General features: G+C 40.6%; 2 protein-coding genes and 1 pseudogene across 6 annotated transcripts; 1 reads left to right on the top strand and 2 right to left on the bottom strand.

Moving 5' to 3' along the window:
• Positions 1–46,537: 46,537 nt before the first annotated feature.
• Positions 46,538–180,406, bottom strand: kiaa0232 (KIAA0232 ortholog). 5 transcript variants are annotated; one of them, XM_059965242.1, is made up of 9 exons: positions 180,333–180,406; positions 131,959–132,465; positions 117,929–118,066; positions 94,359–94,428; positions 91,182–91,266; positions 87,570–90,855; positions 53,653–53,761; positions 50,642–50,736; positions 46,538–48,985 (listed from the first exon to the last, which is right to left on the bottom strand). In XM_059965242.1, exons 2-9 carry the CDS (start codon positions 132,100–132,102, stop codon positions 48,803–48,805), a joined length of 4,110 nt encoding a protein of 1,369 aa, XP_059821225.1. In that variant the 5' UTR covers positions 132,103–132,465; positions 180,333–180,406; the 3' UTR covers positions 46,538–48,802. The 5 variants fall into 5 exon arrangements, with proteins under 5 accessions (XP_059821225.1, XP_059821226.1, XP_059821227.1 ...); XM_059965243.1 differs by having other exon boundaries at positions 180,282–180,390; XM_059965244.1 differs by lacking the exon at positions 180,333–180,406 and adding an exon at positions 170,434–170,532 and having other exon boundaries at positions 46,538–48,982.
• LOC132390937 (actin-1-like) lies at positions 139,766–143,667 on the top strand (annotated as a pseudogene).
• Positions 180,407–246,873: 66,467 nt separating the features above from the next.
• LOC132391701 (cytotoxic T-lymphocyte protein 4-like) lies at positions 246,874–266,238 on the bottom strand. The gene is made up of 5 exons (XM_059965248.1): positions 265,886–266,238; positions 265,341–265,676; positions 252,799–252,912; positions 250,125–250,213; positions 246,874–248,585 (listed from the first exon to the last, which is right to left on the bottom strand). The coding sequence occupies exons 1-5, from the start codon at positions 265,992–265,994 to the stop codon at positions 248,496–248,498; spliced, it is 738 nt and encodes a 245-aa protein (XP_059821231.1). The 5' UTR covers positions 265,995–266,238; the 3' UTR covers positions 246,874–248,495.
• Between the last annotated feature and the right edge of the window lie 22,120 nt (positions 266,239–288,358).

Consider the following 288,358-nt stretch of genomic DNA (forward strand, 5'->3'; position numbering starts at 1 on the left):
ATAGGTGAAGTCAGTTGAGTAGGAATGGTAAAGGGCTGGAGTGGAAGGAATCTGAGAGGAGAGGAGAGTGGAAAATAGGAGAAAGGGAAGAAGAAGGGGACCAGTGGAAGGTGATAGGCAGGCGAGAAGAGGTAAGGGGCCAGTGTGGGACTAGAAGAAGAGGGGAGGAGGAGGAGGAGGAATTTTTTTTACCAGGTTATGGAGAAAAGGCAGGTAAATGGAGATGGGTCCATGGTCAGGTCAACCGTGATCTTATTGAATGGCAGAGCAGGCTCAACAGGCCGGATGGACTACTCCTCCTCTTGTTTAAGTTGTGCCAACTTTACTCTTAGGAAATGTGCAGAAGACAATGAACCACAGTTCAGCCATGCGATGGTGGGTAAGGTTTTGCATTGCTTCTATATCAATGACTGCCTCGTGTCAATGTTCTCTGAGGAAGAAATGGTGTCTTTCTATCATGACCTTGTATCGGTGTGTGTTAAAGGTGGCTTTTGGCTCACTGAGTGGATAACACATGCAGAGGAGGATTATTTAGAGAGGGACTTTGAATACAAGTCACCGGGGGAATTGGAGATTGCTTTGCAGGAAATAAAGCGACCAAAGGAAGAAGTGGTGTAGAAGGAACTGAGAGTTAAGATGCTGAAAGATAATATAAACACCACTGTTAAGAGAATGTTACCTTCCGATCAGGAGGGACCTTCATGCTGTTTTAGAAAACTACAAGAAGCTCTGAGATTGGATTGAAAGAAAATACTTAACTTCAAAGTAGGTGTGGTCTTGGTGGTATGAATTGCTTCATTTCTAGGACTTGGAAAACAATCGGTTAAATAATTGTAATGCCCTGGTTAGGATTTTACTGCTATCGTTGTAGGGTATTTCATTTAATGGTTTTCTGTAGAAGCAGTGTGTTCTGTTGGTAGTGTTTAGATTACCATTAAAGATAAGGGGTTGTGATGTTCAGCGTAGGAGTGTCGTGTCATCCAATCAGGATGGTAGAATTGGGAGAAGGTTCTAGAGAACGCTGGGCGGAGAGGTTTTTGTGACAGACGCTGGGGTGGGTTGAGGTCTTTTCAGTGAGAAATGGAGAGAGAAGGAGCTCAAGAGAGCCAGCTGTAAGATTTGATCCAACAGGAATGCGCGATTCAATGGAGTCTCAGAGTCTACCAGTGATCTGTGAATAAGAGTTGATGCCATGAGTACATCAGACACATCAGATTTTGGAAGATTTGAGCTCCAACCTGTGCACATTTGACTGTTTTAAATTATGCTGGGCCCTTATGTTTTTTTACTTTTTTATCTTTCTTTAATAATGGTTTGGCTAAGTTAACATTCATAAATATACTTCCTTTATAATTGTATGCTGTGTACAGTCTGTTATTTCTTGCTGATGGGCGATTACATAGGGGCAATAATTACACAGTGTTCACACAGTTCAGCGTTCAAGTGGGTGAGTCATCCCAACTTCCTGGATTTAGTGGGACCCGAGTCATAGCGACCCTGTGGAGCCTGGGAAAGGTGGTTTTCTCACTGCTGAGTCCAGTGGCTGTTAGCAAAGGGCTAACAAGCCGCATCCCGAGAGACACCTGGTAAAAAGGGGTTTCAAAATCTGGAGGAGAAGTTGAAAACTGTGAAAAGAATGTTTCAGACTGTTATGCCCAAACAACAAAGACACATTTTTCTTTTGTTTAAACAACTTTACTTCTGACGTCTCAGTTCAATCCCTGAGGGCAGCCACCTTTTCACCCCATAATTCCCCCTTTTTCCTCTGGCGTGTAAGAGGGAAAGTTTGCATGTCTTCTAAATACTTACATAGTCCAAATGAACAGAACTCAACAAATCCCATTTTATTATATAAATATATATAAATAAATAAAAGTTATTTAAAGACAGTTCAAATGTCCATTAGGATCTGAGAATTAGTTCTGACTCCTGATGTTAAAACAATTTTTAAGGTATCAAGTGCCTTTAACAGCACAAAAGCTGGAGCTCCCTTCTTTGTGAGTCAGTCAGCTGGTTGCTCTTTTGTAGTTGACTGTAGCACGTGATGAATTTTCAGTTGTTGGACAAGTTCTTTGATGCTGCGTATCTCTAGATGAAGTCTGTCCTCTATAACTGACTTCGTGGATTTGATGGCATCAACCAAAGAGTAGCTGTTAGTGACACAAGCTATTTGTAGACTGTTTTTCTTCGAGTCACCATGGAAAGTATAGAGTGTGACCAGAGAAACAGCATTGTCAATACCTTCAGACACTGCAAGGGTTTCTCCTGCCAGTGAACTGCATACAACTCTTTGGATCCTTTGTCATTGCCAGTAGAGAGGTGAAAATCTTCCCTCTTCTCCTATCAGTACAATAAAATGTCCTTCTTGAGCACCTCCATCAGGAAGATTTCCAAGTGAGGCATCACTGAAGACAAAGAGCCTCAGTGAGCCATCGTTTCCAAGCTGTTGAAACTTCAAGACAACTTTTTCAGATTGAATTCTGTGGACTACCTTGTTTGCCTCACATGAAGTTTGTATTGTGAATTTTTTTGTGCTGGATGCCAAGTTCAGGCTTCAAACTTGATGTCAGTTCTGCTCTGCCTTGCACCCACAGAATCTGACCTGTCTTTGACCTGTTGTTCAGCTTTAGCTTCACTGAGGGGTGCATCTGTTGTGTGGCATGTGAGGATTCCATGTGGATTGTCTAAAGATTCCTGATGGAGCTTTCTTGGTGCAGTTGTACTGTTCCATCAATGGCAAGGATATCTATCCCTACATAGCAGAATCTGTCATGTTCGTCGCACCCAACCTGAAAGGCTGACTTTAGCTGGGGGAGGACTGTTGTGGCAAAGATTTGTGAGCCTCCCCATATGAAGTCAGCTACATGACAGCCAAGTACAGTACACCAATCACATGATATCCTGAATCTTGCCAGTAAAAAACAGCTGGATCCATTTGTGACATCTTTCCACCTGTTGTCAACATTATCTCCTTGACTTTTATATACCAGTAGACTGATGCACCTGTTAGACCATACACACACTTTCTGAGTTTCTACAGTGTTCCTTGGCTTCTTGCTTCAGGCGGGGGGTTTAATGTAAATGTCACGTGACAGCTCCATTCCCTGTGTTATGAACCCCGTGACTGGGTCACTTACCAGCAAAGATAGAGAGGTCCGTTGAAGTCTGATGGTACTATTTTTAACAGTATTTATTAGTAAAAATACACAAAAATAATATCAATGCAAACATACAGATAATATACGTCATCAATACTAAATCTAAAAGTGCGGGTATAATAATAATCAATAAGAAATAAGCTCTATCATTGTCTAGGGGATAATGTATTGTCCGATGGAAATATAAAAGTAACTCAGTTCATTCAGGCTGCAGCCTTTGGTTGGAGAGAGACAGATTTTAGAAACTTGCCAGCTTTTCCTTTTTATGGTGTCGATCCTTCGAGAGTTCCGTTGGGGTAGCTGGTCCTTTAGCTAAGCCATTCTTCCGTGGTAAGGCCCCAATCCCAGGCAAAGGGAAAAGACGCATGCAAGCCCTCCACCGGCTGTCGCTATTAAACGCTGTCACGGGATTTCTAGCGTTTCTCCTGGTGCGTCTGAAGGGGTTGTTCCCCAGACCCTCTTTTATCCTTACTCACAGGGTCTCAGATGTCAATCAGGTTGGGATGATGCAATCCCTCAACCAGTCCACTCTGGTCATTCCCTGAGGGCTTCAATGAATAGTACAGTACTCAATACACAATTCCGTCTCCAAGAGACAATAGCCGTTATCAAGGGTTCTGCCTTGCTGAGGCCAGGACACATTCCAAGCCTGTGTATTCTGGATGTCTCTTTCTCATTTCCTGGGTCCCAGACCCGAATTAATAGCGATCTTGCGATTCTCGAAAAGGAGGGGGCTACTTTGTACCCTTCGGCCCCTCAGAGTTGTGGCACATTCGTAACACCGCCTTCCTTCAAAGCGTTTTTACCATCGGTAAAAATGAAGTAATGCAGAGTCTTACAGGATTTTAGATTCTAACACAATACAAAAGTTTTTTTTTCACTACAGAGTAATACTGTTATACATTCAATTCAGCATCTAAACAGTTAACGATTACATTGTCACTTCCTTTAATATCTGAACATCTTGTACCTTAATAAAGTCTTGTAGCATCAGACTTCAATTTAATAACCACCTAGTTTTTTAAATTTCTTTCCTTCAGCAAACAAAAACTAAGGAGTTGTGATCTTAGCTTACGTGTATACTACAGAAGTTCATGCAAATACTAATCTTTATTGTTACTTCCAAACTTAACAGTCAATCTTCCATGGGGGTTGTCTTTATTATTCACATGCTTTGTCGAAATCCCTTCAAACCGGATCCTGCTGTTTAAAATGGTAGCCGTTCAACCCTCGCCCCTTTTCCAGTTAACTCCCACATGGTGAGCTTGTGCATCATGGCGAAATAGGCTTTCGCTCGCTCCTTTCATAGGAGTTATTTTATTAACAATGTGTTCCAAACTTAGACCATTTTCCGAATCTCCACACAATTCTTTAAGTTTAAGCAAGTGGCTAGTTTTCTCTTCAGGACCCTTCATGTCTTAGTTCTCAATTTAAGATCTGAAAGCGATCCCTCTTTGTTCAAACAGCATTTCGAATTCTGCTTTTTCACACCACACTCTTGAATAACAATAGCATGTGGGGCACCTTTACATTCCAACTCAACCTGTAATTGATTTGCGTAACCAAGCCATTGTCTCTGTAGCCTGGTTGCTGCTTCTGACATCAATCCAGACTTTAAATTTTCTTCATTCAATTTTGGAGCTACACTTTTCCCTTGTCCTTCAATAATAAGATTCACCTCACCACCTTTTATCTTCTCACTAACTTTTAACACACCTTCGAACACAAACAACTGGGAATTCTCACTTCCCACTATTACCAAGGTTAACCCTTTCTTTACTGAACCTAGTCCATCTGACCCATAAGGACTGCATTCCTTTTCAACTGAATCAAATACCTGAGACTTTTTCTGAGCTCCATTACTAGGTTCAGTACCATGTGCATCCACATCTTGAACACACTCAAACGGGACATTTGCCTCTTCCAGGCTTTCAATACCCGTACCCCTTTCAAATTCTAAATTCCCCGGATCCTCCCAGCTACTCTCTGGGCAACTCCCTTCCGGAGTAAACTCAACCGCGCGGGCTGAAACAACCTCATCTGCCAACCCAGCAGACTTCTTCAAGGTAATGGCATCCTTTTCATCTAGGATTGCCCTCATTTCGTTATCGGGAACACCTTTAGAATTTTCAACTTCTTCAAACAGTTCTGCCAAACCAGACAGATCATCCATGTCCAACTCTGGACCTTTTAACAGCCTTATCTGTTTCTCCTCTTTACTTCGTGCCTCTATAAATTTTCTCCTGGCTAAGGGCAGGTCTACCTCCTCTCCCTTACTCTTTTTCACTTTCCTATTCTCTGTTTTTCCACCCTCTAAACCCTCATGGTACAGGGTCGGTAAAAACGTCTCAGCCAAATCGATACTGGCCTGATTTAAACTGGTCTCATTCTCAGCTGCCTTTCTCGACATGCTGCTAGTGATCACGCATGCGGGATAGATCTTGGAATCTAGGGGCGGGACCTCAACACTCACAGGCTGGCTCATCAGCTTCATTGCTGACCAAACCTTACCACCGGCTAAATCGTTACCAAGAAGGACATCCACGTCAGTTCTCGGGAATTCTGATCGCACCCCTATTTCAACTGGTCCAGATACCAGAACACAATTCAGAATGATCCTATGTAAGGGCATCGCTTCTGCCCCTTTTCCTATTCCTCTCAAAGCTACCATTCCCGTCTTGCGCCCAAAATCCAGTACCTTACTGCTAAACAATGACAGTTCAGCTCCCGTGTCTCTCCAGATCCGCACTGGAACTGGTGTGTCTCCCTTTCTCACAGACACGGTTCCTTTTGAAATATATTTCTCAGACCCTTCTCGTACTCTGTCTACCCAGGGCTCTCTTGTCGATTTACTGATCACCACGGCACATCCTATAGGGACTGCTGCTTTCCATTTTCCTGTCTCCTTCCTCGGAGCAAGGCATCTAGATGCAATATGTCCCCCCTTTCCACAATTAAAACAGGTCAAGCCAGGAACTCTCCCGCCGTCTTGCCTTTCCTCCTCAATCTTACCACTAGCTCCCAGCAGGACCTCTGCCTCAGCCGGCGGGTTTTCTCTACCATTCCCACGGTCTCTCTGGGAACTTTTATTCGAGGAAACCTTTGTCTTGTGGGTTAGGGCATATTCGTTTGCGAACCTAGCAAATTCGGAGATGGACTTATTTGGCTTCTCATTCAAATACATCCGGATATCATCTGAAACACAACCTTTAAATTCCTCAATCAGAATTAACTCCCTGAGATGCCAAAAATCTTCTTCCAGTATTTCTGCTGCACACCAACAATCCAAGAGCACACCCTTCTCATAGGCAAACTCGGTATATGTCTGATTCCACCCTTTCTTTAAATTTCTGAACTTCTGTCTATAGGCTTCAGGTACCAATTCATAGGTCCGAAGATGGCCTCCTTTACTTTCTCATAATTCTCCGACTCTTCCTCCTCCAAGGACAACGCCGCATATGCCCGTTGTGCCTTCCCTTTTAACACACTTTGTAACAACACCACCCACTGATCTTTGGGCCACTTCTGATTCACTGCCACCTTTTCAAAATGCAAGAAATAACTATCAACATCCGTTTCCTCAACTCCAGACTAACATTAAACCACTCCTCTTGGTCTGAACCTTGAACTCTTTGCTCTTGCCTTAACTTCTCCATCTCCAAGTCATGTTGCCTCTGTTTCTCTTTTTCAGCTGCTTCCAGCTGTTTTAACTGAATTTCATGCTCCCTTTGTTTCTCAGCTCTTTCCTGCTCTTTCTTGGCCCTTTCCTTTTCTTTTTCAACTGCTTCCAGCTGCTTTAATTTAATTTCATGTTCCAACCTTAATTTCTCCAACTCTAACTGAGCCATCCCACTGGCTGGTGCCTTTTCAGAGATATTTTCCAATACCTCAGCAGAAAACACATTCTTCACAATATAATACTGAGTTATGGCCCTCCGCACCTCCAGCTTTTTCATCAACAAACTCAACTCTGCGAGGTTTAGTCCTTTCGCAATATTTATCAATTCATACCTTGTGGCCGCCTCTAGCACCTCCAGAGTGGGGTTTTCTATAAATTCATCCTTGTCCATCTTTGCTGGTTTCCCGTCTGGCTACCCGTGCAACCAGACCCATGTTTGGACTTAAAAGCCCGATTCACTGGCCCTCCAATTTGGTATCAAATCCCAAGACGAGATCCCACGTTGTTACAAACCCCGTAACTGGGTCACTTACCAGATAAGATAGAGGGGTCTATTGAAGTCTGATGGTACTATTTTTAACAGTATTTATTAGTAAAAATACACAAAAATATCAATGCAAACATACAGATAATATACGTCGTCAATACTAAATCTAAAAGTGCAGGTATAATAATAATCAATAAGAAATAATCTCTATCGTTGTCTAGGGGATAATGTATTGTCCGATGGAAACATAAAAGTCACTCAGTTCATTCAAGCTGCAGCCTTTGGTTGGAGAGAGACAGATTTTAGAAACTTGCCAGCTTTTCCTTTTTATGGTGTCGATCCTTCGAGAGTTCCGTTGGGGTAGCCGGTCCTTTAGCTAAACCGTTCTTCCGTGGTATGGCCCCAATCCCAGGCAAAGGGAAAGGACGCACGCGAGCCCTCCACCGGCTGTTGCTATTAAACGCTGTCACGGGATTTCTAGCATTTTTCCTGGTGCGTCTGAAGGGGTTGTTCCCCAGACCCTCTTTTATCCTTACTCACGGGGTCTCAGATGTCAATCAGGTTGGGATGATGTAATCCCTCAACCAGCCGACTCTGGTCATTCTCTGAGGGCTTCAATGAATAGTACAGTACTCAATACACAATTCCGTCTCCAAGAGACAATAGCCGTTATCAAGGGTTCTGCCTTACTGAGGCCAGGACACATTCCAAGCCTGTGTATTCTGGATGTCTCTTTCTCATTTCCTGGGTCCCAGACCCGAATTAATAGCGATCTTGCGATTCTCGAAAAGGAGGGGGCTACTTTGTACCCTTCGGCCCCTCAGAGTTGTGGCACATTCATAAAGTGCTTTTCATTTTTTGTGTCATTGTCCACGGAGTTCTGATGGTCTTCAGTTTGTGTTTTACATAGTCTGGAATAATGCACTCTCACATATGTATCCCACGAATACCACAATTCCATCCTGACTAACGACAACTCCAGGACCTATCCATTCTGTACAGTCTGCTCTTTTGTAACACACTTTGCCCTCTGTGTCATATTTGTCATTTATAGGACGGGCCTGTGCATTTGAATTCTCTCTGGACACTCTGCTTCAGTGAAAGCCTTCCTTGATGCATGCTGCGCTGAAATATGTTTCCCAACCCACTCACTTCTTGTAGTGCCCTCTAGAGCAGGAGGTCTGTCAACCAGTACAGAGGGATGGTTTGGATTCCGGCCGAACACCAATTGATATGGACTATAGCCATGATCATTGTGCATGGTATTGTTCACCATAAGGGTCCAGCCCAGGGCTGTGTTCCTATCACAGACATTGTTTTTCTTTACATTCAGCATTATTTCAGTAAGTGTTTGATTGTGTCACTCCAGAAGTCCATTACTCCAAGGACTGTAGGTGCTGCTGTCTTTGTTTCAATGTTAAAGTTCTCTGCCATATCTTTGAATTCATCATTATTAAATTCATCACCATTATCACTGAATACTATATGAGGTGGGCATGCGCGCTTAACCAGGAATGGATGAAGTTTTGTACGGCCTCTGAGGGTCTCTTTGTATTTATGGTGCCACCAGCACTGAAATGTGTGAACTCATCAATGATGTGGAGATGCCACACTCCTTGCTCCAGTTCACATCGGTCCAAGACTTCATTGTACTCAGATGCTAATGGAAGACCAACCACAGGCTTGGGCTTGGGCTTTCCAGACTTTAGGCATGTCTCACCTCTGTCAATTATCTGCTCTAGAATGGAAAAATAATCTGCATCTTTGTTTCCTGAACTTCTGAGCAGTTTCCGAAGTGTATCAATTAAAGCATGTCCAAAATGCTTGTGAAGTTTGAGCAACACTTTGCATTTCTCATCTGTGGTCATGTGTTGCGTGACAGTTAGTACTTCATTCTCACATTGATTATTAGTAATGTCTGTATCTCGAATCTTCACACAGTGATGTCCAGAGCTGATGAACTCAGAGACGCTGCTGTTGAAACATCGTTGCTTGGCCATTCTCCATATCCAGTACTGCTCTGCTTTCTTTAGGGAAGTTTACTGAAGAATAGTGGAATGTTCACTGGTACCACCTCCGTTTCAATGTAGCGTTTTGTCTGCCCTATTTTTGTGGGAATTTTCACTCTTTTGTTAGAAGGTACAATCTTTCCATCTCCAAATTTGAATGCTTTATTACCAGGCGTATCTGTGTTCACCAGTTTCTGCATTTCACTCTGGCTTAGTTCACCTACACAGCTTTCAGGCCTTTTCTCTCCACACACTGTATCAATAATAGCAAATCCTAGAGATTCTGTCATCAAAGTGTCTCTGCATCAGTGATTCCTTTGCAAACAATGTGATATGGCACTCTTCTACATCTTTAGATTTGTTATTTTCTTCAGTTAGTCTAACTTGTTTGGTTCTGTGCTGAGAGTTCCTTGCCTAGTTGTAAATACTTTGACATACTGCACATTTTGTTCTTCTACCATGCTTGTTTATTGGATTTGTGCCAATCTGGGATCTACACTTGTTATACTTGTGTTTCTGCTCAGTGAAGTATGCCATTTCCTGACTCAAACTAATTCCAACTGTTATTTTAGTGGCCTTTTCTCCAAAAATCCTCTTCAGTGCTGATTTCATAAATGCAAATGTAAATTCTGTGCATGCAGTTAACGTTAGCTGTCTGTGTTTTATGTCTAGACATGCAATATCCAAAAATTTAAAAACAAATACAGTGTCAGGAAGTTCCATTTTGTATTTACAGGAATGGATGACGTTTTGTACTGTCTCTGAGGGTCTCTTTGTATTTATGGTGCCACCAGCACTGAAACGTGTGAATTCATCAATGATGTGGAGATGCCACACTCCTTGCTCCAGTTCACATCGGTCCAAGACTTCATTGTACTCAGATGCTAATGGAAGACCAACCATAGGCTTGGGCTTGGGCTTTCCAGACTTTAGGCATGTCTCACCTCTGTCAATTATCTGCTGTAGAATGGAAAGATAATTGTTTCCTGAACTCCTGAGCAGTTTCCGAAGTGTATCAATTGAAGCATGTCCAAAATGCTCATGACTGTACTTTTGTTCAATATCAATAATACAATCAGCCATATTTTTAGAATTTTCTCTGTAAATTTTGTCAAAATATGACTCATAAAATTGATCCTTTTCTTCCTTCAAAAAACGAGAGTCAAGTGTATTTATTAGCGTATTCATACCATCGTCTTTGTTTAAGTCTTCCACCAAAATTCCCATCGTGGTCTCTCTCACTTTTCCCAAAAGTGACAATGCAACAGCCAAGGCTTACTTCATTTTGTCCACTGCTGTAACACAAATCCATATTCCAATTTCAATTTTCCAGCTGTCATAAGGCTTGCTCTCATCAAATGCTGGCGGGATCCTATAATTGGAAACCATCCTCTGTTGCCACTGTTAACACGCAAGCAACAAAGACGCATGCCAACTAAATACTTAATAGAACAGAACTCAACTCAACTCAGACAACACCAAAGCTGTTAAAAATACCCTTGAGTCTTTGCTGAACCATCCTGCAGATCACCAAACACAGAACCGGGGACTAGGCCAGACATTGATGGATGGTGGAATTTTGTTTGAGCTCAAAGCTCATATGTGAAAAGCTATAGGTATTGCTCAATATGAAGAGCTTAATCACTAGGTTGTGAGAAAGCAGATTTTCTTGAACAGTGTTTACAAATGTTGCAAGAAAATGAACAGCAAAAGTATTGCCTGCAGGAATCCTTTGGACAACTGGTTAAGGAATTAACTTTATATCTGACAGATCACACAGATGCCTTGCAGATAACCACAAAAAGCTCAGAAAATTCCAACTGATGTTGTCGCCCATGAAACCAGCTTGGAAGAATTGAAGATAATGTGGGAAGACTTACATTAGTAGATAACAGACCCCATTCTTGAGATGGCATTCATTTGAATTTGCTTCAGAGGAAATTTTGAGAAGTATCAACAAAATTCCAGCTGTTCCAGAAACCCACATGTTTTGCACAGCAAATGCTTGACTGTAAGTGTGACTTAGATGGTGTTAACACTGAATTGCACATACTGGATATGAGAAAAGCCTGATGAAATAGTCACAATTGGATAACTATATGACATATGTGGATGAATTTCCAAATATTCTGTCCAATTTGACATCAATGAATGAAATTTAGGAGTCACTGAAGAAGCAGCCAGACCCAGTCATTTCTAATTCTGTGGCAACTCACATAATAAACCGTCAGGCATGATGGTACTAAATGAAGAACCAGATTGTCTCAAAAACTGAGATTATCTGAGGGCCAGGCAAAGCATTGAATTTTAAAAAAGATCTTGTGGCGATTTCACAGATAGATTTTTAAACTCCAGCTGGTTCACATCATGAGGACATGAGAGAGATTGATCAGGTGGATGTGAAAGGTCCTCAATTCCACCATGAAGATATCAAATCATGACAAAGAGGGCTTTCACATAGAACACTAGACTACAGCACAGTACAGTCCCTTCAGCCCTCCATGTTGTGCCGACCCATATAATCCTTAAAAAAAAGTACTAAACCCAGTTTCCCTCAGGATCAATAATGTCTGTCTGTCACTACCCCATAACCCTCCATTTTTCTTTCATCCATGTGCCTGTCCAGGAGGCTGTTAAATACCCCTAATATTTTAGCCTCCACCACCATCCCTGGTAAGTCATTCCAGGCACTCCCAACCTTCTGTGTAAAAAAAAAAGCTTACCCCTGATGTCTCACCTAAACTTCCCTCCCTTAATTTTGTACATATGCCCTTTGCTGTTTGCTATTGGTGCCCTAGGAAAAAGGTACTGACTATCCACCCTATCTATGCCTCTCATAATCTTGTAGACCTCTATCAAGTCCCCTCTCATTCTTCTATACTCCAAAGAGAAAAGTCCCAGCTCTGCTAACCTTGCTTCATATGACTGTTCTCCAATCCAGGCAACATCCTGGTAAATCTCCTCTGCACCCTCTCCATAAATTTCACTTTCTTCCTATAATGAGGTGACCAGAATTGATCACAATACTAAGTGCAGTCTCACTATGAAGTAGGGGCTATTATCATGGACTTGCAATTACTAAAGTATCCTCCACTCCCAATGATTTAGAAGCGTAAACACCCAGCCATTTGTTACTTCTGAAAACTTCAACATTCTTACCACCAGGGAAGTTCCAAAGGTAGACTCATCGTAGATGGAAGCATGTCAAATACATGTCAAACTTGTTTTAGAAACATTGGGTCAGGGAGTACTTACCACACTTACCACAGAACTGGTCAGGTATAAAACGCCATTTCCACACAGGAGATGTGCTTATAGTTGACGACACGGCGCCTCAAAACTCATGGATCATTGGAAGAGTTATTTCCCGATAGAAGAGGGTTTGTGTGGCAAGTATGCATCAAGACCAAGACCAGCAGTCTGTACAGGCCTATAACTAAGGAGAGAGAGGTCTGAGGAGCTCGAGAAGCTTCATGACTTTGACTTGATTTACTGACTTGACAGAGAGTGGCGACAAAGATCACTCTGTACTGGGTTAAGTGCTAGAAACCTCTGGCCTAGATGACTGTTACATGACTTGACTGGAAGAAGAAAGAGAATATTTGCATTAAAGTTGAGATGTTTGTCCTTGAAGATTTCATGTCTCCTATTTTTAGCAGTATATAGTTGTAATTATTATAGTGTAGTAATTAAGGGTCAGGGATGCAGGAGCCATGTATCTATTTTCTGTCATGTGGATTGGGGCATGGTAGAAGCAAATGTGTATAGTTATGCATTTGTGTTTCATTAGTTGTTTAATTCAGTCTAGTGGAAAGGGACTGTGTCACGGAGAATTATATATATATATTTTGTTGACCGCTAATAGTACATTTGGTACCATTGAGAACACTAGTTAGTTTGTTTAGGTATGCTAACTGGAATGTTTTTCGACCAGTTAAATACATATATCACGTTAATTCTGGTATCACTTAATTATGCTATTTTATCACTAATTACATTAAGTAGAACACTAATTTAGTCTGACCGCTCAGTTACACTAATTGGGACGTTGGTGGAATGCTAACTAGATCACTGAACTTACTTAAATACATTAGTTCGACCGCTATAGTTGTTACTTCACTAAGTTGAACGCTATATCACGAATAGAGTTTTGTTAGTTTTTTATCACTACAAGATAATTCATCTTTGCTGGTGTTATAGACAATAGACAATAGGTGCAGAAGTAGACCATTCGGCCCTTTGAGCCTGCACCGCCATTCTGAGATCATGGCTGATCATCTACTATCAATACCCGGTTCCTGCCTTGTCCCCATATCCCTTGATTCCCCTATCCATAAGATACCTACCTAGCTCCTTCTTGAAAGCATCCAGAGAATTGGCCTCCACTAACTTCTGAGGCAGTACATTCCACACCCCCACAACTCTCTGGGAGAAGAAGTTTTTCCTTAACTCTGTCCTAAGTGACTTACCTCTTATTCTTAAACCATGCCGTCTGGTACTGGACTCTCCCAGCATCTGGAACATATTTCCTGCCTCTATCTTGTCCAGTCCCTTAATAATCTTATATGTTGCAATCAGATCCCCTCTCAATCTCCTTAATTCCAGCATGTACAAGCCCAGTCTCTCTAACCCCTCTGCGTAAGACAGTCCGGACATCCCAGGAATTAACCTTGTGAATCTACGCTGCACTTCCTCTACAGCCAGGATGTCCTTCCTTAACCCTGGAGACCTAAACTGTACACAATACTCCAGGTGTGGTCTCACCAGGGCCCTGTACAAATGCAAAAGGATTTCCTTGCTCTTGTACTCAATTCCCTTTGTAATAAAGGCCAACATTCCATTAGCCTTCTTCACTGCCTGCTGCACTTGCTCATTCACCTTCAGTGACTGATGAACAAGGACTCCTAGATCTCTTTGTATTTCTCCTTTACCTAACTCTACACCATTCAGAGAATAATCTGCCTTCCTGTTCTTACTCCCAAAGTGGATAACCTCACACTTTTTCAAATTAAACGTCATCTGCCAAGTATCTGCTCACTCACCCAGCCTATCCAAGTCACCCTGAATTCTCCCAACATCCTCATCACATGTCACACTGCCACCCAGCTTAGTATCATCAGCAAAGTTGCTGATGTTATTCTCAATGCCTTCATCTACATCGTTGACATAAATTGTAAACAGCTGCAGTCCCAATACCGAGCCCTGTGGCACCCCACTAGTCACCACCTGCCATTCTGAGAAACACCCATTCACTACTACCCTTTGCTTTCTATCTGCCAGCCAGTTTTCTATCCATGTCAATATCTTCCCCCCGATGCCCTGAGCTTTGATTTTACCCACCAATCTCCTATGTGGGACCTTATCAAATGCCTTCTGAAAATCGAGGTACACTACATCCACTGGATCTCCCCCGTCTAACTTCCTGGTTACATCCTCGAAAAACTCCCACAAATTAGTCAAGCATGATTTACCCTTGGTAAATCCATGCTGGCTCGGTCCAATCCTTTGTAATAATGGATTGAATAAACCTTTTTTGACTTTGGAACTACATTATTTAAATGTGCATCATACAATGTCGACCTCATGGCCTCATCTTTCAGCAGTTTTGGTTTGTTTTAAAGTGATCGCTACAAGGTTGAAGGCTGAAAATCAGGGCCTCAAGAATAGTAATCTTTAGAATGATGCCTGTGCATGTCAGTAAGGGTAAGAATGGGATGAATTGGCAGATGAATGCATAGCTGAGGAATTGGTGTGGCATGCAGGGTTTGAAATTTCTGGATCATTGGGTTCTGTTCTGGGGAGGGTATGAACTGTGCAAAAAGGATGGGTTACATCTGAATTCAAGAGGCACCAATCTACTTGTGGCAGGGGGATAGGAACCTGAGTGATAAGGATGAGGCTGGAGCATTTGGTATAAAAGTAGATGCAGTGTGTAGTGAGACTGTGAAGAAGGATCGCTAGATTCTTGTCACATTGGACACTCACCAATATCCTTACTAACAGAAGCATTCTATGACAAATGCTGTTGCATCTGTCATGCACTGGGCCCTGACTCACCTACAAAGAAAGGACACTTATGTCTGAGTGTTGTTTCTGGATTTCATTTTGGCATTCAGCATTATTTTCCCACAGACCTAGGTGAATCTTAATCCTAAATACACCACAATGCAACTGGGTGTTGGACTTCCTAACCAACAGACCTCAGGTGGTTAGGATGCACATCTGCTCCTCTTTCCCCATCATCCTCAAAATAGGTACTTCCACGGCTGTTTGCTGAGCCCATTGATGTACAATCTGCTCACACGTGACTGCACAGCCAGTCACCCAGATAATCATATTGTCGAGTTCACCAAAGACATAACTGTGGTGGGGCTGATCAATGCTGAGACGAACTACAAAGGGGAGGTAGAAGAGCTCAAGGCCTGGTGCCAGGTAAATAATCTCTTCCTCAATGTCAATAAGACAAAGGAAATGGTTATTGGCTTGAGGAGAATGCACACCACTCATACCCCTCTTTACATTGGCAGCACAGCAGTGGAAACTGCGAGTAATTTAAAACTCCTGGGAGTGCACATCTCACACAACCTCTCATGGCCTCAGAACACAATGTACAAAGTGAGGAAAGCTCACCAACACCTCTCCTTTCTGAGGAGGCTGAAGAGAACTAGACTTTGCTCATCTGTACACACATCATTCTATAGATGCACAGTAAAGAGCAACCTCACAAGTTGCTTCACTGCATGGCAGGGAATCTGGACTGCAGTGGATAGGAAAGCTCTACAGTAGGTAGTCAAAACTGCCCAAAACGTCACCAGCACCAGTCTGCCCACCATACATATAGAAAGGTGCTGGAAAAGTGGGTCAAAGTCCAGCTGGCTTCAGCCTCGTCAGAAAGTAGAGGCGTTGGTGAGCTTTCTTGACTGTAGTAGAAGTGAATGAGTGTAGTTATATATTCACGCTTTTTCTTAGTTAGTTGGTTTTAATCTTGTTGAGATTTAGAGGCAACCAGGGAATTATTGCTTATTTTGCTTATTATGCTATTTTATGCCTACACTAATTATGCTAATTATTCTTATTTCGCTGTATCACTAATTTAATTTTATTAGTTTTTTATCACTATAAGGTTGTTCATCTTTGCTGGTTTTGTAATGAAGGATTGAACATACTTTTTCTTGACTTGGAACTGAGTTATTTGGAAGTGTTGTACAGTGTGAACTCCCGTCTCTCAGAGGTTTTGGTTTGTTTTTAAGTAACCACTATACTGAGACCCGTTCATTAGGAAATAACTAGCAGTTAGTCACTGCCTCCCACTGCAGGCATTCTCTCTTCTCTCCTCTGCCTTAGGCCTGTAGATACAGTACAAAAACTTTGCACAGTGCACCACCTGACTCAAGGATAGCTTCTTTCCAGCGGTTGTAAGACCTCTTGATGATAAAGATGAATTCCTGACCTTTCCATCTACCTTGTTATGGTGCTTGTACCTTATTTATCTCCCTGCACTGCACTTTATCTTTAACTGTAAATGTCAAAGTTAAGTTTATTGTCATTCTCACAAGTACATGTATGTAGATACAATGAAAAAATTACTTGCAACACAATCATAGGCACATAGTATCAGAGACACAACATTCACAAGAGAAACATAAATTTTACAAAAATTACACTAAAATAAGAAAGAAAGAATATCATGTAGAACACCTCTAGTTACTGGCAGCCTACCAGAAAAGGCCCCTTTATTCCCATTCTTTGACTTTTGCCAGTCAGCCAATCTTCTTTCCACGCTAGATCTTTCCTATAATACCATGGACTCTTAACTTGTTAAACAGCCTTATATGCAGCACCTTGTCAAAAACCTGAAAAACAAGTAAACAACATCACTGACTCGCCTTTGTCTATCCTGCCAATTTTTTTCTTAAAGAATTCCAACAGATTTGTCAGGTAAGATTTCTCCTAAAAAGACAAGTTGATTTTGGCCTACTTAATCATGTTCCTCCAAGTAACACTGAAACTTCATCCTTAATAATGGACTCCCAACATCTTCCCAACCACTGAAGTCAGGCTAACTGGCTTATAATTTCCTTTTTTACTGCCTTTCCTAAAGAGTGGAGTGACATTTGTGAATTTCTAGTCCTTTGGAACCATTCCAGAATCTTATGATTCTTGAAAGATCATCATGAATGCCTCCCACAATCTCTTTAACTACCTCTTTCAGAACCCTGGGGTGTAGTCCATCTGTTCCAGCTGACCTTCCAAGCACCTTCTCCATAGTAATAGCATCTACACTCATGTCCAGTCATCAAGTCATAGAAAAGTTCAGCAGGCCCTCTGACCCATGCAGTCCATACCAAAACCATTTAAATTGCCTATTCCCATCGACCAGCAACAGGACCATAACCCTACTATCCATGTACCTATCCAAGCATCACTTAAATGTTGAAATCAAGCTCGTATGCACCACTTGTGCTGGCAGCTTGTTCCACACTCTCACCATCCTCTGAGTGCAGGATGCTGTCCCCCTCAAACTTTACACCTTTCACCCTAACCCATAACCTCTCGTGTAGTCCCACTCAACCTCAGTGTAAAAAGCCTGCTTTCATTTACCCTATCCATACTTCCCATAATCTTGTATATCTCTATCATATCTCCTCTCAATCTTCCACATTTTAAGGAATGAAGTCCTAAACTATTCAATCTTAACTTATAACTCAGGTCCTCCAGACCCATCAACATCCTTATTAAATTTCTCTCTACTCTTTCAACCTTATTTATATCTTTACTGTAGATAGGAGGCTAAAACTGCACACAGTACTTCAAATTACGGCTCAACAACGTCTTATACAGCTTCAACATAGCATCTCAGTACTTTAATTTATGAAGGCCAATGTGCATTAGAGTTAATAATGTAAGTTTTGTTGAGTTTTTTGCAGATTTATTGCATTGTGAATGAACTAAAAATGAATATTAGAATTCATTTTTAGCTCAGGCACGTTGCAACAGAAACTAACACAGAAATTATGGTGCCCCTGAACTTCTTGCACTTTGAAGGATAGAATGCTAAATCACTTTGTGCATACTGTTTGTACAAAGCAAGCACAATTATAAACTAAAGAAAGACTTCTGATATTTTATATTTGTATCGCTGAGCTCAGAGCTTTGAGATACCATTTTCGCAGGAATTATATCTGAGTCAAAACATTCCAGTTGTTTATTCGGTGAAAGATATTTTTGACGCTTTTGAAAAGAATAATTAAAAATATAAAAGCTTTACTGTTTGTCAAACTTGGTTTTAAAACCTAAATGTCCACATTTAATGCCAACTATTTTCCGATTACATTGTCCAAATTCCTTCTCTCCTCAACTCCTTTTCCTGCTCACCCCTGCAGGATCAGACAGAGGCTGATTGTCAAAATTGAATGGTTGCCTAGTTGAACTCTGATAGTGCTGACTTAACTCTGTACTATTCCTATGTTTCACATTAATGGCCAATGCCAAAGTGCCTGCTGTGAATATAAATTAAAGATGCACAGTAAAATGTTGAAAATGGATTTATTCAGGAGGCTTAGAAACTGTGAAACAATTCTCTGTCAATTCTCCATCACAGTGATGACTTGGTCTCCTTGTTCCTATGTTCATATCGGTGTTCAAATTGTTACTTAAGGAATCCCAGAAAGATTCTTGAGTCAACAGAATGGTTTTCTACATGAACATCTCCTGCAGTTATTGACTAATGTGGTTGCCACTTTTTACTGACATGTTTCCCTCCTGCAATCCAGCTTCCTCTGTGGACTCTCTGAAATTTGCAACACAAAGTACAATGGAGAAAGCAGAACTGTGAACTCTGATAGCTTTGAGACATTACTCTATTGCTGGTCTTGGGAGCCAATGGCTTCCATTGTTCTACTCTCTGATCATTTTGACAGTGTTAACTTTTAGCTGAGGCAACTTTTTACACTCAATTGTCTGCTAAGCATTGTTGGTACTTATTCCTACTCTTGAGGTAGCTTCTTTAGATCAATGATTCCTAATTGCTTTCTTCTGACAGAAAACAAACCAAGTGTGATAGCAGACTTCTGGCATACAGTTGAAATCAGTTTAGAAAAATAACTCCAAATGGTAGCAACCCAATCTCCATTCTGAATATGTGATGAAGACTTTGGAAGAGGAAATGTTAATATCTATGAGTACAATTCAGTATTTTCTTCTGTAATGTTATAGCCAAATAAGGAGAGAACTATTTGCTTAATACTTTTTCTTAATACTCTTTTTATTGGCTAAATTAAACAGCCAATTTCAATTCTTGCACATATCGTTTGGAATGGATAAATTTGAATCTTGCTGAGAAAAAATAATAATTCAGGTTCAGAGAGGTTATGTGCATATTCCCATGGCAAGTACCTGTAAATTATAATGACTTTTCTGCAGCTAGCGTTCTTTAAATCCTTACATCAAGACCTTTGATCACTATGGGTTCACAGATATCAAGCATAACTAAATTAATGGAATATTAGAGGAATGTGTTAGATTTCCAGATATAATATTCCAAAAATTGTAGGATTTGACTATTAATCTGCACACATGTAGACAGACTCCAGAGATGCTTCTTCGGTAGTAGATTTATATGGAACCAAGGCTTCTGCCTTCAGCCATTTCTACGTTTCAGTTGAATTATGGCTGCTCTGTATCTTAACTACATCTACTGTATTTATCTTTGTTCTATAATTCTAGATACTCTTATAAAATATATATCAATCTCAGTCTTGTTATTTGTCATTAGATATAATCTCAACAACTTTTTGGGGGAATAGAGTTATAGATTTCCAATGTGAAGGCTTACTGTTTAACTCCAATTCTGTGGTTACACCCTTTTGTTCCGAATCTCCCATCAGAAGGGTTGTTCCCTCCATGCAGTCAAATCCTATAATCATTATAAAACCTCAAAAGATTGCTTCTTAATTTTCTTCCAACTTTAACCCTGTTATCCCATTACAGTTCCATTGTGACATTAGTGACAATAGTCTCAAAGTATTATTGGAAGTCCATTGTCTTGATTAGCAAAATCATTCAGGAGAAAACAAAATTCTCTTGGTGGACCAACATCTCACTTGTGTCTTCATAAACATGTTTATGATCTTGCTACATTGTGTGCACAAGGACTTCTTATCTCCAGAGATTATTATATTAAATAGGAATAATGTGTTTGGATTTTAATTTTGTGTAACAGCATTCAAAGATCTGAAGAAATTGGTTTGTGTGGCACCTATTTTGAGTTTACCCAGAGGTTGTGCTGGTAATCCTTTCAAAATAAAATGTTACTGGACACAAAATTAGATAGAACACCACAAAGCATTATTCATGTCAGGGCTGCACGTGATGACCTTATTATTCATGAAATGAACTGTTCCACCTTGAAAGTAATGCCATTATTCCTGAAATTGGAGCAATAATCTAACACTACAACCAGTTTGGAACAATATCAATAGAACTAAAATCACATTGTGCTAAGATACTGCTTTATTTTGCTAAGTAGTGGACATTTATTTTCCAACATTTATTCATTGTTATCTTAACAGAGATGTTGCCAGCAGCTTTCCATTATGGACAATGTGCAAGATATGGCCATTCAGTTTGTATCAGGGACTTTGAGGCAGGAAGCAAGAGCATTCCAGTTAATGAAGGACTAATCCCACAGAGACACCATCTCCTACTTAATTCTTTCTGATCAACTAACAGTTCGCAGGCTCTGGTAATCTACTGATACGTGTGACCTTCAGCCAGGTTTTTGTGCCCAGAATCGAGTAAACAAGTCCGGAGAATTTATTTTTCTCATATGTTAAGATGTTGGGTTTTGACCACAGAAAAGAAAATCGGCTGGAGTCACTTAACACTTATTAGTTGAGATAAAAATCAAACTTACAAACATTAATGCAAATAGCAAAAACTGCCAATATTTACAAAAAGATATCTACTGGAAAACACAATAAATAACTCCATACTATTTTCTCCAGTGAACTCCTGGCATCTTTCTCTGCTCCTGAGAGCCATGTGCCCCATTTTCTTTAGGCACCTGAACAAACCATCTTTAATTACCCACAGAGTTAACTTAAAACTACACATGAATTAGAATATGATGCACCCAACAATGTAGTTACAATCATATTACAAAATAAACTGAAATATCTATCTTAAATACAGTATACGAACAATATATACATGTTTGCACCTTCCTATTGCTAAAGAAATGAAATATTCCACTGTGTGTGGTGGAAAGGCACCACAAAGCCAAACTCTTTACCAGAATATACCAAGAGGAAGATATTGCAGTGTACACACTCAACACAACAACAGCAGAATGATAAAGCAACGTTTGTCTGGGTGTGTAAGTGTGCATGTATGCAGAGTTTGTTTATCACGAGCTGTCCACCACAGCATCTAATCGTGGTCAGCATTAGATAATTTTACTAGAGCAATATCTGACCTGCACTTGGGAACAATTGATTTGAAGCCAATATGATGTCCTAAAGAAATTGTCACACATTTCCCCTTATACTGCGATTTGTTGGAACAATGTAATCCACAATATAGTGACATTGCATTTTAGCCAAGGGTGCGGTGTACAGATGACTGGGCAATTCATCTGAAGACATGAGTCAAATCCTGCCATGACAGTTGAGGAACTATCACAAAGGTTGACTCTTACTTACCCCCAGAAATAACCCAGCTAGCAATTCAATTGAAGGACAAGTTGGAAAGTATTGTTGTATCACACCATACCACCTATCCCCTGTAGAAAACCATATGCAGAAAATTGATTGGTCAGTGGTCTTCATGGAATATCCCCAAAGACCAGCAGGATCAGTAGATAACAGACTTACATGGACAGTTTCCTGAGGAGGAGACTGACATTAGGCAGAATGCATTATCACCAAAACTTTCAGCATTTTGCTTGGTTGAAGGTGAAAGGGCACTCTCTGTTAGTTCCCCTACATGACTAGTGTCTCAGCAGCACTAAATGCTGCCCTCATAGTGACTGTGGAGGTAAAAGACCATCATCCATCACTTTCAGGGTTGTGCATCTTCCAAAAAGGGCAGGTATGAGATACAGAGCACATAATTGAGCTACATCCCAAATATTTGCATAATACAGGCCACTGACCTCTAACAGAAGTTCCCTGTGATATTATTAGGAAATGTAGAGGAGGCTTGACCCAAAAGCAGAACAGCAGAAACAATTCTGCAGGAAACAATAGCAGTAAACTACAAAATATTAAGCAACAAAGGGCCACATAACAAGAGAGAACCGACAGGAAGCACAACAGGCAACAATGTAGCTGAAGGCTAGAATCAACTGGTTCAGGCTGGCTGGTTCAATCAGTGAACAAGAACTGTTGATGAGGGCTGGGTTTAAATAGGCTGCAGGTGATTAGTTAGAAATGAGTGGCAGTCAACTCCTGTTAGTTGGGCGAGTACTGAGAAGTGTCAGTTGACATTGGTTGACAAGAAGACTATGGCTACAAACTTTGTGTCTTGTTCCTTAATGGTGGGAATAGAAGGTAGTACAATATATGGCACAAAATAATGGTAAGACAAATCCATCCAGTGAAGCTACCTTCCACTCCCCCCGCCCACCCCTTTAGTTCTAACAGCATAGCCCTCGAACCGTTATATGTTTGACCAGCCTCACATTAAGTGTCTGTATTCTAATAGCTTGTACAATTTCCCAGTGTGGTGAGTTCCACATTTTCACACTCTCTAGATGTAATTATATTTCTTGTTGGAAGTTCAAAATGTGGTTGATTTAGTGAGCCAATCCCTTTAGATAAAGGAAAAGTAATTCTGTTTAATGATCCTTAGCATGCCACAACCTTTTAATGGGAAGAATTCTGTGTTTATCTGCAGATTTGTGGACTGATGAATGAACTTCAATTTTTTACAATACAATGAGCATTAACACTCCCAAAAGCTTTGTGGAAAAATCGATGGGGTTAGGATTACTTTTTTCAGGATGCTTAAATCTTGTAGAGAGCCAGACACAGGGATTTGTTGGGTGCAACAGATGTTACAAATCAGTGACTTCATGTTTTTTTGCTTCTGCATGCAGACCTCCTCCAACATCTGCTTTGGTGCACAGCCTGTTTTAAATGTTCATTAAAAGTCTTCTGATTTTTTTTTGTATCATTTTGAGTGGGACTAAAACCAGAGATCATGGGTTAAGGGTGAAAGGTGAGAGGTTATGGGGACCATAAGGGGAAGCTCTTCACCCAGACGGTCATGAGACTGTGGAATAAGCTGCCAGCACAGGTGGTGCCCGTGTCACGAGATCTGTGGATTATTAAATATGGACTGTTCCTTTAAAAAGAGAGAGAGAGTGGAGAGCATGTGCTATTTCAAAGATGAGAGAGAGAACAACAAAAGCCTGTGAGTTGCCTTGGAAATGGCAAGGTGGAGCTATATGAGGGACAGCTGGTGTTCAGCAGTTGGAATATATACAAGGTCAACTGGCTTTTTAATCAGACACACCAGAGACAAGGAAGACATTGAGCTTTGTGTGCCCACAACAAAGGTTGGGTTTTTGCTCACAGTGTGGACAAAGGGGTGACCAGTGGAAAACTATCGGTGTGTTTAACCCTTGCCTGGGTCGATAGCTGTACCACATGAAAACGGCATCCTCTTTTGTGTGGTCACAGTTGGTGACTTTAATAAGTTTCGGGAGCAGGTAGACGACGTGGAGGATTCAACCGCATCGGCACTGGGAAGACAAAACATCTCCCTCTCTCTCTCCAATCTACTCAATTCAATATCCAGATATGGTGAACTACATATACCTGTCTGGACACGCCCCCTGCTGACTGCTCCTCTGGCTCCTCCCACAGACCACGGTATAAAGGCGATTGAGGTCTGAGCCTGGCCTCTCTGTCTCCAGGATGTAGTATGGTGGTCAACCACTGCTTGTTCCTTCTTCCAGTCAATAAAAGCCGATATCTCGCCTTTACGTCTCAGAGTGAGTTATTGATGGTGCATCACCAGAACTGAACTGATTTCATACCTATACCATCGTAAGACTGTATCATTTATCACCTGAGCTGGGAGAAGCTTAGGAACTTTATTTACTCACTTATATATGCATATACTCGGCAAACCTGTTTGCCTTATCTTGTTTTATATTACTTTATCATGTAGTTACTAATGAAATAGTGTTTATAATGGAAGACTCAGACTTTAGGTGTGTCCATTTCTGCTGGTCCTTTTTAACCCATTACGGGGTATGTAACACCTGTGAGCTCAATTTCAACATTTAAGGGAAGTTTGGTTAGGTACATAGATGGTAGGGATACAGAGGGCTATGGTTCCGATGCAGTTTGAAGGGAGTAGGCTGTTAAAATAGTCTCAGCCTGGACTAGATGGGCCAAAAGGCCTGTTTTTGTACTATACTTCTCTGACTGTGACCCATGGCATTTTGGGATGTGAAGCTTAGTCATTTTTGTTGCTAAAACTGCTTGTGCAGTCCTATCCCATTAGTATCAGTTCTGGGCAATAGTGTGTTTGCAAGTGTGTAGTGATGGGTGAAATTATGTATGTGCTATGATATATGGTTTGTACTTGCCAGAACATCCATTTCATTTCTTTTTGGTTTACATATTGAAAAGCATAAGAGGCCAGCACTATTGAGCACAGAAACAAATAACAGTATCTTAATTGTCACTAATTTCATATCTTACATTCCTGTTTGAGCGGTAATATAGACTAAGTCAGAATGGGGTTGTCCAGTGCACTAGTAGCATTAACACAAGAGGCTGAATTCTCGGCAATCCTCTATTTCAATCAGAATAAATCTAACATTGTGCAAGATTATTAGCATTTTATTGCAAGCTCCATGATAAATAAAAATGAGCAGAAAATAATTTATCCTGAAGGATAATTCTATATAAACAAAATTTTTCCTGAAGGACAGTTCTATAAAAATACAATTTGTACTTTTAAAAATGTTCAGTTAGCTGTGTTATATATGACCTTTGACTGAGTTAAATGTATTGTTTTTGGAATCTGTTCTAAAGAATTGTACCTGAATTCTCAATAACATCGCCTGGCTCACCTGCTTTTTTTGTAAAATACCTTGGTTGTAAGTATTCTGTGAAACGTGTTGATGGCATCATGACCTACCATAGTTCAATGAGTCTTGCAGTAAAGTTCACAGAGGAGTGGCACCCAGCAAATCTAGATATGTATAATGGGCCTTAGGTCTGCAATCCAACATAATCAACGTGAATGGTTGTGGTTCAGGTTATTGTGACTTAAACAACAAAGTAGAATATTCCTATTCAAGTGAATCATCCCCCCACACCTATCACGGGAGGAGGCAGAGGAGCAACCTGATAGAGGGCTAGAAAAATTATGAGGTGGATACATGGGGTAGTTAGTAATATTCTAATCTCTGAGGTGTGAATGTGTATGACAAGCATATACAGGTTTATGAGTGTTTGGAGGTGTAGAGGCAATATTAAAGGGAATTTGATCACATAGATAGGGGTTGGAATCTGAAATGTGAAGCCTGATATTCTCACAATATCTAAGAAGCATCTAGACCAGTGGTTCCCAAAGTGGGTGATATCATGCCCCTGGGGGCAGTGGGAGTTTCTAAGGGGGTGATAAAAATAAAGAGAACAGTGGGTGGGAGCACCAGAAGTGGGAGACAAATTGTGCCTTCTGGTCCAATATACTATCCTGAGGGAAGCTGTGGAGTTGAACTACATCTTAGAGAACCAGGTTCACTATCTCAGCAGCTGATGGAAGCTTTGGGAGAGCAATCAACTTGGAGAATCTCTGTCATGATCATGGTGGCCCCTTTGGAAGGTGACAAATCAATGATGAAATCCATGGTAATGTGGGACCATGGGGACCATGATAGGGGCCACAGGAGATCAGAGGACTGCTGGTTGGAGAAATTGGACTGTGCCCATTGAAGCCAGGCAGTAATGAACTGCACAACCACAATCATGGTGAGCCACCAGAATCAGCATTGTGGAAAATCCAGGGTCTGCTAGAGAGGGGTGAGGAGTTGGCCCACTAGAGTGCCTCAGATCACATGGCTGCCAGATTTTCATGAAGGTTTGATTTTGGATGATCTCTGTATTGTAGCAGTATCTGGTGATGGTAGATAGTCGCTCTGTTATCCATTGCCCTGAACTCTAATTGTGCCTTAAAATTTAATTAAAAAACTAAATTAAAGTAGCTCCAGATCCGAAAGGGCACTGCTGCTGTGTGCCATGCTGACTATCTGCAGGCTGCAGGGTGCCGGCTTCCTTTTTATTGAAGGTGATGGTTAAGAAATGATATTCCCAGGGGAGTTTGGTGAGAGTGAAGATTTCTTCTGTCTCCACAGATTTACAGGGTGAAGTCAAGTGAGGTTGCATGCAGGTTGGCCCCCAACTCAGCAGTGCACCGTATGAGCAAGAGAAGTGAGAGTCATGAGTGGAGAGCCAGGAGTAACCCAGAATGTCAGGAGTGTTGGGTGAGTCACTCAGAAGAGATAAGAGGTAGTTTCGGTAGGTAGTCCAAGCTGCACACACACAGTTCGATCCAGAAAGGTGTTGTCACAACCAGGGGTCATTTTTAAATAGTTTTTTGTTGTCAGTTAGTATGCAGGCTGTATTTTCTCTTTTTCTTGGCGTCAACTCATAGGCATGCTTTGTCCTTGGATTGTTTGCCTTTTATGTCTAATTGCTTTGCAGTAGCTCTGGTTTTTCACTTTGTTTTGCAGATGTCTCATTTGGGATCATTGGGGGATTGTTAAACTTTGTTTTTATCACTTTGAGATAATTTAATTAGCACAGCGAAGTCAATGTCTGGAATTCCTATGTGCTCCAGGGTGTATTTCAGAGGGACATGCCAACCTCTCTTTGTTGGGTCACTGTGGTTCCTTGTTGGGTGAAATTCATAAGACCATAAGACAAAAGAGCAGAAGTCGGCCATTTGGCCCATTGATTCTGCTCCACCATTTTATCATGAGCTCATCCATTCTCCCATTTAGTTCCACTCCCCCACCTTCTCACCATAACCTTTGATGCCCTGGCTACTCAGATATCTATCAATCTCTGCCTTAAAAACACCCAATGACTTGACCTCCACTGCTGCCCGTGGCAACAAATTCCACAGATTCACCACCCTCTGGCTAAAAAAATTTCTTCGCATCTCTGTTCTGAATGGGGGCCCTTCAATCCTTAAGTCATGCCCTCTTGTACTAGACTCCCCCACCATGGGAAACAACTTTGCCTCATCCACTCTGTCCATGCCTTTCAACATTCGAAATGTTTCTATGAGGTCCCCCCTCATTCTTCTAAACTCTAAGGAGTACAGTCCAAGAGTGGTCAAACGTTCCTCATATGTTAACCCTCTCATTCCCAGAATTATTCTAGTGAATCTTCTCCAATGTCAGTACATCCTTTCTTAAATAAGGAGCCCGAAACTGCACACAGTATTCCAAGTGAGGTCTTACCGGTACCTTATAGAGCCTCAACATCACACCCCTGCTCCTATACTCTATTCCTCTAGAAATGAATGCCAACATTGCATTCGCCTTCTTCACCACCGACTCAACCTGGAGATTAACCTTAAGGGTATCCTGCACGAGGACTCCCAAGTCCTGTTGCATCTCAGAATTTTGAATTCTCTCCCCACTTAAATAATAGTCTGCCCGTTTATTTCTTCTACCAAAGTGCATGACCATACATTTTCCAACATTGTATTTCATTTGCCTCTTCTTTGCCCATTCTCCAAATCTATCCAAGTCTCTCTGCAAACTCTCTGTTTCCTCAGCACTACTGGCCCCTCCGCCTATTTTATCATATGCCTCCAGGTACTCTGTAACCTCATCCTTGACAATCTACTCCCAACAACTTCCCAACCACCGATGTCAAGCTAACAGGTCTATAATTTGTATCATCAGCAAACTAGCCACAAAGCCATCTATTCCATAATCCAAATCATTGATATACAACGTAAAAAGAAGTGGCCCCAACACAGATCCCTGTGGAACAGTACTGGTAATCGGCAGCCAACCAGAATGGGATCCCTTTATTCCCACTCTCTGTTTCCTGCCAATCAGCCAACACTCTATCCACATATGTAACTTTCCCGTAATTGCATGGGCTCTTATCTTGTTTAGCAGCCTCATGTGCGGCACTTTGTCAAAGGCCTTCTGAAAATCCAAATACACAGCATCCACTGCATCTCCCTTGTTTAGCATACTTGTAATTTCCTCAGAACATTGCAATAGGTCTGTCAGGCAGGATTTTCCTTTAAGGAAACCATGCTGAGTTCTGCCTATTTTGTCATATGCCTCCAGGTACTCTGTAACCTCATCCTTGACAATCGACTCCCAATAACCTCCCAACCACTGATGTCAAGCTAACAGGTCTATAATTTCCTTTTTGCTTCCTTGCCCCCTTCTTAAATAGCAGAGTTACATTTGCAATCTTCCAGTCCTCCGGAACCAAACCAGAATCTATTGATTTTTGAAAGCTCATTGCTAATGCCTCTGCAGTCTCCACTGCTACTTCCTTCAGAACACGAGGGTGCATTCCATCTGGTCCAGGAGATTTATCTAGCCTTAGACTATTCAGCTTCCTGAGTACTTTCTCTGTCATAATTGTGACTGCGCACATTTCTCTTCCCTGACACCCTTGAGTGTCCAGTATACTGCTGACGTCTTCCTCAGTGAAGACTGATGCAAGGTACTCGTTCAGTTCCTCCACCATCTTCTTATCTCCCAATACAATTTCTCCAGCATCATTTTCTATTGGTCCTATATCTACTCTCACCTGTCTTTTACTCTTTATATTCTTGAAAAAGCTTTTAGAATCCTCTTTGATATTATTTGCTAGCTTTCTTTCATAGTTCATCTTTTCCCTCTTAATGACCGTCTTAGTTTCCTTTTGTAAGCTTTTAAAAACTTCCCAATCCTCTGTCTTCCCACTAATTTTTGCTTCCTTGTATACCCTCTGCTTTGCTTTTACTTTGGCTTTGACTTATCTTGTCAGCCACAGTTGCATCCTTTTTCCATTTGAAAATTTCTTCTTTTTTGGAATATATCTGTCTTTCACCTTCCTCACTTCTCGTATAAACTCCAGCCGCTGCTGCTCTGCCGTCCTTCCGGCTAGTGTCCCTTTCCAGTCAACCTTGGCCAGTTCCTCTCTCACGCCACTGTAATTTCCTTTACTCCACTGAAATACTGACACATCGGATTTCGGCTTCTCTTTCTTAAATTTCACAGTGAACTCAATCATGTTGTGATCACTGCCTCCTAAGGGTTCCTTCACTTCCATCTCTCTAATCACCTCTGGTTCATTACACAATACCCAATCCAGTACACCCTAGTGGGCTCAACACCAAGCTGTTCTAAAAAGCTATCTCGTAGACATTCTACAAATTGTCTCTCTCAAGATCCAGTGCCGACCTGATTTTTCCCAATCCACTCGCATGTTAAAATCCCCCACAATTATCATAACACTGCCCTTCTGGCAAGCCTTTTCTATTTCCTGTTGTAATTTGTAGTCCACATCACTGCAGCTGTTTGGAGGCCTGTAGATAACTGCCATCAGGGTCCTTTAAACCCTGTGATTTCTTAGCTAAACCCATAAAGATTCTGCACCTTCCAATCCTATGTCATCTCTTCCTAATGACTTAATATCTTTTCTTACCAATAAAACCACGCCATCCCCTCTGCCTACCTGCCTATCCTTCCGATACACTGTGTATCCTTGGACGTTCAGCTCCATGGACATGCATCCTTTAGCCACGTCTCAGTGATGGCCACAATATCATACCTGCCGATCTGTAGCTGTACGATAAAAACATCCACCTTATTCCTTATGCTGGCGTACATTTAAGTATAACACCTTAAGTCCAGTATTTGGTACCTTTTGCTTTGATTGCACTGCAACTCATCCCAATGGCTGCAAATTTGACCCATCACCTGCCTGTCCTTCCTGACATCTTTACTGCTCACTATCTTAGATTTATTTCTGTTTTCCCCCTACACCGCTCTATCATTCCGGTTCCCATCCCCCTGCCAAATTAGTTTAAACCCTCCCTAACAGCTCTATTAACTTCCCGCCAGAATATTGGTCCCCTTCAGGTTCAGGTGTAACCCATCCTTTTTCAACAGGTCATACTTCCCCCAGAAGAGATCCCAATGATCCAAGAATCTGAAGCCCTGCCCCCTGCACCAGTCTCTCAGCCATGCATTCATCTGCCTGATCCTACTACTCTTGTCCTCACTAGCACGTGGCACAGGTAGCAATCCAGAGATTACTACCCTGGAGGTCCTGCTTCTCAGCTTCCTTCCTAACTCCCGGAAATCTCTCTTCAGGACCTCCTCCTTATTCCTGTCTATGTTATTGGTGCCAAAAAGTACCAAGACAGCTGGCTGCTCGCCCTCTCCCTTCATAATATTCTGGACCCAATCCGAGACATCCCCGTACCCTGGCACCTGGGAGGCAACACACCATGCGGGTATCTCTATCAGGCTCACAGAATCTCCTGTCTGTTCACCTGACTATGGAATCCCCTATGACTACCGCATTCCTCTTCTCCCTCCATCCTTCCTGCACAACAGTGCCAGGCTCAGTGACAGACCCGGTCACTGTGGCCGTCTCCTGTCAGGTCATCCCCCTCAACAGCATCCAAAACTATATACTTGTTGCTGAGGGGGGCAGCCACAGGAGTGCTCTCCACTACCCGGGCATTTCCCTTCCCTCTCCTGACACCCAGTTTTCTGACCCCTGTAGCCTAGGGATGACTACCTCCCTGTAGCTCCTGTCTATCACCTCTTCACTTCCTCTAATAAGCAGTAGGTCATCAAGCTGCAGCTCCAGATCCCTAACACGGTCTCTGAGGAGCTGCATCTCGGTGCACCTGGTACAGATGTGGCCATCAGGGACGCTGGAGGTCTCCCAGGATTCCCACATCTGACACCCTGCAGACATGCTACCTAATTCTACAGGAATGAAGTAAGGAAAAATAAGTCTACTCACCCACTTACCTCAGCAAACACACAAACTTTTTAAACCGTTGGTTCATACTGTAGGCTGTGTGAGCCCTGCTGTTCCTCCGTCTGTCCGGGTTGATTCGCCAAGGGGAAAAAGAGAGTTGGTACCTTGCCTAAGCCTGTTGAGCCAAAGCCCTACACTCCGCTGCCCGCTCCGACTGCTGCCCGCTGTATAGGGTGGTCTTCTTTTTAAACTCTCCGCGCTGTCCTGTCAACATCACGCGCCTGTGCGGGGGCAAGGATCCAGAATGTGAGAGAGGATAGCGAGATGAAGAATAAAGGACAGGTGGGGACTACGCGGTTCCAGAATATTAAGTGTGTAGTAGAGAAAGGTAAGGTGGAACAAGTGATAAGGAGGACACATGTACAGAGGGATGGTCTGATGGAACATGGAGTTAAATATGCAGAAAGAGTAATTAAATTTAGGAAGGACAACAAAATTCAAGGGGATTATAGCCTGATGGGAGTTTGGGGAGCTGGGTTAAGCACAATAGGCAGCGATTTAAACAGAGAGAGGAGAAATGGGCTAAAAATTCTATATCTGAATGCACGAAGTTTCAGAAATAAGGTGGATGAGCTTGAAGCTCAGGTGCGAATGGGTAACTATGATGTTGTTGGGATAATGGAGACATGGCTGCAGGGATATCAGACCTGGGAAATGAATGTACAAGGGTATACGTGCTATCGTAGGGACAGAAATGTGGGCAGAGGGGGTGGGGTGGCTCTGTTGGTGAGGAATGAGATAGTTCTTTGCATGAGGGGACATAGGATCAGGAGAAGTAGAGTCTGTGTGGATAGAACTAAGGGCAAAAAGACCCTAATGGGTGTTGTCTACAGGCCCCCAAACAGTAGCATGGATATTGGGTGCAAGTTGAATAGGGAGTTAAAATTGGCATGTGGCAAAGGTAATGTTGCAGTAGTTATGGGGGATTTCAACATGCAGGTGAACTGGGAGAATCAGGTTGGTGCTGGACCCGAGGATAGAGAATTTGTAGAGTGTCTATGGGATGCATTCTTGGAACAGCTTGTACGAGAGCCGACCAGGGACAAAACTATTCTGGATTTAGTGTTATGTAATGAACAGGATTTGATAAGTGATATCTTGAAGTAAAGGAGCCATTAGGAGGGAGTGACCATAACATGATAAGTTTTTATCTGCAATTTGAGAAGGATAATGACAGATCGGAGGTGTCAGTGTTGCAGTTGAACAAAGGAGACTATGGAGCCATGAGGGAGCAGCTGGCCAAAGTTAAATGGACAGATATCCTAGCAGAAAAGACAGTGGAACAGCAATGGCAGGTATTCTCGGGAATAATGCACAAGGTGCAAAATCAGTTCATCCCCCGGAGAAGGAAGGATTCAAAGGGGGGAAAGGGGCCACAGTGGTTGACAAAGGAAGTTAGAGATTGCATAGCATTAAAAAAAAGTATGACGGAGTTAAGGTGAGTCGGAAGACAGATGATTGGGAAATTTTTAAGGAACAACAGAACTTAACTAAAAAGGCAATACGGGGAGAAAAAATGAGGTACAAACGTAAGCTAGCCAGGAATATAAAGGATGATAGCAAAAGCTTTTTTAGGTATGTAAAGAGAAAGAAGATAGTTAAGAACAGTGTTGGGCCCTTGAAGAATGAATTTGGGTGAAATTATTATGGGAAACAGAGAAATGGCAGAAGAATTTAATAAATACTTTAGATCTGTCTTCACTAGGGAAGACACAAGCAATCTCCCAGATGTATGGATGGGCCAAGGACATAGGGTGACAGAAGAAATGAAACAGATTGACATTAGGAAGGAAACGGTGATGAGTAGACTGATGGGACTGAAGGCTAACAAATCTCCAGGTCCAGATGGTTGGCATCCTAGGGAACTAAAGGAGGTGGCTCTGGAGATTGCGGATGCATTGGTAATCATTTTCCAATATTCCTTAGATTCAGGATCAGTTCCTGAGGATTGGAGAATGGCTAATGTTATCCAACTTTTTAAGAAAGGAGGGAGGGAGAAAACAGAGAACTATCATCCTGTCAGTCTAATATCAGTAATGGGGAAGATGCTAGAATTCATTATTAAAGATGAAATAGTGGCATATCTAGATAGCAATGATAGGATTGGGCCGAGCCAGCATGGATTTACCAAGGGCAAATCATGCTTGATTAATCTATTGTTTTTTGAGAATGTAACCAGGAAGTTAGACGGGGGAGATCCAGTGGATGTAGTGTACCTCGATTTTCAGAAGGCATTTGATAAGGTCCCACATAGGAGATTGATGGGTAAAATCAGAGCTCATGGCATTGGGGAGAAGATATTGACATGGATAGAAAACTGGCTGGCAGATAGAAAGCAAAGGGTAGCGGTGAATGGGTGTTTCTCAGAATGGCGGGTGGTGACTAGTGGGGTGCCACAGGGCTCGGTATTGGGACCACAGCTGTTTACGATTTACATCAACGATTTAGATGAAGGCATTGAGAATAACATCAGCAAGTTTGCTGATTATACTAAGCTGGGTGGCAGTGTGACATGTGATGAAGATGTTAGGAGAATTCAGGGTGACTTGGATAGGCTGGGTGAGTGGGCAGATACTTGGCAGATGACGTTTAATGTAAATAAGTGTGAGGTTATCCACTTTGTGAGTAAGAACAGGAAGGCAGATTATTATCTGAATGGTGTAGATTTAGGTAAGGGAGAAATACAAAGAGATCTAGGAGTCCTTGTTCATCAGTTACTGAAGGTGAATGAGCAAGTGCAGCAGGCAGTGAAGAAGGCTAATGGAATGTTGGCCTTTATTACAAAGGGAATTGAGTACAAGAGCAAGGAAATCCTTTTGCACACCTGGAGTATTGTGTACAGTTTTGGTCTCCAGAGTTAAGGAAGGACATCCTGGCTGTTGAGGAAGTGCAGCGTAGATTCATGAGGCTAATTCCTGGGATGTCTGGACTGTCATACGCAGAGAGGTTTGAGAGACTGGGTCTGTACACGCTGGAATTAAGAAGATTGAGAGGGGATCTGATTGCAACATATAAGATTATTAAGGGATTGGACAAGATAGAGGCAGGAAATATGTTCCAGATGCTGGGAGAGTCCAGTACCAGAGAGCATGGTTTGAGAATAAGGGATAAGTCATTTAGGACAGAGTTAAGGAAAAACTTCTTCTCCCAGAGAGTTGTGGGGCTGTGGAATGCACTGCCTCAGAAGGCAGTGGAGGCCAATTCTCTGGATGCTTTCAAGAAGGAGCTAGGTAGGTATCTTATGGATAGGGGAATCAAGGGATATGGGGACAAGGCAGGAACCGGGTATTGATAGTAGATGATCAGCCATGATCTCAGAATGGCGGTGCAGGCTCGAAGAGCTGAATGGTCTACCCCTGCACCTATTGTCTTTTGTGTGTAGAATGTACAGAGTGTGGAGAGGATAAGAAGAGTTTGCCATATAGGAGGACCCTTATCTCTAGATGACAGCACTGTTTTCTCAGATGCAGTGGCCATTTGATGCGTTGGTGATTGGCTGCTCTGCAGTATGCACACAAGTTGTTCATCCACCAATGCCCATGCTCTTGAGAGCTTGAGGAACCTCCCCCTAACTGCCTGGGTTCTGCAGGCTCTAGTCTTGATCTGGAGAGTTATTCCATAAGACGCTTGTCAATATGCAGAGCCAGCATGATGAGGCTTTCAAGGTCGGTGGCCATCTCCGAGGTAAACAGCTATTTTTTTAAGCACTCCAAGAAGCAGTTATAGCAAAGGCCCTTGGTGCAGGCAAAGTATCAGATCCTCTTCCTCCCTTTCACTTCCCAGCTGATCAAAAATCCAATGCATCTCAGTGGGGAAATCCTCGTATTTGTTGTACATGGCCTTTTTTTAAAATCCGTTTCTTGGTGGCCCAGGTCAGAGCTCACCCAGACAAGAGAGAGATGAGGAAGATGAGCAAATAACTGAGTTGACTGGAGCGAAGTGTAAGAAGCACTGAGACAGGAAGTTGCGGTTTTGGTTTGGAGATCCATCGACGTGTTAGGTCTCAGGAATCCAGTGCTCAAATGGAGGAGCTGAACTGGCATGGAGTTGCTGTGATGGGACAGAGAGTTGGAAGAGGGTAGCAAGCAGATAGTCACTGGTTTCCTGCTACTTCTGGATTATGTACTCATGTCGCCGGATGACTTCCTTTATGTGAACATACTCTGCTGGGTTAATTGGAGGTTCACTCATCCTGCCAGGAAACGTAGAGGAGGCTTGAGCCAAAACAGGGCAGCAGAGATAATTCAGTGGTGAGAGATATCTTTCATAATAGACCACAAAAGTAACAAGTCATGAGAGGCCACAAAACAAGGGAGAAAAGGAATTCGACACAAATGTCAACCAGACAAGCTGTAAGCAGAGAGAGTGAAAGCTAGGACCAACTGGTTCGATAAGTGAACAAGTATTGTGACTGAGAACAGGGTTAAATAGGCTGCAGGTGGTGAATGGAATGAGCAGCGGGTAAACCTATTAGCTGGGTGGAGACTGGGAGCTGTCTGCATGTGCAGGCCTGACAAAACCATTAAGGACAGTATAGTGTGGAGTTCTGAACAATGGATTTACAGTATTTAAACTGGGTGGCAGTGTGACATGCGAAGAGGACGTTAGGAGAATACAGGGAGACTTGGATAGGCTGGGTGAGTGGGCAGATACTTGGCAGATGTCATTCAATGTGAATAAATGTGAAGTTATCCACTTTGGAAGCAGGAACAAGAGGGCAGAGTATTGTCTGAACGGTGTAGAGTTAGGTAAGGGAGAAATGCAAAGAGACCTAGGAGTCCTAGTTCACCAGTCAATGAAGGTGAATGAGCAAGTGCAACAGGCAGTGAAGAGGGCAAATGGAATGTTGGCCTTTGTTACAAGGGGAATTGAGTACAAGAGCAAGGATGTCCTTTTGCATTTGTACAGGGCCCTGGTGAGACCACACCTGGAGTATTGTGTACAGTTTTGGTCTCCAGGTTTAAGGAAGGACATTCTGGCAGTTGAGGAAGTGCAGCGTAGATTCACTAGGTTGATTCCTGGGATGGCAGGGCTGTTTTACGCAGAGAGATTGGAGAGATTGGGCTTGTACACGCTGGAATTGAGGAGATTGAGAGGGGATCTGATTGAAACGTTTAAGATAATTAAAGGATTTGATAGGATTGAGGCAGGAAATATGTTCCAGATGTTGGGAGAGTCCAGTACCAGAGGGCATGGATTGAGAATAAGAGGTCAGTTATTTAAAACAAAGTTGAGGAAGAGCTTCTTCTCCCAGAGAGTTGTGGAGGTGTGGAATGCACTGCCTCGGAAGTCGGTGGAGGCCAATTCTCTGGATGCTTTCAAGAAGGAGCTAGATAGATATCTGATGGATAGGGGAATCAAGGGAAATGGGGACAAGGCAGGGACTGGGTATTGATAGTGAATGATCAGCCATGATCTCAGAATGGTGGTGCAGACTCGAGGGGCCGAATGGTCTACTTCTGTACCTATTGTCTATTGTCTATTGTCTATAAACCAGCACCAAACAACCAACAGCAGCCAATGTCTGTTGTATGAAAATGTTTTTTTGTTTCAAACAAGGCAATAAAACCATCCAGGTGTCTTGACCATTTGAAAAGAATACTCTCTGATAAACCAAACAAGAACTTGGTTTATTTTCTTTTTTTTGTAATTTATTTTTTTATTGAAGTTCATCATCAAACAAACATTTCCATAAGATGTATTTCAGATGTTGTACATATATTATCATATAATCATATATATCACAAATCTCCACAAAGTATTTATCTGGGGTACACACTTATAGAAAAGTGGAAAGAAAAAACAAGCAAAAGGAAAGAACTATGTACAAATAGGGAGTGATCTTTTTTTTACAACAGATTCATTGACTTGTGAGAATAAAATCAGGTCTATGAGGCATTATGTAGTTAAACCATTTTCCCAGTATGAATCAAATTGTTCCAAATCGGATAAAATTATCTTACGTTTGATTGGATTTAAATAGCCCATTGACATTAAAATAAATGAATTTTACCTTGTCCTTAGCCATCTGTATTTATCTGTCAATGTATCATTGAAATTAGAATAAAACTTAATCGATCTACTCCCTGAACAAATAAGAACCAAGAAACCCAAATAATAACAAAAATGGCAACGAACGTGTGATTCCAAGGCTGAGGTCTCTAGTAGATGACCCTGTGTTGAGCTAGAGGAGATGTCTAGCTGTGGGGGATACCCCCTCCTACTTGTGAGTTGAGGGCCTCCATTGCTGTATTCATAAATGTCAGTGAACAAATCCATTACACAGAAAAAAATTTCCCTGTGTACTCCTCCTATATATACATACACAAAGAAATATACATATACACACACACATATATTACATACATATATACTCATTTTGGTGGGGGAAAAGGAGTAAGTGAGTGAATAAAGGATAACAACTAAGTGATATAAAATCCACATTATAATAAGTATTTCTCAAGATAGGTATATCACCGTATACTTTTGCTTCTGTTTAGTTTCTCAACATTTTTAAAGTTAGCCAAACCTTATGGGCTCTTCTGTAGGGGTTGAGGACTATCTTTGGGAAACTCCCAGTCTCTTCCTGATATATTTCTCTTGGCCTCCTCCCGTCTCCTGCCTTCTCGATTCTCGCACTATTTCCCAAACGGAGCGAGATAATTCCTTAGTCAGGCTTTCCCTCGTTTTGGTCACGCTGACGGGCAACCCTCTAGCCTTCATGTCTGTAGTCGCCTCTTCCACTGTCTGGTACAACCACGTCCCGTTGTCAAAAAACACTTGAAGTTTAGCAGGGTACGGAGTTTGAAATCTAATCTTTTTTTGCTTTAGTACTCGCTTTTACTTCAGAGTATTCTTTGCGTTTCTGCAGGACCACTGGGGGGGGGGGGGGTAATCTTGGTCAAAATATATTAATTTATCGTTGAAAAACACTCCCTTCTTATCCCAGGCCCTTCGTAGAATCTCCGCCTTGGTGCTGTTCCGAAGGAATTTAATTATTATTGACCGTGGCGTTCTATCCTGGGTAGTTTTCGGGACTAATGCGCAGTGGACTCTTTTGACTTCCAGCTTCATAGCCGGGGTAAGATCCAGTGTGTCCCGCAGTAACTTCTGACAAACTCCATCATAGACGGGCCCTCCGCTCCTTCGGGAACGTTGTAGATTCTGATATTTTTCCGCCGTGATCTTCCCTCCAGGTCAAGCAGTTTACCTTCTTAGTGATGTAATATTTTTATTGTCTTACTCAGTATCCGTTCCACGTTTCGAACATGATCTTCCACCTTCCCAATTCAAGTCTCTGCCACCGCTATTTTTTGATTGACACTGGCGAGCTCTGACTTAATATCACGGAGCTACTGCTTTATTTTTTTCTGGACCTCAGGATTTCGAAGATATTCGCCGTTTCGCCTGAACGAGGCCCAGCATCCGCCTCGCTAGCATGCATTCGGGTCGGAGAGCCGCTCGCTGCACTCCTCTCGGACCCAGGCTCCTCAGTGTCGTTTTTTAAATTTCCATTCCTTTTCCCCATTCTTGTCCCTCTTTTCAGTTCAAATATTTTTCAAAAAATATTTTATTTGATGGGATAACTGGGCTTAATACGTGTATTTCCGGAGGAGCTGGTGACTTGAGCCGCCATTCTCGACGATGACATCACTGGAATCCAACTTGGTTTATTTTCAATCACTTTGTGAAAACTTTCAGAAACAGAAAACCTTTCAAAACATGTTTGCCAGCAATTCATAATAAAACAGTGATGGTTTGCATTCTTCATACAACATTTCATTGCTTGTTGCTAAACCTGGAAAGCCCCATTCAATTGGAGAAAACTGGATTCTGCCAATAGAATGGAAGGTTCTGACTACTGCTTGGCATAAGTCACCAGACCAATTAATGAAAGCGATTCCACTCAGCAACAGCTCTGTAACAAAGACAAATTGATGAAATGTCTCAGAATGTGGAAGACACGTTATGCAACATACTTAGAACAACAGAATTTGCTCTACAGTTGAATGAGTTAATTTTGCCAAGCAACGAGTCTTTGCTTCTTGGTAATGTTCACTTCATAACATATGAACGCATAGTTCAGGAGTTGTTATTTGCAATGCAACTAGAAATAGATATAGAAGAAGAGTTTCATGTTGAGCAATGTTTCAAAGAGAAGGACATTCTGCTCACCAACATTCTTGCTTCAGCAACGTATGGGGCACTATCAATGACAGGACATCACCAGGGGATTATTACTTTCTTGAAAAAAACTGTACCTAACATATTTCACATTCACTGTGTAATTTGCAGACAACGTCTTCCTACAAAACACCTACTCAGTCAACTGCACAAATCATTAAATACTGTTGTCACAGTGGTAACCAAAATAAAGTCCCATGATCTCAATTCTCGACTATTTTCAGAGCTTTATATTGTGAAAGATGAAGAGTTTGAACACTTACTGTTGCACACAGAAGTAAGATGGTTCTGAAAAGGAAACTGGCTAAGACACTTTAATGTTCTTTTTGAAGCTTAGAGAAAATTCTTTGAAGACTCAAATGCTTCATTCAGTAATCAACTCAAAAATGTCAGGCATGACATAACTTATTTACCAGAATTAATTGCAAAGTTTAATGAAATCAATCTTCAATTGCAAAGAAGTGATGTGAATCTATCAAAGTCAAATGAGTTGTGTTCACATTTCTGTCCATGTTAACTACAACATGGCAATTGTGATCTTTTCCTATTTCTGAGGTGGAAAGGAAAAATACCAGATGATAACCTTCAAGTATACTGTGCCCACCTGAATGAGCTGCAAAAAGTCATATCAGGATTTCATATCAGTGATTTCAGGATCTCTCAATCCAAATTCAGACCAGGTAATAAATCAGTTCCTGAACACTAGTAATGAGAAATTAACAAGAAGGCTGGAGAAGAACTGATCTCACTACAAAATTTATCACGGTTGCAGAAAAGGAAGAAGTCATGGAGGGATTGTCCACTGAATCATTGTGGGTAGAAGTTAGAAACAGGAGGGGGGCAATGACTCGACTGGGTGATTTTTTATAGAAACCCCAATAGTTGCAGAGACATTGAGGAGCAGGTAGGGAGGCAGATTCTGGAATGGTGCAATAATAATAGGGTTATTGTGTCAGGTGATTTTAACTATCCTAATATTGACTGGCATCTCCTTAGAGCAAGGGGTTTAGATGGGGTTGAAACGTTGAAAGCTGCAAAAACAGTGAGCTGGCTGCTGGCTATGTGCCCAGAGACCCAAGTTCATTGTGCACAGAACTCGGAAGAAGTGATGCCACAGACTTTCTCTGACATTAAATGTATCTATTGAATATTAATGGTAAGACTCTTGGCAGTGTGAAGGATCAGTGAGATCTTGGGGTTTGTATCCATAAGACACTCATAGCTGCTATGCAGGTTGACAATGTTGAAAAAAAGGTGTCTTGTGTTTTGGCCTTCATCAACCATGAGACTGAGTTCAAGGACCATGAGATAATGTTACAGCTATATAAGACCTTATTTAGAAACCACTTGGAGTACTGTGCTCAGTTCTGGTCACTTCACTACAGGAAGGATGTGGATACTCTCAAGAGAGTGCAGAAGAGATTTACAAGGATGTTGCCTGGATTGGAGAGCATGCCTTATGAGAATAGGTTGTGTGAACTTGGCCTTTTCTCCTTGGAGCAACAGAGGATGAGAGGTGACCTGTTAGAGCTGTATAAGATGATGAAAGCATTGATTGTGTGGATAGCCAGAGGCTTTTGTCCAGGGATGAAATGGCTAACATGAGAGGGCATGGTTTATGGTGCTTGGAAATAGGTACCAAGGGAATGTCAGGGGTAAGTTTTCCACACAGAGAGTGGTGGGTGCGTGGAACGCAATGCCAGTGACAATGGTAGAGGCAGATACAACAGGGTCTTTTAAGAGACTCTTAGATAGGTACATGGAGCTTAGAAAAATAGAGGGCTGTGCAGTAGGGAAATTCTAGGCAGTTTCTGGAGTAGGTTAAATGGTCGGCATAACATTGTGGGCTGAATGGCCTGTGATGTGCTGTAGATTTGTATGTTCTATGTTCTAAAATAACTTTGAATTGACACTGAAGTTTAAAAAATCATATCAAGACTTTTGGTTGCAGAAAGGTATCTCTGAATGCTAACCTGCACTGTGGAAAATGTCAAGATGTTCCTTATTGTCTTTCCAGCATCACATGCAATGGAGCACAGTTTCAGGGCAGTTGCTCAACATCTTTCAAAGCAACGAAATAGACTGCAAATTTCTGAACGTGGGGTTTTGGGACTCATTCTGAGCGGCATTCATCCTGATGCTGAGAAGCTTATATCACTACACCAAGCCCACCCATCTCATTGAAAGGTGAAAAAGCAATGAGTAGTTGGACTTCTAATGAATGCGCTAAAATTGTTAATGAAAATTGTTTTTACTGTATTAAATAAATAATTTTATTAGTAGCTTTAAGTAGATTTGTGTAATTTTTGCAATTGTTTGTCATTGCTTTAAATTAGCATTTCCTATTTTCTTTCATTGTGCATTGTAAACCAAAATTCTTTAGTTTTTCTGTAATGGGGGGAAGAATATGGGGGGCTCAGGGGATGTGGTCTGGGATATAGATAACCATCTGAATGACAAAGGCATAGAAAGCTACAGATATAATGCCCAAAAATAAATTATTATAGTTAAGGGTTATGATTGGCATGAACACAGTGGGCCAAGTGACCTGTTTTTCTGCTATACGACCTATGACAATGATCATTTTTCAATGCCTAAACTAACACAGCTGGTTTTCAGTGTGAAGTTCAAGAAATACAGAGGGTAAATAATTTGTAAAATATTTCATATTGAAAAGGACCTTACTTAAAATTTTATTTTTTGTATTAAGTTATCTGAAACATTGTACAAATTTAGCATGCAAAACAATAAAATAACATTTTTCCACTGGATGTTGCTCGCAAGCAAAATAAAGTTAACTCTTATTGCAGGTGGCTGAATATATTATAATTACTGCATTTTAATAATGTAAATTTCATGGAAATTTGACATTCACAAAGCAGGTGGCAATGTATTTGGCAGACAGGATAGACAGGAGATGCCTGCCCAGGCAATCAATTATTCCTATCATTTGTTTTAAGTATCTCAAGTTGTACCCAGCCAATTCTACCTTGCACCTACTCAACCTTATCTCCTCCACAACCTCCATCAGCACAGATACACCACGAGGCAGTCTGCTTACTTTACACCTATCATTGTGTGGCTAGGCACAATTTCAGTGCCAAATTCAAGTCTGCAGATGACACCACAATCATAGGCTGGATGAAAGGTGGTGACAAATCAGTATATAATAGGGAGATTGAAAATCTGGCTGGGAGTTGCCAAAATATCAACCTCTCATTTAATGTCAGCAAGACCAAAGAGCTGTTTATCAGCTTCAGGAGGATACCAGAAGTCCACGAGCCAGTTCTCATCGGAGGATCAAGGTGGAGAGGGTCAGCAACTTTAAATTCCTCGGTGTCATAATGTTGGAAGACTGTCCTGGCCCAATATCTAAGTGCAATTGTGAAGAAAGCACGGCAGCACCTCTACTTCCTTGGAGTTTGTGAAGATTTGGCATGACATCTAAATCTCTTACAAACTTCTATAGATGTGTGAGGGAAAGCATCACTGGCTGCAACACAAACTGGTATGGAAACACCAATACCCTTGAATGGAATATCCCATAAAAGGTAGTGGATTTGGCCCAGTCTATCACAGATATAGCCGTCCACACCATTGAGCATGTCCACATAGTGCACTGTCGCGGGAAAACAACATCCATCATCAAGGACCCCCACCACCCGGTGGAGCTCTCTTCTCACTGCTGTCATCAAGAAGAAATGTACAGGAGCCTCAGGACCTACTCCACCAGTTTTGGGAAGTTATTACCCCTCAACCATCAGACTCTTGAACCAAAGAAGATAATTTGCAGTTCACTTGCCCAACACTTGAATGTTCCCACAACCTATGGATTCACTTTCAAGGATTCTTTATCTCGTTCTTGATATTTATTGCTTATTTATTTATTTTTTGTATTTGCAGTTTGTTGTCTTTTGCATACTGGTTGAATGCTTAAGTTTGTTGATACAATTATGGTTATTATTCTATTATGTATTTAATGAGTATGCCCACAAGAAAATAAATCTCAGGGCTTTGTATGGTGACATATATATACTTTACTAATAAATTATTTTTGAACTTTGAACTATGTTGTGATTCATCAGTTAAAATGCCTACCCAACCCTCTCAACAGCAGCCTCCTTGTGGTTCTAAAGCCACAGATAATGCCATTTTGACATAAATATCTACCTATTTCCTATTATTATTTCTTCTCAGCAGTCACTACAAATATGCTTTGGAACAAAGGCACATGACAGATGGTTATATTTGTTTGTAATATGTAAATTCATTTTATCCATCACTGCATTTGAGGTTGGTGATTAGTTTTTCAAAAAATCTCTGCAGTGGATATGATCAGAATACAGGAAAAGCTTTCCTTGTGGATAACACTATATTTAGTGTGGTTTGCAATTGTGTTATGGTGCATTTACAGTTGAATTTACAGGATAGAAAGCCATTCATCTCAACAATAGCAATTTAATCATTCACAGCTTCTCCCCTAACCTACCCACTTCATCTACCTCAAACCTCTATCCAACTCCCTTTTTAAAGTGAAAACTGAACCTGTTTCCATCAGTAAATTCTAAATCATGACTATTCACTGCATTGTAAATTTATCCTCATGCCACCCCAGCTGTTCACATCCTTGTTCCTTGCTTTTCAACATTTCAGACCAAGGATACACTTTGTTTTCCCACTCCAACTGGACTGTTTTGTACTTTTGAATAACTTCAATATTCTAACATATACTATAAAATACTAGTCTTCTGCATGGGGTCTGAAAATTATGATCACAGAAAGTGATCATGAATAGCTTGAGACAATGTTGGTCATATTATAGAAGGGACTTATTCCTGATTTTGTGCAGATCTGGGTTTTGGAACCAGAGGCAAGAAAAATATCAGTGCTGGTAAATAAAGTCCAAAAATGTAGCTCATTAGAGAGCACAGCCATGTTCTGCCCACACAATGTGTACTCTGCTGCTGAAGCCGCATCACTGAGTAATGAATGATTGGAGATAACAATGTTTAAAATAAAAGTGATCATGGGAGTTTAGTGAACTCAATGTTCCAGTTACACCCCTATTTGTATTTGGTTAAACAATTTCAGCATTTTCTTTATTTTTGCAATCTGTTTAGAAGTTTGTTATAGAGTCCTTGATTTTTCACAGCATAAGGAGGTAAGAAATTTTCTGTCTGTAGCAACACCATCTGCTGGAGGAAGTCAGTGGATTAAGCAGTATCTGTGGGAAGAAAGGAATTGCCCATGTTTTGGGTTGAAACTCAGGCATGCAGATTCAGTCATTAGTTTTAGTTCATTTTACCATTTCATACCACATGCTGGTGATAATAAACCTGATTCTGAGCTAAAAGAACATTTGCTGAAGATAGACTGTATGTTGCGTGTGGAATACATTTCTGTTAAGTATAACATTAAAAACAGCAGGAAGAATGTTTTTAAGTTCATTCATGAATAGATTCTTTTTATTAAAATTTTCAGGTGATGGTGATCCACCTTCTAAATTCATTCAGTCCTTTGGTGAAGGTACTCAGTGTTCCAGAATTGAGACCAAATATCCATAACTGATCGGTGATGGATTTTCAGGTTAGCATGGTGTACGATAGGGAGGGAAACCTGCATGCGTTGGTATTCTGCAGCATATTCTGAGTGGAATGAGCTTCCTGTAGAAGTAGTAGAGGCCAGTTCAGTTGTGTCATTTAAGGTAAAATTGGATAGGTATATGGACAGGAAAGGAGTGGAGGGTTATGGGCTGAGTGCGGGTAGGTGGGACTAGGTGAGATTAAGGGTTCGGCACGGACTAGGAGGGCCAAGATGGCCTGTTTCCGTGCTGTGATTGTTATATGGTTATATATGGTTATATGCAGCCCTTGTCCTTCTTGGTGGTAAAAGATAGGGGTTTAGAAGGTGCCATTGGAGTATCACAGATGAGTACTTTAGTGTATCTTGTAGGTGGTGCACCCTGCAGCTACTCTGCATTGCTGGTGGAGGGCATGATGGTCTAGACTATTTGATCAAAACAACCAAATCAAGCAGTTCATTTTCTCATGCATGGTGCCAAGCTGCTTGCAAGTTGTTGCTGCATTCATTACAAACAGAGTAAATATTTGTATGCAGTGGAAAAAATTAGATATTAGATACTGCAGGGAGAGCAGAATCATTTTAAATGATGCAGTCACTCTGTTGCTCATTATTAAAAGAATCAACACTAAAGTGAACCATCAGACATAGGTCATTTCCCTTAAAGCTACCCACCATAGATCATCACACTTGTGTGAAAGACAGAAATTGGAGGAAAATTTTAATAGTACTCAGAATTCCTTAGAAAATGTTTGTAACTAAGTCTTTGAACAGACAGATAAGTATTCAGAGCATTACAAATGGTGCCACAGTAGTGTGGTTAGCACAATGCTATTACATTTCAGAGTTCAATTCTGGCACTGTTCTGTAAGGAGTCTGTACAACCTCCCCATGAAACGTAGGTTAACTGGTCATTGTAAATTGTCTCGTGATTAGGTTAGGGTTAATCATGTTTGTCATGGCTTGTTGGGCTAGCAAGGCTCAAAGGACTGACCACACTGTTTTGCTAAATAATTATAAAAAAAAAAAATTGTGCTTTTGCTTTGCAATTATTAAGCAGGTTGTTTTGTTCTATATCATTTGGAGTCTGCTACTGCTCAGGATTATTTCTCAATATGTAAAGTTACCAGTGCATGGACTTGAGTTCATAGTGCTTTGAAATATGTTCCAGATTTTGTAGTTTCTATCGAGAGGTATTCTGACATCAATTAGGGCATTATTGTTTGCTTCCAAAACAATCTCAGGCTCCATAATTCCCTTTCCAGATATGAACTTTATAACATTGCAAGTGTGCCATCATCAAACCTCAGCGGCATGGTCAAGAAATGAGCCTCTCTCAATAAGTCAGGGTTATTAATTAAAAACAGTACAAATAAATTAAAACTCTGTTAAACTAAATTTTACTTTTGAGTCTTTATTAGGTGTAAAGTAATTCCACAATGAAACAAAATCAATTACTCTGGTGTACATGAAATTAGAGAACAATGCAACCACTTTAAGCAAAATAAACTTAGTAAAAGGCTAACAACTGAGAAATGGGAAACTCAGGTTTCAGTACTATGGTGCATACTATTCCACAATGAGTTCTATGTTGTCTTTTCAAACTGCTTGTCGTAGATGACAAATAAAACACTCTTCCCTACTTTTCCTCAATAAATCACTCAGTTGAAAACCTGACCATAAGAAACTTGAAATCACATTTCTCAAACTATCCAAATTGAATGCTGCTTTTAATTTTTATTAATTATATAAGTATGGAAACTACTTCAGGTGACCTGTGTAAACATTTTATTATTCCCTAATCCACTCCTTCAGCCTTTTGTCTTTCCAAAGATGACTTAGCATCTTAATACTCTTTACAAGTTTATGCATCACCTGACATTGTCCTTATATGTCTATATAAGCAGCTCAAAAAAAAATCAATAACTTAAGCATATATGATTTACAGAAGGCTTTCAATTCTGTCCTTGTTAACATCCATGGCCATTCAAAAATTCTATAACCCTTTTTAAATATAATGGTTATGAATTTCTGAAAGCTGCAGCATTTGTTTTTGCTCATTTACATACTGTGTTGCTATTGAAATAACTCACAACCAAAAAAAAATTCACAGAAAGGCCCTGTTAAATGGCATTGTAAAGTTTGAAATGTTAATAGTTAAAACTATTTCACTGAGCAACAGCAGCCATCTCTGACAAACTTATGTGCAAACTATTATTTTGCTTTTAATTTTACAACTGGCTCATGTACAAAAAAAAATGTTGCAGCTCAAAAATTATGGATGCTGAATTTATCTCTAAGATAAATTCAATTTAATCCTTCCACTTTCTTATTATAATTTTCATTATCACCATGATAAGTTCTGTGGTTACTCTGTTCCTAATAGAGCTTCAAGTTTAGGAGAACTTAACTTGAATTTTAGATCTCCATTGTAACCAGCGATTATTGTCATGGGATTCAGGTAGCCAATCACTAAGTTGAAAAACTCTTGGCTGGCTGTGTACCTGGTAACCAGAATATTGTTCCCTTGGCTTTTTGTTTTTAAATCTTGCAAACTCGTAGCACAAGGGTGTGGCAGATATTCAACAAATGTCAAACTGATGTTTATGACACCAGTGTTTTAAAAAAAAAGGAAAAAAAATCTCAAAGTCACATGAAGAAACAATCATTACTGCAGTCACACATGTTAATGAGATTCTCATGTTTTAAGTCTACACTTGGTTCTTGCAGTCAGCACGAGTAAAATGTCAGAATGGTTCCTCACACCATTCCAAAACACAAAATAAATTCTACTAAGATCTATAAAAATCACAGCCACAACATGGAGTAACTGTAATTTGCTCAGGATTTCTCACACTACTAGAGCATACAGATTTACCAATCTTCTGTTTAATAGTGATGCCTAAAGTCAGTGCAAGAATCTCTTGCATTAACCCAATCCCTCACACTGAAACCTTTCCCACAACTTCAAAATCCTGGACATTCACAGTTAGCATTTCACAAGCCATACTCACTAAATTTATCTCAATTTTATGAAAACATATTTAGAATCATTCAGAAAAAATGTTATTTATACTTATTCTGATTCTAAAGCACAACCTTGTCGTTCCTACTTTGAACTGAGATAACAGGTTTCAATTAGATGATTTAAGTCTATTCATCCATGCTGTTGTCCTGCATTCAGAAAGGCACTGATCTAGTTATGTGAAGTTTAGTTGAAGTACTTATCTCCCAATTCTTTTATAACAAAGCATTATAACTGTGCCATATGCCAAGAGCCTCTGAATAGCAGAAATTGTAGTTGACAGAGTAGTCCTAATGAGAACAGTAGTTCTACAATAGTAATGGAAGCGGTTGTAATTAATCAGCAAAATAAGCATTGATGCTAGTAAGATAGACACATGCACAATCATTCTTTGACAAACACAACCTATACTAGTTGAAAAAGCCAAGGTTTCGATAAACTATTATTGTTAATTAGTTTTCCTGTCATGGGATTGCAGTCAATGCCTAACAGTGAAACCTACAAGAGAAAGATAAAACCTATCTAAAGGAGTTAAATGAAAAGAAAACTGAAGTTTTTTCCCTCAAAGAGCAATAAGTTCTCAGCAAGAGAGTTGTGAACTTATTAAAAGTGGAGTTGCCTCTGCTGAGCAGAATTAAAGATGTGTGCGAGAAAAAAGCTCTTCATCTGGAGGGTCATCCCAGTCACTTCCGCCTTCTGAAGCAGTTTCATCTGAGCTCGAACAGTCGCTGGAAAAAAGCTTTCTGCGGATGACAGCTGGCCTCCCTCTAGTGTCATGTTCTACTCTGCAATTCACATCACAGGCTGCTGTATTCTGCTGAGAGAGAAATGTGTTACAAGCTTTAAATATCACTACATTTACACATGTAATAATTTTGTTCTTTTAATAAATAAGTTGGAAGTCAAAATAGGCTTTTGTCTCCAAAATTAGATTTTAAAATAAAGGATGATCATTTTATGCCAGGAATTTGATTGGTATGGTTACATTCACGATAACACATTTCAATATTTGCTATTTACATAAAGTCAGATTTTACTGAATTAAACTGACTGACAAAGTATAAAATATGAATCTAGTGACTCATTAAAACAAGGCTGATCTGGGCCAAATGTCTTGGGCAATTCTTTGACTACTGTTTATAATACTATTAAAGTTATTTAAGAAGGAATGTAAATGAATAACTTCCAAGGCAGAAGTTTTCTACACTAATGCCTAGAATGGATGAGCTTTCTTATAAGAAGTAGCTGGACAGGCTAGACTTGTCTCCATTGGAAATTTGAAAAGTAAAAATTGATTGGGCGTTTGACAGGATGGACATGAAAAAGATGTTTCCTCACGTGGCAGAATCTACAACTTGAGAGCTACTTTTTAAAATAGTGGCTTGTCTAGTTACAATAGAAATTAGGTTTTTCTTCTCCCCAAGGACTTTAAGTCTTTGAAACCTTTTCTCAAAGGACTTTGAAAGGAATCTTTGAATATTTTTGGCAGTGGTAGATAAATTATTGATGAGTACGTGGATAAAAGATTATTAAGCAGACAGGAATGTGTTAGAGGTAACAATCAGATCAACTGTGATCTTAAAAATGAAAGAGCAAGTTTGAGGGACTGGGTAGCCTGCTGCTGTTCTTAATTTATGTATGTATAAATTCTTATACTTTGGAATAATTCAGGAGTGATAAGTTCCATTTGGGATTGATGGGATGTAATTTATTTCAGACCAAAAACAATGCACTAACCTGCCATACAGGCCATTCAGCTCATCTTTTAATAAATGCGATAAATAATATTTCAATTTTTTTTAAGTGACGAGATTAGATTGAACTGAATTGAACAGCTGGCTGTGGCCCACAAATTAGCTTTTATTAACATTCTAAAGTGGGATTAGTTTGCATTGTGAAGTAAATGCTAAAGTAAACAATGCACTACCTTAACATTGTTTCATTTAGCAATAATTCTGGGGAAACACATAATTTAGAACATTATCTGAAAACAGTGATTACGTAGATACAAGAGCTTCCTGTGGATTTTCTGTACAGATTTTTAAATTTTACAGACTTAAAATAGTGAAAGTAAGCATCTTGTGTTCACAAGCGAGTTAAAAATCATAGTTAAACAGCACATTTTGTAAACAACAAATCAATAAATACAAGTATTGATATGGGCCTCATAAAATGTTGTGCATTTTTAGCAGATGAGAGACAGGATCAGGTACATTAAGAAACAGAATTTCAGCATTACACAACCATTCACATGAATTATAATCAGATTTTATCTGCTTAAAATTTTAGTTACACATTAGGTTTTGCAATTCTCCCCCAAGTTAACTCAGTCTGATACTGTACATTCAGTTCTCATATAAAAACAACTTAAAGAATACATTGTAACAATTGCTAAATGATAAAGGATTTCTGTTTCAGTGTAATACTGAAATTCCATCTTGGAAATGGATTTTTAAATACCTGATTAACTTACCAGATCTAATGGGAGGAGACAATCTCCATTTTGTGAATGTCCTCTTAAAACTGGACAATGATTTCCATCTTTTCCCCTTGCATCAGTGTAGCATTCTTAAGAAAGAGTTGAGTGAAAATAATTTATAGATTTTTATTATAATACAAAATATAACTTTAAAAAAACTACATCATATATTTTCACTTCCAACTATTCAATAAATTAATAAATGGAGAGGTTTTTAAGCAAAAATCTTTTAATTGGTGTAACCATTGTTTTGTCTGAACAAACACTGATGCAACTGTAACTCTACACATCAATTATCAGAGAGTACAATCTGTCTTGCTAAATATATAATATTTCAGTTTCTGCAGTGGGTACAGAAATTGCTCTTGCTCACCTACTACAGTACAGAAATCATTGCATGGCCCTTTATCAACTATGTAAGGAGACCAAGATCATGAAATAAGTGCAGCTCAGTGAAGCCATTCTGCACAGCTGGTTCTTACTTCAATACAAATCTAATATTTTCCCATCATATCATCCAAATGATTCTTTAAAGATTCTATAGTCCTATTGCATGCATTGGGCCCAAATCTCTCTAGACCAGTGGTCCCCAAAGTGGGCAATTTTATCACCCTCCACGGGCAGTGGGTGTTTCTAAGGGGGGGGGGTAAAGATAAAGCAAACAGCGGGGGGCACTTGGTGGCATGGGATTACAGGCTTAATTTTAAAAATGAACTTATTTTATATGCATTTGATTCTCAGTGCCACACAATCACCTCAGCTTTTGCTAACCCACCATTCTCTTAGACTTTGCTCAAAGTGTGTTGTAGTTCTTGAAAAGCAATGTGATGTTTCTTTATTTGCAGTATCATGAGAAAACTGGAGTGAAGAAAGAGTGTTATTAATGGGCCTGGTTTATGCATTATTGCCATCCATTACAGTTGTACAGTATTAACTGGTACGATTCCCAAACTCTAATCATTTAGTGACGCAATTCCTGTGAATTAGGGTATGGCATTCAAGCCTTCCAATCCTGAATAAAATAACATCCCTCCAAGAGCATCTAACCAAAATCGTATGCAATATTCCATGCGTGGCCTCACCAATATCTTGTACGTGGTTTCCCAACTCTTGTATCCAATGTCCCATCTAATGATGCCCAACTCCATTTACCTTCTTCACTGCTTTGTCTACCCGTGTTGCCACTTTCAGGAATCATATATCCTATCTGTTCTAAAATACTCAAAAATTCAAAGAACATTTATTATCAATGTTTACAGAATACAACTCTGAGATTTGTTTTCCCACAGATAGCCACAAAACCAAGAAACACATGAAACCTATTCAAAGAAAACATCAAACTCCCACTGCATAAAAAGACTGCAAATCACGCAAATGGCAGAAAACAAGCAAGAACACATAAAAATATAAAAAAATCAATCTACAGTCCTTAAAACAGTCTAGGAATGTTCAGTTTAATTTAGCTTTGAGGTGTTTGTTGACTGCAGGCCGTAGAGCCAGTCTGCCCTGATCAAAATTGCACAAAATAGCAATTTTAAAAAACAGACTAAGCAGAAACCAGTAACACAGAACATGAACTGCGAGGTCATTCTACCAAGAGTCTGGCAGCAGTAAGCAAGAGGGAGAGAGATGGTCAAAAGCAGGCACTCGCCTTCCACTCTCTTCCTCAATGATTTCAGTTTTGCTTGACATTTTAAATCAATGAGATCAGTAAGAAATGGAGTAAGTCATGGGCTAGCGCCCCACCTCTAGTTTCCTGACCCCCAGGCCACACATTCCGCTCCAAACCTCTTGGAATTCCCTCAGAGACAACATGTAACCAGAATGTTCAATCGACCCAAAAGCACACCATCAAACTCTAACTTACAGGTTCCAATCACATGCAGCTTAACAGTAGAATCATATTTAAAAGAAGTAGCTTTGTAAACTGCCCAAAAGGCATCACCAATAGCCGCAATGTTCACAGGTATCACCTTCACCGGGCCCCTTGACACTTGTCTGAGTTAAATCATATCTGCCATTCCTTTGCACACTTTCCCAGTTAATCCAAATCCTGTTGTACTACAATACCAATATTGGTATTATCTGTAAACATAATAATATGCCACCTACACTCTCATCAAATTTACTAATATAAAATTATAAGCAACTAGGGATTTAACACCAGTCTCTGTGGTACAGGCCTCCAATCTGAAAATCAAACCTCCATGACTTGCCTCTAACTCATTCCTCCGAACTAATTTTATGTGTGTGTTGCTCAAGATTTCCAGCATCTGCAGAACCTCTTATGTTTATAGTTTTGGATCTAATTGGTCAGCACACCATGGATCCCATGTGATCTCACCCTCTGGGCAGGTCTATCATGTAAGATCTTGTCAAAGACCTTGCTAATGGTCATGCAGACATCTACTTACTCTGACCTTGTCAGTCCCCATGGTCAACTTTTTGAAAAGCTCAGTTGAATCCTTGAGACACTATCTCCCATGTAAAACGCTACATGCACTATCCATGTTAAGTCTTTGTCTTTCCAAATGCAGATACAGTAGATCCTGTTTCTCAGAAACCCCTCTAGAAACTTTCCCATGAGTGATGTACAGTCACCAGCCTGTAATTCCCTGGATGGTCCTTGCAGTCCTTTTTCCTTTACCAAGTCTTAGTATATATTTAGTTAGGTCCAGAGATCACCTCAAGACTGTCAACACAATATCATATGTAACATTGATATGTAACAGGCCTTCCCTAATTTCCTTCGTTTCCATGATCTTCTTCACAGTAGAAGCAAAAGTATTAATTTAAGAGCTATTTATTAAGACCATTAAAGGGACACATTTACTCTCTCCAGTTATCATTTTGCTGTTAATATGATTAAAGAATCTCATATTCTCCTTTAACTTACCTGCCAACAGAATCTTATATCCTCGTTTACCCCTTCTGATTTCCTTCTAAATGGACTCTTAGCTATTTTTGAAGTATTACTTAGAAATTGAGTTTAATTATTGACTTGCCTGCACACTCGAGCCCAGTAAACGGCTGTGGGTACAGTGTATCTCGCCACCATTCTGGTTCTTCCTTGTAGTCACTCTTCCCTTCTTGGGTCAACTCTGTGAAGGGAACCTGACATAACAACATTAATAAATTTGCAAACCAATTTGAAAGGCCATAATTTTATGCCTACATTGGCGACTTGGAACAGATTTTACTGACATTTTGATTACTGTTTACAAATCATTGCTTGAACACAATGCTAAATATCTTGAGAGGTCACTATTTGCCATGGAAATGTGGAGAAAAAAATTAAAATTTACAAATTCACTCTGAAGATTAATTTTGCTGAACAGTTATAATCAAAGTATTGCATAACAACATAAACTTGCATCTACAGAGACTTTCTAAAAACTTTTTTATTGAGTTTTCAAATAATTACAGAAATAAAAGAAAATATATGAGAAAAAATATAAATATATACCCTTCCCCCCCCCCCCCCTAACATCCCTATATAAAAAAGAAAGAAAGGGAAAAAAAGAAAGAAAGAATGAGTGCCTGGATATTGGAAGATCCCCACATGCTCCATGGAGTTCGTAATAACTTTAGTATATATATTTATTTATTTCCCCAAATAACCAATTATTTTATCTTCGGAGCACCTATATACTTAATCCTGTCTTTTGTAAATAAGGGCGCCAAATTTTCAAAAATTTTCATATTTATCTCTTAAATTGTAAGTAATTTTTTCAAGTGGAATACAGCCATAAATTTCCTTCTTCCAACGATCTATACTTAAGTATGTATCCAATTTCCAAGTAACTGCAATACCCTTTTTGGCTGCTGCCAATGCAATTTTTATAAATTCTTTCTAATATTTATTCAATTTGGGTTTCGGTTTTATCCCTTCAATATTGCCTAGTAAATAATATTGGGTTATGTGGAAGTTGTGTTCCAATAAAATTCTTAAATTTGTCCAAAAACATTGAATTTTAGAACACGACCAAGTAGAATGTAAAAAAGTATCGATGTCTTGTTTACATCGGAAACACTGATCGGATAAATTTGGGTTTAATTTATTTATTTTTTGTGGTGTAATATATAATTGATGTAAAAAATTATATTGCACTAATCTTAACCGGACATTTATTGTATTTGTCATACTATCAAGACATAGTCTTGACCAATTTGTTTCTTCAATTTTAATATTCAAGTCACTTTCCCATTTTTGTCTTGACTTATGGACTCCTTGTTTAATTGCCTGTTTTTGAATCAAGTTATATATATAAGAAATAAATTTTTTAATCTTTCCTTTTTGAATTGAAGTTTCTATTTCATTAGATTTCGGCAATAACATTTTGTGACCTAATTTTTCTCTTAAATAAGCTCTTAGTTGGAAGTAACAAAAAAGAGCATTGTTTGATACTTTATATTTATTCTTTAATTGATCAAATGACATTAATATACCTCCTTCAAAACAATCTCCTATATATCTAATCCCTTTTTGAAATCAATTATAAGTTGATTATCCATTGTAAAAGGAATAAGTCTATTTTGAATTAAAGATCTCTTTGCTAATAAAGATTTTTGTCTCATCATCAACATTTATCTTATTCCATGTCAATCAAATGTTTTAATATAGGAGATTCTTTCTTTTCCCGTATCCATTTGGATTCCCATTTATATATAAAATCTTCTGGTGTATTTTCTCCTATTTTATCTAGTTCTATTCTAATCCATGCCGGTTTATCTTTCTCAAAAAAAGATGCAATAAATCTAAGTTGGTTTGCTTTATAATAATTCTTAAAATTTGGAAGTTGTAACCCTCCTAGATCAAATTTCCATGTCAATTTTTCCAACGATATTCTTGACATCTTACCTTCCCAAAGAAACTTCCTCACATATTTGTTTAACTCTTGAAAAAACTTCTGAGGTAGTTGTATTGGTAATGATTGAAATAGATATTGTAGTCTAGGGAATATATTCATTTTTATGGTATTTACTCTACCTACTAATGTTATTGGTAATACCATCCATTTATCAAGATCTTCTTGAATTTTTTTCAGTAATGGTAAGTAATTTAATTTATACAAGTTCTTTATATCATTATCAACTCTTATACCTAAATATTTTATACCATTTGTCGGCCATCTAAATTGAGTTATTTTTCGACATTGACTATAATCTTCTTTAATAAGAGGTAAAATTTCAATTTTATCCCAATTTATTTTATGACCTGATATTTTCCCCATATTCTTCTAATCTATAGGCTGATTTACGCAATGAGTGCAATGGGTTTGTTAAATAAAGCAGAACATCATCAGCAAATTAGAGTTAATCATATATTCTTCCTGATTAACTCTAAAATCCTTAATATCTGGGTCCATTCTAATTAATTCAGCTAATGGCTCTATCGCAGACACGAATAAAGCAGGTGATAATGGACAACCTTGCCTAGTTGACCTTGTTAGCTGAAATGGTGTTGAAATTTGACCATTTGTCACTACTTTAGCTTTGGGATTAATATTTAAGGTTTTAATCCATTTTATAAAAGATACTCCTAATCCATATTTTTCCAATACTTTAAATAAAAAATCCCATTCCAATCTATCAAATGCTTTTTCTGCATCCAAAGCAACTGCCACACTCATTTCCTCCCTCTTTTGTGCCAAATGAATTATACTAAATAACCGAGTTACATTATCTGCCGATTGTCTGTTTTTAATAAATCCTGTTTGATCCATATGTACTAATTTTGGTAAGTATTTGGATAATCTGTTAGATAAGACTTTTGCTATTATTTTATAATTAGTGTTTAATAAAGAAATAGGTCTATATGATGTTGGCTTTAAAAGATCTCTATCTTTTTTTGGCAATACTATTAAAATAGCTGTCGAAAAAGATTCTGGAAGTTTATGCGTTCTTTCCGCTTGATGTGTTAACTCCATAAAAGGAGGAATTAATAAATCTTTAAACTTTTTATAAAATTCAGGCGGAAAACCATCTTCTCCTGGGGATTTATTACTTTGGTGATCCTAGGGCTTCTTCGACCTCTTTCAATGTAAAAGGCATACCTAATCCCTTCTGTTCTTCCGTGTTTAATTTTGGAAGAGTTATTTGTGATAAAAATCTTTCTATCTTGACATTATCATTTTGTGATTCTGATTTATACAAGTCAGAATAAAAATTCTTAAAAGTTTCATTAATTTCTAAAGGTTTATAAGCAATTTTATTTACTCTTGTTCGAATTGCATTTATTGTTTTAGAAATCTGGTCGGTTTTTAACTGCCATGCAAGGACCTTATGTAATCTTTCACCTAGTTCATAATATCTCTGTTTCGTTCTCATAATTGCTTTTTCTGTTCGATATGTCTGGAGTGTATTATATTGTAACTTATTAATAAGTTGTCTTCGTTTTTCTTCTGTCATATTTCTTTGAGATTCTTTTTCTAATTTTGTAATCTCTTTTTCCAATTGATCTATTTCTATCATATATTCCTTCTTAATTTTAGAAGTATAACTTATTATCTGCCCTCTCAAGTATGCTTTCATTGCTTCCCACAATATGAATTTATCATCGACTGAATGTGAATTTGTATCTAAAAAGAACTGAATCTGCTTTTTCATAAAATCACAAAAATCTTGACGTTTTAGTAACATTGAATTAAATCTCCATCTATAAATTGATCCCTCTTTATCTGTCATTATCATTGTCATTATCAAAGGAGAATGATCTGACAATATTGTCGCTTTATATTCTACATTTTTCACTCTACCTTGAATATTCGTTGATAATAGGAAAAAATCTATCCTTGAATATGTTTTATGTCTATTTGAATAAAATGAGTAATCTCTTTCTTTTGGATTAATTCTTCTCCATATATCAATCAAATTTAAGTCTTTCATCAATGATAGAGTTAATTTCACTACTTTTGATTTTGTGACCACCTTTGTTGATCTATCTAAAACTGGATCTAGACAAAAGTTAAAATCTCCACCTATTAATATTTTGTCATGTGCATTAGCCAAATTCAAAAAGACCTCGTATAAATTTTACATAATTTTCATTTGGTGCATAAATATTCATAGGAGTCCATAGTTCTGAAAAAATTTGACAATGTATAATTACATATCTCCCCGCCGAATCAATTAATACGTTTTGTATTTTAATTGGTAAATTTTTATTAACCAAAATTGCAACTCCTCTCGCCTTTGAATTAAATGAAGCTGCAAAAACATTTCCAACCCAGTCTCTTTTTAATTTCTGATGTTCTTTGTCTGTTAAATGTGTTTCTTGTAAAAAAAAAAGCTATATCTATTTTCATTTTTTTTAATGTATGTTAGAATTCTTTTTCTTTTTACCGGTCGTTAAGCCCATTAACATTAAAACTTAAATTCAGTAAATTAGTCATTATTTTTAATTATGTTACTCCAAGTTATAATACCTAATCTTCCAACTTTCGTGGTATCTTGGGAAATCTTTTTAAAATTCTCCATGTTGCTATTTGTGTCCCCACCAATCATCCAGGCAGGAAGATAGAAGAAAAATAGAGTATAAAGAAAAAAACAAAATACCCCCCTCTGTTGTACAGGTCATGGCAATTGCCATGATTACATACGTGTATCCCGCAGTAACTGATCCAAAGCTCCCCAGCCCCCCCGCAACATAAAAAAGTATATATATATATATATAAGAAAAAAATACTATTCTCAATTATTATTTCTGAAATTTTGCTTTTCTCCCGTGTCATCCTTAAATGTCCATCACTTCCATTCACTGTCTCTATCTTCATCTTTAATCCATCATGCTTGGAAGTCTCTATGTATAATTAGCCAATGGGTGGAAGTTTTTGTGCGAACTCCTCCGCTTCTCGATAATCGTTAAAAAATCTTCTTTTTCCCTCCCTCCAAAAAATTATCAGCATTGCTGGGTGACGCATTATGAATTTATAACCCTTTTCCCACAAGACATTTTTCACTGGGTTAAATTCCTTCTTTCTCTTCAAAAAGGTTATAACTTATATCAGGATAAAAAAGAACTGCCTTCCCTGCTATCATCAATGGCCTGTTTCTCTTTTTGGCACGTTGGGCAACTGCCTTCAGGATCTTTTCTTTATCTTGGTATCTTAAGCATCTTATTAAAATTGATCGTGGATTTTGATCAGCTTGAGATCTTGGCCTTAAGGCTCTATGAGCCCTTTCAATCTCAATTAGAGTATCTTCTTCCATTTCCAATTTTTCAGGGATCCATTTTTGAAAAAAAAATTATTGGATCTTCTCCTTCTACATCTTCTTTAAGTCCAACAATTTTAATATTGTTTCGTCTACTAAAATTTTCAAGCTTATCAATTTTTTCCATAAATTGTTTTCTTTCTAATGTCCAGGCAGTAGTATCATCTTCCATTTTATTGTTTCTTTCAACTATGTCTTCCATTGTAGTTTCCAAATCTATAATTCTCTTTTCCATTTTATCCTGTCTTTTTGTCATTTTATCAAACATCATCTGCATATTTGTCATTTTTCTTTTGATTACTTTTAATGCGTTTAATTTTTCTAATTTACGCATTATTTGTCTCAACGTCTTTTCCATATTTCCAGAAAGACTTTTGCCTCTATCTTCGTCTGATTTTTCCAGAGAATCTGACTCTCTCTCAGATTCACTTTCACTTTCGGTTTCAGTCGTATCTGGGATTAGTACTTCTGGTTGCTCCCATTTGCGCATGCTCCTTCCTTCACGCTTGTGCAGTACTCGTTGATCTTTTCCTTTAGAAATGGTCGATGTTGCCGCAGTTTCCTGTTCTGTATCGCCGGCGGTATCATGTACCTAAGCCCGCTGTTCCTTGGCAGAAGTGGGCCTTGATTCTGTTCCAACTTGCGTTGCTTTCACGGTAGTAGTTTTCTTCATCTTCTGTTTGTGAGGCACAACTTGAAACAATCCGGAGTAGTTTATAAGTAACTTTTAGAAAGTATTGACTAACTTTTCTTCATTTAGACATTAATAATTTTTTTTTTTTTAAAACGGGAGAGCTGGGTTCCAGCGTCTCGATCCTACATCATCACGTGACGTCCCCCCATCTACAGAGTCTTGAAAAAGTATTCAGCCCCCAAGCTTTTGTTCACATAAATATTACAACCAGGGATTTTGATCAACTTAAGAGAATTTTTATTTGTTAATCAAATGCTCTTTTGTTTTTCCCCACAGAACCCAAAATCAGGGAAGATTTGAAAACTAAAAATTCAAAAACTGAGTTATCAACAGATCAAAAGTATTCATCCCCTTTTGCTCAGTACTTCAATAAACAACTTTTCATAGCTATTACAGCCAGTAGTCTTTTTTCTGTTAAGTCTCTATTAGTTTTGCACAATGTGATGGAACAAGAATTGCCCATTCCTCCTGGCAAAATTGCTCAAGCTGTGCCAGGTCATTTGGTAGCAGAGGATAGCAACCTTGCGGTCAGGACTCTGATAGGACCACTCGGGGATATAAATTGTCTTCATTTGAAGCCATTCTATGTTTGCTTTGGCAGTGTGCTTTGGGTCGTTGTCCTGTTGAAGATGAATTTCACCCCATTTTCAGCTTTCTGGCAGAGGCTAGCAGGTTTTTATTCAGGATCTCTGTATTTAGCATCATTCTCTTTCTATCATTTCTGACCAAATTTCCAGTTCCTACTACTGAAAAGCATCTTTGTAACATGATGCTACCTCCACCATACTTTACAGTAGGGATGGCTGATGCACAGTGTTAGATTTACACCACATATACCACTAAGTGTTGAGACCAAAATGTTCCACTTTAGTCTCATTCGACCACAAGACTTTCTTCCACACAGGAACATAGAAAACCCACAGCACAATACAGGCCCTTCAGCCCATCAAGTTGTACTGAACATATATATTAGACACACACATAAATACACAAACCCAACAGCTCATCAGCAACTTAAACCTTTGTCCTCTTATGGCAACCATTTCAGCGCTGGGAAAAAGCCTCTATCCATCAGGTCACCACTCATCCTCCATCACTTCAAGGAGAAAAGGCCGAGTTCACTCAACCTATTCTCATAAGGCATGCTTCCCAATCCAGGCAACATCTTTGTAAATCTCATCTGCACTCTTTCCATGGCTTCCACATCCTTCCTGTAGTGAGGCAACCAGAACTGAGCACGGTACTCCAAGTGGGGTCTGACCAGGGTCCTATATAGCTGCAACATTACCTCTCGGCTCCTAAATTCAGTTCCATGATTGATGAAGGTCAATACACCATACACCTTCTTAACCACACATTCAACCTGCACAGCTGCTTTGAGCATCCTATGGACTCAGACCCCAAGATCCTTCTGATCCTCCACAATGCCAAGAGTCTTACCATTAACACTATATTCTGCCATCATACTTGACCTATCAAAATGAACCATTTCACACTTATCTGGGTTGAACTCCATCTGCCACTTCTCAACCCAGTTTTGCATCCTATCAATGTCCCGCTGTAACCTCTGACAGCCCTCCACACTATCCACAACACCTCCAACCTTAGTGTCATCAGCAAACTTACTAACCCATCCCTCCACTTCCTTATCCAGGTCATTTATAAAAATCACGAAGAGTAAGGGTCCCAGAACAGATTCTTGAGGCACTCCACTGGTGACCAACCTCCATGTAGAATATGACCCGTCTACAACCACTCTTTGCCTTCTGTGGGCAAGCCAGTTCTGGATCCACAAAGCAATGTCCCCTTGGATCTTTACAGGATCTTCTAAGTGATGCTTTGTAAAGTCTTTATGGGCAAGGTTATGCTTTTTTTAAGCCAGGGCTTCTTCTTTGCCAGTCTTTCATAAAAAATCCTTTTTGTGCAAGGCCTTAGAGATTTGTGGAGCCATGAACTTCATCTCTAGTTGAGCCACTGACTTCTTCAGCTCACCAGAAGAGACTGTTAGTGTCACAGTAGCCTCTCTTACAAGTGCCATTATTCTCTAGTGAGTAATTTTAGAGAGCAGCCTGACTTAGGCAGTGTGGCGTGGTTTCACAATGGACTACACTGAGCTCTGAGGCATGTTCAGTGCCTTTGAGATAGTCTCATACCCTTCCAGAGATTTGTGCTTCTCTATTAACATTTCCCTCACTTGTCTTGAATACTCTTTTGTTTTCATTTTGGTTCAGCCTGTTGAAAATATACCATACTGCTCGAAATTACAGAGTGAATGAGTGAAGCCTCCATTGGTCATGGTCAATCATGGATGTTGCATTCTAGATGTCTAGACATGCCATCCTGGGCAGTACAAAGTGGAGAGCAATCTCTCCCTCTCCATGCATCTAATGAACCCAAAGGAATGGCAGTGACCAATACAGTCTGGCACCAGCAGTGTCGCAGGAGATGCAAGTCAGCGTTGAACTCAACATTGGACTGCCTTAAGGACTCCGGCTCTGGATTTTTCCCTCGGGGTTTACTCCTGAAGCCTTCCCCTTGAGTGGATCGAGCCGTAAAGCAGCAAAGGATTGAGATTAGTGTATTCCTTCTCCTAGATGAGCTGCTAACCATGGCTGATGCAGCCTCATTTGGTTTTAAGGCACCAGTAACCCACCTTTTCTTCTTCTCCTGTCAGTAGATATGGTTCTGCCGGGCTTAGTTGCTAAGCCACACATGAAGGCCAACATGGACTTGGTTGTCAGAGACTATCTGAGGCACATGCCATTAGGAGCATTTAACAGGGGAGCATTTACAGTAGTCTTACAAATTCATTGAAAACAGGTGATCCTCCAATTTTCTACATCAACAAACTGGGTGAGTTGGTTAGATAATACTGTATAATGAACCTGAGGAAAGTTAGTGTAGTAATTACAAAGGGGATGAATAGTTTTTCAGCCTCACAATTTTGGTTCTTAATTTTTAGTAAATTGTTGACAGATTTTGGAATTTTTCTTTTGCTTTGTTATGATGCACACTGTTTTGGAGATTAGCTCAAAGAATTCTACTTCAAATAATTTTAAATTTAGAATATGAGACAGTAAAATATGAAACTAGTTGTAGGGCCTGAATACTTTTTCAAGGGCATATACTTATGCCACTTATCACTTGTACTTAAATAAAAATTATAGTTCATTCTACAGCACTTAGATCCTTGTTATAAGATGCAAGTTAAGGAAACTAACTTGTTGATAGCAATTTGTAACAAGGTGGTTTAAATAAGGCTACATCACATTTTAAGATGAACATTAGCCTTCAATTACTTGATTTCACAGGTGATGTACTATACACGTTTCTTACAGACAAGGCACCAGCAGCAGCAACTAAATGGCATTTTAGTCTGAAGTTTCTGATGAAAGATCATCAACATGAAGCATTAAAGCCACTTCATTTTGATTAATTGTGCCAGCCCTGCTTAATATTTTCAGCAATGATTACTAAGTAACCCAGAAAAAGCAGTAGACATTGCTACAATATTTACCTTGTGGATCCTTGTGGATGTATTGTAGAAACTAATACATGTTCTACAATTCATTCTATAGATTTCTACATCTTATAGCAAAACTATCTTCCATTTGCATGGGACTTTCTCCAGTTCCAAGGCATTATTACAGAGGAAATAACAAAAAAAATTATCAATTCTAAGCCATAAAGGCATGATGACTAAAATCCTGATCAAAATAGCATTTAAGAGGAGGATACAAATATAAAGAGGTTGAAGGTCCAGAGGACAGGCATAGTCATTAATAGTGGAGGAACTGAATTTGAGGATGATCAAGTTGTCAGAAATAAGGAAACCCCTAATTTTAGAGGGACAAAGGGCACAATTACAGACAAGGGAAATGCCTTGAGTAATCTGAAAAACAAGGTTGACAACTGTGGAATTCAGGTGTTTCTGAACATTAAGTTCACAAAGGTCAGCAAGCACTGGACCAATAGGAAGGATGTGGAGACTATGGAAAGGGTGCACAAGAGGTTTAGCCTGATGCTCCCTGGATGAGGGGGAATAAGTTAAAAGGTTGGACAAACGTGAGTTGTTCTCCTGAGAGCATCAGAGGCTAAGGGGAGACATGATAGAGGATTTCTAAAATTATGAGAGGCACAGATAGGGTAGACAGTCAGAATATTTTCCCCAGGTTAGAAATATCGAACACTGGAAGACATGCTTTTAAATTGGGGGGGGGGGGGGAAATACAGGTACAGGTACGTGAGATACAAGACTTTTCCTTACCTAGAGTGGTAGGTGCCTGGAATGGTTATCAGGGTAGTAGTGGAGGCTTTGAGAAAGACATGAATATGAAGGGAATGGAGAGATATGAATGATAGCCAGAGGATTTCTGGTATAAATAGGCATCAAAACCAGCAAAATATTGTGGGGAAAAATGGCCTGTTCAGTGCTATACTGTTCTATGTTCTATAAACAGACCTCAGTACAAGTTAGGACAAGAACACAATTTGAATGACCTCCAGTACTTTAATTCGGTTTTCATCATTTTCAAAAATAGCTGTAAACAGGAATTCTAAAGGAGAAAGGAAAAGTCATATTAAGGAAATTTTGGAGCCCTTGGAGTCCTCATGGATTACATTGCTAGGACTTACAGTGCCTTGTAAAAAAGTATTCAGCTCCCAACCCTTTTGTTTACATAACCGAGTGTTACAACCAAATATTTTGATCAATTACAACTATCAGATACGAGCACATAATTAGGCCATTTGACCCATCGTCTGCTTCACCATTTCACCATGGCTGATTCATTTCCCTCTCAGCCCTTCTCTCTGTAACATTTCATGTCCTGACTAATCAAGAATCCATCAAACTCTGCCTTAAATATACCCAATGTCCACAGCTACCTGTAGCAATGAATTCCAGATTCACCAATTGTGAATCACATGCTCCCTTTTTTTTACAGTAGAGCCCAAAAACCAGAAAATTGTAAAGCATGAAAAACTAAAAATTCAAAAACTGAAATCTCAGCAATTCAAAAGTATTCATCCATCCCTTTGCTCAGTAATTGGTTGAACCACCTCTCACATTAATTACAGCCAGTAGTCTTTTTGGATGTCTCTATTTGCTTTGCATAACATGATGAAGCAAGAATTGCCCATTGTACTTGCAAGTTGTGACAGGTTAGTTGGGAAGAGGCGTGGACAGCAATCTTGAGGTCTTGCCAGTGATGTTTGATTGAGTTAAGGTCAGGAAACTGGGCGATTCAAGGATATCAATTTTCCTTATTTGGAGTCACTCCATGGTTGCTTTGGGTCATTGTCCTGCTGAAAGATGAACTTCCTCCCAAGCTTTGTGGCTGAGGCTAGCAGGTTTTTATCCAGCATCTCTCTGTATTTAGCAGTATCCATCCTCCCATCAATCCTGATCAGATTTTCAGACCCTGCTGTTGAGAAGCATCCCCATAGCATGATGCTATCTCCACTGTATGTTATAGTAGGGATAGCTGATTGGCTGATACACAGTACTAGGTTTATGTCACATGTACCGTTTAGAATTAAAGCCAAAAAGCTCCACTTTAAGTTTCATCTGACCACAAGGCCTTCATCCACATGTTTGCAGTCTTTATGGGCAAGAATATGCTATTTTTTTAAAGCCAGGGCTTCTTCCTTATAACCCTTCCATAAATACCCTTTTTGTGCCAGGCCTTAGAAATTATGGAGCCATGAATTTCATCTCCAGTTGCAGCCACTGACATTTGCAGCTCACTCAAAGTGAATGTTGGTGTCACAGTCACCTCTCTTACAAGTGCCATTCTTCTCTGTCAACAAAGTTTAGAGGGACCCAGGCTGTGGTTTCATATTTTTTCCCACTTGCTCCCGATGGTCTTGTACCCTTCCACAGATCTATGCTTCTCTATTATCACTTCCCTGATGTCTCGAAAGCTCTTTTGTCTTCATTTTGATTTGGTTTGTTTAAAATTTACCATACTATTGGACATTATAGAGAGGGGGGTATTTACAGTATTCCTATGAATTCAATGAAAGCAAGTGATCCTTCATTTTTATATCAACAAATTGGGTAAGTTGGTAATGTAACACAGTTTAAAGTTGAAAATACCTATTATCAAAGTATGTATAAATTATACGTCCTTCAATTTCTTTTGCTTAACAGACAACCACAAAAGAAACATGAAAGAATCCAATTGGGAAAAAAAGACCAATGAGCAGAAAGAGAGAAAAAAAAAATCAAATCAAATAATGTTAACAATAAGCAAGCATCAGCTCTCAAAATGAAATTGAGTCCATAAACCTGAAGCCAGGAGTAGCTGGAGTGGGCCCATAATCTCTCTCAGCCTATCAGGGGAAAATCGCCGTGAAGTTTGCAGACACTATGCCTACAACAGCCGGGGCACGACACAGCCTCAGCATTAAGGAAAGCGGTGTAAAATGTTGTTGACCAGAGAATCAAAGGGGCACAAATAAGTGAGAATACTGTTAAGCACAATTGTGAAAAAAGTGCATGGCCTGCCAGTCTTCATTGTCATACCACAGTGTGTAAGAGTTAATTCATCATGTTACAGTTGTACAGAACACTGGTTCTGCTGCAATGGAAAACTATATGCAATTCTCGCTACCACACTACAGGAAAACTGTGATTAAGCTGGAAAGGCTGCAGAAAATGTTTACAAGGATGGTGCCTGGAATGGAGAATTGCAGTTCGGAGAGATTGGGTAGGCTAGTTCTATTCTCCCTGAACCATAGGAGGCTGATAAGTGACAAAAGGAATGAATAGGGTGAATAGCCACATGGTCTAGTCTTAAACTAGACAGCATAACAGTGCCTCTTTCACCTCAGACAGATGAAGAAGGTTGGTGTGGGCCCCCAAATGCTAAGAACTTTCTATAGGAGCACAATTGAGAGTATTCTGACTGGCTGCATCACTGCCTGGTATGGGAAACGTACTTTCCTCAATCGCAGGACTCTGCAGAGAGTGGTGCGGACAGCCCAATATTCAGGACATTTACAAAGACAGGTGTGTAAAAATGACCCAAAGAATCACTGGGGACCCGAGTCACTCCAAACACAAACTGTTCCAGCTGCTACCATCCGGGAAAAGGTACCGCAGCATAAAAGCCAGGACTAACAGGCTCCGGGACAGCTCCTTCCACCAGGCCATCAGACTGCTTAACTCATACTGATACAACTATATTTCTATGTTATATTGACTATTCTATCATACATACTATTTATTGTAAATTACTATAAATTGCACATTGTACATTGAGATAGAGACATAATGTCAAGATTTTTACTCATGTATATAAAGGATGTAAGTAATAAAGTCAATTCAGTTCAATAAATTGAAAGGGAGAAAGTTTAAAGACTAGTTGGTACCTGGAATGAGTTGCCAGAGGTAGTAGTAGAGGCAGCAACAATAACATTTCAGATGAGCATGGCACAGAGGGACATGAAATGAATTCTGATGTAGACTACTGATAGGCACAATGGTTGACATAGACACAGTGTGCCAATGGGCCTACTTCTAAACGCAACAACTCTGTCTCTATAAATTTGGGATCTTAGTGTCCAAGTGCATGATTTACAAATGGCTAGATGCAGATATAGCATGCAATTAGGAAAACAAATCAAATGTTATTATTTATTACAAGAACATTGAACAGAAAAGTAGGCAGAGACTGCAGATGCTGGACTGCAGATCCTAGACACACAAAAAGCTACAGAAACTCAGCTCGTTAGGCAGCATCTATGGAGGGAAACAGACACTAGATGTTTTGGGTTAAGACCCTTCATCAGCACTGGAAATTAACAGGAGAGATAGCCAGTCTTAAAAAGGTGCAGGCCATGAGGGGTGGAGTAAATGCTAGTGGGTGATAGGTGGATTATTGCAAGGGGGTGATTCGTAGGCAAGGAAGGGAGGAGAGTGGGAATGATGTAAGAAACTAGGGGCTGAGGATGTAATATGATAGGAGAGGGCAGTGGACCATGGAATCAAGGAAAACAGGTAAGCAGGAGATCATGCAGGTGATGGCAAATGGAGAGGTTTGAAGAGGCGAAATGAATAGTGTGACTGGGGTCAGTGGGATCAGGAAACAAAAGAGACAGAGGGGAGTGGTTACCAGAAATTGTTGCTCTTGCTGTCAAGTTAGAGCCTCCTAAGGCGCTGGAACTGGATGAACTCTGGACCATTTGGGAGGATTAAGGGGTGATAGATCAGATATATAGAGAGGTAGTTACACTCAAAGTGCAAGACACAGGAAACTGGACATCAGTCAAGAAGGGGAAAGGGATTAAGGAGCCAGTGCAGAGGACCCCTGTGGCAATCCCATCAACAGCAGGTATTGGATACTGTGGGGGGGGGGGGGGGGGCACCCAAACGACGCAAGTCATAGTGTATCGGGTATCTGGCACTGAGTCTGTTTCTGTGACTTGGGGGGGGGGGGGGGAGAGAAGAGGCATGCTTCAGTGATAGGGGATTCTTCAGTTAGGAAATTGGACAAGAGGTTCTGTGGGCAAGAACGAGATTCCTGGGTGGTATGTTTCCTCCCGAATGCCAAGGTCCTGAACATCTCTGATCGAGTCCTCAGCATTCTTAAGAGGAACAGCCAGAGATTATGGTGTATGCCGTTACCAATAACATGGGTAGGATGAGTAACGAGGTTCTGCACAGGGAATTCAGGGAGTTAGGTGCTAAGTTAAAGGGCAGGATCTCCAGGTTTATGATCTCAGGATTGCTATCCATGCCACTTGCCAGTGAGGCTAGAGCTAGGAAGATTATACTGTTTAATATGTGGCTAAGAAGTTGGTGTGGGAGGAAGGGCATAAGATTTTTGGATCATTGGGCCCTCTTCCAGGGAAGGTGGCATCCGTACAGAAGGGAGGGTTGACACCTGAACTAGAGGGGGACTAATATCCGAGCAGGAAGTTTTGTTGATGTTGCATGCTGGAACTTAAACTAGAATTGCAGGGGAATGGGAACCAGAGTGCCAGAACATTTAGTGGAAAGGTTGTGGAGGCAGATGTTGGTAAGGCCTCAGACAAAGTTAGGAATCAAAAGGTTGAGCATGGTGCAACTAGTGTTCTGAGCTGTGTATATTTCAATCCAAGTACTATCGTAGGAAAGGCGGATGAGCTCAGGGCATAAATCAACACCTGGAATTACAGAATGACGTTGTAGCCATTAGTGAGACTTGGCTGCAGGAGCAGCAGGCCTAACAGGCCTGTATTCCAGGGTTCTGTTGTTCTAGGTGTGACAGAGCAGGAGGGATTAAAGGAGAAAAGGTGGCATTACTAGTCAGGAAATATGTCATGGTAGTGCTCCGTCAGAACAGACTGGAGAACTCGACTAGTGAGGCATTATGGGTGGAACAGAGAAATAAGAAAGGTATGACCACGTTAATGGGACTAGATAACAGACCAGACTGGAACAAACTTGTAGAGATCACAGACTGTTGCAAGAAACATGAAGGTATTGTAGTAGGTGATTTTAGCTTTTCACATATTGACTGGGAATCACATACTATAAAAGGACTAGATTGGACAGTGTTTATCAAGTGTGTTCAGTACATAGAAGCCCCACAGAGCATGCAATACCAGATCTGCTATTAGGGAATGAGACGGGACAGGTGACGGAAGTTTATGCAGGGGAGCACTTTTTTTTTGCAAACAGTGACCACAAATGCCATTAGTTTCAAAGTAAATATGCAAAAAGATAGGTCCAGTCCACAGGTTGAGGTTCTAAATTGGAGAAAGGCCAAGTTTGATGATATCAGAAATAATCTGGGAAGTTTGGATTGGGACAGGCCATTTCCTGGCAAAGGTGTACTCAGAAAGTGGGAGGCCTTCAAAAATAAAATTAAGAGTACAAAGTTTGTACTCTCAAAATTTGTGCCAGTCAGAATAAAAAGTAAAGATAACAAATGTAGAGAACCTCAGTTTTCAAGAGATATTGAGGCCCTGGCAAAGAGAAAAATAGAGGTGCAGAGTAGGCAAAGGCAAGTAAGAACAAATGACATGCTTATGGAGTACTATACATGCAAGAGAAAACTTAAGAAATCAGGAAGTTACCAGGAAAGTGGATGTCATCTACATGGACTTTAGTAAGGCATTTGATAAGGTCTTGCGTAGGAGGAGGGTCAAGTAGGTTTAGTCGCTTGACATTCAGGATGAGGTAGTAAATTGGATTAGACATTGGCTTTGTGGGAGAAGCCAAAGAGTAGTAGTAGTAGAGGGTTGCCTCTCTGACCAGAGGCCTGTGAATAGCGGTGTGCCAAAGGGATTGGTGCTGTGTCCTTTCCTGCTTGTCATCTATATCAATGATCTAGATAATAATGTGGTTAACTGAATATGCAAATTTGCAGATGACACCAAGATTGGGGGTATAGTGGACAGTAAGGAAGTCTATCATGGCCTACAGAGGGATCTGCATAAGCTGGAAAAATGGCTGATGGAATTTAATGCAGAGGAGTGCAAGGTTTTGCACTTTGGTAGGACCAACCAAGGTAGGACTTACACAGTAAAGTGGGGCACTGAGGAGTGCGACTGAACAAAGGGATCTGGGAATACAGGTAGATAGGGTCGTAGAGAAAGCTTTTGGCACATTGGCCTTCTTAAATCAATGTGTTGAGTACAAAAAAATGGGATGTTGTATTGAAGTTGTACAAGATGTTAGTGATGCCAACATTTGGAGTAACATATGCAGTTTTGGTCACCTACCTACAGGAAAGATGTAGTACACAAGGCTGAAAAGAGTACAGAGAAAATTTACAAAGATGTTGCCTGATCTGGAGGACCTGAATTATAAGAAAAGATTGAATAGATTAGGACTGGATTCTTTAGAACGTAGGAGATTTGATAGAGGAATACAAGATTAAGAGGGATATAGGTTGGATAAATGCAAGCAGGCTTTTTCCACTAAGGTTGGGACTACAACCAGAAGTCATGGGTTTAGGGTGAAAAGTGAAAGGCGAGAAGTTTAAGAGGAATATGAGGGGATACTTCTTCATTCAGCAGGACATGAGTGTGGAATGAGCTGCCACCACAAGTGGTGCATGTGAGCTCAATCTCAACATTTAAGAGAAGTTTGCGTAGGTACATGGATAGTAGGGATATGAAGGGCTATAGTTCCAGTGCAAATCAATGGAAGTAGGAAATTTAAATGATTTTGACATGGACTAGATGGGCCAAAGGGCCTGTTTCTGTGCTGTACTTTATGACTCAAAGGCAAGATATGATATACTGTTTCTATACTCTGCATCTATTCTCAAATTAACAGTGGAGGAGGGTGTAGACAGGCATACAAATGTGAAAATGAGAAGTGGAATAAAGTTAACAGTTGGAATGAACTGTAAGAATTTCAATAAAAGTTTACAAGACAGATACCTGGAATACGCCAGATTGGCTTATGATGATAGATAGGCAGGCTAGGCTTATACCCACTGGAAGGAACAGTGTGAGGAAATGATTAAAACTTGCAAGCTATAGGAGGGCTTTGACATAATGTTACATTTTGTGGGAAATGTAACAGGTCACTGTTCAAAAATAAGTGGCTATTCATTTAAGATAAGGATGAGGTGAAACCTTTTCCTTACTGGAACACAAGTATTTGGAATTCTCTTCCTAAAAGCATAGTGGGGGTACAGTCTAGGTATTTTGCAGCAGGGTTATATTAGATGTTTAAAAAAGTTCATGGGTAAAGATAAGAATGTAGAGTTAAGGTTAGGATCAGATCATTAATAATCTAACTGAATGGCAGAGTATGCTCAAAGGGCTGAGTAAGCTTACAGACTAGCTTGATGCACATCTGAAGGGCTAAATCCAGGATAACAAGGGGGTGGTTTGAGTTTCAAAAGCCAATGAACATCCTTGTGCAAATTTCATCCAGGGAAAGAAAAAGTTATTTGAAATGCAAAGCAATTACAGAACAGGCAGAGTACCAGTTTACATGAGCTCCAACTAAACAGATCAACCAATAGGGCTATAACACTAATTCAAGAGATCTTAAACTTTGAAAATAAAAATTGGAAGAGTGAGTTAATCAAGGTTTAATGAGGTATATATAAAAAGTAAATTGATGTTTAAGAGATGGAGAAAAAAGAAAAAATTTTAAAAGATGATACACATGAAGAGTGTGGAAGGGCATGTGGAGCATTACATCAAGCATACAGGCAGTCTCCAGGTTACGAACGAGTTCTGTTCCTGAGTCTGTCTTTAAGTCGAATTTGTACGTAAGTTGGTACAAGTACATCCGGTATTATTTAGCATCAAACCTTTGGCTTAGTATATAGAATATATTTTACCTTTCTATGAATATAAAACACTTAAGGAATGTATGTTTTCCAATAATTAAACCACTGCATTGCTTAGTAATAATTGTAGCTTTTATCGGTGCAGGGCCTTCACATGCTCCATTATTCTAACTTTATCCTTTACAATTGTTCCGATCATTGACCGACTGTAGCCTAACGCTTTTCCAATGACCGATGACGTTTCACTTCTTTCCAAATGCTTTATTATTTCCACTTTATTTTCAATTGTGATCGCTTCTTGTCAACAGAACAGAAACACTACGGGTGGCGGGTTCCAAGCTCCGCTGGGTCCTAAGGACCACCACACTGAATTCCCCAGGTTCTAAAGTCCACCGCACTAAGACAGGTTAAGTGGGACAGTGGAGGCTGTGCTGGGTTTGGGTATTTGATCCTCCACAATATTCTGCGTGGGAATTTAAACTGGAGGTGGTAGTGTTTATTTTACGAGATTGAGTTGCAAGCTCGACATCAACCCAGCACAGATGGAGAGCACGCTCGGGAGCGGTCTGTCGCTGGATCAAACTCAGGAACTTCCGTTCTCGAGCCTGCCGCTGATCTCACTGTGCCACCAGCCAACTGGAAGGGGTGGGGGGGGGGGTCAGGGTTAATCTTGCTAAGAAAAATTTAAGCTAAATACAAAGCTACACACTCAACATAGTGTCAATGGCAACGACTTAAAATGGCAGATAGCATTGCGATCCGACTTAAAATGACGGTCGGCATCACGATCTGATTTAAAATGACAGTCGGCATTCTCCTTCCTCAGTTTGTAAGTACGAGTTGTTTGTAAGTCGGACATTCCTGACTCGGGGACTACCCGATAAATAAGTTGACTGACTGGAGAAAGTGCAACAGACTTGTTTAAACATGTATTCAACAGCAAAAGCAATATGCAACAGACAAAACTGAACCCAAGGATCTGATCGAAGTTCTATCCTACCACATTTAGTTGTGGATGGTGGACGATTAAATGGCTTATGAAAAACTAAATCCAAGAACACCCTTAAACAGGATGTGAATGCTAAAGAGACTAAGCATTTTTTTGTCTGCCCAAAATACCAAGTAGGATAAAATACCCAGCAAAGTGAAGCAGAGCCCACGTTTACATTGTTCAGTCAGTTGAATAAATCCAATTTGATTAACTACCACTCATTGAGTTTGCTCTTAATTATCAGCAACGTACTGGAAATAGTTGTTAATAATACAAGTGGCACTTACTCTTCAAAAATTTTCCCACTGTGGGTTCTACAAACATCACTCAGCTTCAAACCTCAATACAAATTGGGACCACAGAGCTAAATACAACTGGTGAGGTGAGTGAGTGATTTTGCTGCAATACACCATTTTACTGAGTGTGTCATGAAGGAGGTCTATTCTACAATGTTCCACGCAACAAGATCTAATACAGTAAACATTCAGGCATTGCCAATAATAGCCATGTCTCATTGAATCCACAACAGTGTAAGGCAGTGATCATTCTGATCAGTCCAATCATCCACCTCTGATATTAAATAACAACACCTAAAAGCCCAGTAGTATCAACATTGATCAGAAACTTAATGGGACCATTCATATAAATATTATGTCAAGAGCAGGTATCATGTGGCGAGTGAGCCACTTACAGCTACCCTAAAGCCTTTTACCTTCTGCAATGCACAAGACTGGAAAATTCTCCACATCCTTGGCTAAATGCAACACCGACGTTCAAGAGTCTTGAAATAATTTAGAACAGGTCAACCCATTTAATTGGAAATGTATAATCACTGAACTGCCATTCCTTTAGTCAATGACACACCAATAGCTACAAATTATGTACCATCACTAAAATGCATGCCATTTACTTACTTAGGGTATTCCGACAACACCTCCCAAACAGTGGCCTTTATCATTCAGATCGATAACAGCAGTGGGCAATTTGGAGTACTTTTATCTGCAGAAACCCCTGCAAATCATCCACTATCCTAAACTAGAATTTTATTGCTATTATTTCATTCTTGCTGAATCTAAATCCTGGAACATCTTGATCATCAAAAATCTATGTGGTGGCTCTCCAGCACTTTCTCAAGAGCAATTAAGGTTCAACAAGTCCAACCCAACAAACCACTAATAATATAATAATAATAATCTGTGATAATCCATCAACAGTCACAGTTACCTAACTTCTTGATTATTGAAAAGGAACGTTTACTTCTGATCCAAGTTGCACTAAGTACAGAATATGTGATTTTGGGTATATTCATCAACAGTCGTGATAAAACAATTGGAATCAAAAATCTCAGATCTCTAGGATTTCAAGTTCATGAGCCATTTAGTATTTCCTGGAAGCAATGTGCTTCAGATGGTTAAAAAAAATACAAAACACTAAATGCCAGAAGCACTCAATAATTCAGGCAGTGCCTATGGGAAGAAAAAATGAATCAATGTTTCTGGTCAATGATTCTTCATCAGAGCTGGTCATTAGACTCATATTCAGTAGAGCAGGGGTGGTGAACCTTTTTGGGAGTGTGCCGACATTGGCAATAACCTTCTAAACTTTTTGAGTAGAGATTTTCATTGATTAATAAATTAGTAACAATAATTATGCACTTTAAGGAAAAATAATGAGCTATGTTGCTTATTTGTGTGCATTCATTGTTTTACTATTAATAAAAGCGTAACAGAGACAGAGTGAAATAAATGAAGCATTTTAAAAAACCTGTTCAAAATTATTAATATTAATCTTAAGAAAATAATTGTAAAATATTATTTCTGAATAGTATTCTTATTGTACCTCATATACAGCATAAGAACTTACTTAGCTTACATAACTTACTCAATGTCAACAAGACCATTTCAAGTTCCTTAATGTCAGCATTTGCATATAGCCTCCTCATGTACCATACAGTGAATGCCCAACTAATTCTTCAAACAGAATGACAAAAACCGTCTCTTTACCATTCAAGCTGAGTACACTATCAGTTGACACAGACACTATTTTTGAAAGGTTAACTTGTTGACCAGACAATTCTTTTATGACTGCCTTACATATTTCACCCTGTAGTGCATTCAGATAATGTTGCCGTTAACCATTTCTTCGCATACTTCATCAATGAAAAAAATAAATCGAGCAACAATGTCTAGCCTAGTGGATGTCAGTGTTCTCATCAATTCAAATGGAAAGCAATTTAACAAATTCAGATCTTTTGTTAATCGTTCTATGTTCCCTTCAGTAATATTCTTTACTGGGTTTCTGCTCACTGGCAAATCCTTAATGTGCTGAATAATTTTTCTGGAGAACAGTCAGGAGCACACTCTAGCCACAATTCTTTAACATGCTCCCCATCACTGAGTAGTTTTCCACGTTGCGCAAAAATTGTTGAAACCTCAAAACTAGCAGCAACGAAGTTGGAACTATTTGATATATCTTCAAAATATTTGACTGCATTTTTGTTGTCAGTCCTTTTTGTTCTTGCTCACTTTCTAAATGCAAAGCGAATTATGAAAAATTTCATAATGCTATTTTACAGGAGAGGTCCTACACAACACTGTTTCAGAACATAAGATGCATAATGCTTTATCATCCTTTTTAATGGTGATGAATCTCTGGAATTCATTGTCACAGATGTCTGTAGAGGTCATCATTGAGTATATTTAAAACCGAGATTGAAAGGTTCTTGGTTAGTCAGTGCATCAAAGGTCACAGGGAGAAGGAAGAGAATGGAGTTGAGAGGGATAATAAATCAGACACGATGGAATGACAGAGCAAACTCAATCATGCCAAATCTTTCACTCCATCACTCTTAGAAATCTTTGCAGTTTCTCGCATCATTTGAACATTTTTCTTTTTTTTTTACTGGTGTAAAACTGAAAAGGTAAATACAATTTTAAAATATCTCACCAATAAAGTTAACAGTTCTACTCACGTAATAAAATGTTTACTGTGAAAAAAAATCATGGAACATTAAATTACTTACAGTATTTACCAGTATTACTGAATATCCAGTGTTCACTCACAAACTGATCTGTGCACCAAGTCTGAAGATTTCAAAATGTATTATCCAATTTCATGTGTTCTCGCAACTGTCTAGCTTGTACCAAGCTAGCATGATAAGTTTCCTGTGAAAACAGCTCACTGCTCTCATTTTGTAAAAAAAATCATTGCTGTTGCATTTGGCAGCAAAAATAATCATTATATACCTTTTTATTATAGGTGGGGTTTAAAGAATCAAGGGGGACAGCAATGCATGTTGCATGCGAACAAAATTTTTGTGTGTGTCATCTTCGATTCCCATTAAGAATGGACAGGATGTTCCCAATGGTAGACAAGTCCAAGACCAGGGATAAAATTGAAGGATAACTGGCAAGTCATTTAAGACTCAGTCAAGAATTCTCCTGGAAAATCGTAAACATGCAGAATTCTCTATCTCAAAGCAGTTGAAGTAAATATGTTCAAGAACTTGGAGTATAGTTTTTTTTAAATAATGGTTGGAGCCAGGCACTCACAACCCTCTGTGTAAAAAAGTTACCCCGATGTCTCCCCTAAACTTCCCTCCCTTAATTTTGTACCTCTGCCCTCTGGAGTTTGCTATTGGTGCCCTGGAGGGAGAAAGGGAGAATGGTGCCCTGAAAGGGGGAATGAAACTATACATGCAAATTCCTGCAACATCTGACGACCCTGTCACAGGCTGATGTCAACAGCTTTCACAAAGGTGAACCTTCACAAGGAGCCAAGCCCTGATGGTGTGCCTGTACCAACCAACTGGCTGGAGTGCTCAAAGACATCTTCAATCTCTCACTGCTGCAGTCAGAGATTCCCACCTGCTTCAAAAGGGTGACAATCATACCAATGCCCAAGAAAAGCAGGGTGAGCTGACTCAATGAAATTCGCCTATTGCACTCACATCTAGTGTTGAAATGCTTTGAGAGGTTGGTCATGGTCAGAATCAATTTCTGCTTAAGCAACAACATGGATATTGCTATTGTTACAATATGTCTACAGTGAATGCAATCTCACTGGCTTTCTACTAGGCCTTGCATCACTTAAACAATACCAATACCTACGTCAGGCTGCTGTTTATTGATTACAACTCAACATTCAACACGATCATACCCTCAGTACTAACAACAGCTTCAAAATCTGGGCCTCTATATCTCCCCTACAACTGGATCCTCTGCCTCCTCATCAGGAGACCGGAATCCGTGCACATCAGATATAACATCTCCCCACCCCCACTTAGTCGACACAAAAAACATTAATTAGCGCAACTCAAGGATCTGTGCTTGCCCCGCTGCTTTTCTCTCTCTATGCTCATTACTGTGTGTAACTCCCTGGGTCGCCTCAGGCTCGCTCAGCTCGTTCTTGTCTAGGGGGAGCAGCCTTCGGCCCCGCCAAACTGGGTAATCAGCTGGTGTGGATGCTGTGTGATGTCCCCGCCTCGCCCAAAACCATATGCGATTAAATGAGTACAATTTATAAAGGTTACTATAACTAAGTGATTAATAACGATACAGTATATATGAAGAGAAAATTAAAGAAAAGGCGCCAAACTTATCAAAGTCCAAACCACTTCGTGCACAACCGTTGGAGCTCAATTACTGAAGTCTTCTGGCCACCATTCGATCCCCTCCGAACTCCTCGACTCGCAGCTCAGGACCCTCCGAGTGGTCAACCAAGCACATCTAGTTTCATCCCCCCCCCCCCTCAGACCCCCCTTTGGGGTCCGATCCTCGCCCAGCTTAGAGCATTGCGTCCTCTCTCTCGACCCCCTCGCGCCGATCTGCCTAAAAGCCCGTCAACAAAAGCTTACAGACTCAGAAGAAAGAACATTAATCCCCATTTGGTTTACAAAGGAATACCATTCTCGTTATCAGTAAATTAGCATTCCTGCTAGTTAACAAAAGGAAACCCTTTCCCAAAAGTAAAAACCCCTTTACATGTGTAACTAGGCACAGCTCAAGCACCATCTGAAATTTGCCAGTGACAACTTTTGTTGGAGAATTTGAGATGATGACAAGGAGGTGTATAGGAGTGAGATAGATAAAGGACTTCAAGAAGGGGAAGGTACAGAAGCTTGAAGGCACACACTCAGCAATTCAGAAACAGCTTCCTACCCTCTGCCATCCAATTCCTAAATGGACATTGAATCTGTGAACACTACTTCACTTTTTAAAAAATATTATTTCTGTTTTTGCATGATTTTAATCTATTCAATATACACATACTGTAATGGATTTATTTATTATTATATTCTTCTTATTATTATATTATTGTTATGTATTATATTATTATATGTTACATATTCCATTGAACTGCTACTGCTAAGTTAACAGATGTCACGACACATGCTGGAGATAAACCTGATTCTGGTAACATGCTCGAGTCCTCAATAAGGGATCAGCAGTGGAAAAGGTGAGCAGTTTCAAGTTCCTGGGTATCAACATCATTGAAGATCTAGCCTGTGCCCAACATATCAATGCAGTTACAAAGAAAGCACATCAGTGGCTATATTTCATTAAGAGTTTTTGGGAGTCTTGGTATGTCACCAAAGACTCTCGCAAATTTCTACAGATGACCATGGAGACATTCTAAGTGGTAGCATCACCATCTGGTACGGATGGGCCACTACACAGCATTGGAAAAGGCTGCAAAAAGTTGCAAACTCAGCCAGCTCCATTAAGGGCATTAGTCTCCCCAGCATCAAAGACATCTTCAAAGATGATGCCTCAAAAGGCAGTATCTTTTGTTAAGGGCTCCCATTACCCAACCCATGTCCTCTTTTTGCACTAATATATATATTTCTTATCGTAATTTAATATTTTTTAATTCCGTATTGTAATGTACTGCAGTAGCAAAACAGCACATTTCATGACATGCATATGCCAATGATATTAAATCTGACTGTGATTCTGATTTCTCCTCATCTGTTGTAAAATCTGAAGCTGTGCCCTCTGGTCCTCTCCCACTATTAGAAACATCCTTGATTGTGAGGTGCTAGCTGTCTACAGGCCTATAATATTTTCCCTTCTTGGGCGAGATTCTTAAGTAAGTCATTTACAACCAACTAAACAAATTTCTAGGAAAGTTTTAGACAGGTTTTAGAGCAAACCCTTAACCACAAAGATAGCCCTTAACAAAATTATAGAAACATAGAAAACATACAGCAGAATACAGGCCCTTCGGCCCACAAAGCTGTGCCGAACATGTCCCTACCTCAGAACTAACTAGGCTTTACCTATAGCCCTCTATTTTTCTAAGCTCCATGTAGCCATCCAGGAGTCTCTTAAGACCCTATTGTTTCTGACCCCACCGCCGCCACCGGCAGCCCATTCCACGCACCCACCACTCTGCGTAAAAAACTTACTCCTGTCATCTCCTCTGTACCTACTTCCAAGCACCTTAAAACTATGCCCTCTCATGCTAGCCCTTTCAGCCCTGGGGAAAAGCCTCTGACTATGCACATGATCAATGCCTCTCATCATCTTGTACACCTCTATCAGGTCACCTCTCATCCTCCGTCGCTCCAAGGAGAAAAGGCCAAGTTCACTCAACCTATTCTCATAAGGCATGCTCCCCAATCCAGGCAACATCCTTGTAAATCTCCTCTGCACCCTTTCTATGGCTTCCATGTCCTTCCTGTAATGAGGCAACCAGAGCTGAGCACAGTACTCCAAGTGGGGTCTGACCAGGGTCCTATATAGCTGCAACATTACATCTTGGCTCTTAAACTGAATCCTACGATTGATGAAGGCCAATACACCGTATGCCTTTTTAACCAGAGTTAACCTACGCATTAACTTTGAGTGTCCTATGGACTCGGATCCCAAGATCCCTCTGATCCTCCACACTGCCAAGAGTCTTACCATTAATGCTATATTCCACCATCATATTTGAACTACCAAAATGAACCACCTCACACTTATCTGGGTTGAACTCAATCTGCCACTTCTTAGCCCAGTTTTGCATCCTATCTTTGTGCTGCTGTAACCTCTGACAGCATTCCACACTATCCACAACACCCCCAACCTTTGCATCATCAGCAATTTACAAACCCATCCCTCCACTTCCTCAGCTAGGTCATTCATAAAAATCACAAAGAGTAGGGGTCCCAGAACAGGGCCTCCATGCAGAATATGACCCGTCTACAACCACTCTTTGCCTTCTGTGGGCAAACCAGTTCTGGATCCACAGAGCAATGTCCCCTTGGATCCCATGCCTCCTTACTTTCTCAATAAGCCTTTCATGGAGTACCTTATCAAATGCCTTGCTAAAATCCATATACACTACATCTACAGCACTACCTTCATCAATGTGTTTAGTTAGTCACATCCTCAAAAAATTAAATCAGGCTCGTAAGGCATGACCTGCCTTTGACAAAGCCATGGTGACTATTCCTAATCATATTATGCTTCTCCAAATGTTCATAAATCCTGCCTCACAAAATCTTTTCCATCAACTTACCAACCACTGAAGTAAGACTCACTGGCCTATAATTTCCTGGGCTATCTCTACTCCCTTTCTTGAGTAATGGAAGAACATCCACAACCCTCCAATTCTCCAGGATCTCTTCCGTCCTCATTGCTGAGCCTCTGGCAATGATCTTTGCATCATCAATCTCCTCCCTCGCTTCCCACAGTAGCCTGGGGTACATCCCGTTTGGTCCCGGTGACTTATCCAACTTGATGCTTTCCAAAAGCTCCAGCACATCCTCTTCCTTAATATCTACATTCTCAAGCATTTCAGTCCATTGCAAGTCATCCCTACAATTGCCAAGATCCTTTTCCATAGTGAATACTGAAGCAAAGTATTCATTAAGTACCTCCACTATTTTCTCCAGTTCCATACACACTTTTCCACTGTCACACTTGATTGGCCCTATTCTCTCACATCTATCCTCTTTCTCTTCATCTACTAATAGAATGCCTTGGGGTTTTCCTTAATTCTGTCCGCCAAGGCCTTCTCATTGTCCCTTCTGGCTCTCCTAATTTTTTAAGCTCTTTCTTAAGCTCCTTCCTGCTAGCCTTATAATCTTCTGGATTCCTATCATGACCTAGTTTTTTTTTAACCTTTTGTAAGCTCTTCTTTTCTTCTTGAATAGATTTACAACAGCCTTTGTACACCACTGATCTTGTATCCTATTATCCTTTCCATGTCTTATTGGAATGTACCTACTTAGAATCCCATGCAAATATCCCCGGAACATTTGCCACATTTCTTCTGTATGTTTCCCTGAGAACATCTATTTCCAATTTATGCTTCCAAGTTCCTGCCTGAGAGCCTCATTTCTCCTTATTCTAATTAAACGTTTCCCTAACTTGTCTGTTCCTATCCCTCTCCAATGCTATGGTAAAGGAGATAGAATAGTGATCACTATCTCCAAAATACTCTCCCACTGAGAGACCTGACACCTGACCAGGTTCATTTCCCAATACCAGATCAAGTACAGCCTCTCATCCTGTAGGCTTATCTACAATATTGTGTAAAGAAACCTTCCTGAACACACCTAACGAACTCTACCCCATCTAAACCTCTCACTCTAGGAAGATGCCAATTGATATTTGGGAAATTAAAATCTCCCATCACGGCAACTCTGTGATTATTACTCTTTTCCAGAATCTGTCTCTCTATCTGCTCCTCCATGTCCCTATTACTATTGGGTGGACTATAAAAAACACCTAGTAGAGTTATTGACTCCTTCCTATTCCTAACTTCTACCCACAGAGACTCAGTATGCAAGCCCTCCATGACTTCCTCCTTTTCTGTAGCCGTGACACTATCTCTGTTCAACAGTGCCACACCCCCACCTCTTTTGCCTCCCTCCCTGTCCTTTCTGAAACATCTAAAGCCTGGCACTTAAAGTAGCCATTCCTGCCCCTGCACCATCCAAGTCTCTGTAAATGGCCATAACATCATAGCTCCAAGTGCTGATCCACACTCTAAGCTCATCCACTTTATTCATAATACTCCTCACATTAAAATAGACACATCTCAAACCACTGGTCTGAGTGTGTCCCTTCACTATCACGTGCCTATCCTGCCTTTCACACTGTCTCCAAGCTTTCTCTATTTGTAAGCCAACCTCCCTTTCCTCCGTCAGTTCAGTTCCCTGCCCCCAGCAATTCTAGTTTAAACTCTCCGCAATAGTTTTAGCAAACCTTCCCACCAGGATGTTGGTCCCCCTCGGATTCAAGTGCAACTCGTCCTTTTTGTACAGGTCACACCTGTCCCAGAAGACGTCTCAAAGATCCAGAAATCTGAATCGCTGCCCCCTGCTCCAATCCCTCAGCCACGCATTTCTTCTATTCCTATACGCCTATATTCCTATTATCAGTATCCTTAGACTCAGGATTGATGCCAACAGGGTCTCAAGTTCAATTTTATTCTCTTCCCAGATCTAAGTGCTGCATTTGGTACAAATGACCACAACATTCTCCTAGATAGCCTTGAGAACTGTGCAGGTCTCTCTGATAGTGCCCTTAATTGGTTTTGCAAAAAAAAACTCAGTATTTTTTGTCTTTCTTGGAGACCATTTTCTAAGAGACATGATGTAACTTCTGGTATTTGTTTAGGGAAGCTGACTTGGTCCCCCGCTCTTCCCCTTATACATGCTCCCCTTAGAAGACATCATTAGAGAGCATAGACTTGACTTCCATAGTTTTGCAGATGACACACAATTGTACATCTTGATTGAGCCTGACAATGAAACAAAAATCTTTTCTGATCTCTGGTATGGCTGCAATAAACAAACAGATGAACAATCATTTCCTAAAACTAAATGAAGATAAAACTGTAATACTTTAATATGGTCCTAAAGCCAAACGAGAAATGTTTTAATGAACTTGGGAAACTTAGTTCTCCTTATAAATTCAGAAGTAACAAGCCTGGATTTTATCCTTGATTCAGATTCAAGTTTTAAATCCACCTAAAGAAAATGACCAGAACAGCATTTTTACATTTCAAAAATATTGCAAAGGTACATCAGTTTCTGTCACAAAATGATGCTGAAAAACTAATTCACACCTTTGTACTTAATAGAACAGATTACTGTAATGCACATTTTACTGACTTTCCAAAGTAATCTACTGACAAACTTCATATCATTCAGAAGGTTGCTGCTGGACTTTAACAAAAACCAGGATGAGGGAGCATATCACTCTCATCCGTATTATTCTGCATTGGCTTCCTCTATCTTTTCGCATTGATTTTAAAGTTCTCTTACTTGTTTTAAAAGCTCTCAATGGCCTGGGACCAGAGTACAGTGGTGCTAGAAAGTTTGTGAACCCTGTAGAAGTTTCTCTACTTCTGCATAAATATGACCTAAAATATGATCAGATCTTTACACAAAAGGCCTAAAACTAGATAAAGAGAATCCAATTAAATAACATAAAAAAACACTATACTTGTTCATTTATTGAGAATTATCCAATATTACATGTATTTGTTTGAAAATGTATGTGAACCTTCACTTTCATTAACTGGTGTGACCCCCCCCCCCCTCCCGTACAGCAATAACTTCAACCAAATATTTCCCGTAACTTGATCAGTTCTGCACATTGGCTTAGAGGAATTTCAGGCCATTCCTCCTTACAAAACTGCTTCAATTCTAGGATGTTGGTGGGCTTCCTTGCATGAACTGCTTCCTTCAAGTCCTTCCACAACAGTTCTATAGGATTAAAGGCAGGACTTTGACTCAGCCATTCCAAAACAAAAAAAATCTTGTTTTTAACCATTCTGCTGTTGACTTAATTGTCTTTCAGTTAATTGTCTGCTTGCTATATACAACTTCCATTAAGCTTCAGGTGATGGACTGCTATCCTGACATTCTCCTTAATACAACTTTGAATTCATTGTTCCTTCAATGATTGCAAGCTGTCCAGGCCCTGAGGTAGCAAAGCAGCCCACACCATGATGCTTCTTCCATCATACTACACAGTTGAGATGAGGTTTTGGTGTCGGTGTGCAGTGCATTTTCTCCTCTAAACATAGCAATGAGCATTTCTGCCAAAAAGTTCAACTTTTGTCTCATCTTTCCACAGAACATTGTCCCAGAAGTGTTGTAGAATATCCCGGGGGTCTTTTGCAAACTTGAGACATACAATTTTTTTTGGAGAGCAGTGATTTTCTCCATGGTGTCCTTCCATGAACACCATTCTTGTTCAGTGTTTTTTTGTAGTAGACATTTGAACAGAAACTTCAAGTTTTAGGGATTTCTGCAGGTCATTTGCTGTTACCCTCAAGTTCTTTTTCACCTCCTTCAGCATTGCTAATTGAGCTTTGTGTGATCTTTACAGATGCCAACTCCTAGGGAAAAAGAGTAGCAACAGTACAGATTTTCCTCCATATGTAGAGGATTTCTCTTACTGTGGACTGATGAACACTCAAGTCTTTAGAAATGCCTTTGTAGCCTTTTTCAGCTTCATGCATCTCTACAATTCTTCTTCTGAAGTCCTCTGAAAATTGTTTTGATCGAGGCATGGTACACATAAACAGATCTTTCTTGAGAAGAGCAGACTCTGTCTGTAACTGGACTTCAGTATATCTTTTTTTTAAAAAGAGGGCACGGCACCTCTACAACTCACACCTCCAATATCATCTCACTAATTGGAACACCTGACTCCAAATAGCTTTTGTAGAAGGCATTAGCCCAGAAGTTCACATATACTTTTCCAACAATTACATGTAATATTGAATAATTTTTCTCAAACAAATGAGCAAGTATAATTTTTTGTGTTATTTAATTGAGTTCTCTTTATCTAGTTTTCGGACCTGCATGAAGATCTGATCACATTTTAGGTCATATTTATGTAGAAATTGAGAAAATTCTACAGGATTTAAAAACATTTAGTACCACTGTACATCACAGAAATGCTTTTGCTTTATAATCCTGCTTGACCTCTCTGGTCTTCCTCTGCCGGTCACTTTATATTTTTAACAATTACACTCAAAAGATAATTGGCAGGTCAGCTTTTTGAACTATGCTCATAAACTGTGGAACTTAATATCTAAAATGATAAGGAATACAGACTCATTTGACACTTCAACACCAGCTCATATTTATTTAACCTTGCTTTTAACTGACATCTTTTTGTCTTTTATTTTTGTATTTGCATTTCACCCCAATGTAAAGCACTTTGAATAACATCATTTACATGAAAGGTGCTAAATAAATAAAATAGTTTTGTTATCCTCTCCACATCCAATCTAGACCTTTCAGTATTTGGTAGGATTCAATGAGATTTCCCCCTCATTCACCTAAATTCCAGCGAGTACAGCCCAAGAGCTATCAATGATACACATACATTAACCCTTTCATTCTTGGGATCATTCTCATGAATTTCCTTTGTACCCTCTCCAATGCCAGCACATCCTTTCTCAGATAGGGGCCCAAAACAATACTCCAAAAATGGTCTAACATCTTATTGAGCATCAGCATTACATCCACTCCTCTGGAAATGACTGCTAATATTCCATTTGCCTTCCTTACTACCAACTCAACCCGCAAGTTTACCTTTAGGAAATCTTTCAGGAGGACTTTGAAGTCCCTTTGTACAACAGATTTCTGAACGTGCTCCCCGTTTAGAAAAATCTATGACTTTAATCCTTCTACCAAAGTACAATGACCATACACTTCCTGATACTGTATTCCATCTGCCACTTCTTTGCCCATTCCTCTAATCTGTCCACTTCCTTCTGCAAACACCCTGCTTCCTCAACACCAACTGCCTCCCCACCTATCGTTGTATCAGCCACAAACCTGGCTACAAAGCAATCAATTCTGTCATTCATATCATGTGAAAAAAACCAACACCATGTCACTGTCAGCCAACCAGAAAAGGCCCCCTTTAATTCCACTCTTCGCCTCTTGCCAGTCATCCAATCTTCAATTTATGCTCGTGTACCATTTAACAACTTCATGTGCAATATTTTGTTGAAGGCCTTCTGAAAATTCTCTCTCTATCCTGCCTTTTACTTCCTCAAAGAATTCAAACACAATTATCAGGCATGATATTCCACTTAAGGAAACAATGTTGATTTCAGCCTATTTGATCATGTGCCTCCCAGTACACCAAAACGGCATCCTTAATAATGGACACTAACACCTTGCCAATGACTGAAGACAAGGTAACTGGCCTAGAATTTCCATCTTTTGCCTCCCTTCTTAAAGAGTGGAGTGACATTTGTAATTTTCCAATCAGTGAATAAATTATATGAGTTATAAATTTACAGAAAAAAAGATTTCTCAAACCTAGAGATTTAAAACAGGTTTATGAATAACTGTCAAGCTTTTAAATTAACATATTACATGTATTTCATCTATTCAGTTTCTTCTACAAACTCAAAGCATGAAATCCTCTTCAAATCAACTTGCAATATATGCATAATTTATGATCATTTTTACTGGTTAGTTTCTTTATAAACAGACCATGCATTTATCATATGTAAAGGAATAAATGGGCAGATGGGGCTCACTAGCCATGGTTTGTAGCTCATCTTGAAGAAGGAAAACTCTGATCTCAAGTCTCCACTGCTTTGCGGTTATACTCATTCATTGGGAGTAAAACTCAAGGGGAAAATCCAGAACGGGAGTCCCTAAGGCAATCCTACATTGAGTTCATTGTTGACTGACAGCTCTTGCGATACTGCCGGTACTAAATTGGATCAATCTCTGCCGTTCCTTTGGGTTTATCAAATGTGTGCAGAGGGGGAGCTTGCTACATGGGCAACAGCTTGCTCTCCATATCATACTGCACAGACTTGTGTATCTAGACAACTGGGACGCAATATCCATGGTCACCTCTGACCGACGAAGGCCCTCATTCGGTCATTCAAAGGAACGAGTTACAACTTCAACTGCAAAAACATTATTTGTCACCACATTTTGTACAGAATGCTTTGTCAATGTCAAAAATGAATCTTATTTCTGTATTGCTTGGCTCTAACTATAGAACATACGACAGTACAGCTGACCAGCTTTGATTACCTCTATATGCACATGCCCAGGGCACTCTTGTAAGGCTGCAAAATCTCTAATATTCATCTCTATTAGATAAGGTAAACAACTTCATTAACTGAGTACAGCTCTTAAAAGAGATTCTTCCAAAGCATCAGTACCTTTTTTGCAACAGCATAACCTCTGATTTGATGCAATTAGTTGAAGACAAATCAAATATATGAAAATGTGGGATTGATTTGACTGGTGAGATTGATTGACTGATTGAGGTTGTCCCAAAAGGTTAATTATTGCTTATTTTTTCCACAATAAAAATACTTTCGAAATACTGGAAAAATCTAACTTCTAATAATAATGTTGATAGCGAATACACTCCCGCTCGTTGTGAAAATGGGGAATACCTCCCTTTCCCTTGTCAGGGAGCAAGAGAACCTGTGGTTTGTCTAATGTCGGATGAAATGTGAAGCCTCTGGGGTAACCTTGGTCTGTGTCTTTATCACTTAGCTCACACGTGCCCAGTACCGGGTGCGCTTTTTGTTTTTCCAGTGGGGGGAGGGGGATTGTTGTTTGCAGCTGCTTACACATGGGAGGGGGGAGCTTGGGTGTGCCTTTGGGGTTTTCACATTTAACTGTTGTTCATTCTTTGGGGCACTTCTCTGTTTTTATGGATGTTTGCGAAGAAAAAGCATTTCAGGATGTATATTGTATACATTTCTCTGACATTAAATTTGACCTTTGAACCTTTAAAAGAAACTCATAAAAACAATAGTAACTCTTACCTCTTGTAGTGATGCTGCTGTGACACACGTTCCCTCGCTAAAGCCAGAAAAGCTCCTGCTTATTGTGCGATTCTGGAACATTTCCAATTTATCACAGGGTACCTTTTCCTCAAAATCCGTTTCACAACTATTCACACTGGTGCATCCCATTGATGCCTCTAAATGGCATTCCGGGCACTGCTGTTCTGACAGTAAAAGGCCGCCAGACCCTTCATGAGAATCTAATGAAGTCTGAGCACTCTTTTCCATTCCAGCTTTTTTTAATCGAGGCAGAAATTTCCCCGATTCCAGCTCTGATTTTCCATAGTAGTGTCCTTCTCGCTCAGCATCTTCTTCCAATGGCTTTAGATCAGCCTGTGGATCCTCAAATAAATCTATCTGAGACAGAATAGGTACGGTAACTTCCTCTTTTTCTGATTCAAATTCAGATTCACTTCCTCCACCTGGTGAAAGTTCAGAGGCAGGTATAGGTCGGAAATGAGTCCGTGGTGAGATTCGAATAGCTCTATATTGTGTTTTGTCAATACTATATATTTTAGGATGAAATGTTTCATTTTCCGAGTCTGAACACAATATAGATTTGGGTTTAAAGCTTGGACTGAATGTTGCAAGCCTTTCAGATTCAAATGAACATTCCACATGAAGAACTTGCGAGAAAGGATTGTTCAGGTCAAAGGAGGAAAATGAGTACTCAACACCAGGCTCCTGGTTCTGATAATTACTGCAATTCCCAAATAAATCTTCATGGAAGATTAATGAGAACTCAGTATTTAACTTGTCTTCTCCTTTTCTCATTTGATCACAATGTGTGAATGAAGCACAAGATCTCCACAAAGGTTTATGGCCAGGAGCAAAATTACTTCCTGGAGTCATGAAGACATCTGTACCTGCTATGGTCACTACATCTGAAGATGCACATTGTAATAAAGTACCTTTTGCAGGATCAGGTGGAACCACTCCCCAGTCTCCACAATTGTCAAAGGTTGTCAGTTCTCCATAGACTCCACCAAGAATGAAAGCACTTTCTTTGTCAGCACCAATATCCCAAGGTTTGGAGGGTGCAGTGTAATCACCTACATCTATGTCTGCAAGTTCCCCAGTGGCAATAGCCTGGGCTTCCAAGTTTTCTTCCTGGCACTCCCATAAGTGATATTCTGATCTCTGTATTGCCTTTTCATGAGACCCTTGTAGAATGTCTTGTTTCATTGCCATGTCCAAACAACAGCAATGGCAACCATTCACCTCACCAGAAAAGAAGTCCTCTTCTGATCTCTCTACATCTAGTTTTGTTACAGCATCATTTTCAGCTATGGCTGTCCAAATGTCTTTTATAACTTCTGAGTCATAGCTATCTCCATGACTAGCCAGCTGCTCTTTGAAAATTTCTGCAGTTGTTTCATACTCCTTATTTTCTTCTTCTTCCAACTGAATTCCACAAATAGACTCCAACTTAGATTTCTGCTTGAAAGCCACATTTGTTATGTTTCGTAAAGCTCCATCTGTTTGCGAATGTGTCTCCTCATGCAACAAATCTAATAGATCTTCATCAAGAAGGCTGGTTGAAATGCCTGGAACAATGCAATCAATCTCATCTGCATTAAATTTAGTGGACTCCTCCATCTGAATACCAAAGGAGGCTTCATTATCTGAACGTGTTTCTTCAGAATGTGACCATGGGCTGCACGTTCGTGTTGAAAGATTTGAGCAGTGATCATTTTCATCAAAGGCACTATTTTTGGTCCATATAAGCAAACGAGACTGTGCTTTCCCAGGCAAATCTGCCCAGCCTCCAATATCATTATTCTGATTTCCCAAACTTAGCCCATCAAAACAGAATGGTGAAGCAGGGTTATCATATTGCACTTCAAACAGAGAAAAACAATTGGAGTTTAAACTTGACCCTTCATTTGCTTCTGAAAAGTGTTCTTCTTGATTGCCAGTACTACTACTTGCATCACACACCGTGTTATCCACAATAGGAGAAAGAGTAATAGGGGATTCCCCAGCGAAGCTTTCCCCCTCTGCTTCATCAGAGCTAGAGCACTCCCAGAATTGAGCTATATTTGCAAGATCATGCAAGAGCAATCCTTCTGCACCAAGAGAAGGTTGTGAATCTGTCCATATTGCACTTTCCCTCGACAATTGTAGTCCATCTAATACTATACAACAGTCTGCCTCAAAATCAGTTTGCTCTGTACTTTTCCGTCGAATCATGCTTAAAATTCGACTCTCTCCTTGCAATGAATTTGAGGCACTAGGATCCAATATGGATTGATGAATATCTACTTCATAGAAGTGAGTAAATTCTGAAAGATGCATATCATCTAAAATATCACTGTCCTTGGGATTAGTACAGCTTGAGGTCCCAGTGAGGTCATTAGCCTCATCTAATAATGCAGGCATTTCAACAAAGTGACCATCGACGAAAGCACCTGCAGCGAGGTATGTTTGAAAATTATTGTTAATACAAAGACCCTGCATCGTCTCCGAAAGCTCTTCCAAAGTCAAAGATTCAGTATCATTAGCAGCTACACTATTTCGGTATGCAGTTTCCAGCTTGCTTCTTCTACTTGGAGGGAACCAATATTCCGCAATTGGTTCAGTGTACCACAATGGCTCTTCTTTAAATTCTTGTTCCCTTCCATTTTCATTGCCAAGATCCTTAGCACCATTGTTGCCATTTGTTTTCCTTCTTGTTTCTTTCATAAACTTTTTTCCTTTTTTGCACAGTTGCTTGGTATGTCCACTGCTGCTGCTTCCACAGGTGCTTCTTCGATCATCTTTGTCAACAGACTTCAGCGATAGCCTAACCTGTCCATTCCGCCCCTTTTTGTTCCGAGAAGTTTCTCTCACCTTATGTCGGACTTTGACCGCTTTTGTGGAACCTTTCAACTCATATTGGTTGCCACTAGAGCTTGAGCCTGCTTCACTGGAGCCAGAGGACCATGAACGAGGGCGGATCTTTCCTTCTGACCTGTGTCTGATCTTCTTTCCTGTTATGGGTTTTTCTTCCGGCATGCTGTTATTGTGCCTATTTTCTTTTTCCTTTTTACTTCTCCTGAATGTTCGATTGTTGGTTAAAGTGGAAGCCTCATTTGTTCGCTCTCTAGTACCTTCACCTTCACTGTTGCATTCTTTTGGAGATGATGTATCAGTGCTTGTCTGTGGAGCAGCAGATGAAGAAGAAGAACCAGAAAATGAACAAGCTTTGGTCTTATTCCACACGGTCATGATTTCTTGCAGACAGATTGGCTTTTCAGAAAGAGGTGGAAATGCTTCATAATACCTAAATGGAAAAAAAACATAATATTTGTTTGATTTATTAGCAAATCAATGTCAAACATCAATGTCAATTAACATCAACTCTATTAATTTTGAATTCATCTGGTAAATAACATTTTTTAAATATTAGAGTAGTTTCTGATGGAATACTGATCAGCCATCCAATAATAATAGACTTATACAAAGTTGGTACATTTTCTTTCCAAAGTTAAAAAAATTACAAAGTTTTCTTGCAATGCTTCAGTGTTCTGTCCACAATAGAGAGCAATCGTATGCTTCAATATGTCAACTGTTTTCCAATGCAGAATAATATTCTAAGAATATACATACATTTCTACCTGATCCTTGGTAGAAGGAGATCCTATTATTTCAGGAGATTGAGATCCTTCTGCTTTCTTACTATTTTGTTTCTCTTCTGTAATTTGGTAAGAGAGAAGACAAGTAAATTCAAATTGGCATTGACAAATATTCCATAATCTTTTTTTTTCTTTATTATTTTTTCTACTTTGAATGACATAAAATGGAAACACAAAATTAGGCAAAATTGTGCTGCTTTATACCTTTGAACATTAATTTTAGAGCTCTGGTCTGATGTTAATATTTATTACTTGTGGGTCCTTCAATAAGGCACTGAGCAAATTGACAGAAGATTGTAAGGTATTAGTAGCGTGCTTAAAAGTAAGCAAAACCGTTGGGAAGCTATCAATGGACAGACTAGGAAGTGCTGTTTTCTTTGAAACCAAGTACGCTAAGGAGAGATTTAGCCAAGGTGTATAAAATCAAGTGTGGACAACGTGAACAGGAAGAAGCCATTTCCTATGAAAGAGACATAAAAAAGGCATAAAGATTTGAAGTAAAGGAAATATATAGGAACCATGGAATTTTTTTCGTCCAAAGATTGGTGCGGGTCAGGAACTATCTGAAAGAGTAATGAAGGTAGAGCTCCTCAATACATTTAATATTCTGCTGGATGACCACATTATAAATAACATAATGTATTTGAGAGCTGAGACATGGAAATAACCTGAATAACCTGATTTCTACTTAGCATGAATGCTCACCTTACAAACAGTAACTGCCTAAAGATCCTGTAACTCCAAATATACAAAACCTTACAGGAAAAGACCTTAATGGCTTGGTTTTATCACCTTGTGCAAGCATTTTAGGCTTAGAATTATAAATTTTGGTTTTAAAACAAGTCTGGATGTTATAAAAACTCCAAAAGAAATGCTAAACATGTTTTCAGAAAATCTGTTATATATTCCCCACATCTCTTCTACTTGCTGGACATGGTTCATACATTTAAAGTTGAGAATTTCTGTGTGCTTGCTTTTGTGCATTAAACCCAAACTCCTTCACTTTTCATTTGTATTAATATCCGCTATATAGCACAATAACTAAAATCACAACTTAACAGCCATACTGCAACATGCTTGATCATCAAATTCATGTATATACTTCAAAGTGACTGCAATTTCTGAAACTTACAGCTAATATTCAGGTCAGATAGAATAACTTTCAAGTTCACTGTTGCAAGGAAATAATTCTCTGTGTCTTGATCAGTATTAATCCTCACCCATTGTTATTAATAAACTCAAATTCCTGGTCATTGTGACACTGTCATTTGTTAGAGGTTGTATATGCTTGCTGTTGTAATTGCCACATTATAGGAACGACTAATGGTCTCATGACTATAAAGCATTAGTTGTAAAGCTAATTGGGATTTCCTGCTATCATGAAAATGGTATACAATTGCAAAACATTTGATGTACTTTTCTTTCGGATCTCACCAAGACCAATTCTTATCAGGTGTCTAAAATTTTACTGTCAGTACTTTATCTATTTCAGCCAGTACCTGCCAATGACACAGTAACAGGAACACTTCCCACATCAAAATTTCCAAGATATTACTCAGGTAGGTTAACAGCAGCTTGGCTCCATATTTACAGCAACTACTTTAGAGTGTAAACAGATATCATTTTATGAATTATTTGTTATAAATTTATATTAAAGTACATGGATTTTTGTGTAAAAATTGATATTACTCCTATATCATGAGAAAGAAAATTCTTCCATGATAAGTGTTGTTCTTATGCTTACCTACCTCCCTAGGAGCCTCCGCAACTTTCACCATCTTATAAGGAATCTAAGACCTTACATCCCCCTCCTCCATTTTCCGCTAGGATTGCTCCCTCCATGATTCCCTTGTACATTTATCCCTCCCGACTAATCTCCCTCTCAGCACTTAGCCCTGCAAGTGGCCTAAGTAATACATTTGACCATACATCCCCTCCTTCATCTGCAAATCTGCAGAGGTTTTCTATTATGTCCAATGTTCCCGATGATGCCTCCCTTACATTGGTGAGACCCCCATCCTAAAATGGAGTATGCTTCATCGTGCATTTCTTGTCCATCTGCCAAAAGTGGAACTTCCCAGTGGCCAAATATTTTAATTCTTTTTCAAATTCTGACATGGTGGTGTATGGCCTCCTTTTGTGCCAAGATAAAGCCCCCTCAGGGTGGAGGAGCAACACCATATATTCTGTGCAGGTAGCATCAACCTGATGGCATGAATATTGATTTCTCCCTTTGGTAAAATAATACCTCCCCCTTTCCTCCTCTTCTATTCTGCACTCTGGCCTTTTGCTCTTCTCCGCTACCTATCACTTCCCTCTGGGTCCCCTCCTCCTTCCCTTTCTGCTATGGTCCACTCTCCTCTCTATCAGATTCTTTCTTCTCCAGACCTTTACCTTTCCCACCCACCTAACTTCACCTATCACCTTCTATCTTCCTTCCCCTCCCTCCACCTTTTTATTCCAGCATCCTTCCTCTTTGCCCTTCCTTTTCAGTACTGAAGAAGGGTCTCAGCCCAAAACGTTGACTCGCCTGCTGAGTTCCTCTAACATTTTGTTTTATCTTTATTATCATTGAAACTCATTGACAATTTTCAGTTCAGTCATGCACAGTGTTAAAAATTACCCGTCAGTTTTGATCTAGCTGATCAAGTGTTAAAGTACTCTCAATCCCTTGGGTTATGAACCTGCATTCTATGAATTTGAAAGGTGGTAATGTCAGAGTGCCCCAAACTAACATCTTTCTTTGCACTACAAAGAGATTAATCAGTTATTTTCAAAAGTTCTCCATGGAGAATCGCCCGTATAATACTAAAATGAATTACTGATTGCTTCACATTATTTCATGGTTTGTACTTGAATGCTCATTGGAAATGAATTAGTACTTTAGGATCAGCAAAGCAGGCTAATGTTAAAACTTTCTAGGAGCTATATTAACATTTGAATTAACTATGAAACAACCTCTGATTTTGTACATTAATTTTGTAATGAACTCTAATAACATCATGGGAACTTATCCTAGGATCTTGAACATGACAAAATGGATTATATCTTTGTTGTATACCTATCTAATGGTTTTCCAAAAACTATGATTGAGAATACTCAAAATCTTTAAAAAACTGTACAATGACATTCAACTTGGAGAAAAACATACCTTTTTGCTTATTCTGCAGTTCTTTCAATTTGGAGCAAAGTTCTTCAACTAAGGTCTCAATTCCAGAACTCTGAAAAAGGAAAAAATAACCAAATCATTACGTTTGTTGACTTAATGCTTCAGAATGGTTTCAAACATGCAAGTGCTGACGCAACAGCTAATAGCACTTAACATAGCCCAATGTAATACACTTTTTCTTGTGAAGTAAAAACTAACATTATTTAATATATTGAAAACAGTGTCCATATTTGGTCAAATATTACATATACTTTAAATACGACTGTGCTCTTAACAAGTCTTGAGTAGCTACTACAATTATAAAAAAATCTTTTATTTTCTATTTCCATATATAAACAGAGAAAAAATACAGGTGGTTAGGTATTGTTGAAAAGAAATTACACCCTATTGACCTGACTCTGCACTTGATAAATCACTACGATCAAGGAAAATGTAACAGCAACCTGTATCTTACAAAGGTTTCAGAAATAGTAGAGCAACCAGATTAAATTTGAATTAAATTAATTACACAATAATAAAAGCAGATAGCTGACAAGTCAGACTAACTCAGACTTATCATGTCAAATAAATTAGTGGTACAGCAGAACAGCCATGTCATCATTCTTAATTGAAAAACCAACACTAACTGTTGGACCAGTAATATCAACAGTTTGGCCCATTTGACAACAATATCACCTCAGATTCATTCGATAATACTTACAGCTTTTGTCTCAGGCTTTGAATGGTTAACAAAGTTGTTATTCTGGCCAATAATATGGATAGTCACATTGAATCAGAATGAGGTTTATCACCACTGACATATATCATAAAGTTTGTTAAGCAGCAACAGTAAAATGAAATATCAGAATCAGATTTATTATCACTGGCATGTGTTATGAAATTTGTTAACTTAGCAGCAGTTCAATTCAATACATAATATAAAAGAAAAAATAAATAATAGTATACATTTATTGAATAGATTAAAAATTGTGCAAAAACAGAATATATATTAACAAAAAGTAGGGTTGTGTTCAAGGGTTCAATGTCTATTTAGGAATTGGATGGCAGAGGGGAAGAAGCTATTCCCGAATTGCTGAGTGTTTGCCTTCAGGCTTCTGTACCTTCTACCTAATGGTAACAGTGAGAAAAAGGCATGCCCTCAGTGTTGGGGGTCCTTAATAATGTATGCAGCCTTCCTGAGATACCACTCCTTGAAGATGTCCTGGGTACTCTGTAGGCTAGTACCCAAGGTGGAGCCAACTAAATTTACAACCCTCTTTCGGTCATGTGTCGTAGCCCCCCCATACCAGACAGTGATGCAGCCTGTCAGAATGCTCTCCACGGTACATCTATAGAAGTTTTTGAGTGTACTTGTTGACATAACAAATCTCTTCAAACCCCTAATGAAGTATAGTTGCTGTCTTGCCTTCTTTATGACTGCATCAATAGGTTGGGATCAGGTTAGATTCTCTGAGATCTTGACACCCAGGAACTTGAAACTGCTCACTTTCTCCACTTCTGATCCCTCTGAGAATTGGTAAGTGTTCCTTTATCTTACCCTTTCTGAAGTCCACAATCAGCTCTTTCGTCTTACTGAAGTTGAGGAAGTCGAGGATCCAATTAGAGAAAGTTACAGGGGCCCAGGTTCTGTAAGTTCTCAATCAAGGTTGTGGGAATGATGGTATTAAATGCTGAGCTGTAGTCGAACAGCATCCTGACAGAGGTGCTTGTGTTGTCCAGGTGGTGTAAAGCCTTGTGAAGAGCCATTGAGATTGTGTCTGCCATTGATGCCATAAGCAAGTGGCAATGGGTCCAGGTCCTTGCTGAGGCAGGAGTTCAGTCTAGTCAAAGCATTTCATCACTGTAGACATGAGAGATACTAGGCGATAGTCATTAAGACAGCACACAATATTCTTCTTAGGTAGTGATATAATTGTTGCCTTTTAGAAGCAAGAGGAAGTTCTGCCCGTAGCGGTGAGAGGTTGAAAATGTCCTTGAATGCTCCTGCCAGTTGGTTGGCACACGTTTTCAGAGCCTTACCAGGTACTCCATTGGGACCTTCCGCTTTGTGAGTGTTCACTCTCTTTAAAGACAGCCTAACACTGACCTCTGAGACAGAGATCACACAGTCATCAGGTGCAGCAGGGATCTTCACAGCTGTAGTTATATTCTCCGTTTTGAAGCGGGCATAGAAGGTGTTGAATTCATCTGGTAGTGAATCATCGCTGCCATTCATGCTATTGGTTTTTGCTTTGTAGGAAGTAATGTCTTGCGAACCCTGCCAGAGTTGTCGTATATCCGATGTCGCCTCTAACCTTGTTCGAAATTGTCTCTTTACCCTTGAAATATTCCTCTGCAAATCATATCTATTTTCTGGTACAGGCCTGGGTCACTAGTCTTGAATGCCACAGATCTAGCTTTCCACAAATGATGTACCTCCTGGTTCATCCACAGCTTTTGGTTTGGGAATGTACAGTGTTAAGAATGAGAAGCAACTCTGATGGGCAGAAGAGTGCAAAGTCGCCCCTCCCCCTTTTTTGAGAATTGCAAAATCGCTATTATTTCGGGTCTGATACCCAGGAAATGAGAGAGATACACAGCATGTCAGTAATGAGAGAGAGATTACTGCTATTGTCTCTTGAAGAAGGAATTGCGTATTGAGTACTGTTCTATTCATTGAAACCCCTCAGGGGGCAACCAGAGTGGTCTGGTTGAGGGATTGCATCATCCCAACCTGACTGACACCTGAGACCCCGTGAGTGGGGTAAAAGTAGGGTCTGGGGAGCACCCCTCAGACGCACCAGGAGAGACGCTACGAGACCGGTGGGGGATTGTGTGTGTGTCCACCCTTGCCTGGGTGATGAGTCCTCCACGGAACGGTCTAGCTAAAGGACGGAGAGGTCATACGTGAATGGCCACAATAACAACGCATCGACGGAACAAGATCGTAAAAGGAAAGTCGGCAAGTTACTCTCTCTCTCCAACAATTGCAACACAGTGATCAGCAACTACCGCAGCCTGCATGAACTGAACTTTATATTTCCATCCGACAATTCATTATCCCCTAGACAACGATAGAGCTTATTTCTTATTGATTATTATTATACCCGCACTTTTAGGTTTAGTATTGATGTCGTATATTATCTGTATATTTGCATTGATATTATTTTTGTGTATTTTTACTAATAATGTTAAAAATAGTATCATCAGACTTCAACGGATACTCCCATCTTTGCTGGTAAGATACCCAGTTACTGGGTTCGTAACAACAGTAAATCTTTGTAGATATACACATTCATCCACACAGATATTAATGAAGTTGGCAAAAACTGCAGCATACTCATCTAAGTTTGAAGATGAATCCCTTAATACAGTCCAGTCCACCGATTCAAAGCAGTCCTGCAGGCACTTCTGTGCTTCCCTTGTCCATACCTTCTTGGCCCTCGTGCATGTTGATCCCATTGCTCAGATCATCTAAAGCCTGAATGACATTAGCCTGAGGTGAAATGTATACTGCTACTAACATGATCCCAGCAATCTCCTGTGGTAGGTAAAAAGAACGGCACTTAACTACCAGATATTCCAGGTCTGGTGAGCAGAATTGGGACAACACTGATATATTTGTGCACCAAGGAGAGTTGATTATGAGGCATACTCCTCCACCTCTGCTTCTGAGGGACTCTATAGATCTATCCTGATAGTGTGTAGTAAAACACACTTGTTTCCCCGACCTGCAGCCACGCTTCCTGTGTGGAATCCTACGAGGACGAATGCATCCACAATCAGCATTGTTTCCGGCAGTTTTAAGTAGTAATAATTCATTTAAATGCATTAAGACATTTTTGTTGACTGTACTGACCTTGGAAGCAGTTGTGCTTTTTAGCTCTATCACGCTGAAACAAAAATATTTAATTGTATCCATTGAGAGTTCTGTTGCTACACGAGACACCCCTAGGCACCCCAGATATATAAAAAATTACTCTAATTTACAATAAGAGAAATCAGAAAAGTGCAAAATGTGAGCAAAATAGTGAGGTGATGTTCATGGGCAGTTCAGAAATTTGCTTGCAGAGGGGAAGAAGCTGTTCCAAAAACGTTGAGTGTGCATCTTCAAACTCCTGTACCTCCTCCTTGATGGAAATGATTAGGTGATGTCCTTGAAATGTTAAACCAAAGACCAAACCTATCCATCTTGGTTATTACTAAATTTTTCAATGCACTCTCTTAGCAGAGTTCTCCCATGACCTGCATTTCCAAAATCAAAATTCACCATTCATCTTCTCAATGCTGCTTGCAAAAACTTGAAAAAATGTATAAATATGCATAAACTAATTGCATGAACAAGAATAATCACATTTCAAATATTAGCTGTGATATATTCCAGAATTATAGTTCTGAATTAATTCTTGTCTGCAGGGCCAGTGTTCTGTATTGGGCGTCAGTTGTGGGATTTCCAGGAGACTCCCAGCCTCCCCAGTGGCCACATTTACACCAGGTGCATTGAGATACAGCTCCTTAAAGACCGTGTTAGGGAACAGGAGCTGCAAGCTCGATGACCTTCAGCTTGTTAGGGTAAGTGAAGCAGTGATAGACAGGAGCTACAGGGATGTAGCCATGCCAAGGCAGCAGGAGACAGATAAATGGGTGACTGTCAGGAAAGAGAACGTCAGATAGTTGAGAGCACCCCTGTAGCCATACCCCTCAACATTAAGTACTTGATTTTGAGTACTGTTGTGGGGGGGGGGGGGAGAGGAGGGTGGAGAAACAAGGAATCAATAGTTGCCATGCCTCTGGCACAGAGTCTGGCCCTGTGGCTCAGAAGGGTAGGAAAGTGAAGAGAATGGCAGCAGTATTAGGGGACTCTATAACGAGGGGACAGTTAGGCAATTCTGTGGACACGAAAAGGAAACATGAATGGTAGTTGGCCTCCTAGGTGCCAAGGTCCACAATGTTTCTGAATGGATTCACAATATTCTGGAAAGGGACGGTGAGCAGCCAGAAGTCGTGGTACATATTGGTACCAACGACTTAGGTAGAAAAAAGGAGGAGATCCTGAAACTACCCTTGAGGTCCTGTTTCTCAGCTTCCTTCCAAACTCCCTGTATTCTGTTTTCAGGATCCCCTCCCTTTTTCTACCTGTCGTTGGTACCAATATGTACCACGATTTCTGGCTGCTCACCGTCCCTTTCCAGAATATTGTGAATTGTGGGATTGCTGCCTGTGCCATGTGATAGTAAGGACAGGAATAGAATGAGGTGGTTGATAAATGCATGGCTGGAGAATTGGAGCAGAGGGCAGGGATTCAGATTTCTGGATCATTGGGTCCTCTTTTTGGGCAGGTGCGACTTGTACAAAAGGGATGCATTGCACTTGAATGCGAGGGAGACCAAAATCCTTCTGGCCAGGTTTGCTAGAGCTGTTGCGAGTGCTTTAAACTAATATGGCCAAGGGAAGGGAACCAGTATGATAAAGCTGAGGATGAGCCAGCAGGTTTACAAGTAGATGATATAATATGAATGTAAGGAAGGTCAAGCTAATGATTTGAGTACAACTGCATACAGAGCCAAGAGTTAAGTTGTGTACCACAAAGGCTAAATCCATAAGGGAGAAGAATGCAAGTCTAAATGTGTTTATTTAAATGCATATAGCATTTGGAATAAGGTGGATGAACTTGTGGTGCAATTAGAGACTGGTCGATATGATGCTGTGGGCATCAATGAGTTGTGGCTGAAAGAAAGTTATAGTATGGTGTTTAACATCAAAGGATATACTTTGCACTGAATGTGGTGGTGTGACTCTGTTAGTAAGAGACAGAATTACATCTTTAGTAAGAGGTGACATAGGAGCAGAGAATGTTGAATCTTTGTGGGTGAAGTTAAGAAACTCCAAGGTAAAAAAAACATTGAGAATCATATACAGGCCTCCAAATAATAGTCAAGATGTGTGGTTGAGATTGCAAAGGGAGATAGAACAGGCATGTTACTAGGGTAATGTCACAATTGTAATAGGGAACTTCAAAATTCAAGGGGATTGGTAAAATCAGGTTGGTGTCAGATCACAAGAGAGGGAATTTGTTGAATGCCAACAAGATGGCTTTTTGGAGCAGCTTGTGCTTGAGACTACTAAGGGAAAGGCTATCTTAGATTGGGTGCTGTGCAATAACCTGGATTTTATTAGTCAGCTTAACATAAAAGAATCCTTAAGAGGCAGTGATCATAATATGATTGAATTCATACTACAATTCAGAGGGAGAAGTTCAAGCCAGATATGTCAGTATCGCAGTGGAATAAAGGGAATTACAGAGGCATGAGAGAGGAGCTTGCCCAGGTGGATTGGAGGGGGATGCTAGCAGGGATGAAGGCAGATTAGAGGTGGCTGAAGATTCTGAGAATATTTTACAAGGCACAGGACAGAAGTTGTTCTCAAATGACAGGGCTAGGCATAAAAGGCAAGAAAAAGGCATATAAGATAGAAAAAGCGAGCGGGAAGTTGGATGATTGGGAAGCTTTTAAAATCCAACAGAAGATAAGTAAAAAAAACTATTAAGAAATACAAGAAGGGAAATATGAGGGCAAACTAGCCAATAATATAAAGCAGGATCCTAAAAGATTTTTCAGCTATATAAAGAATAAAAGAGAAGTGAGAGTTGATATTGGACCACTGGAAAATGATGCTGGTGGGGTAGTAACGGAGGACAAATAAATAGCAGATGAACTTAGTAAGTAAAAAACACAAAATGCTGGCAGAACTCAGCAGGCCAGACAGCATCTATGGGAGGAGGTAATAACGACTTTACGGGCCGAAACCCTTCATCAAGAGTGAAATAACGGGATGGTCGAGGGGGGAGGGATAAAGTAGAGAGCTGGGAAGTGATAGGCTGGAGGGAAATGGGCTGGGGGGGGAGCTGGAGAATTATGGGACATAAGAGAGAAAGAAAGGTAGGGCTGGGGGGAGAGATTATAGTGAGGGGGGGAAAAAAGAGAGAGAAAGAGAACCAGACTAAAATAATAGATAGGGATGGAGGTAAGGGATGGGGGCAGAGGTATCAACGGTGGTCAGTGAATTGGATGTTCATGCCGGCAGGAAGGAGGCTACCTAGGCGGGAGAGAAGGTATTGCTCCATCGACCTGCGTGCTGCCTCATCTTGACAGTAGAGGAGGCCATGGACAGACATGTCGGAGTGGGAGTGGTCTGTGGAATTGAAGTGTGTGGCCACAGGGAGATCCTGCCACTGCTGGAGGACCAAGCGCCGGTGTTCGGCAAAACGGTCTCCCAGTCTGCGGCGGGTCTCCCCATGTATAAATGGCCATATCGGGAGCACCGGATACAGTATATCACCCCAGCTGACTCGCAGGTGAAGTGGTGCCTCACCTGAAAGGACTGTCTGGGGCCTGGGATGGTGGTGAGGGAAGAAGTGTGGGGGCAGAAGTGTAGCACTTCTTCCATTTGCAGGGATGACTGCCCAGAGGAAGGTCCGTGGGGAGGGATGGGGGGGGGGGGGGGGGGATGAATGGACAAGGGAGTTGTGTAGGGAGCGATCCCTGCGGAAAGCCGAGAGTGGGGGGGGGGAGGGGAAGATGTGTTTGGTGGTGAGATCACGTAGGAGGTAGCGGAAGTTACGGAGGATTATGCATTGAATCAGTAGGCTGGTTGGGTGATAGGTGAGGACCGGGGGACTCTATCCCTGGTGGGCTGGGGTGAGGGCAGAGGTGCGTGAAATACGGGAGACGCAATGGAGGGCAGGGTTGATAGTGGACGAAGGGAAGCCCCTTTCTTTAAAAAGGAAGAGATCTCCTTTGTCCTAGAATGAAAGGCCTCATCCTGAGAGCAGATGCGGCGGAGGAATTGAGAGAAAGGGATAGCATTTTTGCAGGAGACAGGGTGGGAGGAGGAATAGTCTAGGTAGCTGTGGGAGTTAGTAGGTTTGTAGTAGACATCAGTGGATAGGCTGTCTCCAGAGATAGAAACAGAAAGATCTAGAAAGGGGAGGGAGGTGTCGGAAATAGACCAGGTGAATTTGAGGGCGGGCTGAAAGTTGGAGGCAAAGTTAATGAAGTCGACCAGCTCAGCATGCGTGCAGGAAGCAGCACCGATGCAGTCGTCGATATAACACAAGAAAAGAGGAGGACAGGTACCGGTGTAGGCTTGGAACATAGATTGCTCCACATGGCCGACAAAAAGGCAGGCATAGCTAGGACCCATGCCGGTGCCCATGTTTACACCTTTAGTTTGAAGGAAGTGGGAGGAGCCAAAGGAGAAATTGTTAAGGGTAAGGACCAATTCCGCGAGGCGGAGAAGAATGGTTGTAGAGGGTGACTGGCTGGGTCTGGAATCCAGGAAGAAACGGAAAGCTTGGAGACCTTTCTGGTGGCGGATAGAGGTATATAGGGACTGGATGTCCATGGTGAAAATGAGGCAGTGGGGGCCAGGGAACTTGAAATCTTTGCAGAGATGTAAAGCATGGGAAGTATCATGGACATAGGTGGGAAGGGATTGAACAAGGGGAGATAAAACAGAGTTGAGATAGGCAGAAATGAGTTCAATGGGGCAGGAGCAAGCAGAGACGATGGGTCTGCCTGGACAGGCAGCTTTGTGAATCTTAGGTAGGAGGTAGGAACGGGAATTGCGGGGTGTGGCAGTGGATGGGAGATTTCCCGAGCTGATGAGAACAGAAATGGTTTGGGAGACAATGGACTGGTGCTCCCTAGTGGGGTCATGGTCCAGGGGTAGATAACAGGAGGTGTCAGCGAGTTGCCGTTGTGCCTCCACTATGTACAGGTCGGTGCGCCAGACGACAACAGCACCCCCCCTTATCAGCGGGTTTAATGGTAAGGTTGGGACTGTTGCAGAGGGAATGGAGAGCAAAGCGTTCAGAGGGGGTAAGGTTGGAATTGGAGCAAGGGGTGGTGAAGTTGAGACGGTTAATGTCCCGACTGCAATTAGAGAAGAACAGATCCAGGGCGGGCAGAAGTCCTGGGCGGGGATTCCATGAGGAGGAGGAGGGTTGGAGACGGGAGAATGGGTCATCAGTGGGGGTGGGAGAGTCCCTACCGAAGAAGTGGGCTCGAAGAAGTACTTAATAAGTACTTTCTTTCAGTCTTTACTGTGGAAGACAATAGTTGTATGCCAGAGGTCTGTGAGTGTCAGGGAGGAGGAGTACCATTGTTATTACAAAGAAAAATATGGGAGGTGGATAAGTCACCTGAACTAGATGGACTATATCCCGAAGTCCTGAGAAAAGCTGCTGAAGAGATAACAGATGCATTGGTTATAATCTTTCAAGAATCACTTCATTCTGGCATGGTCCTGGAGGACTGGCAGATTGCAAATGTCACTCACTCTTTAAAAAGGGAGGAAGACGAAAGAGAGGAAATTATTGGCCAGTTAACCTAACTTCAATAGTTGGGAAAGTGTTGGAGTTCATTATTAAGGACGAGGTTTCAGGGTACATGGGAGACTAATGATAAAATAAGTCAAAGTCAGCATGGTTTCTGTAAAGGGAAATTTTACCTGACAAATCTGTTAGAACTCTTCAAAGAAGTAACAAGCAGGGTGGACTAAGGAGAGGCAGTGGATGTCGTTTACTTAGATTTTCAGAAAGTAATTGATAGGATGCTTCACAAGGCTACTTAAGATAAAGTCCAATGGTGTTGGAGGAGGTGTATTGGCATGGATAGATGCATGGCTGACAGGCAGGGGCAGCAAGTTGGAATAAAGGGGCCTTTTCTGGTTGACTACCAGTGACTAGTGCTGGTCCTCAGGGGTCAGTATTGGGACTGCTAATTTTCACATTGTTTGTCAGTGATTTTGATAGTGGAATTGATGGCTTTGTGGTAAATGACTCCCAGAAGTTTAATTCACAGGCTGAGTCTGTGGTAAAGAAGGCAAATGCAATGTTGGCATTTATTTCAAGGGGAATAGAATATAAAAACGAGGATATAATGCTGAAGCTTATAAGACACTAGTCAGGCCGCATTGGAGAGTGTCCAGAGGAGGTTCACGAGGATAATTTGGGGAATGAAGGGGTTAACATACAAGGAGTGTTTGGCAGCTTTCGACCTGTACTCACTGGAATTCAGAAGTATGCATAGGGATCTCATTGAAACCTACCAAATGTCGAAAGGACTAGATAAGGTGGATGTGGAGAGGATGTTTCCTCCAGTGGGGGTATCCAGAACTAGAGGGCATAGCCTCAAATTTAAGGGGCAACTGTTTGTCCCAAACATACGAGACGCTGTCCTGGTGGCCAGCCGCCATAGTCATTAGCGGCAGCTGGCCCTGGCCCTTGCAGGGCGGGTGACAACGGCGGGCTTTTGTGCTCCACCGCTGGTGGTAGAAACACCACTTTTCACTGGCCTTCTCACTCCTGCCTCTGTGTTGTGTGCGCCCCCCTGCTGGGCCTGGTCTGGTCCGCTGTTGGTCACGTGGCCTGGTAATCTGACCGACGGACGCCACGCTCTCCCTCTTGGCTTTCCACAGCACGCCTGCCCGAGCCGCCACCTTCCGGAGGGCGCTGAAATCTGCGTTGGCCAGCAGCAGATGTATGTCCTCGGCAGTTACTCCAAGAACGCTTGCTCAAACATGAGGCAGGGCTTGTGTCCCTCAGCCAGGGCCAGCATCTCGTTCATCAATGCTGATGGCAGTCTGTCTCCCAAACAGTCCAGGTGAAGCAGGCAGGCACCCTGCTCACACCGTGAGAGGGCAAAGGTCCCAATGAGCAGCTCTTTGAATGCTTCATATTTGCCTTCTTCCAGGGGCGACTGTATGAAATCCGCAACCTGGGCGGCCGTCTCCTGGTCAAGGGCACTCACCACGTGGTAGGAACGCATGGAATCAGAAGATAACTGCCAAATCTGGAACTGAGCTTCTGCTTGGCTAAACCACACGCAAGGTTGCAGCGTCCAGAAAGTCGGCAGTTTTAGTGAAACTGCGTGAACAGATGAAGAGTCGGTCATCCTTGATCCAAATCCCATTTGGACCATCGGGGTCACCAATGTAGCGATGTGCTACACACAGCGCTGAAATAACGACACACAGTTGGTAAGTCGTTTCGAGACTAGTTTATTCAAACTTTGTGGCGCTGGCATCTAATCCCTAGTGCCCACCCTCTCCAGGTGGAAATGACATCAGCAGTGCATTACCAAAGTCTCCCCCCAAGCACTGGCTATTGGTGAGCCGGTTCGCCTGCGCAGAAAGTGCGTCGCCACAATTTGACATTATTAGGCTTTTACAGATGGCTGGGTAGTCATGAGTGGAAAAAATAAGAATACTCAGGCTGCATCAGGTTAAAATTGACTGTGCTCTGGTTGGGTTTTAATTTTATTTTTGTTTTATATTGAGAAGACTGCAAAGTAATCCAGAACCTTGAAAGAAATGTTTGGACACACATTAAATGTCATGTTATGAATATAACTAACAATTTTGACTTTTTACATAATTAAATCAAAGTCTATTAAAACCAAAACATTCAAAAATATGAAATAGAATTTTTAATCCAGTGTTTTTAAACCTGTTGTTTCTTCAAGTGAGAAACTGCAATACATTTAAGAACTATGTCCAGCACTGTTGGGCAATAAAGAATTAATACTGAAGTTGGGTATAATGAAATATCGGCAAGTGCAATAGATCATAATTTATGCAGCATCAAGAGCAAAAGATGAAAATCAGCTTAAAATTTTAAGACAAACATTCACTTTTGAATTGCTAAAGTACAAAGCTTTACAAAGGAGACAAGAGATTGCAGATGCTACAATGCAGAGCAAATAAATAAACAAACTGCTGGAGGAATTCGCTGGGTCAAACAACATCTGTGGATGGAAAGAAATTGCCAATGTTTTAGGTCAAGAACCTACCTCAAAATTATTGAAATGTCAGCAATTCCTCCAACATGCGCCCCCCCCCCCAACCCCCCAATTAATGCTACTCAAGCTGCTGGATTCCTCCAGCAGTTTGTTTATTGCATACAAAACAAAATCAATGCCTTCTTTAGCATTACTTGCTTGTTTACAGAAGATTAACAAAGTAGACAGAGAATTATCAATGTGTGTGAGAAAAAGGGAAAAAGAAGTAAAAGGAAAGAAATATTAATCTTACCATCCTTCTTTACCAGGTAAAAGTTTGACGGTTCTATACACTGCATTTCCTCTTACATCACTAACATCAGCTGACAATCTGCATACTGAGTCACAGCAATTCAGTGCGGCCAGTTGTGCCAAAAATAGACCACAGTAGAGTATGCCAAACCATTAGTTATTCCAAGAGCGGTTGGTTAAATTGTATTCCTTAATTGGATGCTAAAACACTTGTTTTCTACAAATATTGCTGTGTTAATCCGTTGACACATTAACTACAGAAGTTGCAAAGTCATAACTAATGTGCTTGGCCATTCATTTCCCCTTTCACTGAAGCTCTGTTCACGAAGAGCTACATTATTGACAGGTCCCTGGCCTCAAAATTCAAGCAGAGCATGCTTTCTGCTCCATATAACTGTCGTAGCAGTATGCTGTGCAAGTTTTCTGCTCATGTACTTTAAGACACAATAGCTTTTACCTGTTGGTGTACCAGGCTCCTTTTCAACATATTATTCCAACTACCTTTTGATGCCCACTTCACGTGTTCCACAAGTATCAGCAGGCATTTTATACACAATTTGAATATGAAAATGAGCTAACCTAAAATCTATGACAGAATCTGGAAGGACTGAGATCATGCCATAAGTATTCACTGTAGAATTCCCCAGATATCTGACAGTAATCAGAAAACACTGCACACCATCTTCCTCTGAACATTCAGTCTTTTATATCCTGTATAATAAATGAACAACATCAATGGTTTTCAGAGGGATAAATGCAACTACTCCAAATTAAATGAGTTATCTTGAGCAAAACTAAGGATATCTGTTAATTAAAAGTCCTCTGCATTCTATTCACTTCCTATAGAAAATAATCTACCTCTTGCTTTACAAGATGAAATGCATGAAACTATTTAGAGGGGAAAATCTAGCATCAATATTTTTTATAATGGAAAACCCATGATAAAAATTGAAACTTAGAAAATCCACTCGGAGTCAGATTTCACACATCCCCACCATCCTTTGCTTCCTGCAGAGGTACAGCGATTATTGATGAAAACATCTGAATTTACGTGTCTCAGTGATTCCCAACTGGGGGTCTGGGGGTTGGGGCTACCTCTCCTATGGGGACATTAGGGAAGTTTGTGGAAATAGAAATCATCGGGGGGGGGGGGGGGGAAAGAGGGTGGAAACACTCTAACTTGAGGCATGAGACCTGACTAACTTTTAGTAGAGCAGACACTTCCAAACATAGGATGAGGCACTGGAACAGAAGAAGAACCATAGCTCTGCAGGTGGTGAGTACTCGTCACCAGAACACGCAAAAAGTTAAAGACAACAATCTACGACAAGCTCAAAATATATATTGAGGTTAAAATTACGCCGATTAGGAACATGATTTCTTGTGCAAAAGGTGGAACACCTTATATGACAGGTCACCAAGCTGGTTTAGAGGCATTTATGAAAAAAGAAATTCCCAGTCAGTTTGTAATCCATTGTGTAATTCATCATCAGCATCTCACAGCCGAAAACCTCAGCCAGCGACTTTTTTCAAGCATAACTCTAGTAATATCTGCGATCAACAAAATTTAAACTTATCCATTAAACAGCAGAATATTTCGGCAGTTATGCTAAGATAATGATGAAGTTTGAACACTTACTTCTTCACAATGAAGTGCATGGGTTGTTAAAATGGTGCTTAAAACATTTCTTTGACCTTTTTGACACCATGGTTGAAATTTGCTCAAAATTACCAAGAGCTTGAGAAACAAGATTGAACTTCTACGTGGAGATGTGGTATACCTAGCCAATCTGTATGACAAAATGAACATTCTAAATATGAAACAGCAGGTTGAGAATTTCAATTTAATCCAGGCAAAAAATGCAATATCTATTTTTATCCGAAAGTTGGAAATATATTAGCAAAATGTTGGGAGAGGAATGTTCTCACAATTTCCCTGCATGGTAAGTATGGAACCCTCTTTCAGACAATGATTTGCAAGAGTACTGCTTACACCTGCAGTTACTGAAGGAGGACTTTAAAGATGTGTTCAAGGATTTGAATGATCTGGAAATTCCAAAATGGGTAATTAATGCATTTCATTGCACGATGGAAGAACAGGAAGAAAGCTTGCAAGAAGAAATTATTAAAATTTAGAATGATAAAGAAGCAAAAATGCTTTTCAAGAATGTTGGCTTTTGTGGTGTGTGTCTACACTGTATTTCCTGGTCTTTGGAGAGAGCTAAAGTGCTCTTCATTGCATTTCCGTCCTCCTACCTTGTTGAAAAAGAATGTGTAGGAATTTTTGCTGTCACAACTTGAACCAGACATTTCAACTCTTGCTAGAAACCACTAAGCTCAAGGATCACATTGACACTGTGTGCAAGCTTGATTTAAAGACAGAAATTTAAAACAGAATAATTTTTCTCACATTAGCATATTGTAGACATGTTTTTACACCATGAGGGTGCCAGAAAGTATATTGTGTCTAAGAGGGGCATTGGCAAATATGAAGGTGCTTTGAAGGTAAGTATGAAAGTGCTTTAGGAGGGCACTAGGCTAAAAAAAAGGTTGGGAAACACTGACTAAGCTGACATGCAATTCAATAGTTTAATCGAATTCTAGCCATCATAAATACAAGCTAAATTGTTTCACTCATCTGTGAATTAAAACAAAAATTTAGCTTTTGCTATTCTCAATGTGTACTGAAAATACCCATCATAAATTGTTGCCCAAATCCACGAATGACTGAAAAAAAATAATAAGCAGATTGGTGGTACTGCCTTTAATAGTGACAATCAATAACTTATCCATCTTCGATGTAAGTATCTTCAAAAATGGAAATTTATACAAAGCTATAGAGCGAACAAGATCAAGAGTGATTTAATGCTACACAAATTGATTTTTGGGATGAATTTAATGAGGAAAATCATGTTGAACAAATAAAAGATGTATCAGGAGGCAAATTGAGACTGGTTTAGACCTGAAAGTGTTATGTGCAAGTGTTATGTTTGATCTCCAAAACATAAAACTCATTGAAAGGAAAACACAGAGCCAGGACTAAGGGATCTTAGTTTGCTTTCTTTAGTGAGGCCCTCAGATATGACGTTGTGATGTAATAACACAAGCCATTCACATACTTTTACATATAACCTGTAATGAATTATGAAAATAAAGTATGCTTAATCAAGCAACACATTTACAAAGAAGAGAAAATCTGTAGATGCTGGAAAACCAAGCAACAAAGGTAAAGATCAGTCTGCCAAACTACTACAGCAGCCCTGTTACCTGCAGGTTTGATGGTGAGGTTACGATTAGTGCGGAAAGAGTGGAGAGCAGTGATTCAAAAGCAGTGAGGTTAGAATTGGAGAGAGGAGTGGTAATGTCGAGACAGTTGATGTCTCGCCAACAGTTAGCAATAGAAAAATCCAGAGCAAACAGACCAGAGCTGGGTATCCAGGAAAGAAGGAGGGTTGAAAATGGGAAAAGGGGTAATAAGACTGGGCTGTAGAGTCCTTGGCAAAGAAATAGATATAAAGACCGTAAGACATAGGAGCAGAATTAGGCCATTCAGCCCATTGAGTCTGCGCTGCCATTTCATCATGGCTGATCCCAGATCCCATTCAACCCTATACACCTGCCCTCTTACCATGTTCTTTGATGCACTGACCCATCAGGAAACTATCAACTTCTGGCTTAAATATAGCTATGGACTTGGCCTCCATCACAGTCTGTGGCACAGCTTTCCACAGATTCACTACTCTTTGTCTAAAAAATAACTCCTCCTTACTTCTGTTCTAAAAGGTCACTCCTCAATTTTGAGGCTGTGCCCTCTAGTTCTGGATACCCCAACCAGAGGAAACATCTTCTCCACATCCACCTTATCCAGTCCTTTCAACATTCAGTAGGTTTCAAGCCGATCCCCATATATTCTTCTAGGTTCCAGTGAGTACAGGCCCAAAGTTGCCAAACGCTCTTCATATGTTAACCCCTTCATTCTTGGAATCTTCCCTGTGTACATCCTCTGGACCCTGTCAAATGTCAACACATCCTTTCTGAGTTACGGGGCCCAAAACTATTTACAATACTCTGTGCGGCCTGACCACTGTCTTATAAAGCTTCAGCATTTCTCCTTGTTTTTATATTCTATTCCCCTTGCAATAAATGCCAACACTGTATTTGCCTTCTTTACCACAGACTCAGACTGTGAATTAACCTTCTATAGGAGTCTTGCACAAGGATTCCCAAGTCCCTCTGCACCTCTGATGTTTGAACCTTCTCCTCATTTTGACAATAGTCTGCACTTTTGTTCCTTTTAGCAAAATGCATTAATGTACATTTCCCAACATTGTATTTCATCTGCCACTTTTTTTGCCCATTGATCTTCATATCATCTGTAAACTTTATCACAAAGCCATCAATTCTATTATCCAAATCACTGACAAACAATGTGAAAACTAGCAGTCCCAACACTGACCCCTGAGGAACAGCACTAGTCACTGGCAGCAAACCAGAAAAGGCCCCCTTTATTCCCTCTCGATGTCTCCTGTCTTTCAGCCATTCTTCTATCCATGCCAGTATCTTTCCTGTAAAACCATAGGATTTTATCTTGTTAAGCAACCTCATGTGTGGTATCAAGTGCCTTCTGAAAACCAAGTACAGTAAATGACATCCACTGTCTCTCCTTTGTCCACCCTGCATGTTAATTCCTCGAAGAACTGTAACAGATTTGTCAGGTAAAATTTCCCTTCACAGAAACCATGCTGATTTTGACTTATTTTATCATTAGTCTCCAAGTATCCTGAAACCTCATCCAGTCTCCAACTTTCCCAACCATTGAGGTTATGCTTACTCGCCTATGATTTCCTTTATTTTGTCTTCCTCCCTTCCTAAAGACTGGATTTGCAATTTTTCAGTCCTGTGGGACCATGCCAGAATCAAGTGATTCTTGAAAGATCATGACCAATGCTTCTGTTATCTCTTCAGCAACCTCCCAAAAGAAGAGATCATAGTCATGGCGGACACAGAACTCACTGAGGTGTGGGTGCAGAGGTACAATGGTAAGGCCCTTACTGGGTACAGAACATTCTACCTCAGAAAGGGGAAGGTCAGAGGGAATAGTGAAGACCCAGCACAGATACAGCTGGGATCAGAGGGGGGAAGAGGGTTGGTGGTGTCTAAGGAGAGGGTTAGGGTTTTCAGGGAAGGTGGGGCGGGAGAAAGATGGAGTCTCTGAGGACCCAAGAGCTGACGGTGGAACCTGAGACATAAGATTGCAGAGTGATGGTGGGGGAAGGGGAGACTGGGGCTCCAGTGGTAGCACATTAAGCCCCAGCCTGGAGGTGCTGTCAATCAAGGTCCAGACTGGTGTCAGAGTTGGAGGTCGCACAATAGGTATTTTGAAAGGTTCTGTTGGAACTCACACTGATGGTAGTGGAGTTTCTTCACTATCTTCTTGGAACTGTTAGAACCATTAAGGTTGGCAGCAAGGGATCACGGTCTTGGGAGGTCTGTGCCTACCAGCTTTCGAGATGGCCAATTCTATAGTCTGTAAACAGGCATTCTTCTGATCCTTGATGTACATGAGAAAGGTGAAGAATCATCATTGAAAGTATGAATCTGATGGAAGATAAAGTATCGGATGGATCCATTGCTGGTGGCAGAGAGAATCATGGAGTTAAAGTAGCAATCGAGTTAGGGTTCCCAGGTACCTCCTCATGGCAGAATATTTACATACTAACAACGTTACTCAGATGTTACTGAAATACTAAATACTCAACATTTTTTTCCTGCTTAACTACAAACTCCAACTCATTGTGGAATGTATCTCAACTACATACACAGCATACTACAAAATACAACTACTGTACAGACATCCATAGCATAGTAAATTTTAAGTTGTCACATTCGGACCTCCAGATTTAATGTATATGGAGAATTTCTCACTCTTGTAGGGTAATGACTTTCTTGACAAGGTGGGTCACTCTGCTGTGAAACAATCTCCAGTTCTGGGGCTTCCTCCATGGTGGTTGTAGAAGTTGATTCTTGGACTACAGGAAGTGGTTCTGACTGCTCTGGACATGTTTCTCTGGAACAATTGACTCTGCTCTCCTCAAGTGATCAATTTCTCACCTCCAGACAATCTCCACTGTGTAGGAAAGTTGTACTGTTCTGTCCTTAACCTTTCCAACTACTCACTTTCAATCACCTCTGTAGTCCCTTGCCAGAACTGCTTGCTGAGGAGTGAAACATCAAACCTTCTTGTTTGATGAGCCCCCAACTGTCTCAGCTGTAGATTGACAATGGATGCTAGTGATTGATGGTCAGAAATGAGGGTAAACACTCTCCCACACAGATACAGGTTGAAACGCTTTACAGCTCAAACCAGACTCAAGGCCTCTGTAAATCTGTGCACTTATTTTCTCTGCGATGTTAAAGGAATGCTTTACTTAAGACTAGTGACGTTCACTTCAGTCTGCTTCTATAGCAGAAGGCAAAGCATCATAGACAAGCTTTGACATTGTCCACAAGACAATGTGGATCAAAATGTGTGAGTACAGTGTTTGACATTACCATTTCATTTACCTTTTTTGAAAGCCACCTCACACTGTTTTGTCCATTCCCATTTCTTCCCGATCTGCAGTAATGAGATCAAAGGGTAGAGCACAGTAGGCAGGGTTGGCCAGAGCCTATTAAAGTGATTGACAAATCTTTAAAAGGACTTCAACTGTGACATGTCCTTTGGCCTTGGGCATCCATCACTGCTTGAATTGTCTCAGCACATTTATGTAAACCTTGTGCATCAATGGTGTGACCACAATAAAGGATGCTTGGTTTTAAGAATTCACACTTGTTGCATCGTGATCTAAGCTCATAATCTTCTAATTTTTTTTTAAACACTGTCTTGAGATCTTCGAGATGTTCCTCGTCATTCTCACCAGTAAAAACGATGTCATCCAGGTAACACTAAGTGTCTGGGCAACCTCACAGCACATGGTCAATAGCTTTCTGCTAGACTACAGGTTCAGATACTACTCCAAAAATAAGTATTATAGCGAGAAAGCCCTTTGTAAGTGCTTATGGTGAGAAACACTTTGGACTTTTCTTCCATTTCCACCTGTTGGTTGGCCTCAGCTAATTCCACTTTGCTGAAGTGCTTCCCTCCAGAAAAGTTTGCAAAAATATCCTCTATCCTGCACACAGGGCATCAAACTACTTTCAGTACAAAGTTGACAGGGAACTTAAAATCCCCACAGATCCTACCATATCCATTTTTCTTGGCTTTACTAGGACAACTGGCATTGCCCATGGGTGCCACCTGGTCATGGAAAGAATTACTTCAGTTCCATGCGATCTAGCTCACTATAATTATCACAGAAGGTATAAGGAACAGGATGAGCTTTGTAAGCTTGGGTGTGGCATTTTCATTTAACAATTTCACCCTTGATATGTGGGTCTTCCAATGCCATCCTTAAACACTGCTGTGGCATCATCCTGTACCTTCAATTCACTTTCAGTTGTCTCTGTTGCAGGAGGGATGCGTCATGCAAATGTTAGATGAATCTCCAATCAATGTGTAGTTGTCAAAGTCTATCACAGCCCCATAAAGCAGGGCTTCCCATTTTTACCACAATGGGGCTTGTTGGTTGTTGTATTTCATTGTTATGAATGTCATTCCTACGGAAGTCATCTTTTCTCCAAGATAAGTTCTTTGTTGGATATCTGCTGGCTTCAGTTCAGTATCATTGAAATGCCATTCAAACTCATTTTGAACTCCTAGGCTACACAGTCCTGTGTCACTCTTATCATGATCACATTTTTCATCAAAAGCATGCAGATTAGTACTCTTTTTGAAACTGCAACTTCTATTTTTAGCTTTTTCTTTTCCCTGTATAATCCATTTATTTTTGTCTGCCTTTTTAGATATGTCCTATTTTGTTGCTTTCTTATTTATTGAGAAACAGTGCAGAATAGCCCCTTTGAGCCTCACTGCCCAGCATTCCCCCAATTTAAACCTAGTTCTATCATGGGACAATTTACAATGACGAATTAACTTGCCAACTGGTACATCTTCGGACTGTAAGAGGAAATTGGAGCAACTGGAGGGAACCCACGTGATCACATGGAGAACGCACAAACTCCTTACAGACAGCAGCGGAAATTGAACCCAAGTCACTGGTACTGTAAAGTGCTGTGCTAACCACTATACTACCTTGCCACCCCATATTTCTTGAATACAATGATTCATTTTAGGGTAGAGAACCAGTATATTAAATCTATTAATATTTATGCAGAAGCTCCATGCTTTGTGGCAGTCACACTTTTGAGGTACTACAATGACACAAAAATGCCTTGGGAGATTACTCTGCGGTAAAATACAAGCATTTTATCCCTGCCCTCTCAACTCCTTTTAAACAAATAGTAAGGAGGGGGGGTGCATTGCCATACCTTGACAACAGGTCCACAGCTGAAACTACTGCACAAATTTCATTTAAAAAAATGTTAATATTAGCATGATTGAGCTACCAAGCTCAACCCTATTTACATTAATTTTTACTGGAACAGAAATATTCAAAGCTAACCTAAAAAGAGCACAGAATATCCATTTTCACTTGTTTTTTTTAAATTTGGTGAAGTGAACTTTAGAATAAACATGGTATGAAAATATGTCCTCCATTAGAATTATTGAAGTGAAAGTATGAGAAGGTTGGAAGTCGTTGCAGGAGATTGATTATGCTTCTAGCTAAAATGATAAGTGACATGAATCACTGCCATGCTGCAGTTACAAGACCTCGAATCAAAGAAGACTGATTTCAAAATGGAATCTATAATTCACACCTGTTGGTAATTTCAAATTATGGCTCGATTCTCTTCAACAATCAAATTAGAGGCCTTAATTGTGAAAAATAGTAACTGTTCAAAAAGCCAAAATAAGGAGCAAAGAAAGGATGATCAAAAGAGAGTTGACAATAAAGAAAATATGCTGCACAAGATAGCAAAGATCTTTTAAAAAGATTTAAAATATTAACTTTGTCACATACACATGGAAACAACAAAACACATAGTAACATGTATCATTTGCATCAACACATTGGAGGCATAGGTCCCAGGACCGATAGAATTGATGTACGAGGAGCATTTGATGGCTCCAGGCCTATACTCACTAGAGTTTAGAAAAATGAAGGGGATCTCATTGAAATCTATTAAATATTGGAAGGCCTACACGAGTTGACATGGAAAGGATGTTTCCAACATTGGGGGGGGGGGGGGGGGTGGCTCAAGGACAAGAGGGCATAGCCTCCGAATAGAGGGGCATCCATTCACAACAGAGATGATAAAGAATTTCTTTAGCCAGAGGGTAGCGAACCTGTGAAATTCATTGTCCATGTTCACAAAATTCCAACAGCTAAACAGAAATCCAAAGCACACAAGGAGTTGCTCAGACCTTACAAAACCAAATCAAGGGTGATCAAGATCTTGATAAACAAAATATTTCACTGACTTAAAACTTCCAAAAAGAAATTAAAACACAATGTAACAGTCAGCCCGTAAAATCCAAGCGGGTGAACCATCTGAGAATTTGGTGGTTACAATTAAAAGTGAATGCAAGGAACAAATTATTTTCCTCCTTGTGCTTACACAATTAAGTAAACCTGAAAAGTACATATATAAGATGCTAAAAGAAAACAATTAATGCAAATAATAACACAAGGATTCAAAAAGCATGTCTATCACAACAAAACTTACATCTTTATCAAGGCATAATTCTGGGTGTAGGATAAGTCTGACTTTTGTGCTTCACTGCATCCAGTGGTGCCCTTGATCAAGGATAGCACTTGTGCAGCATGACAGATAAATGCCTTTAACATGAAGAATGTCAGAAGCAGATTAAACAGCTGTTATGAAGATCAGTTGCCAATCCACATGAAGTATCTTAAAGCAGAATGATTCCCTAAGGCTGCAGTTTGCATTGAGTCTAAAATATTTAAGTCTAAGTGCTTCTGTTACAATCAGAATGACAGCATGTTATACATTCCAATACTAACTATGCTCTCAAAGTGTTTCAGAATTTGTGAAATGCTTTGGGTTGTCTAAAAGTTGCAAAAGGGTATACATAAAACACTATATTTTTTGATGTTCCTTAAATCATGGCAAATTCAAATACATATGACTTATCTGGACAGAGTACAAGTTGAAAATTTTATTCACTTTCACAGTGAATACTACATGGTGAATATAAACAAGAATGAAACTGTCTCTCACAAATCACCTTCAAACGGGAATTTTATCTCCCTGACAAAACTAAAATATTGCAATATTCTAGAAAACAAAAAAAGCACCACAATTATAGGACTTTGACTAGAAGAAAACAAATCATGATTCAATTTTATCCAAATGTTCAAAAACAAAACTATTCACCTGCACATTATAGTAAATAGGAAAACTAAATGAAAACCATCCAGTATCTCCCAGCCAACACTTTGAGGATGACTAAAATATTCACCAGAATATAAGGGAATGAACAACAAAAATGGAGCATTAATTGTTTTTCTTTCCAATACCTTCAAATAAGTCCCACAGATAATTTATTCAAATTTTAAAATGAAAATAATAAAATGAAAAGCAATTGAAACATACTAAGTATCAGAATAAAATCTGTTTGGGATTTGAAAAGGTTTTCTCCATATTTTGTTGTGAAATATATAATGTCCAAAGTCAATGTTTTGTTAACAAGTATTGATTGATAATGTTCTTTTCCTGCTACAATTAGGAAATACCATGCTCCTTTTAAGCAGCTGATTAAGTGATCATGGGATCACAAGATTGGGAGATTACTTAATTTATGATTCCATTCTATCTCATTATTATCATGGTTAACAATAGATATTAACAGAGCTCTTCAAAAATAAAATTTTAAATAAGTCCCTGCAATCCAAGCATTTCAGAGTTTAATACAATTTTCAATCACAATTGCCTCAAGATTCCAAAAAAATTTAAATGTTTCCTATCAGTTATAAGGTTAACAAAGCATAAATTGAATAAATTCTGCTTTAAAAGACAAAGCAAATATACAGGGGATTTTTATACAAACAGATGGGCAAGAGATGGTATCATGACAGGAGATCACAGTGTCAATATAGGGGAAAGCTTCAAGGACTGAGCGAAACCTTTATTCATTCAGATGGTAGTGAATATGAAATTCTTTACCTCAGATGTTGAAGATTCAAATGCTAAATATAAATTAAGAGATGGACACAAGAAGCATCAACAGGTATAGGGAGAGGGTTTGAAATGGTATAGAGAAGTAAGAGGATCAGCTGTTGAATAAGAGCAAATTCAAAAGAACCATGTGGCTTTCTCTTTCCTGTTTTGTTTTTGTGTGTGCATTTAAGAAAGAAATACTTCAAATTGAGCAGAGCAGAATAAAAGTAAAATGTTTCTTTCAAAATTATGCTCTCACGGCAATTTTCTTAAGATTGCTGGTTTTGCAGTTGTACTTACTTCATCAGAGGCAGAACGCAGACACTGAACAGCAGCCTGTTTCTTCATTTCCTCAAGACTCAGGTCTGAACACTTTTTTTTCCCTTTTCCCCATTTCTTGGATGTTCCTTTCTCCCAACCCAAAAAGATGTCATTTTCCTGTTTCATAAAATCAGAGTGCAAGAATTAATGTATAAAAAACCCAACAGAATGATCTATCAGATTCAGGTTTATTATTATCAACAGATACCATGACATTTGTTGTTCTGAGGTAGCAGTTCAGTGTAAGACATAAAGATTACAATAAGTTACAATCAAAATCTAGTAAATTATGCAAAAAATTTATGACTAAGATATTTTCTGTAGTGGGATAGACAGGCAAAGGCAGAGGATTAAGCTAATCCCCAATGGTAGTAATGAGAAGAGGGCATTTCCTGGATGGTGACAGTCCTTAATGTCGGATGCTGCCTTCTGAAGACACCATTTTTTGAATATGTCCTCAATAGTGGGGAGGGTTGTGCTCCTGATGGAGCAAGCTAAGTCTCCAACCCTCTGCAGCCTGATTCAATCCTGTACATAGGAGCTTCCATGTCAGACAGCGATGCAACCAGACAGAATGCTCTCCACCATACATCTGCATAAATTTTACTTGAGGTTTTGGTGACATACCAAATGCCAACAAACTCCAAACAAAGTATAGCTGCTGGTATACCTTATTTGTGATTGCATCAATGTGTGGGGCCCGGCATAGATCCTGTGAGGTCTTGAAGCTGCTCACCCTTTCTACTATTGACTGCTCAAACAAAAATGATGTGTTCTCCTGACATCCCCCTCCAGAAGTCCACAATCAATTCCTTAGTCTTCCTGATTTTTAGTGCATTAATTATGATAGGTGAAAGAGCAAGCATCATCAGAATTAAGTCCTATTCTCACACCAAGGACACCATTTACATTGATGATTTGGGAGAGGGGACTGAGTGTAGCATAGCAAAATTTGCTGATGACACTAAACTGAGTGGAAAAGCAAATTGTACAGAGGATGTGGAGAGTCTGCAAAGGGATACAGATAGGTTAAGTGAGTGGGCCAAGGTCTGGCAGATGGAATACAATGTTGGTAAATGTGAGATCACCCACTTTGGAAGGAATAATAGAAGAGCAAATTATTATTTAAATGGTGAAAGATTGCAGCATGCTGTTGTGCAGAGGGACCTGGGAGTACTTGTTCATGAATCACAAAAAGTTGGCTTGCAGGTACATCAGGTTATTAAGAAAGCAAAAGGAATATTGGTCTTCATTGCCAGAGGGATTGAATTCAAGAGCAGGGAGGTCATGCTGCAACTATACAGGGTACTGGTGAGACTGCACCTGGAGTACTGTGTGCAGTTCTGGTCTCTGTACTTGAGGAAGGATATACTGGCTTTGGAGGCAGTGCAGAGGTGGTTCACCAGTTGATTCCAGGGATGAAGGGTTTAACCTATGAGGAGAGATTGAGTTGCCTGGGACTATACTCTCTGGAATTCAGAAGAATGAGAGGGGATCTTATAGAAACATACAAAATTTTGAAAGGGATAGATAAGACAGAAGCAGGAAAGTTGTTTTCATTGGTAGGTGAGAATAGAACTAGGGGACATTGCCACAAGATTCAGGGCAGAAGATTTAGGACGGAGTTGAGGAGAAACTGTTTTTCCCCCCCAGAGTGTGGTGAACCTATGGAACTCTCTGGCCAGGGAAGCGGAAGCAGTTGAGGCTTCTTCACTAAATATATTTAAGATACAGTTAGATTGGTTTTTACATAGTAGGAGAATTAAGGGTTATGGGCAAAAGGCAGGTAGATGGAGCTGAGTTCACGGACAGATCAGCCATGATCTTATTGAATGGCAGGGCAGGTTAGATGGGCCGGATGGCCTACTCCTGCTCCTATTTCTTACGTTCTTATGTTATGATCTCTTATGCTATGTAGCCCTATCATACTAAATACATTAGATACAAAATTGGCAAGTCAAACTGAAATCCATGAAGCACTGCTGGCCATAGTAGTAATGCAACCTTAATCTACAAAAATAATCTGACAATTTTATGACAAACCTTCTCTGTAATACAACCAAAACCATCAAACCAGGGGACCAAACTTGGTTCAATGAATGCTTTTGATCAGCATCAATGGACCTAAAATTACAGTGTCTATCTGTAACGCTAACTCAAACGCTAAATGCTTGCTAAATGAAACCATCAGTCAAAGGAAAAAGTTAAATACCATAATTCTACAATCAAAACTCTGCATTCTTGCTGCATCCAGTAGAAAATTAATCAGCTTAGGAGAAGAAGTAGTTCCAAGAATTTACCCATCTCAATAAGGAAAAGCCCTGAACGCAAGTGTAAAGGATAAAATTAACATATCTATGAAGATCTACAGTCCGAAATGCCAAATGGATGATTTAGTTCAGTCTCCTCCCAAGCTCCCACTCCCAGGTAAGTCAATCCAGTCATTTTCAAGAAACGGGTGAAAAATCTACATCCTGAAAGTCAAACTGAGAAAAAGATAGTCTAGAATTAAACTCTACCTGTACAACAATTTGAGGAATGCGACAATGGGGCCACTCTCAGGCTGGAGGAGCAACTCCTCATTTTCCATCTGCATAGCCTTCAACCTGACAGTATGAACACTGATTTCTCTAACTTCCAGTATTTCTCTCCCCCTCCTTCTCATTTTTCATTTCCCATTCTGCCTCCCCTCTTATCCATCCTCTTCCTCTCACCTGCCTATCACTTCATTATGGTGCTCTTCCTTCCCACAGTCTCAAATCTGCCCTATCTTGTATTCTGAGTTCTCATTCGAGTCTCCACTCTCCTAGCCATTCAAGTTATGTGGCTGTGAATTTTCTAAGTTTTAATGTGATCTCAGTTAAATTTCACTAATTACCAATCTAGTTAAACCAATCTCTCCTCATACAAAAATCCTGTCACCCCAACAATCAGTGTGATGAATCTTCTTTGTATTCCTTTTGGTAGGTATATCCCCTCTTCAGCACATACCTTCCAATCTTCCAAAATTCCTCAAGAATGTTTGTCAAATGTGATTGCCCTTTCATAAAGCCACGTTGACCATGTCTAATCCTGCTGATATTTTCCAAGTGTTCTTCCTTTTTAATAGAACGATATATTCACTAATGATGTGGCTGGTTGATCTGCAGCTCCCCATTTTCCCTTTTCCACTTTTTCAAAGCAGTGTAGTTATATCTGCCAATTTCCAGTTGAAGGAACTCTTCCATAATCTTCATAAGTTTGTACACTGACAACAAATGCATCCACTATTTCCATCTCTACCTTTCTTACTGCCCTGCAATACTATTAGATCTTGAGGATAAATGGGCTTTCCATTCTATTAACTTCTCCAGCACTATTTCTAACACTATTTTTAATTCCTCCTTTTTATTAGATTCTTGGTTCCCTACCATTCCTTTGCATTATTTGTATCCTCTTCTGTGAAAAGAGAACCAAAATGTTTATTCAAATACACACCCATTTCATTGTTTTCCATTATTTATTATCCCTTATTATGTCAGAGGGTTATATAGTACAAAACTGGACCCTTCGATCCACTTTGTCTACAGTGAATGATATGCACACTTATACTAATCCAATTTGGATCCATATCCTACTATGCCCTGCCTATTCAAATGCCTGTTTAAATATCGCTTAAACATTGTGATTCGACAGCCTGCATCACTTTCTTTGGAAAAATGTTCAAAATATCAACCACTGTGTGTGAAAAACTTTCTCCTCAGATCCACTTTAAACTGTCACCATCTTACCTTAAATCTATGAACTCGTTTACACAACTGTAAGCAAAAATATTTAGTACCTACCCTGTATATATCACTCCTAATTTTTTTATACTTCTATCAGGTCACCCCCCAACCTCCTTCACTCCAGAGCAAATGCATCCTACCCCATCTCTCCAGAAAACTAAAGTCCTCTAGTCCAGGCAACATCCTGATAGATCTCCTCTGTATTCTCCCCAGAAGAATTACATCTTTCCAATGGTGTGGCAAGCAGTTTAGAAGCTATTTCTTCTAAAACCATTAATCCTAAGTCTATAGGGAATATACAAAATTCATTAAGCAAAAGCAAATTTTCAAAACTGAATTATTATTAAAACTGATTTCTTACATCCTTCGCATATGAGTAAAAATCTTTAGGTTATGAAGGGAGAATTACTGATCACAGAACTAACACTACCAGAACAACCTAATGAAAAAAAAAATTATGCTTTAAGAATTCAGTGGGTCAAGCAGCATCTATGGAAACAGTCAACCTGATACACAGTCTGATCCAAAGCATCGAATTGCACAAGACCTTGAGATGATGACTTGTATCTTTTGTCTCCACAGATGTGACTTGATCCTTTGAGATACTTGTGTATTTTTTTTGTTCCAGATTCCAACATCTGCTGTCTTTCTGGTCTCAGATGAAAACAATGACTGGTTAGGGGCCTAAGTATTTTAGTGACTCACCTCCCATATCTTAAAGTTTAGAGAATGTCATCAAATTGTCTGGATGTCCACAGCTCCAAGAACTCTCAAAATGCTTGGCCAAGCACTCCCTATGATCTGGACCCCTATTCATCATCTTAAACATAGTCATCTTCCACCCACAAACCACCTGGCTACGTTACCAATCAGATATTACCATTACAACAGCTCCCAAAATACATAAGCTCTAATGGTATGATGACCAAGAACAGCAAGCATGTTTAATTTCCAACTACAGACTTGAAAAAAAAGATCATCACTCTTTTATTTTATTCTTAATAGGTAAAAATTCTACAAGTCCACAAATGCTGCAGAACTTGATTCAGCAACTCATTAAATCGTTCTCAAGGACAACAGATCTTAACATTACCATCAATATCCATTCTGTGAATTAAAACAAAATGCTTTAAGGTAGTCCAATAAATCAATAATGCTCATAGCGCAATGATTACACATATACAAAAACAAACTTTTCATATAACAATAACAAGATTATCAAAGAAGAACTGAAAACCAGTAAAGGTAGTAATGTTGTTAAAACTCAAAACAAATAACCAGCCCTCTCACCAAGTCAACACTCTAAATGTGGCATCCAATTTGTTTTTCCTTTAGCACATTATAAGAAGCTCTAAACTGTCCACTGACATCTTCTATAAACCTACCGAATGGCGATCTTAACTATACCTCTTCCTACCCTGCCTCCAAATCCAACACAACATCTCTGCAACCTATGCCCCCTTCAAGGGGATTCTAACACCAAATATGTCTTTACACTTCACCACAACTCTCCACTTTCCACAGCAATCATTGCCTCTGTGAATGCCTTGTACATTCACACCCCACCCCCGCACTAAGTTACCACCTGGCACATATTGGCAAGCAACTGCAATGTTACACCTGCCCATTCACCACCTCCCTTACCTCCATACAGGGCACCAAACAGTTATTCCAGGTGAGGCAAAACTTTCTTATTGTACTCGAAAACCACTTAATTCTTATAACAGAGAGGATGAAGCTGATCTTAGGCTCCGGAGCCACATGTGGCTCTTTTACGTCTGTGCTGCGGCTCCCTGTTGCTTTGGGAAATAATTGGTCAGTATTTAATTAAAATGTATTTTATGTTGGTTTGTTAGTTTTTGAAATGTAATTCTAAATTTGAAGATTATGGTGATCTTGTACAATCTAAATAAGACATTGTGGCAACCCATTTCCTGACACATCCAAACCGGCTCACAATTAGCCAGCGTTCAGGCTAAGGGAGATAGCCTACGGGGGTTTGTGAGTACGTGTCTTTTGCAGCATCCGCGCCCATGGGGGGTGGGTTGAGGGAGGCTTAAAAGCAAGGCTGTTTAGTTCGAATAAAGCTATCTTTGACTGCAGTTTACTGACTGCGTGTAGCACACCGCTACAACGTGTTTTTAAATCGCTGGCTGTCCAGAGGGGAGGTGCTGAAACGCTTTGTCGCGTGTCTGGAAGAAGTGAAAACTTTCCTAGGCAGCAAAGGGCTCACCTTTCCTGAGCTGGAACAGCCAGAGTGCCTGTAAAAGCTACACTTCATGGTGGACATGACAGCGCACCTGAACACAGCTCTTCAGGGGAAAGGACGTACAGCCCTGCACATGTTGGAGGATGTTTTGGCATTCGAGCGCAAGTTGACAGTGCTTGCCAGAGATTTACAGAAAGGCACATTGTCTCACTTCCCCAATTTGAGAGAGTTCAAACAAGGTCACGACATGATAAATTCGGAGTATTTACATTCTGCAATCATCGCAATGCAAACATCGTTTGGGAAACGCTTCTGTGAGTTCAGAGAGGAAAAAAAAACACATTATCCTTCCCGGTCACTCCCCTAAGCATCGATCCATCCCTACTGAATACGACTGCATTGTCAGGTGTGAGTCAACCTGACCAAGTATGATAAATATTTTAATTGCCTATTATTTTACGTATATTCATATGTTTTCATTGTTCAGTGAAATAGTCCTTTTATTTTTCAGGTTGACAGCTGGCTGACGTTATTTTTGGTTTGCTGCTGGCGGCAAATTTAAGTTTGGCGTTTTTCATAAATACAAGAAGGACTCAAATAGACGTTGAGTATTTTACTTGAAAGTAACCTTCAACCCAACGTCTTATTTTCGGAGTTCAAAATGTTTTTGTTGCATGTAATTTCGTTTTCTCTGCAGGAGCTCATCAATTTCATAAATGCAACACATTATAGTTTGTTTATACATAGCATAAAGGCAAAACAAAACGTTGTATGCAGTGTTATTTCATTTTAAATGTCATACGGGTTTTGCGGCTCCCAGTGTTTTCTTTTCTGTGGGAAACGGGTCCAAGTGGCTCTTTCAGTGGTAAAGGTTGCTGATCCCTGTCTTAGGCCTACATGCTTTCAGACGTTTCTAATCTTCTGCCCAAGTCGAAAGAAAAGAAGACGGAATGTCCAGGGTGGATAGGGTTCTTCAATAGTGCTGGCTGTTTTACTGAGGCAGCAAGAGGTCAGGACAAAGTACACAGAGGAGAGGTTGGCTTCCATGATGTGCTGAGCTGTGTACACAACTCTCTACACTTCTTGCAGTCACAGGCAGAGCAGTTCCCATACCAAGCCATGATACACCAATAAAAATTGGTGTTGGTCAATGGGGCCTTGCCAAATTTCTTAAGCCTTCTGAGGAAGCAGAGGGACTGTTGAGTTGTCTTAGCTGTGGCGTCCATGTAATTTATTACATGTTATTAGTGATGTTATTAGTGACAGGTTATTAGTGATGTTCGCAACTAGGAACTTGAAGCTCTTAACCCTCTCAATTTAAGCACCGTTGATGTTGATAAGAATATATGTATCATGTTCCTCCTGAAGTCAAAGTTCATGACCAACTCTTTTGCTTTGGTAAGGTTGTTGTCATGACACCAAGTTTCTAAATTCTCTTCCTCCTTCCTAAATAGACTCATTGTTATTTGAGATTTAGCCCATTATGGTGGTATCATCTGCAAAATTTTAGATGGAGTTAGAGCAGAATCTGGGCAGACAGTTGTGAATGTACTGGGAGTAGGTTATGGGGCTGGGGAAACAATTGCACGGAGCTCCAGTATTGACAAGTAATTGCTGCCTAACTTTACTGACTGCCATCTATTGATCAGGAAGTCAAGAATCCAGTTGCAGAGGGATGTGTTGAGTCCCAGGTCTTGGAGCTTGGTGACAAGTTTGCTTGGATTATAGTTTTGGAGACAGAGCTGTAGTCAATAAACATGATGCATGAACCTTTACTGTTTAGATACTCTAGAGATGAGAGTTCGGTCAGGGAAGTACCCTCTGTCAAAGACCTGATTTGTTGGTAGGCAAATACTTCTGGGTCAAGGTTGTCTGGGAAGCTGGGGTAAATGCATACCAAAACCAGCACTTAATAATGACAGATGTCAGAGCCACTGGGCGGTAGTCATTAAAGCGCTTTGTTTTTCTTAGCTATGAGGATGATGGTGGTCTTCTTAAAGCAGGTGGGAAACTCAGATTGAAGCAGGGAGAGGTTAAAAATGTCTGCACATACCTCTGCCAGCTCATCTGTACAAGCGCTAAGATTAAGGCTAAGGACTCCATATGAGCCAGTTGTTTTCCACTGATTCACACCAAAAGACTGATCTTACATTTGCAACAGTGAATGTACATTCAGATGCACTGCAGGCTGTTGGGAGTGGGAGCTAACATAGCAATCCCTTTCTGTTCAAAATATGCATAGAATTTGTTAAGCTCATCGGGAAGGAATAATCTAACTTTTTTTGCATAATATATTTGAACTACTATACTAATGCAATATTATTGCGTAAAAAAACAAGTTGCTGGAGGAACTCAGTGGTTTAGACAGCATCTGCTGAGCCAAAGTCAATCACAGGACTCTGCAGAGTGGTGGCCAGCTCAGCGCATCTGCAGATGTGAACTTCCCACTATTCAGGACACTTACATTGGCAGGTGCCTAAAATAGGCCCAAAGAGTCATTGGGAACCTGAGTCACCTCAACCACAAAGTGTTCCAGCTGCTACCATCCAGGAAATGGTACCATAGCATTAAAGCCAGGCCAACAGGCTCTGGGACAGCTACTTCCACAAGTGAATCAGACTGATTAATTCATGATGACACAATTGTATTTCTAAGCTATATTGACTGTTCTGTTGTATATCTTACTGTACATACTATTTATTACAAATTACTATAATTTGCACATTAGGACAGAAACAAAGATTTTTACTCCTCATGTAAGAAATAAAGTCAATGCATTTCTAAGTCGACTACTGCTTACCACCACCGATGCTACCTGACCCGCTGAATCCTGCATATGCTCCAGCAGCTTAATTTTTTTTGTTCCAGATCTCACTATTTGTAGACATTTACATCTCAATATTAATGCAAGCTTATTTCTTAATCAGACCTCCTGCAGAAGCAATGGCAATAGCACTCACATCTACTGTGATGAAATACTGGGTTGGTTTCCTCCAGGTTTCTTCCACTTTCTAAAAAAATGTACAGGCAAGTAAAGTGTAGACATACTATGCTGGCCCCGGAAGCATAGGAACACTTTTAGGCTAGCCCTAGCACATCCTTGGACACAAAATATTTTGCTTTACATTTCAATGTATATGTGGCAAATAAAGCTGATCTTTATCTTTGAGAGATTGGTCATGGCTTGAATTAACTCCTGCCTGAGTAAAGACCTAGATCTGCTCCAATTTACAGCGGACACAATTGCACTGCTCTCCACTCAGCCTTGGACCACCTGGACAACAGCAATACCTAAATCAGGCTGCTATTTAACGATTACAGCTCACTGTTCATCATCCTCCGTCAGTACAAATCAACAAGCTTCAAAACCCGGACCTTTATACCTCTAGCTGCCACTGGATTCTTGACTTTCTCATCAGGAAACCACAGTCAGTGTGGATTGGTGATAACATCTACCCCTCTCTGACAACTGACACCTTAAGGATGCGTGCTTAGTCCATTGCTCATTGGCCACCAACAGCAGCTCGCCAGAGTCGTCTGTCCTAGGCCAGTCTTTCAAATTACTCCAGGTCTCTAGGCGAAGATCTTTCCTCTCCCAGGGATGAGATTCCTGGAGCTTCTGTTGGTGTTTCTGTAGCTTTGAGTTTTTACAGGATGGGGTTGCTAACCTCATGACCAACCGTCCTCCTTTCACAGCCTGGCTTGGGACCATCATGGTGGAGTTAGTTCACTGATGTAGGTGAAAAAGGCAAATGGTATGTTGACATTCGTAGCAAAAGGATTTGAGTACAGGAGCAGGGAGGTTCTACTGCAGTTGTACAAGGCCTTGGTGAGACCGCACCCAGAATATTGTGTGCAGTTTTGGTCCCCTAATCTGAGGAAAGACATTCTTGCCATAGAGGAAGTACAGAGAAGGTTCACTAGATTGATTCCTGGGATGGCAGGACTTTCATATGAAGAAAGACTGGATCGACTAGGCTTATACTCACTGGAATTTAGAAGACTGAGGGGGGATCTTATTGAAACGTATAAAATTCTAAAGGGATTGGACAGGCTAGATACAGGAAGATTGTTTCCAATGTTGGGGAAGTGCAGAACGAGGGATCACAGTTTAAGGATAAAGGGGAAACTTCTTCATACAGAGAGTGGCGAATCTGTGGAATTCTCTGCCACAGGAAACAGTTGAGACCGGTTCATTGGTTATATTTAAGAGGAAGTTAGATATGGCCCTTGTGGCTAAAGGGATCAGGGGGTATGGAGAGAAAGAAGGTACAGGGTTCTGAGTTGGATGATCAGTCATGGTCATACTGAATGGTGGTGCAGGCTCGAAGGGCCGAATGGCCTACTCCTGCACCTATTTTCTATGTTTCTATGTACTCACTCTAAACTCATTACTGTGTGGCTAGGCACAGCTCAAACAGTACCTATAAATTCTGCAATGACACTACAGTTGTTGGCCACATTCCAGATGGTGATGAGGAGGTGTACCCTGTACTCAACATCAACGAAACCAAGGAATCAATTGTGAACTTCAAGGAAGTCAGGGAAATACACAAATCCTCATTGAGGAGTCAGCAGTGAAAGGACAAGCAGATTCAAGTTACTGGGCATCAACGTCTCAGAGTATCTATCTTGGGTCCAACAGATTGATGCAATCACAAAGGTGGTACACCTGCAATTATACTTCATTAGGAGTTTGACGAGATTTGGTATGTCACTAAACACTCTAGCAAATTTCGATAGACGTACAGTGGAGAGCACTCTGATTGGTTGCTTTACCAGCTGGTACGGAGAATCAAATGCACTGGATCATAAGAGGTGGAAAAGGTTTGTAGACTCAGCCAGACTTTTGTGAAACTTTGCCCCATCCCCCCACCACCGCTGAGGACACCTTCAAAAGGTCTGCCTCAAAAGATGGCATCCATCATTAAGAATCTCACAACCTGGGACATACCCTCTTCTCATCACTACCATCAGGGAGAAGGTACAAGAGCCTGAAGACCCACATTCAATGTTTAGGAACAGCTTCTTCCCCTTTGCCATCAAATTTCTGAATGGTCCATGAACACTACCTCGCTATTCCTCTTCTGCACTAATTATCTATTAACTTAGCTTATAATTTTTGGTGTCTTGGACCATATTGCTGCCATAAAACAACAAACATCATGTCATATGTCATTAATAATAAGCCTGATTCTCATTCTGACTAAGGAAGACAAAGAGCCACATGCAATCCTTGACTTGTTTCATTGCTAAATTTAAGGGGTGTATCGTCACTTCTATGGCAGATGAAGACAGAGGCTCTGAGATCGACAGCGGTTGTTACCAGGTCGGCGCAGTCACTCTTCATAGAAGGACTGAACTTGTATGACCGCTCTCCTCACTGGTGTCAGGAGGATGCTTTCAAAATTATTAAATATATGTAATTACTGGACTGTAGTTTATATTGGTTTATACTGGTCTGCTGTGTTACCTTTTTTCTTGCTGATTGGCAGGTGGGTGACATTTTACTTTTTGTGCAGGGGAGGGGTTGGACACTTGGGGTCTTGTTCTTGGTGTTTTCTGTGTGGGAAAATTGTTAGTTTTTGTGTGAGAGAGAGGGGTAGGGTATTGATGCTATTGGTGTTATTCATTTTTACGATGGAAGGGATGGAAGTTTAGGGCTTTAACGTTCTAGCTGCCGTTTTCTGAATAGGCAATCTGTGCAAGGGAAGGGGTGAGGGCTTAGGGAATGCTAGTTTTGGTTCTTTTTTTTATGTGGAGGTTTGATGTCTTTTCTTTCAACAAATCTCATGGTTTTATTTATTTCATGGCTATTTGAAGAAGACAAATATCAGTACATGCATACTTTGACAGTAAAATGCACCTCTGAACCTTTAGTAGGGCTTTAAAATAATAAAATTGAGGATGATAGAGGTCCTTCCCCAATGTACGAATGCCTAGTTTATGCACCATCCTTACATACAAGTAAGTGCGAGATACAAAGTATGGATTTGCAATCTACTGCAGGGCTACTCGTATATTATGTCATGTGGGAACTCAGTTTGCGGCCTCATTTTCAACTTGCAAGCAATTTGCAAACAGTTAACAGAAAAGGAATCCTACAATAGCCTGGGGACAACATATGTACAACTAAGGTGTCTACTTCAGGAGGGGATGCAATTAACAAATGCATCATGAGGGAGATAAAACATCTGAAGGAAGTGAATTCCCAAGCTGATTGTAGATAATAAAAAATAGCAAAAAATTACAACAGAAAATGCTGGAGGCACTCAGATTGCACCTCTGAAGAGAAAAAGACGAGTAACATTTTTATTCAATGACCTTCCCTCAGATCTGAAAAAGTGAGGTCACATGTATAGTTTTAATGAAGACACAGGAGACCACAGATGCTGGAATCTGGAGCAACATACAAAAAGCTAGAGTAACTCAGCAGGTCAGGCAGCACCTATAATGTAAATACAAAATTCTGCAGATGCTGGAAATCCAAAGCAACATATGCAAAATGCTAGACGAACTCAACATGTCAGGCAACATTTATGGAAATAAATAGTCAACATTTTGGACCAAGACTCTTCCTCAGGAAGTTCAACAAACTGTTGGAGGAATTTACTAGATCGTGCACTGGGGAAGACAGGAATTGTTGATGTTTCAGGTCAAGACACTGTATAAGACTATTTAAGATGCAAGATTTGGGGGAAGCAGGAGACAGAGTGGAGTGGAAAATGTGAATGTGTGATATGATGTCCACCAAATACAAATATGTTGCCGATCCAACTGACAAATGCTGATGAATGCTTGTTCATCACTACTGATCTCTGTGCAAGAGTGTAAATACAGTGAAACAAATGAGCACAAAACAATCACGATACAATAATACGGTAAATCTTTTATTTCCTCTATAGATATTAGCTAATTTAATTTTACAGGTGGACGACGTTACATCAAAACTACTGAGTTCTGACCCAAACAGGTTGCTCATCTAAAATTGTTGAACATAATATCGAGTCACAAGAACTGCAACATGCTGATATAGAATCAGAGTTGCTGAACATTGAGCTGACACTAAGGTTCATTGAAAAAATTCAGGTCAAATAAAATGTAATGCCTGGTTAAGGACATGGTTTATTGTATTACTGCTTTGCTGTTAGGTATTGAAAATCTCAACATCAGCAAAATCAAAGAGCTGAATATGAACTACAGGAGAAAACCTGAGGTCCTTAAGCCAGTCCTCAGAGATTTGAGGTGGAGAGGGTCAGTAACTTTAAATTCCTTGGTGTTATTTCCAAGTATCAGAGTACTGATCCTAAGACCAGCACATAAGTGCCATTATAAAGAAAGCAAGGCAGCACCTCTACTTTCTTACAAGTTAGCACAAATTCAGCATGTCATATTGCTTGATTTTTGTATTTATCGCTCTTTGTTGGTGTGTAGCTTTTTATTGATTGTATTTCTTTGTTAAACTGTGAATGTCCTCAAGAAAATGAATCTTAAGGTACTATATGGTGACATAAAGTTAAATAATATATTCTTAGACCTTAGGAGCACAAAGTAAACATTCTACTTCGAAGATTTTCCAGCATTCATTAAGACAATTCCGTCTTAAGTAAAGAAAAAAATATTAACCTCTTTAGAAATCTTCAAAGGTTCTCTTCCCCTTTTCAGGAGAGATTCCCAAATTTCAGTGACTCTTGTATGAAGAAGTCATTACTGACATTGCAGAAACAGCTAATGGAAGTCAACATTAACAGGTTCATACTCCAGCCAAAAATGAAGAAATCAGTCCTCTAAATAATGAAATAAATTGTTTCATCTTTGTTCATGAGAGGTTGCAGAAAATATAAAATTATGTAAAGTATGTACTTCAGGAAGCACTTGTAAAACTACAAAACAAATATAACATATGGTGAAAAGAATATTAAATCCCACAATTACTTTTCTTTCATAGTGAAGGCAATTCCTAAACAAATCACTTGCAACTCTGAAATCTGTATTATAACTTAATACATACTTTAAAAAATTACCTTACATACCTGTTCCTGCAAGTCATAGTCATAACTGTCATGGAGCAGAAGACTGAGGACATAGCGAGTGTAGATCATGGCATCAATCCCACATTTCTCTAACTCTTGTCCTAGCCAGGTCTGCACTGGACCCAAAGCTTGAAAGAGAGACATTTCAGGAGCAGATGAGAGGCTTTGGCAGAAGCTTGAAGATTCCTCAGATGGTCGGCCTTCCACAACAACTGCACAGGTTGGAAGCGTAAAGGTATGCTGTAGGCATTCTTAAATCTTGCAGCATTTTCCTGATATTGAAAAATTATCTGGAGTTATTCACTCCGGGTGTAATGGTCGACCAATTGCTTGGACTACCATTTATACTGGCTGCAAACAGTCAATAGATGGAAGTTTCATTCCACTGGCATGGCAGATGGCGAGAGAGGATCTCAATTAGCAAAACACTCTCCTGTGCTTGCAAACTTTCAGAAAGATTAGACACCTTTCATGGTTCTGTTACTGCAGGACTACTTGTGGTAGAGCCTGAAAAATATGATAGAGGTACAAAAGTGTATTACTATTAAAAATTCTAAATGATGGACAACTTACATATTGTAATTATAATTCATCGTTAGCCAAATTATTTACTAAATTGACCAACTTCTGTATATTCCATGTAATTTGTCATCATGTGGCAATGCACTTCTACAATGGACTACATCACAAATGATTTGGTTTTAGGTTATGCTACTGGGAATGCATTTCTACAACTAATCAAAAATGGACAACATCACAAACGATTTAGTTTTAGGTTATGCTACTGGGAATGATAAAATGGAATCGATTGTCATCCAGAGCTAATCAAGGCAATTTATAACATTTTCAACATATTTCTCTTCACTTGAGAAGATTGGAAATTGCTGAAATATTAAAATTCCCTCTCATCTCCCTTGGCTCCCACAGCATATGAACTCATATATGCTTGATCTGACAGTCTATTTTTAATAAACCTTAATGCTTTTGCCCGATTCAAATATTCAAGGCCCAGCTGTAATCACCTCAAAACGTGAAGAGAGGACAGCACATCGCATATTGTGTTACCAGGGGTAATCCAATTTTATTGGCTCGATTTCTCAACTCCGTGCATTTTTAAGTATAAATTTACAAAAACGCAAATTATATGGTGAAACAGATTAACACTTTTGTTATTGAAAAAATCTCATGGCTCAAAAGTAACAAGTAACAATATAGGATGTGGTTTGATTTTACCTAGTACCAGCATATTGGTGAATTTATCCACGTTCATGTTATGCTGTGCATCCACAGTATAATTTGATAATATAGATACTGAATGCTAACAAATGTGTCAGGTTTGTGTAAAGGACTAATTAGGGATTTTGTTGAATTTTTATAACAAATGAAACAGAAACCTCAGAATAACAAAAAAAATGAGGACACCTACTATTTAGTACACTGGTATCCTGCCTAAAGTTAGGCTGCGCCCTGCTGATTTAAAATAACAGTCCTCTCATCCAAACACACTAGCACAACCCACTCCCTATCTACACCCCAACTTTGAAAATAAAATACTTCCTGGGACTAGACATTACTAGGGAAGGTAGTGTGAACAGCACTAAAATGTGGGGTAAAGGTGCACTGTGGCCTGGCATGATGAGTACAAGCCATAGCTGGGAACTAGCAACACCTATTCTACAGGCTGTCAGTACATCTTGGCTCAACAATCTCACTCAACACTACCTACTGGATGAGATGTAAGTCGTTATCTTTCATGACCGTCACAGCTTTGCTCAGTGCAAGACTTATCTACTGTAACAAACTTTACAGGAACCCTTTCCATACTGAGCAATGGGGTAATTCCTCGTTAGATATGTACCAGGTTTTCACACAGCAACACACACAGTGGGAATGGGAGGTATTTACACCAGATTCCTGCTACAGGAGCTCTGAAAGTAACACATCTTTCTGCATACAGTAAAATGCAATCACAATCCCTCAGTGATGATGCAGTATGCCTTATCGCTCCTTAAAACACATTCTATGCACCTCAAAACATTTAAGAATATTTGATTCACTAGAATCAAAAGTGATTGGTTTCATCACTCCCATCTCCCCTAATTACACAATTATAACACATAATTTTAAGATAGTCACATTTTTTCTGAAAATATTTGGAAAAGAAATGACCAGTTTCTCAAGTAATAGCTCATCAATAAGTATGTAGACGTTAAGTTCAATCTTCCCTAAAAAAAAAATTAACATTCCACATTTGACCATTTTCTGTAAATAGATACTAAAATATTTAGTTTATATCAGTTGAACCAGTGGGCTGCTTAACATTCAGATTACATTCTCCTATTACAGTCACAGGTTGATCAGCAAGACCCCAATTCTTCTTGCCCATGCTGAAGAAATGATCACATACTACCAAACTGTGTTATTACCCTATATCCAACAAGTATGATCCATCCCTTATCTATCAAGGAAAATTACTCATTTTGTCAATCTTCCTCATTCAAGGGTGATGAGAAGCAATTTGATTTTGTCACCAAGAATTCTACATCATAATGCGAGTTATAATGTGTATTTTACTGCAGCAATATAGGTTGCATTGAAACTGGTTGGGGCCTATTAAAGATATATTGGCTGGTCTGCTCCTGGCAGAACAATCATTTTGTTGAACAATGCATTGCCTGAGAAATTCAGCTACACAAGTTCAAAGCTGCCATGCAATATTGAAGAGGTCTTGCACACTCACAGATCCCTCCTTTTATCCACTTTGCCACTGCAAAGACCTTAAAACTCATGAAGTCAGTCAGTCAGTCTAGGATTGTGGCTGCATTGAAGGTAGTTGTGAGGAAATGGTAGGGCAGGTGGAGGGCAGGTAATGGAAGGCACAAAAATCCAAAAGACATTCTCAGTTGATATAAAAAAAAATCATGTGATCTGGTTATTGCGGTGGGGTAGGTATTGACTGACAGTTAAAAGAATGGAAAGAATGAAATCTGTGCACCAGAGGTAAAGGTTTCATGGTGATATATCACTTCGCTTTTCCTGAGATTTGCTCTATTATAGATTAGTTACAATTTCTGTACAGTTAGTTCAGTTTCACTCTAAACAATACCTCATCACAAGAATTGAACTTCACTGAGGAAAAGCACTGGAATTACCTCTCCCTAATTCTAAGTTTTCTGCCTGGAGATGAAAAATAATGAAGTTTACAAGTATGTGAGCTTTCTCCACATTCGAAGAACTATAATGGCATTTAACTTTCATGTTTAACTATTGGTAGAGAAGGAAGCCATTTCACCACATAGTTGTGGCAGCTCAATGAAAGTGTATCCACTATACTTTATTCCCACTTTATAATACCCTTCTAAGGTTTTTGCAAATATATGTGGGTTTTACCCACATAATTCACATTCCCTGCATAAATTTCATGTCCATCACTATTCCAGCAGATCATTCTATCTTCCAAGAGTCAAAACCACTTCCTTTATCTTTTCATTGATTATGCGGCCTGTAATTAAAGAAGATCATCATTTTCCTCTTCATAGCATCAGTTTCTACTATTTTAATCACATACTGTGCTAAGTAAATCCCTTTTGGTCTCAATACATTCATTCTCAAGTAGAGAGTTGCTAATAAATAAGTATGTTGAGCTTAACCAATTATTTCTATATATTTATCCATCTCATTTTTTTTGGACAACATTCCTCCTTCATTAAATGTTTGTTCTCTACATTTCTCTGCATTGTCATGATATCCTTCTGCCAATCTGCTAGCTTTACAAATAGTCCTTCCACAATTAGCCACAGTCACTTCTTTTGACCCATATTTAAGTCCCAAAATAGTCTTAAGTTATTCAGAAGTTTCATGTAACTTAATTTTACCTTTTAAAATGTACAGATCAACACTTACTCACAAAATTCCTTTAAATTTAACGTATACAATCTGCTTTTTAAATATTCAGATTAGCCATTTTATAAATAATGCTGAACACAGATTATATCTTGTTTTCACACTGGATGGTTGCCTTCATTCCCTGATAGGATCACTTGAATTGGGAATGCACCTATTTTGGATGCCATTCAGCCCAATTTGGTTGAAGAGCGTGTTGATGTCAACAAATTGGTCTCTTGCTCCAATTTCCTTTCCAATTTAAGCACCTTGATGTTGAGTCATTGTTATCCATGTTATTTTTTATAAAATGTTATCATATGACTTGCTTGGTTTTTGTAATTTCCCAATAATTCTTCCAGAAACACACCTAGTTGACACCTTAATCATCACATTTATGAGCAGTAGCAATTATGGTATTGGTCAAAAAATAGTCAGGCTTTCTTATTTTTCTGAACTAGTTCCTCTCATCACAGAGAAATTGCAATCCCTTCACCCCCCAAGTACTTGAGTATACATACATGCACACATGCCTGTCCAAGCACACATACACACACAAAATTACAATCTTTGATAGCTTTCATTGTCAAATATAAAGTGTATGTGAGAACTACCACTGAATATATTTGCATGTAATGCAATCCTCAAGACTTGTTAAATTGCCAAATGGAATTGGATGAACCCCGATTCAGGAGGCTGAGATGTTGACAGATAGGGCACATAGAGAGGTAGCTACACCCAAGGTGCAATCCCATGCAGAGTACCCAAGGTCATTCCACTTAGGATACTACTGAGGGGCATGACCTCGCAGAGAAAAGTCACAGTGCTCAGGTCTCTGGGAATGAGTCTGGCTCTCTGACTCAAGGTGAAGGGGGAGAAGAGTCAAGCTGTGGTGACTGGGGATTCGTTAGTTAGGGAAACAGAAAGGAGGTTCTGTAGATAAGATCAAAATTCTGTGAATAACAGTAGATGGTATGATGCCTCCCGGGTGCCAGGGTCCAGGACATTCTGGATCAAGTCTGCAACAACCTTAAACGGAAGGGTGAGCAGCCAGCAGTCATGGTTCATGTAAGTACCAATGATATAGGTAGGAAGAGTGACAAGATTCTACAAAAAGATTTTAGGGAGTTAGGTGCTAAGTTAAAGAGCAGGACATCCAGGATTACAATTTCAGGATTGCTACCTGTGCCACATGCTAGTGAAGCCTGAAATAGGAAGATCATACTGTTTAACACGTGGCTAAGGAGTTGGTGTAGGAGAGAGGGTGTCAAGTTTTTGGATCATTGGGCTCTCTTCCAGGGAAGGTGACCCGTAAAGAAGACTGTTTGCACCTGAAATGGAGAAGGACTAATATCTGAGCGGGAATGTTTGCTCATGCTCTATGTGACAGAGTGGGATGGAATAAAGAGGGGAGGAGTGGCATTACTAGTCAGAAACAATTTCACTGCAGTACTCAGTCAAGACAGAATAGAGAACTTGTCTAATGAGACTTTGTGGGTGGAACTGAGGAGCAAGAAATGTATGACCATGTTAATTGGACTAAATTATAGACCACTCACCAGCCTGCAAGATTTAGGGGAAGAAATCTGTAGCGAGATCGAAGATTTTTGCAAGCATAAGATTCTGACAGCAGGTGGTTTCAACTTTCCAGATATTGACTGGGACTCCCATACTGTAAAAGGGCTGGATGGGATAGAGTTTGTCAAATATGTTCAGGTAAGTTTCCTGAATCAGTACATAAGAAGATCCAATGAGAGAGTATGCGATACTTGATCTCCCAATAGAGAATGAGACACGGCAAGTGACAGAAGTCTGTGTTGGGGAACATTCTGCATCATAATACCATTAGTTTCAAAATAAATATGGAAAAAGATAGATATGGTCTGCAGGTTCAGATTCTAAGTTGAAGAAAGAGCAATTTTGATGGTTATCAGAAGGATCTAGCAAGTGTAGATTGGGACTGCTGTTTTCTGGTAAAGATGTACCTGGTAAGTAGGAGGCCTTCAAAAGTGAAATTTTGAGAGTACAAAGCTTGTACGTGCCTGTCAGACTGAAAACTAAAGGTAACAGGTTTAGGAACCTTTGTTTTCAAGAGCTATAGAGGCCTCGATTAAGAAAAAAGGTGTATAACAGATAGGAACAAATGAAGTACTTAAGGGAGTATAAGAAATGCAAGAAAACACAAGAAAGAAATCAGGAGGGCTAAAAGAAGGCACGAGATTGCCCTAACAGATAAAATGAAGGAGAATCTCAAGCGATTCTACAGACATGTTATGAGCTAAAGGATTGTAAGGGACAAAATTGGTCCTCTGGAAAAGAATGGTAATCTATCCTTAAGAGCCAAAAGAGATGGGAGAGATCTTTAATGGATATTTTGCATCTGTATTTACTCTGGAGACGGACACAGACTATAGAAGTGAGGAAAAGCAGGAGTAAAGTTATGGAACCTATAAAGATTACGGAGGAGGATGTTTGCTGTCTTGAGGCAAATTAGGGTGGATAAATCCCCACAGCCTGACAAAATGTTCCCTTGAACCTCATAGGAGGCAAGTGCAGAAATTGCAGGGGCCTTAGCAAGATATTTAAATCACCCCTTGCAACAGGTGAGATATCAAAGAATTCTACTGGTTAAGAAAGGCTCTAAGAATAAACCTGGAAATTATAGGCCAGTAAGCTTGACATCAGCAGTGAGAAAGTTATTGCAAGGTACTCTAAGGGCATATGAGTTTTTGTACAGACGTGGACTAATTAGAGATAGTCAGCATGGCTTTGTGTGTGTTAAGTTGTAACCAACCAACCTCAGATTTTTAAGAAAGTTAACAGGAAAGTTGATGAAGGCAAGGTTATAGATGTTGACGACATGGACTTAGCAAAGTCCCACATGGGAGTCACTCAGCATTCAGGACGAGGTCATAAATTGGATTGGACATTGGTTTTGTGGGAGAAGCCAGACAGTGGTAGTAGATGGTTGCCTCTGACTGGAGGCCAATAGCAAGTGGAGTGCTGCAGGGCTCAATGGTAGGTCTGTTGTTGTTTGCCATCTATATCAACTTGCAGATGACACCAAGACTGGGGGGGTAGTTGACTGCAAGGAAGACTATCAGCTTGCAGTACAATCTGAACTAGTTGGAAAAATGGGCTGAAAAATGGTAGATGGAATTTAATGCCAACAAAGTTTTGCCCTTGGTGGTAGGACCAACCAGGGTAGGTCTTACACAGTGAATGGTAGGGCTTTAAGGAGTGCGATAAAACAAAGGGGTCTGGGAATACAGCTCCACTGAATGGGGCAACACAGGTAGATAAGGTCATAAAGAAAGCTTTTGCCACTTTGGCCTTCATAAATCAAAGTATAGAAAACCAGAGATGGGATGGTATGTTGAAGTTACATTGCTGAGTACTTTGGAGTATCATGTGCAGTTTTGTCCACCCATCTACAGGAAAGATATAAACATAAGTTGAAAGAGTACAGAGAAAATTTTACGAAGATGTTTCCAGTTATAAGGAAAGATTGAATAAGTTATGACTTTATTCCTTGAAAAAGGTGAAAAATTTAAGGGAAACTTCTTCACTCAGAGGGTCGCAAAAGTGTGGAAGGAGCTGCCAATTCAAGTGGTGCATGCAAACCTGATTCTCAAGAGAAGTCTGGCAGTTACATTGTGGGTAGGGATATGGAAGGCTGAGGTCTGAGTGCAGGTCGATAGGAGTAGGCAGTTTAAAAAGTTTGGCATGGACTAGATGAGCCAAAGGGCTCCTTTCTGTGCTTGTGTATTTCTATGACTCTAAGAAGACCAGATTTACATACAAAATGCTGAGTCACTGTTGTTGATTATGTGCAAACAGCAGATTGTATCTTAATGGCACTGAACAATCTAAATGTTGCTGTAACTACTGCAATGTGAGAGATAAACCCATTAGCAAGGCAAAGATGCAATTTTCAGAGAAAAACCGGGAAACTCCAAGAGAATGGGTTCTTACTAAAAGTAAGCGAATACACTTTTTAAATGAGTTAGTATCATTCATCATATTTACATAATCCAAAATTCTGGTTAGCCTCAGATACATTGACGGTACAGTCAATGATTTAACCAACAGACAACCCAAAAACACTCATCACATTGAGTGTAATGCTTAATTAAGTACTTGAACTGTATCAGTAAACTACACCAAAACATACCACAGATGCCTTAAAAAAAATCAAAAGAAATTCTTTCAACTCAGGAAAATCATGTGGCTTGAGTACAATTATTGTACTTTCAAATATCCTAGAATAGGCTCCTACTACCTTGTAAGTTTCTATGATTCTATGAAATGTTATACTACTCATTAACTGAATTTTATTTTGTGCTTGTTTTATCTGTTTTTAATCAAATTAAACAATCAAATACTTTTTTAAATTGTCAGCTCTTGAAAGTGAATGCAAGGATGTTGCTGAAAATAAAATTTCAGCATAACAATGTTAAGAGATTTGTAATAAATGAATATATAAATGAAAGCAGATAAATCTACAATCAAACAGAGCTTCAGTTTAACATCTTATTTTCAAAATATCACTGCTTTTTCAATACTGTATGGGAGTACCAGCCAAGATTTTGGTATTTGTGACTTTGGGATGGACTTGAACTCATAACCTGCTTACTAGTAAGACAAAAGCCCTTCTAACTAAGCCATAATTTGCATGATCTTTCAAAGCAATATATTTATGACAAAAGAGCAATTAAGTATTCATGGAAAATAGTATAGCCACTGGATTACTTGAGTCACGTACGATATCCCATCTCAATTCCACTTTCCACAAATCCCTTGATGCATTGAAATCTAACTTCTTCTTTAATATCTTAAGCAACTTAGCGTCCACCATTTGTGGTAGAGAATTCTTAGGATCTCTACCCTGTCAATAAAATATTTTCATCACAGTCTTAAATGCCTTGTTTTGTATTTTAGAACTGTAAATAATCAGTTTAATCCCGTGTCTCCCAGCGAGGAGAAACATCCTGCATCTAAACTGTCAGAATTTTATATGGTTCAACAACAACCCCTCTCATTGTTCTAATTCAGACAGAATACAGGTCTCATCAGGTCTCATTCATTCCATGAATAAGTTTGAATAGGTCATTGCAAATGTATGCCATATTAAGTTAGGAGAGCAAAACTACACATACTTCAGGTGCAACTTCACTAAGACCCAATAAAATAAAATTCAATGGGTTAATCATTTTGCTTCAACAATATAAATCAGCATTCAATATTTTGAAGGTTCTAAAAAATAATTAATTTGTAAAACAAAATAGCACTGAGTAAAATAAGCATGTTTTAACTTATTTTACCTAATTTTAGCTGGCACTGGCAAGGAAAGATTTTAGATTACTGACAAAAATAAGAGAAGACATTTAGGACAAAGGGTCAAGACAGAATGAGTATTCCCTGTCATTGCTCTGTGTCAAAGAGTTTGATGCAATAGATGACATTTGGACATCACCAGCAGTAATAGATCATATTCCAGTAAGGAGTTAATATCTCCTTGTTTTAGAGATTACTTCTTTTTAAAATTGTATGTTGTATTAATACAACTACAAGAGATTCTACAGAGTCTGGAAATTCAGAGGAACACGAACACGAACACGCGCACGCACACACACGCGCACAATGCTGGGGGTGCTCAACAGGTCAAGCAGCATCTATGGAAATATATAAACAAATAATGTTTCAGGCAGAGACCTGCTGTATAATTATAATCATTACTTTGTTCAATAGATTTCTTTACCATTTCCTACAGGATTGCAAAGATTGGCTGTTTATTCATTAATTTGCTTCCTAATCTGAACAAAAATCATTTTTCAGGTCAACACATACATTTCACCATAAACCAAGTATTAGCTGCTAATGATATAAGCAGGCTTTTTAAACATCCTAAATCAATGGTCCTGAAGATCGACTGAGAAATGTATAACCTAGAAAAGAATATAAACCATGCTGCAGCATCTGATACGATGCTCCAATTGTAAATCATGTTTTTCTCCAACTTAAATTCATGTAGACAATCAAAAGCAGAATCTACAAGTAATGTCTCATGAAGTACTTGTAAATGGTAACTAATGTAGGTTCAATTCAAAAATTCATGAGGACTCATTATTTGTATCTGTGTCTGATTGGCATATCACAAGGTCCACTTACATTACCAACACAAAAAAAACAATGTCAATCTATAGCTTAATTTCCTGAAGATTACATGTTCTATAATGAATATTGTTGAAATGTTAAAATAATGTGATCCATTATGAACAGAAATGGCACTGCCAAATTCAAAATACTGTCTAAAGACAATAACATGATACAGTAAGCTTCTTAATTTCTTACTTAGAGCAATTCTCAACATACAGGTATCCCCCGCTTTTCGAACATTTGTTTTATGACAACTCGCTGTTACCTGTTTTCGCTAACCAAAGAGGATTTTCACTTTTACGATAAAAAGATGCTCGCTTTATACGTGTGCTTACCCCAAGAAAGACTACAATAACCATGAAGCCTTGTGTGGGCAGTTGTTTGTGCATGTGTGTACGTGCACATGCGTGTATGTACGTAGGCGTGTACGTGCCGATTTTTTTCTCCAAATCGATTTTGGCTCACTGTCTTCCCAATTCTGATAAGTGAAACTACACCGTACCTACAATATTTCTACTTTATATAGGGTGTATATTTATCATCTCATTCCTGCTTTTACTATATGCTAGTGTTATTTTAGGTTTTATGTGTTATTTGGTTTGATATGGTAGGTTATTTTTGGGTCTTGGAATGCTCAAAAACTTTTCCCCATATAAATTAATGGTAATTGCTTCTTCGCTTTATGACAAACGGTTTCATAGGAATGCTCTACCTTCGGATTCCGGGGGAAACATGTAACTGAAAAAAAATTACAATTCATGCTACTCTCTTTAACATTAAACCAAGATTTGCACCTTAAACTCAAATTTGGTTATTCACAATGGATACTTTTTTCTTGTAACAAATGAAAAATGTTTATCTGGTTTAATATCACAGAAATGAGACTTTGGTCACAGAAAGAGCAGTTATTTTGATGTAGCTCTATTCACTGGTCATACAGCTACCAATTATACAGTCATCAGTGATCTATGCTGCTATAGGCCCTTGTCTCTGCTTGCAAAAACATGTACTTATTAGTCCAGTACAGGCAGGTTAACATCAATAAGACTTGTTATTGAACTAACTAGTTTGTCTGCACACTAAGCAATGGATGGTACTAAGGTAATCATAAAGGTTCTGAGATTTGCAAATCTGGGTTACCTGGTAACAGCTTTCCAACATCGATAATACCAATGATTGTCAAAACATTTAAAAGTCATGAGAAACTTGTGTGAAGCATGCTAAGCAGAAATTTATTTGGGAAAGGCTAAAAGAGGCAGTGAGTCTTTAAAATACCCTACAGAACGTGGCCTATTAACTTCCTGGGAGCATTTGGAGAAGCTCTAGAAGCACACTTATACAGCTGAGCTTCACATCAAATCAAAAGAGAAACCGGCTATATCTATTGCTCCACTGACTTCTATCATTAACAAAGAGAAGATGACAGAAATCATGTTTGAAAGCCTGAATGTACAATGTACATGGCTATTCCTGCAACTCTGGCACTCCATGCATCAAGAACACAGGATATAGTTCTAACAGTGGCTTTGGATTAACTGATGCTGTCCTGTTTATGAAGGCTACTACCTGCCCAATGCTGTTAAAAGACTTAAATTACCAGGAAATTGTATTACCAAAAATATAGAAAGATTCCTGTATGAAAGTGAATATCCTAAATACAATCCTTAAAGAAACTTTTGATAACATTAAGGAAACATTATGTTATGTTGCTCCTGACGATGAACTAGAGGAGAAATATCAGATGGGCAATCAACAACAGGCATACACACTTCCTGAAGAAAGTCCAATCACAATCCAAAAGGAGCTCCTCCAGGTATCAGGATTAGGTTTATAAAATGAGATAAATTGATCGTGTGGATATCCAGAGGCTTTTTCCCAGGGCTAAAATGGTTAATACGAGAGGGTGTAGTGTTATTTTTAAATCACTAATTTTTATTGCAACATCAACAAATTACATTCAATACAACCAGTTACCAATTACATTTTGACTGTTTAACCCAGACACCCCTCAACCCTCATCCCCATCCCCCCCTCCACCTCTCTCCCCTCTACCAACCAACTGAATAGTAGTGCATACACAGACAGAGCATTCTTATTTTAATAGAAGATCTTTTAAGTTAGTATCAAGTTTGTCCACATTGAGATTGTTTGGTCATGCATCATTTGCTCTTACTGATAATTCCAGGTAAGAAATGTCCAAAAAGCTCTAAAGCCAGTGAGTACTTGAAATATCATCAGGAGGTTTCCAACACTGGACTACAAATCTTATCTGCAGTCGAGCCTGCCAAGCCAGATTTTGTGTTTTTTTCCCCATAAGGGAAAGGTGGGAATCATCATTTAGAATATGTACAGCGGGGTGGTAATTGTACCCCCATTAGTTCTGTAAGAGTAATGATAACCTTCTCCACAAACCAAAAACCCCTGGACATTCCCATACAACATGTATAAAAGAGCCAACGATTCCGTGGGGGCAAAATGAGCAATAGGGGTCAGGAACCAGTCCCATTTGATATCTAATTCTTGATGTTAGATATGCTCTATGACAACATTTCAAGTGTATATACCAATGATTTGGGTTTTTCAAAGCACCAGCAGCATATGAACTTCCAGTAGAAGTGGTAGAGGCAGGTTCGGTATTGTCATTTAAAGTAAAATTGGATAGGCATATGGATAGGAAAGGAATGGAGGGTTATAGCCTGAGTGCAGGCCAGTGGGACTAGGTGAGTGTAAGCGTTGGCATGGACTAGAAGGGCCGAGATGGCCCGTTTCCATGCTGTAATTGTTATATTGCAATTATCCCAAATTGCATCCCAGTCTAAGTCTTGTCCCAATTCAGATATGCCCCTACCCCAGGCTTTCATTCCTGATGTGGGCAAATATTTCTGGAAGTTTAATTTATCATAGATAGAGAGGGTGTCGTTTTAAGGTGTTTGGAAGTAGGTACAGTGTGGATGTCAGGGTAAATTTTTCACTCAGAGAGTGGTGGGTGCATAGAGACGATGGTGGAGGTGAATACAATAGGGTTTTTTTTTAAAGAGACTCTTAGATAGGTACAGAGCTTAGAAAAATAGAGGGCTATGCAGCAGGGTAATTCTAGGCAGTTTCTAGAGTAGATCACATGGTCGGCATGACATTGTGGGCCTAAGGGCCTGTAATGTGCTGTAGATTTCTAGCCTCTATGTTCTATGTATGCTTAACAATAACGTTTGCAAGAAACCAGAATTCATGAACTGATCTGCAAAAGTATTTAAAGACGCGATAAATACCTGAGGAAAGACCTAATTAGCAATGTAATGCTCTCTAGTAGTTCCACACTTTTCCCAGGAATGCAAGGAAGATTGCTCAACAAGAATAAGTTTCAAGTACCCAATGAACTACAAATTAATGTCTTTGCACCACCAAACATGAATTATTCTGCTTTGATGGGTGCATCAATTTTATCTAGCTTGCCAACATTTAAGAATATGTAGGTCACTTGTAATGATTATAGAGAATTATGGGTGAACCACAATTAACAAAAAGCGTTTTTAGGGATTAAACAATGAATTGAAATTTGCCTGGAGATGATCAAATACATTAATAAACAGCCCAAAATTGTGTTTTAGTCAAACTTAAAGAATTAAATAATTTACACAGAGGGTAGCTAGTACCTGAAGTGAGCTACCAGAGATCATTGGAGCAACATTTAAAAGGGATTTGGATAGGTACATGAAGGGGAGGGACTTAGATGTTTATAGGTCAAACCTGGGTTTCTGGAACCAGCAGGAAAGATGCTATAGTTGGCATAAACCATTTGGTCTGAAGAGCCTGTTTCATGCTTTTTCACTCTACAGCTCCTGTTTGAACTTTTCCAATTGGATTACTGACGTTACAAAAACAAAGGTAACATCCTGCTTGATAAAAGAATAATCTCTCTCCTCAGCTTGAACACTAAATCAACTGAAATGGTTGACCTCATTCTCCTCAAATGCTTTTTCTTTCATTTTCGAGCTGACTGCGGCTTCCCCTTGCCTAGTTGTATTCTGATCTATCGTGTTATTCCAGAAAATCCCTGCAAGTGTTTCTCAAACTCTTAAACCAGCATCACCAGAAGGTCCCCATGGATTCTTACCTGCCTGGATATTTCTTTGACACAACAGCACCATATTGTTCAAAGTCACTGGTTTCTATATGTATGCTAAGAAACTCCCAACAGATACTCAGAAAATTGAAAGGAGGCCACATTTTAGTATCCAACTTTAAAGACTGTTCTTTTGAATAATCATAACTGATTTGAATAAACATCTTCAGCTGAATACAGCTGTATTTCAGGTGTGTTATGATCCCAGCCCCCTCCTTTGTGAGAATCGCAAGAGCACCTGTTGGGGGGGGGGGGGGGGTCAGTAGACCCAGGAAGTGAGAGAGAGAAACGTGAAAAATTGCACGTCCCACCCCGGGATACAGAATAAGATGCCAGCGATTATTGTCTCATGGAGATCACGTGAAAAGCCCTCAGGCAAGGTCGGCTGGTTGAGAGAGAGATTGCAACATCCCAACCTGATTGACACCTGCGACCCCATGAGGAAGTATAAAGGAGAGTCTCGGGGGGACAGCCCCTCAGACGCACCCAGAAGACACGAGAGAGTGATCCCGCAGCAGCGGGAAGCCATTCTGAAGGAAGCCACGTGCATTAGATTCCGGGATTGGAATTTGTGGCTGGAATCACAGAAAACCGCTTTTAACTAACATCGGGGAGAGAGAACCAACGCTCCCCCAATTTCACGGAAGATTCATCAAGACTCGGCAAGTTCTTTCTCTTCTCCCCCAATCTCTCTCTCTCGGTCGCCCCACATGAAACCCAGCGATTTTCAAAGGGCTGAGGCCTGCAGCCTTCTGAGTGACTTTTATATTTCCAATGGACAATCTATTGACCCCTAGACATCAGCAGAGCTCACTTCTTAATGATGATTATTAATATACCCGCGCTTTAGATTGAGTGTTGACAATGTGCACTATCTGAATGTATGTAGTAACACTACTTTTGTGTCCCTTTACGAATAAAACGTTTGAAAATAGTGACATCAGACTTCAACGGACCTCTCTATCTTTGCTGGGAAGTTCTCCAGTTACGGGATTCATAACAGGTGTGAACCAACAAGATTTCAGAATCAGCATCAAGTTAAATATCACTGGCATAGAAGTCCTGCTGAAGGGTCTTAGCCCAAAATGTCAACTGTACTCTTTTCCATTGATGCTGCCTGTCCTGCTTAATCGTCCAGCATTTCACGTGTGTTGCTTGGACTTCCAGTATCTGCAGATTTTCTCTTGTTTGTGTAGTGAAATTTGTTGTTTTGTGGCAGCAGTACTTTGCACTACATAATAAAAAACATATAAATCACAACAAAAAAAATATATATATAAAGATTAAATAAATAGTGCAAAAAAAAACAAAAACAAGCAACACACACAAAATGCTGGTAGAACGCAGCAGGCCAGGCAGCATCTCCAGGAAGTACAGTCGACATTTCAGGCCGAGACATCGGCTGTACTTCTTTCTATAGATGCTGCCTGGCCTGCTGCATTCTACCAGCATTTTTGTGTGTGTTACAAAAAATAGTGAGGTAGTGTAACATGGATTCGTTGTACATTCAGAAATCTGTTGGCATAGGGGAAGAAGCTATACCTACAATGCTCAGTGTGTGTCTTCAGGCTAATGTACCTCCTCCTCAATGATAGCAATGAGAAGAAAACACGGCCTGGGTGATGTGCGTCCTTAATGATGGGTGCCACTTTTTTGGTCTATAGACAGCTGTTGATAGATCATTTTTACCTTCCATTTTATCTGTTTGCAAATCTCAGAATTACCACAAGATTAAACATTCAATATCTACAGATTGAAATGCCAAATCACAAGTAGATTTTAAAGCATTCTCAAGTGACTTAAATCACTGAAAATGCTTCCTGAAATGTATCTCCCTTTCTCCCCCTCAGTAAATGAAAATGTTAAACATGAAAAAGTCAGCAGATGCTGGAAATCCAAAGCAACAGACACAAAATGCTGGAGGAACTCAGCAGGTCAGACAGCATCTTTGGAAATGAATAGATGGGTGACACTTCGTGGTGAGACCCTTCTTCAGTTCTAAGGAAGGGGAGAAAAGCTAGATGGAAGGTGATAGATGAAGCTGGCTAGGTGGGAGGGAAAAGTCAAGGGCTGGAGAAAAACAGAACTTGATAGAAGAAATGACAGTAGGAGAAAAGGAAAGAGGGGACCCAGGGGGAAATTATGAGCAAATGAGTAGTAGTAAAGGTCAGAGTGAGTAATGGGGGGGGGGGGGAGGGGGCAGAACTTGTTCGCCGGGAGGGGACGAGGTCTTCCCTTTTCTCAGTTTCTTCACGTCCTTTAAGCAACAGGATTTCTCCTTCTCTACTACTGATGCTGCCCTCAGCTGCATCCCCTCCATTTCCCACACATCCGTGCTCACCCCATCTTCTCCTGCCCTAATCATGACAGTCACTCTTGTCCTTACCTACCATCCCATCAGACTCTGCATCCAACAAATTATCACCTCCGAGTTCCATCTTCACCTAAGAGATCCCACCACTAAACGTATCTTTACCTTTCTCCCCCACCCCAGCCCTGTCTCCACTTTCCACAGAGATCACTCCCTCCATGAGTCTTGTCCATTTGTCCCTCCCCATTCATCTCCCTCAGATACTTATCCCTTCAAACAACTAAAGTGCTCGAGCTGCCCATACACCTCCTCTCCCACCTCCATTCAGGGACCCAAATAAGTCATACTAGGTCAGGGGTCGGCAACCCGCGGCTCTTTCATCTCTGTGCTGCGGCTCCCTGTGGCTTTGGAAAATAAATGGTGACTATTTAATTAAAATGTATTTTATGTTAGTTTGTTAGTTTTTGAAATGTAATTCTAAATTTGAAGATTATGGTGAACTTGTACAATCTAAATAAAACGTTGTGGCGACCCATTTCCTGGCACATCCGAACCGGCTCACAATTAGCCAGCGTTCAGGCTAAGGGAGATAGCCTACGGGGGTTTGTGAGTACGTGTCTTTTGGAGCATCCGCGCCCATGGAGGGCGGATTGAGGGAGGCTTAAAAGCAAGGCTGTTTAGTTCGAATAAAGTTATCTTTGACTGCAGTTTACTGACTGCGTGTAGCACACCGCTACAATGTGTTTTTAATCGCTATTAATATACGTCACCACTGCCAATGCCTGACACCCGCCAGTGCGCGATTTCTATAATTTTTCGATCCAAGGTAGGCTAACTATGGAGAATTCTAAAAAATGAAGTGACTGAAGAAAACAGAACGTTTAATGATACGTGGACAGATTCATGTGCTTTCACTGTTGACGAGACTGGTTTACCGGTATGCTTAGTATGCAATGAGAAACTAGCAAACAACAAAAAGTCAAATGTCGCAAGACATTTCCAGAATAAACACGCAGCCTTTGCTCAAAAATATCCGGATGGAGATGAGAGAAAAAAAAAGCCGTTTCGGAACTGATGCGGAAGGTTGATCTGAGCAAAAATCATTTCAAGAAGTGGATGAAGTCTGGAAAATCAACTACATACGCTAGTTATGTTGCCGCTCAGGCCAAGAGGCACTGTGCGCTCAAACATTTCCTCCAGAATACACAGAAGTAATGGATGTTGTCATTCAGATTGTCAATAAAATGATGGCAAAAAGTTTAAATCACCATCAATTCCGTTTGTTACTGGACGAGCTGGAAAGCGCATATTCTGATCTCCTGCTGCACAACAAAGTCCAGTGGCTGTCCAGAGGGGAGGTGCTGAAACGCTTTGTCGCGTGTCTGGAAGAAGTGAAAACTTTCCGAGGCAGCAAAGGCCTCACCTTTCCTGAGCTGGAACAGCCAGAGTGGCTGGAAAAGCTACAGTTCATGGGAGACATGACAGCGCACCTGAACACGCCAAACACAGCTCTTCAGGGGAAAGGACATACAGCCCTACACATGTTGGAGGATGTTTTGGCATTCGAGTGCAAGTTGACAGTGCTTGCCAGAGATTTACAGAAAGGCACATTGTCTCACTTCCCCAATTTGAGAGAGTTCAAACAAGGTCATGACATGATAAATTCAGAGTATTTACATTCTGCAATCATCGCAATGCAAACATCGTTTGGGAAACGCTTCTGTGACTTCAGAGAGGAAAAAACACATTATCCTTCCCGGTCACTCCCCTAAGCATCGATCCATCCCTACTGAATACGACTGCTTTGGCAGGTGTGAGTCAACCTGATCTTGAGATGGAACTGGCCGACATGGCCGACATAGCCGACAAAGACATATGGGTGTCCAAGTTTAGATGCTTTACAGCAGACCTTGAAGATGTTGCCCGTCAGAAGGCCGTTCTTGCTCAGAATCACAAATGGAGTGATATTGAAAACCTCCCCAAACCAGACAAACGCGTTTGAAACATGGAATGCTATCCCCGACATTTATGTAAACATTAAAAAGTATGCGCTTGGAGTCCTGTCGATCTTTGGATCCACATATGTATGTGAGCAGGTGTTCTCCAATATGAACTTTATTAAAAACAAACATCGCGCACGCCTCACAGATGACAGCTTGCGATCCTCTGTAAAGATGAAGGTGACGTCATACAGCCCTGATGTGCAGACGTTGTGCGCTGAGGTCCAGGAGCAGAAATCCCATTAACCAAGTATGATAAATATTTTAATTGCCTATTATTTTACGTATATTCATATTTTTTCATTGTTCAGTGAAATAGTCCTTTTATTTTTCAGGTTGACAGCTGGCTGACGTTATTTTTGGTTTGCTGCTGGCGGAAAATTTAAGTTCGGCGTTTTTCATAAATACAAGAAGGACTCAAATAGACATTGAGTATTTTACTTAAAAGTAACCTTCAACCCAATGTCTTTTTTTTGGAGTTCAAAATGTTTTTGTTGCATGCAGAAATGTAATTTCGTTTTCTCTGCAGGAGTTCATCGATTTCATAAATGCAACACATTATAGTTTATTTATACATAGCATAAAGGCAAAAAAAAACGTTGTATGCAGTGTTATTTCATTTTAAATATCAAACGGGTTTTGTGGCTCCCAGTGTTTTCTTTTCTGTGGGAAACGGGTCCAAATGGCTCTTTCAGTGGTAAAGGTTGCTGACCCCTGTACTAGGTTCACCTGCGAATCTGCTGGTGTTATTCATTGAGACCGGCGCTTCTGATGCAGCTTCCTCTACATTACTGAAACCAGACATAAATCAAGGGAACGTATGCTGTGCTATATTAAATCTGGTAAAAAAAAAGATGAAAATCTGAACAATTCCAAGTGATACTTAAGCTCTTTTGAGCTTGCAGCACATAAGGAGTCTGTACCAGTTAGTTAAACACTGTAGGTTTGTTAAATGCTTGTTAATAGTGGCTGTATTCTTACACTATAGGCTGTTAAGTGTTTGCTAATTATCTCCGAATTCTTTCTTAACTTCAAGCACTCGTGTCACAAGAACAATAGGCCCAAGAATTTAACTGTCTATGCGCACCTCTCAATGCTTGTGGACGGAACCCCTACTATTGAAGCACCTTTTGCTCAGTTCTTGGGACTTCACTCAGACCAGGGATTACGAATGATAGGTCCCGAGGACGGACCCAGGATAATTCCAAGAGTCAGAATTTGACAATGGTGACAAGAAGTGAGAGTCCTGAAATGTTTATGAAAATCTTTGCAACTTACAACATGGTATCTAGTGTGGTTTATTTGTGCTTTGTTTCATGATAATAAATTACGCATAAGCTACTTTGTTGTGCTTCTTTGCTTATTACTACATTTCCTAGATACTCAAATTGGTTTGGGACTGATCAACCCAGCCCGTTACACTGCGTTGTTGAGCACCTCCGCACCAGCTGCCACAAGCAGGTCTTCTCGTTGGCCAAACATTTTAATTCTGCTTCCCATTCCAAAGTGTTGATCCACGACCTGCTCGAGTGCCAAGATGAGATCGCAATACCATATTTTCCATGTGGGTACTCTCCAAGTTGATGGCATGAGTATTTTCCCCTTCTGGTAAACAAATTCAACCCTTCCCCCATTCCCCACTCTGACCTTTTACATCTTCACACCTGCCTATTACTTCCTCGTGTCTCCTCCTCCTCCCCTTTCTCCTATGGTCCGCTCACCTCTCCTATCAGATTCTTTCTGCTTCATCCCTCGGCCTTTCCCACCTAGCTAGCTTCACCTGTCACTTTCCAGCTAGCAAAACACAAGTAAATTACATATTTAATTTCATTACATTTTTCACCATTAAACATCTATTGAAGATAGCTTTTAAAGTTTAGGTCCTAAAAGTCTAGATTTAGATTTTTATCTATACATTCACAACGACAGAAACCTTGCAAAAACATCTCAGTCTGCATTGTTACTTTGGTAGTGTCACCACAATCTTTTCTAGGTCCTCACCAAGACCTCCTACTTCCTCCTTTTTAATGTTGCGCGCTTCTACCCCTACCCCAATCTAACAACTGGCAAAACTCTCATCCGCACTTTTGTTACTTTCAGAATCAATAATTCTAATGGTCACATCCAGTGTTCATCATTAATCCATCCTCTGAAGACTGAAGTTGAACCAGAATTTATGAAATCAAATTAAAAGGTATCAAATGCAAACTGAAATTCCATTTCCCAAGTACTGCTCAGTTGGCTCACCAACAGAACAATAATATCACAAAAAAGGAAGATTTGCCAATAAAATTATTTGCATTTAAGTTACATTTAATCCATTTTTTCTATTGAATAACATTTTAGCAAACTGAAGATGTTTTTGAAAGTCCAACAAAATCTACCTGGCTAATCTACAAAACAATTTCTGGAAAGCAAACAGCAATATGGATTTTATGTTATATCCAGATAGCATTTACATTGAAATGCATTTCTAAACAATGATTATACATGCTCTTTGTACGTTTGCCAGGTTAAGAGAAAAATAATACTTGTACAGATTGAGTACAGATCAAATTGAGACATTTTGGTTGAAACTTATTTCATGTCCTTAGGATGTTCAAAACAAATTTATAATAAAATGTGTGGCACATACTTTCTCCTCTATTTAGCAAATTAGTCACTCACTCACCACACCATCCAATTGTTCAAGGCATCACAAACTCACTACCACAAATATCTTATGTAATATATTACAAATACCAACATCTCTGAATAACTTCTCACCATCTATTTAATTTTGAATTATGTCTTCATTCTGTTTGTGTTCAAATGTGATAGATCAATAGCACAGACACTGCTGCAAATCTTTTTTTAGTTAATGTAAATTATAAAATTAAGAATTATCAACCAAGTAAAACACTTAAAGCAAGAGTAATCTCCATAAAATCCTGTACAGAAATATCTAATTTTTTTTTAAACTTACCATTTGTTTGAGAGATAATTGTTAACACCAAAATATATTATTCAAAGTATGAACCAAGACACAAATAACCGAAAATAACTAACATTCTTCCCCTTTTCTCATGCCCAAAACTCCACTTTCAAATGAATGAGCTTGGGGATCTTGTGCCAAGTCTAATCTGGCAAAGGGTCTGAAAACAGATTCCTCAGTGTAAATAGAAAGGAGTGTCATCAAGATTCTGCTCTGAATTCCATAGGGAGAACAGTAATGAAACACGGCAAAGAAGCAGCCAGCAGAGCTAGTACAAAAGTTTCAGAACTTCTGAGAAATTATGGTAGTCTTGTGCAGTTGGCAAAACCAATAAAATCTGTTCCAACATGCGTAACCACACAAAGGAAAGATGAAAAAATATTTACAGAAACGAGGTGAGTAGAGTGAATATTTTCTACTGTATTTATTTAAAGGGTGAAATCATTGTTTTATGTGCCCAACATATATTGAATAATCTACTGAAACTTCACTTCTATATTATTTGAATTTTACTCAATTTAATATTTTTAATCTAGCACTGAATTAAATAACATTGGAATATCAGAAACAAGCCATTTTGCCCCAGATGTCTGTTCTCTGAACCAGCTGATCTTTTACTTCAGTCATTTTCCCCCACACTAATCCTACAATTTCTCCATACCTTAATATCTAAAAACCTATCAAGCTTTGTTTCGAATACACTCCGCAAATGAGTTTCTAGAGCCTTCTTGAATTGTGAATTTCAAAAGTTTCACTACCTTCTAGAGCAAGAAATTTCTGATTTTAGCCCTGAATAGTCTACCACTACCTCAGGCTCCAGACATCCTAGAAAAGGAAAATACCAAATCTGCATGTACCTTGTCAAACTCCTTGAAAATGTTGTATTGTGGCGACCCACTTTCTGCGCAGGTGAACCGGCTCACAACTAGCCAGTACGTGGGGAGAGACTTTGGTGATGCAATTCTGACATAATTTCCGCCCGGAGAAGGCGGGCGCTAGAGATGAAATGCCAGCGCCGCGAAGTTTGAATAAACTAGTCTCGAAACGACTTACCGACTGCGTGTCATCTCTAGCTCCGTATGTAGTACATCGCTACATTGGTGACACCAACGGTTCAAACGGGATTTGGACCAAAGGTGACCGACTCTTCATCTGTTCACGCAGTTTCGCTAAAACTGCCGACTTTCTGGACTCTGCGACCACGCGTGTGGTTTAGCCAAGCAGAAGCCTAGTTCCAGATTCGGCAGATATCCTCTGATTCCATGCATTACTACCACGTGGTGAGCGCCCTTGACCAGGAGACGGCCGCCCAGGTTGCGGATTTCATAGAGTCGCCCCCGGAAGAAGGCAAATATGAAGCATTCAAAGCGCTGCTCATTGGGACCTTTGGCCTCTCGTGGCGTGTGCAGGGTGCCCGCCTGCTTCACCTGGATGGTTTGGTAGACAGACTGCCGTCAGTATTGATGAACGAGATGCTGGCTCTGGCTGACTGTCACAAGCCCTGCCTCATGTACGAGCAGGCGTTCCTAGAGCAGCTGCCCGAGGACATACATCTGCTGCTGGCCGACGCAGATTTCAACGACCCACGGAAGGTGGTGGCCCGGGCAGACGTGCTGTGGAAAGCAAAGAGGGAGAGTGTGGCTTCCGTCAGTCAGATTACCAGGCCACACGCCCAACAGCGGACCAGACCAGGACCGGCAGGGGGGCGCACACAACACAGAGGCAGGAGTAAGGACGACAGTGAACAGTGGTGTTTCTACCTCCAGCGGTGGGGCACAGAAGCCTGCCATTGTCGCCAGCCCTGCAAGGGCAAGGGCCAGGGCCAGCAGCCGCTAATGACTATGGCAGCTGGCCACCAGGATAGCCTCTTGTATGTCTGGGACAAACAGTCAGGATGCCGCTTCTTGGTCGACACCGGAGTGGAAATCAGCGTCTTGCCCCCGACGGGGTACAACATCCGCAACAGGAAGCCAGGATCCACCCTGAGGGCCGCAAACGGCAGCACGATACGGACCTATGGCACACGCACAGTGCAGCTGCAGTTCGGCGCCAGCCAGTTCACGTGGGACTTCACACTGGCCACACTGGCCCAACCGCTCCTGGGGGCGGACTTCTTGCGAGCTCACAGCCTGCTGGTCAACTTGCAAAAGAAAAAAAACTGGTACATGCCAAGACTTTCCAGACGTTCTCCCTGGGTGAAGCCAAGTTGCCGGCCCCACACCTGGACTCCATCACGCTGTCGGACAATGAATTCACCAGAATCCTGGCGGACTTTCCATCGATTCTGGCTCCGCAGTTCACGGCAACCATGCCCAGACACGGGGTACAGCACCACAACCCGACCCAGGGACACCACTCCGTGCCCACGCACGAAGGCTACCCCCAGAAAAGCACCCCCTGGCGAAGGAGGAGTTCAAAAGGATGGAGGAATTGGGGATTGTATGGAGGTCCAACAGCCCATGGGCCTCCCCCCTGCACATGGTGCCCAAAGCAGCAGGACGTTCTCGTAGGCCCAGGTGAGAGGACCCTCCTGTGCGACGTGGCTACCGGCCAACCTCGCCCCATCATCCCAGCAGCCTGGAGGCTGCGAGTTTTCAACTCCATACTCGGTTTGGTGGACCCATCTATCAGGACAACCATCCGGCTGGTCTCCAGCAAGTTCGCGTGGCACGGACTTCGCAAGCAGGTCAGTGAATGGGCCAGAATGTGCGCACAGTGCCAAACAGCCAAGGTGCAGCGGCACACTAAAGCCCCGCCGCAGCAGTTCAAACCCACCCACCGGAGGTTCAACCACATTCATGTGGATATCGTGGGCCCCCCACCAGTGTCCCGAGGAGCACAGTACCTCCTAACTATGATAGACCAGTTTATGAGGTGGCCAGAGGCGGTCCCGCTCACTGACACATCTGCCGATTCCTGTGCCCAAGCACTGACTGCAACCTGGGTAGTATGCTGCGGAGTACCGGCCCACATTACCCCCGACACAAGTGCCCAGTTCACTGCCAGCCTGTTGGGAATGCAGCTACACCACACTATTTTCTACCACCCACAGTCGAACGGACTACAGGAACGCTTCCACCATCACTTGAAGTCGGCTCTCGTGCCCCGCCTGAGGGGACCTAATTGGATGGACGAGCTTCCTTGGGTCCTGCTTGGAATTCGCACAGCGCCCAAAGAGGATCTGCACGCCTCGTCAGCCGAGTTGGTATATGGCGCACCCCTGGCCATCCCAGGAGAGTTCATAGCAGCCCCAAGGGGGCAAGAGGAAGAACCCGCAGCAGTCCTGGACAGACTATGCAAAAGGCTCGGCAACCTGGCCCCTGTGCCTACTTCACAGCACGGACAGACCCCGACCCATGTATCCAAAGACCTGCAGGACTGTAAGTTTGGGTTTGTATGAAGGGGCAGACGGCAGCGCTACAGCGGCCGTACAAGGGGCCATTCAAGGTGATCAACAACAATGGGTCCATGTACGTTCTGAACATTGGGGGGGGGGAAAGAGGAGGTTTTCACGATGGACCGACTCAAACCGGCCCATGTGGACTTGGTGCAGCCAGTCAAGGTTCAGGCACCGTGGCGGAGAGGCAGACCTCCCAAACAGAGGCTGATCCAGACTGTGGACATTGGGGGGGGGGGGGTGTATCACTGGTTCTGGTGGGGGGGGGGGGGTTTATGTGGCAACCCATTTTCTGCACAGGCGAACCAGCTCACAAATAGCCAGTGCGCAGGGAGAGACTTTGGTAATGCACCTCTGATGTCATTTCCGCCTGGAGAGGGCGAGCACTAAGGATGAAATGCCAGCGCCGTGAAGTTTGAATAGACTAGTCTCGAAACAACTTACCGACTGTGTGTCGTCTCTAGCTCTGTATGTAGTACATCGCTACAGTATCTTTTATTTCTTAGTTTATGCCCAATCTTCTTAATCTCTCTTTATGCAAGTCTTCTATCTGAGGAATCAATCTGGTGAATAATTATTGCAAGTACAAGTTGTCCCCGAGTTACGAATGTCTGACATACAGACAACTCGTATTTGTGAACCGAGGGAGGAGAATGCCGTCTGCCATTTTAAGTCTTTGCCATTGACACCGTGTTGAGTGTTTAACTTTGAATTTGGCTTAAATTTTTCTTAGTAAGATGACCCCACGCCTCCACCCCCTCCCCCCCCCCCGGTTCTGATTGGATGGTGGCGCAGTGAGATCAGCGCCGGGCTCGAGAAAGGAGGTTCGATCCAATGACAGTCCGCTCCCATGCCGGGTTGATGTTGCAATTCGACGTTCGACCTCTCTAAAAAAAAAACACTGCCACCTCCAGTTTAAATACCCCTGCAGAATATTGTGGAGGATCAAATGCCCAAACCCAGCACAGCCCCCACTTGTCCCATTTAGCCTGTCTCAGTGCAGTGGTCCTTAGGACCCAGCGGGCCTCAGGAGCCGGGACAGCTCGGGTCCCTCCGCCCACAGTGTTTCTGTTCCATTGAAGGGATGCAATCGTGATTGAAAATAAAGTGGAAAAAATAAAGCGTTTGGAAAGAGGTGAAACGCCAACGGTCATTGGAAAAGTGTTGGGCTACAGTCAGTCAATGATCGGAATAATTTTAAATAATAATGGATAAAGTGAGAATAATGGAGCATGTGAAATGCCCTGCCCCAATGAAAGCTCCAATTATTACTAAGCAACACAGTGGTTTAATTATTAGAATACATACATTTTATATGCATGGAAAGGTAAAATATATAATATATATTAAGACAACGTTTGACGAACTGATGCTAAATAATACCGGATGGACTTGTTCCGATTTATGTACAAATCTGACTTAAAGATGGACTCAGGAATGGAACTCGTACATAACCTGGGACTGCATGTACATTATTGTTTTCTGTAGAACTGAACATGATCTTTCTATTATAGTTCTAGATATGACTGTCAATTGCTCTGTCCAGCGTGTTTTTTATATATTCTTACAGACATTCACACTTGGTTATTAGGTCTGGACAAATTTAATTTCGTGAAAATACAGGATGTTCCAAGGTTTTGTAAAATGTATGGAAATCTGATTTTTTGCAGACAACCCTCCTCCAACTCTGCTCTTGGGTATAGCACTCAAATCTCTTCTCCAGGAAACAATGCAAAGATCATCCATGTAAGGTTAAACATTACAAACCCTAAACCACCACTCAATAGCACTTACTTGTTTTTCTTAAAACTTCCAATAGCTTTCTTGCTAATTAGCAGATCAACTCCCTGGCACACCACCCAGGTTACACTTTTACAAATATTTATCAGATTAAGGTACGATCTTCCCCAGACTACACTTTGCATATTAGTCCCTAAAGGCTGTGGAAGCTGAAGATTTTCATCACATGACCATTTTGGGGGAAACTAAATCAGAAGACTTAGCGAAAATTCAGTTCATGAACAATTTTTGACCATGGAATCCCGTATGCTGAGATGATACCTTTTACAAGTAATTTTGTATCTGCATTCTTTAATTTTACCAACTACATGCTATATGAATTATATTAAGAATGGGGCCTTAAATATAGGTCCTCAGTCTTCATCTAGATACATGGACATGTGGTATGAGAAAGCAAAATTCAAACCATTATGCTTGGCTGTAATCTTCTGTTTTCATCAATTCTCTCCATGTACTTCCACTCCATTTCCCTTAAGTCTTAAATTCTTGTGTTGTACACCTTACACAATCCCAAGCTCACTGTCCATGCTGTCAAAAATACATAGTAACTATTCATTGATTACTCCACTGTAATTAGTTTTTCTATATTCTACAGCAGGTCACAATAACACAGAGTAAAATACAGAGATCGACTCCTGGTTCATCATTGTACCTTCAAACTCACATTACCTCCAGAACAGTTTTTAAAAACTGTATTAAGGAAAAACTAACTTTTTTTGCATCATTCATTTTGTTGCAGAGCTCATGGAAAAAAGATCACATTATCTTTTTCACAAAAGCCCTGGTGTGGTTTGAAACAAATGACACCCAGGCAAAGGTGTTTGGTGGAGAGGTGTTATTGGGGTAGGTTTGATACTTAAAAAGCAGATGCCCTTGGATTTGATCATTTTCAAGTACTTAATTAGTTGAAAGCTCAGAACTGCATACTGAAGTGCAGCCTTCTGTTCCATTTAAGCATCAAACCAGCAAAATGATATCAAGGTCCCTATGGACTGCAATTGGGCAGCACAAATTTTCTCACCTTCCTCACCTTCTTAGCTGGGAAATCTGCCTACTAAATTAGGCAAATAAAACTACCCTCTCTGAAATCAATGGAAAGAAATTACTGTTCACAAGGTAAGCAAAGCACTGTATGGTTTTTGCATATGCAATGGGATTATCAAGTGTCCCATAAAAGTCTCTGGTCCACCCCCACCCCCCAGGAAAATTATTATGGCTAAGATTTGTTCCCCCGGGGAGATTTTGTGTTTATTTTTTATTCCAGGCAACAAGGAAGAAATAACATTCCTAAAAAAATACAAGTCTTTGTGCTGCTGTGGTGAGAAAGCAATAGATTCTGGAAAAGGATCATCAATACACCACTGGGGATCTGTTCTACAGATTGTGGCAGTGGCGTACAGTAATACAGATTAAATGGATAAAATGGGGGTGAATATTGGGAAATTCTCCTCAACTTTGTTATTTAGTGACCCTCACATCCACATTGAGGTTATTGTGTTTATTTTTATTCAGTTAATTTAAATAAATTCATTTATTTAGGTGTATGTCTTCTATTTTAACAGTGCTTGAGACATTAAGAATGGGGACTTAAATATAGGTCCTCTGTCTTCATTGAGATACATGGATATGGATACATGGAGTTACATGGAATCTCATGTGGATAGGGTGGTGAAGAAAGCTTTTAGTATGTTGGCCTTTATAAATCAGCGCATTGAGTATAGGAGTTCGGATATAATGTTAATATTGTACAAGGCATTGGTGAGGCCAAATTTGAAGTATTGTGTACAGTTCTGGTCACCAAATTATAGGAAAGGTGTCAACAAAATAGAGAGAGTACAGAGAAGATTTACTAGAACGTTACCTGGGTATCAGCACCTAAGTTACAGAGAAAGGTTGAACAAGTTCAGTCTTTATTCTTTGGAGCGTAGAAGGTCGAGGGAGGACTTGATAGAGGTATCTAAAATTATGAGAGGGATAGACAGAGCTGACGTGGATAGGTTTCTTCCATTGAGAGTAGGGGAGATTCAAACAAAAGGCATGAGTTGAGAGTTAGGGGGCAAAAGTTCAGGGGTAACACGAGGGAGAACTTCTTTACTCAGAGAGTGGTAGCTGTGTGGAACGAGCTTCCAGTAGAAGTGGTAGAGCAGGTTCGATTTTGACATTTAAAAAAAAATTGGATAGGTATACGGACATGAAAGGAATGGAGAGTTATGGGCCGAGTGCAGGTAGGTGGGACTAGGTGAGAGTAAGCATTCAGCACGGACCAGAAGAGCCGAGATGGCCTGTTTCCGTGTTGTAATTGTTATATGGTTAATAACAAGGTTTTTGTGGTGGGAGATTTTAAATTTCCCAAATATTGATGGGCATGTCCCTAAAGCAAGGGGTTTAGATGGGGTAGGTTTGTTAGGTGTGTTCAAGAAGGTTTCTTGACACAATACAAGAGCAGAGGCTGTACTTGATATGGTATTGGGAAATGAACCTGGTCAGGTGTCAGATCTCTCAGTGGAAGAGCATTTTGGAGATAGTGATCCCAATTCTATCAGCAATGCAGAGGGATAGGAACAGACAAGTTAGGGAAGTGTTTAATTGGATAAGGGGAAATATGAGCCTACCAGGCAAGAACTTGGAAGCATAAATTAGAAACAGATGGTCTCAGGGAAACATACAGAAGAAATGTGGCAAATGTTCAGGGAATATTTGCGCAGAGTTCTGCATAGATACATTCCAATGACACAGGGAGAGGATGGTAGGGTACAGGAACCATGCTGTACAAAGGCTGTTGTAAATCTAGTCAAGAAGAAAACAGCTTACGAAAGGTTCAAAAATAAGATTATCAGGGTAGCAGGAAGGAGCTTAAGAAAGAAATTAGGAGAGTCAGAAGGGGCCATGAGAAGGACTTGGTGGACAGGATTAACGAAAACCCCAAGGCATTCTACAAGTATATGAAGAGCATGAAATATGAGAGAATAGGACCAATCAAGTGTGACAGTGGAAAAGGGTGTATGGAACCGGAGGAGATAGCAGAGGTACTTAATGAGTACTTTGCTTCAGTATTCACTATGGAAAAGAATCCTGGCGATTGTAGGGATGACTTACAGTGGACTGAAAAACTTGAGCATGTAGATATTAAGAAGGAGGATGTGCTGGAGCTTTTGGAAGCATTAAGTTGGATAAGTCACCGGGACCGGACTCTGTGGTTAAGAAAGCATACAGTGCATTGGCCTTCATCAACTGTGGGATTGAGTTTAGGAGCCAAGAGGTAATATTGTAGCTATATAGGACCCTGGTCAGTCCCCACTTGGAGTACTGTGCTCAGTTCTAGTTGCCTCACTACAGGAAGGATGTGGAAACCATAAAAAGGGTGCAGAGGAGATTTACAACGATGTTGACTAGATTGAGGAGTATGCTTATGGGAATAGGTTGAGTGAACTTGGCCTTTTCTTCTTGGAGCGACAGAGGATGAGAGGTGACCTGATACAGGTGTGTAAGATGATGAGAGTCACTGATCAGTTGGTAAACAGAGGCTTTTTCCCAGGGCTGAAATGGCCAACACAAGAGGGAACTTTGTCACATGGTGCAAGCAGAATCATCTGCAGCTTAATGTGAAAAAGACTAAGGAGTTGGTGGTGGACCTGAGGAGGGCTAAGGCACCGGTGACCCCCATTTCCATCCAAGGGGTCAGTGTGGACATAGTGGAGGATTACAAATACCTGGGGATGTGAACGGACAATAAACTGGACTAGTCAAAGAACACTGAGGCCATCTCTATTTCCTGAGGAGACTGAGGTCCTTTAACATCTGCTGGACAATGCTGAGGATGTTCTACGAGGCTGTGGTGGCCAGTGCTATCATGTTTGCTGTTGTGTGCTGGGGCAGCAGGCTGAGGGTAGCGGACACCAACAGAATCAACAAACTCATTTGTAAGGCCAGTGATGTTGTGAGGTTGGAACTGGACTCTCTGACTGGTGTCTGAAAAGAGGATGCTGGCCAAGTTGCATGCCATCTTGGACAATGACTCCCATCCACTCCATAATGTACTGGTTAGGCACAGGAGTACATTCAGCCAGAGACTCATTCCACCAAGAATAGGAAGTCATACGAAGTCATTCCTACCTGTGGCCATCAAATTTTACAACTCCTCCCTCGGAGTGTCAGACACCCTGAGCCAATAGGCTGGTCCTGGACTCATTTCCACTGGGCATGATTAACCTATTATTATTTAATTATTTATGGTTTTATATTGCTATATTTCTTCACTATTCTTGGTTGGTGCAGCTGTAACGAAACCCAATTTCCCTCGGGATCACTAAAGTATGTCTGTCTGTTTAAGATGCTTGGAAGTAGGTACAGAGATGTCAGGGGCAAGTTGTTTTTAAAAAAAAACACAAAATGTGGTGAGTGCGTGGAATGGGCTGCCAGCGATGGCAACAGAGGCAGATATGATAGGGTCTTTTAAGATTAAAGACTCCTGGACAGGTACGTGGAGCTCAGAAAAATAGAGAGCTATGGGTAACCCTAGGTAATTTCTAACTCAGCCTTGTGGGCTGGAGGGCCTGTACTGTGCTGTAGGTTTTCTATGTCTCTAAATATCATATACCTTCAATCTCAGAAATGATTTCATAACTGACAAACCTATGGTTAGGCCTCCCCAACTTGCTAAGCCATTTTGGGAGGTTGAGCCAGCGTGTTCTAAGGAAAGTATAGTCAATGGGCATTGTATCATCTGGTTTGCTCACCAATCAGCAGAAGATCTATCTGATTTTTAAACCACCAATGCTACCCAATTCTAAGTACAGCTGTAATATGTAACTACAGCTTTCAACAGTTTTTTTAAAAAAATGACAATTGCCTTGCCTGCATTCAATGAAGTCTGCTTCAAAAGTTGAGAAAATTGTTGAAGAAAATTATGCAGTCAGGAAAACAAAATGACCCTCCTTTTCTCTTTCAGAATATAGTTCCTGAAACTGATAACTGTTGAACCTAACAACTGCCAACACCAATGTCACAACATGGCAAATCTCAAGAAGGAACACAGGTAAAATGCTGGTGGAACGCAAGAGGCCAGGCAGCATCTATAGGAAGAAGTACAGTCAACATTTCAGGCTGAGACCCTTCGTCCTAGATCTCGGCCTGAAACGTCGACTGTACTTCTTTCTATACATGATACCTGGTCTGCTGCATTCCAGAAGCATTTTGTATATGTTGCTTGAATTTCCAGCATCTGCAGGTTTCGTGTTTGCAGTTTTAAAATCTCAATAAGGAACTTGCTATATTGCCTTAAAAGACCTCAGCATCTTTCAATCAGTGTTTCAGGTTGCACCATTACAATTACAACTTTCATCTGAACCCCTAGTGCAAAATATTAAGTGTACTTTCACAAGCTACTTCTGCATAAAGGAAGCAGCCCTAAAGTGGAAATTTTACCTTGTTGCATGGCATTTACAATCAATTCAATTTTGAGCAAACTGCAAGCAGATAGCTATCTAGGTAATGAACCGGCTCTTCCCGTTAAAAGGCTGACAGCTGAGGATAGACTTGCCATCTTCCCAGATAGGCAGTCCTAGAATGACATAAAAGATGACACTGCCATCAATAGAGAAAAAAAATGAAACACGTCAAAGTAAAAACTGAAAGTCAAAGTTGTGTTTGTCATATGCAAAATCATGTTTCACAAGTGAAATGCAAACATACAGCAGCATCACAAGCACATAGCATCACAGAACATAGACCTATACAGTACAGTACAGACGCCTTGGCCCAAGTTGTACAAACAGGCCGATCTATACAAGTGACAAGTAGGACAAGAATTAAAAATTATACTCAATTTTTGCAAGAAAACACAATAGAACAGAAAAATTAAGCCCACTTTAGTGCAAAGAGGTCAAAATATTCATTCTGCTGCACAGCTTTTGTACCTCCTACCCAATGATAGCTGTAAAAGATAGCATGGTCCAGGTTGTGGGGATCGTTGATGATAGGTTTGGCCTTCTTGAGGCATCACCTCCTCCATATACTACCGAGCATGGGGAAGGACTTGTCTGTGAGCAGTACCAGACCATGTTGCAACCAATCAGGATACTTTCAACTCCATCTCCCTCTGGTGCTCCTCTCCCCCTTTCTTTCTCCCTAGGCCTCCCTTCCCATGATCCTTTCCCTTCTCTAGCTCTGTATCCCTTTTGCCAATCACCTTTCTGGCTCTCAGCTTTTCCCCACCTCCTCCGGTCTTCTATCATTTCTCATTTTCCCCTCCCCCTCCTACTTTCAAAACTCTTACCATCTTTCCTTTCAGTTAGTCCTGACGAAGCGTCGACAGCGCTTCTCCCTATAGATGCTGCCTGGCCTGGTGCATTCCACCAGCATTTTGTGTGTGTTGTTTGAATTTCCAGCATCTGCAGATTTCCATGTGTTTACTTTCAACAGTACATGTGAAGAAGTTCATTAGAGTAAGAACGCTGAAGAGCTTTTCTCATAATTACACTTCACATACTGGTCCCAGGACAATCTATGCAGTATGTTAACATCCAGGAATTTAAAGCTGCTAACCCTCCCCTCTACCATTTCCACATTATAAACTGCCTCATGTTCGCATCCTGCCCCTTCCTTCAGTCAAAAAATCAGCTCTTTAGTTTTGCTGACTTCCAAGTCAGTGTTGACCATCCAGCACCAATTCAGAGTAATTCATTTCTAATCCTATATTTTTCTCCATGTAATCCCACTATCACTCCTCAAATTCCGCCAATCCCAAGATATTCATTCTATACATACATCAAGAGCATGAGGATAACCAGAGAGGGGGTAGGACCACTGAAGGATAAAGGGGGAACATTTACTTGGGTGTGAAGGGTCTGGTTGAGGTCCTTAATGAGTACATTACATCAGTATTTACCAAGGAGAAGGGCGTGCAGAATAAGAAGATCTATGTCAAACTTATTAATATGCTAGGACATTTCGGGGTAAAGGCAGAGGTAGTGGTGGGTCTCTGAAGAGTATTAAGGTGGATGTCCCCATATACACTGAAGGGGTATAATCCAGGTTATTGAGAAAATCATGAGATGAGATTTCTGGGACCATGACCAATATTTTTGTGTCTACTCTAGCCACAGGCCAGCTCCCAGAGGACTGGCAAATAATTAATGATGTTCCATTATTTAAGGCAGCAACCAGGGATAATCCTGGAAACCATAGACCAATGAGTCTCATGCAAATTACTGGACAGAATCCTTAGAAATAGGATATATGGGCATTTGGATGACCATGGTCCAATTTAGAAGCTTTGTGTGGGGTAAGTTGTGCTTTACTAATTTGAGTTTTTTGACAAGGTGATAAGGGAGACGGATGAAGGTAGAGCTGTGGATGTTGTCTACATGACAAACACCTTACTAAAATCCATATAGATAAGGTCCCTTGTGGGAAGCTCATCCAAAAGATGAAGCATTGAGTCCATGGCGAATTGACCAGTTGGATTTAGAACTGGTTTGCCCATGGAAGACAGAGGGTAGAGGTCAATGGGATTTATTCTAGCTGGAGGTCTATGATTAGCAATGTTCCACAGGGATCTGTACTGGGACCTCTGCTGTTGTGACATCTATAAATGACTTGGATGAAAAATACAGCCAAACAGATCAGTTGCAACTATGGGTGGAAAATTGGCAGACAGAGTTGAACCCCTCGAAATGTGAAATGTCGCTGCTTGGTAGGTCAAATGTAAAGGAACAGTACACTGAAGGGCAAGATGATTAACAGTGTTGATGTGCAGAGAGATCTTGGGGTCCAAGTTCATTGCTTGCTCTGAATGGCTACACAGATTGATCAGGTAGTTAAGAAAGCATATGGCATGCTTGCCTTCAATAGTCAAGGCACTGAGTTCAAATCATTGTTCCACAGAAAGTGAATTGAAATTGACCTTTTGTGAAAAACGGTTTGCAAAACAGAGCACTTCTATGCCCTCTCTCTTATGTGCAACCCTGCCACTAACATCTACACTGCAACTCTATAACTTCCTATACAATTAGACTAATATCTACAGATCAGATTCAGATTTATTTTTACCAAATGTACATTTAAAACAAACAGTGAAATGTACCATTTGCATTAACAACCAAGGATGTGTTAGGGCAGCCCACAATGGTCACCACACAAGTGCAATAATTATCAAAAGACTAGAGCTGCAAAACAAACAATTTTGACAAATGCATATTTAAAATCCCTCCTATTATAAAACCTGTACAAAACTTCAAAGCACTATGATTATTTCCTGCTCTGTGGGTAAACAAAAGGCTTTGTGGTCTCCATCACAGCCACAAGTCTTCTGGAAATAGTACTCAGCTTTACTATTTACTTAAGTTCATCTTATTTACATCTAAAATTGGAATTCATGAAATAATTTAACAAATTTCCTATTTGTTATGAATCTGTATTTCAACTGATACCCCAAATTATAAAAGTAACATCATTTCATCTTGAATAAATAAAGAATCATGATAAAATGATGTGAGTTTTATAATTTGGGATATCACTTGAAATACAGATTCATAACAAATGGTAGGAAATTTGTTAAATTACAGTACATCATTTTATCATGATTCTTTATTTATTCTAGCTGGCTGGTGGCGTAGTGGCATCAGCGCTGGACTTTGGGGCGAAAGGTCCCAAGTTCAAATCCAGCCGGCTCCCATTAAGAGCTGGTGATCTCTTAAAAAAAAACCTCACTCGGCAGAAGGCAATGGCAAACCACTGCTGTAACTTGCCTAGTACGTGATTTCCCAATATGTCAGAGTAGTACGGAAGGAAATCGTCTGCTACCTGGAATAATATTTACAATATAATATTTATTCACTAATTTACTGTGAATTATTTCTCGTTGCAATTTATGAGGATATTTAGACAATGTGATTTGTTTCACAATGATATTTAAAGTTATTTGCTTTGCAGTGAGTGAATGATGCTCTGCAGCAATAGCGTGATGCTCTTTTCACTGCAGTTTGCCATCTTTAACAGTAAATGTAAAATCTTATCATTCTGGCTTAAAATTAAAGACAGGCTACTAATGTAGTAGATTCTGGTAAATTGGGACAGATCAGAACCAGTACATTTTGGCCCGATTAAGGAGCTGCCCCAATTAGTCGGTTTCATATAGATTAAATAAAAGGAATAAAAAAAAGCCAAAATAGACTGAGTAACAAATTATGTAGTTAATTGAAATTAGAACATTCAGACTACTACCAATAGTACTACAGTATTATAAAACAGTATTAGTTCCTACTAGTTATCAAGAGGACTTCATTCAGTGTAAACAATTGAGCAAAACAAGTGCAGGCACCAAGTGCAATAATAGTATCATACAATTGTATCCTCCAAATCTTCATTTTCATTATAACTTTCAAGATGACTGTTGACACCTTCAAATTATTCATAGTTCCTAACTTAAAGTAGTGAAATAGTTTCACTCCAGCCGTCTCCAGCATTACCATGCCTGAATGTTTGAAAGCACAGAGAGCAAAACAGTTCAGTATTGTCTTACTGTTTATTTCTCGCTATCAGCGACAAAAACTACTACTTTTTGAATACAAATACATGCAACTGATGCTATTTAAAAACTGTTTGCTTTAAGCACAGTGCGAGATCCAATGGCCTCACAAGTGCTCATGATTGACACTCGATAAAAGTTGTTTGGCAATGGTCTCCTACCCCAATTAAGCAGCTGAGTGTCCCAAATAATCAAAGGGAATCCAGCAATTTTCTATATTAGTTTTTGTTATTTAAGAGTTATCCCCCCCCAAAAAAAACCCAGCTGACCCAATTAACCGGAGTCTCCTTACTACACTAGTAACCTATGAACAGACCACATCGGCTACATTACACAGGTTGTTGTTGTGCAATGTAGAAATATTCTTCAGGAAAATTTCAGACATACCATAAATATGCAACAAAGTCAGATTGCCAGCACCTGACCTCATTGACCCTTGATCTTTTACTACACAATTTTTCATGAACTGTTATTTGATAGAACACATGTGCTTGACATCATAGCCCTATATGTATTGGACAGCAGTACACAAGATAAGTTTGTTTGCCATGTTCTCAGTCCTGTTTCTTGAACTGCAAAAACCACATGAAGCTTTAAATAAATGAACATTCTGTGACCAATACGTGCATTTTTAGATTAAGTTGGCAATCTCCAGAGTGTAGTACGGTAAAGTAAAATTGCAACAAAGGTGAGTTCCCTTGAAATAATGCTGCATACTCTTTCCACCTACGATCCCTAAATGAGGACTGATTCATGAACCTCTGGTTTCTTTCTCCTGTAACCAATAATTAGGTCTTTGGTTTTGCTGTCAGAGTGAGAAGTTGTTGTAGTACAATTCAACCAGATTTTCAATATCCCTCCTACAATTTGCACTTTTATTATTTTTTTTTAAATGGTTTTTCCACTTGTTCACCGCAACTTTATCCTACTGGAGGCATCACCCCCTTCCCTACTTGTGCTGCAGCTTAATAAGCTTCTTCTCTCCTTCCCAATTCTGGCAAAGGGTCTTCAACTTGAAAATGTTAACTGTTTCTCTTCTCAGGATGACCTGCTGAGTATTTGCAGTGTATCTTTTCTTTATTTTAGATTTCTAGCATCTGCAGTTTATTTTCAGTTACTTATTTTACCACCTGAATGACCAAAAGCTGAAACACGAGGATAGAGTCTAGCAAAACAGAACACGATCAAATCTGAACCAGGAGAACTGCAAAATGTATTGGGGTGGCAAACCTTGTTGACTGTATAACCAAATTGTCGATAAGCTTCAAAAAAGCTTCTCTTGCAAGCCATTTGAGTAGAGATTATCACCAATTAATGAATTAGTAACAATAACTATGGACTTAAGGAAAAATGTCCCTGCTTAATTACATGAATTATTGGTTTTACTATTAATAAATGCATGAGAAAGATTGAAATAAATGAAGCATTAAAAAAAGTTAATATTGCTACTAATAATCCTTTAAAAATACCACTGAACAATAGCATTATTTCTAAATAGTATTGCTTTTGTAACCATTTACTATCCACATTCTAATGTGTACAGCCAGTCTGCAAGTATTTTAAAAGGGATCATCCAATGTCACAAGTTTTCACACCTATCTAGCTGGCGCCAAACCAGTGCGAAAGTTTCTTATGGAAACATCTCACTGTTCTCGGGTTGTAAAAATTCATTCACTGCTTCAGCTGGCAATAAAGATAATCATTATGCATATTATTAGGCATGTGATTTGTGGAATCAAAGAGTAGCACTGCTTGTGGCATGCCAACAAATTTTCTGCACGTGCTAACTTCCCACTTCCAATGCTTTTTAAAAAGTAAATAAATACATAGGAATAACAATGAGAAAATTCAAAGAACTTTAACAACAATACAAATAACCTGCAATAAAATTTTACAAATTGTTTACAGTCGGCCCTCCTATCTGCTCTGATTGATTCGACACCCCCCACCTCCCCCCGCGGATACCAAAAAAAACGGATGCTAAAGTCAGTGGACTTTAGGACCTGGGGGAGTTCCAGATATTATTTAACATGCTTCACTGCGGTGGACTTTAGGACCCGATGGAGCTCGGGACCCGTCATCTGCAGTGTTTCTGTTCGGAAAATGATCGTGATTGAAAATAAAGTGGAAATAATAAAGCAATTTTTTTTCCGATTCCTGATCCACAGTAACCTATGCATATCCTCCCATATACTTCAAATCATCTCTAGATTACTTATAATACCTAATACAACATAAATGCTATGTAAATAGTTGTTATACTGTATTGTTTAGGGAATAATGACAAGAAAAAAAAAAGTCCATACATGCTCAAACAACAAGTGCTGGAGAGAGAACTTCTGGGTTTTCCTCATCCGCGGTTGGTTGAATCCGTACATGCAGAACCCGCAGATAAGGAGGGCCGGCTGTATACAAAGAATCAAACAGTGTGATCATTTTGATCTATTGCATCCTGGCAATAGTGATTTTAAGGTACAAAATAGCAGTATCCGGGTGATCACAAACAAGGTTTTATTTTATGCATAAACAAACAATGTGATCTCAAATAATGAAGCATTACATCACAGAAAAAAACTTGGATTAATATATTCCTTGTCATATCTTTCAAATCGACCAAAATACCTCACAGCAAGAACATATTTAAAGTCCATCACAGATGATATGTAGGAAAATATGGTACCATTTTAGGTTTGTGGCTTCACAGGAAATAATGGGAAATATTAACAGAAAATGGTGTTTTATCGACAATGGCTGAAAAATATGTTTTAGCTAGGTAGGACTGTGGCAGAAATTCCTAATTTCAAACAGTGAAATAGACTGTTTACACTACAAAGACCAATATGGTTAGCTTACATTTCATCACATACAATAAAACATTTCCTCAGTAATGCCATTACTTGTCAAAATATTATTTGCTAATTCAAAATCTACTACAGAAGCAAGCAAAGTATCAACTTGGAGGGCAGAAAAATGACAGAAGTTGAACCAGTGCATTCAGTACACAAGGAAAAATAATTATGGGGTAAAAAGTCATAAAATTCTCCAAACTCAACACTCAAAACAATCTCGAGGATACCTACCTCTTGTAAACAATTATTTCTACCGCAATCATATGCATATTGAACCATTTGAGTATCTCTGCCAACATCAATTACATTGGCTTAAACTTCAACAAAAGTACAGAATACTTTGCTCGTAAGTATTTAAGAACCTTCCTTGATAAATCTATGCACTGTTAAAGTACAATGATTATATCCAAGACTGAGCCATACTGACGCTACTTTGGTTAACTGACTCCTCAACTTTCTTGTTCCTTCCCCACTCTGCATACAATCACATTTAGAATCCTTTAAGACCTGCCTGTTAGAGGATCTGCTCCTACTTCTCATCGAAATTTGCCTTGTGGCAATGTCATTTGAAAACAAGTTTCTAAATACGAACTGAGTGCAGTCAGTTCTTCCTTTGCATGAAATCCCTAATTCCACCTGGTTTTGTGTGCATTCTCAGGTTATTCCTCCCTTAAGAATCCTCAAGAAAATAAAAAACTATCTTAAACTCTTTAATTTATTCAACACAGATTCTGCAGATGCTGGAAACCAGAGCAACACACACAAAATGCTAGAAGAACTCATCAACTATTTCTTCCTTTTGCTCAATGGTAATTTATGCCTAATGACACAGATATGAAAAAAGTTAGTTGTCATAAGAAAACTAAACCATTCTTTTAATTTATTTTCTTTTATTTCACTATCTATTTATTCCAAATCAGAATCAGGTTTATTATCAATACCTATGTAGTAAAATTTCTTGCATTGTGCTACTGCAAATCAAGACATAAAAGTTACAAAAACAAATAAATTGTGCAAAAAACACAAATACTGAGGTGACAGACTATTCAGAACTCAAATGGCGGAGGAGGAAAAAGCTAATCAGAAGATCTTGTGTATGGTTCTTCGGGCTCCTTTACTTCCTCCCTGATGGTAGTAAAACAAAGTAGTTATGCCCTTTAATGATGGATGCCACCTTGAGGTGTCCTCAACAGCAGGGAGTGTTGCACTGTGATGAAACTCTGAGTCTACAACACTCTCCAGCCTCTTGTGATCTTGCACACTAAAGCCTCCATACCAGGCTGTGAATCAACCTGTCAGAATATTCTCCACCATAAATCTGAAGAAGTTTTCAAGAGTCCTTGATGATATACCAAAGCTCCTGAAACTCCTAATAAAGCCACCTCCATGCCTTCTTTGAAAATTGTGCTGGGTCCAGGTTTTTGCTTGTGCAAGAGCTAATTCTTGCCATGATGAACTTCTCAAAGTATTTATCACAGTGGATGCAAGTGCTACTGGTAGATAGTCATCGAGGCTGCTGACCCTGCTGTGGGCACTGGCATGATTCGATGCCCTTTTAAAGTTGGTGGGAACATCTGACTGAGAGGTCGAAGATGTCCTTGAACACTAGTCAGATGATCAATCAGCTTGATCAAATAAAAATTCCACTTCAGCTAATGCTTTATTTGAACCAGCCCTTCACTCTTTTGGAACTCAAATTAAAGTTATGTTCTTTCTTCAGCAATTTACGAACTAGTACAGATGTGGGGGAAGGGCAATTATTTAACTCAATGTTGACCTTCACACCTTTTCAAGCAACTTGTTCATATTACAAAGGCACATTACAAAAGCTACTATAGCTATATAAAAAGGAACAGATCAGTGAGGGCAAAAATGGGTCCCTTACAAATGGAGAAAGAAGTGATAACAGGGAATAGGTAAATGTCAGAAGAATCAAAGAAATATTTGTGCCATTCTTTGTGGAATAATATACTTCAAATGCCTTGCTTTCACTGTTTGCATAATGTTTTCTCTATTTCTTTGAGGATTCTGTATGCTATTCACAACTTTCTTGCTCTCTTTTCATTGAATCACCACCAAATCTGGATATGATACACTCAGCTTCTTCATCCAAGTCATCAAAAGAGATTGTAAATAAGCAAGGTCCCAGCACTGACTGTACTGGCAGCCCACAAAATAAAAATGTCAGGCTACACTCTATATTTTCTGCTTTCCCTGTTCCTGGAAGATGGATATTCATGGTCTTCCAAACAAACTGTGACTATTCCATAATCCAGGGAATATTGCAAGATCTCAACCAATAAATCTATCATCTCTTCTGCCACTCGTTTAAGAAACTTCGATTCAGATTGCAAGAAATTAGGAATATATTGTCCTTGAGTCCTCCTGGTCTACATAGTGTATCATCTGATATACCCATTATCAGCCCTCAATCCCCTGCAGTTTGCTTACCAGCAGCACATTGGAGTCAATGATGCTTTCATCTATCTGTTGAACACAGCCCACTCCGACTTGGACAAGCAGAGCAGCACTGACTGCAAGGATTATGTTTTTTTGATATCTCAAATGCCTTCAATACCATACAGTCCTCATTGCTGGAGGAAAGCTCCATTCAATACAGATTGGTGCTTCCATTGTATCCTGAATAATGGACTACCTGACTGGCAGACCAGTTTGTGTGGCTTCAGAGTTGCAGGGCAGACACTGCTAAAAGCAGCACTGGGGCCTCACAGGGGAATGTAGTGGTTCCCTTCCTGTTTACCTCGGACTTGAGATACAACACTGAGTCGTGTCCTCTGCAGAAATTCTCTGATGACTCTGCAATAGTTGGGTGTATAAAAGGAGGACTGGAGGATGAATATAGGGTCTCCTTGATGGAGGACTTTGGCAAATGGTGCAAGTTGAATAATCTGCAGCTCAACATCAGTCAGACAAAGGAGATGGTGATGGACTTGAGGAAGACCAAGGAAAACAACTGCACTGCTCCCTGTTACTTTTGATGTCGAGGACGTGGATGTGGCTTAATAAGGACCTATATGTACCTAGATGACAGACGAGTGGAGAACGAACACAGTGGTTGTGTACACGCCAGGCCAGAATCTCCTCTACTCCCTGAAGAGATTGAGGCCCCACAGAGTACGCATACCTCTCCATCATATGTTCTAACAGTCTACTGTCGCCAGTATAAAATTCTATATGGTGGTGTGAGGAAGGAATGGCATCTACACAGGTAATGCCAACAGACTCAATAAACTGATTGGAAAGGCTGGCTCTGTTATAGAGGTCAAACTCCACGCACTGGAGCCTGTGGTAGAACAAAGGATCCTACGGAAACCTTGGCAATTCTGAACAATGTTTCTCACCCTCTGTGTGCTATCTTGGCTGACACACACAGCAGCACTTAACACAGACCAACAACTGCTCTGTTCCAAAGAGCACCATGAGGTCATTCTTACCCTCGGCCATTAAGCTCTATAATGAGTCAACCTATAGCCGGGGAAATAATAATTTCCCCCCCCCCCCATCAGACTGATTGAGGTAACTTATTTTTTCTTTCTTAATTCTCTTCTAATATTTGTATATCTGTGCACTTCTAATGCTATTGTGACACTAATTTCTTTTGGGATCAATATCTATACCTATCTCTAGATTAAGTAGTTGTTTTAAATTCTTTCCTCATTTTTGCCCCTGAAATATCTTGCTATTCTTGTGAAGCTAAATATATTTGCTCGAAGTCTCTCTAATATTTGATTTATAATAATCAGTTCTCCAGTCTGAACTTCTTAGGAACTTCATTACTTTTTCCTGTTAACAAACTTCCAAATTTCATAATTTATTCTTTCCATCCACTGCTTTTTTAAAATTTATTTTCCCAATCTTCTGGATGATCACTGGTTATCACAACATTGCACACTTTTCAATTTGATAGCACTTATAATTGCCTTGCTTATCGAAGTTTAGATTATTTTTCTAGGAATTATTCTAGGAATATATTCTAGGAATAATGATTCATAGTGGAATCTCATTTGGATAGGGTGGTGAAGAAAGCTTTTGGTATGCTGATCTTTATAAATCAGAGCATTGAGTATAGGAGTTGGGATGTAATGTTAAAATTGTACAAGGCATTGGTGAGACCAAATTTGGAGTATTGTGTACAGTTCTGGTCACCGAATTATAGAAAAGATGTCAACAAAATAGAGACAGTACAGAGAAGGCTTACTAGAATGTTACCTGGGTTTCAGCACCTAAGTTACAGCGAAAGGTTGAACAAGTTCAGTCTGTATTTTTTGGAGCGTAGAAGGTTGAGGGGGGGACTTGATAGAGGCACTTAAAATTATGAGGGAGATAGATAGAGTTGACGTGGATAGGATTTTTCCATTGAGAGTAGGGGAGATTTAAACAAGAGGACATAAGTTGAGAGATAAGGGGCAAAAGTTTAGGGGTAACACGAGGGGGAACTTCTTTACTAAGAGAGTGGTAGCTGTGTGGAACGAGCTTCCAGTAGAAGTGGTAGAAACAGGTTCAGTATTGTCATTTAAAGTAAAATCGGATAGGTATATGGATAGGAAAGGAATGGAGGGTTATGGGCTGAGTGCAGGTCAGTGGGACTAGGTGAGAGTAAGAATTCGGCACGGACTAGAAGGGCTGAGATGGCCTGTTTCCGTGCTGTAATTGTTATATGGTTATTTTTCAATGGAGTCCTTATTTTTGAATGGACTATTTGTTCATTTTGATAAAACTTAAATTTCAACCACTGTATCTATAATATCTACATATTAATTTACGTTGATTTCTGCTTAAGATGCCATTTTATGTGCAGAACAAGATTTGACCATTATGACCATTACAGGGTCCATTAGGATTTTGTGTATGATAAATAAACCAACTTTGGAGCTATACTAAGAAATTCATATTGTTTGAACATGAAACTTAAATGGCTGTTAAACTAGGGAATAATGACTGGCAGAGAAAGAGAAGAATAAACACACATAGGACAAACATGTCAAAATGATAAGCAAAATGTTAATTGCAGAGATATTGCTGCAAACCGACTAAATAGTTGAGAGCATGAAAGTGCAAGACAGTAGAAGTTTTACCTTGGGATACAATGATCAAGTCAAATTTCAAAGTACATTGATGTATACCATACACAACCTTGAAATTTGTCTTTTTGCTGACAGCTACAAAACACTTTAGAACTCATTTAAAGAAACCCCAAGAATATCAGACATGCAAAATAAAAGAACAAATTAAGCAAACAGCAAAAAGTGAATAAATAACATGCAAAACATTAAACATTTAACCATGGAGTTCCCAAAAGCGAATACACAGCCACAAGCCACCGAGGCAAATAAAGCCAGTACAGGTGCCAACACCCACGGCCACCAAGTCAGTCAGTTCAGCACTGTGTCAATGGCTTCAGACCACAGTCACAGATCATTGATGCGTTTTAATGAAATTGTGCAAATAATAAAGCATGCTCAACATCAAGGACATTAAACATCATCTTCAACAGAAAGTGAGTCCTCAGCCACAAGCAGCTGTGGTGATCAAACCTTGCAACATGGGACCCAAGACTCATGCACTTTCTGCCACAGCAGCAAGAGGTAGATCAGTCAAACCCAGGCAAACAGCACTGAACACCCATTAATTTTCCACTCTCATCCTCGTCGATTTTAATCTGGCTTGCCGATTTAATTGGTGCAGAGCCGAACACAGGTTCATATTCCGTCATTATAGCTAGAAGCGCCAGATTGTATTTTTGGGCTGACTGAACAATCTTAAATGGAGGAATAAAAGGAAACCAAGGAATTGGGAGGATTAAGGTTACTAAAATGAGGATTAATTTGCTCTTTCAGGTAATTGAAACCAGGAATCTGGAGAAGTTATTCGAGAATAGCAAGAATAAAAATAGGAATCTTTCGGAAGTCATAGAGGCAATGAATATAAAAGAGAGCAGATTAAATGCATTAAAATCCAAGTTTCTGAAGATGGGAAATCATGGGCTGCAAGATCTGATAATGAATATCTCAGAACAAAATGAGCCCAGGACAGAAGATGGGAAAAACTAGGGTGGTATGCAATCTGAAGTCCAAAATTGGAAGGGCTGAAAGATGTGTGGTACTCTAAAAGGTGAGAGGGATGTTTGTTTCAAATTACAAAACTGACAGAAGGTATAGTCAGCTGCAGATGTTATAGTAAGAGGTAAGATACCACTACCTGAGAACCAAGTTTCAATGACGCCCTAACATTACTGCAACCATGATGATAGTGTATCTTAATTTTAACATGATTCCCCAAACAACTTCAGTAAACATTATAAACACTTCTGTATAATAATTATATATTTAAAATTTATAATATGTACAAGTCTTCACTAAACTACATGTCAAGCATCTATTGGTTTTGTTTTACTTTAATACTTGAAATACTCTCAGAAGGCAAGTATTCCTTTGTTTCAGTCCCAATGAAAGGTAATCAACCTGAAAAGTTAACTGCTTATCTCTCTATATATGCTGCCTAATCTGCAGAGTATAATTTGAGAATTTTCAGTTTTGTCACAATTCCAGCATCTGCTGTTTCTTGCTTTCTATTCCTTTTCATGCATTGTTTCAGTCTATATTTCAGTAGTTATGTAATTTATAATTCTCATTCTTATGTTTAATTACTTTTCTTAATATTCTAGAACCAAAGAAGTTTCTTCCTCCGAACCGAATACACTCAGTCTTTAAAGCCTCAGCACACTATAACATAATTTTCTGTTTTTCATTGCTTTGAAGTTAATTTTTTTTTAAAAAACTGAGCTTTATCTTATCAAACACAATTGAAAAGCAGATCCAAGAAACAAATTTGTTGTCGATGGGCACGAATTCTGAGATAGAATATCAAACCAGGAATACACTTTGCATGTACCAAGTTAAAGAATCTGAAAAGTGTTAAGTTATAAGAATCTCTCCACCATACCTGTTACTTTAGTTTTATAAAACATTCTATTAAACAAGTCATAAACTATAATTATTTCCTCTAATAGCTCATTCCAGCAACATTGTTTAAGTCAAACTGAAACAAAAATGATGTTTCCTAGATTCAATAAAAATACAACTATAAACTTATTGCAGTTCCCTATTTACAAAGATTTGCAATTATATGTAGCTCATTTGTTCTGAAACACAACATACATGAAATACATGGAACTTGACACATTTTAATAAAGAAATTATCCATGAAGATTCACCTCTGACTAGCCATCAAACAAATATTTCCATACAACCTCTGCTAAGTCTTCTTCACATAGAAATAATTGTGTTCCTTAAAAGTCAAAACAAAGTGCAAATTAATTATTTTCATTTGGCCTACTTTGTAATTTCTACCATTAACCCAAGTGTTAAGATTCAAGTATGTTCAAAAAAAATAGCAAGATCATCTTGGATTCATTTATTTTTCCAAAAGAAACTGAATAGATAAATATATTGGTACGTACATCGTAGATGCCATGTAAAACAACCAGCAAAATAAACTTGTAACAAATTAGCTTAGCTTACGTCAAATACAGTGTATGAAAATATATATCTAAACGAAAACCATTAATGTTCCTTTAATAAATTATCCAAAAAATTCATGCAGATAGTTCCAAGACAAGCTCCGCAACGTTGCTGGCAACTCCCACATATTTCCCATCAACTGCAGTGCTGATGACAAAATGACGCTGTACACACAAATGTGCTTTGGGCAATTGAACACCACAAATAAAACCTGCAAAACCCAAATTAAAACAAATCTGCTGATAAAATTCTACCCTATAGTTAAACTTCTGGTCCACTACTGCAATGCTTCAACCACTTATGAATGTCAACCCTTAATCTGTGGTTTTATCTTTAATATATAGCCTTCCTCCCCCCGTAACAGCTTGAAATTTATTCCAGCAAGTCCAGGCGAATGAAACCATAAGCAAAATCATCCTGGCAAGATCAGGTGTAATATTTCATATACGGGGTTGTTTATAAGTGCAAGAAAATTCTGCCAATCGACTTCATACACCTATATTCAAACACAGCATCCTTCCCAAGTAGCTGTTATCAGCCCTCTACCAGTTCAGTGCTCTCTATCGGAAATAATTATTCTAGAGTATATTGATTTTAAAAGAGACGAGTTTACACATCGAAACAGATGTCACCACCATACTTCGCAAACGTAGTTGCAATTTAGCCACAAGCCTTCAGTCACTAAAGAGCGAGTGGTTTTGCATAGTTTCTGTAATTCCGCCAACCACGCCCCGGTCCCAGTACGTTCAATGGCAAAGCATGTAAAAGATAGAACTATCATCCATTTAATATTCTTACAAATGGCGCATATAACTAGAACTAACATGTACGATCGATTTTTTTCACTCAACATTAAAATGTTATTGACACTTGGATTTTTGATTACCATTCATCTTCCACACGATTACGACTTTTATATTTTAAAAAAAAATCAAAGTTAAATGAAGGTTGGCCTGAACGATCTAATTTCGTATAAACCCCTACATCGCAAATTGATTCAGAAGTTAAACCTAAACGTTTCATTTAAGAGTTATGTTATAACAGTAAAATTAATCGGACGACGATTGCAGTGCAGAATTAGCATGGATCATGATCTACATCAAATAAGATTTATGGAGGCTTAAAATAAAATAATATGACCACGGCTATAGCCCGAGTCACAAGGTTGCATCCTATACCTGAAAACGCTAGGTTAGGATGAATCATTTTAAAGCTGGGGTATCAAAATAATGCCCCCGTATTTAATTGAAATAAATGATAACGGGATCATTCTTAATACAGTACTGATTAAAAGCCTCACGTCTGAAATCTAAACTATTGTTTAGGATAACAAAATCTCACTCTTCTCAGAATGACAACCAACTTTGCATCAGGTGGACCCAAAACCAAAATCTTACTCCGTTTCGACATACCTTTCTTACTCAATCGCAAAAGGGGGTAGAGAAATTCAAGTTTTCTCATCTTTAGTTTTAATTTGGGTTACACGGATAAATTTGGCGGCCAAGTGGCAGAGCAATTATAAAGTGAGAGAAGTAATACGGACAGAAAAATAATTATCGTAACCAAAACATCATAATGTTTGAATCAAAAAGTCACACAAAGCAGTTTACTAAATACCGTTCAAAATCCAAGAGATCGTTGGAAATGCGCAGAAACGAATGCACCAAAAAGCATGCAACCCGTTTTTGAACTTGACCTTTAGCTCAACTTATACGACAAACTATAAAAGAGGCTATTTCGAAGAATTATTCATGCAGTTCTTACACGAGCATTCACAGAAGGCGGGAGAGCTAGTACAATCAATTCAATATTTACATGGAATGAGGTGAACGATTGAAATCGATCTGATTCCTCTTGCCCCCCACCATTCCCCGCCTCTTGCTTCTCCCTGTGACCACTCCACCTAACCTGACCAGAAGGCAGCGCCTACTCCCTCACCACTGGATGAAACCCGCCAGCAACGCCCTGACGCAGCAGGTCAGAGTTCCAGCCCACTTTCCCACTTGCCAACGTCCCCGTCAATCATTTACGTCACAATAGTTAAGGCGGACATCAAGTCAGGTTGCCGTGAATTCGGAGGCTCGAAGGTTTAAGGACAAACTAGCGAGGGGAGGGTGGAAGAGAGGGAGGGAGATGATGAAATATATGCACTTGCCCTTATTCCAAACCAAATCACTTATTGACAATTTAAAAGAGAAGGCGCTCGCGTTCATAAATGATGCCCGTTTGGAAAAGGGGGAGGGGGAATTAAATCAAACGCTGCGGAGCTGTCACTCTGAATAAGACGATGGTTGTTTTTTGAATTTTAAACTGTTCCCCATTCTGACGCAGCTCGAGGGCGCCGGCTGACATTTAAAAAACACGCACACACACACACACACCCGGCGCTTTGTACAAGCCGGTTACCAGCTAGCATTCACACACACCAGCCAGGGCCCCCGCCCCCTCTTTCTGCTCCTCGTTCCCCATTGCTTAAAACGGCGGCAAGCGTGTCACCACGAAAGACGCACAACAGATGAGCCGGTAAAAAGCGCCGCTCCCGGGATCTCAGCGATCACCGAGCAAGGGTCGCGTCAATTTGTTCAGCTTCCCCACAGTTGATGTGACTTGCCTGGTTTTCCCCCGCCAGCTGCAGGAGGAGGAGGCGCGGCCCCGGTCGCTCGGTCCGGCGCTGGCAGCGCGATCGCCCTCCCTGTCTCGCTAGCGTGCGCCCGGGATCCGATTAACGTCCCCCAAGCCGCAGCCGCACAGCGCGAGGGCCCCGTCGCCAAGGGAAGCACGTAGTCAGGCGACAGACCGCAGCACGCCGTCCCCGAAACGCGATCACTCCGCCACCGCGTCACCCTCCCACCTCGCGCGCACGACTACACGCCAAGGCCTGGAGGGCACGAGCAATGTAGGTCGCTCGCTCGCTCGCTCGCGTCGCGTCGCGCCGCGCCTCCCTCCGCTGGCCCAGCGAGGGCGCGGACAGGTGCGAGCACCGGCTGAGCCGACTGCCGGGACCGGGAGTCACATAACCCTACCAAAATATTCCATTAAATGCGCAAGTTAGTGGCTTATGAAATACATTTGCATCCTCTCTGATTATAATTCCTATATTAGAAAAGTAGTCATATATGAGAAGTACTTCATCGATCTTTGAAAGTGACCATAAAGGTGCTACACAAATGCATGTGTTTCTATTGATTTAAAGTATTCAGGTAGGGCAGGCTTTCTTAAAAATCCTCCTAGGGTAAGCAAATATAACATCCTTAACAACTCGTGGGCTATGACTGCTGAAAATAGAGTATGAGCACCCGGACGAGGAATGAAATTGTTAATTCTTGTTCATGGAAACATACGAAGGTCGGGCATGAATATTGCAGAGAGCGTACAACATCCCCCCCCCCCCCAAATAAAACCATTGAAGAGCCTTTGGCGCTGTCAGCCACCTCAGAACTGGGATGGAAGCAAATCACCCAAAACTGTAAAAGGTTGCTAAAGACTACTTGAATGGAATTTGGCTGTCTGTAACTATGGAACAGGTATTTGCGAATTGTATGTATAAATATGGTATCTGTTTCCACAATACAGTGACAAGAAATATTCAGTTATATCAGATCATAAGTACACGCAAATACCTCAAAGCACATTCCCATACTTTTAGGAATAATGACTTTAAGCTTTCATAACTGATAAGGGTGAGTTAAACTGGTCTATTACACTGTTGACTATTTAAGAATAGTTTGTTATCTGAGTTACAGAGTGAGTGGTGCAAGGCAGTATGCACGTTGTCTTACCTTTCGTTGTAAAATTCTGTCCCGGTATGATATGATTTTCTTGTGCCAAATGGATACTGCAGCCGGTAGTTATAGGGCGAGAGCCGCTGCGGCTCTAACTACGAATTCACGTGCTCAATGCCATTTGACCAGGGTCTGATTTTTTTTAACTCTTTTCGTGACTTCCGGGTAATGAATTGCTGTAAACTTATCTCACAGAAGGGGCAAACTCTACATTCCAAAGCTGACAGCAGTTTACTGCGTGGGTTAATTAGGTCATTGACGTGCATCATAACTGCAGCAGGTTGTCAACTTTTTATCATTACAGGAAAGCTTTGATTTACACACAATTGAAATTCAGATCGTTCAAATAGTAACATTGATAACTAGACTGCCATTGTATTTTTTTTGAAGTTTTTCGTCACTATTAGGTTCACTTGAGTATAGAGCAGCATAACAATGGGTATTTAAAGTTAGTATCTGTTTTTCAGTGTATCATTGAATTTATTATCTAAGCATATTGTGTTATGGGTTTTTGAATAATTTGCATTTGAGCATTTAAGGAGTTAAGCAATCAACCTATTAGTTAACTTTACACAGAAAAATACATGTAAATACGCATATTTAACTATTTCTACCTAACATACATGTAAATAACTGATCTGTGACCCAACTCTGTAAATTTTCCTTTACTGATATCCCTTAATTATTTTGGTTAAACTCAGGATTGAAATTTGCAGTTGACCAAGTAACAATTTGCAGTTGTGGAAGAGGATTTCTGGCTTCTCCTACTCTTAATGTGTAAAGATATTTCTAAACTTTGCTTCTGAATGGTCTATTCATCATTTTTTGACAGTATGCCTCTAATCCTAGGTGATAAGTTTTTCTTTATCTAACATGTCCGTTTCCCTTTAATATCTTGAAGACTTAGACAGACAGCCACTTAATCTTATGAATTACACGGAATGCAACCTTAGTTTGTGAAATCATTTTACCTTTAGATTTCATGTTATTGGTAAATCAATGTGTCTAATGAATGGTGTTGTATTGTTTATGCATTCTTTAGACTGTTAATAGTCAAAGTTAATATTCATATAAGTTAATAGATATTTTCAGAAGTCTTTTGATAATTAGCATTAAATGTTGAATAGAATTACTTTAACTGAAGTTGCAAAGTTTGTTTCCTTTTTTGATCAATAAAGGAGAAAAGGGATATATTTTAAACTAGTGGTCACCAACCTTTTTAAGCCCAAGATCCCCTACCTCAGCCTTATTAAAAGGCAAGATTGACCCCAGATCAATTAGTTACACGCATGCGCACTGGGGCAGAAAAGACTGGAAGTAAAACCCCACAACCCGGAAGCAGAAATAATGCATTTCTATATAATGTATTTCTACAGGGGTACTCACCCTTTTTTTGCACCGCGGACAGGTTTAATATTGACAATATTCTTGCAGATGGGCCAACGGGGAGGGGGGGTGGTAAACACGATGGGAATACGGCGATACTCAAAGCAGCTTCCTTCTGTCCAGTCTATTCCGCAATACAGTTTTCGCGGCTGTCGGCACTTAGCTTCTGTCCCGTGCTGCTCACGTTTTTTCCGCTGAAAAAACTCAGTGGGTTTGTCTTTAAGTGCAGGGTGCTTGGACTCAGGGTACCGAAGCAGTTTTGAGGGCTTCATTGCTTCATTAGACAGCCTCCGGGCCCGAACTCCAGCCTCCCACCCACCCGCCGCCAGACGCCTTGGCCAGGTGCGGCTGGTTGTGGGTAGGGTGAGAGGACAAGATCAGGGCCGGAGGTCCCCGTGCCGGGGCCGCAGTCGTCACAGTCAGGAGAGAGTGAGCGACCAAGCGAGGAGTGCGACAGAGCACCAGCCCGCCCCCCCTTGTAGGATCTATCAGCCGACAAAAGTTTGTTTCAGTAGATCACAGCGAGGTAGCTGCTCTGATACTTACGAAACCCTGAGACCAAATTATTTGGTCTGCGAATATTTTAGCACTGGGTTCCCCACAAACATTCGGTGCGCTGAACACGTTTAGAGCAGCGCTCTAGGCCAGTAGCGACGGCATTTCCTGCTGGCCGCCTGAGGCCAACCAGTGATCCCTGGCACGAGGGTATCGCTGCGTTTAGGTTCAAGTTCAACAGAGGGCTGACAGGGAATGAGGAAAGGTGCAGCTGACTGACATCGTTTCCTCTCGGCCTGGTGGTTGGGGACTACTGAAGTACATTGTGTAGTGTGGGGGAGCTACACGCATGCGCACTGGGCAGAAAGAATGGAACTAAACCCCCATAACCCAGAAACAATCTCTCAACAGTACATGTGTATTTATTTTTCTTTTTTTTTCGGGATCTACTGGGAAATTCTCAAAGATCGACGGGTTGGCGACCACTATTTTAAACTGTTGCAGTTGTGTAACATAAATTGGAGTGACTGCTAGACATAAAGATAGAAGAGCAAAAAAAGTTTCCAAATCTTGGAGTTCCAGCTTCATAGCTGCAAGTGTTTTTAGCCTTTCAATATTTTTCCAGCTAGTACTTCTGTTGAACACTGACCTCACATTACAAAGTTTTCGCTGCTATCCAAGCAGGGATTATTTGAAGATAGCAACTCTGGCAAACAAATTAGAAATAGGTACAATTTCTGTGCCTTTTTAAAAGTAATGAAAGTGTGAATGCATTTATATTTGCTCTTTATGTTTATGATTAATTACCTGGAAAAGGAACATGCTTCAGCAGCAAAATTAAAATTTCGGTTATTTATTTAGACACCAAAAACTTTTGATTAGGTGACACACAAGGGATGACATTTATTTATTTATTTACTGATACAGCGTGGAGTGGGCTCTTCTGCCGCGCCACTGCAGCTGCCTCAGTTAACCCGAACTTAATCACAAGGAATCTGGATAAATCAAATGGTGGATGCTTAATTTGGCAGCAAATTGGTTGGTTACCTGCAGATTATTGGTGCTTATGGAAATGTTTTGCATAGAGACATTTTTTTAAAAATTGGGTCAATAAGAATCTCTCATAAAGGGCAAATACAGTACTGGCATAAATTATTTTATACAATTCCAGGAAAAGTAGCATCTTTTACAAGAGTCAAGTAGATCTCATCTCAAATATTTCATTCTGTTTTGGATGTAAGTTATATAACAAAAGTAATATGCAGTGGCATCATTTTACTCTTTCTGAACTTCAAAGAAGCAGCCAGTCATTTAGCTTCTCAAGCTAATTCTCATTTCTTTTGAAGGCAGTGAGTGATGCATCGCTCACCCTCACATTGGAATCAGGTTTATTATCACAATCTTGGATTTGTGCCAGTGGTACAAAACCAAATTAAAATTACTACAAATTTCAAAATAAATAGTGCAAAAAGAAGCATAGTGAGGTCATGTTCATGGACTGCTCAGTCACAAACAAGAGAAAATCTGCAGATACTGGAAATCCAAACAACACGCACAAACTGCTGGAGGAACTAAGCAGGCCAGGCAGCATCTAGGAAAGAATACAGTCAACGTTTTGGACCAAAGCCCTTTGGCAGGACTGGAGAAAAAAGCTGAGGAGTAGAAAGATGGGGGGGGGGGGTGGAAGCTCAAGGTGATAGGGGAAACCTGGAGGGTGAAGGACGAAGTAAGGAGCTGGGAAGTCAATTAGTGAAAGAGACAGAAGGCCACTGAAGAAAGAAAAGGCGGAGGAGCACCAGAGGGAGATGATGAGAGGACAAGGTGAGAAAGGGAAAAGACAATGGGAAACAGTGAAGGAGGGGGAGTGGGGGGCATTACCGGAAGTTTGAAAAATTGATGTTCATGCCATCAGGTTTGAGGCTACCCAAACAGAATACAGGGCACTCCTCCAACCAATGTGTGGCCTCATCGTGACAGTGGGGGAGGCTATGGATGGCCATTTCAGAAAGGGAATGAGATGTGGACTTAAAATGGGTGGCAACTGAGTGATCCCACTTTTTTCTAGTGAACTGAGCATAGGTGCTTGGCGAAGCGGTCTCGCAACCTACACCAGGACTCACTGATATGCAGGAAGCCAAACTGGAAGCACCAACCACAATATATGACCCCAACAGACTCACAGGTGAAGTGTCTCCTCACCTGGAAAAACTGTTCAGGACCCTGAATGGTAGTGAGGGAAGAGGTGTAGGGGCAGGTGTCACACTCCCCCAAGTCCCACCTTCTGCAGGGATCACTCCCTACAAGACTCCCTTGTCCATTCATCCCTCCCCACTGATCGCCCTCCTGGAACTTACCCTTGTAAGCAGAACAAATGCTACACCTGCCCCTTTATCTCCTCCTTCACTACCATTCAGGGCCCTAAACAGTCCTTCCACTTTACCTGTGAGTCTGCCGGGGTCATATGCTGTTTGGTGCTCCCGGTGTGGCCCCCTGTATATCATTGAGACCTTACGTAGATTAGGAGACCGCTTCGCCGAGCTCCTACGCTCCATCCGCCAGAAAAAGTGGGATCTCCCAGTGGTCACTCATTTTAGTTCCACTTCCCATTCTGATATGTCCATTCATTGCTGTCTCCACTGTTGTGATGAAGCCATACTTAGGTTGGAGGAACAACACCTTATACTCTGTTTGGGTAGCCTCCAACCTGATGGCATGAACACCAATTTCTCAAGGTCAGGTAATGCCCCCTCACTCCCCAATCCCCCTTCAGAGTTTTCTATCCTCTTTTCCCTCTTTCACTTTATCTCCTTGCCAGCATATTGCCTCCTTCTCTCTGGTGCTCCTCCCCCTTTTCTTTCTTTCATGGCCTTCTGTCTCTTTCACTAATCAACTTACCAGCTCTTTACTTCATCCTTCCCCTTCCAGGTTTCACCTATCACTCTGTGTTTCTCTCTCCCCTCCCCCACTTTTTAAATCTACTCCTTAGCTTTTTTCTTCAGCCCTGCCGAAGGTTTTCAGCCCAAAATGTGGACTGTACTCTTTTCCTTAATGCTGATGGACTGCTCAGTAATCTGATGGCCAAGAGGGAGAAGGTGGTCCTGAAATGGAAGTGCACCTAGTTGATAGTCACTGAGATGTTATGGTCTCCCAATAAGGAAATCAAGGACTGTACAAATATTATAGGTTATCTAATACTATAAATTAAAAATGTTAGATATTTGATCGAGAGATTTATTTAAGAACAAGGGAGGTCAGAGAGCACATGCACAAAACTGAATGACATTTCATGGGGTGCTTTTAAGAAAGAGGATGCAAAATGTGGTGGTCACCATTGCTTAAGGCTTGTGAACACAGGGAAGAGTACAAAGTGGGAGATTACACTGCAAGAAACGTTCTAAGGTTAGATATAATATTGGGATTGTCAGGGTTCTGTGATGGCTTTACCAGAAGATTTGTGTCATTAATTATGAAGAGAGCATTCACCATGGTCGAAGGTGTTATTTACTTATGCCATGGTTGGAGTGCCCTGCTAAATACCTATACCCTAACCACTCATATTACTCTGACAACCCAGACTATAGCTAGAACAAAACAAATCACATTGCCCAATGTCAATTATTGCACACAGTTCAGTGTTAGACCACAATAAATGCATGCAGCCAGAAATAACAATGTACTTCTAATTATGTTCATACTATTTAATTGGCCATAAAGTAAGGAACATCAGAAAATATTTGACTGGAGTTAGATTTAAAAGTAAGAAAACAACAGGATCACCACCTAAGCCATGTACTAATTAGCAAAGGGACAAACAGATCAGAAAGGTGAACAAGTTTTGCTATTTTATGAGATATTGGCACCAATCACTACAGGTTCAGAATGGAACTGAACTTTTATGGAGTTCACCTAAACTAAGCTGGAACAAAGTCCTTTCAGAAAGGATAAATGACAGAGGACGTGGAGCTAATAAATAAAGCAGAGCCCAGTTGAAAACATTACAAAAGGGAGATTAACGATTAAAAACATGAGAATTTAACTTAGAAATAATATTATATATAGACTCCAGGTGAAAAGGATACAAAAATAATTTATTTACTACAGGAGTGACAAATTTTAAAAAAATAATAATTTAAATGTGAGAAAGAGATTATCAGGAAGAAGAACAGCCAAGATCAACATATCTGTTAGATGAGGAATATGATGCCAGACCAGGCACACTTGTCCTACTGCATCTGTACTTAGCCCTCTGCTCTACTCTCTCTACACTCATAGTTGTGTGAATAAGCATGACTGAAACACCACTTAGAAGTTTCAAATATCACCATTGTTGGTAATAAAATCTCAGATGGCAATAAAGAGGCTTACCGGAGATAGATCAGCTGGTTAAGTGGTGTCACAACATCAACCTTGAACTCAACGCTAGCAACAATAAGGAACTGATTATGGGCTTCGGGAAATGAAAGTCAGGAGAACACATACCTGTCCTTTAGGGGTCAGCAGAGGAAAGAGTGAGTAGCTTCAGTTCCTGTGTGTCAACATCTTGGAGGATCTATCCTGGGGTCAATAGATTGATGCAATCACAAAGAAGGCATGCCAGTGCCTTTACCTCATAAGGGGTTTGAGTAGATTTGGTGTGTCAAAGTTCAAAATACATGTATTAAAGTATGTATATTAGATCCAACCTTGAGATTTGTCACTTTAAAGGCAGCCACAAAACAAAGAGACACAATAGAACCCATTTAAAAAGAGACCACAAACCCCCAAAGTGCTGAAAAAAAATCACACAAACATTTAAAGTAACAAATAGCATTCAGAACCGAAGTTTACGAAAGTGAGTTCATATCCGATTCAGGAGCCTATTAGTTGCAGATCAAAGGCACAAACAAATTTATATAGGTATGCTGTTGAGAGCATTCTGATAGGTTGCATCACAGCCTGGTATGAAGGCTCCAATGCACAGGACTGCAAGAATCTACCCAGGGTTATATCTCAGCCGAATCTATTATGAGCAGAACCCACCCCACCATGGAGGACATGTTCAAGAGATGGTGCCTTAAGAAGGAAGCATGCATCAGTAAGGAACCACATCATCCAGAACATGCCCTCTTCTCACCGCAGAGAGGAGGTTATCAGCCTGAAGACCCACAATCAATGATCTTAGGAACATCTTCCCATCAGCCATCAGATTTCTGAATGGAATGACACTTCCTCATTATCCTTTTTTGTGCTGTTTATTTATTGTTTGGAATTTTAAAAAAATTTAGAACATAAGAAATAGAAGCAGGAGTAGGTCATCTGGCTTGTCAAGCCTGCTCTGCCATTCAATAAGATCATGGCTGACCTGGCCATAGACTCACCTCCACCTACCGACCTTTTCCCCATAACCCCAAATTCCCCTACTATGCAAAAATCTGACCAACCTTGTCTCAAATATATTTACTGAGATAGCCTCCAGTGCCTCATTGAGCAGAGAATTCCACAGAATCACCACCCTCTGGGAAAAGCAGTTCCTCCTCATCTCCATCTGAAATTTTCTCCCCCAAATCATGAACCTATGTCCCCTAGTTCTAGTTTCACCTATGAGTGGAAACTGGAACTCCTGCCTCTATATTATCTATCCCATTCATAATTTTATATGTTCCTTTAAGATCTCTCAATCTTCTAAACTCCAGCAAGTACAATCCCAGGCAATTCAATCTCTCCTCGTAGTCTAAACCCTCAATCTCTGGAATCAACCTGGTGAACCTCCTCTGCATGACCTCCAAAGCCAGTATATCTTTCCTCAAGTAAGGGGACCAGAACTGCACACAGTACTCCAAATATAGCTTCACTAGTACCCTGTACAGTTGCAGCATAACCTCCCTGCTCCTAAATTCAATCCCTCCAGCAATGAAGGCCAACATTCCATTTGCCTTCCTGATAGCCTGCTGCACCTGCAAATTAACCTTTTGTGATTCATGTACAAACACTCTGAAGTCCATCTGCACTGCAGTGTACTGCAGTCTTATACCATTTAAATAATAATATGATCTTCCCGTTTTTTCTTCCAAATGTATGACCTCCCATTTACCAACATTGTGCTCCATCCGTCAGACCCTTGCCCTTTCACTTAACCTATCTATATCTCTCTGCAGACTCTCTCTATCTTCTGGACAATTTGCTTTTCCACTCAATTTAGTGTCATCAGCACACTTAGATACACTACATTTGGTCCTCTCTTCCAGATCATTAATGTATATTGTGAACATCTGGGGGGCCCAGCACCAACCCCTGCGGTATACTGCTCACCACTGATTGCCAACCAGAGAAACACTCATGTATCCCAACTCTCTGCTTTTTATTGGTTAACTAATCCTCTATCCATGCCAATACATCACTTCCAACTTCCTTATCTTATGGATAAGTTTTTTATGTGGCACCTTATCAAACGCTTTCTGGGAAATCCAAGTAAATAGTATCTATCTGTTCCCCTTTATTCACTGTGCTCATTATATCCTGAAAGAACTCCACTAAGTTTGTCAAACAGGACTTGCCTTCAATTAATCCTTGCTGCATCTGCCTGATGGATCTATTTCTTTCCGGATGCCTCACTATTTCTTCTTTAATGATACCTTTCAAGCATTTTCCCAATTTCAGATGTTAAACTAACTGGTCTATAGTTACCTGCTTTTTGTATGCATCCTTTTTTGAACAGCGGCATGACTTTTGCCATCTTCCAATCCTTTTCTGCTTTATATAATTATAAAAAATTTTACTATCTTTTTATACCATGTGCTAGTTTATTTTCATGATCTATCTTCCTTTTCTTTATTGCTCGCTTAGTGTTTCTTTGTTGCCTTTTAAAGTTTTCCCAATCTTCCAGTTTCCCATGACTCTTGGTGACTTTGCACACACAACCTTTTAGTTTGATAGACAATAGACAGTAGGTGCAGGAGTAGGCCATTCAGCCCTTCTAGCCAGCACCGCCATTCACTATGATCATGGCTGATCATACACAATCAGTACCCCGTTCCTGCCCTCTCCCCATATCCCTTGACCCTGCTATCTAGAAGAGCTCTATCTAACTCTCTCTTGAATGCATCCAGAAACTTGGCCTCCACTGCCTTCTGGGGCAGAGCATTCCACATATCCACCACTCTCTGGGTGAAAAAGTTTTTCCGCATCTCTGTTCTAAATGGCCTACCCCTTATTCTTAAACTGTGGCCTTTAGTTCTGGACTTACCCATCAGCGAGAACATGCTTCCTGCCTCCAGTGTGTCCAACCCCTTGATGCCTTCCTTTATTTCCTTAGTTATCCAAGGCTGGCTCTCCCCACCCTTATGGTCCTTGCTTTTCACTGGAATATACTTTTGTTGAGCACCATGAAAAATCTCTTTGAAAGTCTTCAGCTGTTCCTCAATTATCCGATTGTATAACCTGTGTTCCCAGTCTACATTGGCCAACTCCTCCCTCATCCTGTTGTAGTCTCTCTTGTTTAGATATAATACACTAGTTTCATATCAAACTATTGCACCCTCCATTTGAATGAGAAACTCCGTCATACTATGATCACTCTTTCGGACTACAAGATCGCTAATTTTACCTGTCTCATTGCACAGGACCAGATGCAAGATAGTACGTCCCCTTGTAGGTTCAGTAACATGCTGTTCAAGAACGCCATCATGAATGCATTCTATGAAGTCTTCCTCAAGGCTGCCGCAAGCAACTTGATTCACCTAAACTATTTGCAAGTTAAAGGTCCCCCACGATAACTGCTGTTCCATTCTTACATGCCTCAGATACTTGGTTTATTGCCTGTGCCACTGTAATGTTGTTATTTGGTACCTATAGACAACTCCCACCAGTGACTTCTTCCCTTTACTATTCCTAATCTCTACCCAGATGGATTCAACTTCCTGCTCCTAAGATCTTATATTGTCTCTCACTATCACCCTGATCTCTCCTTTAATTAAAACCGCTATCCCACTTCCCTGACCTTCCTGCCTATCCTTCCATGTAACCTGATGTTCTTGGATATTTAATTCCCAATTCTTTCCACCCTGCAACCATGCTTCTGTAATGGCCAACTAATCATACCTCTTTATACTGATTTGTGCCACAAGTTCACTGACCTTATTTCAAATACTGTGGGCATTCAGATAAAGTGCCCTTACATCATTGTACTTTTAAAATCTAATAATCTTTGTCTCTTTTGCACAACTTTTCTGCACTCCACCCTTACTTTTTACCAACATTTGCCTTTGCTTTATCTTTATCCACATTTTTCTCTCTTACTTTATCCATACTTCTCCAATCTGTTGAACCTACCCCCCTGCTATTTAGTTTAAACCCCAATCCACAGCCCTAGTTACACAATTTGCTAGGATCCAGATCCCATCACGGTTCAGGTGGAGGCGGTCCCAGTGGAACAGCTCCCTCCTTCCCCAATATTGGTGCCAATTTCCTACAAATTCAACCACTTCTCCAACACCAATCCTTGAGCCACACATTTAACACTCTAATCTTCTTGCCCTTGTGCCAGTTTGCATATGACTCAGTTAGTAATTCAGAGATTACCACCTTTTTGGTTCTGCTTTTTAATTTAGTCCCTAGCTGCTCAAATTCCCTCAGCCGAACCTCTTTCCTCATTCTACCTACATTGTTGGTACCCACATGGGCCGTGACAACTGGATCTTTCCTCTCCCATTTAAGTCACTGTACTGCTGCTGTAAACCAACGAATTTCACATCTTAGGACAGTGATAATACTGACTCTGATTCAGTACATGTTATATGGTTCATACTTATTATTCAGCCAAAGCAGCAAGAACCACAACAAGTCATGACAAATGATAGCCCAAATTAAAATCTGTATTTACACCAAAGGGTATTTCACACATTTTATAGCTTCATCCCGGCAGAGTGATCACAGTGATCATTGATTTTTTTCCCTGCCAGGTAAACAAGTAGTAGTGGATAAGAGGTCCCAGGACTTTAGGCATTGGCATATAAATGAAGTTGATTACTCATCTGTTCTAAGTGATTCAACAACATAATGTAAAGGATCTAGTCAAGAGTCATATTTTCTGTGAAGTTGGGCGAATAGTGGGGCTACATTAATGCAGGTTTGTTGCTCGGAGAACTTTTCTGTATTGAATTTATCCTTGAATATTTAATCATTTAATAAAATAAAACTATTCAATTAATCAGATGCAGTGGCATAAGTAATATCAATTTTGCACCCAAGTCAAGTGATTATAAGGAAGCACAGTAGCTGGACATCAGCCTTTCTCTGTTATTCCAATGAATATGGAAACCATCAAAATCCCTGCTGTTTTAAAGGAGCACTAAATCATCAATTGGCAAATGCTGAAGTAATATATTCTGATTATAATGAGCAGTAAACATGAGCAACTGGTTATCTGACAATCTCAATCAAAATAGGCATATCATCAGTCAATAGGTACTGAACTGGAAAGTTTTTAAGATCAATTATGAGTTTATCTAGTGGCTAATTAATCACTGGATCATTTAAATTTCAAGCTAACAATTATTGAGAATTTTTGATCTCTTTAATCTATTGCTCTATTGCTTGGTAAATGGATAGTTTTATACCAAATCATTTTTATTAATTACTTTGGATTTTGTCTTATCAAGAACATAACTAATCAATAATTTTCAAATGATAAACGAGGCTTTGAAATCGTTCATGAAATTGTTCAAGCAGAAATTTTGCAGACCAGCTAAATATGTTATTTAACAAATATCATCCAGTGTTTCATTCTTTATCAAGACTTGAGAATCAGAATGGAAAGATCCTTTGACCCTCTCCAAATTGGCTTACAGAATACAAGTTTGGAGTTGGTGCAACAGAAGTGCATTGTTTCCAAGTATGCAATACAACACACAATTTAATGAAGAATACTGTGTTGCAGCAGGGCAGTCTTCAGCACAGACTATATTTCAAAGATGGTGTTGACAGTTTATTACCAGTGCCAATGATGTCTATGAGGAAATATGCGTCCCTGTGGAAGTTATCATGCCCAGATTAAGAAGATTTGTCTGATCAAATTGTCCAATCTAAACTTTTATATTGCTTCTACGTACTTTCTGCTTTCTGCTTCACAATGCCTCAGACAAAATTATGGCATTCCTCCCCACAACTTTTGTCTTTAAGACTTTCAGTCTTTTTTTTCTCTAATCTCCCATCGCTGCTGACAGATTGTTCTTTTCCCTCTTGCTGCACTTGTTTCCTAAATCCCACCCTTTCCCACAAGTATTGGAGTGCCTCTATTTTGTATTTCTGGTTACTCTCACTAGATACTCCAAAGAAAGCTGTTTGGTTAAAGATAATTTCATTTTTTCACTTACACAATGATTTTAAGTGAATATTATCGGGATATAAATAAACATGGTCCTTGTATGTCTTTGAATTGTGAATTGTATAGCCTTGGTCATGAAAAGTATAAGATGTCTTCATTAATGGTGTTGTATTCATGTGAAATAAAAATAAGTTCAAAACTAATTTACTACTAAATCCCTCGGCTTTTTCTAGGTGGCAGACACACAAGCACTGTGATGTCGTTACTGAAAATCAGTGCTGTTGCCTCTGGTCTTGTGCATGTGCACAGATGTCTCTATGCACGGAATGTTATATGAATGTCATTCTTACTGATCATGCCAAACAATAGAGCTATTTATATGGCAACATTAAACATCAGTGTTTTCTTTGGTAATGTATTAGTGAAGATCATTGAAGAATCAGCTTGTTATTGTTCCCTAAATCCTTGGGCATGAGATGGATTTCGATTGAAAGTTCTACATTCTTTCTGGTTGATACATGGATTAGAATGTTTCTATTTTCATCTTTGGGACTTGGATTCGTAGCCAACCTTAATATGAAACTCTCCTTTCTTTATTGACTGAAAGAAGCCAAAATGAAATGAGTTTTCAAACTCCCAGCCAAAATTGTGCTGGGCAGCTGAATAAAGTACAGACAATACTTATCTGGAAATTGCTTGTAGATTGTGCCAAAGAAATATTACATAAACAGATATCTAAGTGAGTAAGTAGGTTGGGATTTTTACATTTCTAATTGCAGCATTTAAACATTATGTAGAAAACTAATAATTTAAGGGAATAAAAGCAACAACTAAAACAATGCTATGTTGTTAATAACACGATGATTGGTACCTATGACAATGTTGTACATAGTACACTGGCTCCCCAGAGCAGCAGATAAGGGTCATTGTCTGCCTTTGGAATTGACAATATATGCAGAGATTGATGATCTAACGGACAAAAACCCTCCTTGGACAGAGCTATAACTAAATAAAGTCTTAATTTTCTAAATTTTTCTCAAATCAGGACGTCTAATATTACAAATAAACAGCCAAAAACATATTGCAGCAACTTCTATTTAAGCGGTGCTACAAGTGTTCAAAATAAATGAGACATTTCCATGGGCTCATGCAACTGACGGCTGGACTGTCGATACTTTTCACAAGTCAGAAGGACAGAGATTAGGAGAACCTGACAAATTAGGTGAAAGTTGTCAATGGTCATGGAGGGATTTGGAAATATGAATTTAATATTTAAGGTTCCAGTGGCAACTAAAAGCAAAGTAGATTGGCAAAGACTGGGATTGCCAGACAGCCAAAACTTACAGCAAGATAGAAAGTGGTTCTACAGATGTTGAAGGCATATGTGAGAATTTCAATAGGTGAAGAAATGAAGGTAAATGAAAAGATTTTGATGTTATGCAAATAGAATTGAGATCTTTGTGGGAGAATATTGGGACTGAAAAGAATCCAGAGTTTGTTAACTGCAAGTTCACCTGAGAAGATGGCCATTGACAGTGACAGAATTTGCAAAAGGAGCCAAAAAATTAATGTCCATTATGAAAATATGAATGATTCAAAATTTGTTTGAGCAGATTCACAGTACAGCTGTAAATTAGTTTGTGAGTAATGATGAAGAGATAAAGTTGAGCATCTTTTTACTTGATGTATGTAACAATATAAAGCTCATTAAAGATTACACATTGTATCTTCAGAGGGGCATTTGCAAGCATAAAAGCCTAACTTTGAGAAATTAAAATGAAGATTAGAAGATGCTCAATTGACGTGCTGGAGTGTTCAACATTGTTAAAATATACAGAAGAATACTAACAGTTACTTGACTCTGTTATTTTCCTTTAGCTTATTCATCCCTCAGTATAATCTTAACTAGATGTAGTCATGATGTTTCTGAAGTTTTTTTTTGTGTTGTCAAGTGAACTTTGCTTGGGAGAGATTAGTTTCATCATATTAGATATTAACATAAGCTTTCTCTAAATTAATTCTAATTTTTTTCTAGCTTATCTGAATCCCATAATTAAGTTCAACGTATCACAAGCCAAATGGTATTAAGAAGAAACTTTATTAACAAGTGTGCAATTTGACGTATGAATTGTTTGCAAATGCACCTTTATTAACTAAAAAACTAAAAGCACAGATTTTTACGAAATGCGTAACTGTATCAACCGTTAATGCATGAGTCATTCAAATTTCAAAATGCCTCATATACATGTCTCATATACAGTACAACTGTTAGGAATTACAGATATTAGAATTACAGAGCACTTTTAACCCTTCACTACAAACAAGGAATTTAATGATCCTTGTGACTATGTTGCACTGAGCATGACAAATGCCATGTTCCTTCATTAGAATTATCCATAATAGATTTGATTGAAAACTTTCTATGTAAACTGAGTATAAATGAGATTAGACTAAAAGCAGTCACAGAAAACAGCAATGCCTTAAATAGACGCATCAGCTAAATTTCTGAGACAGCTTGAAAACCTAATCCAGAATTAAATGAATTGATATTTGGAAAAAACTGACATTAGTAAATGACAGGCAAATAGATCATTTGATTGATTTATTTGAAGTAACTACAGTAGCCAGGGATGGCAGGGGGGTGGGGTGGTTGCAGTGGGGAGTGCTAGTGTTTGGCGTGCTGGTGGAGGGGAGTGGGGATGGGGGGTGGGGTGGTTGTGGTGGGGTGCTGGTGGAGGGGAGTGGGGGATAGCAGTGGGGTTGGGTAGTTGTGGGGAGTGCTGGTGGTTGGGGTGCTGGTGGAGGGGAGTGGGGGGATAGCAGTGGGGTGGAGTGGTTGTGATGGTGGGTTGCTGGTGGAGGGGAGTGGGGATAGCAGGGGGGTGGGGTGGTTGTGGTTGGAGGGTGCTGGTGGACGGGAGTAGGGGATATCAGAGGAGTGGGGGATGGCGGTGGGGTGGTTGTGGTGGGGAGTGCTGGTGGTTGGGGTGCTGGTGGAGGGGAATGGGGGATAGCAGGGGTTGAAGAAGAGTCTGGGAATGCAATCAGGCTGACTGAAGCATTTATACTTATTCAGTGAAGGGAACAATTAAGTGGAATCACCAATCTTTTACTTGAACCACATATCAATCCTGAAGGGAATAATTTAATATACAGTAAAATGTGTTAAATTTTACTAACTTTATAGTTATATTTCTAGGGGAGGGTTTTATTATGAAGTGATATAAAGTATTTATATGCTTTTGGTAATACTTCATGACAAAACGACAGGTTACCCTGCATAACATTTGAGCTGGAATATCAAGGGGTTGTTTCAGCTATGCTGTTGCGCATCTTTGACTAACAGTCAGGACACCCATGAATTCCTGCCCACTATGCTAAAAAGAAATGGGCATTTGTGTATTGAAGGAAGTTCTTTTTCACCTGTTGTGTTTCTTTTTAGCAAATAGACTGAGAAGATGATGAGAAATACATTTCTATTGACGCACATCATAACTTGGGCTTACTTACTTGCCATTGCTCAACAGGATTTTTGTCTTGGAATTTTAAACTGACTCATGTGGTATTCTTTATACCCATACTCCTGTGACTTGTTATTTGGTACAACTGATCATGTGTAAATTTAAGAGGTTGAGGAAATAAGTGATGAGTCATATTTTTTAAAAGTGAAACATTTGAAGGGGATTATCATGAAAAAAGACAGCAAAAAAGACAGTCAAAAAGCTCAACAAGATCCAAAAATGACTCTAATTTGGGACAACATTTGGTATCATGGCAGGGATAAGGGAATGACAGGCTAAAAGATAAGAATAGCTAAGTATCAAACACAAGACAAAGTACCCAAATCTCACATCTTCTTAGTTGCTACTGAGGTGGAGGATGCATGCACCAAGTGGTTGCAGACAGAGATGTATCGCATGTGTTAACTCATGCCACTGTCTCCACTAGTCATTATTATAACATGAATCAACCCATAACTGACCTTGACTGAATAAGCAAACTGTTAGAATGTATCTGAAAATGGCATAGTAATAATCTGCTTTTTTAATGAGCCATATGATTAAAGTTCACTTGGTGAATACAGTGGCCAGTAAATTGCCACTGGATGTCATAAGGAACAGGAACAGAAACAGGGTAAAGACCATTCAAGTATGCATAAGGTCTTTCAATAAGATTATAATTGAACTGATCTTTGCTCAGTTCCACTTCTGTTCATTCCCCATATCCTTTCATTCCCCGATAGAGCAAAACTCATTAATATATTCCTCTATACTTGTGCAACAAGGGCTTCAGTCTCACTCTTTTCAGTTCCAATAAGCCAATCTTAACTTTTGCCAATTTTTTTCTCAGAGCTAAAGTTTTCTTGACCTGACAACATCCTCATAACTCTCCTATATTCCCATATGATTCTGTTTCCTAACTCTACACAAGTGCAATCATATCTTTCTTGTAACATGGAAAATGAAACTGCACATAATACCCGAGCTGTTGTCTCACATGCATAACATAATTATCATGTAACATTTCTGCTTCTTTGAATCAAAGCCTGAGTTAACTTAGTTAAAGCAGCCAATTTGCCATTTTACCAAATCTTGGACAGTTCTGCTAACTTGCAGGATATGTGGATATATGTGCCCAAGACCCTCTGTTTTCCTGTGTCATGTAATAGGACATAGAACATAGAAAACGTACAGCACAATACAGGTTCTTCAGCCCACAAAGCTGTGCCGAACATGTCCTTACCTTAGAAATTACCTAGGGTTACCCATAGCCCTCTATTTTTCTGAGCTCCATGTAGTAGTGTGTGTGTAGGCCTCCATTAGTCTCGATAGACCATGGACTTGCACCTTGGAAAGTTTCCAGGACACAAGCCTGAGCAAGATTTTTTTTTAATGGAAGACCGACAGTTGTCCAAGCTGCAAGTCTCCCCTCTCCATGCCACCAATGTTGTCCAAGGGACGGGCATTAGGACCCATACAGCTTGGTACCAGTGTCGTCGCAGAGCAATGTGTGGTCAAGTTCCTTGCTCAAGGATACACACACGCAGCCTCAGCCAAGGCTCGAACTAGTGGCCTTCAGATAATTAGACGAATACCTTAACCACTTGGCCATGCGCCGACACTGAGCTCCATGAACCAGGAGTCTCTTAATAGACCCTATTGTATCCGCCTTCATGACCGTCACCAGCAGCCCATTCCATGTACTCACCACTCTCTGTGTAAAAAAAAACCAAGATCCTTTTTTGTAGTGAATACTGAAGCAAGGTACTCATTAAGTACCTCTGCTGTCTCCTCCAGTTCCATACACACTTTTCCACCATCACACTTGATTGGTCCTATTCTCTCATGTCTTATTCTCTTGCTCTTCACATACTTGTAGAATGCCTTGGGGTTTTCCTTAATCCTGTCCGCCAAGTCCTTCTCATGGCCCCTTCTGACTCTCCTAATTTCTTTCTTAGGCTCTTTCCTACCAGCCTTACAATCTTCTAGATTCCTATCATTACCTAGTTTTTTTGAACCTTTTATAAGCTTACTTTTCTTCTTGACTAGATTTACAACAGCCTTTTTACAGCATGGTTCCTGTACCCTGCCATCCTGTCCCTGTCTCATTGGAATGTACCTATGTAGAACTCCACAGAAAATCCCCTGAATATTTTCCACATTTCTTCCGTACATTTCCCTGAGAACATCTGTTCCCAACACCATGCTTTACCTGCATCTCCCAAGTGCATTACCATGGATTAAATTCCATTTGCAGTTTTCTGTTTAGGAATGTTTCTATTTCCTACCTCTCCAAATTTGGTGCCAAAGTAGCATAGCAGTGTAGCATAGCGGTTAGCACGATGCTATATCAGCTGGGGTCATCAGAGTTTAATTTCCGCTTCCTCTGTTAGGAGTCTATACGTCCTCCCTATGGAATGCGTGCATCTTCCATTTCCATCCGCAGTCCAAAGATGCACTTGGTAGGTTAACTGGTCATTGTAAATAGTCCTGTGATTTGGTTGTGGTTAAGTCGGGGGTTGTCGGGGTTCCTGTGCAGTACAGCTCTAAGGGCCAGGAGGGTCTATTCTGCAGTGTATCTCTAACTAAATAAACAAGCAAAATAAATTCTCCTCAGTCAAGATAATTTCTCACTGCTGCATTATATCCTACAGATTATCTTTCTGCCAAACCTTTCAAAGTGCAAGGTACAATGAAATATTCAATTCCCAGCCTTTGTCATTATGCAGCACAATTTTGAAATGGCTATAGTTTCCATTTGTGCCATCAAATCATCGATATTGTGATTGTTACATGCATTCAGATAAAGAAATTTATTTTTTGTCATTTTATCATTATTCCAATTCTGACCCTATTTTTAGATACATTCTAATGTTTGTGTATGTAATGCCTTTAATAATCCTTTGAAGAAGAAACATATTCTGTGGATAAATAGGACAGATAGATGTCCAATACGTGTATATATATATTTCCAGAAAGCATTTAATAAGATGCAGCATCAAAAGTTATTGTGAAAATAAAAGTTTATCGTACAGCAAAAATAATATTGGAATAGATAGAAGATCAGCCAGCTAGAAAGAAACACAGTAGGCAAAATGTATCTTTTTTTGGGAAGACGCTGGCACTTCAGCTTTTTACAGTTTATTTAAATGACTTCGATGAAGACACATGAAGCCTGAGTGCTGAATCTACTGAGTCACTCATGAAGATGTGCTAAGTGAGATGGCAAAAATCTAACAATGGAGAACAACATGGGAGAACATGAAATTATTTTATTTTGCGAGACTTTTTAAAAAAAAACATGGTGAGAGATTGGAGAGGCTTAGGATGTATAAGGATCTGGATGTCCTAATACATGATTTGCAAAAGGCTAGTACTGTATGCAGATATGCCAAGAAATTTAGAAAGCTAACAGGAGGCTATTGTTAATTGCTAAAGTAATTAACGATACAAAATGTGTCGATCATACTTCAGCTTTACAGTATTAGTGTGACCCATATGAATTACTGTAAACTGTGTTCATCTCCTTGTATTAAGAACAGATGTTAATGCATGGAAGTCGTTCAGGGAAATTTTAGGTTTAACCTGTGTAGGTTTCCTATGAGGAAAATGTTCGACAGGATGGGTTTGCATCCAGTGGAGTTTAAAAATGAGAGGTAACTTCATTGTCCTGAAGGGTCTTGACAGAGGAAATGTGAAGAGGCTTTTATTCTTTTGTGGGAAAATCTAGAACAAGGATTACTATTTAAAAATTGGGTTGTCTATTTCAGACAGATGACATTATTTTTTTTTTAAAGCTTGTGAATATTTGGAATGGTTAAGGTCCAGAGAAATGGATGCTTGAGAAGCATTGAGGTGAAAGGTTATCATTGCGTAGCAGCAATGTTGTGTTGCGGTTACAATAGTCAGATCAGCAATATGTTATTAAATGCTGGAGTGGGTTACTGCTCCTACTCTTCCTAATTTGAATGTCACTTATTTTTGCACTAACACCTTGCCCCTCAGCTGTACTTTGTCCACCTCATCCCACTCTACTAAGCAAAACTAAACTACTATCTTCATCCCTAGTTATTCAGTTCCCCAGGATACCTCCAGATGCATAGCTTCTCAAGTGCAGTTACTGAAGGCTGTGAAATGCAGACTTAAAAGAATGCCAATGTGGAGTCTGAGGTAACAGTAATATACTGGAGGAAATCAGTGTGTTATGCAGGCACAGGATTTCAATCCAAAACATGACTTCATAACCTCCTTCTCCCCCGTCACCTCTTACACCCCCCCCCCCCACACACATACACAGACACACACACACTGCTTGATTAGTTATCAGTTTCTCCAGTGGATTGTTTGTTGCATTGAAAATAAATGCTGGCTCAGTTACTGAAAATTGAATAAGTAAAACAATATAAAGATATCTCCTTACTAATTAGTCATATGCTTCACACAGAGTGATAAGTACTATATTGGTGAAACTCTATTCATGTTTATAAACTCTAATTATGGAGGTAAACTTTTTGTTTGCTTTAACATCAGACTTGACTTAACCACATTGTTCTGCGTCATCGCAGTAGACAAAGGTTTGATCCATGTTACAATATTAATCAGTTTAGTGCCTAATCTTGCAATGATGGCTTTGCGCATAGTAAAAGCAGTCCAGTAATTGGGCATTTTAGATTATTATAACTGAGAAACAAAGCAAGGGCTGGAAATAAATTAATAATGTCAAGATGAACAAATAATGATTAGCCTAGTTACAAAGGCTTAGGAAAAAATGCATTTCTCTTGGAATATGATTAACCTGTATATCTAAAACAAGATTTTTAATGTTCACTTATTGTATTTCTAGCATGATGACAAAATTTATTGTGTTTTCCTGTTAACAGATTGATTTTCACTTTCTTTATAAATAAAAATGTCTCTAAAATAGGTAGTGTTGAGGAAACAGGTAGGATGCAGAACGATTCAGACAGATTAGGAGAACGGGTAAGAAAGTGGCAAATTAAATAAAATGTTGTAATATGCATGGTCATGGACTTTGGTAGTAGAAATAAATGTGAGGAATATTCTCTAAACAGGGAGGAAATCCAGAAATCTGAGATGCAGAGGGACTTGGAAGTCCTTGTTCAGAACACCCTGAAGGTTAACTTGCAGGTTGAGTTGGTGGTGAGGAAGACAAATGCAATGTTGGCATTCATTTCAAGAGGTCTAGAATACAAGACCACAAATGTGATACTGCGGCTTTATAAGGCACTGGTGAGGCCTCACCTTGAGTATTATGAAGAGGTTTGTTAAGTTGAGTCAGATCATTTTTTATTGTCATTTCGACCATAACTGCTGGTACAGTACAGAGTAAAAATGAGATGTTTTTCAGGACCATGGTAATACATGAAACAGTACAAAAACTACACTGAACTATGTAAAAACAACTCAGAAAAAAACTACACTAGACTACAGACCTACCCAGGACAGCATAAAGTGCACAAAACAGTGCAGGCATTACAATAAATAACAAGAGAATAGGCACAGTAGAGGGCAGTAAGTTGGTGTCAGTTCAGGCTCGGGGTATTGAGGAGCCTGATGGCTTGGGGGAAGAAACTATTACATAGTCTGGTCATGAGAACCCGAATGCTTTGGTGCCTTTTCCCAGATGGCAGGAGAGAGAAGAGTTTGTATGAGGGGTGCGTGGGGTCCTTCATAATGCTGTATGCTTTGCGGATGCAGCGTGTGGTGTAAATGTCTGTAATAGTGGAAAGAGAGACCCCGATGATCTCAGCTGACCTCACTATCCACTGCAGGGTCTTGCGATCCGAGATGGTGCAATTTCGGAACCAGGCAGTGATGCAGCTGCTCAGGATGCTCCCAATACAACCTCTGTACAATGTGCAAACACGAGGAAATCTGCAGATGCTGGAAATTCAAACAACAATGCACACAAAATGCTGGTGGAACACAGCAGGTCAGGCAGCATCTATAGGAGAAGCACTGTCGACGTTTCGGGCCGAGACACTTCGTCAGAACTAACCGAAAGGAAAGATAGTAAGAGATTTGAAAGTAGTGGGGGGGGGGGGTAAATGCGAAATGGTAGGAGAAGACCAGACAGGGTGGGATGAAGCTAAGAGCTGGAAAGGTGATAGGCGAAAGTGATACGGAGCTGGAGAAGGGAAAGGATCATGGGACCGGAGGCCTCAGGAGAAAGAAAGGAGGGTGGGGGAAGCACCAGAGGAAGATGGAGAACAGGCAAACAACTAAATATGTCAGGGATGGGGTAAGAAGGGGAGGAGGGGCATTAATAGAAGTTAGAGAAGTCAATGTTCATGCCATCAGGTTGGAGGCTACCCAGCCGGTATATAAGGTGTTGTTCCTCCAACCTGAGTTTGGATTCATTTTGACGGTGGAGGAGGCCATGGATAGACATATCAGAATGGGAATGGGATGAGGAATTAAAATGAGTGGCCACTGGGAAATCCTGCTTTTTCTGGCGGACTGAGCGTAGGTGTTCAGCGAAACCGTCTCCCAGTCTGCTTCGGGTCTCACCAATATATAAAAGGCCACACCGGGAGCACCGGACGCAGTATACCACACCAGCCGACTCACAGGTGAAGTGTCGCCTCACCTGGAAGGATTGTCTGGGGCCCTGAATGGTGGTGAGGGAGGAAGAGTAAGGGCAGGTGTAGCACTTGTTCCGTTTACAAGGATAAGTGCCAGGAGGAAGATTGGTGGGAAGGGGTGGGCTCTGTAGAATGTGAATGTGGGCCCCTCATCTTAGAAAAGATGTGCTGGCATTGGAGAGGGTCCAGAGGAGGTTCACAAAATGATTCCAGGAATGAAAGGGTTATCATATGAGGAACGTTTGATGGCTCTGGGTCTGTACTCACTGGAATTCAGAAGGATGAGGGGGGATCTCATTGAAACCTTCTGAATGTTGAAAGGCCTAGACAAAGATGTGGAAAGGATACTTCCCATGGTGGGAGAGTCTAGAACAAGAGGGCACAGCCTCAGGACAGAGGGGTGCCCCTTCAAAACAGAGGCAGATAAATTTCTTTAGCCAAAGGGTGGTGAATTTGTGGAATTTGTTGCCACACGCAGCTGTGGAGGCCAGATCGTAGGGTGTATTTAAGGCAGAAATTGATAGGTTCTTCATTGGACATGGCATCAAAGGTTACAGGGAGAAGGCCAGCTTGAGGAGGAGATAGTAAAAAAGATCAGCCACGATTGAATGGTGGAGCAGACTTGATGGGCTAGATGGCCTAATTCTGCTCTTATGTCTTATGGTCTTACGCTCTCAATGTTTTTAAAAAAAGCTGCAAATTGTATACGACAATTTATCAATTCTAATGCAGTATACAGCCTGAAAAGTTTATTTGATTTTTGTGATACAGCATGGTGTAGGGCCTTTGAGTTGCACCATCCCAGCAACCCCCGACAGCCCCAGTTTAGCCCTACCCTAATCACAATTTACAATGACCAGTTAACCCTCCCGGTACGTCGTCGGATTGTGGGAGGAAACTGAAGCACCCTGTGAAAACCCATGCATTCCCTGGGGAGGACATCCTGACGGATGACTCCAGAATTAAACTCAAACTCCAACACCCCGAGCTATAATAATGTTGCTTTATCTGCTACACTACAGTGGTGCCTGTCATGAATGATAAAGTTCAAAGTACACTTATTATCGGAGTATGTATACGATATATAACATTAAAATATGTCTTCTTAAAGACAGCCACATAAGAAAGAATCACAATAGAGCCCATTAAAAAACACCATCAAACACCCAATGTGTGAACAAACCAAGCCATACAAAGTAAACACATAATACTCACAACTGAAGTTCACAAAAGTGAGTCCACAGCCACAAAGCCAGTTCATTGCTGTAGCCAGTTCAGGAGCTCATTAATTGTAGGCCACAGCCTCAGCTCAGTACAAAGATGATAAATCTCTTGAAGCAACAAGCTGAACACTGGTTCATCCCTTGTCTCCAGCTCCAACACCTTCAGCCGTGCCCTCAAGTTTGCCGAACATTCCTCTGTTGGGCTCAGGCCCTGCAGGTACAAGTCAGTTACAGTCTGCTCCAGCATTGGCCAGGCATTGGCTGTTCCTTGCTCCTGGGCCTTACCACCTCGATTCAGCCTGTACCCACCACACCACAACCTTACTGCACCTTTGAGATTCCAGTTCACATCACAAAAATGCCAGGTCATGCAGGGGGTTCAAAAGCATAACTCCGAAAGAAAAGTTATTGATTTTTGATCATTAATTGCAGTGATTGATTGGCTATTGATTGCAGTGATCGTTGTCCAGAATAAAACATGACTAATAGAGTAGTTAACAGATTTGTTTGCTGCCAGTAAGGCATTGCTGTGTCTCACCAGCACCATCTTAAACTTCAACAGGACCATAAGACCATAACCTGAAAGAACACTTTTGTGTTTCTTTATGTGAACTAAATCTGCTAAAAGCATTCTGAAATGATCATTTAGAAGTGTTTGATCAGAAGTTGGCAAACTGTGTGCAATAAACAACTGAGATGAAATTATGTCAATTTGGATGCAAACCAAGGGTCAATTGGTAACAGTTTGCATCAGAAAGATTTGGGTTCAAGAGAAAATTCTTTGCTTTTTGCAAATTATTTAAAGTCTTTTGAGATTAATTACAACTGACTCTAAATGATTTTCAAAACATTTTCTTCCTTTTTTCCATCAGATGAAGTTTTTCTCTATTTCACTGAAACAATTTTCTCTAAGTATAACCAAATTGGTGAAATATACTTTCCTGTATTTTTCAGAAATGAACATGAATGTTAATTGATTCTGATACCATGCAGAGTCTGGAATGGAAAGCAACATTCATTGCACAAAATTATTTTACTTCCAAATACACAAATGTACCAAAAAGCAGACAATAGATTTAGAGGAAAGTTCAGCAAAACAATGGGTGGAAAATTGATAAATATGGATGGATTTCTTCCTTTGCAATTCCCAAAGCCACTTCCTCTCTCAAGCCCGCTCCTACCTCACTCAACCCTACAGCCAAGTAGTGTTGCTGTTGTATCAAAAGGAAAGGGGAAAGCAGTGACACAAGACATTGCATATATTGAAAACCAGAGCAAAAGCAAACAAACTGTTGTAGGAACTCAGCAAATCAAGACATTGCACAGAACTGAGAGTGGACAGGGAAGATGGCCAGTATAAAGAGGCAAAGGGGAGAATGGATTTGACATGGGGGCTGGTTGGACCAAAGAGGAGTGAAGGACAATAGCAGCCTGAGCCAGGAGGGACAGGGGTGGAATTCCATGACAGAGGCAAGTGGATGATAAGTGGCATATCTACACCTCCTCCCTCACCACCATCCAAAGCAGCTTTACCAAGTGAAGTAAACATTCAGCTCCTTCAGTGTCATCTACTGTATTCACTGTTTCCCGTGTAGTCCTCTCTACATTGCTGTGACCAAGTGCAGATTACTTTGTGATTACTTTGCAGAGTTGGCTATAATAGCCATCCCAAGATCCCAGTTGCATGTTGTTTCAACTTCTCTTCCCATTCCCACACCAAGCTGTCTGCCCTTAGCCTTCTTCACAGACATGGTGAGGCACAACTCAAATGAGAAGAATAACAACACACATTCCACCAATGGCATGAACATTGAATTTTCCACTTTTATGTAACTCTTACCTCATGTGTTCCTCACCCCCCACTCTCTCTGATCCATCTAATTTTCTTTGCTTTTCTATTCCAACTCCCACCCCCACAGTCCCAATCACCCATTATCTCCCAACCCTTCTGTTGTCTAACTCCACCTGCCTTAATAGCTTCCTTAATTGTTCCTATCATCACTTCCCCTACAAGATTCCACCATGTGTCCTCTCTCTTCATCTTACAGCAGCTGTCCACGTTCATCTTTCCCTCAGCTGGCTCCATCTGCCTTCTTATTTTCTTTGCTTGTCCGCTTTACCTATCACACTCCTGCCTCTGTCTCCCAATTCCACACTTACCCTTCCCATAGTTGCCTCCGTCTGCCCATCATATATAACCCCTGTCCACCGATCGCCTATCAGTTGCTACCTCAGACCTCGCATTCTCTTTATACCTGCTATTTTCCTGAGTGTTGACCTGGAATATCAACCATTCCTTGTCTCCTCACAGATGCTGCACAACCCATTGGGTTCCTCCAGTGTGTGTTTTTTTTTGCTGAAGGAAGTAATATGCTGGAAGCTATTATGTTATGATGTAGCTCAGTTTCCAGACATAAGAAAGAAAATGAAACCAGTTTTGGCAGCACTGTCACATTTTTCATCTTTTTTAAGGTCTTGTTCTCGACAGGGTATGTACATGGAGGATGTATTGTCTGGTTGAAAAGTATAGAACTAAAGATCACAGTCTCAAAATAAGGAGTGGGGCAATTAGCACAGGCATACGGAGAAACTTCATGTAAATATGGAAAAAAAATAAAATACAGTTTCAATTTAAACCTGCATGTATGTGCTATAAAACAAGAAATACAATACATTTGGAAAGATTCTAAAAAGCTTTTGTATATGAAGAAGTATTGGAGAAATTCTGTAAAAGACTTACAAGTTAACAAGCTACGGTCAGTTATTAACCTGTAGAACATAAAACTACATTTTCATTAGAGGCCTTTTTGATACATAATTCTCTTGCAGTGACCTCCTTCCTGAAACAACTACTTTTGCAAAGTGAAAATGACCTATACTGCTTGCATATTTCAAGCACAGAATTTTTTGGGAAGTTTCTACCCTAATGTTCATTAATTAGCCCAAATTCATGTTCCCGTACAGATGTCCATTATGCCCCTAAGGAGAATGTAGTTTGTTTATCAACAGTGAGTTGTTAAACCAATTTCCAGGTTTCTGTATTTTACTCTCATGTACATAATCCTGCTTCACTGTCAGTTTTGCAGGCTGATTATGAAAGAACACCAGCAGTTACTCATAAACAGGCTATCACAAGATACTTGCCATCATTTGCATTACGTTTTTGCTTTGATCGTGGCCAGGTTTCATCCTATTCCCCATATGCTTTAATGCAGAGGATGAGAAAATGAGGACAGGAGCTCCGGCTAAATTTTCTATCTCTGTCCCAGAAAATGTAGTCAATTGTTTTCAATAGAAATAGCTGCAGCAAGAAGATCGCACAATTCCAGATTGTTCTTTCAAAAGCCTTTTTGGAATGTGTGTACAGTTTTTTTGTATGCATCTGCAAGATCTGCAAAAGTATACTGCCTTGAAGAGTTGCAGCATAGCAGCCTGTGTAGTGGTACTTTGAATTTGAATGACTACCATCTGGTTTGCATGCTTGTTTTTGGGAGCAAATGAGCAGATAATAATTAGATGGACTCTAACCAGCAGAATTTTGGTCACCCATTTCAATTCTACTTCCCATTCCTACTCCCACATGTTAGTCCATGGCCTCTTCAACTGCCAGGATGAGGCCAAACTCAGGTTGGAGGAGCAACAACTTGTGTAGCCTCCAACCTAATGGCGAGAACATCAACTTCTCGAACTTCCAGTAATTGCCCTCCACCTCCTCTCCTCTCCTTCACCATTCCCTATTCTTGTTTCCCTCTCACACCTTCTTTTCTTACCCACACATCACCTCTCTCTGGTGCTTCTCCTCTTCCCTTTCTTCCATAGTCTTCTATCCTCTCCTATCAGATTCCCCCTTCTCCAGCCCTTTATCTCTTTCACAATCGACTCCCCAGCTCTTTAATTCACCCCTTCCCCTCTCCTGGCTTTGTTTAAAATCTGCCACCTTGTACTTCTTCCTCCCATCCCCCTACCTTCTTAGTCTAACTTCTCCCCTTCCTTTCCAGTTCTGATGAAGGATCTTGGCCTAAATGTGAACTGTTTACTCTTTTCCAGAGATAATGTCTGCCCTGCCAAGTTCCTACAGTATTTTGTGTGTGTCACTTTTGGTCACTCTTTCCTTCATTTTATTATTATGTCTTACAATTCATATTAGTAGCACTTTACTGAAAGACCGTTGAAACGTCACAGTGAAAGGTGCATCTACTGTGGCAATAGTCCAGCTGCTTTCCATATGAGAGCAATTTTCCTTCAAATTAAGATTAGAATTTTAGAAAGCATTCAATGAAATGAAAACAGCATCCACAAGTAGGCAATTTGCTCAGCACATTATTGTCCAGAGACCAATGCTTAAACTAAATAGCCAATCCAACCACAATGCCTGACCTCACCCTCCCTCTGTCTCAGATAATTCCCAATAAACTGGAGAGAGTAGCTGACCAAAAGGTTTTTGCTGCCCTTGTGCTTTTGAATGATGTAAAGTGAACCAGTTAAAGATCTACAGGTCCAAATGAGAAAACATGATGGCCTGCCAGTAGCAATGACAAAACACTCACTGTTCTTCTGTACTTATGGAAGCCACAAACACTTTGCAGTTTTTAAACTGCGGAGTAAGATTCTGAGAGATCAATTTATCAACGTGTTATCCTCTGCAGGGATCTGGAGCATGTATGAATGTGACAAGTAAATGTGCCTTTTCATCCAATCAGACTGAAGGTTTCTTGTCCAGGAAGTATGATTTGAAATAATTATTTATGCAGAATGATATAAAAAGGTGAAATAACAAAAATGAAAGATTAGAACAACATATAAAGCATCACTTCAAAATTAGCAAGATTTATGCATTTGACCTGATGTCGGAGAACTGTATTTAGATGTCTCAATGCTTGCGGAATAGGAGGGTTGGATGGAGGGTGGTGGTGGTTAATCACAGTTTCATATCTTCGGCAGTAACCTCAATGCCACGTTTCATGGTGAGGTACCACACCATGTAGTAAGTCATGAGAAGGAATAGAAAAAATTGCCCTATAATTGTGCATGAAAGGATGCCATAATGTACTATGTTCTGATAGATTTACTGACAAACTCTTATTTTTAATCAAAATTAAGACTGATGTTTGTCCTTGAAATATTTATACTTTCTAATCATGACAATATTATTATTTGGAATAAAGATCCTTCTTTGCTTACCATGATGTTCTGCAGATTTTTAAAATATAATTTGATAAGGTAACTTCTTGGTATACAGGCAAGATAGGTTTCATAGAGACAAAATCTAAATTGCTACAATATCCTAATGATTTATTTTTCTTTCCTTTGCCACTCTTTCTTTTTCTAAAAAACTATCCTTACCTTGAACTCTGTAGCTACAAACTTCCTACCAATGAAATGTTTACATTATTTCCTTTACTCCCCAGAAAAATTGCTGGTTCGATTCAACATTTCCCATTATCTCTATGGCTTTGCTTTGATATCTGTATATTAGTGTTCAACCTTCAAGTTCAAGTTCATTTTATTGTCATTGAACCGTACCCTTGCATACCGCCAAATGAAACAAAGTTCCTTCAGACCAAAGTGCACAACACAGTATATATAACTCGCACACAACACATAAGTAATATTCCCACAAATAAATTAACAAAAATTGTGCATATACAATAAAAAGTAAACAGTATAACATTACTGATGCTTCAAACATGATGAGACCTGGGTTGTGATGACAAGTGGTCTTATGTCCTGGGGAGGAAGCTGTTTCCTAACCTAATAGTTTTTATCCTAATGATATAGTACCTCCTGCATGATGGTGGGGTGTCAAAGAGATTGTTGGCCAGATAGGAGGCATCATTGACAATGCCAAGGATGAAAGGATGCCAGAATGTGTACGCAGCACTTCTGATAAATATCTCTAACGGGTGGAAGAGAGACCCTAATGATCCTCTAAGCAGTCCTTGCAATCCTTTGTAGGAATTTGCAGTAGGATGCCTTGCAATTCCTGTTTCAGATGGTGATGCAGCTGGTCAAGACAATCGCAATGCTACTCCTGTAGAAGTTGGTTAGAACAGTGGAGAGCCTTGCTCACCTCAATTTCCTCAGGAAGTGGAGACGTTGCTGTGCTTTCTAGACCTAAGAGGTGGTGATGAGGAACCAGGTGAAGCATCTGTTATGTGCACACCCAGGAACTTGGTACACCTAACTCTCTCCACAGAGGAGTCATGTGCTGTGTATGTTCCATGAGACAAAGTGAGCCTGCACCTTCCTGATGTCCACAATCATCTCTTTGGTCTTGTGCACATCGAGACTCAAGTAGTTGTGCTCGCACCATTCTACCAGCCACTCTACCTCCTGTCTGTACACCTTCTTCTTGTCTCTGTTGATGAGGCCAACCACTGTTGTGTCATTAGCAAACTTGATGATGCTGTTTCAATTAGATCTAGCAAAGTAGTTATGTGTCAGCAATGCAAACAACAGTGGGCTGTTGTTAACTTGTTAACATATAGCATCATGTAGATTTAATATTCGTTATTCACTCTTAGGTTTTCTTAAGTGTTCATGGGTAGAGTGCTGCCAGCAAGGCTCATCAAAAGGTGATGATAAAATGCTGTACTGGGAGTTCTATAACAGTGCTTTGAAGAGGGAGGGTGTAAATCCAAGAATGCCAAAAATAGACAGGATTTTTCCAAGTCAGATGGCATGTAACTTGATGGTGGTAATGCTCCTATCCACTCTTGTTTGTCTTGTGGTTCTAAACAGAAGATAAGGAAGTTCACCACAAAGAACCTCGGTGAATTGTTATAGGACACCTTGTAGATGGTACACATTGCAATTGAAGTGTGACAACAGTGAACTGGATGAGAATCAAGAAAGTTGATTTGTCCAAGGTTGCATTTAGCTTATTGTGTCATAGGAAGTGTATTCAGTCAAGCAGCTAGAAAGTATACTATCACATTCCTGATGTGTATTTGGGGATTAGCAAATAAATCACGTTCTGCAGTTAACCTAGTTTCTGTTAAACATTTTTTGTGACTATAGCGAAACAATTCAGTCCTTTAAATGAATCATTAATTCATTTAAATTAATCTGATCAATATGGGTAGTAAATTAACAAAGTAATTTTGTTATCAGATTGATCCAGGTCTTTCATATCAAAAATACATATCCTCTTCAAAACAAAATATCTGCAAAGGAATGGATTTCAAGATGTAAATATATCTTTGACCCTTCCAGAATATGCTATTTTTGACAAAGGACAAATGGAATATTTGCAATCAGATAATTACTTCTAGAAATCCCAATCCTAAATCTGAAATTCTATCAATGCCTTCTTTAAATATTTAAGGAATTCTTGTCACACAAGTATAATTGAAATGTCATTTTAATTATAGTATGCATTGCCAACCATGCCGTTTAGACAAGTTATAATTAGATGCTGAAAGCTTTAAAAAAAGCTACTATCATTGGCTTCTTGTGATCTCTCTCTTTCCCTGAATGTTGCTTTTATCTTAGAGAGTGGATCTCTTCCAGTTTTCAAGAGATGGATATTGACCCTTGTATGGTAGTCCCTCAGCCTCCACTTGCATTGCAAGACAGAGAACTATGTGTCACACAATGTGTTTTGGGTGATGCGGCTGCAATGATTGAATAACTTTTTACAAGCTAGGACGGGGTGGGCAAACTTTTTGACTTGTGGGCCACAGAGGGTTCTAAAATTTGACAGGGGGGCTGGACCAGGAGCAGATGGATTGAGTGTTTTGGTAATACACCTCATAAGAGAAAATAAAATATCATGGGATATGTAGAATACATGTGCTTTAATTTCAATTGAAAATGAACAAATGCATTGCAACAAAATATCTGTCTTTGAAGTCCCATGGTATTTAGCTATTTATTGAAATTACTTTTAAAACACTGAAAATTAAATGAATAAAATACAGCTTTTTTTAATAGTAACAATTATTTTAAAGCACTGAAAATTCTGTTATCCTTCAAGATATTATCATCATCACTCTCCTCCTGACTGTCTTTATTTCAAAAACGGTAGGAGATGCAGGTCTACTTGTCCTGCTCCTTCTTATTCAATTGTCCCCTGTGCCAAAACTCAACAACGACCAGCACAAGGACAGAACAGTGACAGCACGCCAGTATGTGGAGCGCGTTATTTTTATTTTGAGAACGTACGTGCACCTGCGCACTACTCATGTCCATCACTTAACAGAAAAGACATGTAACATGTAAGGCTTATTGAAAAAAATATTTTCAAATGCATTTTTTACATAACACAACGAAGAAACTTATTTTTAATTTCAGTGGGAACACTGTTGTTGGTCTCCCTTTTTAGCCAGCGCATCAAAGTCTGGATTTAGTTTTGTTGTGGCGATTCTCAGGATGGATCTGAGGTGTTGGTCAGTTAACTTGGATCTGTGGCTGGCTTTGTTGATGTTCATGACGCTGAATGCCTGTTCACACAAATAGATCGAGCCGAACAAAGAGTAAAGCGCAAATGTGGAGTAATAACGCTGCACCTCAACAAAGGTCAATGTATATAGAGTGCGTCATCTATTGAGAAAACGCCAGAATTGCGGGGAAAAAACGTTAACAAGGTTTATTAATATAATTTCATCAAGTTCTGCGGGCCAGATTAAAAAGCTTAGCGGGCTGCATATGGCCCCCGGGCCGTAGTTTGCCCATGCCTGAACTAGGAATTTGAATGAGAATGTGAGTCTAATGCTTGCTGCAAAATGTGCAGAGTTTTAGTCATACACCACTTACTTATACTCAGAATCAGAATCCTTTATTATCGCCAAGTATCAGGACGCATACAGGGAATTTGATGCCGGTTTCTCTGAGCTCTCTCTGTACAGAATTAAAAGCAAACAAAAATAATAGTGCAAATAATCATAAACTATATACAATGAGGTCCACCTCATTGAATGTACAGGTGGACTTGATTTATAATAGATTAAAATTCAAGTGTTCGTAAGACTGATGGCATACGAAAAGAAATTGTTCTTGTACCTACTTGTCCTGGCATTCAGTGATCTAAAGCGCCTACCAGAAGGAAGGAGTTGGAACAGGTGATGTCCAGAGTGTGATGGGTCTACAATAATGCTGCTTGCTCGCTTCCTGACTCTAGATGGATATAAGTCCTGGATCGAGGGCAACTTCACACCAATAATCCTTTCTGCAGCTCTGACGGTTCTTTGGAGTCTGTTCTTGTCTTGTTTGGTAGCTGATCCAAACCATCAGTGATGGACGAACAGAGAACAGACTGGATTAGTCCTGAACAGAATTGAATCAACAGCTCCTGTGGCAGGTTGTACTTCCTGAGTTGATGTAGGAAATACAACCTCTGCTGAGCCTTTTTGATAAGAGTGTCTGCATTGGGTGTCCACTTCAGGTCCTGAGAGATTGTGACACCCAGAAATCTGAAGGTCTCCACAGCAGACACAGTACTGTTGAGTATAGTAAGTGGGAGGCGTATTGGGGGGGCTCCTCCTGAAGTCCACTGTCATCTCCATGGTCTTGAGCGTATTTAGCTCCAGATTGTTCTGACCACATCATGCTATGTTCATCCCATTTTTTCTAATTTCTTTCCATCCCACCATCTCTGACCCTTTCCGACCACTCTCCCAGATGTTTCACTAACCTACACCACAATCTAGAGTGGCCAATTAACCTACCAACTTGCAAGTCTGAAATGTGTGAGGAAACTGTTCCACCCAGCATGACCAGTTGTGTCACTAAGGAAGTGGTGAGAATGTATGAATGTTCATTTAACTCCAAATTGTGACTGTTGGCACACGTGTAACAGAGATGTGGTGAATTGAGCAATGCCTGAGGCTAGGGTTGCTTTTGTAACAACATACTTGAATAGACATTCATCTAATTGGTCACTCGTGTCAAATTATTGAATTGACAATGGCATTTCAACAATGTAACCAAGGTTTGACTCATGGTATTGGCCTCTATATGACAATTTGTTCTCATGTGCTCCTCTGCAGATGCTTCTGTTTTCCACTTTCTTCACCAAGACTTCATTGCAGCCACAGAAAACCTTAAAACCCTTGCTATCCTTTGCATTATTTTTCAATAATTCCAAGATAGAATTTTCTCCCTGGATAGCTGTCAGCTACTGTTTCAGTCACAAAAGGCACCTCCTTTTTTATGAGGTGAGGACTGGGTCACAAGAGCTAAATGCTGAGGGTATTGGAAATCTGGAATAAAAACAGAAAGTGCAAGAAATACTTGGCAGAACAAGCCACATCCGTGGTTAGAGAACCAGTGACAATGTTTCAAGTTAATGACCTATCATCAGAACTCAAACTTTAGGTAATGTAGTGTAATGTAGACTAACTTCTTCTGTAGATTATAAGCTATGGTACTGGGTTATGGTACATCAGATGTATCAGATCTATCCCAGTCTTGGAACAGATATGAGGTAGAATAAGCCAGACATATAAACAGAATATTGATGTGTAATAAGTGATATTTTTCACCCTTTGGATTACTTAAGCTATCAGTGAATTTGTAAACTCTGACAAGTTACTAATTCAGAATACCATTTGCCCAATTATGCCAACTAAACTGTAAACAAATTCAGGAGCTTGAGTTTTTAATCACAATTGTGAGGATACAATTTATTGAGTTTTGTTACTTATGTTTATGAAGTCAGCATTGTACTTAATTCCAATGTCAACATGTTAGTTTCTGTGATGAGTTCCTTCATGTCCCAGTTGAGTTACCTGAATAACTGGTTTTGAAGTTCATTTCTTATGACAGCAAAGTGTTGTGCTTTAATCTTAGCATTTGAATGACTGCTTTACAAGGAGATCTGAAATATGTTAAAAAAACAATTTTCAGTCATGTCATGTAATGGAAAATTAGAACACAAAATATGAGTAGGAATCAGCTGCACTTGGTTTCTTGTCTGACCCACCTCATGGCCAATCTATACCAGACCATAATTCCACTTTTGTGCCAGTTACCCATTGCCCTAAATTCCTTAATCTTTCAAAATTGTATCTACTACTTTGTTTATTACTTTCCTTTCTATGAATTACTTTATGAGAATACAGTCAGTCATGCCACAAAGTAAAAATCTCTATACCTCAAAGGACAAAAGGAAATATTTTCACCCTGTACAGTAATGACAAAGGAATCTTAACACTTACACGAGAGTGAAAAAAAAAATGCTTGAAGTTTCCTCTGAAACATGGTGCCACCAGCAAACACCCCATGCGGACTTCAGTGGGGCCTCTTTTGAAGTCCAACATTGCAAACTGGTCCAAAAGGTTAGGGCCCTGAGAACCCAAATTCGACATGGTAATAGGTGGCAGAGGATGATGTGTAGAGTTGTTTCTGTGATTGGAAGACACTGGCAGTAGTGCTATGGCCTTTTTCTGTTTGCTATAAACATCAACCATTTGATTATTGATGTAGAATCATAAAGAGATACAGCACGGAAACAGGCCTTCCAAGTACTAAGTCCACAACACTTATCAAGTACTCATTTTTTTTCCAATCCACACCCAACCCATTTTATTCTCCCAGCATTCCCACCATCTCACCCCTAAATTCTGAGACTCACCTACACACTTAATTTCCGGTTTACATATCTCTGGGATATGTGAGAAAACTGGATCAACCAGAGGACACCTCTATGGTCACATGGCAGAAGTTCCATACCAAGTATCAGGACTGAACATGGTAGAATTATTAAGTTTGCAAATAGCTCAAAAATTGATGGTGGTTTTGATCATGAGAATAGTCATAGACAACAGGTTGACTTTGATCAGTTGCTCAAATGGAACTTAATCTTGGTAAGTGTGAAGTGATGCACTTTGAGAGGATTAATAGGGGTAGGATATGAACAAGGAATGGTACGGCCTTTGGGAGTATTAAGAATCAAAGGAACCTTGGTGTACACATCCCAGGGCCCTTGATAATAGCTGAACACAGATAGGGTGGTGAAGAAGGCTTAAGATTTATTTCCCTTCATTAGCGAGGGTATTTGAATACAAGAACAGGGTGATTATAACCATCTTTATAAAATAATGGGTTTGCCACATTTGAAGTAATTTGTCTATTTCTGTTTGCCACACAGTAGGAAGGACTTTGTTGCGCTGAAGAGGGTGTAAAGAGGATGCTGCCTGGTACAGAGTTTTTTGGTTTTGAGGAGAGCCTGAACAAGCTGGGCTTGTCTTCCTGGAGCCAGAGGAAGCCAAAGGGGTATTTAATATAGGTATACAAAATAATGAGGTGCATAGGTAGGGTAGATAGTGGAAACTTTCCTCTGCAGCAAACTTATGGCCATTGTTTTATAATAATGGATGAGTTTTAGAGGAAATCCAAGGAAAATTTTTTTTCACCAGAGGACAGTTGGAACCTGAAATGCAGTCTGAATTAGCAATAGTAATGGGTACTTTCACAATAATTAAGAAATGCAGTAAAACTCTGATAATCCAGCATTTGATTATTTCATTAAAGTATTTTAAAATCCTGATGGTCTCATCATTGATTTACTCAATAGTTTATAATGGGGTCAGGAGTCCAGAACATAAGTGGTTTGTATGGTCAGAGCTGTGAGTAATGTTCCCTCTAAGGTGGGCGCACACATCCATCTTCTGCTATTAGTGCACAAAGGAATTTAAACTGCGCACAAAATTTGGTCAGCCTCTACCTCATTGCATGTTAAATATATTTCACGATTGTGCACAACCGTATTTTCTTTTCTGGTTTCTGTTGTGGACAGTATTAACAATGTGGAGTTTGCAATGATTCATCTTCAGGTTTTAGGGCTGGCTTATTTATACTATTTTTATTGAAGAATTGTTGATTAACTATGTTAAACTCCAAAGAAACAAAGGGCTTGAAGCGCAAAAGAACTGCTAGTTCATTTAAAGCGGAAAGGCTCTAAAAGTAATCTGGGAAATTATAGGCCGGTAAGTTTGAGGCCAGTAGTAGATAAATTATTGGAAGGAGTACTAAGAGATAGGATCTACAAATATTTGGATAGACAGGGACTTATTAGGGAGAGTCAACATGGCTTTGTACGTGGTAGGTCATGTTTAACCAATCTACTAGGGTTTTTCGAGGAGGTTACCAGGAAAGTGGGTGAAGGGAAGGCAGTGGATGTTGTCAACATGGACTTCAGTAAGGCCCTTGACAAGGTCCCGCTTGGGAGGTTAGTTAGGAAGATTCAGTTGCTAGGTATATGTGGTGAGGTAGCAAATTGGATTAGACATTGGCTCAATGGGAGAAGCCAGACAGTGGTAGTGGAGGATTGCTTTTCTGAGTGGAGGCCTGTGACTAGTGGTGTGCCACAGGGATCAGTGCTAGGTCCATTGTTATTTGTCATCTATATCAATGATCTGGATGGTAATGTGGTAAATTGGATCAGCAAATTTGCTGATGATACAAAGATTGGAGGTGTAGTGAACAGTAAGGAAGGTTTTCAAAGCTTGCAGAGGGATTTGGATCAGCTGGAAAATGGGCTGAAAAATGGCAGATGGAGTTTAATGTAGACAAGTGTGAGGTATTGCACTTTGGAAGGACAAACCAAGGTAGAACATACAAGGTAAATGGTAGGACATTGAGGAGTGCAGTAAAACAGAGGGATATGGGAATACAGATGCATAATTCCCCATAAGTGGCGTCACAAATAGATAGGGTTGTAAAGAGAGCTTTTTGTACATTGGCCTTTATAAATCAAAATATTGAGTATAAGAGTTGGAATGTTATGTTGAGGTTGTATAAGACATTGGTGAGGCTGAATTTGGAGTATTGTGTGCAGTTTTGGTCACCAAATTACAGGATTATTAATAATGTTGAAAGAGTGCAGAGAATGTTTACAAGGATGTTGCTGGGACTTGAGAAACTGAGTTACAGAGAAAGGTTGAAAAGATTAGGACTTTATTCTGTGGAGCGTAGAAGAATGAGGGGAGATTTGATAGAGGTATATAAAATTATGATGGGTATAGATAGAATGAATGCAGGCAGGCTTTTCCCACTGAGGCTAGGGGAGACATACATTCCTAGAATTTGATCTTTAATTTAATTTACAACAGTTTGAATTTTGAGCAGGCAATCTGTAACCTTTGTGGTAAGATCAAAACAAGGTGACTAACAAGGACAAATGTGGGCTCATTAGTGACTGAGATTAGAGAATATATGAAGGGGAAGTAAAGGAATTCAAAAGGGTTTAAAGAAATACTTTGCATCTCTCTTCATTGGAAGTATTGCAGAAAAACTTGGGGGATCACTGCAAATGAGTAAATAAAGAATGTTGATATTAGATATAATAATCTGCTGGAGAAGAAGAGAGAGTGAAGCAAAGATTCGCCAGACTTTTTACTGGGATGACTGATCCATTATATTAGGTTAGACCAGCAATCCCTAAGTTTAGTAGAATGAGACATGACCTAATTGTAGCATATATAATTATTAGGAAGCTCTGTAGGCTATCTGCAAGAAAGATATTTCATTTCCCTGAGTCTAGAACTTGGAGTCACAAAAGAAGTGTTAAGCCTTGCTGACTGAAATAAGGAAAATTTCTTTAATCAAAAGTGGTGAATCATTGGAATTACTTAAATATCCTGAAAGGATTTTCAGAGAAAAGGCATTTTACTACTCGGGATAAAGAGAGGCAATACTGCACAGGTGCGTGATGTCAGCCAGTAAGTAGAGAGTGGGAAGAGTTTAAACAAAAGACTGCCGTATACAACGGGCAGCGGAGTCAGAGGGCTTTGGCTCAAACGGGGTGTCAGCAAAGAAAGGTCAAGGCAAAGAACTGATTCGCAGAGATTCAGTGGTAACGGTCTTTGACTACTCCGGCGGGCTCTTCCCTTTCTCCCATGGTCCTCTTCCACTAACTTCCATTGCTCTGACATGGCAGGTGAGCTCAGACCTGTGCCATGCTTCTCTGATGTTATGTGGGAACTCAGGGAGGCTGACAGTGTCCCTGAAGTCTATGTGTGAGGAAGTGTGTCCAGCTGCAGCTCCTGATAGACCACATAGTATAGATAGAGTATGAAAGTAAATTAGCACAAAATATAAAAACAGATAGCAAAAGCAAAATTTTATAAATATATAAAGCAGAAGAGGGTGGCTAAAAACAACTTAGGTCAACTGGGAAGACGAGAAGGGGGAATTGATATTGGGTGATAAGGAAATGGCTGAGGCATTGAATGACTATTTTGTGTCAGTCTTCATGGTGGAGGATACGTCTAATATGTCAAAGAAGGACGTTATGGATGAAATGGGAGGTGAGAACCTCAATAAAATTACTGTCAGTAAAGAGATAGTGATGAGCAAACTAGAGGGCCTGAAGGCAGATAAGTCCCCTGGTCCTGATGGGATGCATCCCAGGGTGCTGATGGAACTGGCAGAGGTTATAGTAGACACATTGGTAATCATTTATCAAAATTCTCTAGGGTCTGGGCAGGTCCCGGCAGGTTAGAAGACAGCAAATGTCATGCCACTTTTTAAAAAAGGATCTAGGCAAAAGACAGGCAACTATAGGCCTGTTAGCTTAACATCTGCAGTTGGGAAAATGCTTGAAGCTGTCATTAAGGAAGAAATAGAGAAACATTTAGAAAGGAGTGGTTCCATTAGTCAGACAGAGCATAGATTCAGAAAGGGCAGGTCTTGTTTGACAAACTTACTGGAGTTCTTTGAGGACATAATGAGTGCAGTGGATAGAGGGGAACAGGTGGATGTTGTATACTTGGATTTCTAGAAGACGTTCCATAACGTGCAGCACAAAAGACATAAATAAGATATAGAAGAAGTGTATTGGCATGGATAGTGGATTGGTTAACCAATAGAAGGCAGAAAGTTGGTATAAATGAGTGTTTCTCCATTTGGCAGTCTGTGGTGAGTGGGGTGCCACAGGGGTCGGTGCTGGGCCTGCGGCTGTTTACCATTTACATTAATAATTTGGAAGAAGGGACTGAGCGTAGTGTAGCAAAATTTGCTGATGACACTAGACTGAGTGGAAAAGCAAATTGGACAGAGGATGTGGAGAGTCTGCAAAGGGATACAGATAGGTTAAGTGAGTGGGCCAAGGTCTGGCAGATGGAATACAATGTTGTTAAACGTGAGATCACCCACTTTGGAAGGAATAATAGAAGAGCAGATTATTATTTAAATGGTGAAATATTGCAGAATGCCGTTGTGCAGAGGGGCTTGGGAGTGCTTGTTCATGAATCACAAAAGGTTGGCTTGCAGGTATAATAGGTTAATCAGTAGGCAAATGGAATGTTGGCCTTCAACAAAGCAGGGTACTGGTGAGACCGTACCTGGAGTACTGTGTGTAGTTCTGGTCTCCGTACTTGAGGAAGGATATACTGGCTTTGGAGGCAGTGCAGAGGAGGCTCACCAGGTTGATTTCAGGAATGAAGGGGTTAACATATGAGGAGAGATTGAGTCACCTGGGGCTATACTTTCTGGAGTTCAGAAGAATGAGAGAGGATCTTATAGAAGCATACAAAATTTTGAAAGGGATAGATAAGATAGAAGTAGGAAAGTTCCATCGGTAGGTGAGACTAGCACTAGAGGACATTGCCTCAAGATTCAGGGGAGAAGATTTAGGATGGAGATGAGGAGAAACTGTTTTTCCCAGAGAGTGGTGAATCTGTGGAATTCTCTGCCCAGAGAAGCAGCTGAGGCTTCCTCACTAAATATATTTAAGATACAGTTAGATAGGTTTTTACATAGTAGGGGAATTAAGGGTTATGTGGACAAGGCATGTAGATGGAGCTGAGTTTACAGCCAGATCAGCCATGGCCTTATTGAATGGCGGGACAGGCTCAATGCGTTGGATGGCCTACTGCTGCTCCTATTTCTTATCTTCTTATGTTTACGCAACATAGGTGTGGAGGCTCTGGAATTTAAAATCATATTCAAAACAGATTTCTCTAGCTTCCACTATTCTAAAAGAATTAAGAGACATTGGGATTGGAATGATGGAATTAGAGGTAAAAGACCAGGCATGATTTTGTTGAATGACAGTGCAGGCTTAAGGTGATGATTGGCCTACTCTTTATCTAATTATTATGCCCTTGTTGACATTCCAACAGCTCCTCCTTAGAATTGAAGTTAATTTTGTAACATAAGTAAATATGTTAATTAATTGCAATGGACTTTAAAGTTGAAGCATGGGCTAAAATATTCCAGCTGTTAAATAAATTATTTGCAAATTGGTTTTGTTTTAAATTAAATGGTTGAAACTGAACTAGATTTTTAAGGATAAATGAAAGCAAAATTGCTTCTGGTTTAAGAAGGCACTACTAAAGGAATGCAGCAACTTACTGGTAGTTTGGAAGTAAAGAAATTCAATTAAAAACCTTACCAATAATACATTTTTTGAAGTAAGTTGTGGTAAACTATCACTGCAAACAATGATGAATCCAGTGAAGGCGAAGCCGATTCGAGAGGTGTGCCTTGCTGGTATGCTGCAAAATTGATGCACTTGGCCGGTGATTTGGATTCCATGCTGGTTGGAGTGAATAATTTGGAGAAGAGAAGCTGAGGCAGAAGAATTCAGATGCCCATCCAACTAACCCAAGTGTGAGGGTGAATCGCTCTGTGTGCCAAGCTAATTTGAAGAAATTAAGAACAGCTTCTTCGCTGGGTGACATGTTTGAGGATCAGAGCGATTCACTGTGGTAGAGCCTGGGTCCTAATGTGGGGCACGATCCGCTGTTTGGATAATTTAAACACTGGCCCAGATAGTGTGGAAAGGTAGAGTGTCAGGAGTTGGCCGAGATTCAGTCACTTTCAGCGCTGAGCCGATTTGAAGAGGTTGAGAACAGCTTCTTTGGCAGCAAAGCCTAGGCCCGGAGTGATTCGCAGGGCAGAGTTTCCTAGGCCTGGAGCAAAATACAGTGGCGGAGCCTGGGTCCTAATGCGAGGTACAATCCACTGTATGGACATTTTAAACTCTGGCCCAGATAGATGGAGGGCTCTTCTCTCTGTGACACTGAGGCTATGACACTACCCCCATCTGCTGTGCTTTGTTTCTGTAAACTTTGTGCCAATTTGCCCTGCTAAAAATATGAACTGAACACCAAGGCTTTGGGCCTACTCTGGAGATTTGGATCAAAGGACTCATTTTGGATCGGAACACTGTTGCTTGCTTCTGTTGTTTGCAAGATTTGTGGGGTTTTTTTCTTTTTCTCTACGCATTGGCACCTGGTCTTTATTTTTTTGTTTAATTGGATTCGTTTGGGTTTCTTGCTTTGTAACAGCCTGTAAGAAGACAAATCTTAAGATGTATAATTTATGCATTCTTTGATTATAAATGCACTTTGAAACTTTGAATCTTTTGCTTTTCTGTTCATGGATGTTTATTGGTTATCACTGCTAACCACCAGAATTAGCTGTGGTTCTGAAATCATATGTATACAGTTTATGACAAAAGGCAAACACGAGGAAATCTGCAGATGCTGGAAGTTCAAACAACAGACACAAAATGCTGGTGGAACACAGCAGGTCAGGCAGCATCTATAGGGAGAAGCACTGTCGACGTTTAGGGCCGAGACCCTTCGTCAGGACTAACCAAAAGGAAAGATAGAAAGAGAGTTGAAAGAGTTGACAAAAGGCACCTGAATTGCTTCTGACATCTTCCTTAACTTTGAATTTTTTATCCGTTATGCCAGTGACAAAAAGCTGGTGATTGACACTAATCTAATTCTCCAAAGATGGCAGCATCAATAAATTGTGCTTAAATAAGACCATAAGACATAGGAGCAGATTTAGGCTATTCAGCCCATCGAGTCTGCTCTGCCATTCCATCTCAACCTCATACCCCCGCCTTCTCCCCATTGTCACCCTTGTTGTGTATCTAATATTTCCTTTGCATATATTTAGGTTGAGCATTCTTGTTTGTTTCAATAATTCACTACGGGTTTTAAGTATAAATACATGAATTACATACATCATCATGCTACCATGTGATACATCCATGCCTCGCTTAAAGTAAACTAAAAGTTGGACCCATATTTCAGACACCCATGTCTTCCTTTGAATTAGTTTAATGTATTGAAGTGACAAAACATAACAACGCTGATTAATTAAGATCAACAGATTCACTATCCTCTGGCTAAAGAAATCGTTTCTGATCTCTGTTCTAAATTCTGTGGCTGTATACTCTGATCCTAGATTCCCTCACTGTAGCAAACATCCACTCCATCTTGACCATTTAATATTCAGTAAGTTTCAATGAGATCTCCCTCATTCTTCTAAACTCCACTGAGTACAGGTCCAAAGCCATCAAGCACTCCTCATACATTCATCCTTTCATTCCCAGAATTATTCTCGTGAACCTCCTATAGACCATCTCCAATGCCACACATCTTAGAAAAGGGGACCAAAACTGCTCACAAAATTCCAAGTGAGACCTCACCAATGCCTTTTAAAGCCACAGCATTACATCCTTGCTTTCATATTCCAGTCCTCTTGAAATAATTGCATTTACCTTCCTTACCACCGACTCAACTGAAGTTAACCTTCAGGAAATCCTGCACAAGGACTCCCAAGTCCCTTTGCACCTCTGATTTCTGACTTTATTCCTTGTTTAGAAAATAGTCTATGCCTTTGTTTCATATACCAAAGTGTATGACCGCACATTTCCCTACACTTAATTCCATCTGCCACTTATTTGCCCATTCTCCCAATCTAAGTCCTTCTGCAGGCTCCTTGCTTTCTCAGCACCACCAGGTCCTCCGCCTATCTTTGTATTCTCCACAAACCTGGTCACTAGGCATCAATTCCATCATTCAAATCATTGACATATAATGTGAAAAGTAGCATCCCAATGCCAATCCTTAGGAATAATACTAGTCACTTGTGGCCAACCGGAAAAGGCTCCCTTCATTCTCACTCTTTGCCTCCTGCCATTCAGCCAATTTTCTATCGATGCTACTATCTTACATGTAATACCATGGATTCTTATCTTGTTAAGCAGTCTCATGTACGGCACCTTGTCAAAGGCCTTCTGAACATCCAAGTAAACACCCACTGATTCTCTTTTGTCTATCCTTGTGTTTCAGCCCAGAAAGACATCCGACAACACAACTCTGTGGCCACCAGCGTTATAAGAGCACCTTCATAGCATGTCTGCAGTGGTTCAGAAAAGGAAATCAGCTACAGCTTATGCACAATGCAGGTTGGGCAGCAAATCTAACATTTCTGCACCTCATAAATAAATAAATAAAACTCCACTCTCCATGTCATGATATGCAGTTATGGCAATATATGTCACTTTGATATTCATCATTAAAGATTAGCTTTATTTGTTACATGTACATCAAAATATACAGTGGAGTAGGTGTTCGCATCAAATAAAATTAGTGAGGATTGTGCTGGGGGCAGCCTACAAGTTTTGCCACACTTCCAGCATCCGCATAACTTGCCTACAACCGACTCGCCCTAACCCATGCTTCTTTGGAATGTGGGAGTTAATCGGAGCACGGGGAGAACATTAAAACACTTCATAGGCAGCAGCACGAATCCAAGCTGCTGATTGCTGTCACTATGAAGTGATCGTGCTAGCCACTGAGTTACTGTACTCCTCCAGACTGCTGAGGCCCGACCAATTTGCATCTGGGCAAACAAAGAGTTAACATTTTCCAGATCTGCGCTGGGTTTGATAAATTTACGTTTTTAAATTACCAACTTTGATACCGTAACACTCGCATTTCCAGCACCTGCAGATTTTCTCTTGTTTGAACTTTGATACTGCAATTGATCGCTAAATTGCCAATGTTAAAATGAATCTTCATGTGTATCCTTTGTGTCTGCTTTATTTCTTCTGGTAGGAATATCTGTTTAACCTTATTATACTGCTGCAAATTTCCTCTCCTGTTCCCAGGACGGGTGTCCTAGAATCGCTATATGTGGCACATATGTCTGTAGAAAATAGTCAAACACTTTAGTTGTCAAAGTATGAATTCGGATTAAATAGCTGAGATAAAGGTAAATTATCTCACAGGACTTCCTCACCTTTATGGTTTAAAAGTAAATATATTTACTGCAAGCAAATGAAGGCAATAAAACACTGCAGATGCTGGAAATCTGAAATAAAACCAGGGAAGTGCTCATAAAGTGAGGATCCATCTGGATGGAAATCTAAGAATTGAAAATAGTGTAAGATTTAACCCTCTTTCTCTTCTCATTGATTTGGTCTGATAATCTGAGTATTTACAGTATTTTCTGATGTTATATTTACTAAAATTCCCTGTTTGCTAAAAAGGCTAAAACTAACAGTAAGTCTGTCATTCTTGAAATGAGTTAATCAGTGGGCTGTTGGGTATCATCTTGCAAATCGGGAGTGCTTCTCATGTATGTGATGACTAGGATCTTACCTGTTGATGAGCTGGTTATTCAGCATGCTTTTATTAATCAGCCTTTAAAACGTGATGAGGAATTTCTGGAGGCCATTGAATCAGGAATTGAATTGTAAATTGTCTTCCAATGACTCAGTGAATATCTGAAATACCCACTGAATAATTCACAACATAGACAAGTAAGATCTTACATGTAGTTTCCTATTTGTGCTAAGCTATCTTTGCTCAACAAATAGATATTATAATTAATTTTAATCCCCTGTAGCGATGTACTACATACAGAGCTAGAGATGACACGCTGTCGGTAGGTCATTTCGAGACTAGTTATTCAAACTTCGCAGCGCTGGCATTTAATCCGCTCGCCCTCTCCGGGCGGAAATGACGTCAGAGGTGCATTACCAAAGTCTCTCCTTGCGCGATGGCTATTTGTGAGCCGGTTCGCCTGCGCAGAAAGTGGGTCACCACATAACCCCCCCCCACCCCCGCCGAACCGGCGATACACCCCCCAGTGTCCACAGTCTGGATCAGCCTCTGTTTGGGAGGTCTGCCTCTGCGCCGCTGTGCCTGAACCTCAACTGGCTGCGCCAAGTCCACATGGGCTGGTTTGAGTCAGTCCACTGTGAAAACCTCTTTCCCCCCAATGTCCAGAACGTACGTAGACCCATTGTTGTTGATCACCCTGAACGGCCCCTCGTACGGCCGCTGTAGCCTTGCCCGGTGTCCGCCCCTTCATACAAGCACAAACTTACAGTCCTGCAGGTCTTTGGGTACATGGGTCGGGGTCTGTCCGTGCTGTGAAGTCAGCACGGGGGCCAGGTTGCCGAGCCTTTCGCATAGTCTGTCCAGGACTGCTGCGGGTTTTTCCTCTTGCCCCCCTTGGGGCTAGTATGAACTCTCCCGGGACGGCCAGGGGTGCGCCATACACCAACTCGGCCGACGAGGCGTGCAGATCCTCTTTGGGCGCTGTGCGAATTCCAAGCAGGACCCAAGGAAGCTCGTCCACCCAGTTAGGTCCTCTCAGGCGGGCCATGAGAGCCAACTTCAAGTGACGGTGGAAGCGTTCCACTAGTCCGTTCGACTGTGGATAGTAGGCAGTATTGTGGTGTAGCTGCGTTCCCAACAGGCTGGACACAGCTGACCACAGTCTGGAGGTGAACTGGGTGCCTGTGTCAGAGGTAATGTGGGCCGGTACCCCGAAACATGCTACCCAGTTTGCAATCAGAGCTCAGGTGCAGGAATCAGCAGATGTGTCGGTGAGCGGGACTGCCTCTGGCCACCTCGTGAACCGGTCTACCATAGTTAGGAGGTACTGTGCTCCTCGGGACCACTGGTAGGGGGCCCACGATATCCACATGAATGTGGTCGAACCTCCGGTGGGTGGGTTCGAACTGCTGCGGCAGGGCTTTAGTGTGCCGCTGCACCTTGGCTGTTTGGCACTGTGCGCACGTTCTGGCCCATTCACTGACCTGCTTGCGAAGTCTGTGCCACGCAAACTTGCTGAAGACCAGCCGGATGGTTGTCCTGATAGATGGGTGCACCAAACCGTGTATGGAGTCGAAAACTCACCACCTCCAGGCTGCCGGGACGATGGGGCGAGGTTGGCTGGTGGCCACGTCGCACAGGAGGGTCCTCTCACCTGGGCCTACGGGAAAGTCCTGCAGCTGCAAACTCGAGACTGCGGTCCTGTAGCTGGGCATCTCGTCGTCTGCCTGCTGCGCCTCCGCCAGTGCTGCATAGTCCACCCCCAGGGACAGGGCCTGGACAGCTGGTCTGGAGAGTGCGTCCATCATGACGTTGTCCTTTCCCGAGATGTGCAGGATGTCCGTCGTGTACTCGGATAGGTAGGACAGATGTCGCTGCTGATGAGCCGACCAGGGATCGAACACCTTCGTGAACATGAAGGTCAACGGTTTGTGGTCCGTGAACGCGGTGAACGGCCTGCTTTCTAAGAAGTACCTGAAATGCCAGATTGCCAGATACAGTGCCAACAGCTCCGGGTCAAAAGCACTGTACTTGAGTTTGGGTGGTCATAGGTGCTTGCTGAAGAACGCCGGGGGTTGCCAGCACCCCACCGACTGCTGTGTCAGATGCGTCCACCATGAGTGTAGTCGTTACGTCCGTTCTGGGGTGCACCAGCAACACAGCATCTGCCAAGGCTTCCTTGGCTTTAACAAAAGCGGCCGCGGCCTACTCATCCCAAGTGATGTCCTTGCCTTTACCCGACATCAGGGTGTACAAAGGGTGCATGATACGGGCTGCTGAGGGGAGGAAACAACGTTGTCCTTTCCTGAGACATGCTGGATGTCCGTCATGTACTCGGATAGGTAGGACAGATGTCGCTGCTGATGAGCCGACCAGGGATCGGACACCTTTGTGAACGCGAAGGTCAACTGTTGGTGGTCCGTGAACGGCCTGCCTTCTAAGAAGTACCTGAAATGCTGGATTGCCAGATACAGTGCCAACAGCTCCCAGTCGAAAACACTGTACTTGAGTTTGGGTGTTCGCAGATGCTTACTGAAAAATACCAGGGGTTGCCAGCGGCCCTCGATGAGCGGCTCCAGCACCCCACTGACTGCTGTGTCGGATGCGTCCACCGTGAGTGTGGTTGGAATGTCTGTTCTGGGGTCCACCAGCATCGTGGCATCTGCCAAGGCTTCCTTGGCTCTAACAAAAGAGGCCGCGGCCTCCTCGTCCCAAGTGATGTCCTTGCCTTTACCCGACATCAGGGTGTACAAAGGGCACAAGATATGGGATGCTGAGGGGAGGAAGCAGTGGTAGAAGTTCACCATACCAATGAACTCCTGCAGGCCTTTGACCGTATTGGGCTGGGCAAAGTGGCAGATCGCGACTATCTTGGTGGGCAGAGGTGTTGCCCCGACTTTGGTAATCCTGTGGCCCAGGAAGTCAATGGTATTGAGACCGAACTGGCATTTGACCGGGTTGATTGTGAGGCCGAAATCACTCAGGCGGGAGTAGAGCTGGCAGAGGTGGGACAGATGCTCCTGGCGACTTCTGCTGGCTATAAAGATGTCATCCAAATAGATGAATGCAAAGTCCAGGTCATGTCCCACCGCATCCATTAGCCGCTGGAATGTCTGTGCAGCATTCTTCAGGCCGAACGGCATTCAGAGGAACTCAAACAGGCCAAACGGAGTGATGAGTGCTGTTTTGGGGATGTCTTCAGGGTGCACCGGGATTTGACGGTATCCCTGGACGAGATCTACTTTGGAAAGGATTCTTGCCCCGTGCAGGTTTGCTACAAAGTCCTGTATGTGCGGCACGGGGTAGCGGTCTGGAGTGGTAGCCCCGTTCAGTCTGCGGTAGTCGCTGCATGGTCTCCAACCCCCAGCTGCTTTGGGCACCATGTGCAGGGGGGAGGCCCATGGGCTGTCGGACCGCTGTACGATCCCCAATTCCTCCATCCTCTTGAACTCCTCCTTCGCAAGGCGGAGCTTTTCCGGAGGGAGCCTTCATGCACGGGCGTGGAGGGGTGGTCCCTGGGTTGGGATGTGGTGCTGTACCCCATGTCTGGGCATGGCTGCCGTGAACTGCGGTGCCAGAATCGATGGAAAGTCCACCAGGATTCTGGTGAATTCGTTGTCCGACGGCGTGATGGAGTCCAGGTGTGGGGCCGGCAACTTGGCTTCACCCAGGGAGAACGTCTGGAAAGTCTTGGCATGTACCAGTCTTTTCCCATGCAAGTCGACCAGCAGGCTGTGAGCTCGCAAGAAGTCCGCCCCCAGGAGTGGTTGGGCCACCACGGCCAGTGTGAAGTCCCACATGAACCGGCTGGCGCCGAACTGCAGCTGCACTGTGCGGATGCCGTAGGTCCGTATCGTGCTGCCGTTTGCAGCCCTCAGGGTGGGTCCTGGCTTCCTGTTGTGGGTGTTGTACCCCATCGGGGGCAAGCCGCTGATTTCCACTCCGGTGTCGACCAAGAAGCAGCGTCCTGTCTGTTTGTCCCAGACATACAAGAGGCTGTCCTGGTGGCCAGCCGCCATAGTCATTAGTGGCTGCTGGCCCTTGCATGGTGGGCGACAACGGCAGGCTTCTGTGCCCCACCGCTGGTGGTAGAAATACCACTGTTCACTGAACTCCTCACTCCTGCCTCTGTGTTGTGTGCGCCCCCCTGCCGGTCCTGGTCTGGTCTGCTGTTGGGTGCGTGGCCTGGTAATCTGACCGACGGATGCCACTTGGCTTTCCCTCTTGGCTTTCCACAGCACGTCTGCCCGAGCCGCCACCTTCCGTGGGTCGTTGAAATCTGCGTCGGCCAGCAGCAGATGTATGTCCTTGGGCAGCTGTTCTAGGAATGCCTGCTCGAACATGAGGCAGGACTTGAGTCTGTCACCAAAGGCCAGCATCTCGATCATCATTGCTGATGGCAGCCTGTCTCCCAAACCGTCCAGGTGAAGCAGGCGGGCACCCTGCTCACGCCGTGAGAGGCCAAAGGTCCCAATGAGCAGCGCTTTGAATGCTTCATATTTGCCTTCTTCCAGGGGCGACTGTATGAAATTCGCAACCTGGGTGGCTGTCTCCTGGTCAAGGGCGCTCACCACATGATAGTAACGCGTGGAATCTAAGGATATCTGCTGAATCTGGAACTGGGCTTCTGCTTGGCTAAATCACACGCGTGGTCGCAGAGTCCAGAAAGTCGGCAGTGTTAGCAAAACTGCGTGAACAGATGAAGAGTCGGTCATCTTTGGTCCAAATCCCATTTGGACCATCGGGGTCAACAATGTAGCGATGTACTACGTACAGAGCTAGAGACGACACGCAGTCGGTAAGTTGTTTCGAGACTAGTCTATTCAAACTTTGCGGCGCTGGCATTTAATCCCTAGCGCCCGCCCTCGCCAGGCGGAAATGACATCAGAGGTGCATTACCAAAGTCTCTCCTTGCGCGATGGCTATTTGTGAGCTGGTTCGCCTGCGCAGAAGGTAGGTCGCCACAGCCCTTTGATTATGAGGTGATTAATAGTGGTGAATGTTACTCAGTGAAACTATTCAGTGTCTGAAATCCAAGAAACTTCAGAAGCTGAAATCTGGAGCAACAAACAACCTGCTGGAGGAGCTCAGCGTATCCAGCAAGCTCTGTGGGGCAGAAAGAAACTATCGAAACCCAGAATCAGGACTGAGAGTGTTGGCCAATATAAAAAGAAGAAAGGGAGTGGTAAGACAGGAGCTTCAGTGAATGGTGGACTGAGGAGGGACGAGAAATGACAGGCACATTGCAAAACAGCAGGGGGAGCAATGAGATAGAGTCTCACAGAACCCTAAATAAAGAGAGGAGGAAGACCACTTCAAAGTCAGCACGCCTTATAGAGGTTTTGCAGTGGAGTGGTAAAATGGAGACACAAGCAACTGCAGATATTGGAATCTGGAGCAACAATCTGCTGAAGGAACTCACTGTGTTAAGTCATATTGGGGGTGGGGGTGGCAGAAGTTGTTGACATTTTGGGCTGGAACTCTGCATCAGTTCGAACTCCCTACTCCTTTCCAACTTCATTTTTGACTCCCTAGCTCACTCATCCATCCCCATTGACCCTCCCCCAACCCTTGGCACTTTCCCATGCAATTACAGAAAGTGTTTTTACACTTTCTCCCTCATCACCCTCCAGGGACCTAAACAGCCATTCCAGGTGAGGCAAAGATTTACATGCGCCTCCTCCTATCTTGTCTACTGAATTTGGTGCGTCAAGCAGAGACTGAGGCGATCCTAAGATACTGGTTGTATGCCATTTAAATTCCCCTTTCCATTCCAGCACTGATTGGCCCATCTCTGGCCTTCTACACTGTCAGGGCGAGGACTAACACAATGCCATCTTGCCCCAGCTTTCTTCTGAGCTTCACCCGGATGATTAATGTAACATAAGGGGAAGCTGTGAATAGTATTGACTCTCAAATGGACAAGTGATGCTCTCTTACAGAAGATCATTTATGGAAGAGCCTGTATTTTAAGTTGGATCTCATTGTTGATTAGATAAGAAAAAGGACAATAGATATAACTTCTAAGAATTGAGGGAAAGGTGACTTATTGGATTTGTTCTTTGGAAAAGCTGGCATACGTAGACACAATAGACCATATTGCCACCTGTTCCACTATAGTATTATTGAACATTGGTTCACCAGGGAGTAGAATAGTATAGTAGTCTCAGGAGTGTTGTCAAACAAATTAATTTTTTTTATGTGGCGATAAACTGGAAGATCTAAATTACAGGAAAGGAGATGGTATGATTTTATTTTCATTTCTATTTGTTCTTAAGCTATTTTCCTTCCTAATTTTTGTTTGTTTTCTTGCATAAGTAAGAAATTATTTTTTGAGCAAACCCGAGGAAATCTGCAGATGCTGGAAATTCAAACAACAACACACACAAAATGCTGGTGGAACACAGCAGGTCAGGCAGCATCTATAGGGAGAAGCACTGTCGACGTTTCGGGCCGAGACCCTTCGTTTTTTGTTTGTTTTTGAAGATCTTCTATGAAAAAAATCAGATTATAAGACAGCAGTTAGAATTCTGATAATTACCAATCAATGGTGCAGTTTTTAAACTGCTACATTTTTCAAAAGCAAGAAAATTCCAAAATCAAAGGAAACTAAGGCTGGGTATTTCCCTCCCTTCTGGAAGGGAAGAGATAGAAAGCAGCAGCTAACCTTTTGCCCGAGTGAACAAGGTTTGAAAGCATTTGAGGGCCCAAGGTTTGAGAACTTACCTGAGCTAGTGAATTGTACACATGGAGCAGTGATCCAGAGAAACAAGTTCAAATTTGCCCTAAAATTTAAACTTTCTTAATTAGATAACCTTGCATAAAATGGTTGTATCTCTAATGAAAAATATGTAATGATAAAACTGCATAATTGATTTGTTACTTTGAGTTATTCCTTTGTGGAAGGGAATCTTCACTTACATCCTATATCTGACTGTAGCTCCCATAGTAAGTGTTTGATTTCAAACTGTCAATTGGAATAGCTCTGTAGTTCATTCAATTGCAACAACAACAGACAAAAATGACAATGAAGTTGATCAGGCCATCTAGTGCCAAACCAGGAACTAAATTTGGATGCACACAGTGCAGTCAGTCCTGTCAAACCTGTATATGCTTCTTGCAAACATATGCAAATGACCTACATTGGTCTAGTCCATTCCATAGACCATAAGGTCATAAGATATAGGAGCAGAGTTAGGCCCATCAAGTCTACTCGGCTGTTTCATCATGGCTGATTCATTTTTCTTCTCTGTCCCAATCTCCCTCTCTGTATCCCTTCATGCCCAGACCAAACAAGAATCCATAACCTCTGCCTGTGGCAATTTCCACAGATTCACCACTCCCTCACAAAAGAAATTCCTCCTCATCTCTGTTCTAAAAGAACTATCCTCAATTTTGAGGCTGTGTCCTCTGGTCTTAGACTCTCCTATCATAGGAAACATCCCTTCCACATTCACTCTGTCAAGACCTTTAACCTTTCAATAGGTTTCAATTAGGTCACCTCTTTTCCTTATAAATTCCAGTGAATACAGGCCCAGTACAAAGTCAGGTTTTTGTACTTTCTCTCCATTTAGAAAATAGACAAACCTGTCACTTCTTCTACCAAAATGCATGACCATACACTTCCCAACACTGTATTTCTTCTGCCACTTCTTTGTCCATTCTAATATGTCTAAATCCTTCTGTTGCTTCCCTATTCCCTCAAAACTACCTGCCCCTCCAACTATCTGCAAACTTTGCAAAAAAGCCATCAATTTCATCATCCAAATCATTGACATAAAACGTGAAAAGAATTGGTCCCAACATAGACCCCTGTGGAACATCACTAATCACTGGCAGCCTACCAAAAGAGGCCCCCTTTAGTCCCACTCTTTACCTCTTGCCAATCAGCCACTGCTTTATCCATGATAGAATCTTTCCTGTAATACCATGGGCTCGTAGCACAAACTAACTTTATGGCCTGTCACATTCTTACTATCAATAAGGCAGTAGTAATAGTTCTCATTCTGCAACAGACCTATTATGTCAGTTTGGATTGGTAACAACATCTCCTCCACAATCTCCCTTAGCACAGGTGTACCTGTGCTTAACTCTGCTCTTCATCTGAAACCCATCATACCTACCAGGACGTAAGCCACTGACAGCAGCTCACCAGAGTCCTCTGTCCTGGGCCAGCCTTTCAATTTGTCCCCAAGTGTAGTCCATCTTCTTGATCCTTCCTCTCCCTGGGATGAAGTCACTGGAGCATCAGTTGACATTTCTGTGGCTCTGGGTTTTTACGGGATGGGATTGCTACCCCCATGCTCAAACGTCTTCCTTTCTCAGCCAGGCTTGGGACCGTCCTCAGCAAAGTTAGCCCCCGCTCTACTTGCTTTAAACTTATTACTAAGAGGCTAAGCACAGCTCCAATGCCAATCTTAAGTCTGCCAATGACACCAATGTTGTAGGCTGAATCAAATGTGGTGACAAATCAGCAAGTTGGAGGGAGATTGGAAATATAACTGCATGGTGCCAGAACAACAACCTCTCACTCAATATCAGCAAGACCAAGCAGATGATTATTGACTTCAGGATAAGGAAATCGCAGCTCCATGAACCAGTCCTCATTGGGGGATCAAAGAAAGAAAGGATCAGCAACTTCAAATTCCTTTGTGTTATCTTTTCATGGGATCTGTCCTGGGTTCAGCACATAAGTGGCATTATGAAGAAAACACAACTATGCCCCTACTTCCCAAGAAGTTTATCAAGATTCAATATGTCAGCTCAATCTTTGACAGACTTCTATACATGTCTGGTGGAGAGTATATTGACTGATTGCATCACGGCCTGCTATGGAAACATCAATGCCCTTGTATGGAAGAACCTAATGCACCATCAATAACTCACTCTGAGACGTAAGGCGAGATATCGGCTTTTATTGACTGGAAGAAGGAACAAGCAGTGAGTGACCACCATACTACATCCTGGAGACTGAAAGGCTGGGCTCAGGCCTCGATTGCCTTTATACAGGGGTCTGTGGGAGGAGCCACAAGAGCAGTCAGCAGGGGGCGTGTCCAGACAGGTATATGTAGTTCACCACAGAACCTTCAAAAGGTAGTGGATATGGCCCAGTTCACCACAGGTAAGGCCCACGCGTGATCACAACTATATGGAGTGCTGGCTGATGTAGGAAAGCAGTATCCATCAAAGAGGATCCCCAACATCCAGGCCATGCTCTCTTCTAGCTGTTGACGTTAGGAAGAAGATACAGGGTTCTCAAGACTTGCACCATCAGGTTCAGGAACAGTTATTATCCCTCATCCATCAGGCTCTTGAACCAGAGGGGATAACTACACCCAATTTCACTTGCCCCATCACCAAACCATCTTACAATCCATGCAGTTACTTTCAAGGGCACTTCATCTCATGTTCTCCATATATACTGCTTATTTTTTTATATATTGGTATTATTTTTTCAGTCTCTTTTTGCATTTGCACAGTTGGTTGTCTTTTGAGCATTGGTTGGTGTCTGTCCTGTTGGGTGCTGTCTTTCATTGATTGTTTCTTCTAGGTACTGTGGTTAATGGCAAAAAAATGAATCTCAGGATTGTATATAGAAACATAGAAAATAGGTGCAGGAGTAGGCCCTTCAGCCCTTCGAGCCTGCACCACCATTCAGTATGATCATGGCTGATCATCCAACTCAGAACCCTGTACCTGCTTTCTCTCCATACCCCCTGATCCCTTTAGCCACAAGGGCCATATCTAACTTCCTCTTAAATATAGCCAATGAACTGGCCTCAACTGTTTCCTGCGGTAGAGAATTCCACAGATTCACCACTCTCTATGTGAAGAAGTTTTTCCTCATCTCGGTCCTAAAAGGCTTCCCCTTTATCCTTAAACTGTGACCCCTCATTCTGGACTTCCCCAACATCGGAAGCAATCTTCCTGCGTCTAGCCTGTCCAATCCCTTTAGAATTTTATACGTTTCAATAAGATCCCCCCTCAATCTTCTAAATTCCAGTGATTATAAGCCTAGTCGATCCAGTCTTTCTTCATATGAAAGTCCTGCCATTCCAGGAATCAATCTGGTGAACCTTCTCTGTACTCCCTCTATGGCAAGAATGTCTTTCCTCAGATTAGGGGACCAAAACTGCACACAATACTCTAGGTGTGGTCTCACCAAGGCCTTGTACAACTGCAGTAGAACCTCCCTGCTCCTGTACTCAAATCCTTTTGCTATGAATGCCAACATACCATTTGCCTTTTTCACCGCCTGCTGTACCTGCATGCCCACCTTCAATGACTGGTGTACAATGACACCCAGGTCTCGTTGCATCTCCCCTTTTCCTAATCGGCCACCATTCAGACAATAACCTGTTTTCCTGTTCTTGCAACCAAAGTGGATAACCTCACATTTATCCACATTAAGTTGCATCTGCCATGAATTTGCCCACTCACCTAACCTATCCAAGTTACCCTGCATCCCCTTAGCATCCTTCTCACAGCTAACACCCGCTGCCCAGCTTCGTGTCATCCGCAAACTTGGAGATGCTACATTTAATTCCGTCATCTAAATCATTAATATATATTGTAAACAACTGGGGTCCCAGCACTGAGCCTTGCGGTACCCCTCTAGTCACTGCCTGCCATTCTGAAAAGGTCCCACTTACTCCCACTCTTTGCTTCCTGTCTGCCAACCAATTCTCTATCCACATCAATACCATACCCCCAATACCGTGTGCTTTAAGTTTGCACACTAATCTCCTGTGTGGGACCTTGTCAAAAGCCTTTTGAAAATCTAAATATACCACATCCACTGGCTCTCCCCATCCACTCTACAAGTTACATCTTCAAAAAATTCTATAAGATTCGTCAGACACGATTTTCCTTTCATAAATCCATGCTGACTTTGTCCGATGATTTCACCTCTTTCCAAATGTGCAGTTATCACATCTTTGATAACCGACTCTAGCATTTTCCCCACCACCGATGTCAGACTAACTGATCTATAATTCCCCGGTTTCTCTCTCCCTCCTTTTTTAAAAAGTGGGGTTACGTTAGCCACCCTCCAATCCTCAGGAACTAATCCAGAATCTAAGGAGTTCTGAAAAATTATCACTAATGCATCCACTATTTCTTGGACTACTTCCTTAAGCACTCTGGGATGCAGACCATCTGGCCCTGGTGATTTATCTGCCTTTAATCCCTTCAATTTACCTAACACCACTTCCCTTTCCTAAATAAGCCCTTTATCCTCCTCTGCTGGTCTCTGAATTTCTCCCAGTCCTCAGGTGTGCTGCTTTTTTTCTCGCTAATTTATATGTTTCTTCTTTGGACTTGATACTATCCCTAATTTCCCTTGTCAGCCACGGGTGCACTACCTTCCCTGGTTTATTCTTTTGCCAAACTGGGATGAACAATTGTTGTAGTTCATCCATGCGATCTTTAAATGCTTGCCATTGCATATCCACCGTCAACCCTTGAAGTATCATTTGCCAGTCTATCTTAGCTAATTCACATCTCATACCTTCAAAGTTACCCTTCTTTAAGTTCAGAACCTTTGTTTCTGAATCAACTATGTCACTCTCCATCTTAATGAAGAATTCCACCATATTATGGTCACTCTTACCCAAGGGGCCTCACACGACAAAATTGCTAACTAACCCTTCCTCATTGCTCAATACCCAGTCTAGAATGGCCTGCTCTCTAGTTGGTTCCTCGATATGTTGGTTCAGAAAACCATCCGGCATACCTTCCAAGAAATCCTCTTCCTCAGCACCCTTACCAATTTGGTTCACCCAATCTATATGTAGATTGAAGTCACCCATTATAACTACTGTTCCTTTTTTGCACGCATTTCTAATTTCCTGTTTAATGCCATCCCCATCCTCACTACTACTGTTAGGTGGCCTGTACACAACTCCCACCAGCGTTTTCTGCCCCTTAGTGTTATGCAGCTCTACCCATATCAACTCCATATCCTCCAGGCTAATGTCCTTCCTTTCTATTGCGTTAATCTCCTCTCTAACCAGCAATGCTACCCTACCTCCTTTTCTTTCCTGTCTATCCCTCCTGAATATTGAATATCCCTGGATGTTGAGCTCCCATCCTTGGTCACCCTGGAGCCATGGCTCTGTGATCCCAGCTATATCATATTCATAGAAACAAAGAAAATAGGTGCAGGAGTAGGCCATTTGGCCCTTCGAGCCTGCACCACCATTCAGTATGATCATGGCTGATCATCCAACTCAGAACCCTGTACCTGCTTTCTCTCCATACCCCCTGGTCCCTTTAGCCACAAGGCCCATATCTAACTTCCTCTTAAATATAGCCAATGAACTGGCCTCAACTGTTTCCTGTGGCGGAGAATTCTCTGTGTGAAAAAGCTTTTCTTCATCTCACTCCTAAGAGGCTTCCACTTTATCCTTAAACTGTGACCCCTTGTTCTGGACTTCCCCAGCATCGGAAACAATCTTCCTGCATCTAGCCTGTCCAATCCCTTTAGAATTTTATACGTTTCAGTAAGATCCCCCCTCAATCTTCTAAATTCCAGTGCCTAGTCAATCCAGTCTTTCTTCATATGAAAATCCTGCCATCCCAGGAATCAATCTGGTGAACCTTCTCTGTACTCCCCCTATGGCAAGAATGTCTTTCCTCAGATTAGGGGACCAAAACTGCATACAATATTGTAGGTGCGGTCTCACCAAGGCCTTGTACAACTGCAGTAGAACCTCCCTGCTCCTTGATGCACCATCAATAACTCTCCAAGACGTGAGGCGAGATATTGGCTTTTATCAACTGGAAGAAAGAACAAGCAGCAATTGACCACCATGCTACCTCCTGGAGACTGAGAGACAGGGCTCAGGCCCCAATCGCCTTTATACCGGGGTCTGTGGGAGGAGCCACGGTCAGTGGGAGGAGCCACAGGAGCAGTCAGCAGGGTTGGGGGGGGGGGGTGGGTGTCGTGTTCAGACAGGTATATGTAGTTCACCACACTCCTGTACTCAAATCCTTTTGCTATGAACACCAACATACCATTTACCTTTTTCACTGCCTGCTATACCTGCATGCCCACCTTCAATGACTGGTGCACAATGACACTCAGGTCTCGTTGCATCTCCCCTTTTCCTAATCAGCCACCATTCAGATAATAATCTGTTTTCCTGTTCTTGCAACCACATTGATAACCTCATTATTCATTAATAACTATCTGCACATTCAATTCATCCACCTTGTTATGAATGCTCCTCGCATTGACATACAAAGCCTTCAGGCTTGCTTTTACAACACTCTTAGCCCTTATACAATTATGTTGAAAAGTGGCTCTTTTTGCTTTTTGCCCTGGATTTGCCTGCCTGCCACTTTTACTTTTCACCTTACTACTTTTTGCTTTTACCCTCATTTTACACCCCTCCGTCTCTCTGCACTTGTTCCCATCCCCCTGCCACATTAGTTTAAAACCTCCTGAACAGCAGTAGCAAATGCTCCCCCTAGGACATTGGTTCCAGTCCAGCCCAGGTGCGGACCGTCCTGTTTATACCAGTCCCACTGGTTCCAATGCCCCAGAAATTTGAATCCCTCCCCCTTGCACCATTTTTCAAGCCACGTATTCGCGTATATGGTGACATATATGTACTTTGATAGCAAATTTGAACTTTGAAAAATGTGTATCGGTAAGGATTGTTCAGGTAACTTTGCTATATATATCTTTAAAGGAACAATCTAAATGTAATGACTTTCATGAGAATAAAAAGTGATAAAAAAATTACAAATATTACTTTTGTGGAGTTTTTTCTCATCTGTTCCTCTTGGGCTGTGTCAAATCAATTCTATTTCTGCACCTCAACAGCAGAGGGCACTCATATTCAACAACTGAATGCAAGAATGAACGCTTTTCTCCCCCAAGGTCACAATTTTGTACAATCGTCCCATGCATCTAAATTTCAAATAACTGGATCATCACCTTCACCAGGAACAAATTGCAAGTAATAGTGTACTCTATCAGGAACTCTCATTCTAAAGTATATTATAAATTCAGAATTCTGTAAATATTTCCTTAAAAAGGTAAATATTTCTCATAACAGTTGTATGCTTTCATCAGGATTTTAAACAATGTCAGTTCAGAACATTGCACTAATTACACAAGCAATAGAGGCTGAAAGAAAAGCGAAATAAGCTGCAGGTGTTGCAAATCTGAAATTTAAAAAAAAACTGATGCCTTTCTCCATTGGCTCAGTCTCACCTCTGTTATATTTCCAGCATTTTCTCCTTTCATTATGATACAGATTTTCTTTTATTTCTGATTTCTTTTTGGAATAAAACTGCAGTGAAAAAGCACATTATAGTCATTATACCAGCTTGAATCTACCATTCCACCTGGGCAATAACACATAGGCTATATTTAGATTCTATAAAGAACTAATTATATCAGTTAGCAAGCGATGCAAGTCCTGGCACAAAATCTAAGAACTAGCCAATGCAAAGGAGAGATCCTCTCTCTACTTTTAGGGCAGTCTCAAGTGATCAAGACTGATTTGTTTCCTCTCCAATTGTGTGGGTTCTCAGATGGCTGATAGGGCACATGTGGGCATTATCAAATCTACCACAGCTGAAACGGGGGGTTGCTGAAAGACAGGGACTTTTTATTTTGTGAAGTCTGGCATCCCTCCTCTGCTTATGTTTGCTTCCAATGCCTGTTCTTAAGGCACTCAGTACCATCTCAAATGCTCCTTTTCCACTTTGAGCAGTTGTGCAATATTTTTCCAGCATTATCTACAATAAGGATCAGCAGGATAGAATGCCTTTATTATCTTTTCCCCCAGTGGTGAATTTGTGAAATCATGCGCCCATCTCTGAACAGGGGGTGCAGGCCAATCCTGCTGAGGGCAAGAGGCACTTCACAGCCTTTTCACTAGTTCATCAACTTACGTCTTTTCCCCACAAATCTAATGCAGTGCCTCTACTTGAACTGCTGCAATCAGTCTTTCTAATTCACTTTCTAAGAGGTGATAGTGTAGGGAAATGTAATTGGTGAAAATGTACGTAATTCACAACTACCAACATTGAGTTGGGGTTTTACTTCATGAGGCTGGTCTGACGTGATGATGTAGTTACGTGAAGGCCTTTCCACCGCACTTTGTTTTTCAGTGTTTGGAGTACAAGTAATGAGTTGCTGCAGCTTTGTTTTAACAGAAAATGACTCACACCATTTTATTTGTGAAAACCTGCATTGGTGACACCAATGCTGTAGGATGATTCCAGAGTTATTAAACATCTCAGCCAATGCAAAAATTTTGGGAGCAAAACGTAGTCACTTGGTGTGTACAGGCCGAGACCCAATTCATGCTTTGAGAAATTCCCACCAACAATATCAAATATTTCTATGTGGTATCATTGCTCAGTATTTCCACAGTTGTGAAAGTGGAGAGTCTACTAAAATACCCACCTGAACATGATAAATACCAGTCGCTGAAAACTCACCCTTTACAGACTTTTGTACTATCAAAGTTTGAGCATGCTCTCTTTGCCTGGCCTCAGTGATGCTAATTCTTTGGAGCAAATGGACCACATGTTGTCTCTTCTGGGAAATCACCATCCTTGTTTTATTTTTAAAGATCTCGTCATGCAGCAGATACCTGATCAGATTTGCACAGCCCTCACTAATGCACCCGTGAAGGACTATAGGGAGCTTGCTAAAATGGCTGATAGTCTATACTCAGCTGGGCAGCAGACCATCATTCCTCCTCCTTTCTTTACTTCAATAAACGTCAGCAAGGCCCCCATCATAAGGATGCCTGTGGCTGTGATGCCGTGCCTGTGTTTTTACCGCGCTCGCTTTGGTACAAACCCAGGGAAGTGCCGACCACTTCGACTGTGGCCAGCAAATCAGGATATCAGAGATCTGTGAATGGAGCAGTGTAGGTTTCTAATCACAAGCTACACAGATTCTATTCGCTCTTACAGCTGAAACTTGCTTCATCATCTGTGAATGTGCTTCAGCAGTGCAGTTGATGACAATCAAGAGCTTTTGAACACCTGGTTACACAGCTTCCACCATAACTCTGGCCAGAGATCATCAGAAGCCCATGGTATTAGCCTCTTTTCTCTCTCACTCCTCACAAAATGGATGATAAGGACAATCTTCCCTGCTTTGTAAAGTTTCAAGGCCAGAATTTGATGTAAAAATTGGAACAGATTGAAGTTTCTGGACATCTATTTGATAAAGAGCTATATAGAAACCATTTAGTGTTTCTCCCATTTACTAATGTGTGGCCCTGGCTGTATTTTGCTGGAATTTTCTATCAATAGCATTAATCATTTTCTAAAAGTAATCATTTAGTTGTTATCATGGTATAATGGAGGTGGAATAATAGGCTTTAGGTAGGGAGCCAGGAATTGGATCCATTTGCTCTCCGCAGCATCTGTAGTGCAGTCAAAGTTGAGAAACAGATAACTTCGCCTGAAAAGTTGACTGTTTATTCATTTCCATAGATGCTGTATGACCTGCTGAGTTCCTCCAGCATTTTGTGTGTGTTGCTTTGAATTTTCAGGATTTGCAGAGTTTGTCATATTTAAGAACTCCCCATCAGGCAGGGTAGCAGACTCTTCCCTGCCTTGTCTGTGTGCTGCATAGAACCCTTTGCCAAAATTATCAGGAAGGACAAGAACATAAGTGGGTGACTTTGCTAGGCATTGGAGGGGTCCAAGTGAAAACTTCCCTCTATACAGACAATGTCACTGTCTTCATACTCAGATCCAAGGTTGGTTTGCAAATTGGTCAACATCTGCAACTAGCTTGAGTTGGCGTCGGGGTCAAAGTCAACCGCATGAAGAGTGTGGCCATGCTCTTCAGCAACTGGCCCAACCAATCCAATGTCCCTTTCACGAACAGATCCAATTATCAGAAGGTGCTGGGGATCTGGCTCAGAGAGGCCAATGCATGCAACGAAGTAAAACAGAAATTTGGACTGTGGGAGGATGCTCCATACTGATAACTGGGCAGAACCTGGTTATCAGATGTGAGGTACTCTCTGGCATGCTCCAGCTTGAAGCAGATGTGGCCCATCCTCAGCTCCTTCACCCAAGCTGTCTTCAGGTTCATCTGGGGATCCTTGATAGTGCAGGTTAGATGGGTCACAATGTAGGAAAATATGTACAAACTCTGCCTTCACCCTGATTACCACCTCTATGTGTAGCTGCATCAGGCTGTATATGGAACCTAAATTTGTGGGCACCAAGTACCACTAGGTGCAGAGGTTCTATCTGTGCCCAGTGCTGCGAAGGTTGGCCCAGACACTGTGCAACGTGCCAGTCAATTGCTCTTTGCCACACTAGCTGTCCAATGTGGAAAATTTCTTCTGGACCAACATTTTTGACCACGTCCCTCAGACATTGGTCAGTATGGAATGCCCTACAGACACTGCAGGAAAAGGATTTGATAATACAGTGGGGTGGTTCTCTGAACAAAGACTGTCCAGACCATCTAACAGGCATGGGCAAACTACGGCCCGTGGGCCATATGCGGCCCGTTAAGCTTTTTAATCCGGCCCGCAGAACTTGATGAAATTAATGGACCTTGTTAACGTTTTTTCCCCGCAATTCTGGCATTTTCCCAATAGATGACGCACTCTATATACATTTGTGGCGGCCCATTTCCTGGCACATCCGAACCGGCTCACAATTAGCCAGCGTTCCAGCTAAGGGAGATAGCCTGCAGGGATTTGCGAGCACAGAGCTTTGGAGCCTCTGCGCCACGGGGGGGGGGGGGGGCAGGTTGAGGGAGGCTTAAAAGTGAGGCTGGGGATTTCGAATAAAGTTTTTTTCTTTGACTGCAGTTACCGACTCCGTGTCGTAATTTTAGCGCCACATGTAGCACACCGCTACACATTGACCTTTGTTGAGGTGCAGCGTATTACTCCACATTTGCGCTTTACTCTTTGTTCGGCTCGACCTATTTGTGTGAACAGGTGTTCAGCGTCATGAACATCAACAAAGCCAGCCACAGATCCAAGTTAACTGACCAACACCTCAGATCCATCCTGAGAATCGCCACAACAAAACTAAATCCAGACTTTGATGTGCTGGCTAAAAAGGGAGACCAACAACACTGTTCCCACTGAAATTAAAAATAAGTTTCTTCGTTGTGTTATGTAAAAAATGCATTTGAAAATATTTTTTTCAATAAGCCTTACATGTTACATGTCATTTCTGTTAAGTGATGAACATGAGTAGTGCGCAGGTGCACATACGTTCTCAAAATAAAAAATGCGCTCCAGATCAAATAACGCGCTCCGCATACTGGCGCCATTGATGCTGCCTGACTTGCTCAGTTCCTCCAGAGTTTTATGCACATTACATTAGAATGAAAAGGCATTGCTATTATTCTTGTAAATAATTTTTTCCTGTGAATAAAGTTTATTTTGATAAAATAATGCAGATTCACCAGAATGATATCATGCTTAGTGGGTTAAATTGAGAAATTGCACACGTTTGGTTTGTATTACGTTAAATGCAGTAGACTAAGAAGCTTAAAATGTTAAAGAATCCAACTGATTAGATAACCAAGAAACTGTTTTCTGTATAAAGAATCAAGAATAAAAGCAAATAACCTTGAAATTAGAATTTCACTGTTTCAAGAGGATCAGAATAAAAATTACAAGGCGCTTTTAAAAATATAAATTCAATCCCCTAAACACCTATCATTGTTGGGTCAGATCTTAATACATTTGAATCTTAAGCCAGATACCTATTGGATTTAAGGACTGAGAATAATAAGATTTTTGGTTGGTGGGTTGCACAAGAGCTAAAATAGGTAATTGGAATTGAGATATAGATCAGCCATGATCTAGTTGCATGGCTGAACAAAGTCTGCAGATGGAGAGGACTACTCCTCTTCCTTTACCAATCCTATCAAATCAAATTCAAATGATCCCCTTGCAAGCAAGCCTCATGGACAATTATGCAACATTATTCCCTAATGATGAATGACTAATATTATTAGAAAATATCTGCCGTTTTTAAAATGTTGGTTAATGTTGTTTTTTTATTGTAATACAATTTTGAAGAAAAAAAATTAGCTTCAACTTCAAAGATTGAAATTGTTAAATTGTGCCGTGGAAACCATACTTCTTCCGGTTGGTTGACTCAATATGTCAACTGATTGCCTGATACAGAATGCAGAAATGTTCCATTTCCTGTGAAGATATGTATGTGGGTTGTTGCAGTCTGCTTTGAATTGTTATGCTAATAACACTTTGGGAATGGTTTATTGGATTAATAAATCTTCTAATTATGATACCAGCAAGATACATAATGAAATATTAGAAGTTATCCCACCAATGTTGGAAATAAATCTCAAACTTATCTCTTTGTTTGCAGTTTATTTGCATTCCTGCCCACTACTCCAGTGAATTGAGATTGATCTTGACACTGGATGCCGCCAATGAGGACTTTACACATTCTCCCTGTGACTGGGTTGAGTTTCTTCACTTGTTGAGTAATAGGAGAATAAGAGGGAATCAACATGAGAAGAATTGGATGACAGGGATATATATGTGGGAACAGGATTGACAGGAAATCCGTGAGAGTCAGCATATATATGATATGTAGAATGGCTTTCTTCTGGGTGATTAAAAAATTATGTGTGTGTGTGTGTTTGTTAGTGTGCATATATAAAATAACAAAAATATAATTATAAGTTCATCATTTATTTGTCATCATTTTAAGAGAAAACCAAGAAGGTGTCCTTACTGCCAAACCTAGTGCCAATTTACTTTTAAATTAATGTCTGCAACTTGAAAATTACATATATCCATGACTTATTTTATCTTTTTCCTTAAATTTCCCATCTTTATCCTTTCCTCACAAAGGAAACCCTTAGCTTCTCCATCATTAAACATTAATGATCCATTTCTAACCTCCACTAATTCAGAGCATCCTATATTCCTATCATCCCTTTTAGAAATTCCAGTTTAGATCCATCCTATTGAGATCTTGGTCCTGCAAACTTTTCAAATCCTGTGATCAAAGTAACAATGTGCATGTAACTGCAATAAAAGTAATCCAATATTCATCATCCCTCTCCAGTTCTTTGTAATCTATGAAGAAGTTCTCCACACCATCCACCTCCAATGTTCCCTACCAGCTGGTTAGAGAAACATTCACCTGGTTCCATCTTCCAATGTCTTCTCATCACATAGCTGAATCCTTGTACCTGATGCCCACTAAGGATCTATCTGCCAACCTCTCTTATTTTTAGCCACATGGTATCCATTCTCACTATTATCCAACAACATACCATTTGTTTTTACGTTAATGGACAATACCCAGCTTATTCTCACATCACCTCTGACTCTGTGCACTGCCTTTTAACTGTCAGTCTACTTGTCCAACATATAGTATAGGATGAGCAGAATATTGAGAAAGTAAAAACTGTTGCTCCCAGTTCCATGCATTCACCACCTTCAATTCCATTCCTCTTTCTGATTTTTAAAAAATGAACCAAACAATTCACAATCCCAGGATTACTTTGGACCACATGCTGTACATGCACCATTTCTAAGACACCCAGTTTCCACCTCTTTAATGCTGCTTATCTGTATTCCTGTCATGGCTAATCTACTGCTGAAACTTCATCATTCATATTTTGCTGTAGGGTTGATTACAGTATTGGCCACTTGCCCTCATTCTGTTCTGTTAAGTTACTTTAGTTGCTCTTGTGAAATGCATTGATTTTTTTTACGTAAAGATACTTAGGCGGAATAGAAGTACAAGTTATTGCTGCTGATTTCCTCGCTAACCCATAATAAAGTCCCCCTGTCTCCGTCTGGGTGCCATTTTCTCAAAACACAACACAGCAAAAAAATTCAGATGGAGAACATCCAACCTTTTTATAAAGCTGTTCAAATCCACACTACTACTGAAGCTATTCTATCATCTTATTTGAATAAAATGCAAACTATAGCAAACAAAATGAAATGGTGGAAAACTCTCACAACCCATAAACCCTCTATTGTGAGGGTATCCTACACAGTTTTATTTACTCTCGATTTTCTCCTTTACAGGTTCCCCCACATTACAAAATTCTTCCAGCTAAAAGCCTAGTCCCATGCCATTCCTAAACTCCTTCAGAGAACATAGTCCTGCATCATTTGGTGTTGGTTCCATAAAATATTTGAAAGCAATAAGAAGGAGAATGGTATATTAACACTTCTGTCCTTCGGCTTCATGGTCAAGCGAATTGTAGCACTTATTACCAGATATCAGATTCTTCTCCAAGAATGCACATGACAAGGCAAACCTTTCAGGAGGTTTGTAATTTAGACTTAATCTGAAATTGTGAAAAGCCGAAACACAAGTTCAGTCTTGAAAATGTTTTTCTTCTTTGTAATCAACTGTCCGATGCATTACAACATGTTTCTTCATTTTCTTCTTGTTTGATCGTGAAGTAATCAAAAGATTCATAAAGTGATGAAGTCAGCTGGAAAAACAGTGTGTTATTTGTTAGTTACTGGATCTCTTGTAATAATCATAATTTTCTTTTGCTCAGACTGCTTTGAGAACACAAATTACTCATTCACAATCAATAGGAGGAAGTCCATTAATGCTGATACTGGCTTTACAACCATAAGCTTTTGCAATCCCAAGCCTTTCTAACATATTTTGTAAATTTTCATATAATTCAGAACATGGCATGAGCATTACCAAGGATTTGAGCCAATCACAATTTGCTTTGGACTGTTCACCCTGTAACCAAGAATTGAGTGGACTAGTCCACACTATAGTGCACTATCATACTGCCCTCTTTTTTCTTGTGAAGTGGTTTCAGTTCCTTTATGAGATTGTGACCGATTGTTTCTTATCACATTATTTGTTAGTGATCTGGATGACAGAATTAATGTGGTCAAGTTTGTGGACAATATAGAGATAGGTAGAGGGGCAGGAAGCATTGGGGAAGCAGGGAGTGTGCAGAAGGACTTGGACAGATTAGCAGAATGGGTAAAGAAGTGGCAGATGGAATACAGTGCAGGGAAGTGTATAGTTGTGCACTTTATTAGAAGAAATAAAGGCTTTGACTATTTTCTTGGCTATCTATATCTATCATCGCTAACAAGTCTCCTTTCATCCTTCTTTGCTCCAAAGAGAAAAAGCCTAGCTCACTCAACCTTTCCTCACAAGAACAAGAAAATTTGAAGATGCTGGAAATCCAAGCAACACACACAAAATGCTGGAGGTACTCAGCAGGCCAGGCAGCATCTATGGAAAAGAGTAATCAGTCAATATTTTTGGCTGAGACTATTCATCAGAAATCATGACCCATGCTCTATAATCCATGCAACATCCTGGTATATCTCCTCTGCTCCACATCTTTCACATCCTTCCTATAATGAGGTAATCAGAACTGAATATAATATTCCAAGTGTGGTCTAACCAGAGTTTTATAGAGCTGCAGCATTTCCTCGTGGCTCATGAATTCAATTCCTCAATTAATGAAGTCAAACACATCATATCTTTATTAACTTCCCTATCAATTTGCGCAGCAACTTTGCAGGTGTATGGATGTGGCGCCCGAGATCCTTCTGTTTCTACACACTGCTAAGAATCTTGTACTGAGCCTTCAGGTTCAACCTTCCAAAGCTCACACTTTTCCAAATTGAATGACGTTTGCCACTTCTTGGCCCAGCTCTGCATCATACAAACATACGTCATTTCCACTACTTGAAAAATATTATCTTCCTCCACACTTTAGGTATTCTTTTCCCTCTGCAATTTCTTGATTCAATTATTCCTTTCTACGATGCATCTGAGATGTAGCACCTATCATTTAGTCTGCTTCTTACACCACAAATGATGAACATCTCCAGACTTTCTGTTTATTTTATTGTCCTTTTTCTATTTTTCAAAATGACTAACCTGTAATACTTATGGGTCTACGAACCAAAGTAATTTTGTCAAAGGATCCAAATAACCCAAGGAAATTGGTAATATGATTGAATTGGTTTTCAGTTCTCCAACGTACCCAATGAGATGAGCCTCTTGAAGATGAGCTTTCCTCATGTCCTTCATTCTCTGGATTTTCTTCATTGATTACTTCTGCCACATCACCAACTGACACAAAATGCATAAATTAATGAATCAGTGACTATTAATTTAATGGAACATTAATGCAATTAATACAATAAGTGACACTAAGATTCTATGGAATCAAATGTAAGCCTGTCCAACACAATCAGCAAATAGCTTACAGATTTTTTTAGCTTACAGATTATTTGTAAATCCAGTGAGTGTATCTTAAGAGAAGCAATGAAAATGCAGTATATTATTAAATGATATGTTAAATACCAAGAAAATAATTTAAAATTCTCTAAATTCTGTAATTCCACCAGCTCATATAAATGTAAACAGCATTATTGTCTGTTATTTTACTGATGTCTAAAATTATTTGTAAGTGCTTGACCAAAGTAAGTTAGAATACATTAAAAATTAGATATCCTTTGTCAATGAGAAATTATTTTTACTTTTAATTCATAGGAAAATAAATAATGTTGATTTCTTGTTTGTGGAAGCACAAACATGGCCTCTTTTTATCCTCATTAAGTGGACAGAGAAAGATACAAACATACCCAAACTCAATGCATACAAAGTTCACCATTCCCATACATCTTGCACTACTTGTATTTGTTGTATTGGTGTGCAGCTGCTAACATCAATACTAGAAAGGTTGGCTGACCACACCGTGAGACCTCCATTTCCTGTCCTAGCTACTTCATTTGAATTCAATGTGTCCTCAGACATAATTTGTAATATCCAGCCGCATCACATTCGATAAACAATGCCTAGGGAGAAAGAAAGGGGGAGGGGAGCACCAGAGGGAGATGGAGAACAGGCAAGGAATGATTATGAGACATATGACCATTTACAATATTGGTGTGCCCTGTAATTGAACTGATGTTAGAAGGCTGGATTTTCCTGCGAAATCCCAGTGGTTCTTTGCAAAACCAGTGGCATTTACCAGCTGAGTGTTCTGGATTCCCGTGTCTATAGACATAGTGCAGAAATCCTGAAAGGTAATTGATGTTTTTTTTTCTGACTAAGCTCTGCCATTGAACACTACTGGAATCCAAGACAGTATTAACTTCTTGCAACTTCCCAGCAACTTCAACTGAGGAATTTGGTTGCCTCACGTCTGCTAGGTGATAAAATTAATTTGTAAGGAAAGGAACACGTGCAAGGGAGAAAGGTATATTTTATCAAAATTTCATTTTTTTCATATTACAGTAATTTGTTTTACTTAAACTTCTAATTGTTTAAATGGGCTATTTTTAGTTTCTGCGATTATTTCTTAATAGTTTTGTTACATTTCTGAATGTCAGAGAGTTTGCATGTTAGCTAAGACTCAGATTATGAATTGACCAGCTGCCAATTTGTTTTCCCTGTTCAGATCCTGTTCTACAATACCACTTATTTCCATACAGATCCAGAATAGATTTTCATCAAGACGCTCATTGTGGAAAATCTGCTTCTAGCAGCTTAACTGAAGGTAAGTGCAGGCTAAATAGGTCAAGAGAGTAGAGGTTGAATGGAAAATGCAGGCAGCTTACTGTTGGTAATTAGTTCTGGTCTAGAGAAAGAGAGTCATACAGCACAGAAACAGGCCCTTTGGCCCATCTTGTCTATGCTGACTCTTTTGCACAATGAACTAATCCCATCTGTCTGCAGTTGAATAAGGGCCCTCTAAACTTCTCCTATCTGTGTCTTTATCCAGATGGCTTTTAAATGTTGCTAATGTGCCCACCTCAACCATTATTTCCGGTGGCTCATTCCAAATATATACCACCTTTACTAATTGTCTAATGATCTCTGAAAGATTATTTTCGGTATGAGTATAGTAAAACATTTTTGAAAGGTGTTGTATCTCTGTCTAATTTTTTTCTGAAGTTTTTAACCATTCCATTGCTGTTGCTTTGCCATAAATCTGTTGGAAGCCTTGTACATACAGGGAAATAAGGGTTCAGTGGCATTTCTGCCAATGTTACATCAGCTGAGCAGAAACAGCTCTGATGTGATAGAAATTCCCAGTGGTCATATCCAGGTAGTTGTGCCAATGAGATAATAATGAAATACTCTGTAGTAATCCCAAAGAACTGGGAATGTAAGGGAGTTCGTCACAGAGTACCTTTAACCCATGTTTCTGATCTTGGGTGCTATCTGTATGAGGTCTGTGTGTTTTTGCTGAGTCTATGTGAGTTTCTCCTGGCGGCTCCTGCTTTCTCAACCTAAAGGTTCATTAGTAACTGTGAATATAATTAGCTGAGAAACAGATTATTGCTGAGGGTGGTAGGACAGCAGAAGTTCTCAGGCATGGGACGAAAAATAGATAAGTGGGCCAAATGGCTCCTTCTGTATTATAAGGAAGTATGAAATATCAGACATCCACAATCCAGTTAAAGAATGTTCAATATTAAAAGTGATCCCATCCATTGGGCACCATGGGACAACCAAAACAAAGTACAGTTAATTGCAATTCCACCACTACAAACTCAATGCCTTCATTTGCATTGTGCCTTAAAAGTAATCTAAGGATATAAATCAATGGATAGGGAAGATATTGTATCAAGTCAATGCATTTTAGGCCCTACATCTGAATTCAGTTCTGATACAGTTTGAATACCACATTCTTAACAGTCCCATACCTGACAGACCTGCATTTCTTTTCCTTCTCCGCTGTTGCTTGTAACATAAAATTGCAAGACCCAGTATCACCAACAGTGCCAATGCAGCAAGTTCATGCCTGTAGTTGTGATACTCTAGATAAAAAATAATTGTTTCAGATTTAGCAAATTAAATGAAATTAATCTTAACTGCTGAAGGAGGAACAAAATACTGTCAGAGATTGAAATCATTGTTGCTCTGGATCTGATGCGGCACACAAAAAAAACCAACAAAAGATAAAGAATACCATAATAATAATGAAAAACACAATAAATATAAATACATAAGTCAGCTTATATACGCATAGATTGACTGTAGGTCCGTAAAGTGATAGTACTGGATGTCCATAAAGGAGTGTCTGTACGTAAGGTGACAGGAAATAATAACATAGTGGTGGTTGGGGATGTGGAGGTGCAGGTTAGTGGATGAAGCTGTTGATCAGCCTTACTGCTTGGAAAAAGTGACTGTGAGTCTGATGTGAGACTGATGTGAGACTGTGAGCCTGGGGACAAACAGTTTATGAGCAGGGTGGATAGAATGACGTGAGTACAGATGAGCATAGTCCATCTCTCTGCAACCTCCTCAGAAAGAAGAGGCATTGCTGAGTTTTCTGGACTGTGTAGGATGTGTTCTGAGGCCATGAGAGGTTGTGTGAGATGTGCACTCACAGGAGTTTGAAACAGCTTGCAGTTTCCACTACTGTGCCAACACATTTTGAATATCATGATATTTCAAAAACAGGATTCCTTTTAATGTTAAAATTTGTGTGATAATTTTAAATTTGTGATGATTTAAAATATTGCTTCTCATTGAAATGTGAATATTGATGAAACTAGCAACAGTGTGAGAGAACTTATTTAACATCATGTCTAAGAGGATGTATCCTAATAGATTAACCAGTTTATGCTGAAAACATTGTAGGTCTCTCAAATTATTTTGTGATCTTCCATCTTATGTGTAAAGCAACAATTTGATCTTACATTTCATGAGCTGCTGTAAAATTATAATTATTCTGCGTGCCTTTCGTACGTACAATATATGTCAATTCTCCAGCTTCTTAAAGTTGTGAAAGAGGAACAGAGCTGAATGCATTAAGTGGAGGAATTCATAGATTAAATTTATTTTGTTTTTGTAGAAAATCTAATGGTCTTTGAATTATTTAATAGCATGTTGACAAGACAGAGATACAACTTCATTCAGTGGGACAGTCAGAATAGGAACTGATCTTAACATTAGTGTTGGATGCTTAAGAGTGGCACTCAGGAATATTTCTTCATGGAAAAGATAGTGGAAATATAGCAATCTCCTTACAAAATGTTGCTGCATTCAGAGTTTATTCTGGATCTTAAAACTGAGATTGAGAGATTTTTGTTAAACAAAAGTACTTAATGGTTATGGAACTAAAAACCACAATGTGGAATTGAGTTCTGATCCAAAAGGCAAACTTGACAATGGTCATTAACATTATGGACAGACTTGCTTAAACATAAAGCAATATTTTCCGTAAAGCATAATCAGAGTAAGATTATGTTCTGTGATATTGATCTGTAATTATTTTATAAGAATAAGATAATCACAAATAATATCACAGAATACTGGATTACAAGTCATGCCCAGAGAATAATACTCACTGGTATGGGAACAGGAGCACTAATTATTTAAAGAGCAGATTGATACATACATAATACATATCTCCATATGCCTTAAGTAAACTCCTGGTTTTATATATCTCTATTGTGTTGCCTCTCAGCCTCTTTGCCCAAGGGAAAACAGATCCAGCCTATCCTAACTCAAGCCCTCCATCTAGGCAATTCTTGTGTGTTTTTTTCTGCACCCTCTCCCGCTTAATCACATTTTTTTATAGTGTGATAACTGGAATTGCACACAATACTCCAAGAGCAAACTAACCAATGTTTTCTACAACTATAATATGGTGTCCTAACTCTTGAACACATTACCTCATCAATATGGACAGATAAACATATGTCTTCTTCATCTCCATTTCTACCATGTTGCCACTTTCAGGAAATAAGTACTTTGACATCCCAAGTCTCTCTTTTCAACAATGGCCTGAACTTTCACTGTTCATGTCTTGCCTTGGTTAAACTTCCCAAAATGCAGCATTTCCCACTTACAAGTTAAATTCCACCTGATATTCTTTTGCCCACTTTCCCAGTTGATTGCAAACCTTTTTTGGGCTTTATTTCTTGGAGGACAAAAGTACAAGTTTGAATTCAAGAGGATGACTAATCATGAAAATGCTGATGGATTGCTCTGTTTGCCCTTGGAAAAGCAAATACCTGAAAAATTTACAAAAGAGGACATTCGTCTTGAGGTGTTCTCCCTGCCTCAGGTCTCCTTGGCAACCTAAACCGGCTGAAATGTGCAGCAGAAATTCCAGTTCACCTATTTTTTTACCAGTGCCAGGATAAACTTGCCCTTGAAAGGGGTTGCCTTACATGGGGTTTGAAAGTTTTTGTACCATCCATGCTGAGAGCAAAAATGTCGGAAGAGTTACATGCCAGTCATCTGGACATGGTTAAAGTGAAAGCATTGGCTGAAAAGTTTGTCTGGTGGCTTGGGATGGATCGGTGGATTGAACAGCTTGCCATGCACTGTTCAGGATGCTAACACGTCCTGAAAAAAGGTGTTCAGAGCTATCAGAACCACTTATGCGGTCCCATAATCAACTCCCACAACCATCACGGAGTAGGCCCCAGAATCTGAGATTGTTTCACAGTCTCTCCTGCCAAGCAGTGTGCTACCTCCCCTTCCTTGTCAGGAAAGACCTTACCAAACAAGAGTTAGAAGCCCTTCATAGTGATGAAATCTTTAGGCCTGCATGGGACAATTGAAAATTTGCTGTGCCATGGATGTCTAAATAGTCATTGATTTATAGTGTATTGTATATATATGATGACTAGAGAGCAGAATGTTACATATTTGAGTTGAGATGCATTCTATATTGAATTGGATTTTATAGCTAAACAGGGAGAAGTGTTGTGTATTTGATATTTCATTCAGGATTATATGTAAAAGTATTTGAATGGCACATGCCATTACACCACCATGTCGTTTGAAGCAAAACGAAGTAGACACGTTTTCTCAGCCTCCCATGTTTTTCTTTCGATTAATTTCCGGAGTTACAAAACGTAACAGTTTACTACTTTATTAAGTCCTTCTGCAATCACCATGCTGTTATGAAAATGTAGATTTACTGGTAAATCCATCAACTGAGAATGCAAAAGCTGCATCAAATTCATGCTCAGGTAGATCAGCTTTGACTGGTCTCCTGGTGTGCACCAATGTTTAGTAAATCAGCTCCGTCCCCCACCAATTCTGTCTGATCTTTCAGTTTGCTCCTACAGTAATTAAAGAATGCCATGGCACCTCTGGAATCAGAATCAGAATTAGGTTTATTACCACTGACATATGTTATGAAATTTGTTGTTTTGTAGTAGAAATACTGTGCAAAACATAAAAAAAATTACTATAAGTTACAAGAAGAAATAAAATAATTAAATAGTGTAATAGGGAAATGATGAGTTAATGTTCATGGGTTCATGGATCGTCAGAAATTAGATGGCAGAGTGGAAGAAGATGCTTTTAAAACATTGCGTGTGTATCTTCAGGCTCCTATCCCTTGACCTTATGGTAGTAATGAGGAAGAGGGCATGCCTTGCATGGTGAGGGTCCTTAATGATGGATGCAGCCCTTTTGAGGCACCATCTTTTGAAGATGTCCTCGTTGGTGAGGAGGCTTGTGTCCTGGCTGAATCTACGAGCCTCTGCAGCCTCTTTTGATCTTGTGTAATGGAGCATCCATATCAGGCAGTGATGCAACTCATCGGAATGCTCCTGAGGAAATTTGTAACGATTGGTGACATACCAAATCCCTTCAAACTTCTAATGAGGTCTAGCCACTGGCATGCCTTCTTCATGATTGCGTCAATACATTGGACCCAGGATAGATACTCTGAAATGTTGACATGCAGGAATGTGACGCTGCTCACCCTTTTCACTGCTGATCCTTCCTCTTCCTGAAGTCCACTAACAATTCCTTGGGATTACTGACATTGAGTGCAACAATGTTGTTGTGACACTACTCAACCCAGCTGATCTGTCTCACTCCTGTACACCTCTCGAGCACTGAAGTATTCATGTAATCTACCCAAACAACTTCTCTTAAAAACTTCACTAAGAAAAATCAACTGACGGCTCATGTTGGCAGAACTTTTCTGAATGCTAATTGACTGCTGCAGATCATCATAAATAGTGATTTTGCTTAAACATAATTAATTTGTCATGGTGTGGATTTCATGAAGAATCTAAACATGTTAATTTCACAGCTTTTTCCATCATAATTGCAATTTTAGTTTTAAAATGTTTTCCTTTTTCATAGCCATGAACTTGACAATTAAAATATCTGATGCATGCTTATTCAGCTGATTGGTGCCTTGCAAAATTATCCATGAAATTGTAGGGATTATATCATTTAGTTTTTAATGGTCTGTGCACATTTGAGATAAAGTTTTGGAGACATTAAAAACTTCATGGCTCTGAGGAAAGGTTCTTAGATGTTAAATAGATAAGAGACACAAAATGTTTTGAAGCTTTTGTTAATATTTTTAGTTAATATTTTAATTCCTTAAATATAAAGAATAAAGGCTATATCAACTAGGGGATAATTAAGGTCAAATAAAAAGATATATTGAATAAAGAGAGATTGTAACTTAACTTGACCATTATGAAATTGATTAAATCAGATAACTGTTGGTTTTACACACCTTCAAATATAAAACTTCAGTCAGCTATTAGCCTGCCTGGTAAGAATAAAATTATTTGGAAAGGACCAAATGACAAACTGAAATAGCAATCCCAAAGGAAGCCCAAGCATTTTAAAGTAAATTTATAAAGAGCCCAAAACCCCAGCAACTATTGTGTGTGTGTGTGTGTGTTTAATGGCATTAATTGAATTCTAACTGGAGTCATAGAGAAGTACGGAACAGAAACAGGTCCTTTGGCCCATCTAGTCCATGCCAAAACCATTTAAACTGCCTCCTCCCATCAACATGCACGGGAACCATAGCCCTCTTTACCCTTACCATCCATGTACCAATCCAAATTTTTCTTGAATGTTGAAATTGAGTTTACATGCACCACTTGTGTTGGCAGCTTGTTCCACACTCTCATGACCCTCTGAGTGAAGAGGTTTCCCCTCATTTCCCTTTAAACTTCTCACCTTTCACCCTTAACCATGACCTTGGGTGGTAGTCCCACCCAATCTCAGTGGAAAAATCCTGCTTGCATTTACCTTATCTATACCCCTCCTCATTTTGTATGCCTCTATCAAATCTCCTCTCAATCTTTTGTATTCTAAGGAATACAGTGTTAACCTACTCAATCTTTTCTTGTAACTCAGGTCCTCCAGATTGAGCAACATCATTGTAAATTTTCCCTGTACACTTTCAACTTTGCTTACATCTTTCCTGTAGGTAGGTGACCAAAACTGCACTCAAAACTCCAAATTAGGACTCACCAATTTCTCATACAATTTCAATATAGCATCCCATCTCCTGTGCTCAATACATTGACTTAAAAAGGCCAATGTGCCAAAAGCTTTCTTTACGATCATATCTGCCTATGACACCACTTTCGATGAATTATGGACCTGTTTTCCCAGATCCCTCTGTTCAATCGCACTCCTCAGTGCCCCACCGTTCACTGTGTGTAAGGCCTACCCTGGTTGTTCCTACCAAAGTACAAAACCTTGTACTTGCCTGCATTAAGTTCCATCTGCCCATTTTCTTTTAGCCCATTTTCTTCCAGCTGATGCAGATCCCTTAACAAGCTGTGGTAGCCTTCCTTGCTGTCCACTGCACCCCCAATTTCAGTGTCATCAGCAAATTTGCTGATCCAGTTAACCACATTATCATCCAGGTCATTAATATCCATTACAAACAATTAAGGACCCAGCACTAATTCCTGCAGCACACCATCAGTCACAGGTTTCCAGTCAGAGAGGCAATAATCTACTATCACTCTCTGGCTTCTTCCACAAAGCCAATGACCAATCCAATTTACTACCTCATCTTGAATGCTGAGTGACTGAACCTCCTTGACTTTCCTTTACCTTGCTAAAGTCCATGTAAAGAACATCCACTGCCTTGCCTTCATTCACTTTCCTGGTAAATTCCCTAAAAATTCAATAAGATTATCAAGACATGACCAACCATGCACAAAGCTATGCTGACTATCCTTAATTAGTCCACGCCTATCCAAATGCTTGTATATCTGGTACCTTAGAACATCTTCCAATATCTTTCCCGCAACTGATGTCAGACTCACCAGCCTATAATTTCATGGTTTATGTTTAGACCTTTTTTTAAACAGTGGAACAACATTGGCTCTCCTCCAATCTTCTGGAATCTCTCCTGTCACTAAGGATGTTTTAAATATCTCTGCTGGAGCCTCGGCGATTTCTGCACTTGCCTCCACTAGTGTCTAAAGGGTCACCTTGTTAGGCCCTGAGGATTTATTTTAACTAATTCCAACTCAATTGATATTTTAAAATTTTGTAATACCAATCATAATTTAAATACCTGGATTAATGGTAGATATTTATTCATGGACAATGTAATTATCACATTTCAGTTTTTTGGTTTTAAATAGTTGTATTTGCATGAATCAGTGAAATGTAGTATCTGCATCTAATCTCATTTTTGATGACTCTAAAGTCTAATTTTATTCCTCCAATTGTTATGTCATAATACTGCAAAAATATTGTGATAGTTTGGCTAAGGTAAGTACTGATATGTTTAAAATTGAGTTGTATCAGACAATTCACACTTGATTTCATTTAGTTCTCTGATGAACCTCGAAAATGATCGGAGGATTATCATCCAAATTTTCAAAATGTTCATAGCTGAAAGTGGGAAAAAGTTTCAACTCATCAAGGGTCATTTGATACTCACTGATGATACGTTTAGGACATACAAGTTTTCTGTGTTACAATAGGAAATAGAACTGCATTAAACAGAATTCTCCCTCTGAGCCATAAGTATTTATCTTAAACATGAGAAAATCTGCAGATACGGGTACTGGAAATCCAAAGCAACATACACAAAATGCTGGAGGAATTCTGCAGCCCAGGAAAAGAGTACAGTCAATGTTCCAGCCTGAAATATCAACTGTTCATCTTTTCCATAGTTTTCTCCTGGCCTGCTGAGTCTCTCCAGCATTTTGTGTATGTTATTTATCTTATATTCTGTCTCCTGATGTTACAAATGAATTGATGACAGAAACTGGCCAATAAAAATATTTTTTTACAAAACCTGATCCCAGCATACATCTGAAAACAAAAAAAAAGTAATCTTAATCTGTCATAATTGGAACTGAAGGATGCACTGGCTAAATGTTGATATGACCTAGCCACACTATCATAGTGTAATCTTGCTGAATCCTCAAAGTTCTCGTATCTACTAACCAGAGAAACAAACAACAAACGGCAAATATGTTTGTTCTGACCACAGTGCACTTGCAAACTTGGGTAACCAATGTCCATAATATAAATGCATAAAGTAATAATGTGTATCAAGGTCTAACAGAATAATTAATACCAGCATTTTGTCACAAAAATTTTGGAACTGAATTTCATTTCATATCAATATTTAGAAATTTGGATTTTAATTTACCTTGCCACATCCTCAGTTTGCTAGATAGCTCATGTGATAAAGTTGATTCTGATAAGTGACCACAGGTCTGCATTCTAAAGTAAGCAATAGATTAAAACTCCCAATGGTCTGACGAAAAATTCTGGCCAAGGTTGCAAAACAAAATCATGATGATCATCAAAGTCCAAGATGCATGACAAACCTTGAGATGGGTAGAGATGCTGTAGTTCACCAGCAAAGATGTTGAATCATGCATTGAACAAAAAGCAACATTTAAAGTCAGCACTGTACAGTAACAGGCCCTTCAGCCCATCTAGTCCATTAAACTGCCTACTCCCATGGATTTGCACTGGGACCATAGCCCTCCATACCTCGACCATCTATATACCTAGACAAACTTTTCTTAAATGTTGAAATCAAGCTCTTGTGCACCACCTGTGCTGGTTGCTCATTTTCATGACCCTCTGAGTGACGAAGTTTCCTCTCATTTTCCCCTTAAACTTTTCAACTTTCGCCTTTAACCCATGACCTCTGGTTGTAGTCTCACCCAACCTCAGTGGAAAAAGCCTGTTTGCATTTACCCTAACCGTACCCCTCATAATTTTGTATACCTGAATTAAATCTCTTTTCAATCTTCTCAGTTCTAAAGAATACAGTCTTAACCTATTCAATCTTATAACTCAGGTCCTCACAACCCAGCAACATCCTTGTAAATTTTCTTTGCACTTTTCAACCATATTTACATCTTTGCCGTAGGTAGGTGAACAAAAGTACACATTATACTCCAAATTAGGCCGTTCCAACATTTTATACAACCTCAGTATAACATTCCATCTTCTGACATTGATTTAGGAAGGCTAATGTACCAAAAGCTTTCTTTCCAACCCTATCTACATGTGACGCCACTATCAATGAATTATATACTTGTATTCCCAGATCCCACTGATCTAACACACTCCTAAGTACCCTACTGTTCACTGTCCTCCTGAAGTACAAACCTCAAACTTACCTGCATTAAATTCCATCTGCCATTTTTCAGCCCATTTTCCAGCTGATGCAGGTCCCTCTGCAAGCTATGATAGCCTTCCACACTGTCCACTACACCCCCAATATTGGTGTCATCTGCAAGTTTGCTGATCCAGTTAACCACATTAACATCCAGATCATTGATATAGATGACAAACAAAAAAGGACCCATTACCGATCCCCGCGGCACATCATTAGTCACAGGCCTCCAGTCAGAGAGGCAACCCTCGACTACCACTCTCTGGCTTCTCCCACAAAGCCAATGTCTAATCTAATTTAATACCTCATTCAGATGCTGAGCAACTGAACCTTCTTGACCTGCCTCCCATGAGGGACCTTGTCAAGTACTTTGCTAAAGTCCATGTAGACAACATCCACTGCCTTGCCTTCATCCACTTTCCCGGTAACTTCCTCTAAAATCTCTCTAAGACTGGTTTGGCATGACCTACCATGCACAAAAACTCTATGAGATTGGTTAGACATGACCTACTATCTCTGCTGGGTCACCGGCAATTTCTGTACTTGCCTCCCATAGGATCTGGGGAAACAACTTGTCAGACTCTGAGGATTTATCCACCCTAATTTACCCCAGGATAGCAAATCTCTCCTCTTCTGTAATTTGTACAGGGTCCATGAAGTTGATGCCGCTTTGCCTCACTTCTAGACCCCGTGTCGGTCTCCTGACTAAATACAGATGTAAAAGGTTCACTTAAAATCCCCCTCATCTCTTTTGGCGTCATGCATGGATTACCATTCTGATCTTGTCCCTTGCAATCCTTTTGCTCACAATAAACTATTTAAAGTTGTTAATGTTAGTTTTGTTTGAAATATTTGTCATTTTTTGTGTATTAATTTTTTGCAGGATGTTCTGAATCCTTATAAACTTCTATTTGAAAATGTTTCTCTTTATCTCTCACCTTGTGATGCACCATCAATAACTCACTCTGAGACGTAGGCGAGATATCGGCTTTTATTGACTGGAAGAAGGAACCAGGAGTGAGTGTCTATCATACAAGGTCCTGGAGACTGAGGCCGAGCGTCAGGCCGCAGGTCTCCTTTATACAGGGGCCTGTGGGAGGAGCCACAGGAGCAGTCAGCAGGGGCGTGTCCCGACAGGCACATAGTTCACCACACCTTGTAATTTTGTTTATTGAAGTTTATTCTTATCCCTACATGTGTAATATCTCCTTCATTAAAACAGGTAACGTATTGAATATTTGTGTGCTAACATTTTAAAATACAATTCTGAATACAGTTTAAATTTCAGCCATTTAATATTATCCTGAAAGCCTAATCATACAAGCAAGATGGGTGTGTGAATAAATTACAAATCTGCCTATTTCTTGCTGAGTAACTTATTTTACTTCTTTAGTATATCTCTCTGATATAGTTTGGGGCATGGCGAGATCAGGTACGCCAGGTTGTTCTGTCATGACCGGCAGCCAAGGAATAGTCTTCGTACAAAGCAAGTCCACCATCATTCAGAAGTAAACTAATTTACAACAGGGGAATTTTCTTGTCTAATTTGAATTAGACAAGAATCTGTGTAGCCTTATTCTGTTTTAGCTTTCTGCTGACTGCTACATAATTATATCATAGGCAAACTAAAGATGAAAGCTTTTTTATTTGATCAGTTGCAACTTCCCAGTTTAATCCCCATTTACAGTAATCACAGTGCTTTATTGAAGTTCACTTCTCAATCCAAAAATCTTGGCATAACAGTACATAAAGAATACTAGATGATTGTTTGTGTTAACATGTTAATTGTATTTGAGTTCCTCAAATTCCCAAGGTTTTCATTGGACATAGTGAAATGGCCAATGCCATTCAGATAATGCCATGGATGCGACTGACAAATAAACAAAGCTTAATTGTTTTAATAATTTCCCACTCAAAGAAATCCCTTGGAAACATCTTCAAGACAATCATAAAGGTACAGCACAAAGGTCAATAATCACTTTGTGCACAGCACAGCATTGGTCTAGTATCTAAAAAAATGCCAGTCTCCCTTCTCTTGTGATCTTTAGTTTTTCAAGTTTCCTTTCACTTTCTTCCATTTTAAGTAATAATCTCATTACTCTTGTGAATGTCTCTTACTCTTTACTCAATTTGAATAAAATAATCAATGTTCTAATCAAAATGGTGAATAGTGTCGTGTAAATATATCTATGTATCCTGCTTATGTGAAATTAGTTTTTCCCATGGTATTGTTAATTCTTTGCAAACCAACGTTTTAAGATAATACATACACAGAGATTGTAACGACTGATATCTGGAGCAACATACAAAGTGCTGCAGAAACTCAGTGGATCAGGCAGCATTGATGGAGGAAAGTGGATAGGTTCAAGACCTTAGGTGAGATGAACCTCCCCATTTCCATCCCTTGAATGCTGCCTAACCCTCTAAGTTCCTCTGCACTTTGTGTGTTGTTTTAAGATAATGCACGAGAGAATTCATTGTACAATTTAATATAACGTTTATAGTACTGAATATTGATGCTGCATTATAAGGCATGTGAATTAAGTTTATTGTGTTTGTTGTTTGTAATTTTCACTGGTTTTGCCCTGAGATTTTTAAAGGATCATATAATCATCAACACTGACTAGAAGCTACCGTTTATCCTCATCCTACACTAATCCAATTTAATTCCCACTGAGCTGCTATCGACTCCTCTCTTTTGTGATATCACTTTATCTGTAAAATCAATATTACAAAGAAAAATAGGAATTGCTGGAAATATTCATGGGTCTTCCACTCAAATTAACATACACAAATGCTGGAGGAACTCAGCATATATGGAAAAGAATATTTAGTCGATGTTTCAGGCTGAGACCCTTCGTCAGGACTGGAAAAAAAATGGGAAGATGAGAAGTCACCTTTGTTCCACTGAAATTACTCTATCCTAACTTTTCCCATTAAGCATCCCATTTTTATTTCAAATTTATGACATTCATACATACGAGAGGTGATTGATAAGTTCGTGGCCTAAGTTAGAAGGAGTTAATTTTAGAAAACCTACACATTTAATTTTCAGCATAGTCCCCTCCTACATTTACACACTTAATCCAGCGGTCGTGGAGCATACGGATCTCTTCTTTGTAGAAGTTGGCGTCTTGGACCTCCGGAAGTGGTCCACAGCATGGGGTGATTAACAAATTTGTGGCCTAAGGTAGAAGGAGATGAGTTATACAGCTCTCGTTACATGCACATGCAGTTCATGTGCATGTAATGAGATTATGCAGAAAGATTGAAGTTAATAACTCATATCCTTCCATCTTAGGCCACGAACTTACTTATCAATCACCCCTGCTGTGGCACACTTCCGGAGGTCCAAGACGCCGACTTCTACAAAGAAGGGATCCATATGCTCCACGGTCACTGGACTAAGTGTGTAAATGTAGGAGGGGACTATGTTGAAAAATAAATGTGCTAGGTTTCCTAAAATTGACTCTTTCTACCTTAGGCCACGAACATATCAATCACCCTTCGTGTTACTGTAGTTCCTCATGTTCATTTAATATAACCAATAGATATGATACCACTTTCATTATGCATATATGTGTGATTTCCCAGACTGAGACTAGCATAAACAATACTGAAATGGGTACTGGGAAGTTTACACCGTTAATCCCAAGTCCTGCTGCTACCATTTTAAACAAATGATATTGATATGACAATTATCAATTGATCTTATATTTGCAAAGCAATTGGTTACGTTATTCTACTTCCAAAAATCAGAGACTGCATTTTAATAAAAAAGATTAAAAGTATTTGTTTGAGAATTGTGTGTGAAATTATACTTAGAGAATTTTAATAGCTATTTACCTTGCACAGTTAATTTTGTTCCATTCCCTTGGCCTTTTCGAACTGGTGCTGGTATTTCAACAGACATTTCACATAAGTACATTCCTGAATCATTCCGAATGATATTTTCAATAGTAAGCTTTGCAGTTGTTTCATTAATTGAAGAATAACTTCTGTTGACACGAGCTGAAGCTATTGTAGTTACCCCAATTAATGGCATTGAGTCTTTGGTCCAATCTACCCTGATACTTTCAATTGTTTTGTCCTGTTCACAAGAGCACTGCATATTTATTGTGTCTCCTTCAAAAGCCTTTATTTCAGGAGGGGTCTGAAAGACTTTGATGTTCTCTGTGACTACTGTTAAGTGAAAAGAATAATCAATTTAGAACAATCAACTGCTTATGCCTCAGATAATGAAGATAAATTTGCTACCAACAAGCAATGTTACAAGTGTAAGGTAGGATCTCTATTACAGTATTTACCCAACCAAATTCATTAAAATAATACTATTAGAAAAGCAAATTTAGAAGCAGTTTTATTTTTGAGAAAGTAAAACATAAACTTACCTTCAGTTACTTGAGTTAATGTTTGGATGCAATGTAATGCCCACATCAAGTGTAAATAATCCTGATTAAGATTCATTTTAGCAGCAGTGAGAACCAGCTTCATCTGCATTCAATGCAGCAGCTCTTTGGTTGAGTCACATAAAGGCAAGTTGTGCTGCAGATTTCCGTTTCTACGTCAAAACCACGTCTAGTTGATATCTGTCATTACATCAAAGGTACCAACCTTTCAAAAGTTCCAAGTTTTTGAAATAAATCCCTCTGATGCACAAAACTGACATTCAGCTTTGAAGCTCCTGATAAGGTCTGCTCAGTGATATTATTTGGGAGTAGTATGTTCAAATTAAATCACAAAGCTAAACTAATGCACTAGGCTGTTCTACAAATTATGTTAATAATAGTAGAAATGAGAGACATTCATGAAATTGTGCTCTTAGCATAATCCATTTCTATCTTGGCACATATTTTCCTGTAAGCATTGGTCTATCATAAAAGTTGATAAAAAAACTGGTTTTCATCATAAGCAAATGATGCCTAGAAAATGAAGTTCATGTTATTTTGGTGTAATGCATATTTGCTGCATGGGCATACTTCAGGCTGCTGTTCATCAATTACAATCAGCGCTCAATACTGTCATCCCCTCAGTGTAAATCACCAAGCTTTTGAATGTGGATCTTTGTACGTCTCTCTGCAATTGGATCTGCAATTTCGTCATCAGGAGACCCGTCAGTAAGGATCAGTAATAATCTCCTCCTCACTGATAATCACGTTGATTGATCAGCTCATTGCTCTACTCTCTCTAACTCATGACTGTATGGCTAAGCACAGCTCAAATACCATTTTTAAATTTCCAGATGACAACACTAATGTCAGTAAAATAGCAGATGGCATACAAGAGTGAAATAGACTGGCTAGTTAAATGGTGTCGCAACAACAACTTCGTACTCAAAGTCTGCAAGATCAAGGGATTGATTGTGAACTTCAGGAAGGGAAATTTGGGAGAACACACAGCAGTCCTCAATAAGGAAACTGCACGAGAAGGGGTGTGCAGATTTAAGATCTGTTAACATCTCTGTAGATCTTTCTGTAGATCATTGATGCCTTCACGAAGAAGGCATACCAGCAGCTATACTTCAGTGGCTCTACTCCATTAGGGGTTTGAGGAGATTTGGTATGTCACCAAAGACTCAAGCAAATTTCTATTGATGTGTCTTCGACAACATTCTGACTGGTCACATCACTATCTGGCATGCGGGCTCTAACACATAGGATCTCAAAAGGCAGCTGCGGGTTGTCGACTCCATCTGCTCCATCACAGTCATACTTTCCCTGCCATCAGTGAATCTTCCTGATACCTCAAGAAAGCACCATCCATTATTAAGGACCCTCAGCATCTGGGATATGCTCTCTTCCCATTACTACTGTCAGGAAGGAGATACAGGAACCTAAAGACCCACAATCTGTCTGAATGTTGAGTTGGGTGGTCTTTTATTGAGTCTGTTATAGTTCTTACTCAATAGATTTATTGAGTATGCCCACAAGAAAATGAATCTCAGGATTTAATGTGATGCCATATATGTACTTCGATAATAAAATTTACTTTGGACTTTGAATTCAGGAACACCCCCTTACCCGCTTTCATGAGATTATATTCACATGATTGGCTAAGCCTCTTGAATTTATTTTGTAGTTTATAATAATTTCATGTCTTTGCACTGCACTGTTTCTGCAATACAACAATTTTCTCATTATATAAGATGGTGATAAAAAGGCCAATTCTGACTCTGACTTTGGAATGGATACATCCATTTTGATTGCCTAAAATTGTAAAATAAGTGAAAGCAATTAAAATTAAATCATTGGCACTTAGCTGCTTCATGTACTGAAACACATCTCACATAGTCTCTTCCTGGAACTATGTGCAGATCTTGCATCTGCAACACCTTTGCCACAGTAACTAATGCTAAATGAGTTGCCAGTTAAAGAGCATTTCTAACAAAAAAAATGTCACCATGGTTGTGAGAAAAATTGCGGCAAAGAAGGGATGAACACTTGAATTGTCAAGACAATGGATCAAATGTCAGTAAACGGGACTAGAATGGGACTCATAGGTCAGCCACTGCAAACTATGGGATTGATCAAGGGGCCAGTATTAATGCATGTCACTCAATGTTCTTTTTTAAAGCAGACTATCATCCATAAAGGGAAACATAGAAACATAGAAAACCTATGTTTTCTATGTACAATACAGGCCCTTCGGCCCACAAAGTTGAGCCAAACATGTCCCTACCCTAGAAATTACTAGGCTTACCTATAGCCCACTATTTTTCTAAGCTCCATGTACCTGTCTAAAAGTCTCTTAAAAGACCCTATCATATCGGCTTCCACCACAGTTGATGACAGCCCAATTCCATGCACTCCCACTCTCTGAGTAAAAAGCTTACCCTTGACATCTCCTCTGCACCTATTCCCCAGCACCTTAAACCTGTGTCCTCTTCTGGCAACCATTTCAGCCCTGGGAAAAAGCCTCTGACTATCCACACAATCAATGCCTCTCAGCAGGTCACCATCCTCCTTCGCTCCAAGGAGAAAAGGCCGAGTTCATAAGACAAGCTCCCCAATCCAGGCAACATTCTTGTAAATCTCCTCTGCACCCTTTCTATGGCTTCCACATCCTTCCTGTGGTGAGGTGACCAAACCTGAGCACAGTACTCCAAGTGGGGTCTGACCAGGGTCCTATATAGCTGTAACATTACCTCTTGGCTAACTAAATTCAATTCCATGATTGATGAAGGCCAATACACCATATGCCTTCTTAACCACAGAGTCAACCTGTACAGCTGCTTTGAGCATCCTATGGACTCAGACCCTAAGATCCCTCTGATCCACCACACTGCCAAGAATCTTACCATTAATACTATATTCCGCCATCATATTTGACCTACCAAAATGAACCAATTTATACTTATCTGGGTTGAACTCCATCTGCCACTTCTCAACCCAGTTTTGCATCCTATCAATGTCCCTCTGTAATCTCTGACAGCCCTCCACACTATCCACAACACCTCCAACCTTAGTGTCATCAGCAAACGTACTAACCCATCCTCCATTTCCTCATCCAGGTCATTTATAAGAATCATGAAGAGTAAGGGTCCCAGAACAGATCCTTGAGGCACTCCACTGGTGACTGACCTCCATACAGAATATGACCTGTCTACAACCACTCTTTGCCTTCTGTGGGCAAGCCAGTTCTGGATCCACAAAGCAATGTTGCCTTGGATCACATGCCTCCTTACTTTCTCAATAAGCCTTGCAGGGGGTACCAGTAAATAAAGGGAGCTCCAGTAAATTATTTCACATAGTTGCAGCATTGAAAAATGAAGCTGAAAGATGTAATGCAAGCAGAACGGACCCTTTAACTGCATTCTCACCTCAAATCCAGATGTTGTGCTCCTGATTTTTTTTTTGTAAGTGAACAGCTAAGGTTTTAAGGAGATACAAGAAACTGCAAATGCTGGAAGCTGGATCAACAAATAATCTTCTGAAGGAAATCAGCAGTTCGAGCAACATCTGACATTTCAGTCTAAAGCCCTGCATCAAGATTAAGGTTTTATGTTTCCCCAAAGAGCTCCAGTTTCTGGGCGCAATTGAGAAAGTATGCACAACATGTCAGTTGATATCATTAGTGATGGAAATGAAGCCAGGCCAATATGAATCATGCAATGAAGCCAGGACAATGTCACAATGGTTGCTGGTTGAGCTGGTTGATTTCTTAAACTTGACGGGACAGATTAGAGGGCTTGTCTACCGAGGCCATATGGGTGGAGCTGAGAAACAGGAAAGGTATGATGACCACATTAATGGGGTTGTATTACAGACCACCCAATAGTCAGCGAGAATTGGAGGAGCAAATCTGCAGAGAGATAGCAGACAACTGCAGGAAACATAAAGCTGTGATAGTAGGGGATTTTAATTTTCCACTTATTGATTGGGACTCCCATACTGTTAAAGGTCTAGAGGGCTTAGAGTTTGTAAAATGTGTTCAGGAAAGTTTTCAAGATCAAAAAAGAGAGGATGCAATATTAGATCTCCTATTAGGAAATTAGTTAGGAAAGGTGACAGAAGTGTGTGTAGGGGAACACTTTGGTTCCAGTGATCATAACACCATTAGTTTCAACTTGATCATGGACAAAGATAGATCTGGTCCTCGGGTTCAGGTTCAAAGCTGGAAAAAGGCCAAATTTGAAGAAGTGAGATGTGGTGGCCCACACACGTGGGACTCGAACCGCCATCAGGAGCCACAGGCAGATATGTAGCAGTGCGTTTGGAACTACCCACTCAGGGCAGAACTTCCAGGGACAGTCTGATGTCACGTCTGCCCCGCGGATCACAGGGGCCCATGGGAGGGGAGTATTAAGTGTACAATTTTGAATCAGTAAAGGCATTCTGAGTTCAGCTCTCTCTGCCTCCGTGTGGTTCTTTAGTAGTGCGTTGCGCGCGACTACGCTGGTGACCCTGAAGTTCCAGACGGCATCTGGAGCCGGCGATTCAGTCATGAATTCCAGCAACTCACACAGCGCGGTCTCTCTGAAGCTTCCGACTTTCTGGGCCACTCAGTCCCATGGTTGGTTCAAGCAGGCTGAGGCCCAGTTCAATATCAGAGACATTACAGCCGACGCCACGTGGTATAACTACGTGGTCAGCGCGCTCGACCAGGAGACGGCAGTCCGGATCATTGACTTCCTACGCCAGCCACTAATGGAGGACAGGTACTAAGCTTAAGGTGCTCCTGATCCGTACCTCCGGACTCTCCCGCTGCGAACGGGCCGCGCGGCTCCTACATGTGGACGGCCTGGGCGACCGCACGCCATCCGAGCTCATGAACAATATGCTGGCGCTCATGGACGACCATAAGCCGTGCCTTTTATTTGATCAGTTGTTCCTTGAGCAAATGCCAGAGGACATTCACCTCCTCCTCGTGAGTGAGGATTTCAGCGACCCACGCAGGGTCACGGCTAAAGCAGATGTCCTTTGGCAGAGCAAGCAACATGGAGTAGCCTCCATTGGCCTAGCCACATTCGCGCGCCCCAAAGCCCAGGCCCGGGAACTGAAGCCACCAAGATCCATGTAGGGACAAGACGAAAGTTCGGAACAATAGTGTTTCTATCACCTAAGATGGGGCTCAGGCACGCGCCGCTGCCATCCACCATGTGCTTCTCCGGGAAATGCCGGGGCCAGCCGTCGCTAATGGCTACGATGGCTGGCCACCGAGACAGCCTCCTGTACCTCTGGGACCGACACTCTGGGCGGCGCTTCCTGGTAGACACTGGGGCCGAAGTCAGCATACATCCCCCTCGAACATGGACACTCGTAACGCGGTCCCAGGCCCCAAACTCACCACCACAAATGGCACCAGTATACAAATGTACGGCCTGTGAACTATTGAACTGAATTTCGGGTCCAGCCGTTTCACTTGGACTTTCACATTGGCAGCGGTGTCACAGCCACTACTAGGGGCAGACTTCCTACGAGCCAACTGCCTCCTGGTCAACTTGAAAGGCCGACATTTGGTCCATGCCGAGATGTTCCAGACTTTCCAGCTCAGAGAAGCCAAGCTACTGGCCCACCACCTGGACTCTGTGACCATTTTGGGTAACAAATTCACCAGGGTGTTGGCGGAATTCCCCTCCATAGTCACCCTGCAATTCTCCACAGCCGACCCCAAGCATGGCGTGCAGCACCACATCTTCATGCAAGGACCACTGCTGCACGCCCAAGCTCGTAGGCTCCCACCTGACAAGCTCCACCTCACCAAGGAGGAGTTCCGTAAGATGGAAGCGATGGGAATCGTACGCCGCTCAGACAGGCTGTGGGCATCCCCACTGCACATGGTGCCCAAGTCCGCAGGAGGATGGAGGCCCTGCGGAAACTACAGAAAGCTCAACGATGCCGCAACCTCTGACAGATACCCAGTACCCCACATCCAGGACTTCACGGCGAACCTGCATGGAGCAACCATTATCTCGAAAATCGACCTGGTCAGGGGATACCATCAGATCCCAGTGCACCCTGACAATGTGCCCAAGACAGCCCTCATCACCCCTTCGGCTTGTTCAAATTCCTGAGGATGCCTTTCGGTCTCAAGAATGCAGCCCAAACTTTCCAAAGACTCATGGACTCGGTGGGACGCGGCCTGGATCTCGTTTTTATTTACTTGGATGATATCCTGGTGGCCAGCAGTTCGCACCAAGAGCACGTGGCTCATTTGTGCCAGCTCTGCCAACACTTGAGCGACCATGGACTGGAAATCAATCCAGCAAAGTGCCAGTTCGGGCTGATGGAAATGGACTTCTTGGGCCACAGAGTCAACCGACATGGTGCAGTTCCCTGACCAGACAAGGTCCAGACCATCCGCCAGTTCCCCAAGCCCAGCACGGTCAAGGGCCTGCAGGAGTTCACAGGGATGGTCAACTTTTATCATCGGTTTGTGCCGGCGGTGGCACGCATCATGAGACCCTTGTTCCCCCTGATGGCCAGCAAGGCCAAAGAAGTGGCATGGGACGTGGAGTTCACGGCGGCGTTCGAGCAGGCCAAGGAGGTGCTGGTGAAGGTGGCCCTCCTAATGCACCCGAGAGTCGATGTACCCATGGCACTCACAGTCGACGCTTCCGACACGGCAGTCGGCAGAGTCCTGGAGCAGCTCGTCGAGGACCAGTGGCGACCACTCGCTTTCTTCAGCCAGTACCTACGGCCACCAGAGGTGAAGTACAGCGCCTACGACAGAGAGTCGCTAGCACTCTACCTGGCTGTCTGGCATTTCTGGTACCTCCTGGAGGGAAGGGAGTTCACCATGTATACAGACCACAAGCCCCTCACCTTCGCACTGGCCAAGGTATCGGACCCGGCAGCAGAGGCACCTGTCCTTTATTTCAGAATTCACCACGGACATCCGCCACATCGCAGGGAAGAACAACGTTGTCACCGACACACTGTCTCACCCCTGCCTGCACTCCGTAGGCATATCATCCTCAGGAACAGACTACGCAGCACTGGCGGAAGCACAACAATTGGACACCGAGATCCCGGCTTACCGCACAGCCGTTTCGGGGCTCCAGTTGGAGGATGTCTCCATCAGCCCGGCAGCGGATCGACTCCTGTGTGACCAGCGGCATGGAGGTGCCAGGTGTTCGACACGCTGCACGACCTGGCCCACCCGTCCATCCGGGCATCCATCAAGCTGGTAGCGGACAGATTCGTCTGGCACAGTTTGTGCAAACAGGTCGGACACTGGGCCAGGACCTGGGTACACTGCCAGACCACCAAAGTCCAGCGGCACGTGAAGGCTCCCCTCCAGCAGTTCCAGCCGATGCACAGGAGGTTCCAACACATCCACATGGACATCGTCGGCCCCCTGCCAGTCTCCTGGGGCGCCAGGAGTATCTTTACCATGGTAGACAGGTTCACCAGATGGCCGGAAGCCATACCGCTCGCAGACACGTCCACTGAGTCCTGCGCCAGGACGCTCATTGCGAACTGGATCGCCAGGTTCGGCCTCCCAATGGACATCACCTCTGACAGAGGGGCACACTTCACTTCTGGTTTGTGGACAGCTCTGGAGCTGCTCCTGGGCACCCAGCTGCATCACACCACAGCGTACCATCCCCAGTCCAACGGTTTGGCAGAGCATTTCCACCGGTATCTTGTCGGCCCTGATGGCGCACCTCAGGGGCCCCGACTGGCCAGATGAGCTTCCCTGGGTCCTACTTGACATCCACACAGCCCCCAAGGAGGACCTGGACACCTCCTTGGCGGAATTGGTCTATGGAGCCTGCCTGACGGTCCCAGGCGAGTTCACACCAGAGGCCCGAGGTTTGGACAAAACTCCAGCAGTGGTGCTTTACGAGGCTGCGGGACAAGATAGGGACCCTGGCACCGGTCCCGAACACCAGGCATGGTCCCATGCCATCCTTCTCCTCCAAAGACCTCCAAGACAGTGAGTATGTTTTTATTCACAGGGGCATGCACAGGTCACCTCTACAGCAGCCGAGCGAAGGACCCTTCAAGGTGATCTGGCACAACGGAACCACATGTGTCGTGGAGGTGGGTGGCCGGGAAGAGATTTTTACAGTGGACCGCCTCAAACCGGTGCACTTGGACATTGAGCAACCAGTGAGGGTACCCACACCGCGCTGGCGAGGCCGGCCACCCAGGTAAGCCACACAGACTGGGGGCTCCACTCCCTGATGGACGGTTCTGGGGGGCACGGTTGTGGTGGTCCGCACACACAGGACTCGAACCATCATCAGGGGCCGCGGGCAGACACATGGAAGCACATTTGGTACTACCCGCTCGGGGTGGTCCTTCCGGGGACAGTCTGACATCACGTCCACCCTGTGGGTCACAGGGGCCCATGGGAGGGGAGTTTCAAGCGCGCGATTTTGTATCAGTAAAGGCATTCTGAGTTCAGCTATCTCTGCCTTCGTGTGTTTCTTTAGTAGCGCGTTGTGCGTGACTACAAAGGATCTAAAAAGTGTGGTTTGGGACAGGTTATTCTCTGGCAAGGATGTGATTGATAAGTGGGAGGCCTTCAAAGGAGAAATTTTGAGAGGGCAGAGTTTGTATGTTCCTGTCAGGATTAAAGGCAAAGTGAATAAGAATAACGAACCTTGGTCCTCAAGGGATATTGGAACTCTGATAAAGAAGAAGAGAGAGATGTATAACATGTATAGGCAACAGGGAGCAAATAAGATGCTTGAGGAGTATAAAACGTGCAATAAAATACTTAAGAAAGAAGTCAGTTAGCTTTGGCAGTCAAGGTGAAGGATAATCCAAAGAACTTCTACAGGTATATTAAGAGCAAAAGGATTGGTCCTCTTGAAGATCAGAGTGGTCGGCTATGTATGAAACCAAAAGAAATTGGGGAGATCTTAAATGGGTTTTTTTATGTCTGTATTTACTAAGGAAACTGGCATGGAGTCGATGGAAATAAGGCAAACAAGTAGTGAGGTCATGGAACCTATACAGATTGAAGAGGAGGAGGTGCTTGCTATCTTGAGGCAAATCAGAGTAGATAAATCCCCAGGACCTGACAGGGTATTCCCTCAGACTTTGAAGGAGACTAGTGTTGAAATTCCAGGGGCCCTGGCAGATATATTTAAAATGTTGGTACCTACGGGTTAGGTGCGGGAGGATTGGAGGATAGCTCATGCTGTTCCATTGTTTAAAAAAGGCTCTAAAAGTAATCTGGGAAATGATAGGCCGGTCAGTTTGATGTCTGTAGTAGGTAAAATATTTGAAGGAGTACTAAGAGATTGGATCTACAAGTATTTAGATAGACAGGGACTTATTGGGGAGAGTCAACACGGCTTTGTGCATTGTAGGTCATGTTTAACAAACCTATTAGAATTTTTTGAGGAGGTTACAAAGGAAGTGGATGAAGGGAAGGCAGTGGATGTTGTCTACATGGACTTCAGTAAGGCCTTTGACAAGGTCCTGCATGGGAGGTTAGTTAGGAAGATTCAGTCGCTAGGTATACATGGAGAGGTAGTAAACTGGATTAGACATTGGCTCAATGGGAGAAGTCCGAGAATGGTAGAGGAGGATTGCTTCTTTGAGTGGAGGCCTGTGACTAGTGGTGTGCCACAGGGATCAGTGCTGGGTCCATTGTTATTTGTCATCTATATCAATGATCTGGATGATAATGTGGCAAATTGGATCAGCAAATTTGCTGATGATACAAAGACTGGAGGTGTAGTGGACAGTGAAGAGCTTGCAGAGGGATTTGGACCTGCTGGAAAAATGGTTTGAAAAATGGCAGATGGAGTTTAATACAGACAAGTGTGAGGTATTGCACTTTGGAAGGAAAAACCAAGGTAGAACATACAAGTTAAATGGTAGGACACTGAGGAGTGCAGTAGAACTGAGGGATCTGGGAATAAAGATACAAAATTCCCTAAAAGTGGCGTCACAGGTAGATAGGTTAGTAAAGAGAGCTTTTGGTACATTGGCCTTAATAAATCAAAGTATTGAGTATAAAATTTGGAATGTTATGGTGAGGTTGTATAAGGCATTGGTGAGGGCGAATTTGGAGTATTGTGTGCAGTTTTGTTCATCTAATTACAGGAAGGATATTAATAAGGTTGAAAGAGTGCAGAGAAGGTTTACAAGGATGTTGCCGGGACTTGAGAAACTGAGTTACAGAGAATGGTTGAAAAGGTTAGGACTTTATTCCCTGGAGTGTAGAAGAATGAGGGGAGATTTGATAGAGGTATATAAAATTATGATGGGTATAGATAGAGTGAATGCAAGCAGGCTTTTTCCACTGAGGCCAGGGGAGAAAAAAAAAACAGAGGACATGGGTCAAGGGTGAAGGGGGGAACAGTTTAAATGGATCATTGGGGTGGGGCTTCTTCTCTCAGAGAGTGGTGGGAGTGTGGAATGAGCTGCCAGCTGTAGTGGTAAATGTAGGCTCACTTTTAACATTTAAAAAACTGCCAAGTTAAGATGACAGGAGTGAACTTAGAACACTGATACAATATGCTCCCAGGTCCTAAAACTACTTCCTATGTTCTCCAAGTAAGAAAGTTGAATGAGCTACAGGAGTCTCAGAACCTGCACCACCAGGTTCAGGAAAAGTTGTTAACTCTCAACCATCAGGCTCTTGAAGCAGGAATAACTTCTTTCAACCCACTCACCCCATCACTGAACTATTCCCACTGAACTAGACTCACTTTCAAAGAGTCTTCATCTCACATTTTTGATGTTGATTGCTTATTTATTTATTATTATTTTCTCTTTTTGTATTTGTACAATTGGTTGTCTTTTGCACAGTGCCTGTTTGTCTGTCCTATTGGGTGTGCTCTTTCGTTGATTCCATTGTGCTTCTTGTATTTGCTGTGAATGCCCACAAGAAAATGAATTTCAGGATTGTATATGACGACATTTATGTACTTCGATAATAAATTTTCTTTCAACTTAGAAAGCAATAAATCTATTACCTTGAAGTGGATAATTCAGCTGAATTTATGGAATTGCAGCACAGATTGATTCAATGATCTTGAGCAATGTAAGCAGGGTCCCTTTTAAATAAGTCTAGAACAGTCTTTCACAGCATTCAGGGCATGTTCCTGAGCAGTAAATGTGCAGCAGAATTTCATAATAGTGTCATTAGTTATGTGCTTTGAGCCAATTGACAGCAGTAAGCACGGCAAGTAGATTCCTTGCAAACATTTGAGAACTACTAAAGGACTGTTCTACAACTTCACAAATTACACTATGCACTCAAAGAATTAATGATTACTTTTTAGCTTTCAGCACTGAGATGAAGTATCACATTAAAATATAACATTTCATGTTAGAAGTTCTAAGTCTTTGGCATCAATAAACACATACTGGGGGAAAATGTTATTTTTGGTGCATCAAAATATGGTCTCTTATACATATCTGTTGTGTAGTTTCCTTCTGGACACATACACCCTTCTCCACAAAGGTACTGCCTTTGAACTATTAAAATTGCCATCCAACTGATTTTTTTTTGATTAATAATGTTAATAAAGTTTGGCCGTAAATGTAATCTCAGGATAACACTGAGTTAGTTGAAGAGAGAGTTTAGTGATCTCAAATGTATGGCTCATTCAAGGTAAGTTGTAGTGCCAATATCCAACCGCCAAATAAGATGCGGCATTGCCTTTATAAGTTATTAACTGAAGATAAAGCTCACTATTTTGTTCCTGCCCAGGATGTTGTTCATGACAAGACACCCAGGCCTAGGTTTGATCTCCTCACAGATGAACAATATTGAGAATATGAGAAGCATCTCTATGAAAGCCTGCTGCTGCTTGTGAATGTCTTCCATTGTGAAGCTTCAAGGGACTCAGTTCTTTTCCAGATGTTGAGCAGATAGAGGCCAGGGATTATTGCAATGTGACTTTGAGCAAGATTTTTTTATCTGTTCTGCTGGAAATCTGCTCATGACGGAGCTTTGAGCAGATTGCTTGTTTGGGGAGACTGCTGTTGGGTATGTGACTCAGTCTTTCCTGCCAACAAATTTGGAGAATGTTGCAAAGACATTTGTCATGACTGCTGTACTTTATCAAACTATTCCAAGCAAGGGCAGTAATCACTGCTACTTGGTTGAGCAGGAACCTGGTACTGGATTCAAGGTCTGAGTCTTTGAAAACCGCTTTCCTGAATTGACTGAACACAATATGAATTTCATTGTTGTTTTTTGACTTTGTGGTTAATTACTAAAATGCAGAATTAAGATGCACTCTACAGTATGACCTTCAGAAACACGGAGGATTATACTATGTACCATAATCCTTAGCGAACATAGTTTTGAAATAAGACAAGTTGGTTGAGAACCTTTGTCTTTGATCTGATTAGTACAAGACTATTTTTTCAGATGTATATTTAGAGTTTAGTCATCGGGTGTAAACACAGCCACAATATGTCTGTAGACTGTAATTTCATAACTGAGATTTGGATGACATTTGGAGGTACAGACAATAAAGCCTAGACAGTTTCCTGCTTGTTCTGTCAATTAACTTCATTTGTGCGGGGAGCTTGTTGGAGGTGAGCTGGAGCAACCAACGTTGACTAAAAGATTAGTAAAGTATGAAAGCCTATTGTTGGATGGATTTGGTGCTGTGATGCATGGTTTTGACCTGAAGCATAACCATTTCTTTGCCTCCAGAAATGCTGCCAGGCTCACTGTTAACTTTTCTTTAACTCCAATCTTCATTTATAAATTCAAATCAAATTTATTTTTCTTCTTAAACTCATCCAAGTTTCCTTTTTGCTCCAGATTCAAGCATCTGCAGTCCCTGGTGTTGCTTGTGATGGATAATTAATTAGGATCACAGATTCCATGGCACAATGTAGTTGGCTCTGATTGGTGATGAATTTCAGTTAGGTTTGTCACACTGTTTCTCTTTGGTCGGCTGCTGACTGGCCTGATGAGCATTTCCAACATTTCCCGACTTTTGGTTTACATTCTCCACATTCTGTCTCAGCTAACACAATCAAAGGCGCTTGAGGCATTGATAAAGCCCTTGAACCTTGGCTGACGATATCCTCCAGGTCCTTCCTAAAGTTATGGTACAATCATGTCTGTTATACCTCTTGATGGATAGAGCCCATGACTTTGGCTCATAGAGGAGCTACTCGGGGGAGGTAGTATAATCGCGATGATAGCAGTTATCTTTGAGGTCCACTGGGATGCATATCTCTTCCAGGGCAAGGAAGATGAATTCATACCAGATATAGTTTTACATTACACTATGTTTTACTACTCAGCAATGATTTCATCTGCTCATTTGCTTTTCAATTGTTGGAGGGTTTTTCTGTCTCTGGGCTAGAAATAATTATGATTAAAATGTGAAAACCATTAAATCAGAAAGCCTGGAACAGATCCAGTGTAATAAAGTACTAGAAACCAACTGAAGTGTGATGCATGAAGCAGCAGATGGATATGATATAGGCATGGACACTCCCATTAAAGTCAGAGTGTAGAGCAATTCAAAATTCCTCTGGGGAGTCACATGATGGAAATGGAGATGTCCTGTCTGAAATGTCTAAAATTGGTGGTCACAGTCTCAAAATAAGTAGTTGGGCATATAGGATAAAGAGATGTCTTCACAAAGAGGGCAATGAAATACTGGAATTCTCTATCCAAGAGGGCTGCGGAGGCTGAATCATATGTGTACTCAAGACGCAGATATTAGGAGCATTACGGGATCTGGATTTAGTGCAGGAAAGCTAGTCATTTACACAGCAGGCTCAGGTGGCCTACTCCTGCTTCTTTGTCCCATGTTTACAAGACTTTATCCAGAATTTGCCAAATATGGCATTGACCAAGCCTGTGTTTGAAGTAACACTTCATCCAAATAGCTTTCTGCATTCCCTCGTTGTCATCTAGCACCCTCATAAGTCCTTTTCCACTGTCTACCTCAGAAGTTTTGTCTTTTCTGGCTCTAGCATTGATGTCTTCTTACTTAGGGGGTCCAATTATCTCCTGTTGGAATTGTGCCCAGGGAATATTCAAAGCTGGAATAGAATTCCCCTTTGGTCCTATCTGCTGCTTCATGTATCATATCTCCGTTTGTTTCTAGTACTTTATTGTAATGATCCTGTTCCAGGCTTTCTGATTTAAAGATTTTCACATTTTAATCATAATTATTTCAGTTTATTCTTTGTAACTAGTATTATTTTTGAGCTAACAGACCATTATTCTTTGCTTCTCAATTTTACTTTGCTTTAACGTCAAACTATCCATGTTGTACTTTCTTTAATGATCTTTACAATGATGTTCCATTACAACAATATTAACACAGAGACACATTGGAAACAAAGCTACATTTTACAGTTTACTGGATAAACCTCTGAAACACTACTCACCTTCTAACCTGCCACCACCCTCTCTCCAACCAGCAACCTCATTCCCAATCTTCTAGTCCTCCATTTTCCAGCTGCCAAATTTCGCTTTAGTCCATTGCTGCTGTCTGATCTCCACCATCTCTGGTCACCTTGTCCCCAGTCACCAATCATCCTCAGTCTATGCCCGATCACAGCATAACCTGAGGCTTGTTACCAGGCAGAAGCTCAGATGCCATCCACTACCTCACTCAAGCAGCACAATCAGGAGTTAAGAGGCTGGATGGGCACAAAGTTCTTTTCCCTGTCTCCCATTATGTTTCAGTTCCTGAAGACAGACCCAAAATGCTAAATTTAGTACCCAAAATCAATACACTGCACCAACCACCTTGTTTTCTTCACAGTACAGTAGTTGCATTAAAGCAAGAAATATTAAAGAGAAAGACATACAAGTTCTGGGAGGGTAAGCAGTAATTGTATTTTATCTGCGAATAATGATCAAATGTGTTACCCATCCTTTTCTGTTTTGGCTCACTGGTGAACAGATTCATAGAGTGCTACAGCCACACACACACACAAAGCCCGAGGAACTCAGCAGGCCAGGCAGCACTATTGGAAATGAGTAGACAGTCAATGTTTCGGGCTGAGATCCTTCATCAGACTGAAAAGAAAGAGGATGTTGATGCCATAGAACATTTGAAAGATCAATGCTCAGAATTCTAGATCAATGACCAGAACTCCAGCTACTGTCAAAATGATTTAACCATTAGGCTGTTGTATCCTCAATCTAATCAAAAATTACATTCAAAGTTCCCAACTGCAGAAGTAGAATTTGAGTTTGAGTGACCTGATCTGTAGCTCATGCCTTTTTACTAATCTCCATTGACATAACCACTATCCCACCACACTTCATTGTCATACACATAATGACCCAAACTAAATACTGTGTGGTTTACTTCGTGCGAGTATGTACAGCAGTAACTAGTAAGTAAGAGGGATGTCAAATGAGAAAGCATGAATTCTTGGACCTTTAATGAGGTCACTGCTGTTTCTATGTCAATGGTTTTACAAATTCAACTCGCTTAAGACTTCCTGTTGATGACCACTGTGTTTAAGATCAAATTGGTTCTCATGTTATTTTAACAAGACATCAAATCTTTCGCTTAACTTGGGCATCTTTAAAAATAGCGGTTCAGTTGATTTTCCACTTGAAAAGAGTTTAGAATCAGGTTTAATATCAACCAGCATGTAATAAAATTTGTTAACTTAGTGGCAGCAGTACAATGTAGTACATGATAATATAGAAAAAAATCAATTGCAGTAAGTTTATAAATGTGTATTTAAAAATAAGTTAATAATAGTGCAAAACCAGAAGTAACTTTTAGTGAGCTAGTGTTCATAAACAATGTCCATTTAGAAATCAGATGGCAGATGGCAGAGAGGAAAAAGCTGAATTAATGAAAATAGCCCTGGATTTCTGGTCTCACTAAGACTTCAACTTTGGACATTAATTTGGCTCTGTGACTTCTGAGAATTTCTCACTGGAAAACCCAGAAGGAAAAATTTAAAAAAGTGTTAAGTTATCTGATGAATCAACTATTTGGCTTGATTATTAATAAGGCTGTGCTGCTGAAGAAGAATTGAAAAGCTTGGACTACACATCTGCCATGAGTTCAAATCCCACCATTGCCTCTGGAAAATAAAATTATTGGGTAGATTAACAGTACAGCAAAATAACTGTTAAAGGACTGAACTAACAGCTAATGCTCTGGCCATTAGTTCTGAAATACGAGCTGGAGGAATTGAAACTCAGGTGATTAAAGAAAACTTGAATGAAAGGTAGTTTCACATAAAATACTGTGCAAAAATCTTAGACATGTATATATAGCTAGGTTACCTATGACTCTGCACAGTACCATAGTGATTTTATGTATTGCAGTGTACTGCTTCAAAAGAAATCCAAATTTCATAACATATGAAACAAGAAATAGTCTCCAACCGGTCTTCAAATGAGAAATAGCCCATCCTGGTGTATTTCAAATCATAATCAGGGACTTCAACCAGGCTTATTTTAAGAAAACTCTGCCTAGTTACCATCAGTATACAACCTGAGGTCCGAACACACTGGACCACTGTAAACTAAGTTCAGGAATGCCTACTTTTCCATGCCCAGACTGTATTACTTGGCTGTCCTTCTCATACCTGCATACAGGCAGAGGCTAAAGAGCAGGACAACAAAGAGGTAGTCACAGGAAGCAGGGGATCAGCTAAATGACTGCTTTGAATTAGTGGACTGATCTGTGTTCAAGGACTCACCTGTGGATCTGAACGAATACACTTTGGTTGTCATGGACTTTATTAAAGCAGTTATAGTTATAGTTATAGTTTTGTGTATCCCCACAAAATCATTCAGAGTCTTCCCCAACCAGAAGCCTTAGATGATTAATGAGATCTGCAGTCTGCTGAGAGCCAGATCAGAGGCATTCAAGTCTGATGACCATGACCAAGAGATCCAGGTACAATCTTCAGAAAACCATCTTACAGGTGAAGTGGCAATTCTGGACTAAACTTGCATTAACAAAGGATGCTAGACCATTGTGCCAGGACTTGAATACTATCATCTCTTATAACATTAAATCAAGTGACAAAGGCAACAGCAGGGCATCACTTCCAAATAGTTGACAAGTTAGGCAGTGTCCCTGGAATATGAAACAGAGATAACAATTCAAATCCAAGATGGCACCTGAACTGCTTGGTGTTACCAGCAGTTTTTTTTTTGTTTTTAGCTCATGACTGTCAGTAGGTTTAATATTCTTAAGAGAAAGGACTCCGTATTCTTATCCACTTTGGCATAAATGAACTCCCTCCCACGAGTCTCGTTGAGGGCAGCCAGGTCCTGTGAATGAATGTATTGACAAGATGATTGTTTGACATTACTGAGCTGTTCCAATACAAGTCTAATTCTATTATGGCTGAATCCATAGTCCTGAGTTGATAAAAAGGATTTTTTGTGGATCATGTTGATAAAGGATATAAATTAACCCACATGTAACTATTCGGTTCACCTTTGACAAATGAGCAAAGAGATTTCATACCTATATTGGAGGTGTGGTCCAGTATGTCAATGTGAAAAACTAAGCTTATATCTATGTAGTCATCATCAGATCTTTTTCCAGTTCAATGATCTCACAGGTATGAACAAATTTAGTGAATGTTTCTTAATATGTCATTTCTGATCAAATCCAAAAAAAGCCTCAGGTAATTTCTTCTGCTCAGTTCCAGAACTCACCTATCAATATCTCAATCAATCAACAAAAATATGCTAATCAAACTAATTCTATTCCCAGGTTCTAGTAAGGAGTCTTTAGGGTGAGGCATACCTTATACATATCCTGCCTGTTTCTGTATCAAGATTCAAGATTCAAAAAAGTTATTGTCATTCCAACCGTACGTCAGCTCTGCGGGGCCGAATGAGACAATGTTTCCCAAGGGCAGTGCAATCATAACATAACAAACGCAACACTAAATAATAAACACAACAATAAATAGTAAAACACAACAGCCACATGTCAGTTAAAATCAAGTTATAAGTGTCCAGTGCAAGTTAAAAGTGTCCAAAGCAGAGTCAGGTAGAGCAGTTATTTAGCAGTCTGACTGCCTGTGGGAGGAAGCTGTTTAGTAGCCTTGTAGTTTTTGTTTTGATGCTCCTGTAACGTTTGCCTGATGGCTGAAGAACAAAGAGTTTATGGAGAGGGTGTGAGGGGTCTTTAATGATGTACCGTGTCTTCTGGAGGCATCAACTCTGAAATAGGTCTTGGGCAGAAGGTAGGGAGACCCCAATAACCTTCTCTGCTCCCCTAGCCACCCTCTGCAAGGTTTTTTTGTCGAGAGCATTGCAGCTGGAGTACCAGGTTGTGATGCAAAAGGTCAGCACACTCTCAACCACTCCTCTGTAGAATGTAGTTAAGATGTTAGTGGGGAGTGATGCTTGTTTAAGCTTCCTCAGAAAGTGCAATCTCTGCTGGACCTGTTTCACAATCCCAGTAGTGTTCCTGGACCAGGTGAGATTGTCTGAGATCTGCACCCCGAGGAACTTGATGTTTTCCACTCTCTCCACTGTGGAGCTGCTGATGCTGAGGGGTGTGTGCTCAGGCTGAGACTGTCTGAAATCGACGATCACCTGTCCTTTCAGGCAGGCAGACCAAGATCCCAACAGCATTTCAAGTGAAAAGATTATCTGTAAACTTCCTTCTAATCTTTCTATCATTTACCTAAAATTTATATCCAGAAATGATTGGCCATTGTACAATTCATTCAATTCCCTTGACAGATCCTTGAACAAGGCCCAGTCCACTGATTCAAAGCAGTCCTGTATTCATTCCTCTGCTCCCCTTAATCGGCTCTTCATAGTCCTAACTTCCAGTGCTGCTCTCTTTAGTTTCTGTGGAAAAGGAAGCTGGTTGGACTTACCGAAGTCCATGCAAGAGATGAATTGAAAGATGCTCCTGGTGGTGGTGATGGTACCTCAGCAATGAAAATCTTCAGACTATCTCTTGCCCTACTATAGACCTGTCTCTGATTGCATCTTTTATTTGTATTCAAGTCTTTGTTCTGCACAAATCTTTTCTTCATTCTCTCTTTATTGTCCGTATAATTTACATTCTGTGTCTTGTCTGTACCAACATGCCTGTGATGCTGTTGCAAGTATTTCATTGTACCTGTACCTCATCATAGTTGCACACATGACTATCCTATAAAATTGACTTACTTTCCTTCGTGCTGGAAGGAATAGATCTTTCTTCATCAGCCTGACCAAACCTCTAATGATATACAGCATGATAAAATATGCCACCCCAGCCTCTCCTGTTCTAGAAGTATAAAGAGGTTCACCTAATCATTCTTTCATATTAACTAAATTTCAACAGCCCTGGCAACATCCTTATACATTTCTTCTCCAGATTCTGTCTGGTAGCCAGGTTTGTAACAACCCTAGCAGCAGTCTAGATCATAAAACCATAAAACATAGGAGCAGAATTAGGCCATTTGGCCTGTCAAATCTGCTCCACCATTGCACCATGGCTGAAATAACATTTGTGAGTTTAGGAATGGCTCTTCATTCAGTCCCATATCAACCTTGCCATGGGCAATAATTATTCCCTATAGACCCTTAACCACTTCTTGCCCAGAAATCTGCAGGGTTAAATCAAAGGTGGGACAGAAAACAGACAACTGTCCAGCTGCATGCAGATCCTTCAACCTCTGGAAGTCTGTCACTATTTGGGAACCAAACTTCTGCAGCACTCATCCACCATCCTTTGCGTTCGTCACTCAGCACCACGGCAGTTGGTGCAACGTGGGTCACCTTCAAAGTGCACTGCATCAAATTGCCAAGGCTTTGCACCACTTCCAGAATAAGGAGGATAACAGAAGCAGATACCATTCTGTCATGGAAATATTTGCTTTTTTTATTAATCACCACAAATTCACAATTTGCATTCTCTTCTGAAGCATAATGTGGAAGAATCTTCACCAAACGGGTGGAAGGTTCAAGAAGGAGGCCTACCACATCCTCTCAGCGGAAGCCATAGAGGACAATCAATGCTGTAGTTGCCATTAGCGTTTCCATTCCACGAGTGGATGAAAAGTAAGTAGCTGATTGTCCAGCTGACTGCACTACTCAAGATCAATATAAACTTGTCAAACAACACACATCGGCATGCCTTCCACTTGAAACTGTTGCTTTGTAAGTATGTTACAAAAGGAAATGAGTAAATATGAGAGGTATATTGAGCTCACCAAATCCATTCAGCTGACCTCATACAATCTCAACACATTTTATTTCTGACGAAACAAAATGAAATAGGTGAAAATTCAAAGAGGAACTAACATATTATAGGTCACGAACACAAAATAAACTGCAGATGCTGTGGTCAAAGCAACACGTACAACATGCTGGAGGAACTCAGCAGGTCGGGCAGCATCCGTGGAAACAAATAGTCAGCGGTTCAGGCCGAGACCCTTTGTCAGGACTGAAGAGGGAGGGGCAGGGGCCCTATAAAGAAGCTGGGGGGAGGGTGGGAAGGAGAAGACTGGTAGGTGCCAGATCAAAAACCAATAAGTCAAGTCACTTTTTTTGTCATTTTGATCATTACTGCTGGTACAGTACACAGTAAAAACAAGACAACGTTTTCAGGACCATGGTGCTACATGAAACAATACAAAAACGACACTGAACAACATAAAAACAACACAGAAAAAAAACTACACTAGACTACAGATCTACCCAAGACTGCATAAAGTGCACAAAGCAGTGCAGGCATTACAATAAATAATAAACAAGACAATAGGCACAGTAGAGGGCAAGTAAGTTGGTGTCAGTCCAGGCTCTGGATATTGAGGAGTCTGATACCTTGGGGGAAGAAACTGTTACTGGTCATGAGAACCCGAATGCTTCGGTGCCTTTTCCCAGATGGCAAGAGAGAGAAGAGTTTGTATGAGGGGTGCATGGGGTCCTTCATAATGCTGTTTGCTTTGCGGATGCAACGTGTAGTGTAATATCCGTAATGGCGGGAAAAAAGACCCCAATGATCTTCTCAACTGACCTCACTATCCGCTGCAGGGTCTTGCGATCCAAGATGGTGCAATTTCCGAACCAGGCAGTGATGCAGCTGCTCAGGATGCTCTCATTACAACCCCTGTAGAATGTGATGAGGATGGGGGGGTGGGAGATGGACTTTCCTCAGCCTTCGCAAAAAGTAGAGACGCTGCTGAGCTTTCTTTGCTATGGAGATGGTGTTGAGGGACCAGGTGAGATTCTCTGCCAGGTGAACACTAAGAAATTTGGTGCTCTTAACGATCTCTACCGAGGAGTTGTCAATGTTCAGCGGGGAGTGGTCTCTCTGTGCCCTCCTGAAGTCAACAACCATTTCTTTTGTTTTGTTCACATTAAGAGACAGGTTGTTGGCTCTGCACCAGTCCGTTAGTCACTGCACCTTCTCTCTGTAAGCTGACTCATCGTTCTTGCTGATGAGACCCACCACGTTCGTGTCATCGGCGAACTTGATGATGAGGTTCGAGCTGTGTGTTGCAGCACAGGCATGGGTCAGCAGAGTGAACAGCAGTGGACTGAGCACACTGCCCTGGGGGGCCCCCTTGCTCAGTGTGATGGTGTTGGAGATGCTGCTCCCGATCCGGACTGACTGAGGTCTCCCAGTCAGGAAGTCTAGGATCCAGTTGCAGAGGGAGGTGTTCAGGCCCAGTAGGCTCAGCTTTCCAATCAGTTTCTGAGGGATGATTGTGTTGAATGCTGAACTGAAGTCTATGAACAGCATCCGAAAGGGAAAGTAAGGGGAAAGATCAAGGGGTGGGGGAGCGGATAGGCAGGAAAGGTGAAGAAGGAATGTAAGGGGAAAGCACTATGGGTAGTAGAAGGAGGCGGAACCATGATTGAGGTGATAGGCAGCTGGAGGAGGAGGCAGAGTGAAACTGATATGGAGGAAGAGAGTGGGAGGGAATTACCGAAAGTTGGAGAATTCAGTGTTCAAATATTGTCGGTGAAATTCACAGAACTACCTTTCAATTGTACAAGGTAGTTAAGTAAACTGTTGAGAGTGCATATTTTTTTTATTTGTTGTAAATAGGTCTGGACACTGATATGGTTTTCAGACAGATGGCCAAGAGCAGCCTGGCAGTGGGGGGGTGTTAGACCTTATTAATGGTAACAGGTTGGCAGCATTGACCATGCTGTTCATCCTGAAAAGATGGTGACATTCACAGCAAGCTCCTCTCAAAAGCTGTTCTGGGTTTTAATGGAGTATCAGAGCCATCTGACACTCAGCCTTTGTGCAGCCTGCAGCAACCCCAAAGAAAGCTTGCCAGATTTTCTAAGGCTGGAGAAACTGTCCCATTAATAGGCTTTGCTGTGATCGGTCTTGGCAACTCTTTTAAGTTTTCTCTGGGATTGCTGTCAAATGTATATGAGCCAGCAATTAGCCTAACACCATCCCTAAAATCAATATAAAAAGGAACTGATGTGCTTTTCTAGATCCCTTTGATCTTTGTTCCCATTTTTCCAACATTTGGAATTCACTTTATCATTTGACT

This window comes from Hypanus sabinus, chromosome 3, assembly GCF_030144855.1.
Source record: "Hypanus sabinus isolate sHypSab1 chromosome 3, sHypSab1.hap1, whole genome shotgun sequence".
NCBI lineage: Eukaryota > Metazoa > Chordata > Chondrichthyes > Myliobatiformes > Dasyatidae > Hypanus > Hypanus sabinus.

Coding starts and splice junctions, on each gene's coding strand:
- kiaa0232 (XM_059965242.1), bottom strand. CDS start 132,102: ATGTCTCTCTTTCAAGCTTTGGGTCCAGTGCAGACCTGGCTAGGACAA. Junction 94,429..117,928: donor TGCGTTCTGCCTCTGATGAA/GTAAGTACAACT, acceptor TTCCTTTTTCAG/AGTTCTGGAATTGAGACCTT. Junction 53,762..87,569: donor CAGCAGCATCACTACAAGAG/GTAAGAGTTACT, acceptor TTGTTATGTCAG/GTTCCCTTCACAGAGTTGAC.
- LOC132391701 (XM_059965248.1), bottom strand. CDS start 265,994: ATGCAGATGAAGCTGGTTCTCACTGCTGCTAAAATGAATCTTAATCAG. Junction 252,913..265,340: donor AACAAAATTAACTGTGCAAG/GTAAATAGCTAT, acceptor TTTTTTATCTAG/AGTATCACAACTACAGGCAT. Junction 248,586..250,124: donor CAAGAGGCTCATCTCATTGG/GTACGTTGGAGA, acceptor CTGTTTTTCCAG/CTGACTTCATCACTTTATGA.